The sequence below is a fragment of the Pinus tabuliformis genome, chromosome 5_1 (genome assembly GCF_031772625.1).
Source record: "Pinus tabuliformis cultivar Carrire ecotype Pingquan chromosome 5_1, CPIR1, whole genome shotgun sequence".
NCBI classification, from domain to species: domain Eukaryota; kingdom Viridiplantae; phylum Streptophyta; class Pinopsida; order Pinales; family Pinaceae; genus Pinus; species Pinus tabuliformis.
In genome coordinates, this window is record NC_142305.1 from 989,402,666 (window position 1) to 989,691,023 (window position 288,358).

Below are 288,358 nucleotides of genomic sequence, written 5' to 3' on the forward strand. Positions count from 1 at the left end.
ATGCATACAGAGAGGCATATTCAAAAGATGAGGACTTCAAGCAGGTGTATCAGTAGTTGCAGAGTTAGATTCATGTGCACGATGGCGACAACACCATTGACTACTATCTCCAGGATGGTTTACTCTACATGCTGGATAAGCTATTTGTTCCTAAAGGTGAGCATTTTTAGCTGATTAGAGAGTCTCACACCTCCAAGGTTGCACGGAACTTTGGTGTGGGGAAAACCGTGGCTAACTTGCAAAGGAATGTGTATTGGCCCAAGATGCAAGAAAAAGTAGCTAGATTCATAAGAGGATGCATGCTTTATTGTACCAGCAAGCCTAGAAACAAGAAACAAGATCTGTATCATCCCTTAAATGTACCTACTTGTCCTTGGGAAAGCATTTCCATGGACTTTGTGGGAGGTTTACCGACAACCAGGAAGGGACAAGACTACCTATTTGTGGTAGTTGACAGGTTCAACAATATGTGTGTTATGATGCCCTATAAAAAGACCATCAACAGACAAGAAGCAGCAAACATGTTCTTTGGACAAGTCTGGGTACACTTTGGGATATTGTTGATGGTGTTGGACCCATCAAAATTTAGGGGATCTCCCCGATATGAAGTCCCAACTATACCTCACATCGTTTGGTGTATGATTCCCATCCGGTATGATGGCCTGGTTTCCATTATCTTAAAGATATGCCTTAGCTCTTGCTTTTCAGCGCATGAGAGTGGTTTACTTAGTCTTCGAATAGCGAGATTCATGTGCCTCGCGAGTGCTTAATGTCACTTTTGTCAAGGTTCTTTCACTGCAGAGGGAGAAGGTGAGAGTGAGTCTCAAGTCGAAAGGGAATAATCCCAACTCTGTTAGAGACACACATCACATCAAGACATGCGTAGCTTCTGGTGGAGTGGTCCACGAGGATGCGACAATAACAAGCACAAGGTGAACAAATAACACATACAACACCCAACAGAATAGTCCACACGAGTGCGACGATCATTATAATAATTTTACGAGAATGAATCTGTCGAGTGTCTGGCGGAATAGTCCACACGAGCGAGACAACATTAAAAATTGATACAACACATTTCCAACAACATATGTACTAAAACAACCGAAATAGTTCAACTGTCTTAATATAGGTTAAAGCAACATGTATTACAAGCATCCAAAGAATAGTCTTACAAACGAATATAATACATGTGTGAAAACGTGTTGGCTTGTTAACAAGCTTCTGAATTAAGTGAAAGTTCCAAGACACATCCATACACCATTACATCACTAACCTCGATAGTAGGGCATTGGAGCCACTACTCACTCCTCAAAGAAAAGACTACAGACTCTCAAGGCTATGTGGGAGGAGCCAAGGTGAAAAGTCCTTTGCATGTACAAATGAGGGGTATATATAGCCAAGGGTTAAACTGGCCCTTCTGATTGTTCGACTTCCCCCATGACTATTTGACTTACACAAATATTTGACTTACAGGACTCTTTGACTTCATCTATGGGTCTCTTGGACATCCACATTACATTACATTGATTACACAATTATGACCCAAAGTAGTGATGTGGCCGAGGTGACTCATGACACAACTCGACATGGTGCTACAGGTATGCACATGCTAGTCATGTTGTTCATGCCGAGTTGTTGTGTTGTTGAATGATGAGTGTGCTTATGGTGTACCATAGCTTCACCTCCGCATGGCAGAGTGTGCGGAGTCTTCAATGGTCTTGGTGTTCGCTTGATAGTTCATGCATGCGCATGTGTCTCCTTCTATAATGATCCTAAATAAGAATGTAAGTGATATACAAAGCATGCGAACAATCCAGCAATCGGAAAAATGAAATATACATTAAGCACCCATGGAAACACTGGAAATATAGAACTGTTGAGCCATTTTATTACTTCTTCAGGAGAAAAATACAACAGTAAAATAGAGTGGTGCACCTGGGCTTGTCTAATTGGACAAGCTTGACAAAACCTAGGTGAGAAAATGTTGAACTGAAGGCTGCTACAACTGCTGCACCAAATTGAACTGCCCTGCCCTAGAAAAATACTATGTCTATTGACTTCGAAGGGCTGGAATCACTGCTTTCCACGCTCAGAAGTTATGAGATTTAAGCTCCTTGCTCCTTGGCCTAAACCTAGAAAAACCCACGAAGGAAATGGCCAAATGTTGACCTTAGAATTTTGGCCCAAATTCCCCTTACCTCCTATATTTGCTGGCTGAGTTGGGACCCCTGTTTGACCACTTAGAAATGTCTAGAAAATTCTATAAAAATAGGAGTGTGATCCTTGCCCAAAACCCAGAAAAAAACCTAGAAAGGGTTTCCCTTGGTTCAAACCTTCAAAAATTGACCTTTCATTCTTTGACACTGATCCAATTTCGAATTCTTTTGTTGTGATTGATCTTGTCAATCTTTGCTCTCCCGACTCCATAAATCCTCCTCAAATGGACCTCCAAGTGATCTTCTACTTCTCCTGGCCAACTCCAACTCTACAATTCCTTCCTCCAACTCCCACGTGAGCCTAGTGGTGGCTCTCTACGTAGGCCCTGTAAATCGAACTGTAGGGATCATGGCTCTGTTGGCTCCAAAAATCACAAGAATGGTTGGCCCTTTGTTTCTCTCCCAACCCTCTAACTCTCCCAGAAAATTCTTGATAACTGATAGCTCTAAACTCCCCCTGCGTATTCTCCATCTAGTTAGAAATACGCACTCCCTATTGTGGCTGAATGGTAGTGCTGTACACACTCCCAGAAGTCCTAAAATACTTATGGAACTACCTCTCTAGGATGGGCAAGGATGGCCACCCGAAGAAGAGGTTGAATCTCCTGCTTGATAGATTCGTGGCTAAACAACCGGTTGACTCAGCTAAACAGCAAAGCGAACAGTCAAGTTGTTATCACTCCAAAAATTTCTCCTAAGTTGTTAGAAAAATAAATGATAGAGGTAACCACAAACCAACTTTGGAGATTAGGATCTAGCCTTCCTAATCTTAGAGAGGGCTCTCTCTTTTTTATTTAACTTTGTTTAGTTATTTGATTTTAGGCTAGTTATGATTGTGCTTGGGTTTTTATTCAAATTTGGTGGTGGGATCACTTACTTAGATGAAAAAGGGTTGTGTTTTTACCATTGGGCTATGGGGTCAAATGTCAGACAAATAGGACTGGATCAAGTTCTAAAAACAATGTCTACATGTCAAGATAGAAAAGTTACTTCAGATCTCAAGATTGTATGTTGAAGTGGTTTCCAATTGGATCCAAAGAGCAATTAAAGGTTCCTTAGGCCGGATTATGAAGAAAGTGAAAGAGGTCAATCAGGATGGGAGAGCAAGTAAGGATTTTCAGATCTGGATATCAGAAGAAAACATGTAAATGATTAACTATGGAAAACAGAGTGTACTTAAACAATTTCTGAGATAAATTTCCAGTTAATTCATTCAACTTTAGATAACATTTAAGTTTGTGAAAAATGTAAGAGAATAACAAATTGACAAAGAAAATACTTCATTGTAATAGCTCTACACATGAATCTTGTAATGCAATCTCTTTATTACTTGCTCTAGTCTACTGACCTGAAAATTGGTACAATAACCCTCAGGTTTATGATCAAAATAACTTTACAAATGTATAGCAATCCACACTCAATACTTCAAATTATGAAGTATTTACACAAAAATATTTTACAAAATATCCCAAACTGTCTTGGGAACTAATCTATGAGAAAGAAAAATCTTCATGTAAGAAGATAGAGACAACTATTGAAGTGATGCTTGTCGTCCCTGCTTATTAGGTTGTGCTGGATTTAATCTTTGATCTTTTGCCCTTTAATCTGCTTTGTTGTTTGGTCTTCATGATGGATGCTCTATTCACTCTGATCCTTCAACTGGTACACTTTCACTTGATACACTTTGACTTGGCTGTCCTGTCAATATCCTTTTATTGTGCCCTTTTACTTTTTACTGTACATTTTATATTTTTACTGTGTATTTCTACAGTAAATAATTTAATTTTTCCCATGTCTCAACATCTAGTAATTGGATATTGAGCATCTTTCTGTAGATCTCATCTACCTCTGTATACTTGGCAAAAGTAGGGTTATTGAAAAAAAGGTGTTTTACCTTATGTTGGAGGTAAAACAAATTCTCAAAAGTTTGATATAATACTTGCCAGTAGGTATGCCCTTCATGAATGAAGTATTCACCCAATCTCTGGCTACTTCCTTGATATTTTTAATATAGTCCTCTTGTGTCATTAACTTGTCGTTTATAACCAAGGGATTTGGTAAGCCCTTTTGCCTCAAAATTTCGAGCTTAACCATGAATCTATCGATGGCCAGTTGCATGGTTTGGCACTTATCCTCTAGGTTCAACATACAATTCCTCTTGGTGAGGACTCTTTTAACTTCCAAAATTGTATCGGTTCTGTCAGGTATCTCCAATTCTTGCAACTCATACTTGTTCTTGGAGTTGAGGAAGTGAATGATCCTTATAGCTTCCTCTGGCATGTCTCCAAGTTCTGCTTTGACTCTTTGTATGGCTTTTGTAGCCTGCTTTATTAAATAAATCTATTCAAAAATAACCTGTATGGATGGTCAAATATCATTGACATAGTCAATGATATTGGCCCACAGTTGCTCCTTAGCCTGACCTAGAGGTTCATTCAATGTCAGTTCCTTCTCCAGGTTTTTGATTCGTTCATTCATCCTTGTAGACTTCTGTTGTTCTTCTTTGTGCATGATTTGGGCAAGTTTGTAATCTGTTTCCAGGCTGGTCACTTTTTCCTTAAGCCTGTTCATCTCAGTGGTCTAAATGGAAATTTCTTCCATTTCTTTGACCAACCTGTTTGCCTCATCACCTGTAGACCCTGTTGCTGATGTAGTTGGTGTATATGCTGGCAGTGTTGTGGCCATTAGAGCTATGGGAGCTAAGGATGCTGCCAAAGTAGAAGGTACAACAGTGGTAACTGTTGGGATGAAAGTTGCAGGGGCATCATCAAGACTAGCTTGTTTTAGCTTAATTAAGTTATCCAATTCTTTCTCCATCTCCTTTAACTAATCATTCAGTTGCAACACTAGGTCCATCATCTCTTCATGATTGGTTTGGCTCTCCAGGACCTCCTTTGTTTGTGGGTGTTGTAAATGAGGTAGCTTGAGTTGTTTCTTAAGAGCTACTATATCCTCATTCTTCTTTTTGATCAACTTCTCAGCAGCCTTAATGTCACTTGGATCATGGCCCAGTTCAATGACCAAGTCCTCCAATGACTTGATCCTGTTGTCTTTGGCCTGTGAGGAGGCCTTCTCCAATTTATACTAGGCTGTTACATTATCCAGTGAATCCTGCAGCCTGTGTGCAGCCATGGCCTTTCCTGTAAGGGTGGAGTAAATCATTTCTCCAGCCTATTTATGAAACTCTATTTGGTCAATGGGATGAAAATCCCTGGCCATCACCTCAAAATCAATTATTTAGTTGAGGTCTTTGGTTGCTAAACAGTGGGCTACAAAAATGAGACCTGCATCTTTCCTGCTTTGATGTCAAAGGTTGACATCAACTTGCTCTGGTTGGCTGGTGTATGTTTGAAGTATTGTGCGTATGTCTCAGCCTTCAACTTATCATTCCTCATCTTTATTTCCTTATACCTCTCTTTGATGTCTCTTTCTCTGTCAGCTAGTCTGGTAAAGGAGGAAACCTCAACACTCAATTGTCTCTCAATCATTTGAGTGTTGGAGGTTGATGACTATTGTGTTTCACCTGAAGCAGCTGTGTCTTTGCTCCTCTGCCCCATTGTTTCAGTGTTAGTTATTTCCATTGATTCAATGTTCTCCTCCTATTTAGACACATGATTCAACTTGGGCCTTTTTCTGAGATCAAAAATCTCATATGTAGTCTCCACGGTAGAATTGGAACCCTATTCCCTGTTCCTCTTTGGATTCTTCTCCTCATTGGACGGGGTTTGTAAAACAGGAGGATCACTCATTGATTCCCCTAGTTCTGGAACCTGCAGGAAAGAGATCTGGTCAATTTGCTTTTCCAGATCAATGAGTGTGTTTTCAACATCCACAACTGTGTTATCCATATCAATCAATGTGTTTTCCAACCACTCAGATTTGTTGGCAAACTATTCAATGTCAAGTCTTGGGCGGTGGATGAAAGGTCCCAATTTGACCTTGAGCCTTAACTTGTTTATGACCCCATGAGGGTCATACTGCCACATGAAGTTGTTCCTGAATTTCATCTGTTGTAGTATCTTGTCAGCCTCTGGTCCAACCTCTTTGTTATTGCAAATGAATGGGCCCAATTGGTTTTTTATTTTAAACTGGGTCTTCTTCCTAGCAGATAGGAAGTGGACCTCATCAAAGTTGATGATTTGTCTGAAATACTCAAGTGCAAATATCCTCATAGGGAGGTATTTGGGCAACTTATAAGGGGCTAATTGGCAGCCATAAACCCTGATTTCAGTGTGGTTTTGGTACAGGTACCAGTCTCCCACCTTGTTGTTCTTAGCCAACTGTAGCACCCTCTTGATTTCTTGGTTGATTCTAGGTTGAGTGTTACTAGTTAGCATGTTCATGACTAGGTATACAAATGAATCTATGAAGTATTTGTCAGTAAATGCTATGGAGTATTTCTGGATCAAGGGTGTCTAGTAGACCACTGGTCTCTCTTTTCGCTTGGTATCCAACTTTTGGATGCTTACAGGGAACTCATCTGCTTGGTAATACAAAAACATGTGAAATAACACTAAAAAATATTTAAAAACTCTTTCAGTGGGCAGTCTTGTGAATTGTTCATGAATCCTGTCTACAATAAACTGAGCATAATTGTACATGATAGCAGGAGGCTTGCCTGGGGTGATGATGGACAAGAAGTCTAGGATAACCTCATCCACATGCTCATCCGAGGTATATCCTAGGATGCAGGAGAGCATGGTGATTATATGTCTGCCTGTCTCTGAAAAAATGGTGGCAGCATAAGGTGGAGTATCTGTGGGAGTATGGCAGTCTTCAATGATGAAGGTCTAGAAGATTTGTCTTATCTTAACCAAGTCTAGTGTGATATATAAGTCCAATAGGTCTCCAATAGATAATGGGGTTTGATTAGGGCTAGGTTGGACTTGCAGCATTTGGTTGATAGATTCTGGTGTAATGGTGAATAAGAGTTGCTAGTTTGGGGCAACAATAGCCCTTTGGCTAGGGATATAGTAGGCATGACAAAAATGTATGATATCAGGGAATGGGTGAACTTCTGGGAATAGATATTTGGGTAAATTGGATTCCCATAGATAGATATCATCGGCATGGTTCGGGAATCTGTCCTTACTCCAGCAATGGAGCTTCAGAAGGTAGGCTGGGGTAGCAATATCTTTTATCTGGAAATCCATGTTTGCTAGTGCCAAATGGTCGATGTCCAGGTGGGGGGTTGACAGAGGTCTCACATCCAGAGAGGTCTGGGATGCCATGACTGAGTTTATGGATTGGGATTAGGCTTGTATTAGCTGTAAAAGTGAGCTTTGGGAAACTCGTATAGTGAGAGGGTTTTCACACTTTGCAAAAGAGGGGTTTTGGGTATACATGAAAATTACTCTTCAATTAGGCAAATGTATTAATTAATTTCAATTAATTAATCTTTAAACTTGACTGTACGTTTTCAAATTTAGAGGGTCATTTTGGTTTTCCCAAAAATACCTGGAATTTTGGTGGTATGGCTGCAAACTGGTTTCAATGTTGACTGTAGATGGTATAGTGGCTTCAGTTGTGCACTGGATGCTTGAATTGGGCATCCGAAGCTTGTTCGGGAGGTAAATGGTGGTCAATTTTGGTCATAGAGGCTCAGGGTGGCGTAGGAAGGTTTGGGCATCATTCACAGTGCAAACGAGTGAAAAGAGTCGAAATGGGCTTCTCTGACCTTTTAATTGGCAATGGTTACATTTTGGCGCGAAATTCATAAATGAACAGTGGATGGTTTTAGCTTTTGGCGGGGAGGCAGTTTCAAGGGCCATCACATTGCTTTTGGAGAGCAGGTGGTATTTCCTTGAGAGCACAGGATCTCGCTTGAGGCTACCACGTAGTAGAATAGGGCCCAGGAAAAACTGCGAATCTCACATCCTCTCGGGCTGGTAAAGGTTCGAGAGGGAATGAGTGTGTGTTGGATGTGCGTCGTCTGATATGAAGGTGGAAGATCGGACGGCTGTAGCGCGATCAAGCTGCATGGAGGGAATAGGGGTGAAGATTTGCGAGGCCCGGGGGCGTAATTACAACTAATTGTAATTAATTAATAAACAAAGCGGGGATTAAGTATAAGCAAGGGTTAATGGAGTGGGACCAGGGTTTATTGTGGTGGGGTTTTCTTAACTGCACGAAGGGTGGTGGGTTAAAAGGTTTTTCTTTTGGAGAATATGAATTCGGGGAATTAATTAAATAATGTGGGGGGATAAAACATAGGATAAGGGGGTTTCATGGGTTTTTGAAGAAAAATAGGGAAATTAATAAGGGAGAAGGTGATTTATGCAATAGGGAATGGGTTTCACACTAGAGAAAAGGGATTTTTGGGTAGGGTGATGACTTTTGGGTGGTAATTTACTAGGGAAATGTGTGAAACCAAGGGGTAAGGGTCAAAATGAAGGGAAAAAGGGTATTTTTATAAGAAATGATGGCATAATGGGGAAATTAGTAAGCAAGTATGTGGAGGATGAAATGAAATGAGAGGAAGTTAATCAAGTAAGCTAGTGAACATCCTTTCACTCTCATAAATGCTCCTGCACACTGAAACATAAGATTAACCATGAGAAATGTGCTCATGATTTAACAACCTTGTACATATGCAACCTTTCTTGTACTTACCCTTTATTTACCCTAACATTTTTTCTTCACTTTATTGGGTGCATTTGAGCTAGCAGACCCTTCATTTCCTTTTCTTTTGACAAGCAATCTATCTAATTCTAACCTTATAACTTCCAATGGTTCAGATTAAGCTGATGAGCACATTTTTATTTCTCTACCTAACTACTGATCTGCCAAGGTTAAACAGTTTGGCTAGATCTTTATTCTCTATCTATAAACATGAAATTTAAAGCATGAATTAGTCAAGATTAAGCTATTTGACTATCATGGGCTGTTTCATTTATGACAAGCTACACACAGCCATTATTTTGCACATAAAAGTAAAAGTAGTGGCACTTGAATTTGCACACTTTCATGAACTGTTTTTTTTTTGGGTTCATATTTTTCACTTTTTTATCTTTTCTTTTTCTTTTTGTCCTTTGATTATTCTTTTAGGACATACCCTCTTTACATTTTTTTAATTTTTAATATGGAAAACATTTTTCAGAAAGAAAAAGTATGTACAATATTACAAGACTAACTAGAGCCAATTCAAAATTATGAATCCTATTATTATAGGACCCTAACAATGGCTCCACATGGGGATGACATTTCCTCGTGAAATGTCAAGAACTTTGAGATCAGTAGCCTTTGAATTGTGACTGAAGTTACCTTGTAAACTCTCCTTCTGTGATTCTGCTTTATTGATACTTATGATGGTGAATCCTTCAAAGCTCAAGGCCTTCTCTTCGGCCTTCAACTTCAAAAGATCACCGTCCAATCCAATCTAAACTCTGCAATGTTATGTAGAATGATCAAAGTAAAGTGAACTATTGTTAATATGTGGAAAAGTAATGCTTCAGCATTCTACCATTGACAGGTCCTCCTAGTAGATCTGATCCATCTATCTCTCTCAAGAAAAAAGCATTATTACCTCTGTAACCATAAATGACATAAGGGCCTTGCCACAGAAAGTCAAATTTGCCATGTTTTCCCTTGTCTTCTCTTCTAGAATCCCATCTAAGTACTTTTTCACCTATGTAAAAATCATCAGCTTTGGTCTTTTTATCAAAAATATTCTTGATTTAATCATAGATTACTTGTGATTTTACATAGACTTCTTCCCTAGTTTGCTGCAAGTGTATTGTATGATTTATCCTTCTCTGGATATCATTTGGCTCTACCTGCAACTCCTGGATGATTTTCATCACTGACACTCCCAAAGAGGATGGAAGAACAACATCCATCCAATATACTAACTAATAAGGAGATGTACCAATGGACTTTTTGGTAGTTAATCTGTCTACCCATAAGGCATTGACCAACTTTTTGTTCCATGTCTTTTTGTTGTCTTCCAGTAATTTCTTAATGATATTGACAAGGATTTTGTTAGAGGATTCTGCAAGTCCATTACCTTGAGGGTAATAGGTAGTGGAGTGGCCAAGGGTGATGTGGTATTTGTTACAAAAGTCTACCATTTTCTTGGATTTAAAAGCAACTGCATTATCAGTAATGAGCTTTTGGGGGCATCCAAATCTTGACAGGATATTATTTTCAAGGAAGGAGATAATGATAGAGTCTGTAGCTTGTCTAGAAGGGATGGCTTCTATCCATTTGGTAAAATAATCAGTGGCTGTCAAAATCCATTTATGCTGGGCTGAGGAGGCTGGGTGAATTTCTCCAATGAAGTCTAAACCCCATTGTTGAAATGGCATTTATGTGGAGATGGGTTTGAGAGGTAAAGCCAAAAGCTTCCTTTTTCCCTCAAATATCTGGCACTTATGACAGGAGGTCACATGTTTCTTAACATTTGCAAAAAGAGTGGGCCAGTAAAAACTAGCCCTTAGAATTTTGTCAACAGTAGTCTTCCAATACAAGTGTCCTCCACAATCTCCTGCATGAAATTCTTGCATAATTTTATCAGCTTCATCTTTCAGTAAACAGTTTAAAAGAATACCACCATTGTCTTTACAAAACAAAGCATTATCTATAATACAATATTTCAATGACTTCATTTTCAAAAATCTAGCTTTAGTTCCAGATAAACCAGGAGGAGCTTGTAAGTTCAGTAATACAAATACGATATCTGCATACCAAGGTGAATCTGTAAAAGGTTCACTGATCTGTGGAGTCGCCATCTCTTCCTGATCATCAAGGGCACCAATGAAATTTATATCTAGGGCCTAACAGTTCGATTCAACCATGAGTTTGGCTAAACCTTGGCCTTTGATAACTTTAGTAGGCTTTATTTCTATGTCATATTCCAAAATTGTGGCAATCCATTTTCCTCTCTTCCCTTCAGACCCATTTTGTGTCAAAATCTCCTTTACTACTGAGTTTGGAACATAAGCAATGATGTGTGTATACAAGATGTATACCCTAAAGTCTTTAATAGCTTTCACTAAAGCTAATGCCTGTTTTTCCATTATGTTGTATTTTAGGGTTGCATCTCTTAAATATTTACTGAAAAATGCAATTGGTTGTTCATATCCTTGGTCATTCTTTTGCAACAAGACTGCTACAATAGTATGTTCTGAAGCAAAACAAAAAATTATAAAATCTTTCTGAAAATCAAGACTTATAAGGACTGGAGTTTTGGTAAGGGCTTGTTTGATAGCCTCAAAAGATTGTTTAGCTTCCAATGTCCATTTAAGTGTTGAATAATTTCTTAACTTGTTATTTAGTTCTCTAATTAATTCTGCTAAATTTGAAATGAATCTCCTAAGATAAATTATTTTGACTAGAAATGGTTGTAATTCTTTGATGTTTCTAGGATGGGTGATGGTCAATATTTCCTCTATTCTAGCAGGATCTATTCTAATTCCATATTTGGATATTATATGTCCCAACAGTTTACCTTCTTCTGGACCAAAGAGTGTCCTTTTGGGATTTAAGGAAATACCAAATTTCCTGCATTTAATGAAAACTCTTCTCGGGTGATTTAGGTGTTCATTATTAGATTTAAAAAAAATTGTGATGTCATCTTGGTAAACCACTAGAAATTCATGGATCTCCTTGGCAAAAGCTATATCCATAGCTCTTTGAAATGTTGCTCCTGCATTCATTAATCCAAAAGGCATCTTCAAATACATGAAGGTACCCCAAGGAGTAGTAAATGCAGTTTTGGCTTGGTCCTCTGGTTGAACTAAGATTTGGTTATATCCAGAAAATCCATCAAGCAATGAAATTATGGATGAGCCTACTACCCTCTAAAGGATATGGTCCATTTTTGGAAAAGGATAGTTGTCTTTCAATGAGACCTTGTTTAAATGTCTGAAATCAACACAAAGTCTGATTTCTCCAGTCTTCTTCCTAGTAGTGACTAAGTTTGAGACCCAATCTGAATATCTAATGGGAGCTATAATTTGGGCATTATACATTCTCTTTACTTCCTTCTCAATAGATGGCATAAGAACTGGATTAATTCTCCTTATGTTTAAAAGGTTTGTGATCTTCTTTGATAGGTATCTTGTGTTGAATTATGCTGGTGTCATAAGATTTCAAGTCTTCATAACTCCATGAAAATACATCTTGAAACTATTTAAACAGATTTATGTATTTAACCTTTTCATCTGGAGGTAAGGCTTTTGATAATTTAATGAGTTTAGGTTTTTCTTCAGTTCCTATGTTACATTCTTCTATATCTGCTCTCAAAGGCTCCATTTTCGGTTTCCTAGCTACATCGTTGGAATCAAACAAATATTCTAAGGGGACTAATCCCTTAGGCAAAAAATTATTTTTAAGATTAAGAATTTCAGGATCATCATTCATTATTTCTTCTATTTCTACATTTTCTAAGTTATCTACTTCTAATTTAGTGAAATTAGTGGGTTTACCTATATCTAAAATATTTACATCTATCCCACTATCTATGTCATTATCTACTGTACAATCTGTATCTATATTACAATTTTAAAACTCACCTTCAGCATTCATGAAGTCATAAATTTGAGAATTCCGTGAGAAGATCTGCCAATATTTCAAAGTGTCAGGTATTATAGGCCTATGTCTCACTTCTACAGTGTGTTGATGGTTGGGCTGAAAAGGCAGTTTGCAGGTACTAGAAAAAGTGGTCGGACTATGGGCTTTCATATTATGTTTCTAGGTATGGCAGCGAAGTTTGTTTCCAAAAGTTCTTTGATCAAATCTAGGATAGTCTCTCTATATTGGCTAAGTCTGGGATTGTTTACAGAGTATTCACCATTAATTTTTTTGCTAATCAATTCTGAGTCTCCCATTATAGAAACTCTTTTGGCTCCAAGTTTTCTAACCATTTGTAATCCTAAGATCAGAGCTTCATACTTTGCCATGTTATTTGTGCATTTAAAATTTAACCTAAAGGCATGACCTTCAGAATGATTATTCTCCATGTTGTGAATCCACACTCCTGCACCTGCTCCTAGTCTATTTACAAATCCATCAAAATATAGATGCCATAAGGACTCATGAAAAATGTTTTCACTATCAGTTGTTATGTATTTCTGTTCTACATCTGTGATTTCCTTTTTGTCATGGTCTGAATTGTACAAGATGAAAGAGTCCATATCAGAATGCATGGAGTACATATGGAAATTTTGTGGTTTTTCTGCACTTCTCACCATGTATTTCATCAAAGTTTGTCTATAAAGTTTTCTTTGTTGACCAAAAATAGAGATCGTGGCATATGACATATCTAATTGCAAGGATCATTGCAATTTTGCTCCCCATGAGCGAGATAACAACATTCCATATTTGGGTGGGATGTCTGCAACTACTATGTCCATCACAATACTCTTTGTTGGGCATTGGACTAGAGTTACACACAAATCCTTGATTAGGCCGAGGCATTTAACCTAACTAGAGTCGAAGGAAAATAGGTCCTTATATGGTCTAGTGATATCTAAGTTTAGTCTCTCCATGATTGCCTTTGGCATGAAGTTATGGGATGCCCCTGAGTCTAGCATAGAATTATGTAATATTTTGTCATGAATGTTCAAGCTAATGTAGAAAGGAGGGATTCCCTCTTGCTGATGAGTACCATTCACCTCAAGCACAAACAATAATTCAGGTTTATCATCATTCAAATTGACATCATATTCTCCCTCTCCTATATTTAAAGTTTCAGTTATATGTGATCTATAGGATTCATTTTTTATTAGTTCGATCAAAGGAACTGATATCTTTAATTTTGTTATTTCAGTCTTGAGGTTGAAAGGGAGTTGAGCTTTGTTTGTTTGGATGAGATCTTCCTTAACAAATGCAATTTGTGTGTTTTTATCTTGTTTCTCAGTACTAGGAAATTCAGTCTGTGTTTCAACTGTTTTGCTTTGAATTCTCTTATTTGGATTGATTTCAGTAACAGTTTTAGTTTGAGTTTCAATGGAGGTTATATCTACAATTTTTGGGGTAGAAGTCTTCGGTGTTCCCCTAGGGAGGATTTGTAGGATTTTGGTGACATGAGCTTCTGTTATCTTTTTAGTTTGGGTCTGGATTGATCTTTTAGTGGGAGTTTCATTGTTATTTTTAATTCTCAAGCTATATTGTTTGTGAACTTCATATATAGTTGACTCATAGCCCTGTTTAAAGTCAAAGGACTCACCAGATTCTAATTGCAATTGTTGCAACATATATAATTCCTGTTCTTCTTGAGTAAGAAAAACAACATCTTCGTTTTTTATTCCTAATAAGTTTATCTGGGTGTCATCCTCACCTTCATGGCTCTGTGAACCCTCAACAAGTTTTCCTGGAAGGGTGGACTAATTTTCTCATCTGGTATAGAATTATTTCCAGTGTTAGGATTCTTCCTAAAGTTGGGGTTTCTTATTGGGGGTGGTTGTTGATTCTCCCACTGAGTTTTTCTTTCCATGTTTTCTAATCTATCAATTATTCTCTCTACAGTCTATGCTAAACTATCTATTTTACCATCAGAAGTGGAGTTTTCCTCTTTAATGACAACTCTCTTTTCATTTCTCATTCTAGCTTTCTTGGCTAATAGGTTGGCCTCTACACTAATAGCACTACTTTGCATTTGTTCCAATGTTTCAGGGTTTCTTTCCCTTAATTGGTATGACATGTCTGTGTCAAAACCATCAGGGAATTTGATTAATGCTAGGTCAGGTGGAGGCTTAATATTAGCAGGGATTGCATTGTAGATGCTATTGAACCTAGTACAATAATCCTGAACTGACTGATTAGGAGCTCTTCTAATGTTATCATATTTAGAAAGTATTTGTAGGGGGTTTTTCTTTCTCTCCCATCTATTAATGAATAATCTATGAAAAGCAGCTAAGTCTGCAATATGATTGGTAGGTAAAGCTTTGAACCATTTATTAACATCCCCAATTAATGTTTGGGCAAACAACCTCATTTTGACATCAGATTCATCTATCTCATGCAATTCAAAATAGTCGGTCATTTTGTTCACATGCTGTTGGGCAGTATACTGACCAGCAGAATCAAACAAAAAGATTTTTCTTTGATAATCTTCGGGCATGGCATAGAGTTGAACTGGTAAAACCAAAGGTGCATATCGGTCTGCCATGGCTTGGATTCTGGCTTGAATAGGGGGTAAAGTGTTGGTACTTGAGGAAGGGCTTGAAATAGGTGGAGATGAACTGATGAATGACTAGTTTAGGGGAATGGACTGTGGTGGATACAATGGGTGGGGCGGTAGTAAATGAAGGTGTATTTACAGTATTTGAAGATTGTGCAGAAATTTCAGAGGCAGCAGCAGTAAGGGCAGCTAGTTCAACTGATTGTTAAAGGTAAGCATCATCCATATGACTTATCAATGTGGAGGTTAAAGATTCTAACTTTTCAAAAGTATCCAACACAAATTTATCTAAATCTAGATGTAAAGGCACCTTTTTCGATTCAATGAATTGAATAAAATTAGGGTCTAACATAGTTTCATGAATTGTATTCTCTGATTTAGTTCTAAATAATGAGAGATCAAATGACAAATCAAATGTAATTTCCTAAAAAAAAAAAAATTCCTCGGGGAGTGAATTTGCTTTAACTAACTCGCTACTACTGGCTTGAGTATCTACCTTTTTTGGTTTTCTTAAAATCCTTTCTGGGTCATCAACTATGGTAGCAGGGTTTGGATCTGGATTTTCCCCGGTATAGTGAGTCTTCTTGGGAGCTAGAATTTTATTTTTTTTAATTGTTTTTATGAAACTTTTTAAGAACAACTTATTTAAATGACTTTAAGGGGCTCAAGATGAAATTTTTAGGTTTCCTTAAAGTTTTATTTGACTGAGAATTCGATCCCTAGTATGGTCGCCAATGATGTTATCACTCCAAAATTTCTCCTAAGTTGTTAGAAAAAGAAATGATAGAGGTAACCACAAACCAACTTTGGAGATTAGGATCTAGCCTTCCTAATCTCAGAGAGGTCTCTCTCTTTTTTATTTAAATTTGTTTAGTTATTTGATTTAGGCTAGTTATGATTGTGCTTGGGTTTTGATTTAAATTTGGTGGTGGGATCACTTACTTAGATGAAAAGGGGTTGTCTTTTTACCATTAGGCTATGGGGTCAAATGTCAGACAAACATGACAGGATCAAGTTCTAAAAACAATGCCTCCAGGGAAAGATAGCAGAGTTACTTCAGATCTCAAGACTAGATGGTGAAGTGGTTTTCAATCGGATCCAAAGAGCAATTAAGGGTTCCTTAGGCCGGATTATGAAGAAAGTGAAAGAGGTCAACCAGGATGGGAGAGCAATTAAGGATTCTTAGATCCGGATATCAGAAGAAAACATGTAAATGATTAATTGTTGAAAACAAAGTGTACTTAAACAATTTCTAAGATAAATTTCCAATTAATTCATTCAACTTTAGATAACATTATGTTTGTGAAAAACATAAGAGAATAACAAATTGATAAATAAAATACTTCATTGTAATAACTCTACACATGAATCCTATAATGCAATATCTTTATTACTTGCTCTAGTCTGCTGACTTGAAAATTGGTACAATAGCCCTCAGGTTTATGATCAAAATAACTTTACAAATGTATAGCAATCCACACTCAATACTTCGAATTATGAAATATTTATACAAAAATATTTTACAAAATATCCCAAACTGTCTTGGGAACTAATCTAGGAGAAAGAATTCATGCAAGAAGATAGAGACAACTATTGAACTGATGCTTGATGTCCTTGCTTATTAGGTTGTGTTGGCTTTAATATTTCATCTTTTTCCCTTTAATATGCTTTGTTTTTTGGTCTTCACGTTGGATGCTCTATTCACTCCGATATTTAAATTAATACAGTTTCACCTAATACACTTTGACCTCGCTAACCTGTCAATATCCTTTTACTGTGCCCTTTTATTTTTTATTGTACATTTTATATTTTTACTGTGTATTTCTACAATAAATAAATTAATTTTCCCATGTCTCAACATCTGGTAATTGGATATTGAGCCTCTTTCTGTAGATCTCATCTGCCTCTATATACTTGGCAAAAGTAGGCTTATTGGCGAAAAGGTGTTTTACCTCATGCTAGAGGTAAAACAAATTCTCAAAAGTTTGATATAATACTTTGTCGGTAGGTATACCTTTCATGGATTAAGTATTCACCTGATCTCTGGCTACTTCCCTGATCTTTTTATTATAGTCCTTCTGTGTCAATAACTAGTCATTTATAACCAAGGGATTTGGTAAAACCTTTTGCCTCAAAATTTCGAACTTAACCATGAATTTTTCAATGGCCAGTTGCATGTTTTGGCACTTACCCTCTAGGTTCGACATCAAATTCCTCTTCGTGAGGACTCTTTTAACTTCCAAAATTGTACATGTTTTGTCATGTATCTCCAATTCCTACAACTCATACTTGTTCTTGGAGTTGAGGAAGTGAATGATCCTTGTAGCTTCCTCTAACATGTCTCTAAGTTCTGCTTTGACTCTTTGTATGGCTTTTGTAGCCTGCTTTATTAAATCAATCTGTTCAAAAATAACCTGTATGGATGGCCAAATATCATTGACAAAGTTAATGATATTGGCCCACAGTTGCTCCTTAGCCTGACCTAGAGGTTCATTCAATGTCAGTTCCTTCTCCAAGTTTTTGATTTGTTCATTCATCCTTGTAGACTTATGTTGTTCTTCTTTGTGCGTGATTTGGGCAAGTTTGTAATTTGTTTCCAGGCTGGTCACTTTTCCTTAAGCCTATTCATCTCAGTGGTCTGAATGGACATTTCTTCCATTTCTTTGACCAACCTATTTGCATCATCACCTGTAGACCCTGTTGCTATTGACCCTATTGCTGGTGTAGTCGGTGTAGATACTGGCAGTGTTATGGCCATTGGAGCTATGGGAGCTAAGGTTGCCACCAAAGTAGAAGGTACAACAATGGTAACTGTTGGGATGACAGTTGTAGTGGCATCATCAAGACTAGCTTGTTTTAGTTGAATTAAGCTATCAAATTCTTTCTCCATCTCCTTTAACTGATCATTCAGTTGCAGCACTAGGTCCATCATCTTTTCATGATTGGTTTGGCTCTTGAGGACCTCCTTTGTTTGTGGGTGTTGTAAATGAGGTAGCTTGAGTTGTTTCGTAAGAGATGGTATATCCTCATTCTTCTTTTTGATCAAATTCTCAGTAGCCTTAATGTCACTTGGATCATGGCCCAGTTCAATGACCAAGTCTTCCAATGACTTCATCCTGTTGTCTTTGGCCTGTGAGGGGGCCTTCTCCAATTTATACTGGCCTGTTACATTATCCAATGAATCCTGTAGCCTGTTTCCATCCATGGCCTTTCCTGTAAGGGTGGAGTAAATAATTTCTCCAGCCTATTTATGAAACACTATTTGGTCAATGGGATGAATATCCCTGGCCATCACCTCAAAATCAGTCTTCTTGTAATCAGCTGAGGTCTTTGGTTGCTGAACAGTGAGCTGCAAAAATGAGACCTGCATCTTTCCTACTTTGATGTCAAAGGTTAACATCAACCTGCTCTGGTTGGCTGGTGTATGTTTGAAGTATTGTGCGTATGTCTTAGCCTTCAACTTCTCATTCCTCATCTTTATTTCCTTATACCTGTCTTTGATGTCACTTTCTCTGTCAGCTGGTCTGGTAAAGGAGGAAACCTCAACACTTAGTTATCTCTCAATCATTTGAGTGTTGGAGGTTGATGGCTGATGTGTTTCACCTAAAGCAGTTGGGTCTTTGCTCCTCTGCCCCATTGTTCCAGTGTCAGTTATTTCCACTGATTCAATGTTCTCCTCCTATTCAGACACAGGATTCAACTTGGGCCTTTTTCTGAGCTCAAAAAATTCATATGTAGTCTCCATGGCAAAACTCGAACCCTATTCCCTGTTCCTCTTTGGGTTCTTCTCCTCATTGTCCGGGGTTTGTAAAATAAGAGGATTACTCATTGGTTCCCCTAGTTCTGGAACCTGCAGGAAAGAGCTCTGGTCAATTTTCTTTTCTAGATCAATGAGTGTGTTTTCAACATCCACAATTGTGCTATCCATATCAATCAATGTGTTTTCCAACCACTCAGATTGGTTGGAAAACTGTTCAATGTCAAGTCTTGGGTGGTGGATGAAAGGTCCCAATTTGACCTTGAGCCTTAACTTGTTTATGACACCATGAGGGTCATACTGCCACATGAAGCTATTCCTGAATTTCATATGTTGTTGTATCTTGTCAGCCTCTGGTCCAGCCTCTCTGTTAGTGCAAATGAATGGGCCCAATTGGTTTTTTATTTCAAATTGGGTCTTCTTCCTAACAGATAGCAAGTGGACCTCATCAGAGTTGATGATTTGTCCGAAATACTCAAGTGCAAATATCCTCATAGGGAGGTATTTGGGTAGATTATAAGGGGATAATTAGCAGCCATAAACCCTAATTTCAGTGTGGTTCTAGTGCAGGTACCAGTCTCCAACCTTGCTATTCTTAGCCAACTGTAGCACCCTCTTGATTTCTTGGTTGATTCTAGGTTGAGTGTTACTAGTCAGCGTTTTCATGACTGGGTATACAAATGAATCTATGAAGTATTTGTAGGTAAATGTTGTGGAGTATTTCTGGATCAAGGGTGTCCAGTAGACCACTGGTCTCTCTTTTCCCTTGGTATCCAACTTTTGGATGCTTACAGGGTACTTATCTGCTTGGTAATACAAAAACATGTGAAATAACATTGAAGTGTACTTAAAAATTCTTTCAGTGGGCAGTCTTGTGAATTGTTCATGCATCCTGTCTACAATGAACTGAGCATAATTGTACACGTAGCAGGGGGCTTACTTGGGGTGAAGATGGACAAGAATGCCATGAAAACCTCATCCACATGTTCATCTGAGGTATATCCTAGGATGCAAGAGAGCATGGTGATTATATGTCTACCTGTCTCTGAAAAAATGGTGGCAACATAAGGTGGAATATCTGTGGGAGTATGGCAGTCTTCAATGATGAAGGTCTGGAAGATTTGTCTTATCTTAACTAGGTCTAGTGTGAGATATAAGTCCAATAGGTCTCCAATAGATAATGGGGTTTGATTAGGGCTAGGTTGGACTTGCAACATTTGGTTGATAGACACTAGCGTAATGGTGAATAAGAGTTGTTGGTTTTGGGAAACAATAGCCTTTTGGCTAGGGATATAGCAGGCATGACAAAAATGTATGATATCATGGAAAGGGTGAACTTTTGGGAATAGATATTTGGGTAAATCGGATTCCCATAGGTGGATGTCATCGGCATGGTTCAGGAATCTGTCCTTACTCCAACAGTGGAGCTTCAGAAGGTAGGTTGGGGTAGCAATATCTTTTATCTGGAAATCCTTGTCTGCTAGTGCCAAATGGTCGATGTCCAGGTGGGAGGTTGACACATGTCTCACATCCAGAGAGGTCTGGGAAGCCATGACTAAGTTTATGGATTGGGATTAGGCCTGTATTGGCTGTAAAAGTGAGGTTTGGGAAACTCGTATAGTGGGAGTGTTTTCACACTTTGAAAAAGAGGGGTTTTGGCTATACAGACAAATTACTCTTCAATTAGGTAAATGTATTAATTAATTTCAATTAATTAATCTTTAAACTTGACTGTACCTTTTCAAATTTAGAGGGTTGTTATGGTTTTCCCAAAAATACCTGGAATTTTGGTGGTATGGTTGCAAATTGGTTTCAATGGTGACTGTAGATGGTACAATGGCTTTAGTTGTGCACTGGATACTTGAATTGGGCGTCCGGAACTTGTTCGAGAGGTAAATGGCGGTTAATTTCGGTTGTAGAGGCTCAAGGTGGCACAGGAAGGCTTGGGCACCATTCACAGTGCAAATGAGCGAAAAGAGTCGAAATGGGCTTCTCTGGCCTTTTAACCAGCAACAATTACAACTTGGCACAGAATTCATAAATGAACAGTGGATGGTTTTAGCTTTTTCCGAGGAGGTGATTTCAGGGGCCGTCGCACCACTTTTGGATAGCGGGTGGTATTTCCTTGAGAGCACACAATCTCACCTGAGGCTGCCACGTAGCAGAATAGGGCCTGGGCAAAACCGTGAATCTCGCGTGCTCTCGGGCTGGTAAAGGTCGGAGAGGGAATGAGCGCGATATGGATGCGCGCCGTCGGATCTGGGGGTGGAAGATCGAAAGGTTGTCGCGCGGTCAAGCTGCACGAAGAGAATAGGGGTGAATATTTGCAGGGCCAAAGGGGTTAATTACAACTAATTGTAATTAATTAATAAACAAAGCGAGGATTAAGAATAAGCGAGGGTCAATGGAGTGGGGCCAGGGTTTATTGTGACGGGGTTTTCTTAACCGCACTAAGGGTGGTGGGTTAAAAGGTTTTTTTTTTGGAGAATATGAATTCAGGGAATTAATTAAATAATGCTTGGGGGATAAAACTTAGGATAAGGGGGTTTCATGGGTTTTTGAGGAAAAATAGGGAAATTAATAAGGGGGAAGGTGATTTATGCAATAGGGAATGAGTTTCACACTAGGGAAAAGGGGTTTTTGGATAGGGGGATGACTTTTGGAGGGTAATTTACTAGGAAAATGTGGGAAACCAAGGGGTAAGGGTCAAAATGAAGGGAAAAAGGGTATTTTTATAAGAAATGATGGGATAATGGGGAAATTAGTAAGTAAGTATATGGAGGGTGAAATGAAATGAGGGGAAGTTAATCAAGTAAGATAGTGAACATCTTTTCACTCTCATAAACATAGAAAATTTTAGGGGCGAATATTCGCCCTTTGGTCAAATTAAGGGGTTTTAAATTTTTAGTGGGCGAATATTTTGTATAATAGTACATTTTTACAAATCACCTCAAATAGCCCACCTTATTTTAAGGGAGAGGGTAAAAAAGGTAAATTTAGCCCTTGAAATTAGGAGTTACAACTTTCCATTCGCCCATTTTCAAGAATAGGTTTTATTTAAGTGAATCCTATGGGCCAAAGGCCCAAATACCATATTTATAAAAGAGGTATGGTAAATTAATAAAAATATAAATAAATGAGAGGTATGGTAAATAAATAAAACATTTTTTATATTTACTCCATAAGTCACCTTATATACATGCAAGGGTGTAAACAAATAAAAATATAAATAAAGTGGATGTATGGTAAATAAATAAAACGTCTTTTTATACTTACTCAAAAGGTATGGTAAATAAATAAAAATATAAATAAACTAGACACATGGTAAATAAATAAAACCTCTTTTTATATTTAGTCCATAACCCTCGTTCTATTTATGAAGGCTCAAGAAAGAGGTTTTATTTAAGTGAATCCTATGGGCCAAATACCATATTTGTAAAAGAGGTATGGTAAATTAATAAAAATATAAATAAATGAGAGGTATGCTAAACAAATAAAACATTTTTTTATATTTACTCCATAAGTCACCTTATATTTACGAACACTCAAAAAATGCGTTATATTTAGGTGAAACCTATGGGCAAAATACTATGGGACAAATACCATGGACTAGATTGTTATTAATACCATGCAAAAAAACATTATTAACCCTAATATTAGTATTAATAAAAATAAAAATGGCACACGGTATTGACCCATGGTATTCACCAAAATGGCACATGGTATTGACCCATGGTATTCACCAAAATAGCACATGGTATTGACCCATGGTATTCACCTGGAATGTAGCCTATTTAAATGGGGGAATTAAACCAGCATAGATCCATCTTTACTCTGGATCTACTAACCCCCGAGAGGTATCAAATATCGTGATATGCAAACTAGCATAGAGTGAAAAAATATTTGATCAGATCAAGAGTAAAAATGGATGATGTTGTAATTTAATGTATGTTAAACATTTTAGCTTGGTTAAAATAAAAATCAACTATTAATTTTATTAATTTTTATAAATTACTAATAGTAATTTTTAAGCTCCAAGTTTATGATAACCCATGGTATTGACCCATGGTAATACCATGGTATTCATGTGAGTATAGACTATTTAAAGGGGGAATTCTATCATCTTAGATCCATCTTAATTATGGGTCTACCAAGTGCTCAGAGGGATAAATAGATTTCATCCCCCTAAGAGTGGTAGATGTGGAGTTAAGATGGATATAGGTTGGCTTTTATGATAATGAAGATATTAAATAGACTTAGGAAATTATATTGTAAAAACATCTTAAGGTGAATGGTTAAAGCATAGACATTGGACAAGTATATTTGTATACTTCTGTTTTAAACTGAAACAAATCCAGGGCTAAAAGGAATGGATTGATTGCACTAGTCATCCTTCTATAACTTTCCAACATATGCTGGAGTAAACAGATTGTAATTTGGGTAATTTTTCTAATTGCAAACAACAACATACTTGTGTATTGGCAGGGTGGTTACGAGGTCTCTAGAAGTGATGAATTTGAATTTTTCTTGGGTTTATATATAGTATTAGGGTTTTTCTCATGCTTTCTGTGAATGGCACGGGTGAATTTTATCCTACACCCACTAGGTTATCGATATGTAATTTCGGTAATTTTGATTTCAAAAGATATTTTAAAGAAATGCAATGATTTCATTTGTGTATTCAATAAACACAAGATTTTATAATTGAGTAAAATATTCGCCATGCCTGGTGAGAGATTCGCCAAAAAAATATATATACATATCATATTATTGATAAAATCGCCTTCCATTTTTCCTATATACCATGGAGATTCGCCCAGGGGGGGTTCTTAAAATTTTTCTGCCAGTCATAAATGCTCCTGCACACTGAAACATAAGTTTAAGCATGATAAATGTGCTCATGATTTAACAACCTTGTACATTTGCAACCTTTCTTGTACCTACCCTTTATTTACCCTTACATTTTTTCTTCACTTTATTGGGTGCATTTGAGCTAGCAGACCCTTCATTTCCTTTTCTTTTGACAAGCAAACTATCTAATTCTAGCCTTATAATTTCCAATGGCTCGGATTATGCTAATGAGCACATTTTTATTTCTCTGCCTAACTACTGATCTACCAAGGTTAAATAGTTTGGCTAGATCTTTATTCTCTATCTATAAACATGAAATGTAAAGCATGAATTAGTCAAGATTAAGTTATTGGACTATCATGGGCTGTGGCATTTATGACAATCTGCACACAACCATTATTTTGTACATAAATGTAAAAGTAGTGGCGCTTGAATTTGCACACTTTCATAATTTGTTTTTGTTTGGGGTTCATATTTCTCACTTTTTTTATCTTTTCTTTTTCTTTTTGTCGTTCACTTTTTTGATCTTTTCTTTTTCTTTTTGTCCTTTGATTATTGTTTTAGTACATACCCTCCTTACATTTTTTTAATTTTTAATATGGAAAACATTTTGCAGAAAGAAAAAGTATGTACAATATTACAAGACTAACCATAGCCAATTCAAAATTATGAATCCTATTATTATAGGACCCTAACACAAGTAATTTTGATTACAAGGTGTAAGAATGAATCCAAATGAGAGCTCTCTCCTCATTTTATCTTTGTTGACCTTCCTTGCCTCATGTGGGCCCCTCCATCCAACACTTCGAATTCCCTCCAAATCATTTGAATGGCCTAGTTCAAATTCCCACGTGGGTGTCCCCCACCTTCCATTAGCAACCAAATTAAGTTGAATTTCCTCCTAAGTCCCTAAGTCGAAAATGTTGGGTTCTTTCCCTTAGCCAAAATTGTGCAAAAACGTGTGGAAAACCCTGTTACAAATGTGTTTGAGAAGGGAAATGACACCTTTGCTTGCTACTTGGTATGCTTTGTGTGTTCGTCCAACCATGAGCAAGTCTTCTAGCATGCGCTCCTTATTCACCCCGTTCGTCATCGCGACATGTCTCCTCCATGTTCCTATTTTTGTAATCACTCATGACGAGATAACATCAAATCTAGAAATGACCTAATTTTTCATGATGCATTGTATTTCATTTATGGGTGTAGGTGATTGGGAGAGAGGACAAGGCTCTGAAAAAGCATAGAGCACATGTCAGGCCAGGATGTGAGGCTCCAGGGCACTATTAAGAAAAATTGCACAGAGGTCACCGGGAGGCTGGGATGAGCAGTCTGGAACAACAGTGACATTCTGCGGGATCTGCCTCAGCTAGGAGGAAAAACTGTACAATTTTTCCGGGGAAGGCAATGTGGCCAAAAGAGGACACTGGAAGTGAAAACTACGCAATTTTCCCCAGGAAGGTAGTGCGAGCACCAGAGGACACTGGTAGTGAAAACTGCACAATTTTCAGGAGCAACAACAGGTTGGCTAATAGGGGGGCTGACTGACTGAACTGCACAATTTTCAGAGATAGTGCATTGATAGGTAGCGGGTGTCTGTCCCACTTGTTTGCACAATTTCTTCAGTCAACAACGACAGGCATGCTGACAACTTCTACTCTATTTTTGGGAGTGAAGCCTGTGGTGACTGCCAACTAGTGTAGATTGAGATGGCTTCTTGGGAAACTTCTGCGCTATTTTTGGGAGTGAAGCCTAGGGTGACTTCCAACTAGCGTAGATTGAGATGGCTTCTTGGGAAACTTTTGCGCTATTCTGGGTGACAACCAACCAGGTCAATTCCAAGATTGCGTAGTGTAGACTACTTGGGAGGCAGCCTCAAGCTCTATGCAATTGTGGGCAGAAGTACTTGGTCACTAAGGGTTAAGACTGCACAATGCAGCTCAATGAAGGTTCGACTAACGGAGGGTGGTTTAGTCGATAGATCTTCGAAAAAATGGTGAAGTGTGTGAGCAAGTGAACTCGCATATACATGACCTTGCGAACACACACTCAATATGACTCAACGACAAGACACCTCAAACCAACAAGAAAACATGTCTCAGTGTGACTAACTGCTGGACTGTTTAGTGGTGAAGGCGACAAGTGTGACACTTCAAATAAACCTTCCAACAACCGTGACAACACTTGTGCGACAGTGATTACAACATTGTGTGTGAATGTGATGGGTGTTTACATAGTCAAAACAACTCATGCACATGAAGACAAACCTTCGATATCACGAGAACAAGGTCGTAAGCACAACATGTCAATCAACATGCCAAAGATGACAATTGGTCAAACAAGTGAAAGCAAGCAAGACATGTAGAGGAAACACATGAAATAACTTTTTGGTGTTTGCACACAAGCATGTTACTGAAGACATGATGATATGACAATGACAAACAGTCTTGAAAATTCAACTAAGAGATGTACTTAGAAAGTTTTTCCTTACTTACCATACTTACCCTCAAGATGATCATGCATCCAACGGAGTTTGCATGTGATCTTGACCTTTACTATCACTTAGTCTCTTGGTCCTTCTCCTCGACTCCTTGGGGTTGATCTTAGCATGTCACCTTTTCCTATAGTCATTGGGCAATGGATCAACATGGTTTCAACAGGAAGTGACTGCTATCGGGATGAGGCCATGGGAGGCCCATCTGCGCAGTTTCTGCATGCAAGAATGACAGAACAACTTGGAAAAAACTACACAATTTTGAGGCACATGACACTGTTGCGGGATGGGGTCCCTAGAAGGACACCTCTACGCAATTTCTGAATGCAATGCAAGCTAACTACTCTGCGCATTTCTGGAGAACAGTGTTGGCTGCCTGACTGCTTTTCACATTTCTGGAGAGCAGTGTTGGTCGGGGTCTCTGCAGGCTACGGGGTTTCAACAGGCAAGGGAGGAAGCTTGATGGTTGCAGAAGCAAAGTGAAAAGATTTTGGAAGTTGAATGAGGCTAGGTTTCTTGGGAAATGGCTAAGTGTGAGATCAGTGACACAAATGTAAACAGTGATAGGACTCGACTGTGATCACACACAGAAACTTAGTGACACAACATAGAACATAAAGAATGCATAATACATACTTTGCTTGATGCAACAATCTTCGTGAAAAGAGTGTGTGAAGTGAGTGTGAAACATTTCTATGTGATGACAACGACTCATATGCACACAATTCCCTTGAAGCAAAACAACATTCCCTTTGCATGACAAACAACAACCCCTATGCCTAAAAATTACACACGCTGCATAAAGATGAGAATACGGAAAATTCTTAAGATCAAGAAGGGGAGCTTGAAATCGTCAGCTTATCAATAAGTGACCAAGGATGATCGATTCCAAGATCCAAGGTAGGCTCCCAAATTTGCATGTGAGCCAAAATTTTGGAGGGTGGTTGTAGCCACTATAACATTGGCAACACACTGGTAGAACTCCAACTCTCTGTATGGACCTTGTTTCGTGAAAAGTGAGTCTAACCCTTCTGTAAGTATTGTTTGATTCCTTGATTGTGATGGATTCCTCACTAGCTTGTGTGAAATATGTAGTCCCTACCATTCTCTTGGTTAGTCAGCACACATTCCAAGCCAATTCAACCTATTTGTTTCAATTGGGGATGAGGGGTATATTGATGCACAAGTAATCTAACTATCATAGTTTAAGTTTCATCTTTGGTGTTGCTCCGCTGTGAGTAGGGTTGGGCAGTACCCTGACGGAGTCATGCGGGAACACAAGCATCGTTCCACTTCTAGCGAGCCTGGTCAGAACCCCGGCGGAGTTACTAACATCACCTCTCTGCGTAGGAAGCCTTTCTCTTCTTTTTCCTTATTCATTTTTCATTTTTTCAAAGAACTGTGCATAGGCACTTATTTATTTCAGAGGTGGAAGAGGGATCTTGGCTTATTGAGAGAAGAATAGGTTGTTCCTTCAGAGAAGTGTGTTATGTATACCTTTGACATACTTGTTAAGGTTTCCCCCCTCACCTTACTCTACTTGATCGAGATGACAAGGGTTAACCCAAAAGAACCGATTAGAGTAGGCAGTACTAGTTAACAGTGCAAGCGTTGTGTTTTCACCAAGACTCACTCTGAACAGAACATATTTTCCATCAAGGCATCATCGACTGAAGATAACAAGTTCTTCATAAAGAGAGAGGACAATAGATAACCAGATGTTGATAGTTGTACAAGTCCTCTTAGATTTTCCCAACTTGTCTCGAGAGCCAAACACAGTTTCATGAGAGGCTAACCTATGGGTACAAGAAAGCAAAGGAAGCAAAAAGAAAAAGTAGAAGTAAAGTGAAAGAAAAAAAAGTAAGCAAAGAAAGCAAGAAAGAAAACCAAACCAAGTAAGCAAGCAAAGTAAACATGTAAGCCAAGAAGCAAAGCAAAGCAAGAAAGAAAACACTACTACTCCTACGCTAAACAGTGCATGGGCCTACTCATGTGAAGTGATATTTCGAATGCAGCCACCGATGTATTGGTTGGCCCATGTTAGCGAAGGCATGAAAAATATGCATGTAAACCAGTGAACAAGAAAGATTTAACAATGACGACCAACACACTCCGAGTTGTGAAACATCCACAAAAAAAAAAAAGAGCGAATGCACAAGACAAACACTCTGTGGACTTAACACAATGTTGTGACACACTACATGCAAATGATAAGCATGCACACTCTCTTGACTGTGACAAGCAAGAAAACATGAGAAAGAGAGACAACTTACAACTTGCAAGTGCGCTTGCTATGTATGATTCCTCCAGTGCATAAGCGATGGGATCATGTGATTTGAGTGGAGGAAGCAAAATCTGTGTGTTGGGTTGATATTCAATGCAAAACAGAGATTGATGAGGAGCCTTGGGTGTTTCAAAAATTTTCTGATCAAAAGTAGAACTAATCTTAGGACAATGAGAGCCTGACATAGCCATTAGCCCAGGCTGAAGTGCCTCGACAGCCTATGGGGTTTCCACTTCGTCAATAGATAGATTGTTGGAGACTAGTGGCTTAGGAATATGAATAGCGAGTGAATCAACATCGTGATCAAATGAAGAAGTATAGAGATCACGACAACCACGATCATAAAATTCAAGATGTTCGTCGACATCCTCATGATTTGATGAATCATGTAGAGGGGTAAATGAGAAACAAGGATGTTCACCCTCTGTGTTTTTAGAAATGACAGATTCCAAATGGGACATATTTTCAGAGGAAGATGTGTCCTCTCTGCAATGTGATGACAGGATGACATCGGTGTGTCTTGTGAATGATCAGAAGTAGAAACATCTGGAGATAAGTTTTCAGAGGGGAAATCAAAAGTGGCAGAATCACAAGGGATGTCAGGATAGAGTGGATGAGGCACGGATGGAAGGAATTCATCCTTCACCGCGGGTTATTCTTCAAATTCCCGCACACACTCAACATGAATGATAGTGCAGCTTGGCTGCACAACACCAACTCCGTCAAAAACTCGATCCTCATTCACAACAAGTGTGTTCGGAATGGAAGAACACAAGACAGTAAAATCCAGAGGATCAACGGAACGCGGGGATGGAGGTTGAGGGACGAATCGATGTGACAACCAGCAGGATTTCAAGCAAAATCTATGTAGATGTCAAGAGAAGGTGGGGTAGGAGGATGTGACAGTTCAAAATATGTGCGCGCACCTTCTCCCAACTCGAACTGCAGAGCTAGAGTTGTTTGATGAGAAGAGGACGGACTGCCACTTGTGACAGTGACCTCATCCATCTTAGATTTGGCAGCTCTAACACTGAATTATGCTAGGAGGGGTTTGAATGATTCTAAGAATTGCGGGTTTTTGGATATGTAATGAAGATACTTAAATCTCCCATCAAGAAATTCCCAATCAATTTCATCTTCAGGAAATCGGTATGAAAGATTACAAAAGCGCGTGTGAAAATTCTCATTGGATTCATCACGTGATTTCCATAATTTTAGAATTTCTTTATTAATTGATTTACGGTCAAAATGATTGAAAGCACGGTCTATCTCTATGACCAGCTGAGGAAGAGAGTGAATACATTTTTCGGGCACCGTGGCACACCAATGCAATGGGTGCCCTCAAAGTGTGTATGCAAACAACGCGCAAGTCATGTAATATTCAAAGATTTCATGCCTTTTACAAGAGCATAAAATGCCAACCGTGTGTCTAACCATGGCTGCTTGGCCTCCACCATCGTATGTTTTATGTGGAAAGTTATTCTAGAGATCTTCTGAGATTTCAAAGTTATTTCCATAAGACATACACTCTGGAAGAGAAATTTTATGTTTATTCATGATAAGTATGTGGAGATTCAAAACAAAGTGTGAGGACTCAGCTTGTCATCGGGTCCTCCTCCTAGCACTAGAAATGTTGATGGTGTTGGACCCACCAACATTCAGGGGATCTCCCTGATATGAAGTCCCAACTAGACCTCACACCGTTTGGTGTAGGAGTCCCATCCAGTATGATGGTTCGGTTTCCATTATCTTAAAGATATGCCTTATCTCTTGCTTGTCAGCTCATGAGAGTGGTTTACTTAGTCTTCGAACAACGAGGTTTGTGTGCCTCGTGAGTGCTTAGTGTTGCTTGTGTCAAGGTTCTTTCACTACAGAGGGAGAAGGTGAGAGTGAGTCTCAGGTTGAAAGGGATTAATCCCAACTCTGTTAGAGACACACAGCACAACAGGACGTGTGTAGCTTCTAGTGGAGTGGTCCACACGGATGTGATAGTCACAAACACAAGGTGAATATATAACACATACAACACCCAATGGAATAGTCCACATGAGTGTGACGATCATTATAACGATTTTACGAGAATGAATCTGTCGATTATTCAACAGAATAGTCCACATGGGCGAGACAATGTTAACAACTGATACAACACATTTCCAACAACATATGTACTAAAAGAACCGAAATAGTTTAGCCTTAATACAGGTTAAAACAACATGCATTACAAGTGTCCAATGAACAGACTTACAAATGAATACAGTACATGCGTGAAAACGTGTTGGCCTGTTAACAGGATTCTGAATTAAGCAAAAGTTCCAAGACATATTTGTACACCATTACATCACTAACCCCAATAGCGAGGTGTTGGAGCCACTGCTCACTCAAAGAAAATGCTGCAGACTCTCAAGGCTATGTGGGAGGTGCCAATGTGAAAAGTCCTTTGCATGTACAAATGAGGGTATATATAGCCAAGGGTGAAACTAACCCTTGTAACTGTTCAACTTCCCCCATGACAGTTCGACTTACATGACTCTTTAACTTCATCCATGGGTCTCTTGGACTTCCACGTTACATTACATTAATTACAAAGCTATGACCCAAAGTAGTGATGTGGCTGAGGCGACTCGTGACACAACTCGATATGACGCTACAGGTATGCACATGCTGGTTGTATTGTTCGTGTCGAGCTGTTGTGCTGCTGAGTGATGAGTGTGCTCGTGGTGTACCATAGCTTCACCTTCGCATGGCAGAGTGTGCAAAGTCTTCAATGGTCTTGGTGTTTGCTTGATAGTTCATGCATGCACATGTGTCTCCTTCGCTTGCTACTTGGTATGCTTCATGTGTTCGTCCAACCGTGAGAAAGTCTTCTAGCATGCACTCCTTGTTCATCCCATTTGTCGTCACACCATGTCTCATCCATGTACCTATTTTTGTAATCACTCATGATGAGACACCATCAAATCCAGAAACCCCCTAGTATACCATGATGCATTGTATTTCATTTCTGGGTGCAGGTGACTGAGAGAGAGGACAAGTCTCTAAAACAGTGTGGAGCACATGTCAGGCCAGGATATGAGGCTCTGGGGCACTGTCAAGAAAAAATGTGTAGGGGTCACTAGGAGGTTGGGATGAGTAGTCCTAAACAACAATGACATTTTGTGGGCTCTAGCTCAGCTGGGAGGCAGAACTGCATAAGTTTTCCTGGGAAGGCAGTGCAGGCAGCAGACGACGCCAACAGTGAAAAATGTGCATATTTTCAGGGGAGGCTGGGAGTGGGCTGCAGGAGCTTGTTAGCCAAAACTGCACAGAACTGGGGGGAAGTTATGTTGAACATGTTTGCATAGTTTCTAGCCTAAGCGGACTGTCGGGAAGTTGGTGGATAGTCTAGGAAAACTGCGTAATTTTTAGGAGGAGTAGTAGGCCAGCTCGCAGGGGGACTGACTGACAGAACTGCACAATTTTCGGAGATAGTGCAGTGACAGGAAGTAGGTGTCTGTCCCTCTTGCCTGTGTAATTTCTTCAGTTAGTAGAGGAAGGCACGTTGACATATTCTGTGTAATTTTTGGGAGTGAAGCCTTGGGTCACTACCCGATCAAACTCTCCGGTTGACCAGCAGGAGGCTTGATGGATTCGCTTGCAGGCAACATAGATTGAGATGGATTCTTGGGCAACTTCTGCATTGTTCTGGGTGGCAGTCAACCAGATCAATTCCAGGATTGTGTAGTGTAGACGTCCTAGGAGGCAAACTCAAGCTCTTCGCAATTCTAGGCAGCAGTACTTGGCCACTGAGGGCTGAGATTGCGCAATGCAGCTCAGCGGAGGTTTGGCTAATGGAGGGTGGTCTGGTCGACAAATCTTTAGCAAAATGGTGAAGTGTGTGAGCATCTGAACTTCTGTATACATGACCTTGTGAACACACACTCAATATGACTTGATGACAAGACACCTCAAACCAACAAGACAACATGTCTCAGTGTGACTGAGTACGAGACTCTCTAGTGGTGAAGACGACAAGTGTGACAATTCAAATAAACCTTCAGACGACCGTGAAGGCACTTGTGCGAAAATGCTTACAACATTGTGTGTGAGTGTGATGGGTGTTTACATAGTCGAAACAACTTATGTAAACGAAGACAAACCTTTGATATCACCAAAACAAGGTCGCAAGCATGACATGGCAATCAACATGCTGAAGACGACAATTGGTCAAATAAGCGAAAGAAAACAAGACATGTAGAGGAAACACATGAAATGACTTTTTGGTGTTTGCACACAAGCATGCTACTTAAGACATGATGATATGACAATGACAAGAAGTCTTGCAAATTCAACTAAGGGATGTACTTAGAAAGGTTTTCTTTACTTATCATACTTACCCTCAAGATGATCATGCATCCCATAGAGTTTGCATGTGGTCCTGACCTTTACTCCTTGGGGTTGATATTAACATGTCACATTTTCCTATAGTCAGTGGACGATGGATCAACGCAGTTTCAGTGGGAAGTGATTGATGCCAGGATGAGGCCATGGGAGGCCCATTTGCATAGTTTCTGCATGCAAGTTCGGCATGAAATCTTGGACAACACTGTGCAATATTGAGGCATAGGACACTACTGCGGGATGGGGGCCCTTGGAGGACACCTCTGTGCAATTTATGAATGCAAGGCAGCCTGACTACTTTGCATATTTCTAGAGAGCAGTGCAGGAAGCCTGACTGCTTTGCGCATTTTTGGAGAGCAGTGTTGTCTACCTAATTGCTCTGCGCATTTATGGAGAGTAATGTTGGTTGGGGTCTCTATGGGATGAAGGGTTTCAGTAGGCAAGGGAGGAATCTTGATGGTTGTAGAAGCAAAGTGCAAAGTTCTGGGAAGCTAAATGAGGCTAGGTTGCTTGGGAAATGGTTAAGTGTGAGATCAATGACGCAAATGTAAACAGTGATAGAACTCGATTGTGATCGCACAGTGAGACTTAGTGACACAACGTAGACCATCCATAATGCATAAGACATACTTTGATTGATGCAACAACATTCGTCACAAGAGTGTGTGAAATGAGTGTGAAACATGTCTATGTGATGACAACCACTCATACACACACAATTCCCTTGAAGCAAAACAACATTCCCTTTGCATGACAAATAACAACCCCTATGCCCAAAGATGACACACGCTACATAAAGATGAGAACACGGAAAATTATTAAGATCAAGGAGGGGAGCTTGAAATCATCAGCTTACCAACAAGTGACCAAGGATGACCAATAGCAGGATCCAAGGTAGGCTCCGAAATTTTCATGCAAGCCAAAATTTTGGAGGGTGATTGTAGCCACTACAAAAAATACTAAGGAGCATCATTTCATACAGGGATACACGATTTCTTAGTGCATTTTGAACTATATTGTGGGAGAAGATGGACACAAAGTTGAAGAGATCTACAACATTCCATCCACAGATAAATGTGCTGACAAAAGTAGTCAATAGGACTTTGGTGCAGCTTCTGAGGGGTTACAACTAGAAGCATCTGAATACCTGGGATGAAAATCTCGTATATATACAACATTCTTATAATAGAGCAGTCCACATTTCTACAAGAAAGTCCCCATTTGAAACTTGTTTTGGATATTTTCCACCTTCACCTTTGGATATTGCATATGGGCAACAAGGAGGAGTGAAGGAAGACATTACAGGAGATGCTTTGAGGGTTGAAAAATTTATAGAGAAGATCAAGTAGATCCATATACAGGTACGTGAAACACTGTAGAATTCACTGGTGAAGTATAAGGTCAGGCATGATCAACACAGAACAAAGAAATCATTCAAGGTGCGAGACAAAGTATGGCTACAGTTGATCAAGGAGAGGTTGCAGGGGCCTGGTAAGAAAACCAAGGCTCTAAGGTATGGTCCCTTTGAGATACCGGAAAAGGTGGGTGATAATGCCTATCGACTCACTTTACCACCATATATTCACATTTACTTAGTTGTAAATGTAGAGAATTTGAAACTCTATGAGCCTTCCATGCTAGATCAGGAATATGAACATGTCCTACCTTCTATGGATGATTTAGCACCAGACGCCTAGGCAAAGTTGACAGAAGATACAATTTTGTAGAAGAGCTCTAGAACTACAAGAAAAGGGCAACAAGACCTTTGGCAGATTGGGTTGAAGGGACAACTTCCAAGAAAAGCTAAAGGTACACCAGAGAGAAGGTGGAGGAAAAATTTCCTCACCTCATTCAATAAAATCTTTTGGGGACCAAAATCCTCCCAAAATGGGGAGTTGTGATCCAAATTGGATCATTATATCTTTTTTCATCCATCTCGATGCATTGAGGGTGGAAAAAGTGGAGGAGTCAGCTCATGGGACCATTTTTACCAGTGAGACCCAGTTTGGCGAAACGGGGGGTCTAAAACCTTTTGGGAGCATTTTGAGGCATCAAACAACGTTTTTTGGTGGGTTAAAAATTTCTTCTCAATTGGATCAATTTTTCATGCTATTCTACACACATAAAGCTTTCCAACTGCACAAGAATCACGTCAATCAGAGTCTGTATGCAAAAGTTATGCCACTCAGAAGTTGACCTTCTTATTTTCACACCTATAGTTCAGGAGGATGCTGTGTCAGCCCCCATTATTCATGGAAAGGGGGATAGCCACGTGTTTTTGATGTAAAATACTCTAGAATATCCTATTTTGTAACTCTAGTTAAGCGTTGATGTAGTCAAAATTAACCACTAGTAGACTATCGCTTTGTGTTATAACCGGCCACTAGGAGGAAGAGGCATTCCATTCTTTCGAGAGCATTTTGTTCCATAGTTGAGAAAACAAAACCAGGAGAGATAGGAGGCAGAGAATATAGAGAGCATTTGTGCACTGTAGTAGCCCACAGGCCACAACCATTACTTTTTTGTACTTGCAGCCATATTTCTAGACAGAGAAGAGAGCGAAGCAACTTCACCTTCCAACTGGGTTTTGTTCTTAAAGGGTTTTCTAGAGAGCATATCTAGTGTATTACGAGTGTGTGAGCTTATTTTGTCATTCTCTACTTTTTTGCTTGATCTACTTTTACATGCATGCACTAATTACAGTTAATTTTACAGACCTAGAAACTAAATAAAACTGTAATAGTGTAGAATCTCAGATTTTTAATATAATATTATCAGATCTGTTGTGACGAACTATCCAATGGAATATCCACGTCAGTTTACGGATCAAAGTATGTGTTTCATGTGCTCACATTTGGAATCAATATTTTAACTTGAGTAGATTTTATTTACTTGCAAGTTTCACATTTATCACTTAAGCATCTTTTCCAAGTTGATGAGCACTTATTTCATTCTCAAGCACTTGTTTCACTTGTTACACTTGCTAATGTTATTACTTGCCTGCATTACGTTTGGAAATATCTATCTTGTGGCTCTTTGTTTACTTTCCAAATCATTTTGCAAAGTTGTATTTTCACTTGGAATATCCTTAGCAAGTAGTTATATTTGGCACAACCTAATCTCGCTATATTTGTGGATGCATGTGCTCAATGAGACTATAATTGTAATTGATGTTATATATTTGAAGTGTATATTGATCACATTGTATTAACTCCTAGAAACTAACTTGCTAGCTTTGAACTAGCAGAACCTTAGATACTTTTAGGGTCCACCGCCCTTGGCTTTGCTAAGAATAAGCCTAGATGAAGGATTTGATAATTAAGTGATGACCTCAACTCAAAACTTGCCCCCAAGGCCCCACCAATTGGAGTTAAGAATTTTCTCCACAATAATCCCAGGTGTGGGTGAAGGTGTAATATCCTTGAGTTTGTGAACATGGAAATATCATTAACACTTGCCTAATTGTCTCCTTTATGATAGAGAGAAGGAAAATTACCTAGGAGACCCAAAGACATTTACCCAATTTTGATCTTGTTTTATATTATTAAACAAATAGGGGTAACTTATGATTAATAAAAAGGGACAAACAAATATTTTTACTAGAAGGGGGTAAAAGGTCACTTAGAAGAAAAAGTGACTTCATCAATAAAATAATATTAAAAAGAGTTCTAAAAGCTTGGAGAAAACTCAATGAAAAGTTATAAAAAGAGGGTGGAGCTCATTTGCTAATCATTCTATCCCATGATTTCTAATTTCCATTGAAATGAATTGAATTGAAGAATTTTAATGACACCAAAGAGACCAAAAAAGTGTAAGAGACCTAGATATCCAACCAACAAAACATCATACAATCCCTAACAACCCTCTTGGTTTGAATCATGATAAAAAGTTTATCGTCTTGTGAAACTTTCCTTCCACAAATAGCTCACATAGATTGTCCACATTCAGGTCGCTTTCGAACCTGAGAAGCTCAAGTGAATTTTAGTTCAAGGGTTTCAAGCACCAAATCCTCACACTAATTTTGGTGGATATCATTGCCACCCTAGCTAGTATTTCTCCGATTTTGGTGGATGCTATTCCCACCCTAATTGGATTTTTTTTTAGAATTTTATTTTGAAGATCTAACTAGGTTTGTTGGCATGCATTTTTCGGTAATTTGGTTATTTGTAAGAGGACAAACCTTTTATTCCAAGAGGGCTGAGTTTTCTCTAAATCTGAAGCAACAAGGGAAGATGAACAAATATCTTCATTCTAGATTATACCATTAAGCAAGGAGGCCGAATTGAATTAAAATAAAACAAGAAGATTTGTGAGGCTACATGTCCCTACCTTGAGTGGGGCAGCTGCTCAAGAATACCCTGTTTAGCCTTGTATTTGCCTGAGCATCGACCAAGGTAGTTGTTGGAGTAGGATGGCTAGTGTGTGCATTGTTGGCTATGTCGAGCAACGAACCACACAAGTATAGTTGCCATTACAAGAAAGGCAAGCATGCTAATAATGTATGTTAGGTAGCATGACTTGTAACGCTGCATAGGGAGATACTGTAGGGTAAACATGAGGCTTAGAGATTACATGAATTGGTTGATACTTAAGGTGTGATAGCTATGACTTTTGTAATTAAGTGTATCAATGCTTATGCTATAATGAAAGACAAGTATCAACAGTACAAGTATCAGTTGTTCTAACCAATTTAACTTGTGATAATGACTTTAAACTTTAAAGTCTCTGAACTAGTCAAAACTAAATCAAGCACAAAGTGCACTCTCACACTCTCTTGGTTTTACAGTTATGAACAAGAAAAGATACTCAACTGCTCACTGAGAAACAATAGAATATTTTTTAAAACAAACGATTCTACTCATCTACTCTCACTGAGAAACAATAGAATATTTTTTAAAACAAACAATTCTACTCATCTGCTCTTACTTAGAAACAATAGAATATTTTTTAAAACAAACAATTCCAAAGTTAAAAGCTTTAAGGAAATGGAAAATTCAAACTCAAACCAATACATCTCAAAGCTAGTGCAAATCATAAGATCGTAGATACATTATAATAATTTTAACTAATGCTATAGTCCTCTACAGGTCAATTGCAAACACTAAATTGATTGGACAACCAATACAATTAATGTATTAAATTGACTAGATAACCAAAACAATTAATTGATGAATAAGCATCCATGAACAACAACATAAGGGAGAAATATTAAAAGCATATTAAAACTATTTTCAATTCAAATTCTGTAACACCTGAAAATTGGAATAAACAAAAGATTTACAAATTCTTAATATGAACAAGGCTGCATAGCAAGCGTTCTTGCCACTTAGTTTAATTATTGGATTTTGAAAGGCATGAATGAAGTATTGAATTTTGAAAGGCATGAATGAAGTTTCAGATTTTAACAAGGGCTTAACTTAAACATAGTTAAATTAAAGTGAAAAACAATAAAGATGTAATGAAAATTGACCATTTTGCTAGAAAATCTCATAGTGAAATGAACCATATATATAGATAAAGTAGTATTCATGGTGTGGATTTCCTTGAAACACTTCAATAATTAATGTGTTTTTTATTTATATTTTTTTGGATAAAAATTGTAAATTATATCCTAATATATGTATATATAATGTAACATTTTCGAAATTATTCAAGTTTATTTTATTTTTTTCCTTCTTTTTATAATTTTCTTAAAGACAGAACATAGTAATGTGATCTAACATTTTATTTTTTAAATAAAAATTATAATTTTCAATATTATATTTAATCAAAATTTGAATATTTTAAATATATAATAAAGTTTTTTAAATTATTAAAATTTATTGTAATTGTAATAAATATAAAATAATATAAATTAATTTAAATTTTAATAAATTTCCTTTAAACCTACTTTTCATATTATGTAGTTTTTTGAAAATAGTAAACCCTATTATCATTATCTACAATACTTATGCTATTTGAAATTTCTGGGTCATGTTGAGAATGGGTGCTATGATTCAAATATATTTAGTAAATGGGGTATTTTCTTGAACGCTTGTCCCATAAACAACAAAGAGATAAAAGCTTTTGTTATGGAAAAGTTCCACAAACGTACTTGGGTTAAGGAGCTAGGAAGAAAGAAAAATTACTGTATTGAAGTGTTTAATCCCACTCATAATCATCAACCAAAAGCATACCTAGAGGCCAATATCTCTTGGAGAGCCAAAATTCTTATTGCTCAGTAAAGGACTAATTCTCTTCAACTCCGTTGTGAAACAGGGCGCTAGAAAAGGCCAAAGAAAGTGTGGGAGGAAAGGGTATGCATTTTTTGTTCTTCCGGAAAAGTGGAAACAGAAAAACATTTCATTTTAGAATGCAAGGCCTTCAAAGACAACAGGGAAATTTATGCAGATATGCTGGCAGCGAGCTCTTGGGATAATCTATTTAGCGAGGGGTTTGTCGAGAAGTTAGGAGCATTTATTGTGAAGCTTCACAGAAAAATGGCCGAATATATCAAGCAGATGAAGAAGCAATCTGTTCCATAGGCTATCTTTAGGGTAGTGGACATTAAAATTATTTCTTCTTCTTTAAATTCATAAAATTTATTGTTGTCTTCCCTAGAACGCTATTATTGCGTGCATGCAACCTAGCAGATGTGGATGTGTCGTCTTGGGTGTCATCTTGCTGAGCTTATAATCAATGAACATGTCAGGTGTTATGTTAAATGGGCACTCAAGAAATTAATTGGATTTTCGCACAAATTAATATTTGTCGACGGTACTAAAGATGCCTTCACCTTGTTACCTTCACCTTGTCAAACATTTCTTTTAGCACAAACTATGGGATGCAATTTTCCAGCATGAGAAAGTAACACTTTATATTGCTACCATGCTCAATGTGATAATGGCCCAATAAACACTAGAGCATAAGGTATGACTCTAGCACTATCATCACAACCAATTTATTACACATTACGCCCTCCACATCCTCCATAATGGTCTTATTCATTGTTGTCACTGCTAGATGTGATTTGTGCCAGCAATGTTCACAACTTTAAGTATTGGTATGATACTTAGTGAAATCATTGGGAAATAAGACGAAGACGAATAAAATTCAAAAAACACAAAACACAATATTTTAAAAATAAACAATAATTTGAGGGATAAGAATAAAAATTAAACGCATACAAACCAATTTAATTTACATATAATTATAAATAATTATGGTTAAACCACAAATATATTATATATAATATAAAGCACACTGTTTTAAAATTGCACTTTATTCTCCAAATTATCATCTTACAGTTCTCTTCTCTTCTCCGCATAATAAAATTAAGTGCGTTGGAAAGTAAATCGAATCTAATTAATTAAGGGGACAAATAAGTAACTAAAATATACTGCAAATCAAATGCACGAATTCATGTGTCATTTTGTAAAAAGTTTGAAGTTGCAGATGTAAGTGCATTTTAATTCTATTTGAAGGAGAGATTTGTTTTAAATTTACAAGTTGATCCTCTTTAATTTTGATTGCAAGTGTCATGCAGCAGGCGATACCCAAACCAATTCTATTTGAAGAAGAAATTCGTTTTAAATTTATAGGTTGATTCTCTTAAATTCTGGTTGCAAGTAAGTGTCACGCAGGCGATACCCAAGCCCTGTATGTATATGTCTATCGTTTGTAAAAACCCCTTTAGCCCACAATCTGTCCAGTAAATTCGTGCTGTATGAATTGATTGCTGAGATATCTACATACATACTGTTTTAAAAGTTCAATTCCAAGTAAATCCTGAAAAAATATTGCCGTTGTTTTCCTATCGCGTCGCGTCAGTCAACTGAGTATTAATATTGTCCCATGGATGATCTTGAAACCACAGTTTCTTATGCTTTAAATCTATGAAATGTATCCTTTAGTGCAGAAATAGTCATGCAAGAGATAAAACACTGTGAGTGAATTGAAAGTTTAACTTATCACAACAAAATTATTACATACGACTCCGTGCACATCACCCATTATGGTAGTATTCATTGCAGCGGCCGCTGGATGTGATTTATGGCAACAATGTTCAGTAATGTCAGTAGACGAAGACACATGGAAATTAAGAAAATACAAAATAATGTATTTTAAAAAATAAATATTTTTGTTTGTGTAATGTTTACTTTAGATTTAGATTTTTAATTTTTAGTTAACGCTAAATAATTCGCTAGTAAAAGCCTTACCGAATGCGATATACCTAAGAGATCATCGATGTTGAACCAGTATGCAAATATAGAACATTGATGTTGAACCACTACGCAAATTAAGCATGTAAAAACAAATGAATAAAATAATGTGCTACGCAATATCGGGTTCAGGATGTTTAATCTTCTAAAGTCCCTAAATAAAATGTAAAGTTGGAATTATTGAACAAAACTTTATACTGTCCACGTTATTTAATTGTGCCGATCATGCTCGTAAGTCCCTAAATAAAATGTAAAGTTGGAATTATTGAACAAAACTTTATACTGTCCACGTTATTTAATTGTGCCGATCATGCTCGTCACCTAGTGCTGGCTCTAAGCCAACTCACATTTCTCTCAAGTTTGTCAAATCAGGCAGAAAATCTGGTATTTGTCCAGTTGTTTTGAGAGAACCATTGCACAAATATAATATTAAAAAAAATTGACAAATTTCATATAATAACTACAAACATGAATGTAAGTTATCCTGGAATCTTTACAATCGTGTTAATAATTTTCTTCACCCTTCTCATGCATCATCTTGCCACAGTTATCCTGGAATCTTACAACCGTGTTAAGAATTTTCTTCACCCTTTTCATGCATCATCTTGCCCCAAAATAATGTTGCAGAATTTTCTTCACCCTTTTCATGCATCATCTTGCCCCAAAATAATTGTTAAGATCAAAATTCATAGGATCCTGTACTTATAGGCCTATTTTTTTTCTAGAATGTGGGTAACTGAATTTACATTTTTTTGTGTTTCGCTTGTTCTGAGATCCATTCAATTCCAGTCGCAAATGATTTTTTTGTTGAATAAATAATGCAACCATTATTCATGTTTCATCAATAAAACATCAACATCAACTGGGGCTTTATTCTCTCCGAACACTTTGGCAATATAGTTACCCAAGCCAACGATGATTTTTTTGTTGAATAAAAAACGCGGCCATCATTCATGTTTCATCAATAAAGCAATACCGGGGGTTTTCTTCCCTCTCCGAACACCTTGGAAATATAGTCACCCATGCCAGCGATGGTAATCGTGCCACTGCATCATTAACGGACTTAGTTGTTGAATGGCCCACCAGTATTTTTGAAAGGAAGGAAACCTGGCAGTTATCACAAGCTTTTTTGTCATGAAAATTCTGAAATTTTAGGCCTTCCTTTGAGTGAGCTTTTCGTTGTCTTTTCTTCTTCTAAGCTTGATAGCTTGCGTGCACATTCAGCGAGCAAATCTTGCAATTTGTGTTTCTACTTAGCAATTTCGGTTTCTCCTTAGCTTTTTGCTGCCTAACCTTGACAGGTGGCGTGCACATTATCTGTCGTGCAATTTGTGTTTCTACTCAGCAATTTCGGTTTCTCCTCAGCTTTTTGCGGCACAGCCAGTTGTTACGCATTTTACGTGGGAGTTTCAGGGCACCACTTGGGTGCAGCACAATCCCAAGTCCAGGTGCATGCACCTGTCTGCACAAACTCCTCCCTCTACATTCGACAGGGTTTAGAGGTTAGTATAGCGCCGTGTATATATTCGCGCAGAAATCCAACTGCTCCTTTTTCTATAGCAACACGGCAAGAGCCGAGCGCAATTCGATTTGGGTCTGTTCTCAGCCTGCAATTCTTGAGGGGGTCAAAATTTCTCAGAGCTCACGCGCTTTGTTAATGGATTTTCAGTCCAATTCTCAATGCAAATTCAACGCATCTTCTTCATATTTGTACATCAAATCCTTTAGACAAAAGCAAAATCGACAATAGCAATCCAGCGACTCTGTTTTTCTGAAATCCTGCGCGTGGTTTCGGGAGCTCTGGAAGTACAGACGGGTGGCTTTGAGAGTTCTTTAGCCAGGTACGACATTGAAATTCTGTGCATAAGATCCTCATTAATGAATGATCTGTTTCTCTTTATCTTTAACCGAAGGAGTAAACAGTAGACCCCCCTTTTTTATCTTGCTTTGGACGGAAACCCTCCCTTGATCTCCTTATGCAGACCCAACAATACTTTTCTCAGCAGGTAAGTGCTCCATGAAGGGCACCAGTGGTGCTCCCAAGAGGTCCATCCGATCACCGCGGCAAAGGGCTTTCGTTCCAAGATGGGCTTCCTTTGATGCCCAACAGCGGGGTGGGGTTCCTAAGGCTGACGTGGACCCTTTCCCACCTATTCCTCCAACCTCGTCCTCTTCTAATCATCTCCAGAGAAAGCCAAGTCAGGGTTCTGTTATGGACAAGAATTATCTGAAAGATAGAATAATGTCTCGGCTGTGGTGCGGCACGAAAATATTTCCTTTATGTCTCCAAATTCTATAGGCAAACCCTGGAAAGGATTTTCTCAATTAATAGAAAAAATTTCTGTTAGGCCAGAGAAATTGATTGATCCTTATCCTAATACAACCCTGGCTAGCACTGCTATGCTGCAGGGCGTGACAGATGATGCAAATCGGAAAAAGGTTGCAGTAGAGAAACCGAAGGCCTTGTATGGTTGGGTTGATGAGAGCCTGATAGAGGATGTTTTAGTGGCCGTTAATTTTGAGCTTGAACAAGCATCTGCTTCCCTGGAGTCTATGGCTGTGATGACGTTGCCGGAGAATTCAGATCCCTCTGATGCATCTGAAGCTGTTGAGAATTCTCTACCTGATCAGAGTTCTGAAGGAAGTGGCCCTCTATTGCCTGAGTCCTTGGGTTTTGAAAATTTACATGTGACAGTTGCAAGAGGACACATGCCAACTGCTCCCCCTGAGCCAGAATGGGAGGAAGATGATGTATATTTGAAACATCGAAAGGAAGCATTGCGGATGCTCAGGTATATTTTGCCAGCCTATTTCCATGAAGTCCATTGAATTTTTTTAAGGTGATCATTACTGATAATTGGGAAGGCATGAACATATATTATCATCGCTTGTTTTCAAGCAGGGCTGCAAATCGACATTCAAGGGAAGCTGAAAGAGCTTATTTGCGAGGCGATCACAGCAGATGAAAAGGCCTTGTTAACTAAACAAAGGGTAAAAAAGAGGCAGAGACAGGCCAACAAGGATGTAAGTTCCACGAGATCAAAAGAGAAGCACTCAGGTCTTGGTCCAACTCGCTCCTCTCCCCGGTTTCATGTCGTTTCCAGTTGCGATAATCAACAACCGCTTGGAAGTTTGCAGAGTGTGGAGATTGAGAGGAATGAAGAGAATAACGGAACTTGTGTGGCAAATACGGTCACGAGAAGGATTTCCAGAAAGGTAATGCTATCCTCACTTTATCTTTTCAATTGGCCCCTTTAAATTTGCAAAGTCACAGTTCATGCCTCAACATATTATAAAACATTTTTAATCATTTTATTAACACTATTTTAAGTACCTTTTACTTTCCGTGGAGTAATCTTTGCTGCTTCTTAAATTCTGTTTCTACCTGAAAGGAAGAAATCCGGTCATTAATTGATGATTTCCATCTGAGTATGTATATAACATAGTCCGCAAACCATATAGTGCTCTAAGACATATTCCTGTGTCCTAGAATGGCTTCAGAGGCTCCCCTCGCATCCAGCGTCCATCAACTTTTCCTTTGACCACTCAAAGTTGTCTATGACTGGTGTAAATGCTGAAAATAAGCTAATAGCAGAACACTGAAGGGATTTGTGGTGATTTTGGGTTTTCTTATCATTATGAAGTATAATTGTAATGTTTATTTTTTAGGGTGTCTATTTTGCTATTCATACAAAAAAAAAATTAGTGTGAGGTTCCACTTACTCAGGTGACTTTATTATCGGTTTTGGGATGGCTAACTTTATTTAATTGTACTTTTGCTGTGTAACAGGGAAAAAAGCAACCTCAAACTACAGCAGAGGAACCCGAATGTACTGTTGTGTTAACAAATCCTCTGCAGGTGAAAAATTTGTTAAATGATACTACCAATGAGCATCATCTCAAAGAAGCCAAGGAAGGGCCAGAAGAGAATGGCTTTAACGGTACTAAAAATCATTCCAAGGTAGTATCAATAGGGCCAAACAAGAATAAGCATTTATTGAATGATGATTACGAAAATATTACTGAAAATATTAAGAATAAGCTCCACGTTGCGTTTTCAACCAACCACGCTACGTTTTTTACCCTTCGCTACATTTTTACTTCTAGAAGCAAAGAATACATCTCCAGGTTTTCTCTGGCCAATGAAGGTTCCATCAACCTATTGACAAGTAAGTTAAAGCTCTTTCCACCTCCTATCAGCATTTATTTCATCTTTTCAGTGGAGAAACCCTCCCACAGTCCCCACGCTATGTTTTTGGTGGGTGAGCTCCATAGTTTGGGTTGCAAGCAAATATACCTAGTTCACTACTTATTCTACCCTTCTCCACACCCAAATACACTTCCCACAACCTTTCTTACCCTTCCTCACTCATTTCCCTAACCCCTAGGCCTAACCCTAGTCTCCACGTTGCATTTTTGGCAGTTTTGGGGTGAGGAATGTGTTTAAATTCCCGATAGCAATCACTTCACTATTTTCATCATTTTACACCTCGCTAAGTTTCCTAACACACCTCCCTACCTCCTCATCTTTTATTACCCACATGTCTTCTCCCTAACCCCTTCATCCCCTCACCAAAATACACTAATCCCAATCCCCTGCTCCCTCTAAAAACTCTATTTTTCCCATATCTTACACTAGGGTTTTGCTTTGCAATTGTGAACAATGGAGGGAGGAAAGAAGCCATAAAAAAAAGGAGGTCAGGTGTCAAGGTTTGAGCCACTTGACACCAAAGAATTGAGGTCTTCAACATTTGCCAGACATTGTTTCCAGAAGGTGGGTTGTTCAACAAGTAGGATATCATGCCAAGTTAACAAGTCTTTTTGTCACAAACCTTAGGAGTGATAAGGTCAACATTGCAGGGTTCAACTTCATCATTTCAACTGAGGCCATAGCTACAGCTACATGGATACCAAATGAGTGAGCCATCTACACGTTTGAAGCAACAAGACGTTAACAATTCCATTGAACAAGATTTTGAGAAAAATAGGGAGTATTGGTTGGATAAAGTTAATTGCCACTTGGAGAAGCTCCTTAAAGGGATCAACAGGGCCACCAACTTGCAAAGGCACATGGCTAGACATTATTACACCAGAAATAGGGTTTCCCAAATCAGAATTCAAAACTTGAAGAGAAAACTAAGGGAAACCCTAATTCAACAAAACAAGGGGGACACGCTTGAGTTGTTGGCTGAGGCTTCACTTATAGCTTGAAGAATCATTACCTAGATCCAAGGAACAAATTTAAAACACTTCGAACAAATTTTGGAATTTTTTTGAAGATTTTGGGCATTTTGGAAATTTTATACAGTTTTTGGGCAAAATGGTAGCGTGTCCCACGCTACGTTTTGCTAGAGGCCTCCAAATCATGAAAATTTTGCATTTTTAGATTCCTTATGACTTGCACATTAAAGTTTTGTGACCGAAGATCCATGTCAGCAACTTTTTCTAGGTCAAAAAGTAAAAAAAAAATACCAAAAAAACACCTTTCTGCCATGTTTTTCAGAGGCACGCTACGTTTTTGGAGTAGCTGTGGGAGAAATGGGTTTTGGAGGTCTATAAGAAATATTTTTCAGTGCTTGAAGATTCTATGGTGTAGTAGATAGGCAAAGATTTCTCCATCATTTTTTAGATCTTGATTTGGAGCTCGGGAACCCCTCCAAAAGTCACTTACAAGCAGCACGCTACGTTTTCTCCAAGCACGCTACATTTTAGGCAATTCACTACGTTTTTGCCTGGAACTCATTTTTCTCAGTTTGCTCAGTCTAGTTCGACTTTTATTGATGTAATTTTGTAATTTTAGGGGTTTTTATGATGCATTGAGGTGTAATTATGTTTGTCAAAGTAAAAACTAAGTAGATTCATGGCTGTATAGGTTCTTACGGTTAAATGAATAAGTTTTGCACCAAATTGGGAGTTGGTTTCTAACCTCCCTAGTCTTAGGTATGGTTGGAGATGTTCTTGTAAGCATTTCCTTGAATGTTGGATTCAATCCCTGAGAGGGGGACACTGATATTTTGATCTATATGTAACCCAATCTAAGTTAGAGAAAGGGTTGGACATCAGAGAGTGGAACTCTTGTAGCTTGTACTTCATCACTTTTTACAGGAAACCAAAGGACAATTGTAACTATTATTCATGAATTCTTGTGTTGTGAGTTTGTGATAATGTTTTCTCTCCATTATAGTTTTATATGAATGATATACAAGTCTCTTTTCCATATCGTCCTTCTTCAGTGATTTCCCTAAGAGGTTTTAAGCATAATTTTTTTAATTAAGCTCTGTTTTGGTTAGGAATATCATTTTGTGTACTTAGTTTTTTGATAAATGAATTCATGCTTGCCATGCTCATCTTGAATCTTTGCTTTTCCACACTACAGTATATCAACAAAACCCCAAATTATCACAAAATCATACCTACCATGCTCCTCTATATCTCTTGCAACTAAAACCTTTGATCTTTTGACCTAGTTCCCTAATTTTTACTCCTGATCCAACAAAACCCTAAATTTCAAAACCCTAGAGCTGAAAATACCTAGCCTAATATCTTTTTCCCACTCTAGTCATATTTGGTTGTGAGCTTTATAGAGAGAGCCCTCTATGTTTTAGCAGGGCTAGCTGTTGAACCCTAAGTGGTTTGAGGTTACCTCTGTCGATCTCCTTTCTCAGCCTTGGGTTATTGTGGAGGATAACACATTCAATGCTCCAGTCTATAAAGTTAAATGAATATCTCGATGTTCCCAATAACTAAAGCACTGCTCTACACCCTCTGATGAACATAGAGCTGTCGGCATCTCCAATCCCAAAAATAGAAGAAGAAAGTGAAACTAAACTATAGTTTGCTAGCCAAATGGAGGAAGTAGAGGTTTACCCATCGAACAAAACCACATATGTAGACAAGATGTTAAGCATGGATGATATGATGGTCGAGAGGGTGGCTTCTCCTCATCCTGGCATCACAACACTTTCACTCTCATCCCAACCAAAAAACATGAATGGGACTAGGAATGCAGACATATCTTGAAGGGCATCTTTTCCCCTGCGGCGCTATTGACTCTGCATTTCAGAGGTTATATACGTAGGTAAGATCAAAACCCTGAATGAGAAGAGGGTCACCGGCCATCTTTGTTACGAAACCATGTATTCGAGCATGAGACTCACAGGTAGGTTTTAAACTAGTTAAGAAAGTTGGTCTCTGGTGTCTTGTTTGAGAAGGCCTTTCTGTTTGATTTAATTCCGAGGTTTTGATTGATAACATCATCTTAAAAGTGGCCCTCTGAGTACTTGAATTTGGTCTGCCATGCCTCAGTTAGGTCAGTGGTAACCCCACTAGGTAAGCCTGCTCTACCTGGTTGGGCTCTGCCCCTTCCTTCGCTTCCTATTCTCAGGCAAGCCCCTTCAATACAATGAACCAAGGGCGACCCAATGATAATTGGCATCGACAATCCCCTTCCCCTCTGTCATTGACCCAACTTTGAAGATACGGTAATAGGGAAACACTGCAACATTGCACTTTGATACGATAGACCAATCAACGTTTACATCTGCCGCTCAGTTCAGCTCCTGCCCCTTCCTCAGCCTCGACACTGGAAAACATGTGGGTACTTCGCCTCCTACGCCTTCCTCAGCCTCGACACCAGAATACGTGTGGGTACCTAGCAGGGTTATATGCTCTTGCTTTAGCGCAAAGGCTTTCCACTACTTCAGTTTTGATATGCTTTAGTTTGGATATGGACCAGTGCTCATTGCTAAAGAGGCGGGATTGTAAGCTTAGAAGGTAGGGGTCTGGATGAGATGAAGAAGAGTAGTTGCCATTAACAGTTGGACAAGACGCTAATTCATGCCCACCGAAATTTCAGCTCTCTGACAAAGGTTCTGTTGGTGTCCCACCAGAATTTCAGCTCTCTGACAGAGGTTCTGTTGGTGTCCAACCAGAATTTCAGCTCTCTGACAGAGGTTTTGTTGGTGTCTCGTTCAGTAGACACCACACCTGGACATGCACACATCCATCTACAACCATCATCTTGTGTGTCGTGTTATATATTACCATCTGCTTGCATGTCGTGTGATATATTACTAAAGTAAACATTATGAATTACCTACACACCAAACATTTAAATTTAATGTTTATTATTTAACGCTGACATTAGTTTCCATTTCAATAATATGAATGAAGTAAATGCATTGGATCCATATCTTATATGCATATTTTATCGTAAGTTTGCCCAGATCTTGCCTCTATATGAGGCCAAATAAGATCTTTAAATTTCTTCGTCATCAAAATAGTTGCAATTTCTCACTACTTGAAAAAAAAGTTAAAAAAATTATTTATTGAATATAAAATTAAAACTTTAGGTTATGAAGTCTGTTTCTAGCTTGGTTTGTGCACAGGACTAATGATAACTAACAAAATCGATTACAGTAGTCCCACTTCCCTGAAGGGCAGGGACGCAGGACTAATGATAACTAACAAAATCGATTACAGTAGTCCCACTGCCCTGAAGGGGCAGGGACTAATAAGAGGGGCAAAATTCCCATCCAAACCCAAGGTCAAAATTGTTCCATCTGAGGGGGTCTCATTGATTCCTACTAAGGCCCAGTCCTTCTCATCAGTCAGAGGCGGAGATCTGAAGTGAGTTTTATCTTTCCAATGGAATGAATTGTGCCAAAGATTATCCTCAAAAGTTCAGAGGTCGAATTGGGTTTTGGAAGCCATTTGGATGGTTTCATAGTCCGCAATTTTCTAGATTGCTAGCACAACAAGATTAGCATAATTTCAGTGGGTTTGTGGAGCACTACACTCAGGTAGTCTAGCACAAATTATTCCAAAGTTTTGCACCAAGAGATACAGTTTAAATCCTGGAAGAGTCATTGTTATTTCATGCTGAATTATTGCTATTTTAAAAGGTCGAATTTTGGGTTTTATGACATTCCTTTGCATCATAATTGAGTGTTGAATCCATTAAATCTTATTGGCCAAATTTCTCTGAAGAGAGATATTCATTGTAGGAGGGTGTGCTGTTGTCATTCCTTTTCTAGATCAGTGGGCCGAAAATCTCTATATACTGAAGCAGACTTTGATTGGATTCCTTTGCATTGATTTGGTTAGTTTTTGGGTTTCTTTGCTATTTCCTGGAGTGTGTTGGAGTGTTGGAGCAGACTTTTATATAATCCAGGAGTTTAAGCTACTACAGTAATGTAGAGGTAAATTCTCCAAGCATTGTATTGATAAGCCTATCAAGAAATTATATACTTCCTATTAGTTGAAGTAAGGATTGAGATTTGCATTAGAGTCTACTTGTAATCATTGAAAAATCTCCTCAATAAAAATCAGATTTTTGCCTTAGTTCTTTAACTGAAGTTATTTATCTGAAATTTTCCTTGAAGTGTTTGACGAAATTTCTGAGTTGTTTGTTGAAGGTGTTTCCAGACTTTGCATTCAAACTGTTTGTAGAAAGGTGCCAAAGAGAAATTTTAAATTTTTTGGAAAAGTTTGTATGTAACTTTTGTTGGGTATATTATAGTGGTATTAGAGCATAACTCTGGCCAGCTGTGGGTGATATCAAGGAGAAGAATTTGAGGGTTAGAATGGAAGTTTAAAGATAAAAAGCTTCCAAGTAAAAAATTTGAAGATTACAACCAAGATTTCACAAACATGTTAGAACAATTGGAAGCATGGTTGTCATTAAAGATGGCAAAGAAAGGGGAAAGCAATTAAAATCTGAAGACGAAGATATAAGCATAAATGAAGATTCAGTACATTTAGTTGAAGATACAGTTGAAGCCTTGTGAAATACATCTGAAGCGAGCCAAAGGGTAAGTGTTAATCCAAATGGTGGTAGGAAAAAGATATTAATTCATGTTGCAAATAAAGAGGTTTCCAAACCAGGCGTAGAAGAAATATATGGACCATTTTCATTTGAATTCTTAGTTGGAAAGACCCTGAAAAGTTTGTCCCATGAAAAGGTTCAGTTACCCACTAAGTCTGGCAGTGTCATGATTGAAGGTATTGTTCATGTCAAAGGCTCAGCAAAATATGGACACAAATCTTGTGAATACAATCTGAAGCATCTTGATGGCATCATTCTCATTTGCAGGGGATAAGATCCCACTCAAGATGTATTCAATATAAGTAAATTTCGACATCAAAATATGGATCAGTTTACTGGAGTCTTTGTAAGGCCACTGGAAGTTTGCAATGATTTTACAAGGAACATGCTCCAAGAAGAAATTGAATACCTAGTGGATGGTATAGCTGAAGACAACAAGGAACATTCTCTAATGAAACTAAGCTTCCACACTCCAAACTCCAATACCATGTTTGTTGAGGACATTGCTATCCTTACACCTCGGATTGTTGCTAAAAGGAGGAGAGGTAATTTTGTTATTTGTATCTTGCCTCAACCATTTAATGAATTTACTAGGGTTCTTGCAATGTGTGGTAATGTGGAGATTCAACTAAATAAAAATGTAACAGTAGCACATCAAGAAGGATTACAGACGAAAAATTCCCTTTGGAAAAAATGTAATAAAGAATATTATCAAATATCATCTGCAACTGGAATTTAGTCCCCCAATGCATCGTATTATGTTGCACATGAGATATACATTTCTCGATTCAGTTCAAGAATCTCGGGGAAGATGTCAGGAAGGAAAAGTGAGTGGATTGATGCTCCCGTGAACCATGCTAGAGACTAGCCAATTGCTCTTTGTTCCATGGAAAACAAGGTTCAGGAGCATGTGAGAGCACTGTTAGAACATCATATAAAAGAATCTTTCCTTCCATGCTACTCCACACAATGGATCAGTGCCAAAGAACCAGAGCAGGGGAAGCAATGGTTAAATGACAATCCTTATCTGATAAAGTTTGAAATGAAAAATTCCTTTAATTATGTAGGACCTGGAACATGCAAAGGAAGCAATTTTTAGGCATGGAGTACGTGGCCTAGTGAATGATCCATACAATGAGTTAGATCACCAACATCCTTCTAAACAAATGTAAATTAAGCATGTCACAGAGATGCTTACAAAGGTGAGGTTCCTTGCCTAATACCATGATTACCATGTCTGGTTTGTTGCTCACCAAAAACAGTTACAAGATTAGCATGGTGATGCTCCCAGTCTCCACGATATTAATGGCAATTCACATTTTATCAATACGCGTACCAAAGGAATTATAGTTCATGGAACTCGGGATCCTGTGGCTGGCTCGTTTGACGTAGTGCAGATGCTTGGAAGGGAAGTCCTAACAGGGTGGATGACTAATAATAAGCCAACATAATTACCTTTCATATCAAAGGGCTTGAATTCAAATAGCCACATTTACTCTGACCAACATCAATTGAAGGCTCGAATTCGAGGTATTTATTTGGAAATTGAAAGCACTTTCAATTTTCCAAAAGAAGTTATCAAGCATATTCAGTTATTGAAAAATATTGTGATCTTGAGGCTATGGTATTACGTGGGAAAGTGGAGATAACTGAGTCAGACTTTGAATTTTGCTTTCTACGTGTTTCTTGCATGCTTTGAGTAGAAAGGCCATATAGGGAGCTTCCAAACACTTCAACATGAAACCTTAGTTACTTGTAGTCCTCAAATTTTGATTATTGTTGTGTCTCTTCAATGGTAAGATCCTGTAAATATATTGCTTGCACATCATAGGAAAACTACCTCAGTTTCAATTGATGGCACAATCAAGCCTTGGAACCCGAAAACAAGCACAAGAAGTGTACTTTGCAACCCTGTTCTGACATATTCTGGGCATAGATATGAAAGGAGCCTTGTGGGGCTTTCTGTTACTATTGGTTCAGAGTCAAATGAGGTATTTGTCTATCATAAATCTATTCCAATACCAGTGGCATCGTACAAGTTTAACCATGTAGACCCAGTTAATGGTAAAGAGGTATATGTTGTCGATGGATAGTTGGCTTCCTCTGTATGCTGGAAAAGGTAGATCCAAACCTGGGTTGCATCATCAATGTTAACATTTGGAGGCTTCTAATACCCTTGATGTGCACAATGGATTGGATGTAAGGTGAAAGGAAGACTTCTTGCAACTCATGCGATTTCCAAGACATATGCATATTGTTGCATAAAGAATAGGCCCAACATTACAGAGTATCAGGACTTAGTACCATTTTTGTCAAATGACCCAACCTTCCTTGGACAATGATAGATTGGGGTTCTCCAAAATAATATGTTTCTACATATATGTGTGCTATCAAGGGAGGAGTACAAGCCATTTCTGGATGGCACTCAATTAACAACCATTGGATTAGTTGTGCAACTATATCTATGTGAAGTCGGGCCAACTATTCTTCAGGCTATTACTTTGGATGCAGCCCCAGTGAGGTTTAGGCATGGAGATCCCTACAACCACAATACCAAAGAAATGAATTCCATGGATACAAACATGTCTGGTTGCATCATAATTCAATTGGGAATACGAGATTTTAGTCTTTTTTGGGGTTTTACGATACTAAATTTGTGTGAGTGATGCCATGCAAAATCATTGCAATCCTCCAGCTCCTGTATCGACATCATAAATGGAAATCTAGCCCAAGAAATCCATACAAAAGTCGCATCTTCATTTATTGGGCTCCTTGACATTATACCTGTTTCAAGGGTGAATTTTTGGATGCATATTCCAGATCTATTTTTTGTTTCAAGAGACACAGCGTAAGTTAATGTCCATGCTTGTGTTATCCACCTGACTTTGTCCCAATGGCATCGAAGGCACTGTCTTTCCTTTCCTGATGTCAGTGTCTAACTTTGGGAATACATCTGGTTCTTGGTTTAGCGCACTTCTACTCTAGTGGCTTCATGTCCGAAAAGATGACTACAATAGACTTTGGATAACAGTTCTTATATGCAGCTTGATGAGATTGTCACCTTTCCTATTTCTCTTTCTTGTGCCATACTGTACAGTGGAAAGAATTAAGCCCCCAAACATTTCCTTATCATATGATTTAGAAATATAAGAGAACCTAGGAGGTAGGAGGTATGAATGTAGATCATTTACAATTTGATTTTCCTAATGGAAAATATCATGCAACAATACTATTTTTTCCCGTCCAGATTATCACAAAAATGCAACATTAGTGTGAACAACAATGCCCAACATCTTATACAATGGTATTACATAGAAGTTCTATGTTGAGGGAGTGAACCATGACTATACATTTAATTTGAAGTCAGAAATAGTGCCTTGGAGGATCCAGATGACCATTTTTCCCTTGCTTAGTTTGGAATCAGTTAATGTTCAAAATATTGTTTGTGGTAGTAAGCATGCTGGTAGAGACATGAGAAAATGAGAGATCTTCGGCTGGAAAAAGAAATCGAGTGGTTGACCTGGGCAAATAATGGCTCAATGACACATTTGGGACCTTGGTATTAATTTCAGATGGGTTAGTCTATGGAGCGGAAAGTCATGATGACATTGCTTGAGGATAAGCAATCTTAGGTGGGGAGGATTGTAATGTATGTCTCCCATTTTGTGAATATGGAACATTAATGCTTGCCTAATTGACTATACATTTAATTTGAAGTCAGAAATAGTGCCTTGGAGGATCCAGATGACCATTTTTCCCTTGCTTAGTCTGGAATCAGTTAATGTTCAAAATATTGTTTGTGGTAGTAAGCATGCTGGTAGAGACATGAAAAAATGAGAGATCTTCGGCTGGAAAAAGAAATCGAGCGGTTGACCTGGGAAAATAATGGCTCAATGACACATTTGGGACCTTGGTATTTATTTCAGATGGGCTAGCTTATGGAGCGGAAATTCATGATGACATTGCTTGAGGATAAGCAATCTTAGGTGGGGAGGATTGTAATGTATGTCTCCCATTTTGTGAATATGGAACATTAATGCTTGCCTAATTGTCTCTTTTAGGCTAGAGAGAGGGAAAATTATCTAGGAAACCCAAAGACATTTACCCAATTTTGATCATATTTTATATTATTAAACAAAAAAGGAAAATTATGATTAATAAAAAGGGGGCAAAAAAGTATTTTTATTAGAAGGGGGAAAAAGGCCAATTAGAAGAGAAAGAGACTTCATCAATAAAAATAATATTAAAAAGAATTCTAAAAGCTTGGAGGAAACTCTATGAAAAGTTATGAAAGGAAGGTGGAGCTCATTTTCTAATCATTCTATCCCATCATTTCTCATTGCCATCGAAGAGAAGCTGAAGTGAATATAATTGTGAGAGTTACAAGCGAAATCCTCACGCGAGTTTCGATGGATCTCAGTGCCATCCTAGCTAGTATTTCTCCAATTTCGGCGGATGCTATTGCCACCATAGTTGGATTAGTTTTCAGAAGTTTATTTTGAATATCTAACTAGATTTGTTGGCAGGAATTTTTCGGTACTTCCGTTATTTGCAGGACAAACCATTTTTCGGTACTTCCGTTATTTGCAGGACAAACCATTTTATTCCAAAGAGGGCGGAGTTTTCTCTAGATATGAAGCAACAATGAAAGAGGAACACATATCTTCATTCTAGATTATACCATCAAGCAACGAGGCCAAATTGAATTAAAAATCAAAGAGGGTCGAAATTCCCATCCAAACCCAAGGTCAAAATTGTTCCATCTGAAGGGGTCGCATTGATTTCTCCTAAGGCCGAGTCCTTCTCACTAGTTAGAGGCCGAGACCTGAAGTGAAATTTTATCTTGCTGAGGGAATGAATTGTGCCAAAGATTATCCTCAAAAGTTTAGAGGCTGAATTGGGTTTGGGAAGCCATTTGCATTGTTTCACAGTCCGCAATTTTCCAGATTGCTACAACAACCACATCAGCAGAATTTCAGTGGGTTTGTGGAGCATTTTGCTCAGCTAGTCGAGCACAAATTATTCCAAAGTTTTGCACCAAGAGATAGAGTTGAAATCCTGGAGTTGAAATTATTGCTATTTTAAGAGGCCGAATTATGGGTTTTATGACCTTCCTGTGCATCATAATTGGGTGTCAAATCCATTAAATCATATAGGCTAAATTTCTCTGAAGAGAGATCTTCATTGTTGGAGGGTGTGCTGATGTCATTCCTTTTCCAGATCAGTGGGCTGAAAATCTCTAATATGATTGGATTCCTTTGCATTGATTTGGTTGGTTGCTGGGTATCTCTGCTATTTCCTGGAGCATGTTGGAGTGTTGGAGCACACTTATATATCATCCAAGAGGTTGAGCTACTATAGTAATGCAAAAGTAAATTCTCCATGCATTGTATTGACAAGGTCAAGAGATTATATACTTCCTATCAGTTGAAGCAAGGATCAAGTTTTGCATTAAAGTTTGCTTGTAATCATTGGAGATTCTTCTCAATAAAATCAAAATTTTGCCTCATTAATTTAACTGAAGTTAATTATCAGAATTCGTTCTTGAAATGTTTGACGAAATTTCTGAGTTCTTTGTTGAAGGTGTTTCTAGGCTTTGCATACAAACTATTTGTAGAAAGGTGCCAAATAGAAATTTTAAAAATTTTGGAAATAAAATTTTTGTTGGTTATATTTCAAAAGGTGGTAACATTTTTGGTGTCATTGCTGGGGATAAGTCTTTTTAAACCCGGAATATGACATTCATGCATGATTTGGTCTTAGAAGCTGGTTTGTGTCCAAGTGGCGACTCCACTAGATCTAAATACTGCAAGTTATTCTACTAGGAGACATCCAAGTAGCTTTCTTAAATCCTTCCTTGAATTTGAAAGGGCTTATGGGAAGAGGTTAAATGAGTTCTCTTATAGTAGGGTTCTTGCTAATCTTGGACAGGAAGCACTTTCTGACATCCATCTCTTGTTTGAAGCTAAGATTGACCAAATAGTCATAGAAATGGATGATGTATATAATCCCATTGATTTTTCTAACATCCGGGGTTATCCTCACGCCTTTCCCAACAAGGCCATTGAGAAATTGCCTACATTCCAAGGCAACAATGCCATAAGCGCCAAGACACATAAGAAATTTCAACATTTGTTGACCAAGTGGTGTCACAGACAAAATTTCGACCATGAAGATGTAAAGATCAAGATACTTTTACTATCAGTGGAGGAGGATGCCATGGATTGGTTCTTGGAACACAATGCCAACACTTTCACAATCCCTGATGGAATAATAACTTTTTTCAACACCAAGTGGAGTTAAGGATTTTCTCGACAATAATCCTAGGTGAGGGGATGGAATAATAACTGTTTTCAACACCAAGTGGAGTTAAGGATTTTCTCGACAATAATCCTAGGTGTGGGTGAAGGTGACAACATTTTTGGCACTATTGCCACGGAGAGGAGTCACCAATTATTTGGATCTCCTCTTTGACATTTGCTCATAATCTAGGCTTGGCTTAGGCTTATTTGTTCTTGGTTTAACAATAAACTCATCCTTGCCATCATATGAGCAAAGTCTCAAAGGTTTATTAATCATTGTTTTGCAAGTGTTGTGGTTTAGTATTTGCGGGTGGCCTTACATGCTTGGAAATTGGTGTGGTTTTTGGCTAAAGCATCCATTTCCAAGAGAGCTAAGGAGCCTCAAGCCCAAGTTGACAAAGACCATCCAAGCTCTCCAAGAGGGCCTCCAGGCTCCAAGATTTGCTTCTCTCCATCATCAAATTTCAAATACATTTATTGGTTACTTGTTTTGGCTTATCATTGAATATCGAAGCGTTAGGCTCAAGAATAGACCATTGTTGGGGCCTCAAGGCTCCAAGATTTGCTTCTCTCCATCATCAAATTTCAAATACATTATTGGTTACTTGTTTTGGATTATCATTGAATATCAAAGCGTTAGGCTCAAGAATAGACCACCATCCCATCAATGGTCCTTCTAGCTTTAAGAAAAACAAGCTTACTTGTTTCCTTTGCAGCAAGCTTGGAATAATTTTTTGAATCACCTAAGTCTGCATTACTCTTTTTGCTAGATGCTCTTAAGTTATACTAGATTTTGTGGTTTCATTTGTGAGTTTCTTTGACTAACTGATAAATCAATTTTCACGGTCTTTTAGGTAGAAAACTGAGGTAGCCTGGGTTATCTTTGAAGGCTGATCATTAGTACCATTTACCAAGTTGGTAGATTGCCCCTTTTTGTAGAAATTTTGGGCCAGCGATAACCAGTTTTAAGGACTTCCTTTTAGGTATACCTTGACTTCCTTTCAAGGCAAAATTGAAGTCCATTTTCTGGGCAGATATCAGCCTCCTTTTAAGGAGAATTTTCCTTTGTACAAATGTTATGAAGAGGAAGTTTCTGAATAGACCCTTTGAGCAGAAGAAGACAACCTTTGGGACTTCGCTTTTGGGAAAAATTTACGTCACTTCAAATACTGATTTCCTTGTAGAATTGGGCAGATTTGAAGTGCCTCTTTAGGCACAAATATGAAGCCTTTTTTGAGGAACTTTCACTGCCTTTTAGGCAGACTTGCTTTGGCATCATTTCAAGAAGATGGTGCATCTCATAGAGCTGATTGCATGCACCTAAAAAAGCAGTTGAAAGGCGCTTCATACCTTCATCATTATAATATTGGTGTCTTTAGAAAGTTTACATATTCATTGGGAATCATCCAAGACAATCTTTCGCTTGGTAAAATTGTTGTAATATGCTCTTCTCTGAGAACAAAGGAGCCTTAATTTCCCTTGACATTTTCTTGTAAGAATTTCCTCAACCTCATTGTAATTTGGGCTAAGAATTTATACCACTTGATTTGGAAAGAATATCTTTCCCTTGAACGGAAATACTTGTAAAGTCTTCCAAGAAACCCTCTCTATCCCTCATCCAAAAAGAGGGATCTAATTTTAATAAAGGTTAATTTTTCTCTTGGGAGCTTGGGGATTTTCCCCTTGGCATCCCTTTTCCCCCATTGGGGAAGGTGTCCTTTGTGTGATTTCTTGAGTGGTTGTTTTATTTCTTTGAGTTTCATGCATCTCTAGTTTCTCTTTTCATTTCACTTTAGATGTTATGCAAGCTAATGTGTTGAATAATCTTGGTCAACTTCACTTGCTAATTCCATTGTCTCAATCTCTTTATTGCAATTGTTTATTTCTTGCACTCTATAGATTAACTCTCTCTTGCAATTTCACTTGGATCACCTTCTGTCAATCTCACTAGTTAGCGCTATTTTCAATTAGTTTTTATTTCATAGCATTTTGGCACTAACAAATCTACTTAACTTAGTTTGGTTTAAGTAGATAGTGGGGATCCTCCATCCCTATTGACACCTCATTATGAGATCAGGGCCCAGGCGAGGGTGAGGTCTGGTGAAACAGAGTTCTTTGAAACTTTCTTTAGAACTTAGGATTAACTTAAAATGAAACAAGATAATCTGGTCACATCGCAAAGCAAGTATACTACAAAGCATCATCATCATTTAAGTATGTGTTTCGTGTGCTCACATTTGGAATGGGTATTTTATCTTGAGTAGATTTTATTTTTATGTAAGTATCACATTTATCGCTTAAGCATTTTTTTCCAAGTTGAGGAGCACTTATTTCATGCTCAAGCACTTGTGTCATTTGTTACACTTGCTAATGTTATTACTTGCCAGCATTACTTTTGGAAATATCTATCTTGTGCACTTTGTTTACTTTCCAAGTTGTTTTGCAAAGTTGTATTTTCACTTGGAATATCCTTAGCAAGTAGTTATATTTAGGTATTGGTCTTATCTTGTTATATTCGTGGATGCATGTGCTCACTGAGCTTGTAATTGTAAATGATGTTATATATTTGAAGTGTATATTGATCTCCTTGTATTAACGTCTACAAAACTAACTTGCTAGCTTTGAGTTATTTGAACCTTAGTTTTTTTTAGGGTCCACAGCCCTTAGGCTTCACTATGAATAAGCTTATATGAAGGATTTGAGAATTGAGTTACGACTTTAACTTGAAACTTGCTCCCAAGGCCACATCAAGTGGACTTAAGGATTTTCTCCACGATAATCCCACGTGTGGGTGGAGGCAACATTTTTTGGTGTCATTACCAAAGAAAAGTCTTTTTAGACTCGGAATATTACATTCTTGCATGATTTGGCCTTGGAAGCTGGTTTGTGTCCATGTGGCAACTCCACTAGATCTAAATACAACAAATTATTCTGCTAGAGACATCCAACTAGCTTTCTTAACCCCATCCTTGAACCTCAATGGGCTTACAGGAAGAGGTTAAACAAGCACTCTTCTAGTAGGGTTCTTGCTAATCTTGGACAAGAAGCATTTTTTGACATCTATCTCTTGTTTGAAGCTAACATTGAACAAGTAGTCATAAAAATGGATGATGTATATAATCCAATTGATTTTTCTAATATCTAGGGTTATTCTCATACCTTTCCTGACGAGGCCATTGAGAAGTTTCCTACATTCCAAGGCAACAATGCCATAAGTGCGAAGACACATATAAGAAATTTCAACATTTATGTGGCCAAGTGGTGTGGCGGACAAAATTTTAACCATGAAGATGTAAAGATCAAGCTATTTGTAATATCATTGGAGTTGGACATTATGAATTGGTTCTTGGAACATAATTCCAACACTTTCACGATACTTGATGGAATAATAATTGAGTTCAACACAAGTGGAGTTAAGTATTTTCTCCACGATAATCCGAGGTGTGGGTGAAGGCGGAAACATTTTTGGTGCCATTGTCGAGGAGAGGAGTCCAATTATTTGGATCTCCTCTTTGAAATTTGCTCATATCCTAAGCTTGGCTTAGGCTTATGTAGGCTTATGTGTTCTTGGTTGAACAATAAGCCCATTCTTGTCATCATATGAGCAAAGTCTCAAAGGTTTAGTAATCATTGTTTTGCAAGTGTTGTGGTTTAGTATTTGCAGGTAGCCTTACATCCTTGGAAATTGGTGAGGTTTTTGGCTAAAACATCCATTTCAAAGAGAGCTAAGTAGCCTCAAGCCCAAGTTGACGAAGGCCATCCAAGCTCTCCAAAAGATCATCAAAAAGGGCCTCAAGGTTCCAAGATTTGTTTCTATCCATCATCAAATTTCAAATACATTTCTTGGTTACCTGTTTTGGTTTATCATTGAATATCAAAGCGTTAGGCTTAAGAATAGACCACTGTCCCAACAGTGGTCCTCCTTGCTCTAAGAGAAACAAGCTTACTTTCTTCCTTTAGAGCAAGCTTGGAATAATTTTTTGAATCACCTAAGTATGCATTACTCTTTTGGCTAGATGCTCTTAAGTTATACTAGCTTTTGTGGTTTCATTTGCGAGTTTATTTGACTAACTGATAAAATAATTCTTGCTGTCTTTTGGGCAGAAAATCGAGGTAGCTTGGGTTACCTTTGAAGGCTGATCATTAGTACCATTCACCAAGTTGGTAGACCACCCCTTTTTGCATACCTTTTGGGGTAGCAATAGACAGTTTTAAGGACTGCTTTTTAGGTAGATCTCACCTACCTTTCAAGGCGGATTTTCAATCCATTTTCTGGCCATATCTCAGCCTTTTCAGGAGAAATTTCCTTCACACAGATTTCAAGAAGAGGCAGTTTCCAAACATAGCCTTTGGGATTTCCCTTTTGGGTAGACTTTACCTCACTTTAAATAATGATTTCCTTGTAGCTTTTGGGCAGATTTCAAGTGCCTCTTAAAGCAGAAATTCAAAACGTTTTTTGATGAACTTTCATTTCCTTTCAGGCAGAGTTGCTTTGGCATCATTTCAAGAAGATGGGGCATCTTATAGACCTAATTTCATGCACCTATAGCAAGCAGATGAAAGGGGCTTCATACCTTCATCATTGTAATATTGGTTTCTGTAGAAGGTTTACATATTCATTGGGAATCATCCAAGGCAATCTTTCGCTTGGTAACATTGTTGTAATAGGATCTTCTTTGAGAACAAAAGAACCTTGATTTTCCTTCACATTGTCTTCTAAGCATTTCCTCAACCTCATTGTAATTTGGGCTAAGAATGCATACCACTTGATTTGGAAAGAGTATCTTTCCCTGTAAGGGAAATACTTGTAAACTCTTTCCAAGAAACCCTCTCTATCCTTCATCCAACAAGAAGGATAGGTGTCCTTTGTGCGATTGCTTGAATGGCTATTTTATTTCTTTGATTTTTATGCATCTCTAGTTCCTCTTTTCATTTCACTTTAAATGTTATGCAAGCTAATGTGTTGAATAATCTTGGTTAACTTCACTTGCTGATTCCATTGTCTCATGTATCTCTTTATTGCAATTGTTTATTTCTTGCACTCTATAGATTAAGTCTCTCTTGCAATTTCACTTGGTTCACTTTGTCAATCTCATTAGTTAGCTCTATTTTCAATTGTCATTTATTTTTAATTAGCTTTTCTTTCATAGCAATTTGGCACTAACAAATCTACCTCTAACTTAAGTTGGTTGAAGTAGACAGTAGGGACCCTCCATCCCCTCTTGACTCCTCTCTCTGAGATCAAGGCCCAAGTGAGGGTGAGGTCTGGGGAACTGGAGTTCTTTGAAACATGCTTTAGAACTTGGGATTAACTTAAAATTAACCAAGATAATCTCATCACATTGCAAAACAAGTACACTACAAAGCTGCATCATCATTTAAGTATGTGTTTAATGTGCTTACATTTGGAATGGTTCTTTTATCTTGAGTAGATTTAATTTACTTGCAAGTATCACATTTATCACTTAGCATTTTTTCCAAGTTGATGAACGCTAATTTCATTCTTAAGCACTTGTTTCATTTATTGCCCTTGCTAATGTTATTACATGCCAATAGTACTTTTGGAAATATCTATATTGTAGTACTTTTCTTACTTTCCAAGTTGTTTTGTAAAGTTGTATTTTACTTAGAATATCCTTAGCAAATAGTTATATTTGGGTACTGGTCTTATCTTGTTATATTTGTGGATACATGTGCTCATTGAGCCTGTAATTGTAATTGGTGTTATATATTTGAGTGTATATTGATCACCTTGTAATAACTCCTAGAAAACTAACTTGCTAGCATTGAGCTAGATGAACCTTAGATATTTTTAGGGTCCACCCCCTTTGGCTTCCTTAGGAATAAGCCTAGATGAAGGATTTGAGAATTGAATGACGACCTTAACTCAAAACATGCCCCCAAGGCCAACACTAAGTGGAGTTAAGGATTTTCTCCACGATAATTCCAGGTGTGGGTGAAGGCGGAAATATTTTTGGTGTCGTTGCCGAGGATAAGTATTTTTAGACCCAGAGTATTTCATTCTTGTATGATTTGGTCTTAGAAGCTGGTTTGTGTCCAACAAGCAACTCCACTAGGTCTAAACACTGTAAGTTATTCTACTAGGAGACATCCAAGTAGCTTTGTTAATCCCATCCTTGAACCTCAAAGGGCTTATATGAAGAGGTTAAACAAGCTCTCTTCTAGTAGTGTTCCTGCTAATCTCTGACATGAAGCATTTTTTGACATCCATCTCTTGTTTGAAGCTAACATTGACCAAGTAGTTATAGAAATGGATGATGTATATAAGCCCATTGATTTTTCTAATATTTGGGGTTATCCTCATGCCTTTCCCAACAATGCCATTGAGAAGATTCCTACATTCCAAGGCAAAAATGTCATAAGTGCAAGACACATATAAGAAATTTCAACATTTGTGTGGCCAAGTAGTGTAGTGGATAAAATTTCAACCATGACGATGTAAAGATCAAGCTATTTGTACTATCATTGGAGGAGGATGCATGGATTGGTTCTTTGAAAAAAATGCCAATACTTTCAGAATCATTAATGGAATAATAATTGCTTTCAACTTCGGGTGGAATTTAGTATTTTATCCACGATAATCCTGTTGAGAAATCTAGGGCATAACAATTAGGAGATTTCTCTTCTAATGATACCTGCTTGTGAATGCATTTTACTTCTTTGGATTATGATATTCTATTTACTTAGATTATTATTGTGTTCTTATTCATAAAACAACTACCAATTCATAAACAATAAAGAGACAAGAGACACAAAATGTAGGCGATCAGCGAGGGCCAAAACCTCTCGAACTTGAGAGGAAAACCCAAACCAATTCTTCTTCTTATAGAGATTTCAATTGACAAATACCAAGACCATGACTTAGACCCTTTAAACAACGACCTCTCCAAGACCAAGTCACAAGGTTTCCTTGAGTCAGCGATAGTGAAACTACTTGTTTCTTCCTCCTTCTCTTCTATCCCTCAGAATTTTGGTCCCTTGGAAAAAATTTGCAACTTTTGGCCTTAATTTAGAAACCCTAGCACATGAGATTGACCAATTTGGACCCTTTATTTTCCTCGCTCTAGAAGGAGACTTCTTCCTTGGCAATTCGGTTTGAGATCTTCCTTGTTTTTCTCCCAAAAAATTCCCTCTCAATATGACTGTAATACTTCAACCCATTTTCTGTAGTAGACAACACTGTAATCTCGCACGTGTGGAAGAGATTTGCCCTAAAACAGATCAAAAATGAACTCGGTTGACTTCATTTCTCCTTCATTTGATGATGAGGCTTCTTTCTTGATGTTTTCACACTTCTTCCTCTTCAAATTTGCTTGTCCGAATTTCTTGTGCTCAAATGGAGACCGAGCTGCGCTATATATAGTGTTTGCGTCCATCAATATAAGTTGACTTGTGATATAGGTAAGCCGACTTGTCATTATAGAAGCATCCTTAGGCCGACATGAAGAAGATCTTGTGACAAGGTCTTGGAGGGCTAATCATTTTTCTTTTACAATGGAATACATGCCCAAAATGGATTTTCAAACTTTGACATTGAATATTAATTTTATGACTTGATAACCAAACCTAATAGTTCACAATGGGAACTTTATCTAAAAACAAAATTCCTTGCTCATGAAACCTGTGAGACAAGCACTACAAAAATAATTTTATTTTCTTCTTTACATCAATTACATAAAATCATAATTACAAATGTCTTTATGAAGACCAAACCTAGTTATGTTTTTCAACAAATCCCAGGTGTGGGTGAAAGCGACAACATTTTTGTCACCTTTGTCGAGGAAAGGAGTCCAATTATTTGGATCTCCTCTTTGACATTTGCTCATATCCTAGGCTTGGCTTATGCTTATGTGTTTTGGTTGAACAATAGGTTCATCCTTGCCATCATATCAGAATAGTCTCAAAGGTTTACTAATCATTGTTTTGCAAGTGTTGTGGTTTAGTATTTGTAGGTAGCCTTACATGCTTGGAAATTGATGAGGCTTTTAGCTAAACCGTCCATTTCCAAGACAGCTAGGGAGCCTCAAGCCCAAGTTGACGAAGGCCATCCAAGCTCTCCAAAAGATCATCAAAGAGGGCCTCAAGGGTCTAAGATTTGCTTCTCTCCATCATCAAATTTCAAATACATTTATTGGTTACTTGTTTTGATTTATCATGGAATATCAAAGCTTTAGGTTGAGGAATAGACCATTGTCCCAAAAATGGTCCTTCTTGATCTCAGAGAAACAAGATTACTTGTTTCCTTTGGAGCAAGCTTGGAATAATTTTTTGAATCACCTAAGGTTGCATTATTCTTTGGATAGATGATCTTAAGTTATACTAGATTTTGTGGTTTCATTTGTGAGGTTATTTGACTAAACGATAAAACAATTTTCGTTGTCTTTTGCATAGAAAATCGAGGTAGCATGGGTTACCTTTGAAGGCTGATCATTAGTACCATTTTCCAAGTTGATAGACTGCTCAATTTTGCATACCTTTTGGGGCAATGATAGACATTTTTAAGGACTGCCTTTTAGGTAGACCTTGACTGCCTTCCAAGGAAAAATTTCAGTCCATTTTTTGGGCAGATCTCAACCTCCTTTTAAGGAGAAATTTCCTTTGCATAGGCTTCGAGAATAGTCAGTTTCCAAACATATCCTTTGAGTAGAAGAAGACAACCATTGGGATTGCCCTTTTGGGTAGACTTTACCTCACTTCAAATACTGATTTCCTTGTAGCTTTTGGGCAGATTTCAAGTGCCTCTTAAGGCATAACTTCAAAATCTTTTTTGATTAACTTTCACTACCTTTTAGGTAGAATTGTTTTGGAATCATTTCAAGGCGAAGGGGCATCTTATAGCCCTGATTGCATGCACCTATAACAAGCAACTGAAAGGCACTTCATACCTTCATTATAATTTTGGTGTCTGTAGAAAGTTTACATTTTCATTGAGAATCATCCAAGGCAATCTTTCATTTCATATCATTAAATGTAATAGGCTCTTATCTGAGAACAAAGGAACCTTGATTTTCCTTGACATTTTATCCTAAGAATTTCCTCAACCTCATTATAATTTGGGCTAAGAATTCATACTGCTTGATTTGGAAATATATCTTTCCCTTCAAGGGAAATACTTGTAAACTCTTTCCAAGAAATCCTCTCTATGCCTCATCCAACAAGAGGGATCTAATTTTAATAAAGGTTAATTTTTATCTCAGGAGCTTGGGGATGTTACCATTGGCATCCCTTTTCCCTCAATTGGGGAGGGTCTTCTTTGTATGATTGTTTGAGTGGCTATTTTATATCTTTGATTTTCATGCATCTCTAGTTTCTCTTTTCATTTCACTTTACATGTTTTGAAACCTAATGTGTTGAATAATCTTACTTAACTTCACTTCCTATTTCCATTGTCTCATTTATCTCTTTATTGCAATTGTTTATTTCTTGCACTTTATAGATTAAGTCTCTCTTGCAATTTCACTTGGCTCATTTTGTGTCAAGATCATTAGTTACCTCTATTTTCTATTGTCATTTATTTTCAATTATCTTTTCTTTCATAGCAATCTAACGCTAACAAATCTACCTCCAACTTAAGTTGGTTGAAGTAGACAGGGTGTTGATTTTCGGTAGCATTGGATGTGCTCTAAGTCTCAAGTTTTGTAGGGAGGCTTGGGCACATGTATTCCAAAGAACCCATAAAATGTTTTTGGAAATTCCACCGAGAAACAATTTTATTAAAATAATTAATTATTTTTAATGGGACCTAAGTCTAAACTTAGGAAAATAAAATAATTAAAGGGTATTAATATAAACTGTGGGTGTAATTTCTATAAGAAGACGCAGATCAAGAAGAAATGCTCATAGCCATTGATTAGCTTCTAATTTGGGGTGTTGAATGTCAACGAGGAGATTATTTAAGGAGGCTTGAAGGTCACTTGGAAAGACGCATAGAGTGAGTTCAGAAGTTCGATTTTATGAAGTAGAGCAGCTGTTGGGAGAATTTCAATAGTGAGATTGTGCAAAGAGGGACAAAGGAAGTTTGGTTGGAGGATCTTCTCCAGAGCCAGGAATACTCAACAGAGAGGCAGAGAGACACACAAAGGAGGCAACGCAAAGGGCAGAGAGGGTGACACAGAGCCATGAAGGGCTCACGCAGGCCCCACACAGAGCAACACAACAACTTCCAGTGGAGAGGTCTGAATTTGCTGAATGAGCTGACATTTCTGAGCTGAGAGGTCTGGAAAAGGCTTATGAAGGCAGATCGATTCTCAGTTGAGCCGACATAGTGACTTAGAAGCTGATGTAGGGCCCACATAGGGGCAATGCAGAAGTAGTCAGGGAACTCACAGTTCAGTTGTCGATTAGCTAGGACTTGTAGTGTAGAGTGAGGTAATCTCATTAGTTTTTCCTGCTAAGTGATTTTCTCTGTAATTGGATTGCCGCTGTAACGAATCCCCTTAGACCACCCAGGAAAACAACCTCTTCATTACAATTAAGATTTCACAGCCATCACGAGTCTAGTGAGCCAAGGATCATAACCACTGTGATATATCAAGGTATATACCCTGGGCGTAATATCACATGCTCTCCTGACATGCAACCTTACAACTACTTTAATGTCTTCATGCAATATTCCATGCAACATTAATAGAACATTTTGCTACATCGATTTCTGATAGCATGGGCATGCATCTTACTTCAAGCATATTCAAAGCTACTATTGCCTTATCTGTCATGTACATGCAAAATACCTACACCGTCCCTAACCGGCACCAGGATGAGGGTGTTTAGATTCAGTTGTCAGAGTTTATAATTCAAATCAACCACTTACGTTTTGAATGAACAACCATTAAACCCTTTGACAATCCCCTCACCAATACGTACTAGGATATTGTTGTGGGTCTATTGCATCTAATATACATATGAAGAATATTATTGGTATAGCTCATGCAGGGCATAAATAATATTACAACAACATTACTCCATAATTGTTCACATGCCCCCAAGTCTTAATGTATAAATAATATCACATAAGTTAGAGGCACTCTATTTCCCTTGAGCACCTTTAACAAGGTCCAAGATTAGATTCAACAACTATTTCATCGCTATCTGGAGTGAAATAAAAGTTATATGTATAATAATAATAGTACAATCATTTTTATAGACACCGACAACACAACATCTATACTCTCGAGCTGAATGATTTAACCATTCTAACAGTAGGAAATATTTATAGAGATAAGAAATCAACCATCAACATATCTGAGCTAAATAATTTAACTTCATAACAAGTAAGGATTAATATAAAACCCATACCATGCAAGTGAATCTTATCAGAATAGAGGGAAATGCCATTAAATCTATTAATACATAAGCATATGTAATTCACGCAACATTTTCATGGCGAAGAAACTTAAGAAATCTTCTCATAAACAAGTTGGAAATATAACAGAGAGAGAGTAAGAATCATCATACAAAACATTCCACGCATCTGACACCAAATAAAACCTCACTTGGAGGGAGGAGCACCACCACCCAACCATGAATCACCTCTGGTTCCCCCCCAAGCCGGAGATCTTGCCAAGGATCAACTGTCCTCAATTGATCGATGCACTGGGTATTTAATACCCTCTTTCATGATCTAGCTACCATTAGTGGCGTCCCGCTTTTATGGATTTTTCCATTTGCTTAGGTTTTTTTTTTCGGAAAAACTCGTCTTTATCTCCCATGAGGATTTTCCTCATAAAAGCTTGCCTTTATCTCCCACAAAGCTTTTATGTTCGATGGATCTTTATCTCCCATCCATCCAAGTTTATCTAGAATCACATCTAGAAGCTTTATCATGAAAGATTCATCTTTATCCCATTCCTCAATGGGATTTGGCAAGCATCTTCTTTCTCTTGGTGCTCCACCCTCCAAGTGGTTTATTTTATTAATTTATATAATAAAACATTTGATTTTCATATTACATATCACCTAGCTTTCCTCAGGGTAGGTTTAGAATAGTTTAACCCACAAGGGAGGATATCACACCTAGCTTTAACTCAGCTTAGGTTTACAAACATTCAACACACAAGGGAGGATATCACACCTAGCTTTAACTTAGCTTAAGTTTACAATAATTTAGTACACAAGGGAGGGGTGTTACATACTCCCCCCTTAAACTTTACACCATCCTCGGTGTATCACTGCATCATTTCCTTGTTCACAGGTAGTTGTTTTCTGAATCAATAGCGCTCATGGCTCTGCCATCTGATGCAATTTTTCCAATGTACATCAGTCACAAGGAGTGCTCCCAGCATATCTCCTTCCATAGCTACATTGGTCTCAAGGAGTGCTCTCCTTTCATAGCTACCTGTAACATTGTTTTTAAACCATTTGTTTTTTGAATGACAATTTGTACATGTTATATAGTCTTGTACTATAACATGTTCTCACCATCCTTTACCTTGGTATAATACTTTCATAGCAATTATACCATTTATAAGTTGTTTTTATAGCATGATGACCGTAGTTTAATCTCTGTCGAGAATCATAGTCTAGTTTTATGAGAATTGTGATTCTTGCATTCATGAAGGCAACATATGTAAGTGTGCCACTCAAGTAATGATATCTTCCTCCCATGTGCATTACTTGTTATTAATCTTAAACAAAATCGAACAATGTTATTTTTAAGGCATTTTCTCCCTATTGCATGCTATAACAACTTTAATTATACGATTTATTTATTTATTTATTTTTATTTTTTTATTTTTTCAGTAAGACTAATAATGATGCAGGAGCATCCAGCTAAGGGCACCATGACCAGGTGTTGGTCTCTGCCAAGGTGGAAAGTTTTATCAGTGATTGTTTTCTTTATGTTCAATTAGTCAAAGTAGAACGTAGGACTTTGTTTTTTTAATGTCAGTATCAGTTAAGGAACAGTCTAGTCAGTTAGGGTCACTATTTTGTTTGTCTTAATAAACAATAGTTTTATAATTGTTTCTTTCATTTTCGAAAATAAAAAGAAGACAAATATGTCGAATGTAAATCTTGCAGTGCAAGCAGAACCGAATGCATAAACAATGGTGTAACTAATAGAATAGAAATTGAAAAAGTAACTACGCACAATTCAGATGATTGTGGACAAAAAGTATAAATAGGAAATTGTAAATTATTCTGAAGGTTTAGCATACGCACACAGTAATAAAAGATGGAGAATAATTTTATTTCATTATCGAATCCATCCATCTGTAACAATCATTGATATGACTATCTATGCTTTCTAGTTGTTGAAATACCCATAGTAAAGGAACACAGTGCATGCATATTTCTTTCGTTTTCCTCTTTTAAATAATTGAAAGCAGACAAGGAAATCGCACAAGAACTCATAGCACGAAGGCTTGCAAACAAGAGACTGAGTCTATAACCGAGATAATCAAGCACGGTTCGAAGAAGTTCAAACCAGAACGAAAGAACAAACGCTGCGTGATCACATCAAGACAGAGGTAACTAAAGCAAACGAATTCCACTGTAATTCTTTCATTTATAAAAACGAAATGTCTGTACATACATAACAGAGTCCAAGTATAAGCCTACAAATTGTTAAAGAGCCAAACGAACCATTAAACCCTAGACGAGGGTTTAGGGTCGACCTCCCTTAAATACAGTTTTACAATTACAAAGGAACGAAATAAAAAGGAAGCACTGTATTGAATCAGCCCAGGGCGCATAACGACGACAACAGGACATAGATGGACAAGTGTTGAAAACTCAGACTCACAAACAATCTACAGACCCTAGTCCTACGCACAAATTGAAGACAGTGGCAGTACCGGGTAAGAGCCAAGGTGTTCATACCAAGCTCGCCCACTAGCAAACCCCCAACATGCAAGTTGAACCAGGGTAGGATTATTAGCCTAGCTGTCAATAGTGAAAGGGAAAAGCAACAAATAACTGCACACGCAGAGAGTTTCTTTTTCTTTACTTGGAGGGTTCGCAATGCAGACAGAGCGCAGGCCATTGAGCCACAAACCTCGGTGACCAACTGAGACCAAGGAACGAGTTTTGTTAGAGACAGAAAAATAGAGGGATTAAAGTAAATCATGGACGAATAGATTACCTGAAGAGACGTTGTGAACAGAAGGAAGCCACCATGTTTGCAACCTGAATGTATGCATAATGCCATTAAGTTTAACCAACAGAATGACCTCAAAACAAACAATAACCATGGAGTAAAGATACGTCAAACAACCGCATAAGAATCATAACCATATACTCACGCAAGCAAACAGAACCATCATTCTATGTCAAGGAGCCGAGTAAGCCAGTCACCAAGACAGACAACAGAGCCACCCAACAAGTAGCGGAGCCCATAGCCGACACAGACAGAGCTTGTGGCTCGTTTCCAAGCAATTGTAGCCAAAAAGAAGACAAAACTACTTATAGACCAAAACCCTCACTGTATTCACCATGCAGAGCGAAAAACCAAAATGACTGAATGCGAAATGCCTAGGGTTTTGCCAAGTTCAACAAGCAGGAAACAAGGATCGAGGTAAGTACAACTCGGCTACCTCATTAAAGTGTTACCATAAATGTTCCAGCCACTATTGGAAAATATCAGTTAATTACGTGTGTGATTAGTGATTAATCATAAACCAAATAATTCTGCAATCCTACCAAACACATATTGTTAATCAATCATCAGACAGACATTAATTTAGGGCTGTACACCAAAGTGCGGGCTGGTCCCATCATAGTGGTATCAAAGGAGGATTTAGAATTGGCTTGAGAAATGGAGGTAGGAAGATGAGGTTGTGGAAGAGGTGCTCGGAAGATAGCAGAGGAAGGATTGAGAGAGGAGATCAGGATCCTTACTGCCCATTTAGAGGCAGTTGAAGCAGGGAGAAGAAGGGATCCAGAGGTAGGAGATGATAGCAAAGAAGAAGTTGTAGTGACAACAAATGGATCAGATGAAGAAGGGCCGGAGATGAGACTGTTGAGGTTGGTCCTATTGGCGAGTAGCAAGCCCAAACCAGAACTCCCAAATTATGATGGCAGCTTGTCCACAGAGGTTCTGTTGGACTGGATCAGCGAGCTGGATAAGTATTTTGAGTGTGAAGAGGTCAGTGAAGACCGTAGAGTCAAGTTCGCTACGACAAAGTTGAAGGGACACGCAGCCCTATGGTGGGACACTATCCAAACAGAAAGGAGGTGGTTGAACAAGTTGCCAATCAAAAAATGGTCAAGGATGGTGGCCAAGTTGAAGGGCATATTTCTGCCTAAGGATTACCAGATTGCACTACACCGGCAAGTGCAAAATCTGAAGCAGAAAGGGATGACAGTAAGGGAGTACACTGAGGAATTTTACAGAGTAAATTTAAGGGCTGGCTATACAGAGGACACCCCGGAGAAAACAGCCAGGTATGTAAATGGTTTAAGGTTAGAAATATTAGATGAAATCAACATTCTTTCCCCGAAAAACATTGAAGAAGCATATCAGAGTGCTATGAAAGCAGAGGAGAAGATCGCTAGAAAACTAAATGCTAGGAGAGGACGGGGAACCGGCAGAGGAAGAGGACAGACTTATGGTAGAGGGTGAACTGCTAGCAGTAATGAAGAAGGCAGCAGTTCTAAAGCTTCCAGAACAACAGAAAAAGGTGACAGCATGAGAGGTGGTAGGCCATATCAGCGAGGCAGGGGAAATGGCCGAGGCAGAGGAGCTGGTTATCAATGTTACAGGTGTCATAAGTGGGGACACAAATCGTTTGAGTGCCCTGAGGCAGAACAATCTGGACAAAGGGGTGCGTACATTGCCCAACTAGAAGAAGCAGAGGCACCTCCCCAAGAAGCAGAAAATGTGCCGGAAATAGGGGAAGCCTTAGTTTTGAACAAGGTGTTGCTGAAACCAGCCAAAGAATCAGCTGAACAAACTCAGCAGAAAGCTTTGTTTCGGAAAATTTGTAAGTCACACGGTAAGTGCTGTAAGCTGATTATCGATAGTGGGAGTACAGATAACCTGGTAGCCACAGAGATGGTAGAAAAATTGGGGTTGAAGCAATTGAAACACCCCACTCCTTACAAGGTATCATGGTTTCAAAAAGGCCATGAGTTGCTGGTAGATGAGCAATGTGAAGTGGAGTTTCAGATCGGCAGATATAAGGATAAAGTCATTTGTGACATAATGCCGATGGATGTATGTCACACACTGCTAGGCAGGCCATGGCAGTGTGACAGGAAGGTGGTACATGACGGGAAGACAAACTGCTATAAGTTTGTCAAAGATGGGATCACGCATACACTTGTGCCCATCAAAGAGGAAGAGACAGCAGGAACAAGTGAGACAAGAGTGTTTTTAATGAGCGGAAAACAGTTTTTGAAACAAGTTGAAGATAGCGAGGTGAGCTATGTTGTTGTTAGAAGAGCAAAGATGGTGCTGCTACACACAGAGGTGTCATATTTGCCCACAAAAATCCAGCAGATGTTGCAGGAGTTTAGTGATATAGTGGTGGATGACTTACCAGATAAGCTGCCCCCTAAAAGAAGCATAAGTCATCATATTGACTTTATACTCGGAGTAAGTTTGCTGAATAATGCAGCATATCGGATGAGCCCCAAAGACAATGAGGGGATTAGAAAACAGGTGCAGGAATTGCTAGATAAAGGGTTGATAAGGGAAAGTTTGAGCCCTTGCGTAGTTCCAACAGTTCTCGCTCCCAAGAAAGGACGAGAATGGCGGATGTGCACAGACTCGGGGGCCATAAACAAGATCACCATCCGGTACAAATTTCCACTGCCACGTATGGATGACATGATGGATTGCCTAAGAGGGGCAACATATTTTTCTAAGATTGATTTAAAGAGCAGGTATCATCAGATTCAAATTCGAGAGGGGGATGAGTGAAAGACAACCTTCAAGACTAACGAGGGACTGTATGAGTGGTTGGTAATGCCATTTGGACTGAGCAATGCACCCAGTACCTTTATGCGGTTAATGAATGAAATGCTGAAAGAATACATCGAGAAGTTTGTGATAGTGTACCTGGACAACATATTAATCTTCAGCAAGACGAGGGAGGAACACTTTTGACATGTTCGAAAAGCGCTGGAAAAATTGCAGCAGAATAAGCTGTTGATAAATCTGAAAAAGTGTACTTTTATGCAAAAGAATTAGTTTATTTGGGCTTCGTAATAGCAGAAAACGAGCTGAAGATGGGTCCAGAGAAGATTGCAGCAATAGTCAATTGGCCATCCCCAAAAAGCTTGTTTGAGGTACATAGTTTTCATGGGCTGGCGAGTTTTTACCGAAAATTTATACGAAATTTCACTGAAATCTGCGCACCTATGTTGGACACTATAAAAAAGGCAAGTCGGCCTTTTCGTTGGACCGAGGCAACAGAGAGGAGTTTTCAGCTACTAAAGAAGAAGATCACAGAGAAACCAATCCCGAGATTGCCAGATTTGAAAAAGCTTTTTCAGGTTCGCTGTGATGCAAGCGGTACGACTATTGGAGCTATACTTAGCTAGGAGGATAAACCTATTGCATTTTTCAGCGAGAAGTTGAATGAAAGCAGGCAGAAGTATTCATCCTAAGACAAGGAATTATATGCTATCGTCCAAGCGCTGAAGCATTGGAGACACTATTTGCTGGGGAATGAATTTGTTTTGTTCTCGGATAATTTTGCACTGCAGTGTGTGATACAACAGCACAAGCTGAATCACAAACATGCTAAGTGGGTTGAATATTTGCAGAGTTTCACCTTTGTGTCGAAACGCATCAGCGGGCAAGCCAACAAGGTGGCGGATGCGTTGAGCAGAAGAGCCCTACTCTTGCAGGAGAGTACTATACCAGTGCTGGGTTTTGAGCACTTGAAAGATTTGTATCAGACTGACGCAGATTTTAAGGAGACTTACGAAGCATGTCAGAATCCTTTGGTGAGAGACAATAGTCCATGGTTGGACTATAATTTGTAGGAGAAGCTGTTGTTTAGGGGAGGACAACTATGCATTCCTGATTGCTCGATGAGGGAGAATATCATTCGGGAGAAACACAGTGGAGGTCTAGCCGGACATTTCGGCATAGACAAGACATTAGAGCAGCTCAGTCATTTTTATTATTGGCCAAGAATGCGAAGGGATGTGCAGAGATTTGTGAACAGATGTAAAGTGTGTCAGCTGGCAAAAGGACACAGTCAAAATACGGGACTTTATATGCCATTGCCCATTCCAAGTAGACCGTGGGACTCAGTCAGCTTGGACTTCGTCTTGGGTCTACCAAGGACATAGCGGGGTTATGACTCGGTGATGGTAGTAGTGGACCGGTTTTCGAAGATGGCACATTTCATCCCTTGCAGAAAAACCAACGATGCCACTCATGTGGCCCACTTGTTCTTTACAGAGATTGTTAGGCTACATGGTTTGCTTAAGTCTATTCTTTCTGATAGGGACGTGAAGTTTACAGGGAATTTTTGGCGCACCCTATGGAAGAAGATGGACACGCAGTTGAGTTACAGCTCTGCTTATCACCCGCAGACTGACAGGCAAACAGAGGTGGTAAACAGAAGTTTGGGGAACCTGCTACGAAGCTTGATTGGTGAAAATTCACGGATGTGGGATCGAGTACTTGCCCAGGTAGAGTTCGCTTATAACGACTCACCCAATCGTAGCACGGGTTGCAGTCCTTTTCAGATCTTGTATGGCATGCATCCTTGCGGAGTGCACGAGTTGCAAGATCTAGGACAACAGGAAAGATGGAGTGCTGACGGGGAAGACTTCGCTAATGCGATGAAAGATTTGCACGAGCAGGTGAAAATTAAATTGCAGGACAATAGTCAAAAATATAAGCAGCAAGTAGATTTGAAATGGAGAGAAGTGTAGTTTAATGTGGGGGATGAAGTCCTCGCGCATTTGCGCAAGGAACGCTTCCCTAGAGGTGCATACAACAAGCTGAAGTACAAGAAGATAGGTCCCTGCAAAGTCCTCCGGAAATTTTCAGCGAATGCCTACGAAATACAACTGCCACCAGGAATAGGTATTTCACCCATCTTTAATGTAGCAGATCTATTTCCATACACTGTTGGTTCAGAGGAAGACAGTACCACACGGCTTACACGGGACACCCAAGATGGAAGTGAAACTTGGATGAGACAAATGCCTTACGTTCAGCCTCCCGAGATCGAGAGAATATTCGACACTCAGGTGGCCAAACAAACTCGGCGGAAGGAGTATTTGCAATATCTGGTCAAGTGGAAGAACCGTCATATCGAGGACAGTTCGTGGCTTGACGCTAGGCAGATAGAGTAGGCAAGTTATTCAGTCGAGAAGCTCATGGAACGGAGTCATGATTTCTTTTTACCCTGGGAGCCTGATGTAGGAGCATCCAGCTAAGGGCACCATGACCGGGTGTTGGTCTCTGTCAAGGTGGAAAGTTTTATGAGTGATTGTTTTCTTTATGTTCAATTAGTCAAAGTAGAACGTAGGACTTTGTTTTTTTAATGTCAGTATCAGTTAAGGAACAGTCTAGTCAGTTAGGGTCACTGTTTTGTTTGTCTTAATAAACAATAGTTTTATAACTGTTTCTTTCATTTTCGAAAAAAAGAAAGACAAATATGTCGAATGTAAAATCTTGCAGTGCAAGCAGAACTGAATGCATAAACAGTTGTGTAACTAATAGAATAGAAATTAAAAAAGTAACTATGCACAATTCAGATAACTGTGGACAAAAAGTACAAATGAGAAATTGTAAATTATTCTGAAGGTTCAACATACACACACAGTAATAAAAGACAGAGAATAATTTTATTTCATTTTCGAATTCGTCCATCTGTAACAATCATTGATATGACTATCTACGCTTTCTAGTTGTTGAAATACCCATAGTAAAGGAACACAGTGCATGCATATTTCTTTCGTTTTCCTCTTTTAAATAATTGAAAGCAGACAAGGAAATTGCACAAGAACTCATAGCACGAAGGCTTGCAAACAAGAGACAGAGTCTATAACCGAGATAACTAGGCACGGTTCGAAGAAGTTCAAACCAGAACGAGAGAACAAACGCCGCGTGATCACATCAGGACAGAGGTAACTAAAGCAAACGAATTCCACTGTAATTCTTTCATTTATAAAAACGAAATGTTTGTACATACATAACAGAATCCAAGTATAAGCCTACAAACTATTAAAGAGCCAAATGAACTAATAAACCCTAGCCGAGGGTTTAGGGTCGACCTCCCTTAAATACAATTTTACAATTACAAAGGAACGAAATAAAAAGGAAGGACTGTATCGGATCAGCGCAGGTTGCATAATGACGGCAACAGGACATAGACGGACAAGTGTTGAAAACTCGGACTCACAAACAATCTACAGACCCTAGTCCTACACACGAATTGATGACAGTGGCAGAGCCTACGGGGTAAGAGCCGAGGCATTCATACCAAGCTCGCCCACTAGCAAACCCCCAACCTGCAAGTTCAATCAGGGCAGGATTGTTAGCTCAGCTGTCAATAGTGAAAGGGAAAAGCAACAAATAACTGCACACGCAAAGAGTTTCTTTTTCTTTACCTGGAGGGTTCGCAACGCAGACAGAGCGTAGGCCATTGAGCCACAAACCTTGATGACCAACTGAGACCAAGGAACGAGTTTTGTTAGAGACATAAAAATAGACAGATTAAAGTAAATCATGGACCAATAGATTACCTGAAGAGACGTTGTGAATAGAAGGAAGCCACTGCGTTTACAACTTGAATGCATGCACAATGCCATTAAGTTTAACCAACAGAACGAACTTAGAACAAACAATAACCGTGGAGTAAAGATAAGTCAAACAACCGCTTAAGAATCGTAACCATATACTCACGCAAGCGAACAGAACCATCATTCTGTGTCAAGGAGCCGAGTAAGCCAGTCACCAAGACAGACAACAGAGCCACCCAACATGTAGCAGAGCCCATAGTCGGCGCAGAAAGAGCCTGTGGCTCGTTTCCAAGCAACCACAGCCAGAAAGAAGACAAAACTACTTATAGACCAAAACCCTCACTGTATTCACCATGCAAAGCAAAAAACCAAAATCACTGAATGCGAAATGCCCAGGGTTTTGCCAAGTTCAACAAGCGGGAAATGAGGATCGAGGTAAGTACAGCTCGACTACCTCATTAAAGTGTTACCATAAATGTTCTAGCCATCATCGGAAAATATCAGTTAATTAAGTGTGTGATTAGTGATTAATCATAAACCAAATAATTCTGTAATCCTACCAAACACATCTTGTTAATCAATCACCAGACAGACATTAGTTAAGAGCTATACACCGAAGTACAGGCTAGTCCCGTCAAATAACCTTTCGTTTCCTTGTCCAACCTGATTCTTAAACATAGTCATGCATACTTTTCCTGTTTACTATTGGCACATAACAACCCAAGCATGTATGCTAACAAATATAATTTCAATATAGTTCAAGCAACTCAAATCCCCTACATGGAGGAAAAAAAGAAATTTCTACATGCTATGCATATTTGTAAGAATTGATAGCAGTCTAATATTGATTCTACAAGTCACAACTATGCCCAACATCTAAGCAACAAAACATATAGTCTATCACAACACAACAACAACTCCACACTACTTTACCAATATAATCATTAGGTCAATCACACACTTTTCTTCTACATAACATACTCCCCCTTCATATGCATTGGTGTAACCAACATCTTTATGATTGTTGAGAAATGACTTTTACTTTCTTTCAACATGTAAGAGACCATCAATACCAGAATTCATCAGGAAGTGCTTACATGGAAGATTCATATCACTCATTACTATGCATAGATATTAAGCATGATCCTTTTTAAAACATTTTTATCTGAATGACCAGTTAGCCAGACTATGGTAACACATACAATTCATGACAATGCATGGGTATATGTATCATTACACAACAATACAACAATGATACAACCATGGTTTTCTTTATTATCTAATCTTCTTTTCTAGGGTTAGGTGATTTTATTTAGCCATGCATCTATACCGCAATTGTACCAATCACCATTTAAATCTCTTACCTATTGGAACAATCAATTCCAATATAGTTTTCCACACGGTTCATCAACCGGTTCATGTCATGGTTTGGGATGTTGATCCAATGGTAGAAATTGTGTTAGAGGTTTTAAGCAAACTTTCTAATTTCTCTTCATCATTCATAATACCAATTTTGCCCAAGTTTCCTTTTATGTACATCTAGTTGCTATCATGCATATATATGTATTTTACCTTCACTTCCGATACCACAATCTCCACATGCTCAAGCATGACTATTTTGGATATTTACATGAAAGTCAACCCACTAAAATAAACTAGAATTGCAGGTAGAAAATTTGCCTTTACGGAAATCCTTATACATAAGGATTTAATTCTTCTATGCAATTCTAAATAAGCAATTATTTTTTCATGCATAAATATTTATATATTTATCCATTAGAAGCATACTATGTTCCATACTAAACATAGTGATGATTAATTTACAATCATTATATGACCAAATTTTCCTATTATTGAACCATGTAGAAGCAGCTAGTCTTCTATTCATCAATACATTTTTTGTTTCTGAGAAGCTTCACAATGAAAGATACCTGTAACATGATATCGATTTGTATTCATGATTCAAAAATGAATTGTTTATCTCCTAGTTCATATGCTAACTGTATTATGAAACCTACTTAAACATGGAGGACCACATTAAGTCTATGAGTGAAATGTCAATTTAGCCTATTTGACTGTTATCCTGAAAATTTCGACTTTTTCACTTAATAGTAAAAAAAAAACAAACTTAGTTTTGTTTCCAAAAATAGCAGCTTGCAATGTCTCACTTTTGAATTGATCGGAGAATCCACAGTATAAACAGAGAATAAATACTAACGAGGCCAAAACTATCTAAGAATGAATAAACAGTCGGCTAGAACCCTAATTTTATTTTATTTTATTATTATTATTCTTATTTTTATTTCATTTTAATTATTATTAATACTTATCATTTAAATAAATTAATATAATAATAACTTTTACATTAATTAATATAATATTAATTTTAATATGATAATAAATAATTATTATATAATAAATAATTATCTATTACTAAAAAATAAATAAATAATAATTAATTTAAAATTTTTATAATACCAATTATTAATTAATAACTAAATTAATAAGACCAAAACATATTCTAAATGATTAATATTCACAGTTAACCTAAATAATAATTTTTTAATTCATATTTATTGATTAATATATTAATTTAAATTATATTATATTAGAAAATATAAATAATTGATAATTAAAATAGATGAATATAATAATTCATATATTAATTAATAAAATAGCTGATAAATAAATTAGTATAGAATTCACTAAAATTCACTAAAATTCATCTTGTTGCTTATTCAGTTGTTTGCTTTTATCTTTAAACAAAAACAAACAAATTTTGGTTTGTTATAGGCTACAGTTCTTTGCACGCCTACACTCTTGTTCTCTGGATATTTGTGATGATATTTTTCATGCTTGACATAACTAGGTGGTTGCAGTAATTTTAAAGAATGGAACTTCCATAGCTACTAATATGGTTGTGGTGGAAATAGGTATTAGAGCAAACACTGAGTTGTTTGAAGATCAACTTGCCATGGAGAAAGGCGGAATTAAAGTCAATGGGAAAATGCAAACAAGCATTAGTAACCACTTGGATCGGAAATTGTAAACAATTATGTATATATTTTCAATTCAAAAAACTTCAAAATCATTATTATCATTAATCATTCAACGGAAATATACCTTTTTTTTTAAGGTTGACTTTTGCTTTGGATATATGATTTTTTTTATTATTTTAAAAGACACAAGCACTTATTTGCATCCAAATTTGCGCAATTACTCTCTGTTTGAGGATATGATGTACCTTTTTATCATTTAGTCAAGCTGCCCATGCAAGCTAATCCACGCAAGGGACTCGTATAATTTGCGATTCAGTAATTCATTGACCATCTTTATTCAATGTCCATGAATGTATACCAACACAAACGATGTCCTCCAGGAAAAACAACTTAGCAAAACACACACACATATATATATATACTGTCAACCATGAAATGCAAAGAGCATTTAAATGAGCAATTTCTAAATCGCATTCGATTAATCTGAAAGGATTTAGGTGCATCAGGATCTATCATAGTATAATAACATTTTAATTTAATGGTGCAAAAATCTTTAAACTATCACTCGGCAGTGACACCGAACCCATTTCACGTCATAGTCTACTTGTTCATCAACAAGACATATTTAAAAAGGTATTAAACTGAAGACCTGCTAATAGAAGGCTAAGATTATAAATGCCTTCTCTCTTTTAGAACATGAACATAATATACTCTCAGACGCCTCAGACCTCCCAATATAACAAAAGCATAAAAATTGACTCTCGTCACGTTAAGACCACTGAAGACAACAAAAAAAGGGCTTGCAAATTTAAAGTTCGTTATTCCATCTAATTAAATTAGGCCTAATCAGATCATGTGAACAGACTCACAGTTCTGCAAGAGGAATAATGCCAATAAGATGCCTTGCTCCGCGTTTGTACATTAATTTTCTGACCTTCACTGAAGTCACAGACCACTCATCCTCTTCACTTGCAAGGATCACAGAGGATGCCAACACATATTTTCATACAACGCAATATATTACTTCTTGCCATGTCGATTCTTGGAGTGGACATGCCGAGAAGACTTACGCAAAACTTATTCGATTTCCGAGAGCTTTTGGATTTATGTACCTAACAGAATAATGCTCATGCAAATTTTAATAATAGTGGACTGAGAATGGACCAAGTGATAATTACTTAATATCAACCGAAAAAAACGTAGATATATATATTTATCCAAACCCCAAGCTATGGCACACGTACAAACAAAGCATCAAACCCAAGCATCATGCCAAATCATATCCATCTCAGAAGTGAACGAATATCGCTACACACTCTAAGTATTTGTCACAACTATTCTTGGGACATTGATCAACTGACTTATTTAATGCGTAGCTGCTTCCTGTTGAAGGATAAGCACACCGTAACAATAAGGATAAACATTATCATGGAAAAGAAAAACAATATGTTGATCGCATGGATACATTCGAGCGCCAATAACTCTATCCCACCCCTGAGGATAATCATTATCCAATGTCTTCAATTGGCGGATAGGAATTCTCACAACCATGCTACGACTTCTTTTTTCCCTTTCCCTCTGAAATTGTGGTGAAACAGGCCAAAAAGCCATATAAAAAAAAACATAAGTCTTATCAAGGAAACCGCGCTTACTACTTTTCCGAGATCCTTCATGCAAGCGTTATCGTAAAACAAAAATCATTCCAACACATCCTTATCGACACGTTGATGATAACGTCTATCCACACTCACGATAATAATGCCCCGGATGATATTATCCATTCCTCAGTTTTTTTTTTCCTTCATGCATGCGGTAAAGAAAATTGAGAATAAGAAACAACATTTACTAAACGTGATTTTATCCACTAAATTTGAGAAGGTGTTGTTGGCCTACCCATCAGCGTGCATCCATTCTTTTGAGATTTAATTAAATAACGCTGTTACAAATGGGTAATATCGCCCATGAGGAGACTAAGTTCTAATTATCGCGATTGTAAAACAATCTAACAACCAACGTCTTACAGTTTGTGCAGAAGCCCATGACTTCCTTCGTTCAACCCTTACGATACCATTTTCATCACTGTATTTGTTTTCTTGTTTAATTAGAAAGCATAAGCAGTTTTCGCACCTAACTGAGTCAACTGATGTTTTAATGGCATCACTTTATCCGTGGTCGGACTTTCATGGTTTTATTTACAACCTTCCACTATCTTGTTGATTATCCATTTGCACACGCATGTCTAAAATTGGATGTTGGCTCACATAGAAGACTCGGAGCAGAACTTAACATCCCGTCCTTTTCGCAGAATTTGGGGTTTCAGAAAGAGTCGGTGGCTATAGAGACATGTTTATGAAAATAGTGTACAATAGCGTTTTGACTTCTATAATAAGCGGTTGAGCAGCGGGAGGAAGCTTGTTGTGGTAGTTGTTTCCCGAGACACGAAGAACGTTGATTTCTAATAGCTTGTGTATTTATTAAGGAGTTTAGACTTCTGTGATCCATAACATTGTTTAGAAAATTTTCGGCAAAATCACATAATCAATCTTTTGTCGACGCGTTTCGAACCAACCAGTGTGGTTCATCGTCAGGACAAGTTGAAGAACAGATCCAACTTCGCCTGTTTAAATAGCTAGAGCAGAGACCCCAACGGTTACCTGGCCAAAGGTTGACTTAAGGAGCAAGGTCAAATTTAGTTATATTAGGTAAGAAATAAATAAATAAATATCTAAATATATCAATGATAAATTATAATATACTAATAAATAAATCCAAATTTAATAAATATATATAAATCTATATAAATTTTAGTTATATTAGGTGTGAGATAACCAGATAAATATATAAATAAAACAATAATAAATTATTTATTTATTAACTAAATATATAACTATATAAATCATAATAAATTATATTTATTTATTTATTAAATCAAAATATAAAACAAAAATAAATCAATTATTTAATTTATATAAATGGTATTATTGGTGAGGTAAATGAATATAAATTCATATATAAATATATAAATTTAGTTATATTAGGGGTGAGATAACAAACTAAATATATAACTAAATTAATAATAAATTATTTATTTAATAAATATATAAATATATAAAAAATAATAAATTTTATTTATTTATTTATTAAATAAATAAATAAATATAAAAACATAAATTAATAAATATAATAGGAAAGATAAATTATTTATTTAATTTATATAAATGGTATTATTAGTAAGGTAAATAAATATAAATTCATATATATAAATTTAGTTATATTAGGGTGAGATAATAAAATAAATATATAAATAAAAAAATAAATTATTCATTTATTAACTAAATATATAAATATATAAAAATCATAAAAAAAATAAAAAATAAAAAATAAAAAAATTATTTAAATATTTATTAAATAAAAAAGTAAATTATTTATTTAATTTATATAAATGGTATTATTAGTGAGGTAAATAAATATAAATACATATATAAATATAAAAAATTAGTTATATTAGGTGTGAGATAACAAAATAAATATATAAATATATAAATAAAATAATAATAAATTATTTATTTATTTATTAAATAAATATATAAAAATAATGATAGATTATATTTATTTATTTATTAAATAAATAAATAAATATAAATTAAAAATATATACCAAAGGTAAATAATTTATTTAATTCATATATAAGGGGTTTTTTAGACGAAAGTTAAAGGGAGATTCAATTCTAAGGTTCTAATAGAAATAAATGAAATTTTTGGAAAAAATCTAATTATAACATGCTCAATAGTATCATAACCGGATAATACACTACATAGCCCGAAATTAATTCATAACATATTAAGGACTCAAACACTCCAAAGAACTGGGACAAACTTGCCCAAAGAGAATTAAAGGAGGGGGAAAGACAGAAACCCTAAGACCTAACAAAAAGGGGAAGAGGAGGCTAGGAAGACAAGGCTGGGACCCAGCACCTGCTAATCTTCCAGCCATCATCCCTATTAAGATTGTTCGGCCTCTTCTCAATCTCCAGGGCCTCTCTAAATTTGCGATGGTGAAACTGCGCAATTTTGGCAATGACTTGAGCCTCCTCTATACACACATGATGCATAGTCTTTTCCGCATGCTCAGCCAGGGCCGAGGACTTAGTCCTCCCATGCCTTAAGTCAGCCGAATGCTCGCTAATCCGCTGATTGATCAAGCGACCAGTCTCACCAATATAGGGGGTCCCACAGGAACAGGGAATGACATAGACGCCTTTCATGTCCTTAGGGTCAATCGGGTCTTTCACAGACCTGAGGGAACTACGGATCGTATTGAGAGGTCTAAAAGTAGTGGCACATCATACTTCCTCAGAATCCTCGCAATCCTGTCCGTGGTTCCTTGGATGTAAGGAAGGTTCACACCCATGCTACGATCATTAGGGACCCTTAGAGATGGCATCCGCATCTCCAAGAGGGAGGTGGGGAGATTTGGAGTTGTAGTTCGAAAGAACTACAAATGGGCAGGATCCTTGAGGAGCCCACCTCATAGATCAATACCTTGCTATGGGAGCCTAGTTTTACGTAGCAAAATGGACTAGTGTCAGATGGTGTCGAGGAGTGTCAGAGAGACAATTGCAGTGGCTAGGAGTGCCAAAGGCTGAACAAAACATAGCGGAGTTGGCAACAGTGTAGATGGCACAAAGAAGAGGTCAACAACAACGCAATAGATTCAGAGGGAGCATAGGGACTAGAAATAATCAGGATCCATCATTCACATGGTATCATACTGAACACAATTAGTTCGTTAATTTGGGATGTTTTTCCATTGCTGATGCAGTAGCAACAATAATTTGCAGTGCAAAGGCAGTTGACAGTGGTAATACCAACAACAACATGGATGCAAAAATTCAGAGGGAGTTGTAGTATGGATGCAGTGTTGACAGTGGAAGGGTCAGTAGTAGTACATATGCAACATTTTTGCAGTGGTTGGTGGACAACATGTCATACATCAACAGTGCAGAGGGAGATGTTATAGAATAGAGTAATGCTTCAGCAAGTTGCATTGCTAGAGCACATTCCTCGCTAAGAGGGAGTGTTTATTTCTGGTAGCATCGAATGTGCTCTAAGTCTCAAATTTTGCAAGGAGGCTTTGGCACATGTATTCCAAAGAACCCATAAAGCGTTTTTGGAAACTCCACCCAGAAACAATTTTATTAAAGTAATTAATTATTTTTAATGAGATCTTGAGTCTAAACTTAGGAAAATAAAATAATTAAAGGGTATTAATATAAACTTTGGGTGTAACTTCTAGAAGAAGACGATGATCAAGAAGAAATTATCTTAGCCATTGATTAGCTTCTAATTTGGGCCGTTGAATGTCAATGGGGAGATTATTTAAAGAGGCTTAAGGGTCACTTTGAAAAACACACAAAGAGTTCAGAAATTCGATTTTCTGAAGCAAAGCAGTTGCCAGTAGAATATCGACAGTGAGCTTGTGCAATGAGTGGCAGGGATAATTTGGTTGGAGAGTCTTCTCCTGAGTCAGGATACGTAAGAAACAACCAGAGAGACACCAAAAGGAGGTAGCACAGGACCCAGGAGGGGTTGATGCTGAGCCAAAAGGGCTCACGTAGAGGTTGACGCTGAGCTAGGAGGGCTTACACAGAAGCATCACAATCTCCAAGAAGAAGTCCGAATTTGCTGAGAGAGCTGACATTTCTGAGCCAGGAGGGCTGGAAACTGCTCCAGAAGGCAAATTGATCCCCAGTTGAGTTGACGCAGGGACCATGCAGGGTTAACGCAGAAATATCCGGGGAACTCGCAGTTTAGCTGTCGGATTAGCCAAAACTTGCCGGGTAGAGTGAGTAATCTCACAAATTTCTTCAGCTAGATTATTTTTCTGTAACTGGATTGCTGGGAGGGGATCCAAAGTTGTATTTAGAAAATTACTGCATAATAATAAAAAACCTCAGAGTTGCTGCATCGATTTTCCCGCATTGGGTTTCTCTGGGGATATTTGTCCAAAAAATATTGTGTCCTTTGTGTTGTATCTTTCTCTATTGTTCTGTTCTTGTTTTGGGTATATCATTTAATTGGTGTACGCTACAATGTATTAGCTTTGATATTTTCTGTAGGAAGCAATAAATAACTTGTTTCAGAAATTAACAAATAGGAGAAGTTTAATCAATTGATGCAGTAGGGATTCCGGTTTATGGAATTTTCACAGTGGGGACCCTCCATCCCCTATAAAATCTTCACTTTGAGTTCAGGGCCTAGGAGAGGGTGAGTTATGGGGAAACAAAGTTCTTTGAAACTTGCTTTAGAACTTTAGATTAACTTAAAATTAACCAAGATAATCTCATCACATTACAAAGCAAGTACACTACAAAGTTGCATCATCATTTAGTATGTGTTTCATGTGCTTACATTTGGAACATGTCTTTTATCTGGAGTATATTTTATTTACTTGTAAGTATCACATTTATCATTTAATCATTTTTCCAAGTTGATGAGCAATTATTTCATTCTCAAGCGCTTGCTAAAGTTATTACTTGTTAGCATTACTTTTAGAAACATCTACCTTGTGGCACTTTGTTTACTTTCCAAGTTGCTTTGCAAAGTTGTATTTTCACTTGGAATATCCTTAACAAGTAGTTATATTTGGGCACTATTCTTATCTTACTGTATTTGTGGATGCATGTGCTTACTGAGCCTATAATTTTAATTGATGTTATATATTTGAAGTGTATATTGATCACCTTGTATTAACTAATAGAAAATTGACTTGCTAGCTTTGAGCTAGCTAAATATTCGATATTTTTAAGGTCCAGCCCCATTGGCTTCACTAGGAATAAGCCTAGATGGAGGAGTTGAGAATTGAGTGATAACCTCAACTCAAATCTTGCTCCTAAAGCCACACCAAGTGGAGTTAAGGATCTTCTCCATGATAATCCTAGGTGTGGGTGAAGGCGGCAACAAAAAGCATGCCAAAATCCAGAAAGTGAGCTATAAATTTAACATTTTTTCTAATATTAGTCCAAATGTTTCCTGTTGCATGTTGCTTTCTATTATGAACACTGGAACTATTTTTTGTGCTTACATGTGCATCATTTTTGTGTATTTTTACTCAAATTTCATATCTTTAGACAACTATATCATCTTTTTATGCTTACATCATATGCTTTATTTTTATGTCCTTTTATTCCACCTTAAATGTCATGAATATCTTTCATCAACCATATCATATCATAGTGCTTGTTTTGTAAACACACTCTGGGCATTCCACCTTTTCTTTTTCCAAATACATTTTCATTACATCTCATTGGAGTTGCAAACAATTTAGAAAAATTCGTTAGCTATTTTGATAATGAATGAGCCTGAGAGAGTCGAAATATGGTATATTTAATAAAGATCATAATAATGTGTGGATAAAACCATTTTCAAAACTATTTTTGGGGTAGTGAGTGCATTGTAGAATGACTCCAGAAGAATAAAAAAACTTACATTTATTTGAGCAAGGATCTTGCTTTTTTTCTTTTTGTTTGCTTGTTTGTTTTTTTAAATTTAGGAAGCCACAATAGTTTTTGATATTGTAGGTTCCCAAGTTCGTGTTCCTTTCCTAGATCGTGTGGTCAATAAAGGTGTTTTTATGTCATCACATCTTATCCTTCTAATGATAGTCACAAGATAATGGAATCTTTAGAAACATGTCTCTTGATGATATTTTTGATGTACACCTAATCAATATGGTCATGAAATTTTGAAATATGGTGCCAATGTTCATTATTTATTTTGTTCTATCTTTTTTCCGAGGAAATATCAAGGCAGATCCACCCAAAGGGATCACATCCTGTCAGCTTATTAGCAAAGTCTAACCCTAAGGGCATTGAGGAGAATTGACCTTGTGATATCCCACTAGGGAGGTGCTTTAGCAACAAGAAATTGACCAATTGAGCTAAGCCTTAGGGATAATTTATTTTGTTTTTTCATTTTCATCAAGAACTCGATCTAGCTATACTAATGTCTCGATTATGAACATGAAAACCATGTTGGATTCTTTGCATACACTTGGTTAGGAGAAGTTATTGTGTGTGAGCGAGAGAGATTAAAGAGAATGGAAAAAGAGTATGAGAAGTCTATGTCCAACCTTCCTCAAATTTAAAGGATAATGATGAATGGATGCATTGTGTTCAATTTGGTTGATGCAAAGCATGTCAAATAACTATCTATGATTGAGAATGGTGTAATCCTTAAATTTGGATGTGGACAACTCATATTTTGTCACTATTTTGGTTAGGCATTAATGTATTAGGTTATGATTAAGATCAACTTAGTCAATTTTATATGAGATTATAATCTTTTTTGGGAGAATTCCCTACCTCTTGAGTAGTGTATAAAAACACATTGAAATCTTCTTGATCATTCTTTAGCCTATAAGTACCAATATTTTATACAATGTTTTATATTTATAGGCACCAGATCTTTAGTTTTCACTTGCACGTGGGCATTTCTTCTTGTGCGTAAAATTATTTCTCTTTAATGTTACCATGTAAATCATCTCTAGCACTCTCTTTGTTATTATATGGGCTACTATGGGTAGGTTTGTGTAGGGTAGTGCTAATGTTTTCTTCGTTTATTGCAAGTTTTAACATTTCCTAGTGATTCCATTAGATCTTTCTTTTTCTATTATGGATCTCAAAATGGTATTATAATAGGCATGAACCTCCTTGATTTTCATCGTTAGTTAAGGTTTATTCTTAATTGTATTTTGCAGTGATTGGCATTTACATTGGAAGATCATGCCTAACTAAGGGAATTGAGGCTATTACATGGTTGATTATGTTGGTTGAAGTTGGGCATTTTGTCTAGGGATGTTTAAGCCCATTATTTTGTGCTATTTTTATAGATCTTGTCCATGGATTGGAGGGCCCAATGTTATGGTTTAGACATTGATTTATTCCACTTGTCTTTCTTGAGCTAATCCATGGCTATGTGCTTGTCGCATCACTATTTTTTATGACCACAAAACCATGGTTTGAAACCATATATTTTATTCTTACTTTTTGCAACATATTGAAATTCTTTTGGCTAGTGGCATTGCCCTAAGTATTGTAGAACTAGGGTTTCTAGATTTGACTTTTTTAGTTGTTGATCTAGTGATTTTTGGTTGGTGGCATGCCATAGGGATTGTAGAAATAGGGTTTATAGATTTGAATTTTTAATAGTTGATCCACATATTTTTTGGTAATGGCATTGCCTTGAAGGGTTAGAGAACAAGTATTTCTAGATTTGATTTTTTGATTAGTTGATTCAAATATTTTTGGCTAGTGGCATTGCCCAATGGTTTATGGAACTAGGGTTTCTAGATCATCCCTTTTTTTTTCCTCATTTAAAAACCATATTTTAAACCCAAGGATATTCTTGTTTGTTTTCGTGGTATAATTTTTTTCTCTTGGATTTGCTCTTTAGCTAAGGCTTGTTCCATCCTAGTGTAGAGTTTTTGCATTGCAAAAATTATGAAGAATCTAGTACTATTTTTCTTCTTTGTACCTAAATATCATGACTTTTTGTATACTTATGTATGCCATATTTAAAAATAATGACCTAATGTGGACATGCACCCTAGTAAATGAGGCTAATTTTTTGGCCAATCATATAACAAATGAATCTATATGTAATTTCTATGAAAATGATGGATACGTCTCCAAGTCTTGTATGGTTTATCTTCAATAAATTGAAGAAGTTGTAAGAGTATAAGGTTTTTAAAGGGATATTTTTTATGATATTGGTCAAAAATTTACAGTGCACGTGAGGTTATGCACTTTGCATATGGGCCTGAGCTTGATAAAAATATGAATTTATCAAAATTTCGTTTCAAGTTTTTTTGGATAAAATAGAGGGTCCATATTTTGATATATTTTCTATATGATCCATTTGTTAGATATCTTCAAGGTTATTGTATTATTGTACATAATAGATAGGTAGATGAAATGAGGATCACGAGGAAGACTAAGAGTCCCTCATAAAAGTTGAAGTGAATAGCCATCTCCATTATATATATGCAACTTTGCGTTAGTTAAATTAATCACTAAGCATTGAGTTATTGCTTTAGCCTGACACCATCCACTACAAATGTTATCTTTGGTGGAGTTTATGTTCATGATCCACTAAGTAGTATCTACTAATTACTGAGGATTATTCCACAAATGTTTCTTTGCCTATTACAATGGAACTAATATAGTTTAATGTACTTTCTCTTGTTGATTTGCTTTCTATGGAGACTTCCTCTACATTGTTGTTGAACCTAAATAACTTTTGTTACAATGTACATTTGGCGGTGCAATTTCCCTCCTAGGAATTCCTTGTTTTACAATGTGATGTGTTGAAGAAAGTGTAACTAGGTTCGGTATTTATAATGAAACATGATGTAAATTCGTATCTAACAATTTTTTTTGTAAAATTTGAGTCACGGTTTTCATGCTCAAAATTGTTTTTCTAGCTCCCATTGTGAGCTCTAGGCTAAGTGATAGGATTGTGTCATTATTGTAATTGTTACACTTGTAAATAATATGTCGAAATGAGAAGTTGTGTCTCCAAGATCAAGGGAAATAACTATGTAAAATTCCTCCTCCAAAAGCAAGGCAAAAGAGCCATTAATTTGGCACAAAGAAGGCTTACACATGCATTGATAGAAGATGACTTCAAGGAAGATTTCAAGTCGGCTTAGGGACAGTCATCAAGTCGACCAATGAGGCATCACAAGAAGACTATAAAGGACACCTCTCACCTTTTTCAAGAACATCAATTCGGTCACTCTCTCATACTCAAGAACGCGGTCAAAATCAGAGATAAAGGTGCGAGGAAAAGGTCAAGACAAGGAGCCGCAGGTCAGCGAGAAAAAGGAGTCTGTTATGCCATCTGAAATAGAAAGAAGTTTGTCCACATGTGCGACAAAAAATTGAGACTAGGGAATCATCTTGTGTGCTTGTTTTGGCAAGGAAAGGGTTCATTTTTGGGACAGTTTTGAAGGGCATAAACAAGTGGAAGTATCCTACTAGAAGAGCGAAGTTTTAGGAGGGATAAAAGAGCCCTAAGCCTTTCCTACGTGTGAACTTGAATTACAGACCTATTCTTCTCTAATTCAGGGCTGCTAGGACAATCATCCACAAGGTCTCCAAAAGGTTCGTTCTAAGGTCAAGGGTAAGGATCTTGATACACAAGACTAATCCTTAAGGCAAGCGAAGATATAGGAGGGCTAGGAGAGCCACTCCTTGACATCTAGTGAAGTCATTCACAGTGAAATTACAAACTTACAAGGCTGACTGAAATTGCAAGAGGAATATCAAGTTGTTGGGTAAAAACTTGATTTGTAATCACCCTTGAAACACGTACAATTTTAGGAAAGGTACAAGGAAGATAGAAGCTGCTCCTAGCTCATCTAGAAGTTGATCCAGTTCATTGTACAACAGTTAGAGGATAGTAGAAGTAAGAGGACAATAACAGTGAAAGGTACTTACCTTGATCTTGGAGACACATTAGTCAAAGGGTCCTTGTCTAGGCCTTGGAAATTTTATCAAGTGAATATTCTATAAGAATATTTTCCATGGGTTTTCCTCTCAAGGTCTTGGAGAGGTTTTGCCTTGGCTACTGCCTATATCTTGTGTTATTGTTCTTTTGTTTATTATTCATGGTAGCTGGTAATGAAGTTAATGAACACACACATATGGAAGAAATTGTTTGTATAAATAAAAAGTTGAAAAAGGAATTCACATATAAAAGCCCTAGATTTCTCAACATGATGATATTGTTATCGACCTAACCACATTTGGAGACATTATCTAAGTTCTAGGAGTTGATATTTTTACAATGCATTCTTTGGTTTATTATGATGTGAGGCTTGATTCTTAACTATTGTTCATAGTGATGTTTGTGGGCCTATGACCCCTTATTCTTGAGGAGTTCTAAGTACTTCTTCACCTTCCCTGATTGGGTTTTGACCCATAAGGCTATAGGAGTTGTTCCATTATTTTTAATAGATGTGCTACAAATGACTCAACATATTTTAATAGATCTTTCTTCTATGCCTTTACTAAAAGTTATTTTCACCAAAACTTGTGGATTGATATTGTTGTGGGAGATATGGTGTTTAGGGGGGACTATCTATTTGGCTCATATTTAACATTAAAGAGGGATATATTTTTTGGTGCAATTCTTTCTCTATATACTTCCCTATTTCTGATTAAGGAAAGCAGGAGGGGGGAAAGGATGTGAGATGTTCAATGGAAGAGCGCAATCTTCATTTGGACATGGTCAAACTTGTATTGAGTTCTATATTTCATTAGGGGAATTTTGAGGTAAAAAATGGGCCTCAAAATGAAAAAGCTACTAACAAATCGACTTTAAAAGAACCAATAGGATTCATGATGATGATGTCATCCCCAGGGGTAAATATTTTTGGAGGTGTTGTAGTGGCTACAACCACCCTCCAAAATTTTTCTTTAGCTTTGTTTTGGAGTCTCCCTATCAACCATCCTCAACAACATTTCTTGCACTATCAAGTACACAAGCTTCAGTGGTTTTCTAGCAGATTTCCAGCTTGTGCATGATAGCTTGTTGCATCCCCCTCACAGGTTATTTCTCCGGACTTGGTCCAATTGCAGGCTGAGCAACCCCCTCAAGAAATTGTGCAATTCTGGAGGGGAACCAAGCTTCCCTCCAAAAATTGCACAATCCTAACTAACAGCTTGTTGGGCTCCAGAATTGCGCAAATCGCCTGTCAACCTTCACTGGAAAGACTGCAAATCTATTCCAACAGAATTCCTTAGCCCAGAAATTGTGCAATTCTAGGCAACAGTCAGCTGCTCAGCTTAGAAATTGCGCAATCCTTCTAGGCAGTCAACCCAGCTCCCTCCCAAAAATGCGCAAATTTCCCCTTCAATCAAGTGGGTTGTTACATGTGCCATTGGGTTCACTGGTTCCACCCGTGATCGAGAAAACTTCACTTCCATGCATGGGTTGTTTTTCACCAAAATAGCAAAAAGCAACATGCAAAAAACATCCCTAGATTTTAGGGAGCTACTTTTAGTAGCTGAAGGTTACATGCAAAGATCATTTTAGAATCTTTCCTCCAAGTGTCGCCTTTTCCTAGATTTGTGGCATGTGCTTCTGAGCCTCAAACTTCTTTATTCGACGCCTCAAAGCTCACTTATTCACATCGATCTTGGAGCTTTGACATCCCACAACATATCCAGGAGTCTTCGACACATCCAACTCAGCTATTCATGGGTAAGTCCTCTTAACTTCTCTTTTGCAGCATTTTTGGCTCTTTTTGTGTTTTGGCTTGTGCGAGTGTTGTTTGCTTGATTTCTGTGACTTCTTGCTATCGTTTGCATGCATATTAATTTGTACTAGCACCATTTCAGTTTTCGTTAGCATCTCACTGCTGTCGCATGCATGACACTGTTTTGCATGAACAGTCACTGATTCGATGACTCACTTCACACACATGCATGTTGTTCCATTTTTTAAATCTTACATTCACTATTTTCATGCATGATCATTCACTCATGCTTACACTCAATATCACCATGCATTCACTTTCACATTTGATTTTAGTTTCCTGTCAACAGGTTTGGGTAGCCTTGGCCTGGACTTTGCCTCACCAAGACAACATTATGCAATCCTAAGAGGGAAGGCTCTACCTTCCTCTCAGAAAATGCACATTTCTGCCCAGTGACTATCCTCCAGCCTTGCATTGCATGATTCTAAGGGGCAGTGACCGCTGGCCCAGAAAATTGCGCAATGCAGTGACTGGGCCTGCAACCCTTGCCAATAGAAATTGTGCATTATGCAATTCCAGCAGCTAGCAGGCTAGCCTGGATTGTGCATTGTGCAATTCCATAAGCAAGTCAGCTTCCAGACAAAACATATTTCCTTTTGCGCAGTTCTGGTAGCCAGTCTCCCAGCCTCCCAGGAAAAATTGTGCAATCCATTTGTTCCTCAAGTTTTTTTTGGTTTTAGCTGACAGATTTCTTGCCATGCATGTTTCTATGTCTCCAAATCTAGCATGTGTTCGTCTGCCTCTTAGCAGTTCAGGATCAATGGCCTCCAAGAGAGCATGATCAAAGGACATTGATGGAAGTGCAACTGGAGCAACAATTGAGTGAGTGTCTACAAGTTTGTTGATCTATGAAGACACCAAGCTGATTGTAGAAAAGGACATCGAGCTAAAATGGCAAGAGGTCAATGATGCATTTGCAAGCACTTTGGGGGAAGATCTCGAAGACCGCCAAGTCTATGTGAACATCCACAAGTCCAACTTGTACCATATTTCATGCACGTATCTCGTGCTCCCATGCACGGACATGATACACTGAATCATCTCGCACACTGATCTTGAGACGATGACTTTGAGCAGTGTCAGCAGGACAAAGATTGCTACATTTAGTGCAAAGATTATGAGAAGATGTATCATATGTCGAAGCTCGTGATCACCGTGGAGACACCCTTCATCATACCCAACAATGCCAACTCAAGAGATATCTTGAAAAACTGGGTGAAGGAGCTAGCCAAATTCAGGACGACAGCTAATCAGGTCTACAAGACGAAGATACTTCAGAAGGTGTATCAATACTTGGTCATATTTGCATGTCACTTGTATGGCCAAGAGAGCACGAAAACCTTCCCAAAGATTTGGATGATCACGTTGGACCAATTGGCCAGAGAAGGCAAAGCATGCAATTGGTTCGACATGTTGGCTCACCAGCTAAAGGAACAAGTAACAAGAGCTTGACAGCTGCCCAAAAGTATGCAAGCAGAAATCTACATGTCTGCTTACATCTCGGATGCAATCTGTGCCCATCAGGAGTTATCGGGTTTGAAGTGGGCATGGACATCGCAGAGACCTTTGTGAACACTTATTGTAAGATGTTGTCTGAATGCAGCTTTAGAGGAGTTATCACACAACTGTCCGATCATTTTTTCACCCCGGTGTATAAGATGATATTTGAATAGGATCCACCCTACATGTCAAAGGCAAAAATGGAGGCATTGATTGATATAGTAGATTGGTATGCCTCACCGTCTGACACCTTCATACGAATGCACAACGTGGAGAAAACTCCACATGTTCTACCGAAGTTTTCCTTGGACAAACTTCTAATGCAGGAAGTATCATATTACATCTCGACAAGATTGTCATCTAGGATGTATCGGAAGAAGAAGGCACCTTGGCCTGCTCTTCCATTGTGAATCGGGCTATACAAGATACATAATTTCAAGCATACAAATGTTGAAGCAGAAGAGATGAAGAAATATCCATTCGACACCCAAAGCTACAACTCGTATGACTCGAATTGTTTTGTGAAAGATCACTGCACGAGAGTACAGTTTAATTGGCTCCATGGGGCATGTCATTGGGTGGAGGAAGACCCATGGAGATATTGTCACAACTTCTCCAGACCCAATGAATTGGTAAATCTCACTGTGGAATGGTTAGCGAAGCAGCATCCCGGAGAGCACCAACAACAAAGGTAAACATACTAGTGCGTGACAAGGGAAAGAGGAAGATTGTCGAAAACATGGAGGAGGAACAAAACTGCAAGTTCTAAGAAGACCCACTTGTGCCAAAAGAAACTTTGGAAATAGAGGTAAAGAGGCAACAATGTGACAAGAGGAACATGCAAAGGCAAAGAGAAAACCGGATAATGGAGGAAATAGAGAAGGGTTGCATGAGTTGAAGGAGAAACTCCAGAAGGAACAAGAGATGCGTAGACAGGAGAAGGAATCTCAGCAGGGAACAGGTACAACATGGGGCACAACATGTATAGACAGATGAAATTGCACCCATACAGGTAGTTGACTCATTCGAACAACTGGCATCAGGAAGACAGGGTGAACAATTGTAGGAGCAGGACTTTGCTTGAGAGATCGAACAAGCACTTGAACAGATGGATACCGACATGGAGCAACATGAGTTAGCGCAAGATATCGACCTTGTACCTCATCAGCAAGAGGTGGACCCACCAGCTTCACCGCATCTAGAAGAGGAGAAAGTCCCAAGAGACCAAGGAGACACTGAAATCCTTGGAGATAATCCAAAGGGAGATATGCACAATGTCTCATTCGATAAGTCCCAACATAGAGTTGTGCATTCTCGCAGAGTGTCGACTACGGATGATCATACATCTCCTGCGCTGATTGAGGAACGAGTGATTGTGTCTGACGTGTGCAAACATCCAACAACATTGGCTGATGCTACTAGAGCATACAACGAAGTCACTAGCTCAAGTGTTTGCTTCCTTATAACTGAGAACGAGCGAATGACTAAAGAGCTACAAACGACCAAGCAGGGAGGAGAATTGGTTACAACATCAGCCGAAGCAGAGTTGAAGAAGGAAATAGTGGATGAAGTATTGTCCCTTGATATAGTCATGCGGGCGTTGTATTCCAAGTTTGGTACCGTGCATAACGCAGTCGTCCATCTCAATGGTTGGCAACAACAATGTGCTAGGAGAGTACATATCTTGTCAAATGTGCATGCTATTGTTGATTACATGCAAACATGGAAAATGAGATACAAGGGACCCCTGTTACACTTGCCTAAGATGATGAAACCCAAAGTGGTCGAGCTAAAGGCACACATCCAGAAATGTGAATATCTATCTCAACTCATCACTAGTCTATAGGCTTCCCATGCACATGTATTCATGAGTATGGATGTTGTTGTGCACGCACATGTGATCCCATCTATTGGGACACTCACCCAGGTGAAGACAAAGGCATAGATCTGACTGGAGCTTGACTCGTATTTTAACGAGTTGATGTGCATAGCCACCAAACTAGACTTGGTGATCAGTGCAGACACCATGCACAAGTATGTTGTTGGTCTGGCCACACTCAAGACAATGATGCACATGCTATTAGACAATTTAGATATAGGAGCCCGAGTAGTGTACCTGGATGCTATGGAGGCAAGAGTTTGTTTCTAGAAATATGTCACCTTAGAGTACATGGACACCATCGCGGACTACCGAGCTTGGCATCAGTTCGCTACTATCAACCACCATGAGGATGTCGAAGAGTTGGTCTTCCAACAGTTGTCTGAGTCATAGTGATGTCTTGCTCATGCCTATTTTGTTTCACATGGGTATGTGCAGATTGTATGTAATGTCTTGTCAAGTGTAAGTTCAAGTGTTGATAATTCATAGAGTAGATGAAGAGTCATGAGGGTAGATGAACTATCACAATGGGGAATGTCAAAGGCCACCCCACCCTTTGCTATATATAGTCCCTCATAACTCATTGTAGAGGATTTTGGTCAACCAAGCTTCCAATACGAGTATCTTAGAGAAATCTTGGAAAATATTGTAACGAGCTTTGGCTTATCCACTATACATAGCTTGTATATCTCTTTAGAGGAGCAGGCAATTGTGGCTGTAATGTTATGCTATCAGGGCTAATGGGTGGACATGGATGTATTATATGACTGGAACTTACACTTCTTAATATAACAAAGGCAACACATTTCATGCATATGTTGTATTGTATTCCAACTATCTTGTTTACTCTAAATGATATATGTATTTGTTTTCTTACGCATGCATGTATGGACTATTCTGTATATGTATGTATGAATCTTACTGAAATTTGTTGATTGGTTTAACGGTCACTTTGGATTGCTCGCTATCTTGCTTTCCAGCTGGTGATGCATCTTCGCTCGTGTGTTCCTTTCCAAGCCGCATATTACTACAGGTTTCCAAGGGGCACACTCACCCCACTTTCCGTGTGTTAGAACTGTTCATGCACCTTCCTTTACTCGTCGCAGCTGTCACACCCTTGCTACCAACAGGGACATATTACTTGCCTCTGTGCGAAACCGTGATCAAGTCGATACCATATGACCCACTGTTGGGACTCCTACACCAAACGGTTTGCGGTCTAATTGGGACTTCTTGTCGGGGAGATCCCCTGACATGTTGGCGGGTCCAGCACTGTCAATAGGAGGGAAAGAAGAAAGCTAGTTTTTAATCATACTTTTTACTTATCTCCTCAAAGGTTTACTCAATTTCAAGTGTGTACACTCGTTGGGTGTAGAATTAAATTTTGGATCCAACGAGTACTAATCTAAATTAGATCATTATATTGTTTGTCATCCATCTCAATGCATTTGGAGTGAAAAAATGGAGGAATCAACACACAAGACCATTTTTACCTATAGGACCCAGTTTGGTGAAACAGGGTTTGAAATCTTCTGTGAGCATTTTGAGGCATCAAACCATGTTTTTTGGGGCTAAAAATTTGGCGTAGTAGCGTAACACCTTTTCATGTTATTCTACACACATATACCTTTCCAATGGTGCAAGAAGCACGTCAATCATAGTTTGTATGCAAAGGTCATGCCACTCAGAAGTTGACCTTCTTGTTTTCACACCTATAGTTTGGGAGGGTGCCGCGTCAGCCACCATTATTCATGGAAAAGGATTAGCCACTTTTTTGTGATGTAAAATATTCTAGAAGATTCTATTTTGTAACTCTAGTTAAGAGTTGATGTACTCAAACTTAACCACTAGTAGGCTATTAGGCTGTGTTATAGCTGGGCCACTAGGAGGAAGAGACATTCCATTATTTCGAGAGAATTTTGTTCCATACCTAAGAAAAGATACTCAGGAGAGATAAGAGGTAGAGCACACAAAGAGGATCTTTGCATTGTAGTGGCCCATGAGCCACATACATTATTTCTTTGTACCTGCAACCATATTTCTAGACAGAGAAATACAACGAAGCGACCTCACCTTCCAGGTGGGTTTTCTCCTGAAAGGGTTTCCCAAACAGAATATCTTGTGTCTTATGTGTGTATGAGCTTATTTTTTGTTCTCTACTTTTCTGCATAATTTATATTCACATGCATGTACTAATTACAATTAAATCTACAGATCTTAAAGTTTAGTAAACTGTAATAGTGTAAAATTTCAGTATTTTAAAATATTATTATCAGATTTGTTGTGACGAACTATCCAGTGGAATATCCATGACAATTTACTGATCAAGTACCCACTCTAGATACTTTTGAGTAGACCCACATCGAGAAAAAATCAAAATACATGAAAAACATGTATTTCATGTATTTTCATGCATTTCATGTTTTTCACGTATTTTGATTTTTTCTCACTGTGGATCTACTTAGAAGAATGCAGAGTGGGTACTTGTTGGATGAATATCTAATTTCGCACCGAACCAGTGTACACACCTGAAATTTGAGTACAACTATAAGGAGATAAGTCAAAATTGCAATTAAAAAATGTAGTTTTCTTTATTTTCTTTTAAAAATTCATAATTCTTATTTTATTATTTTAAATATTATTTTATTATTTTTATTAGGATGCCTATTTTAGACCTCAAATTTCCCCTAATGATTATCCCACTTTCACTTGTATCAAGCTATACACTCATAAACCCACTCTCATTTATATTGAACTAAGAATTCATAAATCCATTTTCACTTACAAGTTGGGTATCCATAAATCCATTCTAATTTGTATTATGGTGCACCTTTATAGAATTGGATATTCACATAAATCGACTCCTATGTTGCCTATCAAAGGCCCTATATGGATTTAAGTATTCATAAATATCCATAACCCTTTGTTCAACTTATTGGGGAGCGTTGAGAATGATGTAATCCTTATATTTGGCTATGATAAACTCATATTATGTCATTAATGCATTTGGTTAGGTCGTAATGTAATCATTAATTATATTACTAAGTTATAGTTAAGGTTAGCCAGGTGAACTTATATGTGGGCCCATAACCCATCTTGGAGAGGGTGCTCTACCTTTAGTAGTGTATAAATACACAATTGACTCATATTTAAATAATCATCTTTTGGTCTTCTTGATTATTATGTATTTTACTTATCATCATTCTTTTATAAAGTGTGTTATTCTAAAGGGAACCTATATATTTGGAATTCACTTGTGCTTAGACATTTTTGTCTTATGCATGGGATTATTTCTCTCTAGTGCTCTGATGGATCGACTCTAGCACTACTCCATGGTTTCATTTTGGATGTTATTGGAACATTTCCAAAGGGAAACACTCTTATTTTCTCCATTAATTGTAGGTTTCAGAGTTTGTTGGTGATTCCATTCAATAATTCTCTCTCTCTCATATGGATCTCAACAATCACTTATCCACCCATTGACTCATTGACTAGAATAAAGTCAAAGTTGGCTAAAAATTTCAATGCACCTACCATAGATGCAAAAGTTGATTTTAACTTGTAAATAATTTTCTTACAACCTCTTTAGTCCTCAACTTGTAAATATGTATATACACAATATTTATCTTACCAACAAAAAACTCCTCTTAAAATTAATTTTTAAGCACAACACTCTTGATATCCAACTTTAAAGTCCTTCAACCACATTATATTCCATGGGTGACACTAATATAGATATGTCCAACATTGTTGTGGGAGCAAATGTTTCTAGCCTCCATGAGGTCTGGATGCACCTGTCTCGTACACAATCATGGAGGGTGGTGTTAGAGAGACATGCTTTGGTGATGAACCATGTTAACATTAGTTATTCAAGGTGGCATCAAAGGTGTGGACACATTAGTTATCAATGTTTTTCCTTGATGACTAAATGGGAAATGGTATATTCATTACTGGTTATATAGGAAAATGAAGATATTTGTACAACTTGTTTCACTAGGAAGCAACATAGTTTTCCTTTCAAAAAAAGGAAAGGATTGAAGAACTAAGGTGGCATTAGACTTTATCCATTGTGATATCTATGGATCACTTAGGTTAACATTGGTTTTCGAGGCAAGATACATCACCCCCTTTTGTTTCTCTAGGAAGATAGGGTCTCATTTTAAAAAAATCTAATGCTTTTGCTAAATTTAAGGTGTTTAAGGTAATTATATAAAATGGAGTGTGAATATAAAGTTCCTATGATTAGAGAATCGAGGGAAGATTTGATTAAATAAATTTGTTAATTTTATCAAGAAGGAAACATAGAAATATATTTTTTCCATCATATGCACTCCAACAAAATAATTCCATCATACACACCCCTAACAAAATAGGGTTGTTGAGAGGATAAATTTAATTGTAGTAGAAATAAACAAATTTAGGTTACTAGGTAGAACATTTCCAAAGAACATTGGGTGAAAATAATGCACATTTATGTGCACTTGCTTAAAATAAGTGTTACAACTTGGTTTGAAAAAAAATATGGATGAATCTTTTGAGAGTCTTTGGTTATGCAACTTATAATTTAATTCTAGACGAGGAGAACATAATTGGATCAAAATGAAAAATTCCAATGTTAGTTGGGTATAATGATTTGTATGGGGCCTAGAGGTTGTTGGATATTTCTATTAACAACATAACCATAAGAAAAAATGCCAAAAAAACATGAATATTTTTCTTTGAATGGGATTTAGAATTTGATGAAAGTTGATGGTTTGATGCAAAAAGATCAAGAAAAGAACAAGGGAATCAATTGCAAGATTTAGGGTGGTCATTAGGGGGTATTCATAATATTGTTCTTTTAGAATCCCACAAGTTTAATGGGTATAATGATAATGCATGAATGTACCGCATGATTTTATGGTTTCAATATGGGGCATTGATGGGTGGGGTGGTTACAGATCTAGTTGATGAAGAGCAATAACACTTTGAAAGTTTTTGGTTATGGATGAGAGATTTATACAAGTATTGAATGTGGTAGTTTAATTGTCAATGTGTAAAATATTGATAGAAAAGTAAGAACTTTAGATAAATTTTGGGCATTTTACTAAATGTTACTCTATGTTTGGGGAAATTGGGGTATGGATAAAGGTGGGTAAGAATATTTGTAATATTGGGATGTATCTTGGAGATGTGTGGAGACCCTTCAATTCATGGAATTTCATAGGGGATGTAGCCGTAACATATGTGTATCCATCCCAATTATTATTGTATAAAAGAATTAGACAACATGTTTTTATACAATGTATACAATTAAAGCAACAACATCCCACCACTCTATTGGCATCACATAATTTGGAAATCACTTTAAAACATGAGAATCAATGTATTTCTCATTTTCAAATTTCCAATGTCCAAATCAAAATAATATATTGATACATTGTTAAATTCACTATCATTTAAACAATAAAGGTAATACTATCATAAATGAAGATAAAAAAAAACAAGATTTGGTCCATTACAATCAATCTCTCATTGGTTCTCTACATCTAGCATTTCATGAAATTATCAACATCATAAACGAATATGTGAACACAACCATCCCCATGTTCAAATTTATTAGATACTCTTGACTTTCATGGTTGAATAAATTAAAAAATATTGATGGTTCTACAAGCTTACACTAAAATATTACTTGTTAACCTTAAAATGCACTTGGAATATGATAGAAATCTTAGGAGTCCACATTTTTTCATCATTGAATTCTTATTGTCCCAAAAAATCCAACTTCAACCTCCTTAATATATTCAATTAGTGTTGAAGGTGGGAAACTACAAAACATAGGATTAAGGAGGTTACACATGTGAAAAATCAATAAAAATATTGCTTATTGCAATCAACAGGTAATTATCCAATGTATTTAATTCTGAGAAAAATTATTCTACTGCAAATACTGAATAAAAACACGATTGGAATATTCAAACTATTGAAACTTTGATAAAAACCAATCGTAAAATGGACACAAATTTTTTTGGACAAAATGTCCCTGGAAAATCCCTGAAGGGAAAACCAGTTCTTAAGATTTGAGGGAACACAATTCACAATTGATAAATATTACAATACTACTTACCAAACCCCAACAAAGTTGTGACAAGGTATTTCTTCACCTCCATAAATCAATATAACCCTTGGAAGGCTCACAACCTCCCTCTGCAACCTGACATAGCCTCACATTAGAAAACACTGCTTATATGATCCCACACGTATAGCTCCTAGACCCTCTTATGCTCACAAACTGGACATAATCAACCTCTTGGCTCTATAACAAATCGAAAAACCCTCCTAGAAATATCATACAACCTCCTTTTAGAAAATACGTCTCCAAAAGAAATATCGGCCTCTCTAAGAAAAAACACGACCCTCCTGGAACCCTCAAAATCACAATAACTTGGCCTCCCTATCTACAAAAAAATCTGGGAGAATTCCTCCTTCGTATCTCAAAACTGGAAGAATACAATGAAAGAAAACCCCATAAAATATTCACTGCTTCAACTGCTTTTGAAACCCTCAATGGTGTCAAAACCTAATAACCATGATCATTGATCCCCAAAGTTTCCCATTGATTTCCTTTATAATCTCTCGTTGAGAAATAAACAAACAATATCTAGATCTGAAATGATCTAATCGATGGCTAAGAACACTTAGAAAATTTTCTAAAAGTCTCTAGAGGAAAATTGACCATGTCTCAATTATTACTAATTAATTAATCCATTTCCCTAAGTTAAAACTTAGCAAAATAATTAAAATTGATTAATTAATTTAATTAAGATATTTCCATTCAAAATAATAACTTGGGCTTGCATATGTTTATGTGTCTTGTATTCCTAGCCTCACTGACACTACCTGAGGCTAGAACACATGCTCAAGCTACATCAACCAACACTCCCTCTTAGCGAGGAAGGTGTTCTATGTTGTACACCATCGTGATTCGTGCTCACATTTGGAACACCTGTTTCCTTGAGTGAATTTTTTCCACAAGCAATACCAAGTAGGAAAATCATATCTTTCACCAACCACTTGCATGAAATCCCAATGATTCTTAGAGCCATTCAAAGTTGTTCTCACAATCTCTTCATCAACGACCTTCTCTCCAATGGTTGCTAGCTCATCTCTGACTTTCCTGATGCAAATGAGATAACTGAAAAAAATATCTCCTTTATTTTGTCTCATGCTTCTGAGCTTCTCTCTTAGGACCATATTCTGATTTATATTTTTATCTTGGAAAAGTTTGTTGATGGCATCCCACACATTCTTGGCCATATCTTCTTTCGCCAAATGTGGAACAATGTGATCCTTGACCCCATCTAGAATAATATGTCTGGCCTTGACATCACATTTTTGGTACTCATGCAACATGATAGGATTTTTAGTGTAACAACATGTGCCATAGAAAACTCCTTTTTCCCATGCTCTTCCAAAATATGAACGCACCATATTTTCCAGACACCAAACTTAGATTCGCCATCTAACCTATCTTGGTCCCTCAATCCTAATAAAGCCATTATTGAAGCCCTCGAGAGAAAAATAAAAAATGCCTCTTCCACCAACTAACAAAATACTTGGAAAACCTCACATTCTCCCTTTTGCAAGTGATCTCTGCTTCTCTGGGATTTTTTTCCTCTCTTGTAAAATAATATGTCCCACACGTGTGGCCTTTGGCTATTAAATTGGCCTCACGACCTTTCTTTGGGAAGACTCAGCCTCCTAAAAAAGACTCAACCTCACCCTTTCATTCCTCTTGGAGTATTTTAGCCCTCAACACAACCTCAACATCCCACACATGTGGCTAGATTTGGGAAACACGACCTAACTAAAAATCTCGGCCTCTCCTTCATAAAATAATACTTGTAAAATTCCTCCAAGTAAATATGGAAAAAGACTAAAGAAATCGATTTGGGTATTAAACCCTTAGCTTCCTCTTCCAAACCCCTATGCTAATCTACTCCGGTAAACCTCGACGCTCTAGATATGCTCTGATACCATGTGAAAAATTGATAAAAATATTGCTTATTACAGTCAACCAATAGTTATCTGATTTATTCAATTTTGATCAAAACTATTTTATTGCAAATACTAAATAAATCATGATTGCAATATTCACCAAAATAAAGTGCAAAAGCTCTGAGAAAAACCAATCAAAAAATGGACACGAATATTTTTGGACAAAACATCACTAGAAAATCCTAAAGGGAAATCCAAATTTTCAGATCTAAGGGTTTTATTAATCTTCAACAAATTCGAAAATTGCTAAATATTACAATATTACTTACCAATTCCTATAAAATCTCCAACAAAATATTTCTTCACCTCCATAAGTATATCTAACCCTTGGAAGGTTCATGACCTCCCTCTACAACCTGACATAGCCTCACACTAAAAAATATGACCTTTACGACCCCGCACATGTCGCTCTTGGAACCTTTGATGCTCTTGACCTACAGAATCAACCTCTTGGCTCTCTAGAAAATCATATAACCCTCCTAGCAATCTTGTATGATCTCCACAAGAAATATCAACCTCTCTCAAAGAAAACATGACCTTCCTAGAAATCTCACAACCACAATAACTAGGCCTCCCTCTCTCTAGAAGAACTTTGGGATAATTCCTCCTCCGAATCTCGGAAATTGGAAGAATATTTTTGAAAGAAAACCCTGAAAAATATTCACCGCTTCAACCACTGTTGAAACCCTCACTAGTGTCAAGCCCCAATAACCATGATCATTAATCTCCAAAGATTCCCATCAATTTCCTCTATAATCTCTTGTTGAGAAAGCAACGACCAAGATCTAGATCTAAAATTGTCTAAACGATGGCTAAGATCGCTTGGAAACTTTTCGAGAAGTCTCTAGAGGAAAATCAATCATGTCTCAATTATTGCTAATTAATTAATTAATTTATTTCCCTATGTTAAAACTTAGGAAAATAATTATAAACTAATTAATTAATTCAATTAGGACATTTCCATATAAAATAATAACTTGGGCTTGGATATGTTTTATGCTCTTATGTTCCTAGCCTCACTGATACCACCTGAGGCTAGGACACCTGTCCGAGCTACATCAACTAACAACACAAACAAGAAATTTTTATATGAGGATGGTAAAGCCTTTACTTTGCTTTAAAGCAACAAAATCATATTTGTTTTTATTTATTAATTTTACTCTATCTTGGTTTAAAGAAATAATATTTATTTATGTTTCTACGAGGATGAGCTCTAGTAAGGAGATTTTTACAGTATCTATAAGAATTGAGAGCATTCCATTTGTGTACAATACATCCTGATTGAAGTCCACAAGTATCAGGGATGAACAAGGGATGAAATGAGATGTTCCCAAGTTTAGGATGTGTGGGAAGTATATGGGACATGTCCCTATGGAAAATTGATTTTACCTCCACATTTTTCATTCTTCAATGAAGGCCCAATAAAGTGATTTAATCTTTCAACCACTTGCTAGAATTGAAAGATTGTATGCTAGTTTCTTTTCATAGGTAGAGTGTTGGTTGGGGAAGACTTCGTAGTTATCTCCTTAAAAATTCTCTCTGATGATTGAAACTTTTCTTAAAATGTTAAATAGTTTTTACAACTCATCTAGCATTATGTTTGAAATATTTTCAAACTAATTATTCTAGAGGCATAGGTGGAAGAAGAAACTCAAAATCAATGGAGGAACATCCAAAACTACTTTTGCATTTAAGTTCAAGGCCAAAGGTAAAATTATGAGGACGAAACCACAATGGTGGGTAAAATTACCTAAGTGAAATATAAGTAAACTTGGAGGCTTTAAGAATTTAAAATGTTATTATTGTGGTAGAGTAGGCTCTTTGAAGAGGGATTAGAAGAAAATATAGTGGGGTATTAAACAAAACAACAAGTAGTGTAGAAAAATATGGAAAATGTGGTATAGCTTGAGGATACTTGTGCCTTTATAATTTCTTAGAGGGAGATAAGCCTTTTGTTAATTAATATTTTCAATTCTAGAGCATAACACATAATAATTATAAGTATTTGGCTTATGGATTATGTTTAGGACATATCAATATCATAAATTATAATCATGGATGGTGGTGGACAATACTATGTTGAACAATGGTATAATTAAATTGTTAGGTGGTAATACATTCATTTTCAAGAATGTTCTTTGTTATAAAGGGCTGGGTAAGAATATTTTTCAGTTAGTGAGATCTCTAGGCAAAATTCCACACTTGGATGGAATATTGAGAGGTGGAATTTGTATTGTGAATGTTCAAAGAAACAATAAAATAAAAGTTACATGAATTATAGAAGGTATCAAGATGTACCGTGTTAACATTATGCATTGGTGACTAATAATGATAGTAATGATGATGTGTTAAGGGATTGAAGGTACATATACATCAATTTTCAATGTGTTTCATTGGTGACCCAATGTAAAATGGTGTATGGATTGTCAAGTATAAGAGAAATATGTTGTGTAGATTGCTTTGTTTACAAACAACACATTGAATTTCGAAGAAGGAAGTCTTGGAGAGCTAATGTTTTAATAGAGCTTGTCCATCATGATGTTTGTGTGCCAATGACAACAACATTGATTTTGGTCCAAGGAATTGCTTCTTGTTGAAAATTTTACATATTGGATATTGGTACTAGCAAGGTAACCATAAGCAGGGACATAATTGTAGGTTAATAAGAAGGTATGTTTCTACGTGAATTAGATTTGAAATATGAGGAATGTTGTTGGATGGAGGGTGAAAAAGCAAGGAAAACAATTATATGATGAAGGGTAATGATTGAGGATTAGTGTGCATGATGCACATGATAAAGTGGATATTGAAATATTCCACATTAAAATGTGAGGGAGGATAAGCATCCTCAACCTAGAGAAGAATGGCTAAGCAAGATTCCAAAAAGTCGACATAAACAAGATGTACTATGAATTCATTTTATTTTATTGTTTTCCATGGTAAAATATATTGAACATTGATTAGATCAAAATATAAAAGTAAAAGAGGAATATAAAGCACCCATGGAGGCTGAAGATAAACCTGCTTCGATGAAAAATTTAGACATATTCATATTAGTAAAAACCATGGAAATACAATTTGAATGGTGCATTTGTAGGTTGGATGTAAAATGTGGCATGTATAAAGGTTGAGATGTCTAGTTTTTAGGCAAGATTGACCTTATGGATATGCATTTTCATAGGATAAAGTTTTTTTTTAGGATTAATATAGTTGTGTTTTTTTTGGTAGTTTGGATAGTTTGGAGTCATGCCCATCCACAAGGTTTCAAACCGATTACCTTACAAAAGGAGTGCTTTAACAATACACCCTGTCACCATATATTCTACACTTTGTGCAAAATATTGTTTATGATTTAAGTGTAGAAAAAATCCTTTATTGGGGTTTAAATAATTTATGGTAGGTGGGTTAAATTTTAGATAACTATGAATATCTTTTACGTAATGATTCAAGGTGGTTGGTGGATTTTCATGCTTTTCATCAACCATGTCAGATAAAGTAAAAATAATAGACTTTATATCTCATTTTGTGCCAACATCAAACATTGATTCTTAGTGTATAATCGAGAGAGGAATTTTGTGAAATGAAAAGATATCAAGACATGAGGTCATGGACAACAAAATGGAGGATTTCTTTTAGTTTGACTTCCACTATCATTATTTTTAGTTGTGGATTGGAGGTGATAATATGGAAATCTAACTATGATGTAAAACAATGGCTATGGAAAAATGAAGACACGTTGATGGCTTCTTAGTAGATGATGTTTGTATTAGGAAATTTTGGAAAGGTTCACTACCTAAATGACATGCTTAAATGATCATAGAAGAAAACAATATATAGGAGGTATTTTATGAATGACATGAATATAATTTACTCAAAGCAATAAACAATTAACTAGAATTTTTGAAAAGAAAACTCACAACATCTTAGATAATTCATTAACAAGGAGAAATAATTACCGTGCACCTTAAACTGAATTTGATTTTATTCTTCCACAAATATTACAATGGACAAGCTCCAACATCGCCTTAGCTCTACAAGTTTTCCTTGCAATTTGTACAACTAGGGTAATTTTCCTATTTAATTCCTAACCCATATCATTTTGCACTTAATCAACAATAAATATATCGATAATTGATGTGTTTGTACCTATGATTCCTCAATTATTGTTGCTTCTTATATTGTTGGTTATAAAGCATGTAATGTTTCCACATTACACTTCATAAACTTGTATCAGTCATTTTCCATCACTCATGATGGAATTACTATGTTATTCATCTTAAATTTTACAAAACACTTCTTACCTTTGAAAATACCTAAGGGAATCTACTTATATCACTAAATGAAAGAATATTCTTACTTGAATCAATAATGGTCATGGAGGTCTTACCATCCGTCCCTAGCTCAAGTTTTTTAATAGTATTATTAACCATTTCTCATCATATGATCAAATGAAACCATCAAGGTATATAAGACACCATTCATTAATACATAGCATAGTGATCATATAAATATATTGATATGCATGTTAATCATCTAAATCAAGAATGAATATAGAAACTTCTCATTATCAAATAACATTTCATGTGTCTCATGTATTAATAAACAAACAATACCATATCCATAGGGATCATCAACCAATCACCGGTTAACTTTTGAATCCTATGCAAACCAAAGGTCGTGAAGAAGGGACATTACATACTCCTCCCCTTGAAACAAAACTCGAGTTGAACTTGGTTATGTGATTACAAGAAACTTTGTTCTTTGCCTACCTAATTGTAAATAAGGTCATAATGTTAAATATTTATATTCTTGGTTTTATGCCAAGTCTATTTTTTATATTTCACAAAAATGTAAACATATCCACAAAGTCATAAGCATACCAATTATTAAAAAGTGGCTAGTGTTGTCATGACATACTAGACAAGTCTTGACCAATACATGTCATAATAAAATCCAGAACATACCATCCCAACATATTTTTCCTTTAAGTGATATCACACTTATCTTAATCATAAGGAACTTCCATTCCACATTCTTATCATTATCTTGTTCAATTCTTCGTTAAGATCCTTGTCTAGTTGCTATATATTGTAAATACTTCTTTATCTTATTCATTTTGTCACGAGGACTTGACTCAGTGAACATGTGACATAACATGTGGGTTCGTGGCATACTAAACAATACCTTAATTTAACTATATATTGCAAAATACCTCTAAAAAAATCGCTTTGTCTAACCCCCTACCAATACAAACCCAATACACCTTCCAAATTAACAAGACCCCTTCCTTTGACTAGATATTATAGGTATCCATTTTTTCATTAACATTTTTATACCCCTATATATTTTTTCATTAACTTTGATCTCCATTTTTTGTACACAACATATAAAAACCCTTTACCCCCTAATACATGCTTAATATATTACTTCATTTTTTTCCTCAATATATACCCTCCAATATGAACGCTTGTGGCATGGTATTGCTCCCCTAGTAAAGCCCCTGTGCATTTTGTAAACACCAACTTTTACTACTTTAGAAGATCATGAATCAGTTCTATAAGCAACATTAGTGATCCAATTGAGCTCATGATCAATATTGCAAAAATAACCTACAAAAAACCACACTTAAACATTTACAATTTAAGTTAGTCAACATGCAAAATAAACACGTCAATAAGCGCATGTTGTCATAAACAATCAAACAATTACCAATTCAATGTTCTTAATGCACATGTCATTTGGAATTCAAAATCCAATATTCTTCTTTCTACTCAACATGCAACCTTGTTATTACAAATACAAAATAATGACACCTCTTTTGATCATATTCTTGACATCAAATCATAATTTTCTTATTTAAGATTAAGTTTCAAAAAATTAAGTCAACAAAATAGGGTTGCATACAAGCTCTCAACCAAAACCATTTCCATATTGTAGAATGTTTTGAAAGTCCTATTGACATCCACTATTCACTTTACCTATTTTAAAGATTAATACATTCAATAAATTTGTGTAAGGACTTATCCCATAAAGCAATATTCACTTGCAAAAAAATAATTCAATGATAGTGATTTATTTAATTTGACAAATATGATTTGACCAAATTGGAAGGCAATAGAATCATCAACGTTACCATTGAGCACTGTGTTTTTCATTATTATTTCTTCATAGCAATCACACATATCCAATTAATAATAATCCTTTTAATTACTTAAGCTAACCCTAAGCACATAATCAAGAGATAAAACATTTCTACTTAAATTTATAGCAATTAGCCTTAAAATAAGTCAACTATGCTTACTCATAATATTCAATCCCCTTGTGGAAGAATTATCTTTAGTCATAAACAACCATCCTTATAGATGAACATAACTAGAATTGATGTGAAAGCCCTTATTATTAAGAAACTCTTCATTTCAAGTTAATAAGGGAAAGAAAGTTGGGCTGTTGATGAATCTCTTAAAATGGACAAGATAAAAATATACAAAGCCCTAACTAAAAGGAAAAAGAGGCAGTGCATTCGTCAAAGACAGGAGAATCTATTACACCTCTCTAAGGTGGCTCCTAAGAAATTTTGGAGGCAGATCTTGACTAGGAAGACTAAATATAATAATAAAATTGCTCTTCACGATTGGAATTCCTATCTTAAAAAGCTTTATGAATCTCCAAATGTCATGGATAATTTGGAAACCATGCTCACAACAAAATAAGTTTTCTCTTTAGAAGACATTGAGTTTGGGGTTAATCGCCTGGCTAATGGGAAAGCTAAGGACATTGAAGGTTACCAAGCGTAAATCTTAAAAATTGGAGGTCCTGTCCTCATCCCCCACATCCATAAGCTTTTCAATCAAGTAGTCAAGCAAGGGTTCCCTAAACCTTGGACCGAGAGCCTTATTATCCCTATTTTTAAAAGTGGGGACAAAAATAACCCCTTTAATTATCGGACAATTATGATCAACCCTCTCTTAGCCAAGTTATATGGTAGTATTTTGGAAAAGAAGTTAAGCATATGGCTTGAAAGTGAAGGTAAGTGGGCTAAAGGCCAAGCAGGTTTCAGAAGGCATCACTCAACAATAGACCACCTCGTTACGCTAAGGATCATTGCAAAGGAATGTTGTAATGATAAATCCAATTTATTTTGTTGCTTTGTGGACTTTAGAAAGGCTTTCGATATGGTTCCTAGATACAACCTTTGGAATAGATTAGAAGAACTAAAGGTTCCTCTCGAGTTGAGAGCTATCGCTATAAGGTTATACGAGAATGTAATTGCCAAGCTAAAGAGCAATAAGGGGTGGTCGAAAGATATTAAGTGTAAAATTGGAGTTAAACAAGGTTGCTCCCTCTCCCCTACCCTGTTTGGCATTTACATCGATAAGCTCGAAGGCTATTTAGAGGAAGCAGGATGTGATGGCACGATCTTAGCTGGGATAGTCGTCATCCTTCTTCTCTATGATGACGATATTGTTATTTTCGCAAGGTGCCCATTTGATCTTGATAAGCATCTCAGGCTTCTTAAGGATTTCTGCTCTACCATGGGTATGACTGTTAGCACTGCCAAAACAAAAGTTATGATTATCAAATTCAAGAAGGACACTTACGCTAATTTTATGAATGACAATAATAACTTGGAGGAAGTATATTCTTACAAGTACCTAGGAATTGATATTCATCACAAGCTCAACAGGAACCATAGCATTGAGAAAAGGATTAATGGGGGGTGGAAAGCTTACTTTGGTCTTGAAAATAATTGTAAAACAACAAACCTCATAATGTGGGATAAAAAGAAGTTCCTCTTTGAAACTATAGTCACTCCTGTTATCTTATATGGTTGTGAGGTTTGGGGTTGCAACATCTCTAGAGAATCACGGAGAAAGAATGAGCAAATCCAAAAGCGTTTTATAACTTATAACCTGAAAATTAAAAGTAATACACCCTATCCTATTCTCCTTATAGAAGCAGGTCTTTCCCCTATTGAGAGCTTAGCTATGATTAGGTTTCTGTTGTACAAGCACAAACTCAATAACATAGACGATCATAGACTTCCTAAGCTAGCTTTAAATTCCAGCCAAAACCACCTAAGGCTTAATCGGGGGTGGCATAAAGACACAAGGGCCTGGTTAAACTATTGGGAGATCAACGAGAATGATGCATTGCAAAACATTAATAACATTAAAGATATTGTTACTTCTAAGTTCAAAGAAAAATGTGGTGTGAGAAAGATTTAGCGGCGAAAAGAAAATTAAGTTATTATAAGAAGGTCATCAACCCCACCCTAGAAGATAAAAAGTATCTCTCTATTTTAACTAGCTCAAAGAAGAAAATTAATATAGCAAAGATTAGAATGAATTCTCATGAGCTCCATAGTGAAACAGGTCGTTGGGCAGTTCCTAAAACACCATGGATGGAAAGGATTTGCCATATATGTGAGAATAGGAACATCGACGATGAAAACCACTTCCTCTTAGAGTGCCCCGCATACAACCACATTAGGTCTCAGTTTCACAATCTTTGTTACAATACTGACCTTCCTAGCCTTTTACAATGTCAAAATTATAGTGAGCTCGGGAGGCTTCTCTCCAAGCTTTTTGAGCATAGGAATAAAATCTTAAATCAAAATAAATAATTTGTTTCTTTAGGTTCGATAGACTAAGCTTGGTCTCAGCAGACGTTAACCATCATCATCATCATCATCATATATAACAAATCAAAATTTGGTTAAAATGAACAAAACCATACTATAGTCAATAATTAGACATAGGAGTACAATATTGTTAACCTATATAGTAATTACTAACTCAAAACTCAAACATTTAAAGTATTCACATTATATTTCAATAACTCATATGCATAAGCACATACAACTTCCAAGTCTATGACATTGAATATTATCATCATAACTATAACCATCACAAAATATAATTTTTTCCACGCCAAGATCTTAATTTTGACACATTGAAACTTTACATCAACGTCCCAAATACATAAGTCATCAATATCATTAATATGTTAGCTACTAAATTATTTTAAAGAATTTTCAGCAAATTCTAGAAATTTCTTAAACAAGCCAATAATACACCAAATAAACATACACAAGAAAGAGATATAATAGGATAAATAATTGCTATATAGTAACCACGATGAACAAGCAATCAAAATATTTTAATTATTTTATTTTGAACTCAAGAGTAATAGAGCATTTGATTCTTGACCAGGTTCATAGAATGAATTTTGCATTCCACTTGATCGTTGAGTGCACAAAAAACAATTGAATTAACTACACATGTGAAATTTCATTAACATTAATTCTTTATCATATACTAGAACAAACACATATTAATATGGATTCTATACTTGCATATTAATGTGACAAATACAACCTTCAATCTCTCATTAACATGGTTTCCATGATCATTCAATATATACAAGTCATATGAAAATCCTTTGTTTCAACTACAGAAAATAAAATTGTTGTGTAGCATCTTAGCTACTTCAAGTCAACAAATGAAAAACAAAAGCTTAGAAATCAAACAATGATTGAATACTAGAAAATTTGCAAGAGATTCATTCTTATTCATTAGGAATGCGTTCACATTCCAAAATTTATTTTTTAATTGAATGCCCAATTATACAATCCTCTTAAGTTATAATGTTTAAACACATTACACTAAGTAGTCGTTATTCACTCAAAGATTGAATACTATGTACAGTAATAAAGATAGTTATCATTTTCCTTATGAAAGAAACAATGTAAAACATTTCATTGATTTTTTAATAAAATTTAATGTAAGAGCCAACTTTACCATTTGATATCAACCTTACACTCACACTCATTCTCAAATGAGTAATAAATTTAAAATAAACTCTAAATATACAAGGTTGTATTTTTCGTCTGACACATTGAGCTATGGTACATACATGTTATCAAACACTTAACGAAACTGGACAAAAGTGACAAATTTTTGGGGTAGGCTTTTACCAGATTATTGGTATATAACTATCTACAACACTCACTTTGTTGAGATTCTCCAATATATCTCTAACATATTAAGTAAATGAAAAGTAAGAATGAATTCACACCTAAAACAAAAGGTAGTATATGATATTGTTAACTATTTTTCCCTACATATTACTAATAAAATTTTTTCCATACATCAATTCTCTATCATTTCAATTTCTAAGAATGAATGATAATAGTAAAAGAGATATAAGAATACCTATCACAACAATCTCGACAATCATAACAAATTTGGGTAGAAACCCCCACAATTCATTCTACACTTTTCAGAAATCACCCAAATCATACAATTAGGCTGTGTAAAACTTTCCTTTGGATTAAAAACAAGGTTTTGAGCACACAGGGAACACATTTCCTCAAATGTTCATTTTAGTCATCATGAAAATGCATGAGGGTGCATTTTATTAAGAATATTTCAAGAATACATATTTTGTATGCTTAAGGGCTTCAAGCCTAGATTCTTTGCGATCCCTTTCATATTTATGGAAGCTTAGACTTGACATATGAATTTAAAAAATAAGGCATGAAGGAAACCTCTCCTTAGGATTACTTAGAAACAACATACAACCTATTCGTTTCTAATGCACAAGATATTCACAAACATAAGGAGTATTAGAAGACATTAGGAATCACATAAAAATAATCCCATTCATTCATGCTAGGTAAAATTGACTCGAGGAAAGAGTCAATGTTGATCAGGTCAATAGTAGTGGTTTTGGGCCCATGGTTTTTTGGTTGGCCATGGTTTTGTGCTTTTGGATTGCATGTAATGGAGTATTTAAAATGCTAGGAAGAACTCTATTGTAAGGTGCCAGGGGATATGAGCGATGAAGGCTCACTTGGGTGGCTTTGGACAGGATTTTGGCGAAGGAGACTAATAAAATTCTATTAGTTAGGTTTTTAACCGAAGTTGGGGTTTCCCAATGTAAATTATGTGTTTATTATTTTATGTGTGTTTGTTGTTGTTAGTAATTTTAATTTTCCTCGGTAATTTTTTTCTCTCGGTAAATATTTTATATCTCTCCAGTTAATTTTAACATTCACACCTTTGTTAGGGGGTTTGTAGGGGGATGATGGCCTCATTGCACGGGGTTCAGGGCATCACCTTGAATACAAAAAAAATGGGCAGTGTTTTGTATCTATTTTTTATGGTTTTTATTGTTAACGGTTTTCAGGTACATGGTAGTTTTTTAGATCCAGTCAAATTAACGACAATTATATTCTAATATAAGGAAAATGGATTGGGGGTTTATGAATTCTACAACATGTATATAATGTTGTTGACAGTACTGGACCCGCCAACATTCAAGGGATCTCCCCAGTATGATGTCCCAAATAGACCTCACACCATTTGGTGAATGGAGTCCCATCCGGCATGACGGCCTTATTGCCATTATCTTAAAGATATGCATTAGCTCTTACCTGTTAGCACGTGAGAGTGGTTTTCTTTGTCTTCGAACAACGAGGTTCATGTGCCTGCTGAGTGCTTAGTGCCGTTTGTGTCAAAGTTATTTCACTGCATAGGGAGAGGGTGGAAGTGAGTCTTAGGGTGAGAGGGAATAGTCCCAACTCTGCTAGAGACACAAAACACAACAGGACATCCGCAGCTTCCGACGGAGTAGTCCACATGGAAGTGATAGTCACAAACACAAGGTGAACAGATAGCATGTACACAACCCAGTGGAATAGTCCACATGAGTGCAACGAGCGTTATAACAAGTTTACAAGAATGAACCTGTCGAGTGTCCGATGGGATAGCCCACACAGGCAAGAGAACGTTAACAACTGACAAAACACATTTCCAATAGCATATGTACTAAAACAATCGAAATAGTTCAACTGTCTTAATACAGGTTAAATCAACATGCATTACAAGCGTCCAAAGAATAGTCTTACAAATGAATACAATACATGTGTGAAAATGTGCTGGCCTGTTAATAGGGTTCTGAATTAAGTGAAATTTCCAAGAGACATCTGTACAGAATTACATCACTAACCCTGATAGCAGGGCATGGAGCCACTGCTCGCTCCTCAAAGAAAATATTACAGATTCTCAAGACTATGTGGGAGGAGTTAAGGTGAAAAGTCTTTTGCATGTACAATTGAGGGGTATTTATAGCCAAGGGTGAAACTGGCCCTTGTGACTGTTCGAATTCCCTCATGACTGTTTGACTTACATGACTCTTCAACTTTAGATGACTCTTCAGATTTACATGTGGGTCTCTTGGACTTCCACGTTACATTACATTGATTACAACAGTAAGGTCCACAGTGGTGATGTGGCTGAGATGACTCATGACATGACTCGACAAGACAGTGCTGGTATGTTCATGCTACTGGTGGTGTCCATCTCGAGCTACAGTGTTGCTGGGTGATGGATGTGATCTTGGTGTATCATAACTTCACCTCCGCATGGAAAGGTGTGTGGAGTCTTTGATGGTCTTGGTGTTCGCTTGATGTTTCATGTGCACGTCGCTCCTTCTCTTGTAATTTGGCATGCTTCATGTGTTCGTCCATTCAAGAACAAATTTCCTTACATGCGTTCCTTACTCATCCATTCACAAACCAATCTCCTCGCATGCGCCCCTTGTTCATCCCGTTCTTTGTTGTGTCATGTCTCATCCATGTACCTGTATCTGCAATCACTCATGATGAGATGACATCAAATGCAAAAATATCCTAGCCTACCATGATGCATTATCTTTCTATTTCGGATGCAAGTGACCGGGAGAGAGGACAAGGCTTTGAAACTGTGCAGAGCACATTTCGAGCCGGGATGCGGGCTCCAGGCACTATAGGTGAAAATTGTGCAAAGGTCACTGGGAGGCTGAGATGGGCAATCTGGATCAACAGTGACTGTCCGCGGGATCTGGCTCGGCTGGAGGGAAGATCTGCGCAATTTTTCCAGGGAGACAGTGTAGGAAGCACAGGGAGATTGACAGTGAAAACTGCACAATTTCTCCGAGGAGCTGGCAGCGGGCTACTGGAAAAAATTGTGCAATTTTTCTGGGGAGCTGGAAGCGGGAGGCTGCTGGAAAAAAATTCACAAAGCTGGGAGGCTGGCCTGCTGGACATCCCTGCGTAGTTTCTTAGCTGGGTGGGATGCTTGGTAGCTCGGAGTCTACTCATGAAAACTACGTAGTTTTCATAATGATCAATAGGTCGGCTGACAGGGTGATTGGCTGGAAAAATTGTGCAAATTTAGAGGGAAGAGCAGTGACGGATAGCAGGTGTATGTCCGACATGTCTCCTCAGTTTCTTCAGTCATTAGAAGTGGGCATGCTTGGCAGCTTCTGTGCAATTTTTTGGAGGAGTGAGGCCTGGGATCGCTGCCCGGTCAAACTCTCTAGTTGGCCAACTGGAGGATTGTTTTATTTGCTTGCGGGTAGTGTAGATTGAGATGGATTACTGGGAAGCTTCTGTGTTGTTCTAGGTGGAAGTTATTCAAGTCAATTCCAGGATTCCACAATGCAGAATACCCGGGAGGCAGCCTCAAGCTCAGCACAATGCTGGGCAGCAGTACATATTCATTAAGGGCTGAAACTACGTAGTGCAGCTTAGCGAAGGTCCGACTGTTGGGGTCGGTTTGGTCGACATAGCTTCAACGAAATGACTAAGTGTCTGAATGAGTGACTTCGTACATGCACCTTGTGAAAACACACTCAACATGACTTGACAAGAAGACACCTCGAACCATCAGGACAACATACACTTAGTGTGACTGATCGACGGTGCGAGTGACAAGCTTGAACGACCGCAACGACACTTGTGTGACAGTACATACAACTTCGTGTGTGAGTGCGACAAATGTTTACATAGTGAATACAACTTGTGCACATGAAGAATGACCTTATGTATAGCTAGAACATCACTGCAAGCACGACATTGTGACCAACATGCAAAAATATGTCCGATGAACAGTCAAGCAAGGAGGGTGCAAAGACTCAACACGGGCTCACGGGATGAACCTGAGTGCTTGCAAACATCAAGGAAAAATCTAAGGAAGGCTCTGAAATTGGATGCAGGCCAAAATTATGGAGGGTGTTGCAGCTGCTACAACAAATTTATTGTAACATTGTAAAAGAACATAATAAAAATCAATATGGTTTTCCTGGTTTTTAGTTCCAAAATAAAAATCTGTGTATATTTTTCTGGGATTGCCATTGTATATTTTTTGTTAGCTTCAAGAATTTGTTTGCAGGTATTATTTGTACATGATTAGAGCCTACAGTTCAATGACTTTGTCAAACACTTGGCATATATTCTCCAAACCTTTATTAAGAATTAAGAATATACTTGCTTCATTCCAAAAGAATAGAGTACTAATAAATCAAGTTAAATTACACCATAAGCAACAATGAATATGAACCACATCCAATCAAATAGTGAAAATAACTACACATGTAAAACCAACCATTTCCCTAGAATTAAATCCAAAACAACTATTAAATGAGCCATTTTCATCCTTGTGAAAGCATCCCCACTTTTTATTTTTATTTTTTAACCTTGCTTAGAAATTATATATTACACAACAATTTCTCCCAATGGAGTTAATATTTCAGCTATAAACAATTATTAGTTATTTACTTTGTAAACACACATTCCAAATTAATAATCATAGAATAATAATTTTACTAACTATAAAACCAAAATTAAAATATCCCCATTCCTTTTTCAACATTGCAAATGTTGGGACCACATTATAAATTTAGCAAGTCAACAATAACTAAATAAACAATGACAAGTTAAAACTAATTGCGAATTTAAATCCAACCATTGGAGAATTATTCTAGCCACCATCTCCTTTCCTATGCCAACTCATTATGTGCTAATCAATTTGGACCCTACCATACCCAGTGAAAATTTCTTTCCCTGGGACACTTGAGATATGTAAATTCATAACTAGGAGTCGGAACCATAAATTCATTAATAGAATATGTACTAATAGTGGGTATGCCACCTTTAGAGATGGTAGTTATTCTAGCTACTAAATTTTATCAAGTGAGTTCCATGCACCCATAACAAGAGGATTTATTGCAACCATGCTACAAAGATTCATTATAGACCCATTTTACTATTCAACTCAAGTGTATCCTGATTCTAACATAATTTGTTAGTATTTTTATATTTTTCATGTCACCCTACCCCCAAACAAATCCTAAGGAGGCCTCATGTATTTATAGGTCTTGTGAGGTATGACACCTCACCCATGATATTGATTTTTATTCCATAAACTACAATGAAGAGAAAATCAATACAATTCATACACTATAATGGAGTTCACCCTCTACATATTCTCATAAAATATGATCTTTGGTTCCTACATACAACACTCAGAAATATTTCTGCAATACTGTGTGAGAAACTACCACTATATCTTTTATCTCTCAACGCCTCCTCAATGACATACTCTCACGAACTCAAAAGAGTCAACAAAATAACCTCATAGCATTCTCATATTTGTAATTTTTTGAGATGATTAAATCAGTAAATGGTATAGGTGATGGAGCACTCAACAACTCTGTTCATATACTTGATTTGATCCAAATTCAACTCCTTAACTTAATCTTTCCACTAACTGATGCAGGAGCATCCGAACTTAGCCAGCAACGTGAAAGTTTGTTCACATGTTGTGGCTAAACAAGTTGAAATTCATTGACCTGATGGGTCAAAAGGTAGTTTTACTGAGAGGGTTTGATCTCTCAAAAAATGAGTTGTATTTCATTATTGTAATAAGTTAGAAGTTGTCTTATTTTAGGCTCAAAGATGAGTTGTTAGCATAGGTGTGAGATAGAGCTAGGAATTAGAAGATTTGCTGTTAGATTTATTAAAAATAGGGATTGATTTGTTAGACACAGTTAGAGTGATATCCGATTTATAAAAGGGAGGAAAATGTGATGAAAAAAGAGAGAGGATTGAGGAGTGGATTTAGTAGAGTGAGAGAAATATTGTGTGTGGATTGTATTTGAGACAGAGGATTATTTGTGTAATCAGGCCCAAGGCCAAGACTATGTAACTCCTTTACTATGAATAAATTGTTGTTGTGCGCATGATTATATTTACAACCTGTGGAAATCCTAGAATGCTATGTGTTCTTTGTATTCAGATGATATTGATGCTTGCTCTTTTTTTCATACTTTACAATAGAAATATTGAGTTAAAAGAATAATCAGGAGTTTATTATATCGTTTTGGTTCCGCAAGCAAAAACCCCAAAATACACTATTGATCGACACAAAACACATTCAGATTTAGAATCCAGACTTCAAATATTATGGACAATGGTTTTTAATGCTATTGGGTTCGTGGAACCCAAATCACATTGCTCCAGTGCAAAGGAATTAGCTTATTGAATCACCGAATTCCGACATTGCGATATAATCGGATCTGAAATGTTATAGAGAAGGGGTGATAATCTATCAGGTCCGCAAGGGTTATCGCATCGCAGCTTTGAAGTGGAATAAGTTTAGACAGTGGGCATTGCGATTTGCAATCGACTGATTAGATCGTGGCCGTTAGATCACAATATATCGTAGTCGTTGGATCGCTAAGCGGTCTCACTACAGTGGACTGTATTTCGGACACGCTAAAGGCTGTAAGTTATTTTGAATAGTCGGCACTCGATTCCATTGAAATTTCTCCACGTAGCAAAGGTGGAGGGGAATAAAACTGCTTTATTGGGCGGTTAACTCCCGATCTATTGTTCTATCTGAAATCTCCGACGACTGTCGGATCTCACCGATCTAGATCGACGGTTCCAAAGCAATAGTGCATTGACTTTCGGTGTACGATACACACGCCAATATAAAAAGGTAAATCCCTTTGTTTTGGCTTGTTTTTTAGTTCATTTTAGTTTAAAAGAAGAATAGTCGAGTTATAGATTAAAGGGGATCCACGGGGTGATTATTGGGTTTTCTTGAGCTCTGCTTCCACGCTACGTCATTTGTGGTATTAGAGCAGAAGAAAGGGTTGCTTGCAGTGAAAATGCTGCCAAGGAGAGGCATTGGTTGAGGAAGAACTGAAGAAAATGATATTCTACTGGAAGAGGTACGAAGTCTGCGTACGAGAATGGAGACAATTGAGACTGCCCAGAGAAGAGAACCTAATGAAGGAAAGGAAAGTTCTTTAGAAGAATCTCCTGCAGAGGAGGTAGTAGACGAAGACAATGAAACTGCCAAAGTCATTAAGATGTTGTCGAAAGTAGGAGGAAAACCTAAGGCAAAAATTCCTATGTATGAAGGGAGTCTGAACGTATAAGAGATAATGGATTGGATCAGATCCTTAGACCAGTACTTTGACTATAAAGAGGTTGATGAGAGGAAGATGGTGAAGTTTGCAGTTACTAGATTGAAGGGTCATGCAGCTATCTGGTGGGACGAGTTACAGACATCAAGAATGAGGAAAGGGAAGTCCAAGATCAAGCTATGGGACAAAATGGTAAGTAAAATGAAAGCCAAGTTTTTGCCTAAAGACTATCAATTGAATCATTTTAAACAACTACAAAATTTAAGGCAAAAAGGAATGTCTGTTAAAGAATATACAAAAGAATTTTATAGATTGAATATTAGAGCAGGGCATGTAGAGGATGATGTGGAAAAGGTAGCTAGATATATCAATGGCTTAAGGTATGACATATAAGATGAAATTAGCTTGTTGAGTCTGAAGACTATTGAGGATGCCTATCAAGCAAGTTTGAAGGCAGAAGAAAGGATATTGAGGAAACAAAGTCAAAGGAATAAAGGAAAAAGCTCAGTAAGAGGTAGGGGAACTACTAGACTAAGGAGACAATAGCATCAGCATGAAGCAAGAAGCTTAAGTAACAGATCACCACAGAGGGGAGAAGTTAACAGAGGAAGATTTGTGCCCAGAGGAAGAGGTCGAGGAAGAGATATTCAGTGTTATACATGTGGAGAATGGGGACATATGTCATAGGACTGTCCTCATAATAAACCATCAAGTCAGAGGAATGCGAATGTGGCTGAGGCAAATGCAGAACCACCTCGACTTATGGAAAATGAAGAACCCCCTGAAGAAGGTGAATCACTGTTATTGAGAAGGACTTTGCTTAGGGTAGAGCCGGAGATTGGAGAACCAGCACAGAGGAAGAATTTGTTTAGAACTACCTGTAAATCAAAAGGTAAGTGCTGCAAAGTAATAATTGACAGTGGAAGCACTGACAATCTTGTTTCTACAGAGATGGTGGACAAGCTCGGATTAGCAAAGACCATGCACCCTACTCCTTACAAGGTATCATGGTTACAGAAGGGACATCAGATTATTGTGACAGAACAATGCAAGGTGGAGATACAAATTGGTACGTATAAAGATGTGATATTATGTGATGTAATGCCCATGGATGTATGCCATGTATTACTGGGAAGACCGTGGCAATTTGATCGAAAAGCTATTCATGATGGAAGGAGAAACACTTATACTTTGGAGAAGGATGGAACTAAACACACATTGCTACCATTGAAGGATGATGCTAACAAAGGAACACCTAAAAGTAGTATTATGTTGATAAGTGGAAAAGAGTTGCTGCAGGAAGTAGTGAATAATGAGGAGTTGCATTTTGCTATTGTGGGAAGACCAAAGATAATTTTGACTTCAACAAAATTGATGATTTGCCTGAAGAAGTTAAAATGCTGTTAGATGATTTTGTTGATATTGTTGTGGATGAGTTGCCAAATGCATTGCCACCGATCAGGCGTATTAGTCATCATATTGACCTAATAACAAGAGAAAATTTGCAAAATAAAGCAACATACAAATTAACTCCTCAAGAGAATGCAGAAGTTGGAGGACAAGTGCAGGCGCTGATGGATAAGGGGCTAATCAAAGAAAGTCTTATTCCATGTGCTGTACCAATAGTAATTAGTCCAAAGAAAGGAGGAGAATGGCACATGTGCATAGATTCCAGAGCCATCAACAATATCACAATCATGTACAAATTTCCTTTGCCACTAATGGATGATTTAATGGACTATTTGAGTGGATCAAAATACTTTACTAAAATAGATTTTAAGAGTGGATGTCATCAAATAAGAATCTGAGAAGGGGATGAGTGGAGGACTGCATTTAAGACAACTAGTGGGTTGTATGAGTGGTTAGTGATGCCTTTTGGACTCACTAATTCACCTAGCACATTCATGAGATTAATGAATGAAGTCTTGAAATAATATGCAGGCAAGTTTGTCATTTTTTATCTTGATGATATTCTATTTTTTAGTAAAAGTAAAGAAGAACATTTAGAGCATCTTAAGTTGGTTCTAAGAACTCTGCAGAAAGAGAAACTACTGATAAATCTGAAGAAATGTAGTTTCATGAAGGAAGAATTGGTTTACTTGGGATTTCTAGTTTCTAAAGAAGGCTTGAAGATGGATCCAGAGAAAGTCCAAGCAATTTGGAACTGGCCTACTCCCAGAAATATATTTGAGGTAAGAAGCTTCCATGGTCTTGCAAGTTTTTACAGAAAGTTTATCAAAGGCTTTAGTCAGATTTGTGCACAAATTCTTGAAACAATCAAGGAGATCAATCATCCATTCAAGTGGACAGAAGCAACAGATAGAAATTTTAATTTGCTGAAGAAGAAGATCACAGAGGAACCAATTTTGGCTTTACCTGATTTTTAGAAAGTCTTTCAAGTAGAAATAGATGCTAGTGGAGTTGCATTTGGAGTAGTTTTGAGTCAGGAGCAAAGACCAATAGCATACTTCAGTGAGAAATTGAATGATGCAAAGAAGAAATATTCGTCTTATGATAAAGAGTTTTATGCTATTGTGCATTGTTTGCTGCCAAAGGAATTCATATTGTATTAAGACAATCATGCCTTACAGTTCATCAATAACCAGCCGAAGCAAAATCAGAAACATGCCAAGTGGGTAGAATTTCTGCAAAGCTTTACTTTTGTAATAAATCACAAGAGTGGTAAGTCAAATAAAGTAGTAGATGCATTGAGCAGGGTAAGTTTAATTGTGCAAGAATTCAAAATGGGTGTTGTAGGATTTGAGGAAATGATTGAAATGTACAAGGATGATGCAGATTTCAAAGATATCTATACAACAATTCAGAATCCAATAAGTCATAATAGAAGTCAGTGGTTGGACTATCTCATTCAATGAGGCCTATTGTTTAAAAGTAACAAGTTGTGTATTCCCAAATGTTCCATGCGGGAAAAAATAATAAAGGAGAAACATAGTGGAGGATTATCTGGTCACTTTGGAAAACATAAAACATTTGCTCAGGTGAATGCTTTTTATTATTGGCCAATAATGCAGACTGATGTTAATAAGTTTGTTGAGAAATGTAGGATATGTCAGCATTATTACTGGGAAAAGTGTCTATTTAGAACTGCTCTATCCCACTAAGGTGTGACAGCTCCCTTAGAAACAAACAGAGAAAACTACTTTTGTATTTCCTTTATGAAGAACCGACCTGTGTCTTGCACTAATCCTTTGATCCAATCCCTCTCTTCTTTGACAGCTTCCAGCTATCTGCTCCCTTACTTGCCCAGCTTCACCAAGTTCCTATAAGATCACAGAAGAAGGAAACTACATAAAGACATGGATCTATACTCATAAACAGCTTAGGATCAGATTTAAGCTAAACATACAAATGTAACAAGCATCAATGATACACAAGCATGTAGGAAAAACTCAAATAGTTTTATTGATATAACAAGAAGATCCAGGAGGAGTTACAACCGATGATTCCTGACCCAACATCAACCTCCCAGCAAAGAAGCCCCTTCTTCACCTCCAACAAAGCATAAATCACCCAATACTCTGATATCTATCTCAAAACCAACAACAATTCCTTGCAATGTACAAAATTCTAGCCTCTGGATCTCTGGGATGAGGGATCCATATATAGATGTATGCAAGGAGGATGAGTCAGCTTATGATTTGATTAGTGTCTTCTCTCTGTCAGTTCTTGCTTCCACTTGGAGACTGAAAGCCTCTTACTCATCCTTGGTCGAATTCAGTGAGGCAAGTGTCATTGGAGAAGATTCTGGAAGCTTCCATTGTCTTTCCACCTCGCGGAATGACACTGCCATTTGTCATTTCCCACTCAACGCACCCTAATAGTGCATTTAGGTGCGTTGCAACGCACCCAGCTAGTGTATTTAGGTGCTATGCAACGCAGCTAGCCAGTGGAGCAGTGGAAATGATCCTGTTTTGACTTATTCTGAGCAATTTTTGGTGGAGAACTTCTGGGAGAAGCTGTAATTTGTTGACCTTGTTCCTTTAGGGGTTGGAACAACACTTTTAGGGACTTATGAGCCCTTGGTTTATGGACATTTCATGCTTGGAGCTGCAAGGCACAAAAATGTCTATAACAGTTGCCCCCTAAAGTATGAGGCCGTTAATCGGGTGAAATGCTTTATTATGAGGATCCGAAGTTCTTTCAATGTTGGGAGGAGACCTGTAATAAGATACAATACAATACATTATCTTCATACTGTTTTTCATGATCTAGATGAGGCGGGCATTCCCATGCTCAACTTTATAAATTCATTTTCATGTACATAGGACAGACAATCGTCTGAGTGTAGACTGATGATTCTGATAGAGCCATCATCCTTTTGGTAGGATGATTATCTGTGCTGCAATGTTGTACATTTTAATGTATTTATTTTTGAATATATATCGCAGCCCGGATGGATGAAACTAGATCCGGGGTCTTCAATCTCGTTCGATCTTCACTCGAAGTACAAGTCGATCCATGTGAGAAATGTTCTGAAGTCGAACATGGAAAGACATCGCTTGATTACCAGTCAATGATGTAAACTGTTAACAAGCGCGAGAGGAATCACCGATAATGATAATGACCCTCAAGGTACTACAGTACAATTCACGTGGTGTGAATAAAGGACTTGGCGTCAAACACCACGCAAAATCTTTCGATCGAAGGCCATTGATGTAAACCTGTCGCCGGAAGTGAGAAACTTGCCATTGAGGCATGCAAGCTTCAAAGTACTGAATGGGGTGTCCCTAGACCAACTTCTTGGATAATGAGCTGATGTCGACAAGAAGTGATCTGTCAAAGGAGGGCCTTAATGAATCCCACATCAATGACATGGAACGGAGCAAATGATTTTGATGGAGGTGAAAACAATCTGATGATATACGGTTCAGGATGGCGGTCATGAAAGAATGAAGTATAATGTATGGTAGTGGGTGGGACACAGGTGACTTCTCTGGATGACTTCTCTTGAACATGTCGGAAACACTTATGTGATGGATTGGTAGCATTAACCCCAAATGTGGATGGTATGGCATGACCATGGTGATGTGACCGGTGAATGAAACAACCCAACCCAACTCGGACACGGAGTGGAAGTGTCATGTTCAAGAGCGACTTGCTACTAATAAAGATTCTTTGAGTTTTCTTCCCAATTTTTCCCCAGTCATTGCTGACCAGTACCTCTTTATTTTTGTCAAGCTTGAGGAGGATAACATATGCTTGTTCTATAATTTGCCCTTTGGGCAAACCCATCGCTATGTTTTAATGAGCCTAGCGATAGTGAAACTCGTTCTCGTCTAAAGACAAGTTTGTCGCTATTAATATTTTTAACGAGTTTAACGACAAAGATAACTCGGTCCTTTTCATTTTTAGAGAGTCTGAAAAGGTACGTAAAGGTAACTCCAAAATTCATTTTTCGTCATCTAATCCCTTAAGTCCGAAAAAGTATAAAACAATACAGAAGGGATGAATTTTCGATAATTTTAACGAGCCGAACAAAACAAGCGCTCGATCTTTTTGTGCAATAATTCCTCAGGTCCAAAAATATTAAAATCTAAAGGAGGGATAACACTTCCTATCCCTTTAACGAGCTGGAAGGCCAAGGACTCGGCAATCTTTTCATATTTTACAAGTCAGTTGAAAATAGCTTAATGAAGACTCGTCTTTTGAGGAACGAGTGATAAAATGGGCAGCAGCTGATTCCAGATAAGGTTTGGAATTTTCCGATCACGACAGTGTGACAAGCATGGCTAGTGAAATCACTCTGTGCAGTTCTTCCTCAAAATGGGTAAACAATCAAATGGAGGTGAATGATCGGCCAATGAAAAAGTGGAGGTGACGGTGCAAACACGACCAAGGCTTTAATGGCTGAAGTACTACATTCACGGTGGTTATTTACCAGGGAATAGTTCATTTTTTAACGAGTTTAAACGCGGGTGGAAACATTTGCTCGGTCCAGGTTTATTTTTTAACGAGCTTGAACCTCGCGGTAAACACTGCTCGATTAATCCAGTCATATGATAAGAATGTCTCATATAAAAAACAACAATTTTTAGAGTTTTTCCCCACATCCTTTCTTTATGCAAGTTAGGAAACGAATAATCCAAAAAACAGATAAATAATCGCTCTTTGCTTGCACTCCAAAAGGTTTGCATGCCCCCAGGTATAAAACAGAGTTTCAAGGTTACCTCTACTTCACTCCGATAAAACATTTGTTTTACCGAGAGAGGCCTACCTCTTACAGGTTACCCAAATATTGTTCTATTCGCGGCGCAAACAAAACACTTCTTCGGTGATGTCTACTGAGATAAACAAAGGTGAGTGGCGGTGCTCGCCAACTCTCATAACTTTGACAAGAGAATCCTGTACTAGAATAACCCCTCTTCCAATCACGGACAGGGTACAGACTAGTCATATTCTCCCGCGGAAACCTATCCTATACCCGAAGTTTTCCTGCCGAAGCAGACCAAGATGCATGCCCCCTGGGTTTCAGTCATATCCCTCCGAATTACTCGCGCTCATCGAGAGGATGGATTGGAGATTGAGACATTTCTTGCGTGAAAAGACCATTTAGGGATGGTATATGACTATTTGCTTTGTATGATTCGGGAAATGAAAGCTGGTCCACGAGCTTGACCACTCTTCCCTCGTGCGGAAAACACATTACTCTAAAGAGTGAGGAGACAATCGCTCCTATGCAATAAATATAGTCTCGTCCAAGGAGTAGATTGTAATCTAGGGGTCCTTGAACTACCATTACGTTCAGGTGAACGGTTTTCCCTCTCAATGTTATGGGCACATCGGGAAGGATCCCTAAAGATTGACTGGTTCCTTTATCAAAGCCTGTCAGATTCCTTATCTCAGGCAAAAAGCGATGGCGAACCAAGCGCTTTCCAAGAAATCGAGGAAAGGATACTCACAGAAGCCCCCTCATCTATGATGGTACCAGCCATAACCATTCTATATATTTGGACAATAATTCAGAATGGTATGCTAGCTGGTAAACGGGGTCTGCCTAGTCGATTCCAGTCGAAGGAGACAACTAGGTTGCTTGGAGGTGGGACCGAATAGACGACCGGGTATGACTCTGACGAACTTCCTTCCTGCGGTAAAGGAACAGGTATATTGCCCCCATGTTCGTTGGAGTCTGTGCTTATGAAGAGAATTTGGACGGTGTCATCCTTGTTCTCTTCAGTGATTGTATCATCTGAAGATGAAACCTCTTAAGGCAAGACCAAGTCAACTGCTGCCTCGACCTTTTGACTTTCATCTGGTATGGATCCATATGGTTTATCTTCAATGATAGGCGCTTCAGCTGACCACCTGAGCGGGCCAGCCGGATTTTCAACTAGTGACGGACTCGGAAAGAGTTTTTGTATCTAGGAGGAAGTCGTAACGGTGAAACCGGACGATCATCCAAAACTCTTTTAGCTTTGTCTAAGAAGGGACAACGGTGGACGGCATGATCGCCTTCACACAGTTTACAAGGAAATCTATATTTTCCTTTTTGTCCGGGGACTTCACTTTCACTAGTCGACGGTGTGCTTTCAACATGATCATCAGAGGTTGACGACACCGGGTTGTGCAATCTAGGAGACCAGTCCCTTAATATCTGAGGTATGCAAGGACAATCTCTATGGAAGTGGTCTCCTTTGCAAATGACACATGGCGATTTAGGCCTGGTCGGTGCAGTGTGTGGATTTTCGTTAGACGACACTCGTTTTCCCCCATTCGCCTTTGACTCCTTCTTCTTCTTCTCTTTCTTCTTCTTTTCCTTCTTCTCCTTAGGAACTGGACTTTTGGCTTTACCAGCCCCATCAAGCGAAGAGGAAGGAGGAGAAGAAGAATTAGAGGAAGTAGAAGGCTGGTGGGAAACTCTGGACTCGTATAATTGCTGATTCGATTGTTCAGGAATAGTGGTGTTCTGAACGACAGAGGTTGAGAAGAGCCATACAGGAAACCAATTGTCAGTCCTGGAAGCGATAATGTGGCCATATGGGGTGCACCAACATCTCCCCATGAGGAGAAGGGACTAGGATTTCCTCCAAGGGGAATTCCTTGGTTGGTAGACTCCATTTTCTCAACCCAAGATCAACGTAGGAAAGGGGTAATGAATATTCCGTTTAAAATAAATTTTTAGACGCTTTGAAACAACTTGTTTTTTCAGTTTTAAGGAGTCGAGAAAAAACAAAAGATGACTCTAGTCTCCTTCAATTTTTAATGAGCCTGAAGTGACAAGTGCTCAGATGGACCTTTTCCATTAAGGAGTCTGAAAAGGAACGAAAGGGACTGCTCTGGAGATCTAGGTAGAGGGAGTACAAAACCAATCGCAAAACTGCAGAATACTTTTTATGGTACGACAGTCAATCTTCCCGAATGCTGTGTTCAGTGCATTGCGATCGATAGGGTGGCAGACACGACTTCCTATGGATAAAGGATTTAAGCCTATAGGGGTCTCCCAAAATATACTCGACGGTATGTGGGAGCACAAGTCCGTACTGGCACTTATTGTCTCAAAGTGGAGGAATCACCCAACCATCAGTGAGGACAACAGTTACCAGGCTTTACGATGCTGGAATACGTCTCTAGCCTAGACCTCTAAATGTTGTGCGTTATGTTCCAAAGTGTTGTTAGATTCATTGAATTTATTTTAAGTTGATCTTTCTTTTGAAGTATTCCTTTTGGGTTCACCACGAGATGTAGATGTAATTCCTAAAATGCAATCTAAAGATGATAAGCAAACTTTTATCTCTTTTCAGCAATGAAAATCCTAGCTACTAGGGGAAAAGAAAGACACAATCTTTTCACAAAGAGCAAAGAGCACACTGTAAATGCACTTTCCTAAATCAAGCCAAATAGACTGTCAATATGCAAATGCACATGTGCATGTATTTGTTTTCGACTTTCTTAATATTGATGCTAAAAAGAAAGTTGATGTACAAATCTGAATTTGCTTTCAACCGACAAACACAAACAAGCTTCTTTTCGAAATCAAAAGATAAAGACGATTATGACACTTTATGATTTTGAAATAAATACTCGTTTTTGACACTAGAAAGTCACAAATTCAGACCAAAGGCAAAAGTAAAAGTATAGTCAACCATCAACAACAATCAAACTTTCTCCTATGATCGAAATCGACACTTGCGATAGATCTAAATCAAAGGACGACAGTACGACTATTCTACTTTTGCAATGGAAAACTGTAAACGACTCAACAAACACACCAAACATCTACAGTTCTTTTATACAAAGGAGGTGGAATTACAACAAGGAAAAGGGGTTTTTAAACAGACACATATACTGATCACAGGCTGCAAAAATCAGAGACAAAACTGGAAAGAATGAAGCACAAGAACCTCAGCTGCACAAGACAAGGCTGATCAGCGCACCTGTTACACAGAGAAACTGCATTGCAGCACAGTTTTCCCTCTCGGGAAGTGCGTTGAAATGCAAAACCTCTTCACAGTGCCTGCGCTGGGGCAGAAACGAGAATCTGTCCTGGTTCTGGGTCACGGTTTGCAGTTTAGTCTTTGGTTTTTGGCCGAGTAAAAGCAATCAGTAATGCACAATCAGGGGGTAGATCTAAGGAGGGTCTAAGAGCTATCACAAAGGGAAATCAGATCATTTGTGAATCAGTTGTTCAAATCATAAACAGATCCAGTGAATGGATTGAAGTAGCAGATGTCTACTTTGCATTTGTTATGGCAAATGCAGTTCGAATGCTACTTATAAGTTTATGAAACAAACAACAAAAAGATACACAAACAAACTAATTAGACAATCATCCCCAGCGGAGTCGCCATTTTGTTACCGGGAAAAGTGTCTATTTAGAACTTCTCTATCCCACTAAGGTGTGACAGCTGCCTTAGAAACAAATAGAGAAAACTACTTTTGTATTTCCTTTATGAATTAAAGATAGAGGGGGATAGAAAGAACCGACCTGTGTCTTGCGCTAATCCTTTGATCCAATCCCTCTCTTCTTTGACAGCTTCCAGCTACCTGCTCCCTTATTTCCCAGCTTCACCAAGTTCCTATAAGATCACAGAAGAAGGAAACTACACAAAGACATGGATCTATATTCATAAACAGCTTAGGATCATATTTAAGCTAAATATACAAATGTAACAAGCATCAATGATACACAAGCATGTAGGAAAAACTCAAATAGTTTTATTGATATAAGAAGAAGATCCAGGAGGAGTTACAACCGATGATTCCTGACCCAGCATCAACCTCCCAGCAAAGAAGCCCCTTCTTCACCTCCAACAAAGCATAAATCACCCAATACTCTGATATCTATCTCAAAACCAACAATAATTCCTTGCAATGTACGAAATTCCAGCCTCTGGATCTCTGGGATGAGGGATCCATATATAGATGTATGCAAGGAGGATGAGTCAGCTTATGATTTGATTAGTGTCTTCTCTCTGTCAGTTCTTTCTTCCACTTGGAGACTGAAAGCCTCTTACTCATCCTTGGTCGAATTCAGTGAGGCAAGTGTCATTGGAGAAGATTCTGGAAGCTTCCATTGTCTTTCCACCTCGCGGAATGGCACTGCCATTTGTCATTTCCCGCTCAATGCACCCTGATAGTACATTTAGGTGCGTTGCAATGCACCCAGCTAGTGTATTTAGGTGCTATGCAACGCAGCTAGCCAGTGGAGCAGCGGAAATGATCCTGTTTTGACTTATTCTGAGCAATTTCTGGTGGAGAAATTCTGGGAGAAGCTATAATTTGTTGACCTTGTTCCTTTAGGGGTTGGAACAACACTTTTAGGGACTTAGGAGCTCTTGCTTTATGGACATTTCATGCTTGGAGCTGCAAGGCACAAAAATGTCTATAACAAGCATGCAAAAGGAAGGAGTCAGAATACAGGATTGTATCAGCCATTGCCAATACCAGACCAACCGTGGGATGCAACTAGCATGGATTTTGTTCTGGGATTACCAAAGAACCAGAGATGGAATGATTCCATTTATGTTGTAGTAGATAGATTTTCCAAAATGGCACATTTCATTGCATGTAGGAAGACTAGTGATGCAACACACATAGCTAATTTATTCTTTTCAGAAATTGTAAGATTACATGGGTTACCTATAAGTATTGTGTCTGATAGAGATACAAAGTTTGTAGGGCATTTTTGGAGGACTCTTTGGAAGAAACTGGGAGCTAACCTCATTTTTAGTTCAACATACCATCCTCAAACAGATGGACAGACTGAACTAGTAAACAGGAGCTTGGGGAATATATTGAGGAGTTTAGTGTATCAAAATCCTAAGTAGTGGGATTTAGCACTAGCTCAAATTGAGTTTTCTTATAATGATACTCCAAACCGAAGTACTGGAATGAGTTCATTTCATATTGTTTTTGGAATGAATCCAAGAGGTGTGTATGAGCTCAGGGATTTAGGTAAACAAGAGACCAAAAGTGCAAAAGCTGAAGAGTTTGCAGAACAGATGCAGAGACTACAGGAAGAAGTCAAAGGAAAATTACAGGAAAGCAACAACAAATGCAAACAGAGGGTAGATATGAAAAGAAAAGAGAAATAATTCCAATTGGGAGATTTAGTGATGGTGTATTTGAGAAAAGAAATATTTTCTGTTAATTAAACTTACAATAAACTGAAAATGAAAAAGATAGGACCATGCAACATTGTAAGAAAGTTTTCAGCTAATGCATATGAAATTGAGTTGCCAGAAGGGATTGGAATATCACCCATTTTTAATGTTACAGATTTGTATCCATACAAAGAGACAGAGACAGAGCTACATGAGGAAACTATAGGCGATGAAGTTCAAACTTTGAACTGGGAAGAACGAATGCCAAAGATAGCTAAGAAGGAAGTGGAAGCTGTTTTGGAGAAAAGAGTATCCAAAAGAACTAGAGGAAAGACTTATTTCCAATATCTAGTCAAATGGAAAGGACAACCAGTAGAGGATGCTAGATGGTTGACAGCAACAGAATTGCAGAAGTATGGAGTAAGTCCTGAAAGTTTGAAGGACAATTCTTTTCTTCCCTGGGAGTCTGATGAAGGAGCATCTAGACTTAGCCAGCAATGTGAAACCTTGTTCACATGTTGTGGCTAAACAAGTTGAAATTCATTGCCCTGATGGGGCAAAAGGCAGTTTTACTGAGAGGGTTTGATCTCTCAACAAATGAGTTGTATTTCATTATTGTAATAAGTTAGAAGTTGTCTTATTTTAGGCTCAAAGATGAGTTGTTAGAATAGGTGTGAGATAGAGCTAGGAATTAGAAGATTTGCTGTTAGATTTATTAAAAATAGGGATTGATTTGTTAGACACAGTTAGAGTGATATTCAATTTATAAAAGGGAGGAAAATGTAATGAAAAAAGAGAGAGGATTGAGGAGTGGATTTAGTAGAGCAAGAGCAAGATCGTGTGTGGATTTTATTTGAGACAGAGGTCTTTATTTGTGTAATCAGGCCCAAGGCCGAGACTCTGTAACTCTTTTATTATGAATAAATTGTTGTTGTGCACATGATTATATTTACAGCCCGTGGAAATCCTCGAATGCTTTGTGTTCTTTGTATTCGGATGATATTGATGCTTGCTCTGTTTTTCATACTTTACAATAGAAATACTGAGTTAAAAGAATAATCGGGAGTTTATTATATCGTTTTGGTTCCGCAAGAGGAAAACCCAAAATACACTAAGGATCGACGCAAAACACATTTAGATTTAGAATCCAGACTTCAAATATTATGGACGGAGGTTTTTAATGCTATCGGGTTCATGGAACGCAAATCACATTGCTCCAGTGGAAAAGAACCGACTTATTGAATCGCCGAATTCCGACATTGCGATATAATCAGATCCAAAATGTTATAGAGAAGGGGTGATAATCTATCGGGTCCACAAGGTTTATCACATCGCATATTTGAAGTGGAAGAAGTTTAGAAAATGGGCATTGCGATTTGCGATCGGCCGATTAGATCGTGGCCGTTAGATCACGATATATCGCAACCATTGGATCAAAAAGCGGTCTCACTACAGTGGACGATATTTCTGGCACACTAAAGGTTGTAAGTTGTTTTCAATAGTCGGCATCCGATTCCATTGAAACATTGCCACATAGCAAAGGCAGAGGGGAATAAAACTGCTTTATCGAGCGGTTAACTCCCGATCTATTATTCTATCCGAAATCTCCGACGACCGTCGGATCTCACTGATCTAGATGGACGGTTCCAAAGCAACGACGTGTTGACTTTGGTTTACGATAAGCGCTCCAATATAAAAAGGTAAATCCCTTTGTTTCAGCTTGTTTTTTAGTGCATTTTAGTTCAAAAGAAGAACAATTGGGTTATAGCTTAAAGGGGATCCATGGGGTGATTATTGGGGTTTCTTGAGCTCCGCTTTCGCGTTGCATCACTAACTTCACCTATTGAGAGAGATTCTCCACTTTAACCATCTTCTAGAATTTAGTTAACCTTTTTCCAACCTTAAGATGAATATTCCTGAACAGAACAACCAAAAAAACCGTAAAATAACTTGAGATGCACAGGGAATGCAAAGAAATTCTAGTTTAGGCTTCAGCCACAACCATAACAAAGGAAAATATCGGCTATAGTCACACACATGGAACTGGAAATTTTCGGTTGAAGGCTTTCAACCACACACATAAGACTTCTTCCAAGTGGCTGGGGCAGATTCTAGGGAAAAACAAAAGACCTTCCTTTCAAAACCTCTGCCAACTGCTTGCTCACATTCTTTAGCATCTATAGTACTTGTCAAAGTCATGACAAGTCTCAGAAACAACTTTGCAACATCTTGTTGATCTCATAGAAGACATAGACTCCATAAGTGCATGAACCAACCCATGAGTGCAAGAACTATATCAAGTGGCATAAACCATGTAGCACAACTATAGAAGAGAACTTTGACACATCATGACAACCTTTACAACACCTCTGCAACATCAAGACTCTAATAAGTATGGAAAGACCTCAAAATATTTTCAATCTTTCTATTCAAGTATCAAGTCACCTCCATGTAGTAAGCCAGCTTCAGAAGTGAACATGAGACAACATGGAAGCAACATTTAGAGCCTCTAACACCATGACATACATCAGGAATGCATCGGTAAAATCATATTAAACATGATGTCCATCAAGTGACATCAATGACAACAAAAACATGCCAACAATCTCCCCCTTTAGCATTGATGTCAACCTAAAACTTCCCTCACGAATTGAAATTATGAAGCTAATTACACTCAAAAATCTGCCCCCTTTTACATCAATGGAAAGGGGAAAAATATATCAAGATCAAAACTATGCCTTCTCCAAAATAAACATGCTCCATCAACCAACTAAATCAACCAATCATGCAATGGGCTCCATCAACCAAATTAGAAACTCCACTCAACATCATATGCATATGATGAAAAATGGGATACATGGCTGAAAGATGAGAACAATAACAATACTCCTCCACTGATCTCATAACTGAAGAAGATGTGTAATAAAATCCCCCTGGAAACGAGCTAGGTCTGATCAACAACACACTAGTGCAATAATACACATGTCTTATCAACAACAACAACAAGTTTTGATAAACTTTATAGCAACAATAACATATATATCCAATAAATTTTGAAGCAACAACAACATATACATCCAATCAACTCTAAAACATCAACAAGATATACATCCTGTCTATCACATATCTTCACCTCAAACTGTACCATCCAGATGATAACAACTGAAAACTCATACAACAACAATAACGACCTCTTTTTTCATCTCTAGTAGAAACAACAAACCATGAATCCTTTGAAGTAGCATATCTGGCCTATCTATGTGCAAATAGAAACATACTCCCCTCAATGCAAACATTTTCATGGAGGATTTCATATTGATCTATATCACTTGCATTACCTCCTTGCCACATGCAAGAGGCTACTCCACAAGGACCAATGAATATGACCAAATGATATGCAACAAAGTACATGGCTTCATAGGCTTATTACATGGCTACAAGAATGATGATACATGATTGTACAATGACATCAATAAGTCGATATGTGGATGAACCATGACTCACATACCTATCTCTCAATGGATGCATGACTCTAGAATGATCCACCATGATAAGTATTAGAGTATACATGAATTACTTGGAAACACCAACCACCCATACATAGTTGCACCAACTCTCATGACTCGTTATACAACATATGTCAATCATGGGTCATAACTCTATGACCAAGACTAAATGAATTATAACGAGAATACATGATTTCATTAGCATGATACAAAGCTTCATCAATAAAATATACACACCAAGGCCTCATACATGGATGAAATGTATCTTCCACTACCGAGCATGCTAACAAATACTCTTATGCATGAATCAACCAATAGACCCAAGTGATAAAGCATTAGAATGCATGAATAAAACAAACACTCACTACAATGTGTTCCAAACACCATGGCTCACCAAGTAAATGACATGTATGATCAACAATAAGTGCCCCATATAACAACAAGATAATAACAATACATATCACACGAAAGACATGTGTCAACCTCTCCAATCACCAGCCAAAGATTAAGATTTCATCACCATTAATATGGAATACATAACAATGCTTAGTGGCCCAACAACATCATATATCAGTAGTATCATGAAATCTACTTTCAACATGAGATCCATCATAACAACATCAACAATCATCATGCACAATATATCAACTCTTTGAAGCTATACATGGTAGCAACAATAAATGTCATATGGAGCATGAGACTCTATAAGAAAATCTGAACTGGAAACAACAATAAACATATAATGATGCAGTGGTAGCAACAATACATATCACATTAGAATACACCCTCAGAAATATAAGCACTATACACCACATGCCTCAACATCATGAAGTCATACTCCTACAAAAGTGCAAGCTACAACACTAGATGGTAGATCAAGAACTAGTGAGGATATCTCTATCATCAAATGTGCCTATACATCACAATATTCTCCATGCAATACTCCAACAATAGCACCATCATAGAAACCCTAAGTAGATCTCAATCGTCAACAACATGGGTAAGAGGCCTAGCATATAACATGAAAAATGAGCAACAAATAACCACCATGTGCAACCACAGAAATAACATGAGACATATCCATCATGATCAACTCCTAGATCTTCTGCACATATGTTGAAAATATTTAACAAAGGAATAATGCAAGAAACTATAACCATATATCATCATCATACTACTCTCCATGGAACCAACACATACATGGCATCATCAATCCAGATACATTTTGCCTCAAGCTAATATAAGCCAACTACATGTTAACTCATGCAACACTATCAGGGAACATAAAATCCATGCACAACCAAAACACATACTCCTGCAATGGATCAATGTTAGATAATCGCATATCATGGAATACATAGCCAAATCCTCCAAGGAACCATGATGCCATCAATACCACTGAAATATTGGAAGCATATGAAATTATCCCCCTAAACATGTTCCATCACACTTTTTTAACCTTTTTCCTAGAGAGATTTGTGCTCATGCTCACATCACAAATCCTCTATCAAAACCTGATCACAATAACCTCCACAAATATAACATTAGTAGCACAAATCTAGGATCATAAAATCATCATAAAAAAGGACAAGCATCATCAAACCCTAGCTAAATACACCAAAAAAATTCCTCAACAAGAAGATCTATTCACATGCATTTATCTTGCTATGGCAACACCTTCAATGATTGTACATGAGAAAAAAGATGTGCCATATGCTCCCCCTAAGGCCATGCTAGCCTCAATTTCACCTTTCAATCTCTCGCTGCTCCTTCTTCCTCCAAACTTTGAGGGTTGGTATCTTGCATACAGATCCCTTCTTGTCCTCTTGCTTGGCCTTAAGTACCTTCACATCTTACAATCTTTAGCCATATGAAAAAGATTGTCACATATGTAGCACTTGATATGACGAAGGAATGGAGGAAAATATTTGAATCTCTTGATCTTCCTTTTGCTCCTCTTTGCATGCAACCTGCATTCAATAGCCTTGTGGCCAAAATCATTTCATGAGTAGCAATTACCGTAAAAATGACAATTATACCTGTTTTTGAATGAACTTTGTAAAGAGGGAAATCTTCTTTGGTTGTTTTCTTGATATGTTCTTCTATACAACTGCTTCTTTTGCTACACGCTTCTGCAATTTGTTGTGGTATGTCCATACTTCTAACAACTAAATCATCTCACATCTCCCAAGGGCGAGAATGATATTTTAGGTGATTTTCTTTGCATTAACTTTGGCTTTATTCAATAAGATCCTTCATTAATTGTTGGTTGTGTTGATGGATTTCTTTCTTTCTTATTTTGCTACTACTATCATTTTTTATGCATGTAGATGCAACTGAGTTGGTTTCTCCTTTGTGAAATCTATGATCTAATTTGATAAATGAGGAATTTTGGCTGCTCTTCAACTTTGTGGTTTTATTCTCTAAATCACTCCCTAATGAAACCACTTTAGCTTCTAATATTTCACATTGATCCTCCTCTTCATACTTCTTTCTCATTCCTTCTTCAATTTTCTTACCTCCTCTAGCTGAGTTTTTAATCCAATAATCTCTTCTCTTAGTCCATTCTCCTCCTCATGATAAACCTACAAAAATCTATTATGATCCTTACATGCAGTGGTTAGTCTATCTACTTCAACAAATATTTTTTTGATTACTATCATTGCTGCTTCATATTTAGTCTTAACGAGAGAAATATCTTTCTCATCTTCATTACATAACTCAATAGAACCATCGAAATAACAATTCAAAAATTATTTCAAAATATTACCTTCATATTTCTCTCTTGTGACACAACAATTTTGGCTGCAATTTCACAATTTTCAAATCCATTTGGAATGGACTGATTTTTTCCTTCTTCGGGTTCTTTGTCTTTTGAGACATCTTCTTCTTGTTATTTCCCATGGTTCATGATCTACCCTCAAGTGATTAATCTTTTAAGAGAGAATCGACTTTGATACCAATTATTAGAAACTACATTGCTACTTGGGGGTGGGTGAATCAACAATAAATCAACATGTTAACTAGTTCCATCAATAATAAATACTAAATATTTCTCATCATCAAAGAACATTCCACATATTACATGTTTAGATAAACAAGCTATACCATGAAGATATTAAGACTCATGATTTTATCCATCCACAACCATCTAATCCTATGCAAAATAAAGGTAAAAAATAAGGCATTACATCCTTTTTCTTTATAGTAAAACTTGTTAAAGTTAACCATCACTAGTATTATTGAAACTATAAAATCTTAATCATTGAGTTCAACACAGAAAGTGAACTTAATCATTGAATTCAAAAACAAAGTGACAAAGCCTTCTAATGTGTAAAGTTATCTCTCCCTTCACGTACATCATATTAGCATAATATTGTAACAGTTATGTATAAAAAAGAGTTGGTATCCACAAAACTTATTAGAAAAATGAATAATATATGGTAAATTGGAACAATAAAAAGTTGATTGTAGGATGTTTAATTTCTAACACGTAATGGAATTAAAATCCCATTTCCTCCCATTAAGATATTATTGTCATTTGCATGTATAATATTATGTTGTAATGATTATGATAAAGTAGTTGCATCTAATAAATAAATGAATCATTGCATGTAATATTTTTTGAAAGTTAACTATCTATTGGGAATAGATAGAACATGTTTTCTCTATTAATCATCTACACAAAATGATATGATATTATAGAAGCAGGAAGAATTAGTACACATGATCAATAAAATATAACTAAACTTGTTGAATCTAATCCACATCTCATATAATTTTCAGTTCCTTGTGTCTAATTTTTTTATGGTGAAATTCATGGTCAAATTATTGGAGATGGCTCTAAATGCATCATCAACTATGTTCCAAAAAAATAGTAATCCAAAGTATATATTTGAGGAAAAATTATAAAAACTATAAGAATAATATTCTAGTTAGTTTTTATGGTAAATAGAGGCCTCAATAGCAATAAAACACATGGTGAATGGGGTTTTTTATTGAATAATATTCTAAGTTGTCAACCCACCTTTCATTTTCCTTAGATTATAAAAGTAATTGCACCCTGATAATAAAAATACAAACATGTGAATCTTACCAAACACATACAATAGATAAAGTTTAATAAATCTAGTGTGGAAACAAAGGTTTCTATGTAAGACACATTCTTATAATTGAATCTATGAAATCAACAAGTCTTTATGTTGAAACACCTCATATTTTGTTGATGCCACAACACCCTCCCGCCCCCCTTACTCCTTTTTCTTTTAATGAATATTCATAAAATGTGGGGACCCCCATTATTCTTATGTTGGAATTGTCTAAATCCAATTTTTTTCCTTTGAAGCTTTCCCTATTGATTATGTAATTGTGATGAAATTAACATATGAATGATGTTCGACATAAGGTTAAAAGATGAAGTAGTAGATGAGGGTACTATGTGATCATTACAAGGTTAGTTTTTCTCAGGAGAATACTATCTGTATCACAAATAACAATGGGACATTGTGACCATTGCAGATAGTGATCATTGAGGCCAATGTATCATCAATTTAAATAAATGAGATACCCTATTTAGTATTTTCGACATCGTGATAAAATATCCCCAAGATGTGTATCATGTTCTCTAAGTGTCAAAGTCCAATCACAATTTGTTTTATCATGAAAATTGTTAGTGATTACAAGTTCTTCAACTTCTTGTAACATGCAACTACCAAAGGTTACAAGTTCTAGAAATTCATGTAACAAGAAGTCGTTAATAATATGAACAAGATATTTCAAAAGGATAGATAAAATATATCTTGTTAAATCAATTTTTGGTTATGTTGATCAATTTCAAAGAATTTACATTCATATTACTTTCTATTAATGCCCACCCTTCTAATATGTTCCATCTATTTTTTATTTCTAGCGATTGTTGGTAAATGAAATGCATAATGCTGAGATTATAATAGTTCTAGTTCTATTATGAGTTGCACATTAGGTTTTTTACATCTTAAAATCTTTTCATCTTGATAAAAATATTTTGTTGGTGAGCTTATGATACATGAACGAATGTTGGAGATGAGAAATATAGAGGAATAAACCATGATGCACTAAGAGGTGATTTCAAAGGTATGGTGGAGTAAACTCAAAGAAAGGTCCTTGGATTGAATTTTCTCTGGGCCAATATGAATTACGAGCTAACAAGAATAAGAACAAAATTACAAAGCAATCAAGGATTGGTTATGGATGCATGTTGGGTATTTGATGTTGTGTGTGTGGCATGTTTATAAATAAGGAATTTTGGTAGAAGTGTTTCAAACAATTCAAGAATAACACTTTGCAATAATATCCAAAGGATTGCAAGCCCATTTGTGGTATTCACCTATGGTTTATTCTTCCAACATAAAGATAGGAAGATAGAAATGTTATGTTTAATGTTATGATGTATCAGATTTAGCAACCATATATATTGATGGAACCTTGTGTTGGAGAATGTAACTAGATTCGATATTCATAATGACTTTTGTAATCATGATATTGCATATTTTATATATAAAAAGAGAAAAATAATGTTTATTTATTCAAGCATGGGTTTCATGCTCAAAGTCTAGGTCAAAGCATGTTCTTCTTGCTTCTAGGGCTTGTTGAGTCAAATAAGAATTTTTGTCATGTATTATAGTCCTATTTGGACTTGTTGCAACAAACGAAAATCATTATTTTTTAGTCTAGAAAGTCAATTTGTCTTCCAAGACCAAGTTGGCCCTGCCAAGGAGAAATCTGTCTAGAAGAGCCCTATTTGACCTCTTAAAGAGTGTATATATAGCATGAGACTTCGACTCATTTAGAGAACTTCACAAGTTCGATCTGCAATAAGATAAAAAGATATTGTAGAGCGAGAAGTCAAGGAAGAAAGGAGAAATCAAATAGAAGGAAGAAGAATTGAAAAAACTATCTTTTCTGTCCATACGTGCAAGCATATTAGGGTTTCTATGCAAGTTGCAGGACCGAGAATTGTAGGTCCAAATTGTAGACTTGAAGTTGCAGGACCAAAATTTTTACTGGAGCATCTTTTGAAGAGGTTGACGTTTTTTGAATTTGGTATAATTTGACTTATATGGAAGAGATCCTATTGGAGGGTTAATGTGGTGCTTGGGAGGAATCTTGACTTTGGTCTTTGGGTCTTGGAGGTCTCATTTTGATTTGATTCTATAAGAAGAGAAGTATTTTTTCTAGGTTTTCCCCTTGGATGGGTTTTGCCCTGACTTGGAGCCTATATCTTGTGTCCTTGTGATCTTCATGTTTTGTTAATTTCTTAATGAAGAATAAATAAATGTAATAAAAGGCCAACTAATATCACAAGTAATTATCGAGTAAGGAAATTCAACTATAATCTACAATTACCTTGATTTTCCAACATGGGACCAAAGCTAAGGTGAAGGAAGTAAGTTGGAAGATCACATATTTGTTGGCACCTTTGTTGAAGATTAATCTAGAAGCAATCATCTACTCTTTATTCTGGATGGAAATATTTATGAAGAAAGGTATAAAGACTCTTGGGAGTCTCCTTATAAATATCAAAGGATACATCTTGAAGTATGTCTCCAAGCTAGCAAAAGAAGTGGTGGATGGAAGTTTCTTCTCCGCTCTCACAGGTACTTTTAAGGATGATAATGTATGGGTTATTAATAGTGGAGCTTCCAGAAATATGACATGCGAATGCAATCAAATCAAAACCTTATCAAAATGAGCCTATTATCATTTAGTTGAACTTGGAGACAAGAAGAGTTACCCTGTAAAAGGAATTGGATCTACTTTGTTAGAGCCAGAGATTGGTGGAAGTATTCATATCAATAATATACTCTATGTGCGAGGTATGAAGAAAAAAATGCTTTCTATTTCTTGCCTAAAAGATAAAGGTGATATGATTTCTTTTGTTGATAGAAAATTTTTGGTTTTGGGAAAGGGCTATAGAATTGAACATACTACGATGATTGGGTTTGTGAGGGGACGTTGTATAGAATTATTACACCACTTCCTCAAGCTCTAGTACACTTAGATGTTACCCTTCTAAATTATGGCGTAAAAGGTGTGGAAACCTTCACTAAAAGATATTTCCATCCTGTAATCAAATACTCACTGAAATTCCTGAATTAAAGAAATATCATGAAGGAATATGTAAGGGATGCTCTCTAGGCAAGAATTTGAAGAAAACCTTTGCAAGAAGTGATACAAGATCCAAGGAAATATTAGATTTGATACACTTTGTTGTGTGTGGAACTATGGCATTAAAATATTTTGGAGGTCATCAATACTATGTGACATTCATTGATGTTTACCTTTGAAAAACATGGATATACCTCCTAAACAATAAAGATGAGGTATTTGGTAAATTTCAAGAATTCAAGAATGAAGTAGAAATATGACATAAAGGAATATAAAAACCCTAAGGTCTGAAAATGGTGGAGAATATACCTCAAGGGCGCTTATATAATTTTGCAAGGAAGCAAGGATAAAGAGGGAGTTAATTGTTCCTTATAACCTTGAACAAAGTAGTGTGGTTGAAAGGAAGAACAAATAAATTGAAGAATGTGTTATAGCCATGCTTAATGATCAAGATCCCCCTAAGTTCTTATGGGGAGAGGCATTTATAACAATTTTCTACTTGTAAGATCAAAGCCCTCATAAAATTCTCAATAATATGACTATGAAAGAAGCATTTATAGGAAAAAGGCCAAGTGTGGATCATCTATGAATATTTGGATGTCTAGTTTATATGCACATTCCAAAGGACAAGAGGAAGAAATAGGATCCTACAAGTACAAAAGGAATCTTTTTTGTTTATAGTGCTTCATCAAAAGCATACATAATCTACATTAAAGAGGATCATAATATTGAAGCAAAGATGTCATATTTGATGAAAATGTAGCTTACAAGAGATCCAAATATATCCTAGTTGATTCTGATGAAGAAGAGGTACCCATTTTTGAGGAAATCTCAAGGGATGACAATGTTCAAGATCCTACATCTAATCATGAATAGGTTGAAGTACATAGTGAACCTGTCAACATGTTGTTAATCCATAAACTCGCAAGAGACCTTCTTGGTTGAAAACAACTCTACAAGAGGCCGAGGGACATGCAACAACTAAGGGAACTTTAATAGAAAGTAAGAAACCTAAAAAGTACTATGGTTATGCAACTTATATCACTAAGCTCATTGAGGATGAACCATCCTCCTATGAAGATGCAGCCGAACATTAAGAATGGAGCAATGCAATGCAAGAAGAATACTAGTTGATTATAAAGAATAATGTTTGGGAAATTGTTCCTAGAACAAGTCACAAATCTATTGTCATTTCCAAATGGATATACAAGATCAAACATGCAATGGATGGTAACATTGATAAGTATAAATCTATATTGTGGCAAACGGATTTTCACAAAAGGAAGGCACCAAATGCGTGTCTCTTTGGCTGCCACTATGGGATGGAACACTCATCAAATGGATGTTAAAACAAATTTTCTAAATGAGACCATTGATGAAGAATTTTATATTGAGAAACCTCAAGGATTTGAAGTCCATAGGAGGGAGATACACATCTGCAGATTGAAGAAATCTTTATAGGGCTCGAAACAAGAACCTAGAGAATAGCATGTCAAGATGGATACATACCTATTAACACTTGGTTTTGTGAAGAGTTTTGCAGATCTTAACCTCTACATCAAAGTGGTCAAGGATGAACCTGTGATCATCATACTTTTATATGTGGATGACTTACTTTTCACAAGTGTGGAGAATCAGATACAAGAACAAAAGAGGTAGTTGGCAGTTGAATTTGATATGAAGGATCTTGGGCTTATGCACTACTATTTGGGATTAGAGGTCTGGAAGAAACCTGGTGAAATTTATCCTGGTCAAGGAAAATATGTGATCAAGATATTATAGATATTTTTCATGATGGATAGTAAGCCAATGCCAACTCTTATGATTACTATTCTAAATAAGTTGAGGAGTTTAGAATCTAGTCCAGTGGATCCTACATGATATAAACAATTAATTGGCTCCCTAATGTATCTTGTGAATACTATACATGGAATTTGTTTTGCAGTAATATCATCGGTCAATTTTAGATGGAGCCAAAGCATGACCATTGGATAAAAGCGAAACATATCCTGAGATATCTTCGTGGGACAATGCATAATTGCCTTAGATATGCTGGTAATGGGATCCAACTATTGGGATATACAAATTATGATTGGGGTGATAGTGAGATAGATGGTAGAAGAACTACTAGTGGATGCTTCAGTTTGGGATCTTCCACAATCTCTTTGATGAGCAAGAAGCAATAAATTGTTGCTTTGAGTAGTGTTGAAGTTGAGTACGTTGCAACAAGTTAAGTTTGTAGATATTTTTTTTGGCTTAGAAAATTGCTATCAAATTTATTTGAAGAACCATTGAGCCCTACTATTATACATTGTGACAACCAAAGTTACATAAGGTTGAATGAGGACCCAATATTTCATGCTAGGAAAAATCATATTAATAATAAGTAACACTATGTCAAAATCTCAGTATGAGATGGGGTCATGAAGCTACATTATATCTCTATAGATGAACAATTAGTTGATATTATGACAAAGGCACTTCCAAACAAGAAGCTTGAGTACTTAAGAAGAAAGATTGGTTTGGTGGATATCTCCTCCCTGATTAAGAGGGAGCGATGATGGAAATTATATTCTCTCATTCATGAGTCATGCACTGGGTCAGGACTAATAACCGTACGTCTAAGTGAAGGACATGGAGAATGATCGGGGTTCGGAGGATTGGATAAGCATATGAAAATAATACTTCTTGAGCATTAAGAATCCAAGATAGAAGTAGTCTCATAGACTGATACTCTTTAAGAATGAGGTAGGGCATCTAAGATAATAGTAGTCGACGAGGACTGATATTCTTTGAGAATTGGGAAATCCAATATAAGAATAGTTTTAAAAGGACATACCTAGTGAACATATGGATGGGGTATGTGCCTTAAGAGGTAGTGTCATGTCTCAAGTAAAGCCTCCCAAAATCATGATCTAATATAGTGGAGATATAGAGCTTATTAGTTAAGGCCTTACTATGTTGACAATGTTGGTTATGATGATGCTTAAATATGGCTTACCAATTTGACTCTTCTTACAAGAATACTTCAATTTGAGAATCCTTGTACGTCATGATGGGATTATGAATACCTCCCTAGTTAAGGGGGAGTGTTGGAGAATGTAACTAGATCCGATCTTCACAATGACTTTTGTAATCATGACATTGTATATTTTATATATAAAAAGAGAAAAATATTTTTTATTTATTCAAGCATAGGTTTCTTGCTCAAATTCCAGATCAAAGAATTTTCTTCATGCTTCTAGGGCTTTTTGATTCAAAGAATAATTTTTGTCATGTATTGTAGTCCTATTTGGACATGTTGTGACAAAATAAAATCCTTATTTTTAAGTCTAGAAAGTCAATTTTCCCTCCAAGACCAAGTGTTGAAAAATACAATAAGAATTTCCTAATTTTATTTTGCCTTGATTAAATTGGGAAAATTCGAAATTTCACATCACAAACAACTTGGATGAGTTAACTGATGTGACATGGCTGTTGTCACTCAATTAGCTTAGTTAATTCAAGTTAGGGGCATGAAGTTCATTTGTGTGCTAAATTTTAGGAGCCTAGGTTGAGTTAATTTTAGTTGCAATTAGTTAAACTAGTTCTAACTGCTAATATAATTAGTGGGTGGTAATTTAAGTAGTGGGACATCAGTCTAACTCAAATATCATCTAGTTAACTAATTAGTCAACTAATAATTATCTCATGCATGCAAAGAATACGGATTTCCCAATTGTGGTGGAGTTTCCAAGGCATTCAACAAGAAATTCTACACTAGTTGAGTGTACAAGTGTTGCATGAGGTCAGGTGGACCATCCTTGGGAATTGAGAAATCAATTATAGGAATTTTCTAATTAATAGGGGCCTAATTCCTCAAGGAAAAATGCAAGGAAATTTGATCTTGGAGGGCTTGAGAATTGGTTAAGTACTAGTCAATATCAATCATTCAATATCAGAGAATATAATCACTTTTGTAGGTTAAGCTCTGGCATTGAGCTGAAAATTGTAATAGCTTCTGTTACTTAATTGATTAATGAACACAAGGTTGAAGGGGTTTTGAGCAGTTGCGTTCCCCTAAATAAATTCTTTGTGTATGTGTGATGTTTCCTTTTGCATGTCTATGATTTGTGTTCTAGATCGTGAATTGAATTCCACATATGAGTAGAGTAGCCTTGAGTCTTATGAATTAGTAAATTTCATGAGAAGTTTCAAATATACACATAATTTCTACATGGTATCAAAGTAGGATTCACACTATAGCAAAAATTTCGAGTTTGGTTCTCAGTAGAATCAAATTTGTAGTTTAATGTTGCAGGATCTCTTCAGAGTTGATAAGATGAGCTTCAACGGGTTGAGGCGAGAGTATGCCTTGGAAGACAACTATAATTTCATCACATGGAAGGATAACATGGAGATGGTATTGGAGGACAATGGATTATTGGAATATGACAAGACATACATTCCACAGCCACCTTTAGCAGATATCTAGGACCGTGCTTAGTGGATGAAGGATGTGGCTAAGGTGAGGATGATTATCTTGTAGACGAGATCATATTGCCTCAAATATCCATGGAAAATATACTCCATTCGCAATGTGGAAACCACTAAGAGAGTTGTTTGAGAATAGTAGTGACCACAAGAAGCTAGAACTCAAGGATAAACTTTGAAATATCAAGATGCATAAGAATGATTCTGTTAGCGCTTGAAATTTCACCTCAGGCTGAGAAAGGTAAACCTCAAGGCTACATCAAACCATTCAGCCTCGTAGCTAGCCCTACGGGGCAGGAGAAGGCTCTCTCCGGTCAATCTCGGTAGATCTTCAATGGGATGAGATGACCAACAAGGAAACACAATATTAGGCTAGTAAACTGATTATAAAGGTTGATTTGGGGGTTTTTGGAGTTTTTGGTGGCAAATTGAGGAATTGCAATTTTGGGTGCGGGGATTTGACACAGTTTTTGCAGGGGGGTCTTTGGGGCGAGGTAGGAGACAGTGCTGATGTCTTTAACTGAAAGGGATGATTTAGAATAAAGATGATAGGGCTAAAGAGAGCAAACAATGGATTTGAATTCTCTTTAGACAACAGAAAACATAGAAATTAAACAAATTTAAAAGCAGAGCATGGCTAGCATGAATTCTAACTTTATCACTTCATTTGTTTAATATGCAGCAGTATAGAAAGGAAATGAATCACATAACAAAGCTTACAATAACATGTAGAAACACACCATCAACACATGAGTCCACAAGAATCCTAATGATGACTGCAAAACCCTGGTCTTCCTTAGCCAAAAATTGCAGAGATACAAGTGAAATATACAATGATAGTTTCTCCCTCAAGAGTCCAACCATGAAAATGAGCATGAAAGTACATAATATAGATGATCTAACCTCTTCCCTACCTCTAGGGGTCGAGCTCACTATCCTAGGAGCTGTTTGAACAACTCCTAAACTAAGCACTACAAAATAGGCAGTCAAAACAACTTGCCTCTAAAAACTTGGAAACCAGTTCATACAGTCAATTTTACCCTTTTACATGAGAGAAACTTCTAGAAGAGTAAAATAAGAGTAAAAGTACCCAAAAAGTGCCACAAGTACAGTCAAAAGGATCATCATCGACCTCAGCAAGTCAAACTGGTGCTAATCTGCAAATTCTGGGCTGAACTGGTCAAATCTGGCCAAATCTGCTCAACGGGTCGCGCACATACTGCTCAACAGGTCGTGCACTTTGAAGCCCTGTTTGGAGGCCTTCCCGGTGTCAGAATGAGGTACAGGATAGCTCGTTGGAAAGGTCTCTGAGTCTACTTTCCAACCCAATCAGAATTTTTGTATTTGGAGGTCATTTTCCCAGTCAAAAGTCAATTCTCCCAAGACTACTTCTGCAGCTCAAAAAAGGGGCAGAAAGTCAAAATTTGACTGTATTTTGACCTTTTGGAGGCCCAAAACTCCATGAAAACTCAAGGTAATGGATGGGCATATGTAAATTTGCATGAAAAATCCACCAATGTTGAGTTTCCGCAAAACGGAGCTACGATGACAAAGGGTCTCACCGGGGGTGAGACCCGTTGAGAAGCCAAAACCTGTAAATTGTCCAAAAATGCCGAAAATGAGCCAAAACTTCCAAAAAATTTTGTGTTTGATGCTGTGAAGAGGCTAGTGAGTGTCATGATGAGTGAGAGAAGCCTCGGCCAAGATGCGGAGTGGGTTGGCCTTCTTCTTCCTCCCAAGAGCCTCGGTCAATCTTCTTTGAAACACTTTCATCTTTGCTTTACAAACGTGCATCCTAGCCCAATAATGGTTTTTCATGTTCCTTAGCAGCCTTTTGTCTTGGTTGGCCTTAGCCAACAGCCTCTCCAAGTGGGAATTCTCCTGAATAAGCAAAGACTCCCGGTCAACAGGCAATGGATCACCGGGCCTCCTACGGTTTAGGACTCGATCACTTCGAATCCTCCAAATCTCATCAAGGGCATTCTCCTCCTCCAGCTGAGTGTTCCGCTGCTCTAAATATGTGATGGTCCACTGAGCACCCTCAAGTCTCCGCTACAAAGTCTCATTCTCGGCCCTGAGCTGCTGAATGATCTCCTTTGCCTCCTGGCTAGGAGAACTAACCTCAAGATCGATCACTGGATCCTCATGAACCATGGGCTCTTTGCCCCTCTGCAATACATCTGCTAGTGTAGAAAGCGAGGCCCCTTCCACATGCTGTGGAGATAACACTCACTGCTCTGACGATGAAGGCGAGACCCCTTCCACCTGCTGTGGAGATAGTACTCGCCTAGCTGCTGCAAATAAGGCCCTTGGGCCTTTCTGATAGGTGACCATAGGAGTAGAGCTGACATGTCGGGTGATGGGAGCATCGGGCTGCTGAGATGGTCCTCCCTCCTCATGAATAGCCTCCTGATGTGGCTGAGGTGGCACTGTGAAAAACTCACGGGAGATGAACTCCTCCCATGAGATGCCCTGCTGAGTCAACTGATGCAAAACAATGAGCTTAATAAAACCATAGTGACAAAGACTCCTGTACTGCTGGGCCGGGGTCTTCCTCTGCAACATAGGTACCATCCTCTGAATGTTCTGAAACAGAAATACTGGGAGGTTCATCATCCTCACCCAGGTGAAATGCATTAACAGGCGAATGTGATATGAATACACCTGTGAAAATCTGCCCTCACATGTGAAGTAATGCATGATGAGTCTCATGAGGGGGGCATACTCACTCCGAAGGAATCTGAATGGGAAAACACCTGCCAACAGTTTCACAAATGATGGCCGGACATAGGGCTCAAAGTGAACAAAATCAAGTAGTCTGCGCTTAGACCACACCTCTCCCACATTCGGTATACCTGTAGCCTCTGAGATCACCTCGGGTGTCAATATGAAATTCACCCCTGCAAGAGTGACATGTCCATCATGGAGGTGTAAGACAAATAAGCGGGCCAACTCTCTATGATGCTGAATCTGAGAGAGCCTCTCACAAAACTGGTAGCATGACATATACTGGAAACAACTCAGTGCCAAAGGACAAGCCTGTAACTCTACCAATGAAGTGGGCTCCTCCCTCTTATGGTGACCTCCTTTACCCCCTCTACGAGGCCTCCTCTGTTCCTCAATCTCTGTAGATGATGAATGGTCATCACCTTGCTCATAAGTCTCAGTATCTGACATGGTTTTGGAGCAAGGTGGGCAAACTGAAGGACAAATTGAACTGCTGCCTCTGCCTGCAAAAGTACTGAACTCTATGCTGTTTCAAGGGGAAAAACATGAGGGGAATGTTAGGGGAGGGAACTTCTTAACAAGGAATGGGAATATATGATAATAACAGGGAATTTTTCAAGGGAAATTTTACAAATTGTCATGCATATAGGAACAATTTTAACATTGGGAAATCATTTGCAAAGAACATCTCATATGGGACAAAACATGTATGATAATGAATATGAAGAGGCATACATGAATCAATAGGGACATAGGGACACCATACACAAATTTGCTTGCAGGAGTTCATGTGTGGCATAAGGCAAATTTTGCTCTTTTTCTATTCTTAAGGAGTGCATGCACATTAAGGGGTACATACTCATCATTTTCACATCAAGGGAAAGTGTTTCATGTACAAGGGGATGTCAAGGATATATAGGAGTTATGTACATGCCTTTTGATATACAACAACATTTTAATTTCACATGACTCTTTTCTTTATTTTGTTTTAGTTTTGCATGTGTATGGTAGAGGGAATTAGGGTTTGAGTGCTTGTGAGAGGGGTAGGGTTTATAACTTAGGGACGGGGGAAAAGGCAACATTTTATGTGCAAATTAAATGGGACAGAGATGCAAGCATGACTATGAATGAAAGAGGGAAAAAAGGAAGGGATCAATGGGACAAAAAACACTTGAAACAGTCACAAAACCCTAGCATTTTACAAACATTAGCAACAGCCACATTAATCCATTCATTTGCAAATTTAAAAGATAAAACCATAGCATACATCATTATTTTCATCATCCATACCATCAACCATGGATTAGGAGCCTACCTCGACCGATCAAGCAAGTTTGAAGAGGAATGAGGGAATTTGTTTGCAGTTTTGGAAGCTGGCAACTGAACGGGTCACGCACACCCCTGGACGGGTCGCGCCCGTTGTGTTTTTGCACTGCCGGAGGCTGCTGGACGGGTCGCGCACCGCCCAACAAGTCGCGCACGAGCTTGGACGGGTCGCGCACCTGTAAACTGCCTGAAACCCTTATATTTTCGCCTTCTTCTCCTTGCACTCTCTCAAAATCACTCTTAGAAGCTCGAAATGCACAATGAGAGTTAAAGGAGGGAGAATTACCTTTTATAATCTCACTTTTAAAAAAAATTTCATCCAAAACCCACTTTATAAAGTCTATTTGGTCACTTTTTAAAAACACTGATTTTCTTGGTTTCCTTTATCCTGAAGTTGATTTTTTGAGTGCTTTGACCTGATTCTTTTTGCAGGGAAATCATCTGAAGGACTGTGGCAAGGGGACCAGGGTTGTTGCTTCCTTTCTGAAGACAATTTGGAAATTTATTCTCTTTACAAAAATTATCATGACCTTGGCCTTAAAAACAGGGTTTTTAAATCCAAGGTTAAAAATGAACTATACATGATGAAAATTTCAAAAGAGCATGTTTACCATCCTTCCTCTGGCTTGCTGGTCACTCAAGGACTCTCAGAAACATGACCTTGCTAAGACAACTGACCAAAACCCTAGACCTGGAATTTTGACATTAAGACCAAATAAGAGCAGCTTGACAAACTCAATGACCTGATATGACCTGATCCAGCAAAGCCAAGAGGTGTATGAATAGACCAGCTCCTCCATCAGGGTTATGGCATGCCTAACGGGATGCAAATTTTGACACTGATGAGACACCTACCAATGCAAATGCAAAGAGATTTGATCACTGATGGAGGGCTTTCAAGACCGACACTAACAGATTCCATACCTCAGTATTTGCGTAGGTTCACCTAATGTTGTGATAAACTTGGCGGGGTTGGTGTTATTGTAGCAGAGGGTGATTTGGTAAACATGTCCCTTCTAGGCCTTCCAAGGAGATGGCATAACTAGCAATATCTAGTGAACGGGAGAGAGAAACTACCAATTGTAAACACTTATGGTACGATTTGGTATAAGAGGAAATCAGGTGGAATACTAGAGATGGCACCTCATCTAAAGAAGAAGAATACTTTTCTCTATTTAGAAAAGGAAATATCACTAAGGGAAAGAAGGCATAAGGTGAGGCTTAATCCATCCAAGAGGGCAATAAGAGAAACTTATCCAAAATTAAGTGCTTCAATTGTCATGAATTATGGCACTATGCCACAAAGTGTTGACATAAAAAGTCTAGCAAGGAGTTTGGAGTAGCAACAACAGGTGAATATTTGGCTACATAGTTCAAGCTTGACTTCACCTTCATTACATGCATGGCCAACACAGTAATGGGGAGTGTGTGGTACTTGGGCAGTGATGCCTCATTCCACATGAAGGGGAATAGATAATTTTTCAGTGACTTGGAGGAGAAAGATCTCAAGATGAACATTGAGTTTTGGAGACAACGAAAGGTACAATGCTACCATGATTGGTACAATAAGATTTAAGAGGGATTCAAGATCCCCTCTTCGACTCAAATATGTTATGTTTGTTCCAAGTTTGAAGAAGAATCTCATCTTAGTAGTAGTGTTGGAAGATTGTGGCTATGATGTGACCTTCAGTAAAGGTAGAGCCTTTATGAGGCACGTAACTACGGGACATGTGAAGCAGATTAGGGTTCAAGTGAAGAAATTATATGCACTTGAGGTATAAGTTGCACACAAAATTTTTAGGATCAAGGCAGAGGCTAGAGATATGGTGGTTGAGAGGTAGCATGTTAGACCTCTCAACTTGCAAATTCATAAGGAACCTTAGGAAGTTGTGGAGTAGCCAAAAATGGAGAGGAAGAGAGGAGACATCCAAAAAAGCATAAACCTCCAGTAGGGGGGGAATTCGAGCCAAGTGGGTAGAGGGAGAACATGTAGTTATACCTCCAGGAGTGAGGTGGGGTGACGTGAAGCCCTAGTTCCAAGAGTTGTAGAAATTTGGGCAAGGTCCATTGGGTTATAATCCTCATGGATAATTACCTTGGTACGGGGGCCCATAATATTCAATAGCAGGAGGATTAGTGTCAATTAGATATTGAGGAGTGCATAGGAGTGTTGACAACAGAGTAGGAGGCTCAATAGTAGAGTCACCAGCAACACAATTTTCCCAGTAGACAGTTGCATATGCAGTTGATTTAGTTTTTGTTTATGCTTCTTAGTTGTAGATGTTGTAGTAGCAACAAAAAAAGAGAGAAGTGTTGCATGCAGTACATTCCAAAGGTTCTAGATTGGGGTAGTTGTGAATCCCTTTCTTACTAAGAGGGAGTGTTGAAAAATGCAGCAAGAAATTCCTAATTTGATTTTGCCTTAATTAAATTAGGAAAATTTGAAATTCCACATCAACAGAAAACTTGGATGAGTTAAATGAGGTGACATGGTTTTTTTTCACTCAATTAACTTAGTTAATTTGAGTTATGGGCATGGATTTCAGTTGCGTGTAGTGATTCCTAAATTTTAGGAGCCTGGGTTGAGTTAATTTCAATTGTAATTAGTTAAACTAGTTCTAACTGTTAATAGAACTAGTTGGTAGTTAGTTAAGTAGTGGGACATCAATCTAACTCAAATATCATCTAGTTAAGTTATCAATCAACTAATAATTAGCCCATGCTAGCAAATTATATGAGTTTCCCAATTGTGGTGGAGTTTCCAAGGAAGTTAACAAGCAGTTGTAAACTAGTTGAGTGTACCAGTGTTGCATAAGGTCAGGTGGACCATCCTTGGGAATTGCGTAATCAATTAGAGGAATCTCATAATTAATAGGGGCCTAATTACTTAAGGAACGATACAAGGAAATAAGAGCTTGGATGGCTTGAGAATTGGTTGAGTACTAACTGAGATCATTCATGTTGAGCTTTGTTGAGTAGGTAAATCTTCTCTGCGGACATAGATGATCCATCTATCCCAATGAGTGGGTCTAGCAACAAATGAGACAATCTACAAGACACTTTCCTAGATTACAATCGAAATAAGAGAAGAGGAAGGAGACCTACCTCACTCTGATGCTATAATGCACTCCTTTGTCAAAGATCTTGATCACTTTCTCCGCAAGCTCAGTCCTTACGGCTCATAGCATTTGACTACCCGCACAAGAGGCTAAGTACATCACAAATCATAAAAGTGCAACAAGCATAATCAAATTTAACCCACTTAAAAAATCAAGGAGAATTAAGATAAATAAAGCATTGACACAAGCATTTATGGAAAGTGAACCAACAATTGTATATTTTAATAAACAAAAGAGGAAGAATAAAACCCAAGCCTTCATATTAGTAGCCCTCCTTGAGTGAATGTCCAATTCCAAGCTCAAGCTCTCCAAGCCAAAGTGATACCATGTAGGCACTATCTAAGCATAAGGGTGAAAATAATCAGATACCAACCATTTTGAAATGGAGGGGGATGAATTTATAGGTAGGGAGAGGGATTTAGGATCTCACCAAAGATAGGGGAAGGTCCTCATCTCAAGGAGGAAGCTCATAGGGATAAGATCAAAGGGTAATATTGGGAGAATTCGACCACATCCACAATGAACATAATCTAGTTCGTTGTTCTGGAAGCCTCTAGATCATGAAGCTTCTCCTCCACTTTGAGAAAAAATTCCTTTTAGGGTTCAACACGAGTATTCAGGTGAAAGTCGTGCTGGCAGCACAACACCCATATGGTGCAACCTACCATCAGCACGAGAGGGCAGTGTCACAGCTGTGTTGAACCAAAAATTAGGGTTTTGAGCTCATTTTTCTCAGGAAATACTCAAGGCAACTTTTTATTAGTTCTTCAGGGAGGATATGGATTGCATATTAGGATGGGTACACTGCATAGTTTTCAAGGTTTTGGCACTTCGGGGTATGACACATGGAAGTGCAGAAGGTGTGAAATAATACTGTGTAACAAGCTCTGACATTGTGCTGACAATTGTAATAGATTATCTTACTCACTTGATTAATGAAAACAAGGTTGAAGGGGTTTTGAACAATTTCTTTCCCTAGATAAATCTCTATGTATGTGTGATGTTTCATTTTTCATGTCTATGATTTGTGTTCTAGATCATGAATTGAATTTCCTAGATAAGTAGAGTAGCCTTGAGTCTTATGATTTAGTAAATTTCATGATCAGTTTCAAATATACACATAATTTCTACACCAAGTCGTCCCTACCAAGGAGTAGTTGGCCTAGAAGAGGCCTATTCGAACTCTTGAAGAGTGTATATCTAGCATGATACTTTGAATTATTTGGAGCACTTCTCAAGTTTCATCTACAATTAGATAAGAAGATAATCTAGAGAGATAAGTCAACGAAGAAAGTAGAAGTTAAATCGAAGGAAGAATATTTGAAAAATATGTCTTGTCTGTCCACATGTGGGGGGAAATTAGGGTTTATGTGCGAGTTGCAAGGCTGAGAATTGTAGGTCTAAATTGTAGACCTGAAGTTGCAGGATTAAAACTTTTGCTGGAGTATATTTTGAAGAGCTTGACCTTCGTTAAATTTGGTAGACTTTGAATTATTTGGAAGAGAACCTATTGGAGGGATGACTTGGTGCTTGGAAGGAATCTTTAATTTGGTCTTTGGGTTTTAGAGGTCTTATTTTGATTTGATTCTATAAGGAGAGAAGTATTATTTCTGGGTTTTCATCTTGGAGGGATTTTTCCATGTCTTAGAGCCTATATCTTGTGTCTTTGTGATCTTCATGTTTTGACAATTGCTTGATGAAGAAGAAATAAATGTAATAAAAGGGAAACTAATACCACAAGTGATTATCAAGTAAGGAAAGTAAACTATAATCTAAAATTAATCCATGACTATTTTTCCATTTGAACCTAGACATTCATGCAAATAGAACCAAGATAAATTTAGGTTGTTTTAAACGAAACCTCTTCAATATTGCTTGCTTTGGGTTGGAATAATGAATTAGTTGTAAAAGATGTTAATATTTATAAATTTACACAATAGGGATTATAATATTATCTCTCTCAGTAGTTTCATGTTTGAATAACCAGTGTCACATCAAAGCCAACATTTTTTCCTCATTTCAAACTAATGGTGGAGCTTTGTGTTCTAATTACTGGAGAGCATAGGTATATTTGGTTTTATCTACCATTGAAATGAACGCTTCAATTAATCCATCTAACTTGTGGTTTTGGGGCAAGAAAATGTCTTTTGTTTCAAAGCGCAATATTTTTTTTACTACAACACATTTTCAGTTCGCATAGAAAAATCTTTTGGAATCATTACCTTCTATGTATTATCACCTTGTACCTTATCTTATATCAAGGACTTGCACTATTTCGTATATGGAGGTAAGAATCTAGAAATGAACTTGCCAAATTTTGTACCCATGCATTTTTGGCCCTTGAATTACACATTCTTCCACGCAATATTCCATATGTTGGTACACCAATGATGCCCATGACTATGGAAATAGGTAGGTGATCCAAGGAAATTTGGCTTCACATATGCAAAAATCTAACATGTTTTTTCCAAATCCAGATGGTGGCCCATTTTCTCTTGGAGCTTCTAGTAATATACCATTTGGGTTTTTAATAAGGACTTTTCGGCATGGATGGAAAATTAGAGAAGATGATCTTTGTTAACATGACAAAATATTTTTGGGCTTGCTTGAAAATGGTGAAGACTCAAATGCAAATGAAAATCAGCTTTATGATAAGACTATAATTCTCATTAAGAGTATTGTAGAGACACTAATTGAAAATGTGGGATTACAATGACCTTCTCTTGATGAAATAACAAACATGGCTTCTCTAAAATCTCTAGTTAATGATGAAATACTTTTAGAATAAAGGAAAATAATGTTGAAAGTGCCACGATGACCGATCATCAATGCACCCACAAGACATTTGGATCATGGGATTCAAACCAAAATTTATTCTCTTCCTCTTTTTTACAAAAAAATATAGTGAGAACTCCTACAAATCCAAGAATTTTGGTTCGAATATTGATCCAAAAACGAGAGTAAGAGTGCCAACTTGAAGCAGGGAAGAGTGCTCCCTCTATTCTAAAATTAAATATCAAGTAGAAGTAAATGAAGTATAAACCTAGTTTGTTCCTTAAAACAAGGAGAAGCAAGAGAATCATAACCAATGCCCTAATGAAATGGCTAAGACAGACTCAATTGGGTGAACAATTTCCTTATCATGCTTTCCTAAATAACTTTTACATCTTCACTAGAATCAAATAAGTGGAGGAAAATAAGAGACAACAATGTCACAACTAAACATTTACAAAACAAGGTATGTGTCTAGCTTTTTTTTGAACAAATGCAATTAAAAAAAATTCAAGTACATTTTTTTTGAAATCACATACATCACTACAGAGAGGACTTAGAAAGATAAAATGTACAAAAATCTACGTTGAAAACCATTATTGTATGAAAAAGTTATAGTAGTTTTGAAAACACCTTCAAAATATAGACATTGAATTCTACTAGTTAATCTAAGGTGACACATAGTTATATTTAATTTGTCCACTTTGCATTCATTGTGTAAAATTTAATGTGGTAGCGTTAACTCACTTGTTGAAGTGGTAGAGTGTTGAGTGGCACTACTTGGTAATGACACGTGTCCTTGCAAGCTATGAAGTAGTTGACGTGAACAATAATTCATTAACTCAATATCCAATATAAGAAGGACAAAGAGTTGGAAATCCACATATGAAAATTAATTATGTAATTGACAATTAATGAATAGGATATGATAGGTTGATTAATATAATACCATGTGATGATATACACAACACATATATATATATATATATAATCTAGTCATGATGGTGAGTAATCATGTGTCTTAGCTCATGTCCCGTACTTTAGGCAACACATACTTTAGGTTATGTCTTGTATTATTATTATTATTACTACTACTAAACATTTATGTATATATTTTTATGGAAAATGCTATGTGTTCACTCTAACCTACAATGCATTTCTATAATTTTTCACTCTAGAGGATGAAATTGAGTTGAAGTGATCTTCAAAACTAAGTAGAATTGTTGGTTTGTGAAAGATTTGAACTTTACTTTGATATTATGTGGAAATATATGTTTATAGGTTCCAAAGATGAATTTTTTCTAATATGATTATCAGGATGACTTCTATTTTGAAATTGAAATATACTAGAATTAATATTCTTGAGAAAGTAATTCATGTATTGTCTGTCATGAGCAACTTTGATTTACAAATTTGTTAAAATATCAACTCTTGTGATTAGAATGTTTATAATATGTTATTTTAATGTGATCTTTCCTTATCATACTTGTAGTGTTTTCTTGATTAAACATTGGTATTATCTCTACTTCATACACTTGCATTGCTCTATTGATCATTGAATTTTTACTAGTAGAGACAATTGGATTTACATTTTTGGACTTCAATGTCTAAAGGTATTCCTACATCAACTAGATTCACATCTTTTTTATTTGTAATTTCAATTGAATTTATATTGGCTCCTTTCTCCACAACTTGAATTTATATGTGTAATAATTTCTCCAATTCAATGGCCTGGACATTGTTTATTTATCAATAAAAGATTCATCCATGATAAACTGTTCTAAGTTTCCTTCTTGCGACTTCTTTTCACTTTTTAGCATCTTGATTTGAGTAACCAAACTTTGATTATAATTCTTGAAGCACGCTATTTCCTCTTTATCAACAACCTCTTTAAACAAGATTTTTAGCAATCTTTTTCCTATTGTAAGTTTTGATTGAATCATTTACATTTTTTAATTCCTTACATTTTGTGGGAAACCCATGATTATGATTTTTAAGGTTAGAATTTTATTTGTGTTTATCCAAAAAGTGCTTGAGTTTTATTCTAAGTTCTTATACTCTGATTGTAATTTTTGGTTAAATTAGAAAGTGACACCTTATAGAAATAGCATTTGATGTTTGGCTTTTCAAGTTGAAATTTGTTTCTTTTGATTAATTGACTACATGTTCCTTCTCTTGATTTACTATTTTTTGTGTTAAGTGATTGTCTTTACTTTTAGTTAATTTTGATTTACTTGGGAATCTAGGTTTGTTTAAGTCGCTCATAGCTAGTTCCACTTAATCATCATAGCTGCCATAAGGATCATCTCAATAACAATTTTAATATTAAGTGGATGCATAAGGTGCAAACCCATGTGAAAACATTTGACTTTTTGAATTTTTTCCAGATAAATTTTCTAATAAGTTTTTCCTAAAATATTCCTATTAAAAATTTAGAAGGAGTGTTGGAATTCCATATATCAATTTCTAGCATTGCACAATCTAGGTGGATTAGGGGGTTTTAAAGGCATTGGATCCATCTATGCATTAAAAAATACAATCTGGGTAAAATGGAAAATTATATTTTCACCCACAATTGCATTTTTGGAGAATAGTGATAATCCCCCCACAAAAAAATCCATAATATCTAATGTTTAGATTTGTCATTGCATAAATTAATATATTAACTTCTTCTATCCAATCTTGTTCAAAGAAATCTTATTCATGTATTTTTCTTAAATAATTTTGGGAGCCCTTTTATTTTGCAACACACAATTTAGAGCTAAACAAAGCACCTACTAGACCATGGACAAATGAAGAGTCATGATGATTAGTCATTGTGGCAATTCTGGAAGAAAAAATTTAACATAGATATTCCTTATGGTTTTCCAACAACAATGGCGTTACAAGCATGAATGCAACATATTTCTTCTATCAGTGGTATCTTCTTCATTTATATAATTAATTGCCATGATTTCTTTTGTTTCCACTAGTCATGCCACTTCTCCTAACGGATTATAATCTCCCAAATGGTCTCTTCTACCTAATTACATAAACCTGGATAGGTGGAACCCTTGCAAAAGTGCAACGACTTGGAATGCTTTTGCATTCACATCCATAATGACACCCTAGTTTACATCATAACTTTGTACACCCATGATATTGACTATAGTTTGGGGTTGGGCACAATTGGGTATTCTCCCATCTAACACCGTTATCCTAATTATTTTTCCAATCCACCTAGTGACTTTACTGATATTATATAATATGGTGGTAGCAAAATGATACAAATGTTGGTTGCTTCTATTTTTTTTGCTTGCTTATCTTTTCTTCAACATTGGATTTGATTTTAATAGTAGTCAAAGGAACACATTTTTTTTCTTCTTCAACTGCATGTGAATTTAAAAAAATTCTTATTAACTATAAGTGAATTTTATTAGACATTTTGTTTTTGTTTGTGCTTCTTGAGAAACAAAATGTACTATTGAAATAGCCAAAGGGAAAGTTATCGTCAAGGACAAAGAAAAGAGAAACTTAGTCAAAATCGTAATCGAATAAATTCAAGTAGAAAGAAAGAAGTGTGGTTAGTGATTGATATCAAACTTGGCTCGTATAATAATGTAATGAATATACAACATAAAAATTACAACGAGTTGGAATTCATACTGCAAAGATGATAGGTTGATTGACACAATACCGTGTAACAATATAGTTGTTGAAACATGTTGACTAGTCATGATGGTAAATGACCGAAGGTTTCATATTTCATTTATTCTTATTGTTCTTATTGTTTTTATTTAATATTTATTTATCTATTTTATGCTCATTACAAAAATTATGGAAAAGTTGCATCGATTGCATGTGGGTCCTACTGAGGCAACACTAATTGGTTTTCTATTATGTTGTAGATTTCATGAGATGGAGGGTGTTGATAGTCCAATATGGAAGGAGGTTGCATGCAAGTAGGCGAGGAAACCAATGAGAAGGTCCACCCACTAGCACTGAATGGTTTGGAGTTGGATTTCAAGAAATATCATGAATCATAGGGATGGGAACATAATGCTACTAGGAAACGTTAATACCAAAATATGGGAATGAAATATTGGATGGATATTACCTAGATAATAATGGCACTTGTGAGAATCAGTATTGGGAAACATATGTTGGGAGTTATCCATCTTACCAGAATCAAAGCTGATAAAGAAAAGGTGAGTCGCAATGTTTGGTGGAAAGGTACCTACGTGAAAGTGCAAAGAACATGATGGTAATTATTGTAAGCGAGTTGACACCTCATCAATGTGTAAGATATCATTAATGAGGAGCATTGTTTGCCATGTAAATGATATGAAATAGCATGTGCAGAGTTGAAATTGACAAAAAAAGGGTAACATAGATGTACAATGTGAATGTAAATAAAGGACATGACAAAAAAAGGAAATACCTTGCAACACAAAGCCACAAAACCAAGTCACCACAACGAACAAGGTTTCTGGTCCAAATTTTTATTTTAAACTTAAAATAAGGATTCAGTCTTACGTATTTTGACAATGATAGAGGGCATGGAATAATAAATTTTGTAATAGGGTGCATTTATTTTTTGGTTTGAACAAAGGGATGCAAACCATCAAATGTAGAACTAAGGATAAGAAATGGTTAAATTTTAGATTGAGAGTAAGAAATTTGACAAGTGCGGATATGCAACAATTCACTAAATGGAGTCTAGAATCTCTTATTATAAGCCTTATCATCATAGGGTTAGGCTTGAACTTGCCCTAATACCATCTTTGAAATTAAACATGGTCACAAAATCATGACCAAGAAAAAAACTCACAAAAAACAAGGTATTGTATGGTCAAACCTTCAAAGGGGAAACATTAATTGAGAAAAGGAAAAGCTCAATTATTCTCTCATCTCAATCAACTTAGCACAATTTATAAGGCTAGTCCATGTTGTTGGGAAAAGTATCCAATTCAGAATGCCCCTATCCCACTCTAAGAGGTGATAGTGCATTAGCAACAAACAGGTAAACTTATTCGAGTATTCTTCTTTATGAAATGTAAGTGAGGAAGAAGGATCTAACTAACCTGTATCTTCCGCTAGTTTGTCGATCCAGATTACTCCTCTCTTCAGTAGCTCCCAGCTTCTTGCTCCTTCACAGGCCCAACTTCACCGAATTCCTGCAAGATCACAAGAGAGAGAAACTACACAAAGATACAGATATACATTCATAAAAATCTCAAGATCAGATTAAGCTAAACATGTAAGCATAACAAAACATCATTGGTATACAACATGTAGGAGAAACTCAAATAGTTTATTGATATGATAATAAAGTCCAAGAGGAGATACAACCAAGTGAGTTCCGATCCAGCATCTACCTCGCAGCAAAGGAATCCCTTCCTCTCCTCCAACAAAGCATAAATCACCCAATGTGCTAATCTCAATCTCAAACCAACAGCAATTCTCTGCAAAGTACAAAATTCCAGCCTCCTGAACCTCTGGGTGAGAGATCCATATATAGATGTAAGCAAGAGAGGATGATTCAGCTTATGTTTTGACTTGTGGCTTCTCTCTGTCAGTTCTTGCTTCCACTTGGAGGTTGAGAACCTCTTACTCATCACTAGTCAAATTCATTGAGGCAAGTGTCATTGGAGAAGATTCTGGAAGCTTCCAGGGTCTTTCCACCTCGTTGAATGAGCTTGCCATTTGTCATTTCCCGCTCAGCGCACCCTGGTAGTGCTTCCGCCTGCGTTGCAGTGCACCTAGCCAGTGCAGAATTTGCATTTCAACGCAAGCAGCTAGTGGAGCCTCTGAATTGATCCTGAATTGACTATTTCTGAGTGGTTTTTGGTGGAGAACTTCTAGGAGAAGCTGTCATTGGTTGACCTTGTTCCTTTAGGAGCTGTAACAACATCTTTAGGGACTTTGGATCCCTTGAATTATGGACATTTCATGCTTATAGCTGTAAGGCACAAAAATGTCTATAACAGTTGCCCCCTAAAGTATGAGGCTGTTTATCGGGTGAAATGCTTTATTAGGAGGATTCGAAGTTCATTCAATGCTGGGAGGAGACCTGTAATAAGATACAATACAATACATTATTTTTCATACTGTTTTCATGATCTAGCTGAGGCGGGCATTCCCATGCTCAGCTTTATAAATTCATTTTTGTGTACATAGGACAGACAATTGTCTGATGATAGACTGATGATCCTGCTGAAATCATCATCCTTTGGATGATTGTCAGTGCTGCAATGCTGTACATGCCAATGTTTTTATTTTTCCTGAATATATATCGCAGCCCGGATGGATGAAACTAGATCCGGGGTCTTCAAACTCGTTCGATCTTTACTCTAAGTACAAGTCGATCCATGTGAGAGATGTTCTGAAGTCGAACATGGAAAGACATCGCTTGATTACCGGTCAATGAGGTAAACCGTTAACAAGCGCGAGAGGAATCACCAATAATGATAATGACCCTCAAGGTACTGCAGTACAATTCACGTGGTGTGAATAAAGGACTTGGCGTCGAACACCACGCAAAATCTTTCGGTCGAAGGTCATTGATGTATACCTGTCGCCGGAAGTGAGAAACTTGCCATTGAGGCATGCAAGCTTCAAAGTACTGAAGGGGTTGTTCCTAGATCAACTTCTTGGATAATGAGCTGATGTCGACAAGAAGCGATCTGTTAAAGGAGGGCCTTAATGTATCCCACATCAGTGACACGGAACGGAGCAAATGATTTTGATGGAGGTGAAAACGATCTGATGATATATGGTTCAGGGTGGCGGTCATGAAAGAATGAAGGATAATGTATGGTAGTGGATTGGACACGGTTGACTTCTCTGGATGACTTCTCTTGAACATATCGGCGACACTTGTGTGATGGATTGGTAGCATTTACCCCAAAGGTGGATGGTATGGCGATACCATGGCGATGTGACCGATGAATGAAACAACCCAACCCGACTCAGGCACGAAGTGGAAGTGTCATGTTCAAGAGCGACCTGCTACCAATAAAGTTCTTTGAGTTTCTTCCCAATTTTTCCCCAGTCATTGTTGACCAGTACCTCTTTATTTTTGTCAAGCTTGAGGAGGATAACATGTGCTTGTTCTATAATTTGCCCTTTGGGCAAACCCATCGCTATGTTTTAACGAGCCTAGCGATAGTGAAACTCGTTCTCGTCTAAAGACAAGTTTGTCGCTATTTAATGCTTTTAACGAGTCTAACGACAAAGATAACTCGGTCCTTTTCATTTTTAGAGAGTCTAAAAAGGTATGTAAAGTCAACTCCGAAAGTCATTTTTCGTCATCTAATCCCTTAAGTCCGAAAAAGTATAAAACAATACAGAAGGGATGAGTTTTCGATAGTTTTAACGAGCCGAACAAAACAAGCGCTCGATCTTTTTGTGAAATAATCCCTCAGGTCCAAAAAGATTAAAATCTAGAGGAGGGATAGCACTTCCGGTCGCTTTAATGAGTTGGAAGGCCAAAACTCGGCAATCTTTTCATATTTTACGAGTCAGATGAAAAGAGCTTAAAGAAGACTCGTCTTTTGAGGAACAAGTGATAAAACGGGTTAGCAGCTGATTCCAGGTAAGGGTTGGAATTTTCCAATCACGGCAGTGTCACAAGGATGGCTAGTGAAATCACTCTTCGCAGCTGTTCCTCAAAATGGGTAAACAATCATATGGAGGTGAACGATCGGCCAATGGAAAAGTGGAGGTGACGGTGCAAACACGACCGAGGCTTTAATGGATGATAATTTTACATTCACGGTGGTTATTTACCGGAAGATAGTTCATTTTTTAACGAGCTTAAACGTGGAAAAACACTGCTCAGTCTTATGTTTATTTTTTAACGAGCATGAACTATGTGCTAAAACTGCTCAATCTTATGTTTATTTTTTAACGAGCATGAACTATGTGCTAAAACTGCTCGATAATCCAGTCATATGATAAGAATGTCTCATGTAAGATGCCATTTTTTATGGATCTTGCGCCTTACCAAAGCTATGCCCCGCATCCTTTCGTTATGCAAGTTCGGAAACGACTAATCCTACGAGTTTAAAGGGTTAGACCTACAGGTTTAAAGGGAGGACCTAAAAATTTAAAAAAATAAATAGTCGCCCCTTGCTTGTACTCCAAAAGGTTTGCATGCCCCCAGGTATAAAGTACGATTTCAAGGTTACCCCTCAATTTGCAGATAAAACATTTGTTTTATTAGGAAAGGCCTACCTCTTTCAGGTTACCCAAAGATTGTTTCATCAATGCAGCGAACAAAACACTTCTTCGGCGATGTCTACCGAGATAGACAAAGGTGAGTGACAACGAGCGCCAAACACATAACTTTGACAAAAGAATCTTATTCTAGAATAACCCCTCTTCCAAGACGGACGAGGTATAGACTAGTCATATTCTCCCGCGGAAACCTACCCTATACCCAAAGTTTTCCTGCCGAAGCAGACCAGGACGCATACCCCCTGGGTTCCAGTCATATCCCTCCGAATTACTCGCGCTCATCGGGAGGACGGACCATGGGTTGAGACATTTCTTACGTGAAGAGACCATTTAGGGATGGCATATGACTATTTGCGATGCGTGATCCGGGAAATGAAAGCTAGTCCACGAGCTTGACCACTCTTCCTTCGTGCGGAAAACACATTACTCTAAAGAGTGAGGAGACGATGGCTCCCATGCAATATATATAGTCTCGTCCAAGGAGTAGGTTATAATCCAAGGGTCCTTGAACGACCATCACGTTCATTTGAACGGTCTTCCCTTTCAATGTGATAGGCACATTGGGGAGGATCCCTAAAGGTCGACTGGTTCCTTTATCAAAGCCTGTCAGATTTCTCATTTCAGGCAAAAGCGCTGGTGAACCAAGCGCTTTCCAAGCAATAGAGGAAAGGATACTCACAGATGCCCCCTCATCAATGATGGTGCCAGCCATAACCATTCTGTATATTTGGACGATAATTCTGAATGGTATGCTTGCTGGCAAACGGGGTCTGCCTAGTTGGTTCCAGTCGAAGGAGACAACTAGGTTGCTTGGTGATGGGACCGAGTAAATGGCCGGGTATCGCTCTGACGAACTTCCTTCCTGCGATAAAGGAATGAGGGGAGTGCCCCCGTGCTCGTCGGAGTCTGTGTTGATGAAGAGAATTTGGATGGTGTCATCTTTATCCTCTTCAGTGACTGTATCATTCGAAGATAAATCCTCTGAAGGCAAGACCGGGTCAACTGCCGCCTCGACCTTTTGACTTTCGTCAGGTATGGATTCAACTGGTTCATCTTCAATGACCGGCGCTTTAGCTGACCAATTGAGCGGGCCAGCTGGATTTTCAACTAAGGAAGGACTCGGAAAGAGTTTTTTATATCCAGGAGGAAGTCGTAACGGTGAAACCGGACGATCATCCAAAACTCTTTTTGCTTCGCCTAAGAAGGGACAACGGTGGATGGCGTGGTTGCCTTTGCACAATCTACAGGGAGATCTAGCTCTCCCTTTTTGTCCAAGGACTTCACTCTCGCTAGTTGACGGTATGCATTCAACATGGCTATCAGAGGTTGATGCTACCGGATTGTGCAAACGGGGAGACCAGTCCCTTAGTATCCAAGGGATGCAGGGACAATCTCTGTGGAAGTGGTCTCCCTTGCATATGACACATGGCGATTTAGGCCTAGTCAGTGCTATGTGTGGATTTTTGTCAGACGACACTTGTTTGCCCCCAATCGCTTTTGGCTCCTTCTTCTTCTTCTCTTTCTTCTTCTTTTCCTTCTTCTCCTTAGGAACTTGGTTTTTTGTTTTACCAGTTCCGTCAAGCGAAGAGGAAGGAGGAGAGGGAGAATTAGAAGAAGTAGAAGGCTGGCGGGAAACTCTGGACTGGTCTAACTGTTGATTCGACTGTTCAGGAATAGTGGTGTTCTGAACAACATTGGTTGAGAAGAGCCAGACCGGCAAGCCAATTGTCAGTCCTGGAAGCGACAATGTGGCCATATGGGGCGCACCAACATCTCCCCAAGAGGAGAAGGGACTAGGATTTCCACCAAGGGGAATTCCTTGGTTGATGGGTTCCATTTTCTCAACTTAAAGATCAACGCAGGAAAAAGGGGTGATTGTTCTGTTTAAAATAAATTTTAACGACGCTTTAGACACAACTTGCTTTTTCAATTTTAAAGAGTCGAGAAAAAGCTAAAGATGACTCTAGTCTCCTTCGATGTTTTAACGAGCCCGAAGTGACAAATGCTTGGATGGACTTTTTCCATTATAGAGTCTGAAAAAGGCCAAAAGGAACTGCTCTGGAGTTCTAGGTAGAGGGTGTGCCAAACTTTTCACAAAACTGCAGAATACTTTTTAAGGTACGGGTGGTCAATCTTCCCGAATGCTGTGTTCAGTGCATTGCGATCAGTAGGGCGGTCGACACGGCTTCCTAAGGATAAAGGTTTTATGCCTATAGGGGTCTCCCAATATATACTCGACGGTACGTGGAAGCACAATCCGTACTGGCGCTATCGTCCCTCAGGAGGAATCACCCAACCATCAGCGAGATCAACAGTCACCAGGTTTTACGACGCCGGAACACGTCTCTAGCCTAGACCTCTATGTTGTGCGTTAAGTTACAAAGCGTTGTTAAGTTCATTCAATTTATTTTAGGTTGATCTTTCTTAGAAGTTTTCCTTTTTGGATCACCACGAGATGTATGATACAATTCCTAAATGCAGTCTAAAGATGATAAGCAAGCTTTTATATCTTTTCAACAATGAAAATCCTAGCTACAAGGGGAAAAGGAAGATACAAACTTTTATCAAAGAGCATAGAGCACACTGTAATGCACTTTTCCCTAAATCAAAGCATGCAAACTATCAAAATGCAAATGCACAAATGCATGTATTTTTTTTTGCTTCCTTAATATTGATTCCTAAAAAGAAAGCTGTTGTACAAATTTGAATTCGATTTCAAGTGAAAACATAAACAAGTTCCTTTTTCAAAATCAAAAAGACGATTACGACACTTTATGATTTACTTGTTTCGACACTAGAAATGCATAAATTCAAACCAAACGACAAAAGTAAAAGCTCAATCAACTGTGAACAGCAAACAAACTTACTCCTAAGATCAAAACGACACTTACGACAGGTCTAGATCTAAGGGCGACAGTATGACTAGTTTACTTTTGTAATGGGAAACTGAAAATGATGTAACAAATACAAAAAAAAAAATACAGTTTCTTTATACAACTGAGGTGGAATTGAGGCAAAGAAAAGGGGTTTCAGATAGGTACACTGACTGATAACAGGCTGCAAAAACAGAGATGAAACTGAGCAAAAGGAAGCAGGGAACCACAACTGCACAAGGCAAAGACTGATCAGCGCACCCTCAGCACAGAGAAACTGAACTTCAGCGCAGGTAGCCTTCACGGGACCTGCGTTGAAATGCAGAACCTCTTCACAGAGTCTACGCTGAAGCAGAAACGAGAGTTGTTTCTGGGTTCTGGGTTACGGTTTGCAGTTAAATCTCCAGTTTTTGGCCGGATCAAAGCTATCAATTAGGTACAATTAGGAGGATGATTTAAAAGAGGACTAAGATCTATCACAAAGGGTCGTTAGAGCACTTGTGGATCAGTTTGTTCAGATCATAAAAACAGGCCCAGTGAGTGGACTAGAGTGGCAGATCTCTACTTTGCATTTGAAAATGGCAAATGCATTTCGATTCGGCACTCCTGAGTTTATGAGAAGAACAACAATAGAAACACAAATAAGCTAACAAGATACTCTCCCCAGTGGAGTCGCCAATTTGTTGTTGGGAAAAGTATCCAATTCGGAATGCCCCTATCCCACTCTAAGAGGTGATAGTGCCTTAGCAACAAACAGGTAAACATATTCGAGTATTCTTCTTTATGAAATGTAAGTGAGGAAGAAGGATCTAACTAACCTGTATCTTCCGCTAGTTTGTCGATCCAGATTACTCCTCTCTTCAGTAGCTCCCAGCTTCTTGCTCCTTCACCAGCCCAGCTTCACCGAATTCCTGCAAGATCACAAGAGAGAGAAACTACACAAAGATACAGATATACATTCATAAAAAGCTCAAGATCAGATTAAGCTAAACATGTAAGCATAACAAAACATCATTGGTATACAACATGTAGGAGAAACTCAAATAGTTTATTCATATGATAATAAAGTCCAAGACGAGATACAACCAAGTGAGTTCCAATCCAGCATCTACCTCCCAGCAAAGGAATCCCTTCCTCTCCTCCAACAAAGCATAAATCACCCAATGTGCTAATCTCAATCTCAAACCAACAACAATTCTCTACAAAGTACAAAATTCCAGCCTCCTGAACCTCTGGGTGAGAGATCCATATATAGATGTAAGCAGAGAGGATGAGTCAGCTTATGTTTTGACTTGTGGCTTCTCTCTGTCAGTTCTTGCTTCCACTTGGAGGTTAAGAACCTCTTACTCATCACTAGTCGAATTCATTGAGGCAAGTGTCATTGGAGAAGATTCTGGAAGCTTCCAGGGTCTTTCCACCTCGTTGAATGAGCTTTCCATTTGTCATTTCCCGCTCAGCGCACCCTGGTAGTGCTTCCACCTGCGTTGTAGTGCACATAGCCAGTGCAGACTTTGGATTTCAACGCAGGCAGCTAGTGGAGCCTCTGAATTGATCCTGAATTGACTATTTCTGAGTGGTTTTTGGTGGAGAACTTCTGGGAGAAGCTGTCATTAGTTGACCTTGTTCCTTTAGGAGCTGTAACAACATCTTTAGGGACTTTGGATCCCTTGAATTATGTACATTTCATGCTTATAGTTGTAAGGCACAAAAATGTATATAACAGTCCAATTTATAGAGAATCCACTATATGTTAACTACTCACTCATTTTTTGTTCATTAAATCCCCTAGACAAATTCTCAATTAAGCTTACTAACACTTTCGGATAACGACAATGCATGATGAGATCTAAAGAGGTTAACTAAGATATGTCAAATTTATCTTGATAATTACAAGAATGATTTTGATGATCCTAATGTCGAATTGTCATTATCACAAGGTGCGTAAGTAATTATTTATGTACACAAATATTGATACAACTAATTATTGATGTACACAAATAGTTATACACCCATAGAGAATAGGTGTTGGAAAAAACTCTAGTAAAAAGTATTTTCATATGGGAGAAAGCAGATCACTTGGAATCCAAATCCAAAAAATGCATGGATCTTTAATTTGAGAATAGTACAATCTTCCACACATAATATAAGATTCTATTTCATGTATCCCAAGTAATGGCATTGATGTCGAGGCAAAAGAATATATGATTTTGGCGAATCCTCCATTACAATGTTGATTTTCCTACGAACCTAGCACCTGATAATTCATTGACCTAGAAGATTATAAATTTATTGAATGAAAGCATAGCTAGATTCTTAACTTAATTAGAAGAAGAAAAAAATAACCAATCTTAATCACAATGACAAAAATAAATTCTAACCAATCAACAAACTTCATTACATTCATAACTTACTTGGGCTCCCATCCTAAGATAATGGACCAACTAAGAAATATTACAAATACAAAAATGTCTTAGAATTGACCCAACAAATCAGGCTCCAAATTGGTCCTCGATCCCCTTGGCTAATCTAGATCTCCAAATTTCCCTTCTGCACTTCCTCAAACCCCTCACATTATAGAAGCACACTCCTCATAGAAATGCCTCTCTCAATGTCTTGTGATGTTCTATGGTGTATATTTTCTTGGAAGAAATTTGTCATTGATTTGAAAGGGTGTATGTGCTATTAATGAATTGGAAGTAACCCTTGACAGGTTTCATGCCTCATAGGTATTCTTGGTTGGAGAAATGATCAAGTTTATTTAATGTAATAGAAGTATTTCAATGAATACTACATCGATGCTTGTTGATCAGCTAATTCGAAGGATTGAGTATGTACATGATAGATTTTGGTTGATGCTATGAGAAAATCATAATTGTGAATATGTTGGTATGGATTGTAGATAATTATATAATATTAAGAAATATAGTATTATGTAATGGTAACTCAACCAGGTTTGAGGACTATGAACAATTGAGTTTTCCTGTGAAGAAATTGTCCATAAATTGATCTTGCCAAAAGGTGTCTGGAGCATACAACTCATGCTCAACTCATATCGTAGATTCAAGTTGAATTATTTTAAAATACAAGTTTTAAAATCAATTTTATTGAAGGTAAAGTTGGCTTTAGTCATGTTGGCTCTTTCTAAATCAGGTCCCCCCCCGATGCCCCCAAATCCACTATTTATTTCGATGATGCTCACCCATTTGTGACATAATCTCAGCTAAAAAAGACAAGCTTGAGACAACCATAGGGATTGAAGAAAAGGACAACGACTGAGAAAAGAATTTTTGAGCTATCTTTTGGTTTATTGTTTTGGACAAAACTTTGGAATATATTGTGTTATCTGTTGAAGGATGTAACAAAATGGGAATTTAGACTGACTAATAGAAGGTAAATTTCATGGTTCTAATGTTGTGTTTCTTGTTGGAGAAAATACTTGAGTTATGAGACTAAACTGATCTCTCTATTGTTCACATTTTGATAAGAAGATGTCCTAGTGACATGCCAAATTTATCGGTCTATTGCAGTCCGAAATCATTGTTATTATAGATCATAGAGGACGAGTTAGTTATGTTAATATCCAAGAGTGCTTGAATAAATTTTAGTGCCTGTCATGTAGGGTCTCAACCATAAAAGAAGGCCTAATGCCTCAGATTTTTTAATAGGAGGGTTGAAGTACTTTGGGCATGTGGAAAAACCAACTATTTTGAGATAACAAGGGTGTTTTTATGAGATAAGGTAGTTTGTTAAATTATATAGGGTTGTAAGAAGTAAAAGGAGCTTGAAAGGCTTGATTAGGACACACTCTAAAGGAAAAATTGAAGAGATATTAAGGGTTGATCTAAGAATCAATCTGAGGTAGAGTCTAAGGCAAACATATGGCAGAAAAGGCATATACAATAGAAGCAAATACCATGATAACCAAATCACTTCCAAGATAATATGAAGAATTGAGGTATGATATTTTGTTCAGTTACATTGCTATAGGTGAATGTTTACCAATTTATAGTATGAAAAAGTGAAAGTGTCTAACATTGTAAAAGGAAAGACCTTATGTAGTTCTAAACTGAGTTATAGGAATTTAGAAGTTGTTCATAGGGAAAACCAAAGGCACATTGAATTGTGTTTGAGAAAGAAACTCGAGGACGTGAATTTGCATGAGTGAAAATTCAGTGATGTTGATGCAGTGAGACAATAATTGATGAGAAACAATGGTTGGGTAAGAGGAAAATGAAAATATGGTGTGATTGTTGATATTTTTGAGTGTTGTTGTAATTGGGTCATTATTCCAGGTATGAGAGCCCAAAAATGCGTGTTCTTATCTTAAAATTATAAGGGTGGTGCTAGGGAAGGAAGTTGTAGATTCCTTTAGGAGGTTTTCGCCTCCTTCCAGTAGTAGATGGTAAATAATTATGGGTTGTATCTTCTTCCAGTAGTGGCTAGTAAAATTGAAATTTGTAGCTTCCTTCAAGGTAAAAATAAAATTGTTAATATAAATTAGTATTTGTTTGATGTGATATGATTGGTTAATGCTCTGTGATACTAAATTGTAAGAAATAGTAGAATATTGATTCACCCCTCCTCTTTGTATTTCCAACAATTGGTATCTAATAAGGTTTCTTCATACAATCTAACAACTAGAAGACAAATCTCAGGAACAAAGATGAGAAAGGAAAAAGGCTAGCATCCAAATTCTCTAAGGAAAGGAAAACAAAGTCTCCTTCATTGCAATGATGCCAAAATATACTAAAGTCATTAATGGAGATGAAGTTGACCATATTTCATGTTTCCACCACCTCTTGTGTTTGATGGATATGAATTATGGAGTGTGTCTATGGAGACTTATTTGAAAGCCCTAGATTGTATATGGTTCATAGTTATTACGGGAGATATAACCGCAAAGGATTCAAAGGAAGATGATACAAGAGAAATGGATACGAAACAAAGAAGCTACTAGATCCTATAAAAGAGAATGTGGGACACTGATCCTTAGCTAAATATCTCTGGGAAACACTAGAAGAACTTTATGCAAAACAATATGAAAAGGAAATTGCTCACTTAAGGATCGAGGTACAAGAGGTAAAAAGGAGAGAATAAATTCTAACAAGTCATCTTAAAGATAAATCCAAGGACTTGATCGAGCTAAAAATTGAATTTGATCAACAAGAGAGAAGGCTTAAAGAAGAAATTATCTCCTTGAAGACTCAACTTGAAGAAGAAAGAAGAATTTAAGAAGTGACCAAATTCTAGCTAAAGAAGAAGGAAGAAGAATATGAGAAGCGTGAATAAGAAGTTGTATATTTAAGAGTTGAAGTCAACAAGCCTAATAAAAAATTGAAAATATTGTAAAGGGATAGATAACATTGTTAGCTGCAACAAATTAAGTCCAGGTGAAACTTCATGCAAAGAATATGCAAGCACCAAGTCCCTAAAGAAGAAATTTGAAGAAAAAATTGAAAGCATAATATTTTTCCTCAAAAGGCCAAGTGAAAACCTAAATAAGTGTGAAGTTGCTAATCCAAGAAGTTATGATAATGTTCTCAAGAAGACAACTTACCAAGAAGAGAAATAAAAGACTGAACCTCCTCCAAGGTAGAACAATTTTAGAAGACTATCATGGCAATCCAACTCACCAAGGTACCCAAGTATATTTCTTGGTTATTGTTATTCATGTACAAATTTTGGGCATAAGTCTAGGGATTGAAAAGATTATAGAAACGTTAACTACAAAGGATATCATCAAAACCCTGGATCATGTTTATAAGCATATAAGTCAAAAACCATAATGGATTCTCTAGAAAAAGGTACACAACATTTGCTCCATCATTGAGGTACAACACAAAATGATTTAAATGCCATAACTTTGGACATATTCCATGAGCATGCATATGTGACATGAAGTGGACTCCTAAGTAGATTAGGAAAGAAAGAAAACCCACTAAGGTTTGGAGAATAAAACATGACAAGTAAGAAGAAGAAGTATCGTAAGGGGGAGCAACCCCACAAAGGAAAGACACCTCTTGTCAATGATGTCAAAGGGGGAGAGAAAAAGAGGATGGAAGTGAAGCATGCAGATGAGGTGAGAATGAGTGTTGACATCGATGACAAAGGGAGAGATTGTTGGAAGAAAGTTGTCATTGATGTCAAAGGGTGCATGCACCATTAATGAATTGGAAGTAACCCTTGATAGGTTGCATGCCCCATAGATCTTCTTGGTTGGAGAAATGTTCAAGTTTATTTAATGTAATAGAAATATTTCATTGAAGACTGCATTGATGCTTGTTGATCAACTAATTCGAAATATTTGTTGGAAATACTGAGAGGGGGGTGAATCAATATTTCTTATCAATTAGTAACTTATTAATATTTTCAGAGCATTAGTTAATCTTCAACAATATTCAAAAAACATAAATAAATAGTAGACAGTGAACACAAAGATTGTTAGGTGGAAAACCCCCTTTGGGTCAAAAACAACTTAACACTTTTCTAATAAGTTCTTTAAATCTCCAGTTCCAATTGAAAAGAAAGATACAACTCCCTATAACTCTAGAAAATTATTCTTCTCTAGTGCCCACTGGAAGAACGTCCCAATGCCCTGGGTTTTATCAACATATAGCTGAAAGGATGCTCCAACGCCCTAACAAGCTTCAACATTCCCTAGGACCACCATACCACCCTAAACTGTTTTCAATCTATAACGTGAAGTTGACTTCAACCACCTCACTAACACCACCCTACCACGCTAGAAAGACAAAAATTAAATACAATAGCATGGACTCCCATACCAGGGATAATGGTCCATTTACAACGATTTACAATGAATTTTCTTCAACTGAAAAAACCTTAAGAATTAAAACCCTTTTCCCCACAAAAACCCTAAGACCTCAACCCTTGTAAAAATAACAAGGACAAGGTGAATTTTACAATTATTGTACAATGGTACAATCCCTTTACAAAATATACACAAGACTCAAAATTATATACCCCAATTTGTAAATGATTGGAACTGTTGCACAAAATGCCTTTGAGATTCATTATTGTTGATGAACCTTAGAGAGTTTTCTTTTATGTTCTGTCCTTCATGATATGGCTTATGCCTTAGTTCTGACTTCACTGCTATGGAAATGTGATTTAATTGTATTGCGACTACAACCATTTGATTCTAGAATAAATTGCTTACCCCAAATTGATGACTTTGACTAGAGATATTTATGAACTAACTGCAACTTGATACAAATAATGACACTATGCTTCTACCTTCTATCTTTGATCAATATTCAATTTTTTCTTTACCAAACTGAATGTTTTGTTAAAACACTCTCAATTCTTCAATAACACACATATAGCTTGAATCTGATTCAGAACTGCCTATAAAAGGTTCCTTGGAGAATCTTCCTTACTTTTCTATATTGATGACCATGATACAATAGTCAGGCTTCAATCTTGCACCAAAGGTCAGATTTATTTTTGTGCAAACATGTATGTACACTTTGTTGTAGATGTGAACTTAGGTCATCAATTTATCTTCTGAATTAATTGTGACAACTTTTAGTCCAGATTCAATAATGATTGCGATCTACTGGATATACATTGGGTTCGTGGTGGTTCTAGTCATTAGAAATGTCTTGATAAGCTTCTTTGAAAAATATACTTTGGCCACAGAGGTAGATCCACAAATATATTTTGCTGAGACTTTTATGTTGTAAAGTGATGAATTCACAGAGACTAATTACGGAGATTAGAAGTATTTTTGCTTACTAGATTATGTGACAAGTCTTTGAATCATTCTCAAGAGACCAAAATTCAAGGATGATCATATACCATTCATTGTTTTGAGCTATACAATCTTTGTTTAAAACAAGGTTGAGAGACTTTGGTCTAGTTTTTGTACATAGAATATTGATATTTTTTACGAGAGAGTCAAAGTAACACCTTTCAAGATATACCAGATATTCACTCTCCTATTCTTACAACAATATTCTCCCAACAAAATCCCAAGACCAAAATGAAAAATAAACACCCTTATTCAGATATCCATCACATATTTTGATTTGAGTTGCACAAAGAATTTGCGATTTTTTTTTTATTGTGAATTTATGCACAAAACTAGACCTAATGGAGGGCCGCAATGATAGATGATGATGAACTCTGTTTTGATTCCATAACGGCAGGGATTTAGGGTTTTTAGATCCTTCATTTTTTCAACAAGAATCTTGAATTTGTTATGCCACAAAAGAGGACATATTTCAGAAAACGTTTCCCACTTTAACCTACAAGAAGAACACCCAAACGAATCACCAAAACTAAAATACAAAGAAAAAAGAAAAAAAAGCTTTCCCTCTCTCTTGATCTCTGCATTTATCCTCAGGGGGTTGAAAATTTCAGAGTGATCTCTATTTATTTTTCATTGCAAGTGCATCCATGAGTAGGATACTAGGTCTCCCTTTTATAGACAAAGGCTTGGGCTTAGGAGGGGCTTCAAGAAGACCACAATTCCTAAGTTAGAGGAGAGATTTTCTAATAAACACCATTAATTGATTACCTTAATCCCTAAGCAATAAGTTTGCTTTCCTTTTGGTGAAATGATTAGGATTTTTAATTAATGAGGGACACCTCTTGTGGGTGCAAAATAGTTTGATGCCCTCCACATGAATATTGTTCAAAACAACATGATAAATATACTTTATTCTCGGTGTTTAATGACCACAACCAATGAAAGTGTTCCATGTCACCACCCCCTTGGGGTTTTATCCCACTAACTAGGGTATTACTTCAAACTTGAATATCTCTCAAACCGTGAAGAATTACGTGGTTTGCCACATACCATTAGAAACATATCAACGAGGAGAATCTATCTAGAGTGGTATGGATGTGAGAAAAAATGAGTTTTCATGTCATATTTGTCAATGAAATTGAGGCATATCCTGGTGCTTCTTGGATTGACATCAATGACAACCACATAGCAACAATACCCCCCTTTTCCATTGATGACAACATACACACTTCCCCTCCAATCACAGTTCCCCGTGACATCATGCTTCCGACCTTCCATACCTTCTTTCTCTCACCCTTTGACATCAATGGAAAAGGGTGACTCCCCCTGACAATTTTCCTCTTCTTGTGGACCTGTATCCTGCCTCTGCTCCTCCTTTCTAGTTGGCTATATAAAAGAATTTCAATGTGAACTTTCGGGAATCCCAAGTTTTTGATGAAGATACTCACATGTCTCACGTAATAAAGGTTTGGTAAATATGTCAATAATTTGTTCTTTTGTCCCAATATATTCAAATTTGACATTCTTCTTTGTAACTTGTTCTCTAACAAATGGTACTTTATCAGAACGTGTTTCATTTTTTAGTGTATCACAATATTCTTGGAGATACTTATGGCGTTAATGTTATCACAAAACATCAAAATGGGCTCATCATACTCCACTTGAAGATCCTGCAAGGTTTGTTTCATCTAGAGGACTTGCGTACAACAAGTTGTTGCTGCTATGTAATCTTCTTCTGATGTGGATAAGGAGACTGAATATTGATTATTTCTCAACCATGAAATAAGACAACCACCTATATATAAAGTTGCTCCACTAGTGTTTTTACGATTATCAACACTTCCTACCCAATCTGCGTTTGTATAAGCTACGATGGCTAACTCATTCCCTTTTGGGTAGCATAGGCCAAATTATGTTGTTCCCTTGAGATATCGAAAGGTTCTCTTTACAACAACATGGGATTCCTCAGGCACTGATTAGAATCGTGCTACTTGTCCAACTGCCTACATCACATCTAGCCTGGAAGCAGTTAGATACAAGATATTGCCAATAATAGATCTATACATCCTATGATATGCATCCTTGGATAAGTCATATATGCTCAACATGCAACCTGTCACCATTGGGGTGCTGACTAGCCTTTAATCTTCAATATGAAACCTTTTCAACATTTCCTTGATGTATTTGGTTTTACAAATAAATATCCCATTATCTTCCTGAGATATCTAAAGACCCAAGAAGAATTTCAACTCACTTAGTAACGACATCTCAAACTCACTCTTCATATCTACAGAAAACATCTTGCTTAACATGTCAGCATCACTTCCAAAGATTATATTATCCACATATACTTCAATAATCGTCAAGCTATCATGTTTAACCCTTACATAAAGGTTGTTATCATCACTTCCTCTCTTGAATCCTTTCTTCTGCAAGTACTTGTCAAGACGGGCACACCAAGCTCTATGAGCTTGTTTGAGACCATACAATGCCTTCTTTAACCTACAAACATAATATTTCTTATCAATGAGCAAAAATCCCTCTGGTTTTTCTATGTATACCTCCTCTCCTAATTCTTTGTTCAAAAAGGATGATTTTACGTCCATCTGATATACTTTTATCTTCCTGGAACATGCATAATCTAAAAACATTCGATTGGATTCCATTCTGGCAATGGGAAAAAATGCCTCTTCTAAATCTATTCCTTCAACTTGTGCATACCCTTTGCATACCAAACTTTCTTTGTTTGTGGTAACTTGTCCATCCTCATTTAGTTTGTTCCTGAAAATCCATTTTGTGCCAATGAATTTTTTTTCCTTTGGTTGTGGAACTAATTCCCATGTGTCATTCTTCTCAATTTGATCCAATCCTTCATTCATAGATGCTACCCAATGTTCATCGTGACTAGCTTATTCAAAGTTTTTCCGCTCAAATGTGGCCAAGGGAGCAATATGGGCTTGTTGTGGCATGGGTAACTGTTAGTTTCTTCTAGTACCTATGCCTTCATTGATGTCCCAATGATATGATCTAAAGGATGGCTCTTTTGATACCATTTCTTAGGAGTCTTTGAAGGTGTTTTTTGTTCATCTCTTGTCTCTTCCTGGTTTGTATTTGTTTCCTCATTTGATTATGCAAGATCTAGGTATTCCTCTTTTACCCTTTCTAGTTATGTCTCTTGTGTCTTTTGTTTGCTTGAACAAGAGTTTCCATGTTCAATGTTTAGTCCACAGTCTTCATCAAATGTTACATTGATGCTTTCAAATATTCGGTTAAGTCTCTGATTATAACATATGTATGATTTCCTTTTGTGTGAATAGCCAACAAATATTCCTTCATCTACCCAAGAGTCAAATTTTCCTGTCTTCTGGTATTCCCTTTTGATGTAGCATTTTCTTTGAAAAACTTTTTTTTTTATACATTTTCTAGTCTTCCTCTCCCTAGTTCATATGGGGTGTTATCACAATTTATCCTATGTAATATGTTGTTCAAAATGTACACAATTGTATCAATCGCCTGAACCCAAAACATGTTATTTAATTTTGAATCATTCAACATTGTTTTGGCATTTCTTCTACAATTCTATTCTTCCTTTCGACAACTCCAATTTGTTGTGGTGTCCAAGTTGTTGAAAAATTCCTTTTTATTCCATGTTCTTCACACAAATGTTGAAATCCTTTGGATGTGAATTTTCTATTATTATCCAATCACAAACATATTACATTCAAATTAGTTTTATTTTCAACCATTTCCCTGAAGATTCTGAAACATTCAAATGCTTTGAAATTTTTCTTCAAAAAGCTAATTGTTGTCATCTTGATATAATCATCAATCATTAACATGAAATACAACTCACCATCTAGTTCTTTAGTTTGCATTGGTCCACACAAATTAGTGTGTATCAATTCCAATGGTTTTGATGTGGAATGTTCTTTCATCTTGTATGTTTTCCATGCTTGCAATGCTTACATATAGAGTTGGTTTTGAAATCAACAACATTTCTCTCACACTGACTTCATTTTTTCTGATTCTGACAAGGTTATTGAAGTTTATATGTCCCATCTGCCTATGCCAGATCCAACTCTCATCTTATTTTTCCAAGAAACAACCTTTAACAACCTCATCCAATGTGTATATGTTGTTTGTTGTCCTATTTGCAGTAGCCACCAATTGGTTATATTTCTCTCTTCTTATTTCACATTTATTTGAGTAAAAAAGTATCGTATGTCCTTGATCACACATTTGAATTACACTCAACAAATTATGATTCATATTTTCAATAAGAAGCACATCATTTGCTATAACATCATTGCTTCCAAGCTTGACAATACTTGTTCCTATAACATTTGTAGATCTATCATTTCAAAAAGACATTGTTCTATATTTTTCTTCCTTCAAAGATATAAATTTATTCCTGTATCTGGTCATATGCATTGAGAAACCACTATCAATGTACCATATACTCTCTTTTCTTTGAGCCTTTAGGGAAAGATCACATCGTTTAATTTTCTTCTTCTAGACCTGATCAGTTTTATTCTACTATGATTCCTTTGGGGGAGAAGTTAACCTGCAATCTTTAGCCAAATGTCTAAAGTTTTTACATTTATTGAATTATACTTCATTTCTTAAGTAACTGAACCTATTGTAATTTTTCCTGTAATTCTCCTACAAATTTCTGGTATAATCATTCCTAAAGGACATTCCAAAGTTACTTCAGTTCCAACCATAAGCTTAACAATTTACAACTTTATGTCTAAACTTTCCACATGAATAACACAAACCATGAAACATGGGTTGATACCTAAGGTGAGGAGGCCTTGTTCGTGGAACTGTTCTCCAAGAAATTTCTTATTGATTTCATATCCCTTGAATCTTTTGTTTTTCTAGGAAGCTTCCCTCCTTTTTGATAGACCCTTTAAAAAATTATGCATAGGTTTTATATCCATCTCCTTTTTATGTCATTGAGGAGCTTGAACCTTTTACAAATGTTTCCTTGTAGCCCAATCTGAATTTGTCACTGTTTGAATTTTGATTGTTCATGAGCTCATCTAATGTTCTCAAGTTGTTGAAATTTTTTCTAAACATTTATTATTTTCTTTGCTTGCTTTCGTAGATAGACTATTTATGGTTCTAACTCTTCCCTTGCCTTGTTTCTTTCTTCAAGTTCTCTTCTAGGAGATTATTCAATCTCTCTAGCTTATTCTAATTGTACCTTAAATATGATAATTACTTACTTTGATTCTTCATTATTCTCATAGAGGCTCTTGGCATGTTATTTTTCTATCTTCAATTTGTCTTCCAGAATTTTGACGTTTTCTCTTGCGGCCTTAAGATATTTTACAACTCTAATCATCTCATCCTAAAATGTGATTTTGTCCATCTTAACTTCTTCACCTTCTTCTTATTCTTCAAGAGCTTCTTTCCTATTATACTTAGCCATGAATAACACTCTTCCTGTGTCATTTTATTCATCGCTGTCACTTCTTTAGATGAGGAGTTGTCTTCTTTAGAGAAAAAGATTTTCTTAAAGCCTTTCTTCTTACCTTGCTTGTTGAATCTTCTTTGACCCTTCTTCCCTTTGTGAGGCCATTTAGCTGCAGAGTGACCAATCTTACCACAATGAAACACATAAATGGAAGTCTATGTTTGAACTTACATGTTCCTCTTTTAATCTTTCTCAAAAAGTTAGCTATTCATTCATCTGAGTATTCTTCTTCCTCTTCATAGAAAATGGAGGTTGGTCTTGATTCATGTTTGTTTTTCATGGTCTTCTTGGATGTTGAAAATGCTACTTCTCGTTTAGAAGGAATTTCTTGTTCTTTCCTCATTTCATATGTCGTAAGTATTCCATGAAACTAGTCCATGCTAAGATTTTCCAAATCATTTCTTTCTTCTAACACAAAGACTTTAGCATCAAATCTCTCTGGAAGAGATCTTAGAACTTTTCATAAATCTGTCTTTTTTCCTTTGGTTATCCCAATGCTTCTATAACATTTAATACTTCTTCAACATAGAGGAAGTAGGCTACAATGCTTTCCTTCATCATTTTCAACAGCTCAAAATGACCTCGGTGGGTTTGGAGCTTGGCCTCCTTTGTTGGAAATAATACTGAGAGGGGGGGGGGGGGTGAATCAGTATTATCAAGTCAAATATTTCCTTTTTCAATTCCAGATGATATATGCTACTTCTGTTAATAAAAACTGCGTATATACGCAACTAAATATAAAGAAACCCGCGTATACAAAGCAGACTTATAATTTGATTTATCTTTCAGATGTCAGTTATGAATATGTGAATCAGAAGCAAATAAACAGTACCAGAAACAGAGCAGAAGACAGTCATACACAAGAACACAAGATATAAGGAGGAAACCCAATGTGGGTGAAAACCCCCTGCTGCAATTCGTCTCTATCTTCTTTTTAATTAGAAACTTCTCTTTACAATGTTTTGTATTGGTGCAGTCTTTACCAGTACGCAGGCTGCAACCTGCAGAGAGCTACAACTCTCTCTCATTCTCTAGCTTTCCTGGAAGGGAGCTCCAACCCCCTAAGTTCTTGTACTAGATTGAGATACTAGTATGAAGGCTCCTACCTACAGAAGGCTGCAACCTTCTCTTTGCTTTCAGGGACCTCGTTTCATTAATTTTCAGACTGGGTCCACAAGTAACATCAATCAAACATCAAGAATTTCTACATAACCCAAACTCCTTTTCACCAATCAAAAGCTGAACCAAATAAACACTTCTCTGATCGTTGTACCCAGAACACAATAACTGTAATAAAACACCAATTCTGAACCCAGAACACTACAATAATAAAACAGAAGCAGCTAGAACATAAATCAAGATATATACGCTACTTCACTGTTCAACAACCTGCGAGTATACACCTCTGTACCACAACCAACCTGCGTATACGCTTCTTTCACTCACAGAAAAAGCGTGTATACGCACCTGCAGTTCACTGAACCTGCGTACAGATCTATAAAGGATAATTTATTCTTTTAAGCATTCAGACATCAGTTAACCCAAATTTATAGATCAAGAGTGCGCCACATATAACAAATCAAAATCATACAGAGATACCAATGTTCAAGCCTTGAGATTTTGATCCATCAATAGTCCTTATCCTTCTTGCGCTCAGGTTCCTCCTTCATTCAGATCTAGATCTGCACCATAACCCAATCACCAGTATTCCAGATCTCATACATTATCAAATATTCAATAATAATTCAGATGATCCCTTGTCACATGATCTCCTTCTTCTTTTATAGTTTTAGGCCTTCCACAATACCACGGTCCAAAACCATAATAAACCAATACCAAGGGCCAAAAACCTGGGGTCAACACTTCTAACGAGATACCATGGTCCAAAACCATAGGTTCAAATTCCAAGGACTAACAACCATGGACCAAAAATAAGTTTCCCACCATGTACGTGCTTTTCTGTGCATAAAAGTGCGTGTATACGAATACGTGACTTCTGAACGTATAACCCGCGTGTATACGCGTGTTTGGCAAGGTGAACTTGCGTATACAAGATTTCCTTCATTCTGAGCGCCTGAACTGAGATCTGTCACCAAAGAGAGTTGCCATCAAGGACAACACCTGTACCATAGCACCACTCCTGTGCCAAAATGCCAACAATCTCCCCCTTTGGACTTGATGGTAACCCCAAGATCCTCAAAGTCATTCTCCCCCTTTTTCATCAAGGGCAAAGGGCTATGCTCCCCCTGAGTACATGTAGATATCTCTGCTCTGTTGTACTAAACATGCTCCCCCTGACTGTAGGCAAGATCTACAAAGGATGTTCTTCAAGAAGAACCAAGACATATACATTATGAAAGACCTTACTATCACCAAAAGACTCAATACATACATCCATCACCCAACCAAGTGGGGATCATCCACCCAACCAAGTGGGGATACATCAGAAATTTACATATGACAACCAATCACATTGCATCAATCATCTCAGGCATAGTGGGGAAACCAAAATAGGCCGTTACATGACCTTGATAAAAAAGATATACATGACATAGAAACGAAATATCAAGACTATGAAAATCACCAATAACTACTATCAACAACATCTGACAATCACTGTATATATCAGCAACCATGTTGTTCTTCTGTTCTCCTTTCTACAGCTGATCCACCTGAAACAAAAACAGCTTGAGTACTAGAACCAAGAGCTTCCAAGGTAATGCCAACAATGCATTGTTAGAAGATTATCTGCTCCCCCTGAACCTGTGCCTGATGGTCTCTGACAGACCCATATTAGACTCTCTTCAACCAGAGTCTGTTCTTGCTGATTTTCTTCAGAATTTCATATACGCGACTGCACCTGCATAAATCTGTGTATGTATGCGGATTCCCCTCATCCAACTCGCGTACACCAAATTTTCTTTGAAATAAACAAGCTTCAACAGCAGGATGAAGCATCAACTACTCCCATCTTCTGTCTGAGATATTCAAAAGTTTCCCTGGGCAATGGTTTGGTAAGGATATCAGCAATTTGTTCCTTGGAAGGAACATACTCCAACTTGACTTTTTGCTCAAGCACTTGTTCTCGAAGAAAGTGATATTTGATAGGTATGTGCTTGGTCTTTGAATGCATGACAGGATTCTTTGAAATGCTTATTGCACTTGTATTATCACATAAGATAGAGACAGGTGGAGTACAAGTGATTTGAAAATCCTGCAATGTTTGCATCATCCAAAGAAGTTGAGTGCAACAAGATGCAGCAACCACATATTCCGCTTCAGCTGTAGATAAAGCAATCGAACTCTATTTCTTGCTGAACCAAGATACTAATCTAGAACCCATAAAGAATGCACCACCACTTGTGCTCTTCCTGTCATACACGCTTCCGGCCCAATCTGCATCTGTGTAAGCATGAAGTGTGAGATCTGTATCTCTAGGGTACCATAAGCCATAGTTTTGAGTTCCTTGAAGGTACTTGAAGATTCTCTTGACTGCCTGAAGATGAGTTTCCTTTGGATTTGCCTGAAATCTTCCAACTACTCCCACTGCATGCATGATGTCTGGTCAGGTACCTATCAAATAAAGTAGACTTCCAATCATGGATCTATAGGTTGGTTGATGCACTGCTGCCGATTCATCATTTGCACTGAGGCTGCATCCTGTAACCATGGGGGTACATACTGGTTTTGAATCTTCCATGCCATACTTCTTCAGAATCTGCTTGAGGTACTTGGTTTGAGACAAGAAGATATCGCCTTCATTTTGTTCGATTTGCAATCCAAGAAAGTATGTCAGTTCTCCGAGCAAAGACATTTCGAATTCTTTCTACATCACCAAGGCAAAGCTTTGACTCATACCTTCTTTGTTGCTGCCAAAGATAATATCATCTACATACACAACAAGTATTAGCAATTTGTCATTTTCAATTTTTATATAAAGATTGCTATCTGCTGATCCTTTTGAAAAACCTTGTTGATGAAGGTATTTGTCCAAGCGGTAGTACCAAGCCCTTGGAGCTTGTTTAAGGCCATAGAGAGCCTTTTTAAGTCTGCATACAAGATTTGGATCATTCCCAAGGATAAAGCCATCTGGTTGCTCTATGTACACTTCTTCTTCTAAGTCTTCATTCAGAAAGGCTAATTTTACGTCCATTTGAAATACTTTGAACTTCTGGAAGCTAGAGAGAGCAAGGAACATTCTGATGGCCTCAAGTCTAGCAATGGGAGAAAAAGTTTCTTCAAAATCTATTCCTTCCTATTGAGCATACCCTTTACAAACAAGTCTGGCCTTATTTCTAATCACTTCCCCATTTTCATTCAACTTATTTTTGAAGATCCATTTTGTTCTTATGAAATTTTTGTCTTTTGGTCTAGGAACCAACTCCCAAGTGTTATTCTTTTCGATATGCTCAAGCTCTTCATCCATTGCCTTAACCCAACACTCATCTTTACATGCTTCTTTTACATTTTGCGGTTCAGTGGAAGAGAGCAATGCAAAATAGCTTGAAGCTTCTGCTATTATTCTTCTTGTTTGTATACCTGCTTCTTTCTGCCCCAAAATTTGAGATTCTGGATGATTCTTCTGAACGTACCTAGATGGAGTCTTCTCTTCTATCCTTATCTGTTCCTCTGGTGCCTCTTGGGGTTCTTCTTCATCATCTGTCTGATTTGGAGAGTAGTCTTCATCCTCATTGATATTTTCATGATTCACTTCCCTAGGGATGTATCCTTTTTCATCAACCACTACATCAATGCTGTCAACAATTCTTCCAAGTCTTTTATTGTAACACTTATATGCTTTGCTGTAGGGAGAATAACCAAGGAGAATGCCTTCATCTTCTCTAGGTTCAAGTTTTCCAAGCTGCTCATCAGTATTCTTAATATAGCATTTGCTCCCAAAAATTTTGAAATGCTTTACCAAAGGAGTCTCACCATACCAGAGCTCATGAGGAGTTTGAGTGCTGTTCACTCGGAAATTTGTTTTGTTGAGAATAACAACTGCAACATATGCAGCTTCACCCCAGAAGGTTGCGGGAGTTCCAGACTCATCAAGCATAGCACGAGCCATTTGTTGGACTGTTCTGTTCATCCTTTCCGCCACTCCATTTTGCTGAGGAGTCCTAGCTGTAGAGAATTCCCTTCTTATTCCATGTTCTTCAAAAAAATAAAAAAACTCATTTGAGGTAAATTCCCCACCTCTGTTGGACCTGAGGCACTTAATTTTGTAATCTGATTCATTTTCAGCCAAGGTTTTGAAGGATTTGAATTTTTCGAATGCTTCGTCTTTGTGCTTCATAAGTCCTAACCAAACAAACCTGGAGAAGTCATCAATGAATAATATAAGGTATTCTTCTCCTCGAGGTGACCTTGTCCTAAATGGACCACATACATCTGTATGGACTAGCTCAAGAGGCTTGCTAGCTGATCCTTCCTTCTCAGGAAAGTTAGTTCTGGTTTGCTTACCAAACTGACATGATTTGCATATGGTGTTGTCTGGAATTTTGATATCTGGAAGACCACGAACTGCCTGGTATTTTCATGCTTTCCTTATTTGTGAAAAGCTTAGATGCCCCAACCTCCGGTGCAATAACCAGTGTTCATCATCCTTGCTTAAATAGCATTGTTGTTGTCCTTCTTAAAATATGTATAGATTATTTGGAGTTCTTCTGCCTTTGAACACTGTTTCTCCTGTATCAAGATCACGAACACTACATCCATTTGATCGAAATATTAATTCGGTTCCTTGATCGCAAATCTGACTAACACTCAGTAGATTATGCTTCAAGCCATCAACATACAAAAAATTTCCAGCTTTGACCTGTTCTTTCAACTGAGCAGTGCCTTTTCCTTTTATGGCTGCAGTGGTATCATTTCCAAAAGACACCTTCTTTCCCTTTTCTATGCAGTATATGATTCAAGTTTTTCTTTATCCCCTGTCATATGCTTCGAACATCCGCTGTCGATGTACCATATATTTTCCTGTCCTTCTGCATAGAAGGCTATCCCACATCTTTCTGGTTGTGGTTCCTTCATTCTCCATGTTCTGGCACTTGAGGTATGTTCCTTCTGAGTTGTCTTCCAAAACCTGCTCCTGCATTCAGAATCTTCATGACCAAAGTTATTACAAATAGAACATTCAACTTCATTTTCAAGGGCCGAAAAGTTGTTATAAGTCCTTTTCGTGATTCCAGTCATATTCCTTAGTTTTTGAGATTCTCTAGTCATGATTGTCTTATAGGCAACACATTGAGCTGCTTTGTGACCAAAATTATGCCAAGAGAAACATTGGCCATTGAAGAAACTCCCGTGATTATCAAATCTATCATCCAACCGATTATAGTTTCTACTGGCATCCATTCTTGAGGCAAATTGGGAAGATTTTACCTATGGCTGATTGTAGCTTTTGTTTGTCCTTAAGGTAGCTTGTCCCCAATTTTCTTGATAGTCTTTATTCGTTCTTGAGGTAAACTGTCCCTGATTTACCTGATGATTTCTATTAGGCCTTTGCTCGCTCTTCTTTGTTGCATCAAGATAACTTTTGGAGGTAGAAGCTTGAGATGTTTCTCCATTATATCCCAGACCTGTTTTGATTAGTGGAGAATGCTGCACATTGATAATCTCATCCAGAGTTTCAGATCCTTTAACAAATTTAAGATTAATAGCTTTTGTTTTCTCAATCTCCTTTCTAAGACAAACAATTTCACATTCCAAATTTTCAAGATTTTTTTCCCTTTCAGCCAATTGACATTGTAGAGAATCAATAATTGCACTTTTCTCTTCTAAGCAGATTTTGAGATTAGTCATCTCTTCACAAAAGCCTTCTACATCTATAGCATCCATGTAGTCATAATCTTCAAAAGCCATTAAAAGTTTATACTTATTACCTCGTTCATCTTCATCACTATTTGAAAGTCCATCACTATCTTCATGAGTGTAATAGCTTTTCTTATTTGCATTCTGTTTCTTGTTCCATCTAACAGGTTCCTTCCCTTTGTCAATCTTATCCTTGTGAGGACATTTGGCAGCATAGTGATCGACTCTTCCACAAGCAAAGCATTTGAAAGGTAACTTACCTCGGAACCATCCAGTACCTCGTTGAAGATTTCTGACAAAATTTGATTCTTCTTCTTCTTCTAACACGTGTCCTGACTCATAGTACTCGCCTTTGCCTGAAGCCTTGAAGGCAGCTTCTCTCATGTCTGATGGTCCTCCTTTCCTCATTTCATAAGCAGTTAGAATTCCGTGCAGCTGTGACATTTTAAGGCTTTGTAGATTCTCTTTTTCTTCTATTGCAGAAACTTTAGATTCAAACCTAGGGGACAAAGATCTTAGAACTTTTTCAACCACAACAGCCTCTTTTATTTCTTCACCCAAATTTTTCATACAATTAACAATCTCATCTACACAAAGAAAATAGTTAGCCACACTTTCATCATTATACATCTTGAGATTTTCATACTGAATCCTTAGGGTTTGAAGTTTTGCTCGTTTTACCTGATCATCTCCTTCATAGCTTAGGATAATCTTGTCCCATATTTCTTTTGCCGATTTTAACTGCATAACTTTCACGAATTCTGATTGAGATAGACATCCCAATAGAGTATTGACCACCTTTGCATTTGTTTCATATTTCTTCTTCTCAGCCGGATCTATAGGAGTTGCTGTTGGAAAAGTATATCCTGTATCTATGATATCCCGGACTTCTGTACCCAAAGATTGAAGATAGGCAGTAACTCTTACCTTCCAATATACGAAGTTTGTCCCATAAAAAACCGGTGAATCAGTATTATCAAGTCAAATATTTCCTTTTTCAATTCCAGATGATATACGCTACTTCTGTTAATAAAAACCGCGTATATACGCAACTACAGATAAAGAAACTCGCGTATACAAAGCAAACTTATAATTTGATTTATCTTTCAGATTTCAGTTATTAATCTGTGAATTAGAAGCAAATAAACAGTACCAGAAACAGAGCAGAAGACAGTCACACACAAGAACACAAGATATAAGGAGGAAACCCAATGTGGGTGAAAACCCCCTGCTGCAATTCGTCTCTATCTTCTTTTTAATTAGAAACTTCTCTTTACAATGTTTTGTACCGGTGCAGTCTTTACCAGTACGCAGGCTGCAACCTGCAGAGAGCTACAACTCTCTCTTGTTCTCCAGCTTTCCTAGAAGGGAGCTCCAACCCCCTAAGTTCTTGTACTAGATTGAGATACTAGTACACAGGCTCCTACCTGCAGAAGGCTGCAACCTTCTCTTTGCTTTCAGGGACCTCGTTTCATTAATTTTCATACTGGATCCACAAGTAACATCAATCAAACATTAGGAATTTCTGCATAACCCAAACTCCTTTTCACCAATCAAAAGTTGAACCAAATAAACACTTCTCTGATCGTTGTACCCAGAACACAATAACTGTAATCAAACACCAATTCTGAACCCAGAACACTGCAGTAATAAAACAGAATCAGCTAGAACATAAATCAAGATATATACGCTACTTCACTGTTCAGAAACCTGCGAGTATACGCCTTTGTACCACAACCAACCTCCATATACGCTTCTTTCACTCACAGGAAAAGCGTGTATACGCACCTGCAGTTCACTGAACCTACGTACAGATCTATAAAGGATAATTTATTCTTTTAAGCATTCAGACATCAGTTAACCCAGATTTATAGATCAAGAGTGCACCACATATAACAGATCAAAATCATACAGAGATACCAATGTTCAAGCCTTGAGATTTTGATCCATCAATAGTCCTTATCCTTCTTGCGCTCAGGTTCCTCCTTCATTCAGATCTAGATCTGCACCATAACCCAATCACCAGTATTCCAGATCTCATACATTATCAGATATTCAATAATAATTCAGATGATCCCTTGTCACATGATCTCCTTCCTCTTTTATAGTTTTAGGCCTTCCAAAATGCCACAGTCCAAAACCATAATAAACCAATACCAAGGGCCCAAAACCTGGGGTCAACACTTCTAACGAGATACCATGGTCCAAAACCATAGGTTCAAATTCCAAGGACTAACAACCATGGACCAAAAATAAGTTTCCCACCATGTACGCACTTTTTTGTGCATAAAAGTGTGTGTATATGCATACGCGACTTCTAAACGTATAACCCGCGTGTATACGCGTGTTTGGCAAGGTGAACCTGCGTATACAAGATTTCCTTCATTTTGAGCGCCCGAACTGAGATCTGTCACCAAAAAGAGTTACCATCAAGGACAACACCTGTACCATAGCACCACTCCGGTGCCAAATGCCAACATCCTTTACATTTTTGTCTCCTTCATATGTATTTTGAATCTTGCCCTAAATTTCTTTCACTGATTTACAGTACATTATTTTCACAATCATGGGATTTGTCACACTAGTTAGGAGAGCATTTTTAGATTTAACATTGATTTCATAAAGCCTTTGTCCATCATTATCTAAGGGACTATTTGACGACTCCTTGTATTCATTCAACAAAACATTCTAGACATCAAACCCTTTTCCTTGAATATATGAATTCATTTTTCCAACCCAAATTAAAATGCATAGGTGTTTCCATTTAGTACATGAATTCCCAGCTTATTTCACTCCATGATCTTGTTTTAGTTGTTAGATTGCTATTGAAGGAACCAACTCTAATACCAATTGTTGGAAATATTGAGAGGGGGATGAATCAATATTTCTTAGCAATTAGTAACTTATTAATATTTTCAAAGCATTAGTTAATATTTAACAGTATTCAAAAACCATAAATAAACAATAGACAATGAACAAAAAATATTTTTAGGTGGGAAAAACCCTATGGGTAAAAAACCACCAAACACTTTTCTAATAAGTTCTTTAAATATTCAGCTCCAATTGAAAAGAAAGCTACAACTCCCTAGAACTCTAGAAAAACATTATTATGCAACACCCATTGGAAGGATACCCCAACACCTTGGATTTTATTAGCAGTCAGCCAAAATGATGCTTCAACACCATAGCAAGATTCAACTTGCCCTAGAACCACCATACCACCCTAAAAAGACAAAAAATAAATAAAATAGTGTGGACTCCCATACCAGGGATAATGATCCACTTACAATGATTTACAATGACTTTAATTCAACTGACGAAACCCTAAGACTTAAAACCTTGTCCTCACAACAAACCCTAGGACCTAAAACCTTGTATGAATAAAAAGGACAAGATGAATTCTACAGTTCTTTATAATAGTACAATCCCTTTACAAAATATCCATAAGACTCAAAATTACATTTAATTTGTACAATGATTTGAACTGCTATACAAAATGCCTTTGAGAGTTGTCACTTGTTGATGAACCTTGGATTGTTTTATTTTATGTTTTTTCCTTAATGATATGGCTTATCCCTTAACTCTGCCTTCGCTGCTATGAAAATGTGCTTGACTTGTACTACTACTATAATAAACTGCTTACCCCAAATTGATGACTTTGACTGGAGAGATTTATGAACTAACTACAAATTGATACATAAAGTTACACTGTGTTTTTTCCTTCTATCTATGATCACTATTTAATTCTTCCTTTACCAACTAATCCTTTGTTAAAGCACTCTCAATTCTTCAATAAGACACATATATCTTGAGTCTGCTTCAGAACTGAATACATAAGGTTCCTTGGAGAGTATTCCTTACCTTGCGTTACATAGTATTTTGTCACGCCTCCTACACTTCCCTGTGACATACCTTGAAGTGCCTGAAACATGACCAATATACAGTATACTTATCCATGTATACAAATAAGATCCCTCCTAAGACTTTGATTGGAAAATGCCTTGAGCTTTCCCTGAAGAAATTGCTCTTAGAACCCTACAATGAGAGTCATCGCTCTTATGAGGCTTAAAACAACGATGGTCGCATGTCGCACTATGTTTGACCAGCGATGGAATCACTTTGTTCCCTTGCATACCTGTGATGATCCCACAAAGGAAATTTTCCCAAAGAGGATGAGAAGCTTCGTGATCTAGAAGCTTCTAGAGTGACGAGCTGGAGGTTGTTTCAGATAAATGAGGTTGAATCCTCTCAACTTGGCCTCTTTGTCTTATCCCTATGAGATACCTCCTTGAGATGAGGACCTAACACTATCTTTGGAGAGGTTCTAACTCCATTTCCCAACCTATAAATTCATCCTCTCCCATTCCCAAATGGTTGGTCTATGTCTATTTTCATCCTTATGCTAAGCTTGTGCCTAGAGGCTATTCGTTGGACTTGGAGGAGGAGTGCTTGGAGATTTCTTGGCTTGGACTTGGATTACCACTCAAGGAGAGCCTTTTAACATCAAGGCTTTGGTTGTAAGCTTCCCTTTATTTCCTAATAACATACAACTGTTGGTTCATCTTCCCAAAATATATATGTTCATGTATTATTTAGCTTGACATTCCTTGATCAATTAAGTAGGTTGTTATTGGATTTTCTATTGGTTTTGGTATGCTTTGTTGTGTCTTGATCACTTATGCAGGTAAATAAACACTGAGAGAAATAGGAACAAGTCCTCGACACAAGCGGTTCAAGGTCCTCAAGAAGGGAAATTGCAATAACATCAGAAAGAGGTAGGCCATCTCTTTCGTTCTTCTTTTTAATTATAACCTAGTAAGATTTCTAGTTGATTATCACTTCAGTTGCTAGACCCACTCATTTGTCTAGAGGGACCGTCTATGTCCACAAAGAGGATTAACGTTGTCAACAAAATGGTGACTCCGTTGGGGAGCCTATGATCCTTTCCTTCCAATTCTTCACCCTGATATTTTGTCTAGTTTGACCAACTATCAATTTTTCAACTTGTCTGCATCAGTCTAGGTTTGTACCATCACTGATTACTGCCTTAGAGTGCTAAGTCTAGATTGTTTGTTGGAATATCTTTAGTTTTTTCCCATATTCCTCACCCATTGCGGGTTTAGCCTTAACAGTCGCGATGGCATCGTAGATTTTACCTTTACAGTCGCAATGACATTTTTTTTCTTCATTATTTGGTCGCGCTGAAATCATCACTACTTTTGTTATACAAAGTAGTGATTCCATCACAGATTTTTCTATGCAAAGTAGCAATAATCAAGGGTTTGGGTATATAAAGTAGCAATGATCCTTGAATGTGAGATTTTTTTAGGTTTCTTCTTAAGAATGCAGCGTGTCTTGGCCCCTAAGGTCTTTTCCCATCCTATATGCTTGGATTTGTCAATGTTTTGATTGATTGCCTTGATTAATTTGTAAAATTTGTCTTGTTGGCTTCGAACTGAAATCTGACCGAATTCTAGGGTTTCTAGTCATTGGTCATTGCTTGCTACTTGTTGGTGTCATTGAGATGTTGGTTTTTCTAATTGATTGAGTGTTGTTTTTCTGTGGAGATCATTGAAAACATCATTGTGTATTTGTTTTAGCTTGTTTTTCGAAATTTAATTTTCATGGACATGCATTAGATTAGTTGCATTGAAAAGTTATTTTTTGAGATTCATCATTGAATATAGATCGCATATTTTTGATGATTGAAAACTAAAAACTGTATTAGGTGCGTCAAGTCATTCAAAACGAAAAGAACAACATAATTCATATAAATGAATCTTAGTAAAGTCAAAATCATTTTTCTTTCGAAAAGTTGCATTTAGGATGGTGAAAAGTGGAAATCATTTTTACTTTTGGCATTGCATTTAGGATGGTGAAAAGTGGAAATCATTTTTATTTTTGGCATTTTATTTAGTGAAATGAAAGAGTAGATTTCGTTTTCACATTTTACATTTGGAAGATGAAAGTGAAAGTTAGTGGAAGTCATTTTGAATGATGCATTTTGTTTGATGCATTATTGATTGAAATTTCTTCCCTTTGATTAGTCTAGCTTTCATTGAAAAGAAAGTTTTCTTTTTCTCATATAGTTGCATCATAGGTGTTCACGTGACATTGTTTTGAGCTAAAAACTAAAACATAATTGAATATAAGCATTAAAATCTATCAATTAATCTAAGGAGCATTTGAAACATTAACCTTCATACTTAGTGGTCTAGGCTAGAGACATGTTCTAACGTCTATAAAACTTAGCATTTATCGTTCTCTTTTGCATTAGGCAGTGCTAGTACAAATTTGTGCTCCCCGTACTGTCAAGTATATAAAGGGAGGTCCTCATAGGTTGAAAATCTTTATCCATAGGAAGACAAGTCGACCACCCCATAAACATGATACACCGAACATAACATTCAGGGAGATTGCCTACACGTACGTCAAGTCTTTAGTAAATTTATTTTCTAAGGTATATATTGCAGCTCACGGTTACATGGTAATCTTTTTTGCCTAGAGTATCCTGAGTAGTCATTTCGATCTTTTCTGACTCCTTAAACTTGAAAACATCATCGAGCAGTTGTCCTTTCAAGCTCGTTAAACCAACGAAAGCGAATAGAGTCACCTTTTTTTCCTTTTATCAACTCTTAAAACATGAAAAGGCAGAGTTTTTGTTTCAAATTCTAAAATTAAATGATCGTGGATCAACATCCTTCCTGTGGAAATACTCCTTAGTAGATCTTAGGTTGATACCAATGGCAACATTTCTTGAGTCTACCAGTCAAGGAAACCCCTCTAGCAGGAATCCTATTCATTTTCCTTCTTTCAAAAATACTGGTGCTCCCTATATGGAAACATTGTCCCTTCCTAGATTGACCATTGGTCTGTCGGTTTGGTTGTTTTCAACCTCGGTGATTCCAAGTGTCGAAATTGATTTTCAACCGAGTTCTCCTCATGTTGATCCTAAAGTTAACCCCTCGCCTTCTTCGCCTATTTCTTCACCTCGTTCTTCCTCTTCACCTGGTGAAAATCTGGATTCTAATAACCAGGAAGTTAAGAAGAAGAAGAAGAAGAGGCCAAATAAGAAGAAGCAAAATAAGCAAGGGGAAACCAAGCAGTCATTTCTACGGATGCAACTATTGAAGAAAAATCTTCCAAAAAACCCTAGAAAGTAAAATTCCCTTGCATGTTATGTAAGGGTGACCACCTTCTTCGGAATTGTCCTGGTATTCCCTAGGTCTTAGAAGTGTGGTCCACAGGTTCACATCAACCTTGGTCATCAGCCTCAGGTGATCATGCTGGTGATAAATCTTCAAGTAGTAACAATAAAGCTCATCGGAAAAAGGGAATGGTCAAATTTCCTTGTAATTTGTGTGAAGGTAATAATCCCATTCACCTTTGTCCTTTTATGGATGAATCTTCCAAAGTCTTGGAAAACCTTAAAGCTTCTCAACCTCGTCTTCTGACTAGGTATTGAAAGCTTTCCCCCGATCCTTGACTATTTGATCCAGTGATTGATCAAAAGTCATCTTTTGTCAACCCCACTCTCTTTGAAAGTGAGTCTTGTGAGTCTGTTCTCGACCAACCATTGGTTGAGAAACTGATATTCTTGACTCCACCTTCAGATAACCGTACCTTTCCGGTAGAGAGTGAACCTCATACTGGTCAGGTTCTTCTGGTCTCTTTAGTTTTGAATGAAATCGAGGTAAATCCTCCAGTTCCTGAGGTGCATGAGAGAATTTCTCCTGTTCCCCTCAAACAATAAGTCAAATATCATGTTCCTACGACACCCCCTCTAAGTAGTTTAGTCACTTCTTTTGATTGGAGTTGACTGGCAGGATATTGCCTTTTGTCTTATGTGCCTTTCCAAATTATAGTACAGGCTTACCATATGGTCATACATAGCATAGTCATAGACGAGGGTGCATTTGTTGGTATTTTGTCCTCAACTGCTTGGCAAGATTTAAGTTGTCCTCAGCTTGTCCCTATCACCCAGAATCTATTAGCTTTTAATGGAGGAACCAACCAATTGTTAGGATCCTTCGTAAGTTACCTATTACTTTGGGAGGAAATACTTTCTATATAGACGTGATGGTTGTCCAAGGCCCTTTATATTTTAGTCTACTCCTTAGCCATGACTATGTTTATGTCATGGGAGCACTTGCCTCTTCCCTCTTTCAAGCGATGTTTTTCCCGCATGAAGGAAGCATTGTGATCATTGATCGACTTCCATTCATTGGTCCTGAATGAGCACCCACTAGACCATCATCCCTAAATGGTTCTTATGTGAAAGCGATATCATCCCCACCACAAGTTAATTACGTGACCACCTGTTCCATGCCCCCATCTATTAATGATCTAGTAGGTGATGTAGTACACCATGTATTGTGGGCATTGGAGCCCGATTTTTCATTTGGATCCCTGGACATGTATCCCTTCCAAAGTGTTGTTCTCCCATCTGATGAGAAACTCTTGCAAGCCATGGTCTCTTTTGGTCAATTATCAAAAGGATTATGGAACAAAGTTCTTTAACTTGTGTCAAGCTCGTTAAAAAATGAAACAAGGAACATGGAACAGAGTTCTTTTACTTGTGTCAAGCTCGTTAAAAAATGAAACAAGGACAAGGGAGAAAAGTTCTTTTACTTGTGTCAAGATCATTAAAAAATGAAACAAGGACCATGGAGCAAATTTCCTTATCTTGTGTTAAGCTCCTTAAAAAAAGAAACAAGGGATATGGAGCAGAGTTCCTTATCTTGTGTCAAGCTCCTTAAAAAATGAAACAAGGGATACAGAGAAAAGTTCCTTGTCTTGTGTCAAGCTCCTTAAAAATTGAAACAAGGGATATCAGGATAGTTCTTTTACTGTGTCAACCTCATTAAAAAATGAGATAGGTATCCATGAGCATGGTTATTTTCTTGTGTCAAGCTCATTAAAAAATTAAACAAATCCCCTTCCAATTCAAGTCTTTGATTAGATATTGTAAAATCCCAGTCGAGTCTTTCACTTGATCTCGTAAGTCAACCTTCATTCCATCCACTTAGCTGAATGAAATGAAGCTTGGGGGGAATGTTCCTCAAATTGAGTCAATATGTTGGGGGCATGAAAACTTATCTCAAGCATAGTTTATCTTTGTTTCAAGCTTGTGTAAAAATGAAACCAAATCCAAGCATAGTTTTTCTCATGTTTTAAGCTTGTGAAAAATAAAACCATCCTCAAGTATACTCAAGCATAATTTCCCATGTTTCAATATTATGTAAAAATGAAACCATTTTTTTCATTCCATTGTCACCATCTCTTTGACTGATCATATGCTTTCACTTGGTTTTTTTTCATGTGCCTGAGGAACATCTGCAATGAGTGGTCTTATTAGTCAGCCTATTAAACTTTACATGTTTTGAGTAGTTCCCTCATGACTAGAACCAGTTGTATCCTTTCATACCACTTGTTCCTCTAGGTGGAGTCCTCTTTCAACTCTTTTCAAACTCCAAAAATATGAAAAGATTGTCGAGTACTTGTCATTTAAAACTCGCTAAAATAAATGAATTTACTTCGACTCAGTACAAGTTTAACCCTTTTTTGGATTGAGATAGACTATTGTAAGAAAAAGGAACAACTTAGTTGAACATGGCTAGGAGGTTCTCTCAGATATTGTTTTCTTCCTTTTCGGATTCGAGAGACAAATGACGAAAAGGGACTTAATAGATTTTTATTTTTCATCTCTTTTTCAAACTATCTAAATATGTGAAAGATACTGAGTTATTCTTACGTCGGAGTCGTTAAAATTTTACAACGAAAGACTCATCACCATAATAAGACCGAGTTTCTCCTTCCTAGGACTCGTAAAATTTACTAGGATGGATTCATCCGAAGGATGAACTTATAAGACAAGCATATGGTATCCTCTTTAAGCTTGTGTAAAAATAAATAGGTACTCACTAGAAATAGTGGGGAAAAATGAAGATGAAACATCCTTTGTATAGGCAACATGTCGCTCTCGGACATGACACACATATGTTTCTCGTGTCGGGTTTGGGACATCCTCACTTAGTCACTTGTCCTTTCGGGTTTGGGTAATACATTTTTCCTCACATCTAACTATTTTATTTCTTCAATATGACCCTTGGTCCTATGTTGAGTCTAATGCTGCCACACTTCGAAGTCGTATCACCAATATGTTCAAGAGAAGTCCTATCTACAGTCTATTACCTATACATTGTTTGACTCATTGTTACAGTCTTGAAAATTATTCCACTTTAGTCCTTGTTCCATGTCGATGATGGGGGATTCATCATTGCCCTCCTTCAACAAGTCACTTCTTATCGAATTCAACTCATTATCTAGGAAGATGACTTATAAATTCCTTTTCAGTATCGTAGATCTTGCATGCCTCAATGGAAAGTTCTTCACATCCGACGACATATTTCCATCATTGGCCTTCGAGTGGATGATTCCACGAGTGTTCGAATTCAAATTCATTATCACGTTCATGGATTATACTGTTGTACCCTGAGAGTCATTGTCATTATTGGTGGTTTCTCTCGTACATGTTAACGGTCCACATCATTGGCCGGTAGTCAGGTGGTTTTCTAGCATGTTCAACTTCAACACATGTATTTGCATGTTAGGATTCGTACATTGATTGGTTCGGGATGAAGAAAAAGACCCCAAGTCTTGTCTGTTATGACTCAGGATGCATGGATTTATATGTCATTCATGATTGTACACATGTTTCTACTATACGGATGGTTGTGACCATCTCGTGGGACTTTATATTTATGATGATCCTAGTTATCTAGATGGTTACCATACCATGGATCTTTTCATATAGTCTTCATCATTCGAATGGCTGCATCCATGCCATAGTTTCATGTCTTGATATCAAATATGTATATGCATATGAATCCTTGATTTGCAGGTCTCCTAACAGTCCGTGTCCTTGTCCTTGCAAGAGCTCGTAAAGCATCTCAGCCATCACTCCCCGTTCTACCTTCATGCTTTAGGGGGCATCTGTTACACAATATTTTATCATGCCTCCTACACTTCCTTGTGAAATACCTCGAAGTGCTTGAAACATGACCAATATATATTATACTCATCCATGTATATAGCTCAGATTCCTCCTAAGACTTTGATTGGAAAATGCCTTGAGCTTTCCTTGAATAAATTTCTCTTAGAACCCTAAAATGAGATTCATCGCTCTTATGAGGCTTAAAACAAAAACGGTCACATGTTGCATTGTGTTTGACCAACTATGGCATCTCTTTGTTCCCTTGCATACCCGCGATGATCCCAAAAAGGTAATTTTCCTAAAGAGGATGAGAAGCTTTGCAATCTAGAAGCTTTCAGAGCAACGAGTTGGAGGTTATTTCAGATAGATGAAGTCAAATCCTCTCAACTTGGCCTCTTTGTCTTATCCCTATGAGCTACCTCTTTGAGATGAGGGCCTAATCCTATCTTTGGAGAGGTCCTAACTCCCTTTCCCAGCCTATAAATTCATCCTGTCCCATTCCCAAATGGTTAGTCTATGTCTATTTGCACCCCTATGCTAAGCTTGTGCCTAGAGGTTATTCATTAGACTTGGAGAAGGAGTGCTTGGAGAGTTCTTGGCTTGGACTTGGATTACCACTCAAGGAGAGACTTTCAACATCAAGGCTTTGGTTGTGAGCTTCCCTTTATTTCCTAATAATATACAACTGCTAGTACATCTTCCCAAAATATATATGTTCATGTCTTATTTAGCTTGGCATTCCTTGATTAGTTAAGTAGGTTGTTATTGGATTTGCTATTGGTTTTGGTATGCTTGGTTGTCTCTTGATCACTTATGCAGGTAAATAAACACTGAGAGAAACAGGAACAAGTCCTCGACACAAGTGGTTCAAGTTCCTCAACAAGGGAAATCGGAATAGCATTAGAACGAGGTAGGCCATCTCTTTCGTTATGCTTTTCAATTATAACCTACGAAGGTGTCTAGTTGATTGTCACTTCAGTTGCTAGACCCACTCATTGGGCTAGAGGGATCATCTCTGTCCACATAGAGGATTAACCTTGTCAACACATTGCTATATTGATGACCATGATACAATGGTCAGGCTTCAAGCTTGCACCAAAGGTCAACTTTATTTATGTGTAAACATGTATGTATACTTCATTGTAGATGTGAACTTAGGTCATCAATCTATCTTTTGAAGTAATTGTGATAAATTTTAGTCCATATTCAAGAATGATTGCAATATATTGGATATACATTGAGTTCATGGTGGTTCCAGTGATTAGAAATGTCTTGATATGTTTTTTTGAAATATACTTTGGCCACATAGATAAATCCAGAAAGATATTTTGCTCAAACTTTGATGTTTTAAAGGGACAAATTCACAAAGACTAATTGTAGAGGTTAGAAGTATTGTTTCTTATTATATTCTAGGACAGGTCTTCGAATCCTTCTTAAGAGACCAAAATTCAAGGATGATCATATAACATTCATTTTTTTGAGCTATACATTCTTTCTTTAAAACAGGGCCGAGAGACTTTGACCTAGTTTTTGTACATAAAATATTTATCTTTTTTACGAGAGAGTCAAAGTAATACATTTTAAGGTATACCATATCTTCACTCTCCTATTCTTGCAAAAATATTTTCCCAACAGAATCCCAAAACCGAAATAAAAAATAAACACCCTTGTTCAGAGATCTATCATAGACTTCGATCTAAGTTGCATAGAGACTTTAGGAACTTTTTTTATTGTGAATTTATGCACAGAAATAGACCTAATGGAGGGACGTAGTGATATATGATGATGAAATACGTTTTTATGCCCTAACCATCAGGGATTTAGGGCTTTCAGATCCTTCATTTGTTCAATAGTAATCCTGAATTTGTTATGCCACAAACGAAGGATATACTTTAGAAAAACTTGCCCACTTTAAATTGCAAGAAGAAAACCCCAAGGAACCACCAAAATCAAAATCAAACCCTTTCCCTCTCTCTTGATATCTACATTTCCCCTCAAGGGGTTAAAAATTTCAAAGTGATATTTATTAATTCTTCATTGCAAGTGCATGATTGAGTAGGATACTAGGTCTCCCTTTTATAGACAAAGGTTGGGCTTAGGAGGGGCTTCAAGAAGACCACATGTTGGAGGAGGAATTTTCTAATAAAAACCATTAAATTGATTACCTTAAGCCCTAAGCAAGAAGTTCGCTTTCCTATTGGTGAAAGGATTAGGCTTTTTAATTAATGACAAACACCTCTTATGGGTAAAAAATAGTTTGATGCCCTCTACATGATGATTGTTCCACAAGACATGATAAAGAGCCTTTATGGTTGATGTTTAATGACCACAACCAATGAAAGCGTTCCATATCACCACCCCTTTGGGGTTTTATACCACTAACTGGGGTATTCAACTTCAAACTTGAATATATCTCAAACTATGAAGAATTACATGGCATGCCACATACTACCGAAAACATCTCGATGAGGAGAATCCTTCTAGAGTGGTATGGATGTGAGAAAAAATGAGTTTCCATGCCATATTGGTCAACAAAAGTGGGGAATCTCTTAGTATTTCTTGGTTTGACATCAACGACAACCACCTATCAACAAGATTGAGTATGCACAAGATACATTTTGGTTGATGCTATGAGAAAATCATGACTGTGAATTTGGTGGTATTGATTGTAGATAATTAGAGAACATTAAGAAATATAGTTTAGTTTAATGGTAACTCAACCAGGTTTGAGGGTTATGAACAATTATGTTTTCTTTTATGAAATTTTCCACAAATTGAGCTGGCCAAAAGTGTTGGGTGCCTACATTTCATGGTTGGCTCATATTGCAGATTCAAGTTGGATCCTTTTAAAAGACAAGTTTTAAAATCAATTTTATTGAAGGACAAGTCGACTCCTTCCAAATCAGGTCACCCAAAACATCCACTATCAATTGCTATGGCGCTCACCCATTAGTGACATCATCTTAACTAAGAAAGATGAGATCTGAGACAACTGCATGGATTGAATAAAAGTGTATATGACGAAAGAAAAGGAAAATGATTAAAAAAAGAATTTTTGAGCTATATTTTGGCTTATTGTTTTGGACAAAACTCTGAAATATCTTGTGGTATCAACTATTGAAGGATGTAACAAAATATGAACTCAAACCGAGACTAATAAAATCTAATTTCATGGTTCTGATGTTATGTTTCTTGATGGAGAAAGACCTCAATTATGAGACTAAGTCGATCTCTCTATTGTCTGCATTTTGATGAGAAGACATCCTAGTTATTGGTCAAATTTATCCCTCTATTGCAGGCCAAAATAACTGCTATTACAAACCAAAGTGGTCGAGTTAGTTATGTTCCTATCTAGGAGTGACCGTAGCACTTTTAGAGCATGTTTTGAATGGTTGCAACCATAGAAAAAGGCCTAAATATTCATATTTGTGAACAAGAGGGCTAACATACTTCAATTATGTGGAAAGACCAATTATTCTGAGATAAGGAGGTTTTGTTTTTTAAGATAAGGTAGTCTATTGAATTGTGTAGGGTTGTAAGAAGTAAAAAGAGACTGAAGGGTTTGATTAGGCCACACTCTAATGGTAGAATTGAAGATAGATTCAGGGTTGATCTAAGAACCAATCTGAGGCAGCATCTAAGAAGTAAAAAGAGGCTGAAGGGTCTGATTAAGCCACACTCTAATGGTAGAATTGAAGATAGATTAAGGGTTGATCTAAGAACCAATCTGAGGTAGCATCTAAGGCAAACCAGTGGCAGAAAAAGCATACACAGTGTAGCAATGATAATGATAACCATATCACTTCCAAGTTGATATGAACAATTGATGTATGAGATTTTTGTTTCGTTGCATTGTTATAGGTGAATGTTTAGCAAGTTCCAATACAAAAAGGTGAAAGCGACAGTCATTGTAAAAGGAAATATATTATATAGTTCTAGACTGAGTTTGAGATAGTTAGAATCTAGTCATTGGGAAGACCAAAGGCACAGTGAATTGTGTTTGAGAAAGCAACTTGAGAATGTGAATTTGAATGAATGAAAATTTAGTGATGATGATGCAGTGAAATATCAGCTGATGAGTAGCAATGGTTGAATAAGAGGACAATGACAAGATTATATGATTTTTGAGTGTTGTTGTAATTGGGTCATTATCCCTGATACAGGAGCCCAAAAATTCTTGTTCTTATCTTAAAATTGTAAGGGTGTATTGACGGTGCTGGACCCGCCAACATGTCAAGGGGATCTCCCCGATAAGAAGTCCCAATTAGACCTCAGACCATTTGGTGTAGGAGTCTCAACAGTGGGTCATAAAGCAATGCCTTGACCAGGATGTTGCAGAGAGGCAAGTACGATAACTCTATCAGTAGCAAGGGTGTGACCACTGCAGTGAATCAAGGAAGGTGCATGAGAGGTCCTAACATAGGAGGGTTGAGGTGAGTGTGCCCGTTGGTAACCTGTAAGTGTACTTAGATGGGAAGGGAACACACGAGAAAAGGTGCATCACAAGATGGAAAGCAAGTCAGTCTGGCAATCCAAAGTTATGGTTAAACCAACAACACGTCTGCAACAAGATTCGTATAATTGCATACAAAAGTGTTCATACACAACTACATAAGTTTTACAACATACATTGCTACAACAACTAGAACAATCCAACTACAATAACAACATATGCATGAAAACGTGTTGCTTCTTATTATATAAAGAAGTTCAAGTTCCAATCATACAATACATCCATGTAAATCTGCTAGCCCCAATAGTGGAATGTTACAGCCACATCCGCTTGCTCCTCCAAAGAGATGAACTAGCTCCATGTAGTGGAGAAGCCAAGGCGCGTTACAATATTGTCCAAGCTCTCTCCAAGATAGTCTTATGGAAGCTTGGCTAACCAAAACCCTACACGATGAGTTATGAGGGACTATTTATAGCAAAGGGTGGGGTGACCCTTGACATTCCCCTTTGTAACCATTCAACTGCCCTCATGACTCTTCACCCACTCTATGACTGTTACATCCACTATTGACACTTGAATTACACTTGAAATAACTCAACATTACAATGCACATGTACCCATGTGAACAAAATGGCTTGAGCAAGCCAAACTAGACATCACTCTGACTTAGACAACTATAGAAGTCCAACTGTTCAACATCCTCATGCTAATCAACAGTAACATATTGATGCCAAGATTTGTAGTCCTTGATAGTGTTCATGTGTTCCGCGGTGACATCCATATAAAACCTAACCCTTGCTTCCATAGCATCTGGGTACACTGCTGGGGCTCCTCTCTCCAACTCGTCTGAAAGCATTTGCATCATTGTCTTCAATGTGGCTGGACCAGCAACATACTTGTGCATGATGTCTACACTGATAGGCAAGTCTAGGATGGTGGCTGTTGAAAAGTGTGCAACAAGAAATGCTTGTTGAGAATGCAACAAGATGATGGAGCTTAGTGGAAAGGAGTTGCCTTCACTAAGTGGTCCCACAGGCAAGTTTTGGCGCAAAGTCTATTTTTAGAGTATGTCTATTTTTAGACATTTGGATCATGGTCTATGAGTTGCAGTTTGCTGTTTATGGATTATTGGTCATGTTGGGAAAAATAGATGGACTTCTATTTTTGGATCATAGCAGGAGTGATTAGAGTCTATATTTAGAATGCTAGTCAAAAATAGAAAAGTCAAATATTATTGTCTCATAATAATATTTAGACTTTAAACTTTATCTTATCCTCTTGGAGCACTTCAGTTTGAGCTACAGATGTGACACATGTAGCTGTCAGAAGGAAATACGCTTTGTTTGTGGGTCAGTTGAGCTATTGCATGCAGGACATCAGTTAGAACTCATGTGGTTGAGTTCTGTGGAGTTGGATGAGCAGTTAATGGAGTTGTGTTCAGTTTGACTTAGTTGAAATAGTTGTATTTAGTCTAACTGGCCAATAGACTAAGTGATGAGTTGTGTGAATTAGTTATTAATTAATTCACTAATTATTAACTCATAATGCAACTGAAGAATACATCAGTTAACTCAGTGCATGTACAGTTCAGTGGAGACAGGTGTTAGAGGTTGAGATTACTATCAGTTGTGACTATTGTTGTGCATGAGATCTTGCACAATCAAAGGATTGAGTATGCCCATGAGAATTGCATATGCCCAGTGATATAGCCTGTTCTCACGTGATTTCCAGTGTGAGTGATTTTCCAAGGTAAATAGAACTTGGAACGAGTTTGGATTCATTCATTCTCTTGCAAGACTGTGCAGTGGAGGCAGGTAAAGCAGCGGAGGAGATTTGAACCTGTGACTTGTTTGGATCTAAGCTAGTTTTGTGTGTAACAGGTGGAGATAGTACTGAGTACTTGTGAGGAGTATTGTACTAGGTAATGTTACATGTTCTTAATAATTAATATACAGATAGTGTGGGGTTTTCAGCTGTAAGCTTTCCCCGGGTTACATACTGTGTTAATGTGTGCATGCGATTGATGTTTCATTGTTTTTGATGCTGCTAAATTGATGATCAACGTAGAGGAGGTTATGTATTATGCATGTATTCTGCAATAGTGTATAATCAGGATAATCTCTGTTGAATATGTGTTTATTATTCAAAATTTATGCATGGTATTGGAGCTCTTTGATTTGTAGAAAAATTTCTACATGGTATCAAAGCGAGCTGATTTGTAGAAGAAGTTCTACATGATATCAGTGTTGTATTGATCATCAGATCTATTATTCAGAAAGTCTTTACATTTTATTTCTTCAGGCAGAGTCTGTGATCGGGCCAGGTAGCCTCTGGATTCATCCTTCTTTTGGAAGGTGAGATATCCGGTGAATGCCCATACAGTCGATCTTTGTATGAGAAATACTTTGTTCTCACGAATTTTAGATCAGAAGCGGTTGAGCTTTTTTTTTGAGCTAGTGGAATTCGAATTTGCAGCAGTGTTTTCTTGGTGTCAAAGTTGAAATGTCTTTCAACGGATTACGATTGGAGTATGCCCTTGAGGGCAGCTCGAATTATATTGCATGGAGGGACAGGATGGAGGTGGTGTTAGATGATAATGGGTTGAAGGAGTTCATAGATGCAGATGTCCCAAAACCTACTGATTCTACTCAAGTCGGGGATTGGCAAAAGAAGACATCAAAGTGTCGAAGGATTCTATTGGAGGGCGTGAGGGATCACATTGTGTCCAGCCTCCATGGAAAGGCTTCTCCATATTTGATGTGGAAAACGTTGATAGAATTATTCCAAAGCAAGAGCGACTAGAGGAAGTTGGCGCTCAAGGATAAACTCAGAAACATCAGGTGTGAGAATGGAGACAGTATGCCCCAGTATCTCACGAAGTTCACCCAATGCCGGGATGAGCTGGGAAGTGTGGGGGTAACTGTTGAGGATGAGGATATGGTGAGTCTAGCACTCCTTGGCCTTCCTAAGAGTTGGCATAACTACCAGGACTCGGTGAATGGAAGGGAGAAATTGCCAGGATGGGAGAGACTTTGGTTGGATCTTGTGCAAGAGGAGATTAGACGGCGCACCAGAGGCAATTCTTCATCTATGCATGATGAGGAGAACTGTGCCTTAGCGAGTAAGGCAAAGAAGGGAAGGGGAAGGTTTCTCTTTCCGAATCCAGTTCTTCCAATGATGGGAAGAAGGTTGACAAGTCGAAGGTGAGATGCTTTCGTTGTCATGAGTTGGGCCATTATGCTACTAATTTCCCAAAGAAGAATTCCAAGAAGGGATCTGGGGAAGGATCTGAAGGTGAGGCACTTGCTTCACAATTTGAGTTGGATTTCACACTCTTCGCATGCATGGTTTCATCCATGGTGGGAAGTGGTTGGTTTCTTGACAGTGGAGCTTCTTTCCAAATGACGGGTGACAAAAGTTTGTTCAGTACTTTGGAGGAGAAAGATCTCCAGATACTCATAGGATGGGTAATGATGAGAAGTATAGTGTCTCAGGTGTAGGCACGGTTATTTTTCAGAGGGAGCATGGAGCTCGTCTTACCTTGACCGATGTCAAGTATGTACCAGGACTGAAGAGAAACTTGGTGTCGATCGCGATGCTGGAAGGCAGAGGATATGATGTTGTCTTCAGTAAGGGAAAGGTTTTCCTTAGACACATCATCACTAGACAAGTGAAGTAGATTGGTTCACGGGTCAAGAACCTGTATGCTCTTGAGGTTCAAGATGCATGCAAAGCCTTGAGCAACAAGGCAATAGATGGAGATTTGGTGGTTGAGAGGGAGCGTATATTACCTCTTAACATGCAGAGCCAGAAGAAGTCTCAGACAATTGTGGAGGAGCCACGATTGGTGCAGCAGCTTCAGGAGGTTGTGGAGGAGCCACAAAAAGTGAAGCTGAGTGGAGATCTAGTAGAGACATCTACTCATGCAGAGACCTCTAGTAGGGGGAAACTTCGAGCCAGGTGGGCTGAGGGATCACATGTAGCCATACCTCCAGGTAGGAGGTGGGGCGATATAGAGTGATCGTTCCAAGGAGGAGGGGCAGGATCCTTGAGGTACCCAACCTCTTGGATGAAACCTTGCTATGGGAGCCCCAATGTGTAGTAGCAGAAACTGACTGATTGGGTAGAGACGATGCAGATGGAGCGACAGAGAGAGCGACAGTGTAGGGAATCCCAGGACAACGCATAGCATGCAGGTTGTAGCAATGCGAGAGGCACAAGTGTTTTGCATAGTGCTAGGTGGCATAGGGAGGTGTGCAATGGTGTGAGATGCATGGAGATGTTGTAGTAGCGCAGATGTCAGAGAGGGAGCACTTGTCAGCAGCAGGTAGAGCTTCAGCATCAGAGTATGTTCCTAGCCCAACAGAGTGGTCAGTTGGGAGTGTTTTTGTTCCAAGTGTTGTTGGAGCAAAGTGGACCGGGCAGATGTGTTGCATGCAGAACATTCCAGAGTTACAGGATCGGGTTTGAGAGGAAGCCTTTCTTGTTTAGAGGGAGTGTTCAAAAGTGTGCAACAAGAAATGCTTGTTGAGAATGCAACAAGATGATGGAGCTTAGTGGAAAGGAGTCGCCTTCACTAAGTGGTCCTGCAGGCAAGTTTTGGCGCAAAGTCTATTTTTAGACATATGGATCATGGTCTATGAGTTGCAGTTTGCTGTTTATGAATGATTGGTCATGTTGGGAAAAATAGATGGACTTCTATTTTTGGATCACAGCAAGAGTGATCAGAGTCTATTTTTAGACTGCTAGTCAACAATAGAAAAGTCAAATATTATTGTCGCATAATAATATTTAGACTATAAACTTTATCTTATCCTCTTGGAGCACTTCAGTTTGAGCTACAGATGTGGCACATGCAGCTGTCAGAAGGAAATATGCTTTCTTTATGTGTCAGTTGAGCTATTGCATGCAGGACATCAGTTAGAACTCATGTGGTTGAGTTCTGTGGAGTTGGATGAGCAGTTAATGGAGTTGTGTTCAGTTTGACTTAGTTGAAATAGTTGTATTTAGTCTAACTGGCCAATAGACTAAGTGATGAGTTGTGTGAATTATTTATTAATTAGTTCACTAATTATTAACTCATAATGCAACTGAAGAATACATCAGTTAACTCAGTGCATGTACATTTCAGTGGAGACAGGTGTTAGAGGTTGAGATTGCTATTAGTTGTGACTATAGTTGTGCATGAGATCTTGCACAATCAAAGGATTGAGTATGCCTAGTGATATAGCCTGTGCTCACGTGATTTCCAGTGTGAGTGATTTTCCAAGGTAAATAGAACTTGGAACGAGTTTGGATTCATTCATTCTCTTGCAGGATTGTGCAGTGGAGGCAGGCAAAGCAGCGGAGGAGATTTGAACCTGTGACTTGTTCGGATCTAAACTAGTTTTGTGTGTAACAGGTGGAGATAGTACTGAGTACTTGTGAGGAGTATTATACTATGTAATGTTACATGTTCTCAATCATTAATATACAGATAGTGTGGCGTTTTCAACTGTAAGCTTTCCCCGGGTTACATACTGTGTTAATGTGTGCATGCGATTGATGTTTCATTGTTTTTGATGCTGCTAAATTGATGATCAACATAGAGGAGGTTATGTATGATGCATGTATTCCGCAATAGTGTATAATCAGGATAATCTCTATTGAATATGTGTTTATTATTCAAAATTTCTACAGTGGCGATGCGCATCAACTCGTTGAAGTACGAGTCAAGCTCTAGTCAGACCTGCTTCTTTGTCTTTGCCTAGGTGAGAGTCCTCAGTGATGGGATCGCATGTGTGTGCACCACAACATCCATGATCATGAATAATCATGCATGGGAAGCTTGTATGCTAGTGAAGAGTTGCGGTAGGTCCTCATAGTTCTAGATCTGACTCTGGATACATGCTTTCATCTCGACCGCATTGGCCCTCATCATCTTTGGCAAGTGAAGCGGGGCTCCCTTGTACTTCATCATCCATATTCTCATGTAATCAACAACATCATGCACGTTTGTCAAGATGCATGCTCTTCTAGCACATCGTTGCTACCATCGATTGAGATGGACTACCGCCTTGTGCACGGTACCAAAATTGGAGTACAACGCTCGCATAACTGTGTCAAGGGACAATACTTCATCTAGTATTTCCTTCTTCAGTTCAGCTCAGGCGGACATTGTCACCAAGTCTCCTCCTTGCTTGGCCACCTATAGTTCCTTCGCCATTTTCTCATTCTCAGCTATTAGAAAGCGAACATTTGAGCTAGTGGCTTCGGCATACACTCTTGTTTCATCGGCCAAGGAAGCTGGATGTTTGTGCATATCAGTCACGATCACTCATTCCTCAACTTGTGCAGGAGACGTATGATCCTCCGAAGTTGGTACTCTGTGAGACTGCACAACACTATGATGATATTCGTCAAATGAGATGTGCATCTCTCTTTCCAGATGATCACCAAGGATCTCAGTACCTCCTTGATCATTCGAGACTTGCTCATCATATGGATGCATTGAAGCGGGTGAGTCGACCTCTTTATGGTGAGTCATGAGGTCGGTGTCCTGTTCCAACTCTTGTTGCTCCATGTCTGCATCCAACTGTTGAAGTGCTTGTTCTATCTCATCAGCGAAGTCTCGCTCCTATGATGGTTCACCCTGTTCGCCTGATGCCAGTTGCTCAGATGAATCAAATACTTATACAGGCATTGCTTTGTCTGTTTGCACATGTGCCCCCTACTGTATCTGTTGTTGCTGAACTTCCCTCTCCTATTTGCACAGCTCTTATTCCTTTCGGAGTTGCTCCCTCAGCTCATGCAACTCCTTCTCTACTTCTTCCATTCTCTTCTTATCCCTCTGCCTTCGCACGATTCGCTTATCGCACTAGTGCCTCTTTGCCTCTATAGCCATAACTGCTTCTTCTACAAGTGGATTTGCTCAAAACTTGCAACTTTTTTCCTCCTCCATGAGATCAACAATCTTCCTCTTCCCTTTGTCGCGCACTGGTATGCTTGGATCTACGGCCTTTGCTTCTACTGCTGGTGTTCTTCGTGATGCTGCTTCATGTTGCTTCACTAACCACTCCAAAACGAAGCCGACCTGTTCATTGAGTCTGGAAGAACTTAGCAATACCTCTATGAGTCCTCCTCGGCTCAATGAAATGTCCGATGGACCAGTTGAACTGAACTCTCGTGTAGTGATCCTTCACAATGCAATGTGGGTCATACGGATTGTAGCTTCGGAGGTCGACTGTGTACTTCTTCATTTGCTCTACTTCGACATCCGCTTTCTTGATACTCTAGATCTCATATAACCCAACCTACAATGAAAGACTGGGCCAAGGTGCCTTCTTTTTCCGATGCAGTCTAGCTGTCAATCCTGTCGAGATGAGATATGCTACTTCTTACATGACAAGTACGTCTAAGGAAAACTTTGGTAGAACATGTGGAGGCTTCTCCACTAAACATTTGGATGAAAGTGCCAGACGGTGAGGCATACGAATCTGCCATGCCTATCAATGCCTACATTGCGCCCTTTGACATGCAAGGTGGATCTTGTTCGAATATCATTTTGTACACTAGGGAGACAAAGTGATCAGACAACTGTCTGATTACTCCTTTGAAGCTGCATTCAGACAACAACTTGAAATATGTGTTCACAGCAGTCTCTACTGGTGACCATCCCCACTCCAAGCCCGAGAACTCCTGTTGGGCACATACTGCATCTAAGATGTAGGTGGACATGTAAATCTCTACATGCATACCTCCAGGTGACTGTCGAGCCTTAGATACTTTCTCCTTTAGCTGTTGAGCCAATATGTTGGACTAGTTACATGGTTTTCCTGAATTGAGCTAGCTCCTTTACCCAGTCCTTTAGAATGTCTCTGGAGTTAGCAGTGTTGTTGGGTAAGCTAAATGGAGTCTTCATGATAGTCATGGGCTCTGAAATCTTATACATCTCATTATAATCTCTTGCCCAGAAGGTTGCAAGCTTCGTCCATTGACACTGCTCAAGGTCATCTTCTCGTGATCAGTGTGAGAGACGATCTAGTGTATCATGTCCGTGCATGGGAACGCGAAGTATCTACATGCAATCTTGTACAAGTTGAACTTGTGAATGTTCACATACACCTGATGGTCTTCAAGGTCTTCCGCAAAAGTGCCTGCAAATGTTTCATTGACCTCTTGCCACTTTAGTTTGATGTCCTTGTCTAGATACAACTTTGTATCTTCATAGATCGACAAACTAGAGGACACTCGTTCAACTACTGCTCCAGCTACATTTCCATCAATGTCCTGTGATCCTGTTCTCTTGGAAGCCATTGTGACAGATGAACACCTGAAATATCTGGAGACAAGAAACATGCATGGCAGGAAATTTGTCAGCGAAAACAAATAAAATTCAAGAAATGACACAACACATACCTGGGAGACTGACGAGTAGGATTATGCAATTTCTTCTGGGTGGCTGGGTGACTGGCTATCAAAACTACATAAAACCTAGTCTAGGTTGTCTGGGAGGCAGGAATGACTGCTGGATCTGCACAATGCGCAATGCAGATTGGCTGCTGGCTGCTGGTATTGTGCAATGCGTAATTCTAGCTGGGAAGGACTGCAGGCTTCGGGATTTCATTGCGTAATTTTCTGGGCCAACAATCATTGTCCCTCATAAATGAAACAAATAGTATTGAAAGACAGTTCTGGGAAGAAATGCACATTTCTAGAGAAGAAGGCATAGCCTTCCTTCCCTAGATTGCAAAATGCAGTCTCAGTGAAGACAGAGTCCAAGCCAAGGTTGGCCCAACTCGCTGATGGGAAACAAAAAGAAAATAAGACAGTGAATGCATGGTGATACTAAGTGATAACAGAAGTGATTCACAGTGCATGCAAAACATTAATGAAAGATCCAACAAACAGATCAACATGCATGTGGGTGAAGCGATTCGTGGAGTCAGCGAACGTTCGTGCAAAACAGTTTCGTGCATGCGACAACAGTAAGATAGTAACGAAAACTGAAACATATCTAGGGAAAGCTTTATACGTGTAAATTATAGCAGATGTTCAAAGAAATCAAGCAAACAACACTGACACAAGCGAATACACAAAAATTTTCATAAATGTTGAAAAAGACAACTTGAGGCCACTTACTTGTGAATAGTTGAGCGGGATGTGTCGAAGATTCGTGGATGTGTTGTGGGATTTCAGAGCTCCAATGTTTATGTGAAATAATGAGCTCTAATGCATCAAATAAATAATCTTGGGCTCATGACGCGCATGCCACAAATCTAGGAAAAAGTGACACTTGGAGGGAAGCTTCTAAAACAACTTTGCATGTAACCCCCAACTTCTAAAAATTAGCTCCCTGAATCATGGGATGCCTTTTTCATGTTGCCTTTTGCTATTCGGGAAGAGCATGTCATGCATGCATGTAATTCAATTTTCCTTGGTCCCAAGTGGAACTGGTCAACTGGACTGTTCATGCATGTAGCTGCTCAAATGCTTGAGAAATATGTGCATTTCGGGATGGTAGTTGGGTTGACTACCCAGGAGGTTTGCACAATTTCTGGGTAGAGCAGCTGGTTTCTCCCCAGATTTTCGCAAATTCTGGGCTGAGCAGCCCTGCTGGGGAAAATTGTACAATTCCTGCTGGGAGTGTTGATTGGAAGAATTGTGCAATTCTAGAGCCTAGTAGGCTGCCAAAAAAGATTGCACAATTTCTGAAGGTTGGTTTCCCTCCATAAATGTGCAATTTTCTTAGGGATGATGCTCAACCTCTAGCTGGACCAAGTCTGGGTGAACAACTTGTGAGAAGAGTGCATCAAACTATGATCAACAGGTTGCCTTTGTGCATGAAAAACGATGAAGTTTGTCTACTTGACGAAGCAAGACAAGGCGTTGTGAAAGGTTGGTAGGGAGGTTCCAAAATGGGCTAAGGAAAAATTTTGGAGGTTGGTTGTAGCTACTACAACACTTGGCGACACACTGGTAGAACTCCAACTCTCTGAATGGACCTTGTTCGTGAAAAGCAAGCCTAACATCTCCAGAAGTATTGTTCAGTTCTCAGGTCATCTTGGCTTCACACTAGCTTGATTGTAAGATGTAGCATTTGCCAAGCTCTTGGTCGATTGACACACATTCCAAGCCAAGGAATCACAGATGTTTCGATTGGGGTTGATGGGTATATTAGTGCACAAGCAATATAATCATCAGAGTCTTAGTTTCATCTCTGGTGTTGCTCCACTGCCAGCAGGCTTGGACAGTACCTCGGTGGAGTCACATAGAAACACAAGCATGGATCCATTGCCAGCAGCCCTGGTCAATACTACAGTGGAGTTACTTGCATCACCTCCCTGCCCATGAAGCCTTTCTGTTCTTTCACCTTATTAATTTTTCATTTTTTTTTTTGACTTTTCATTTTTTCATTTTCGTAACTGTGCATAACTCTTATTCATTTCAGAGGTGGAAAAGGGATTCCAACTTATTAAGAGAAGAAGAGGTTGTTCCAGCAAAGAAGTAGTTAATTATATCCTTGACGCACCTATTAAGGTTTTCAGCCTCACCTTACTCTACCTGACTGAGTTAACAAGGGTTAACCCAAAAACAACTAAATAGAGAAGGTGACACTAGTTAGCGCACAAGCGTTGTGTTTTCACCAAGGTTTGCTTTGAACAATACGTATTTTGCTTCGACATATCATGGAATAAAAATAACAAGTTCTTCATATAGAGGCAAGATCACAGATAACCAAGTAGTGATAGTTGTACAAGCCCTCTTGTACTTCACCTAGCTCGTTTCAAGAGTCATACATGGTTTCATGCAAAACTAACCTACGAACAAAATGATCAAACTGTACGAATGAAACAAGCGAACTAGAAAACAACAAAGCAAAGCAAGAGCAGAAGAAAAAGTGAAAGCAAAGCAAGTAAGCAAACAAGCAAGCAGACAAACAAGCAAACAAAGCGAATAAGCAAACAAGCATGCAAGCAAACTGACTGAAAGAAAACACTACTCCTACTCCTACACTAACGATGCATGGGTCTGATCATGTGAAGTGATATTTCCAATGCAGCCACTAGTGCATTGGTTGACCCATGTTGGTGAAGACTTGGTCTACGAGCAACCCTGTTCTTCGAACTAGCAAGCAAGAAAGATAGGACAATAAAGACAACCACACTTCGTGTTTCAAAGTGCCCACAGGACATAAGTGAGTGCAAGTGCATGACAGTTAGTCTGTGGACTTATGATGGTGTTGTGTGACACTGCGTGCAACTTTGAAGCATAAGCACACTCTTGACTATGACATGCAAGCAAACGAAAGAAACAAAGGAAACTTTCATCGCGAACGATTGCTTGCAATGTAAGATTCCTCCAATGCATGAGCGATGGGATTGTGAAGTTTGAGTGGAGGAAGTATGATCTGTGTGTGAGATGGATCTTCAATGCATACAAATGAGTGATGAGGAGCCTTGGGTGATTGAACAGTTTCATGATCGGATCTGAGCAAGAACCTGACATAACCATAAGCTTGGGTTGAAGTGCTTCGACAGTCTTGGGTGTTTCAACTTCATCATCAGATAGATCATCATAAACCAGTGGCTTCGAAAGATCAACTGTGATAGAGTCATGATCGTGATCAAATATGGAAACAAATGGATCACGACCGCCACGATCAGAAAAATCAATGATTTCATCGGCATCCTCATGATCAGATGAATCAAACAAAGGGGTAGATGAAAAGCGAAGAAACTCATCCTCTGTGTTTCTGGAAAAGACAGATGAAAGATCAAGTGGATTTTCAATGAATAACTTATCCTCTCCATTGTCGAATGATGGACCAACATCCGACGAGTCCTGTTTATGATCAACAATGGGTGCATCCATGGATGAAGACACACATGCAAAATCATGGATGGTAGGTTCACCAAAGATTTTAGGAAAGAATAGAGGGGGCTCAGACGAAAGGGAGTCATCCTTCGCTGAGTGTTGATGTTCAAGCTCCCACTCATACTCTTCATGAATGAAAATGTATGTTGGTTATGCAACACCAACTCCGTCAATGGGTTTTTCCTCATTCACAACAAGTGAAGAGTCCGCAATGGAAGAACATAAGACAACATCATCCAGAGGAACACCCGAGTGCGAAGAAGGAGATCATAGAATAGAATGCATATGAGAAATTGAAGGAATCACAACCAAATCTATGGGAAAATTGAGTGAAGTGATGTTGGGAGGATGTGAAAATAGAACAAGTGTGTGAGCATGATCCTCAACATCACTAAGCAGTGGTGGAGCTGTTGAATGAGAGGAAGGTGGACAGTCATTCGAGACAATGACCGCATCCAGATGAGATTGTGCAGCTCCATAGTGAAGAATGTTGAGCGAGGCTTGATCTCAAGCTTCTCCTTGGGATGGGCTGATTTCTTAAGACAATACTCAAACCGGTCCCGAAGATAGGAAAATTTCATCTGGCTGCTCGAAGCTTGAAACTGCAAGTCACGGAAGCACTGCCAAAAATCAATAACTGATTCATAAGGAGCCTTTCGTTGTTGTAACATTTTTTGGTCAAGATAGTCTGGATCAAAATTATAGAAAGTGTCTTCAATAAGATCACATAGGTGCTCAAGTGAGTGCACGATATCATCCGGTAGGCTGAGCATCCATCGACGTGGAGATTCGCGAAGTCTGTGTGCAAGTAGCATGCTAGCCTATTCATCAGAACACCCATCTTCCTCATGAAGCATGGAAAGAAATTCATGTAAGTACTCAGGCCAGGCCACTTGGCCTTCACCATCATACGTGTAAGTGGACAAGAGATCGAAAAACTCCTTGGTGATGGAGACATCTTCACAATTCGAAAAACATCGCGGAGGGAGAAGAGTGCAAGAATCCATGAAGGGCATGCAGAGGTTCAAAACTGGATGAGAGGACACAGCTTGTCATCAGGCCCTCCTTCAAGCACCAAAAATGTTGACGGTTCTGGACCCGCCAACATGTCAAGGGGACCTCCTCGGTAAGAAGTCCCAATTAGACCTCAAATTGTTTGGTGTAGGAGTCCCAGCAGTGGTTCGTAAAGCAATGCCTTGACCGCGATGTCGCACGGAGGCAGGTAAGATAACTCTGTCAGTAGCAAGGGTGTGACTGTTGCAGTGAGTCAAGGAAGGTGCATGAGAGGTTCTAACACAGGTGGGTTGAGGTGAGTGCACCCCTTGGCAACCTGTAAGTGTACTCAACTAGGAAGGGAACACATGAGCGAAGATGCATCACAATATGGAAATCAAGTCAGTCTAGAAATCAAAGGTGATGGTTCAACCAACAACACATCTGCAACAAGATTCATATAATTGCATACAAAAGTGTTCATACACAACTACGTAATTTAAACAAAATACATTGCTACAACAACCAGAACAGTCTAACTACAATAGCAACATATGCATGAAAACGTGTTGGCTCTTATTATATAAATAAGTTAAGTTCCAATCATACAATACATCCATGTAAATTTGCTAGCCCCAACAATTGAATGTTATATCCACATTTGCCTGCTCCTCCAAAGAGATAAACTAGCTCTATGCAGTGGAGAAGCCAAGGCACGTTACAATACTGTCCAAGTTCTCTCCAAGATAGTCTTATCGGAACCTTGGCTGACCAAAAGCCTATACAATGAGTTATGAGGGACTATTTATAGCAAAGGGTGGGGTGACCCTTGACATTCCCCTTTGTGACCATTCAAATACCCTCATGACCCTTCACCTACTCTTTGACTGTTACATCCACTATTGACACTTGACTTACACTTGACATGACTCAACATTACAATGCACATGTACCCATGTGAAAAAAATGGCTTGAGCAAGACAAACTAGACATCACTATGACTTAGAAAACTATAGAATTCCAACTGATCAACATCCTCATCCTGATCAATAGTAACATATTGATGCCAAGATCTGTAGTCCTTGATAGTGTCTGTGTGTTCCGCAGTGACATCCATCGGAATCCTGACCCTTGCCTCCATAGCATTCGGGTACATTGCTCGGGCTCCTCTGTCCAACTTGTCTAAAAGCATGCACATCATTGTCTTCAATGTGGCTAGACTAGCAACATTTTTGTGCATGATGTTTGCACTGATAGGCAAGTCTCGGTTTGTGGCGATGCACATCAACTCGTCGAAGCACGATTAAAGCTCTAGTCTGACATGATTCTTTGTCTTCGCCTGGGGGAGAGTCCCAAGTGATGGGATCACATGTGTGGGCACCACAACATCCATGCTCTTGAATACTCATGCATGGGAAGCTTGCATGCTAGTGATGACTTGCGGGAGGTCCTTATAGTTCCAGATATGACTCCTGATATGTGCTTTCAACTCGACTGCATTGGCCCTCATCATCTTTGGCAAGTGAAGTGGGGCTCCCTTGTACTTCATCGTCCATGTTTGAATGTCATCAACAACAGCATGCATGTTTGTCAAGATGCATGCTCTTCTAGCACATCACTGTTGCCATTTGTTGAGATGGACGACTTCCTTGTGCACGGTACCAAACTTGGAGTACAATGCTTCGATAAATGTGTCAAGGGGCAATACGTCATCTAGTATTTCTTTCTTCAGTTCAGCTTGGGCAGACATTGTCACCAAGTCTCCTACTTGCTTGGCCACCTAAAGTTCCTTCGCCATTCGCTCATTCTCAACTATTAGAAAGAGAACACTTGAGCTAGTGGCTTTGGCATACAATCTGGTTGCATTGGCCAAGGCAGCTGGATGTTTGTGCACATCAGTCATGATCACTCGTTCCTCAACTTGCGCAGGAGATGTATGATCCTCTAGTGTCGGCACTCTATGGGACTTCATAACTCTATGATGAAATTCGTCAAATGAGATGTTGTACATCTCTCTTTCTGGTTGATCACCAAGGATCTCAATGCCTCATTGGTCATTCGAGACTTTCTCATCATCTGGATGTATTGAAGCAGGTGAGTCGACCTCTTTGTGGTGAGGGATGAGGTTGGTGTCCTGTTCCAACTCCTACTGCTCCATGTCTACATCCAACTGTTGAAGTGCTTGTTCTATCTCATGAGTGAAGTCTCTCTCCTGTGATGGTTCACCATGTTCACTTGATTCCAGTTGCTCAGATGAATCAACTACTTGTATGGGCATTGCTTTGTCTGTTTTTGGTGAGCCCCAGTATTGCAGCAATAATGCTGCGACTCCTGGAACTCCCTTCTTTAATTTTATCAACCCGGTAGTTCGTAACAAACTTGGAAGCAACGGTGTTGTATGCACAAGTACTAGCTCTTGCCGCAGCTGTCACTTGGTCAGCTGGCACAAGTCCGCTAGGAGCTTAAGCCAACTTCTATGAGCTCTTAGAAGAAGCTTTTTAATTGATGGATGAAAGCTAACTCGAAGGAAGTTAATCTAATTGCAAAAAGAAAATGAAGGCCAAAAAGGAACGCAAACCCTAGCAAACCCTAATTCGACCAGCTAGTCCTACTGACGTAAAGGAGAGCATGCAAACTACTGAAAGAGATGCCAGTACTTCTAGGAAGGTAAAATGCATGTGTCTAAGTTATCACTATCTGAAGAAAACATCTTTTTGTATTTTTGATTAAGTTATTAGAATTATCATGCATGTGCTTTTAACTGGCTTTTCACTGTGCAGAGGTGGATCAAGGAGGAGAAATGCATGGAAGAGGTCAGGAAGGTACAGAGAGGGTCTAAGGGATCCCTAACATTCTTTCCGAGAGTTTCACAAAGTCTAGATGCCATGCAACCGTGTTTATGAGCTTCTACAGGAAGTCTGCAGGGGTTATACAGGATGTTCAGAGATTTCTACAGGATGTTCTGAAAAGAGGATTTTGGAGAATGGATGGAGGGAAAAAGGTGGAGGAACGAGTATGGAGGTGAAATAGGGGTGTAGGGGAGTTCAAGACTTGGAGGTTGGAGTTGAGGAGAAGGTGTAGATGGTGAGATTTGTTCAAGGAGGGATGAAACGATGTTGTACAAGAAGATGAGAATCATGGCAAAGTAAGCGAATGAGGTAAATGTAAGGTAAGGGTTCTGAGTGAAGGATGAAACAGGTAGGTTGGATGGAGTATGTGCAGGTAAGGAAGGGTAATAGGTACTCTGCAAGTGGTTTTTCAAACTGAACAAACAAAGACATGCAAGAAAACAAAGATCTAGTTATAAAACATATGACCTAGTTACTTCACTCTAATCTGACCTAACAGCAAAAGGAAATGAACAGAAGTTTATTTGCAGTGAAACCATGTGAAACAACTATGAAACTAAGTGATCATAAACCTAAGCATGCATCCAAACTGATATCAAGTTCTACGAACGAGATTCAAACACTAATGATTGCATGGTGAAGCAAAGAAAGTGTTTTTGTTTGGGACAACATGGTTACTTCAACTCCAGCCCCTGATCCAATAAGGAAGAGGTGAAACCAAAAGCCTTTGCTGACCCTTTTTTGGTGCTTTTTCCTGTTATTATCCTACCAATATATTCTAAACATAAACAGCTACTTTAACCATCAAAAGAAATCTAAATAACGAAGCAAGATCTAAATCTAAATAACAGATTTTATTTTAAGAACGCAGCAAACACATAAAGATAAACGAAGGAGGTACTAGGCGCTTGAGATGGGCCCAACCCCAAGAGCTACAGCTTCCCAAGAGAGATTTAGAGCTGGTGCAAAGCTGGATTCATCTTTATTGATCAAGAAATGAAGAGTTACATCAAAACTGTCCACAAGAAGGACTTGAAAATGAGCTGAAAGCAAAGCTAATCTATTGCATAAAAATCGAACGACAAACTAGCTAACTAATGGCTGCAAAATGACTAACCACTAGCTACTATCTACTGGCTAACTAGCTAACATCCACTGGCTAACCAAAATGAGGCCCTAAGCCTTCTTATTTATACAATTTGAGGACCCAACAGTCCTCCTAAAATTTAGGGACTCGGCTGCCCAAGACTTGTAGTTAACAGCAGTCCTACTTGACTTGCTTGGCTGCCCTTGTGTTGATTGATTCGGTGGCCCTTGAACTCCGAGATGATGGTGGAGAATTCGAGGTAAGGGCCCATACATGAAGGGGACACCTTCCTATAAATACTCTCCCTTGTCTTCCCACGAATTTGGCTGCCAAGTGCTCATTAAGACCTTCAATTTTGTCTCCAAATTGACCAAAAAGGCTACACAAAGCACCCATTAGACTTGTTGGCATAATGACTAACCAAATTCACTCTATTAACATAAATGTAATAAAAAACATGCAATAAACTAATGAGAATGGTGGATTAAGTCAAATTAGGAGGTTGAATGAGCCCAAATAATTGTCCATTTTTGGGGCTCATAATAACCCCCCTACTGAAATTGTTGCTCATCCTCTGAGCAACCAATCTCTCTCCTCATCTTTGATGGCCCTAGCGGCCTCCTTGGCTAAAATCTCGGCCAATTTCTCCTTCTGCTGCCCTTTCTCCAAACTTCCTGTAGAAACAGTTCTCTGTCTTCCTGTAGAAACAGTCTGCTAACTTCTTGCTTAACCAATTTTCTCTGATTTTGCTTGCTTGGTTGGGGGTGCCTTCTCCTTGAACTGTGCTGCTTGCGACTCTGAGCTAGTGTGATTTGATTAAGTAATATTTGAATGAGTGAGGATTTAATGAGGAGGATCTATCTCCTATAATCTCTCCTCCTTGTCTCATTCAAGTTCCTGCTCTTAATTAGCCAAAATTGCCATGATTTTCTCCCAAAAACCCAATGACGAGGCTCATCAATATGCTGATAGGCCTAATGGATATGCTGAGAAACAAATTGGTGGTGGTGCAGAGGCTGGTACTTGTGGCCTTGGACTATGATATGAGTTCAGGCTTGGATAGTCTATTCCATAAGTTGTCTACATTTGTGGAGATACTACAGGTTATGATGATAAATTGTCCTTCTGACCATCAACTGCAAGTTTCACAGTAACAATCCTTCCATCAATGGTTTTGTTTGGTTCTTTACGGGCTCACTTAGTAGCCTCCACAGTCTTGAAAGTCACAAATGCAAATCCCTTGTTGGTGAAAAATACATACAACATTAACCAAGACAAATACAGCCAAACAATCTAGGCCTCGGATAAACATGCATAACTCTAAGAATAGAGGCATTTTAAACTGCCCATCATAAAGAAATCTGATGTATCTTAGATATGTAACCTAGATTTGTTGGTATTTTTATCATATGCAACTGAACCTTCTTCCATATCTCCATATTTGAAAAAAAACTTCTAGAATATTATCATTGGCCATGTCATATGAAATACGACCAATGTAAAGTTTCCTTTGAGCTTGATTTGCACTTTGACCAGGACCTGTTCTCACCACTGACTAATTTCTTACAGGAATCTCGCTCTTTCTTCAAGCTTCGAACTGGATGAAGAAAAACTTGGGCTTCTCTGCTCTGGAAGACTCTTCTGTACTTTCCGGTAAAACGTCTTCATGTAGAATGCTAGCCGGATTCCATAGGATGTCTCTGCGCCTCTGCACGATCTTGGTATGTGGGATAATTTTGAACAGGCCAAAAAAATCAGCGAATGATGATAGGTTAAGCCGATTTTGGAAGCAGAGGATGTATACTCAGTTGAACATGTTGCAAGTGCAAGTTGAATAACAGTGTATGAATTTCAGCTGAGCGCTCATTGATTTCTGCGTGATTTTTGGTGGAGTGAGGTGGCAAAGACGTGTGTTGGCCCATGCAAACTGTTGTGCTATCATGAACTGCAGTGGTTAACTATTTGTTCTCTGCTTGTAATCACTCACCATTAGTTGCACTGGAGTTTAGAATATCCACACTGTCTGTGTTTTTTTTAAATCTCACGTGCATGACTGATCCATGCATGCTGCGTGATTTTCTCGTGAGTGCTAGAGAACTGGATGTCAAGTTAACCTTCCTATATTCGTGGCTTAATTTCACCATTCCATTCGTTCATGCATTTCTTGAATTAGATTCATGCAATAGAGGAATAGGTTTTAGTCACGTACCTGAAGTCAAATGGCTGCTGTGAAGCTTTTTGCTGCTGCATGCGCATATTCTGCTGCTGCATGCTTGGATCCTTTGGTTGCATGAGGGCATGGCTGATGATTTTTGGTTGTTTTTTCTTGTGCAGGTGTCCTCTGGCCAGATCTAAGCCCCAGGCAATTGTTTCCACGTTCAAATCTGCAAGTTCAAGCTGCTGCTGCTGCATTGTCACAGAACCAGAACTTGTTTTCGCCATTGCTCCCAAACGGTAAACCATATTGATCTGAAACTTGCTGAGCACGTTCCTATCATCATGATGCACCTCCCATAGCAAAATCGTGATCGATGGATTCACGGATTTCGAGAAAAATGGAAAATGGCTGAAGATTTCAGAGATCGATTTCTCGGAAACCGTGCATCGGAATCGGTTGAAACTACTGGGGTAGGCTACTATCACCCATGTGCATCACCCCATGAAACAGGTTTTAAAATGGATTCACGGATATGGAGAAAACGCAAAAATTTCTGATGGCGATGGAGGCTGATTTCTTGGAAACCGTGCACCGGAACGGCATGAAACTGCTCAGGCATGTTGTCATCACCCTTGTACAATTCCCCATAAAACGGTTTGTCAAATGGATGCATGGTTTTCAAGTTATGGCAAAAACAAATTTTGTTCCATGTGTTTTTTCTTCAAGGCATTTTGCAAGTGTTTGCATGGAAGGGAAAATTGAGCTTGGGCTGTGATGCAGGTATGGAGATGATGGAGGAGGAGTTGGAAGATTGCATGATGGCTTCTGAACCCTTGAGGAAGCTACCATGTTTGCCAAACCAATTTTTGAAATCCATATCTAGTTTCCCACAATTTCTACAGAAAGTTCCTGTAGAAGCACAATGAGAAGCACAATGAGGTGGAAAAAATGATGGAGAAAGGCAAGGGATGGACACACAAGTGCTTGTAGGCCTAATCAATAGATTCCCACCTTCAGATTCCATTTTAGACTTGAATTTGGTTCGTCCAAAGGTTCTACAGGATGTTTCCTGTAGAAATAGAGAGCTTCCTGTAGAAGGCACAAGAAAAATTCCTTTAACCTTGATTTGAGTGCTCTTCCTATCATGAAACGTCCTTCTTGCAACCTGCAATTAGCCAATGGAATTAGTTTTATTTTTCTTTTTCTTTTTCTCTTTTGTTTTTTTTTTTGAAAAACAACTAGGGCGCCTCATGGAGGTTTTCACCCTAATTGCCTGCCTTGGGCGCCTCCAAGGGAGGTTTTCACCCAAAGATCTTATTCCCTTTTATTTTCTCTTTTTTCCAACCCATTGACCGCCTCATGGAGGTTTTCAATCAATGAGCCAATCTAAGGCGCCTCCGAGGAGGTTTTCACCTTAGATTTCTATTTTCCTCTTATTTCCATTTTTTTTCATTTCTTTTTTCTTTTCTTTTTTTCTCTACCCTACCCTACTTGAAAAACAAAATCATTTTCAAGTATAAGAATACTTCCAATGGAGCCATGTGCACATCGAGATTAGAGAAAAAATGATGTGAAGGCTCGAAATGCATTCTTGGACAACTATCCGGACTTTAGAGACCAAATGATCTGACTTTGAAGGGATCAAACATAGCTGAGGAAGAGAGTACCGCTGCAACTTAGTGATCTTCAGAAACCATCTCTCAATATAGCTTTGATATCCATGGTCCTTTTGCTGATCTGGATCATTCTTCATGTCACCTTCTATCATGACCTTCTCATCTTCCTCTTTTTGCTGATCTTCCCCTTGAGTACATGGAGGATTTGATGGTAACCATGAGGGAACTCTCTCGATCTCTGATTCTGATCTCTTCTCTTCATCAAGTGCAGCCCATGGTTCTTTGATCTCCTCTTTGGAATCTTCTTTTTCCTTTGGTCTTCAATGTTGTCAATATAATCTCTGTTTTGCAACACTCTTCCTGAGCTTTGGTGAACATCATTGAGCTCAAGAGGAGTCATTTGCACATGTTGTGCCTCAGCTTTGCAATTGGGTTGAGCTACTCCATTGTATGGCTTTGGAAATGGTACGGGTAGTTGCGTGGAGGTGTGAAATTGAGATGGAGATGGATGGCATTCTGGTTGGGTACGCATTTGGGGTTGCCTTGGTGGAGGAGGAGGCGATGGTTGTGGATGAGTAGGTGGTGGAGGAAAATGAGCGGGATGAGAGTTGTACTGGGGCCTCCACTCCTGATAAGGTGCATTCCACTGAGGCTGTGGCTGAGCATAAGAGTGAAATGAATGAGCAACTGGTTGGGCATAATATGGATCTGTGAAGGAACAAGGAGGAGGTGTGAACCAGGAAGGATGAGCAGGGGGACCCCAAGAAGGCATGAAAGTGGCTTGGTAGGGGTCATAATAGGTCTCAGGTGTCCCTTGCAGTTCCTGCTGGTAAGATTTAGGTCCAGGCGGCTTCCTTTGGTTTGTATGATAGAGTGGTTCAGTGGCTCCTTTAACTCTTTGATATGCAACTTTAATTCCATGCAAGGAAGGGCACTGATTCGTAGGATGGTATTCTTCACAGACAAAACACACTTCTAGGGAGTGCATTGGACATTCGTTCCTAGGATGCTTTCTAGTGCACCTAGGACAAAAGATGACCAAAGCACTTTTGGCTTCCTCTTGCTTCTTTTGGATCCACAGGGTATCCAATTGCATGGCAAGAAATTGCCTCATATCACTCTTGAAATCTTCTATCTGATCTTCAAATTCGTCTTTGGACAAGGGACTGCTCCCAACATTTCTGCTTCTAGCCATTTGCTCCAAAGGAATGGTTTCTTCTTCTTCTCCCCCTGAGGTTCTTCAAATATGCCTTGTTGTCCACCTAAGGGTTTTTTTAATCACAACCATCGAAGAAGAGAGAATGTTGGCTGTGTGAAGCAGTGGGGGTGTTGTGCAATCATTTTTCTAACTTATCTCTACTCCTACAAGGCATGAAATGAAATCTTTTTGGTTGATTTTTGCTTTTTTCTACTTCTACTTGCAAAACTGAAATAGATTGAACTGCGACTAACTATCTTGCTAAAATGAAAATGCGGAATCGAAATGAAAGCAGGAAAGGACTAATCTATTTTGCTCAAATGAAATTGCAGGAATGAAATGCTAGTCTACGCTTGCGGAATTGAAATGCCAATCTACGCTTGCAGAATTGAAATGCTAATCTACGCTTGCAGAAATGAAATTGCAGAATTGAAATGCTAATCTACTTTTGCATAAACGAAATTGCATAATGGAAATGAAATAAACTACTTAGCAGAAGATTGTAGTGGAAAATAGAAGAAAAGCGACAATCACCAATACTCTGACGCTTCCCCGGCAACAGCGCCAAAAAGATGGTGAACCCCAGTATTGCAGCAATAATGTTGCGACTCCTGGAACTCCCTTCTTTAATTTTATCAACCCAGTAGTTCGTAACAAACTTGGAAGCGACGGTGCTGTATGCACAAGTACTAGCTCTTGCCGCAGCTGTCACTTGGTCAGCTGGCACAAGTCCGCTAGGAGCTTAAGCCAACTTCTATAAGCTCTTAGAAGAAGCTTTTTAATTGATGGATGAAAGCTAACTCGAAGGAAGTTAATCTAATTGCAAAAAGAAAATGAAGGCCAAAAAGGAACACAAACCCTAGCAAACCCTAATTCTACCAGCTAGTCCTACTGACGCAAAGGAGAGCATGCAAACTACTGAAAGAGATGCCAGTACTTCTAGGAAGGTAAAATGCATGTGTCTAAGTTATCACTATCTGAAGAAAACATCTTTTTGTATTTTTGATTAAGTTATTAGAATTATCATGCATGTGCTTTTAACTGGCTTTTCACTGTGCAGAGGTGGATCAAGGAGGAGAAATGCATGGAAGAGGTCAGGAAGGTACAGAGAGGGTCTAAGGGATCCCTAACATTCTTTCCGAGAGTTTCACAAAGTCTGGATGCCATGCAACCGTGTTTATGAGCTTCTACAGGAAGTCTGCAGGGGTTCTACAGGATGTTCAGAGATTTCTACAAGATGTTCTGAAAAGAGGATTTTGGAGAATGGATGGAGGGAAAAAGGTGGAGGAACGAGTATGGAGGTGAAATAGGGGTGTAGGGGAGTTCAAGACTTGGAGGTTGGAGTTGAGGAGAAGGTGTAGATGGTGAGATTTGTTCAAAGAGGGATGAAACGATGTTGTACAAGAAGATGAGAATCATGGCAAAGTAAGCGAATGAGGTAAATGTAAGGTAAGGGTTCTGAGTGAAGGATGAAACAGGTAGGTTGGATGGAGTATGTGCAGGTAAGGAAGGGTAATAGGTACTCTGCAAGTGGTTTTTCAAACTGAACAAACAAAGACATGCAAGAAAACAAAGATCTAGTTATAAAACCTATGACCTAGTTACTTCACTCTAATCTGACCTAACAGCAAAAGGAAATGAACAGAAGTTTATTTGCAGTGAAACCATGTGAAACAACTATGAAACTAAGTGATCATAAACCTAAGCATGCATCCAAACTGATATCAAGTTCTACGAACGAGATTCAAACACTAATGATTGCATGGTGAAGCAAAGAAAGTGTTTTTGTTTGGGACAGCATGGTTACTTCAACTCCAGCCCCTGATCCAATAAGGAAGAGGTGAAACCAAAAGCCTTTGCTGACCCTTTTTTGGAGCTTTTTCCTGTTATTATCCTACCAATATATTCTAAACATAAACAACTACTTTAACCATCAAAAGAAATCTAAATAACGAAGCAAGATCTAAATCTAAATAGGAGATTTTATTTTAAGAACGCAGCAAACACATAAAGATAAACGAAGGAGGTACTGGGCACTTGAGATGGGCCCAACCCCAAGAGCTACAGCCTCCCAAGAGCGATTTAGAGCTGGTGCAAAGCTGGATTCATCTTTATTGATCAAGAAATGAAGAGTTACATCAAAACTGTCCACAAGAAGGACTTGAAAATGAGCTGAAAGCAAAGCTAATCTATTGCATAAAAATCGAACGACAAACTAGCTAACTAATGGCTGCAAAATGACTAACCACTAGCTACTATCTACTGGCTAACTAGCTAACATCCACTGGCTAACCAAAATGAGGCCCTAAGCCTTCTTATTTATACAATTTGAGGACCCAACAGTCCTCCTAAAATTTAGGGACTCGGCTGCCCAAGACTTGTAGTTAACAGCAGTCCTACTTGACTTGCTTGGCTGCCCTTGTGTTGATTGATTCGGTGGCCCTTGAACTCCGAGCTGATGTTGGAGAATTCGAGGTAAGGGCCCTTACATGAAGGGGACACCTTCCTATAAATCCTCTCCCTTGTCTTCCCACGAATTTGGCTGCCAAGTGCTCATTAAGACCTTCAATTTTGTCTCCAAATTGACCAAAAAGGCTACACAAAGCACCCATTAGACTTGTTGGCATAATGACTAACCAAATTCACTTTATTAACATAAATGTAATCAAAAACATGCAATAAACTAATGAGAATGGTGGATTAAGTCAAATTAGGAGGTTGAATGAGCCCAAATAATTGTGCATTTTTGGGGCTCATCAGTTTGCACATGTTGGGCCCCCTCCTGTATCTGTAGCTATTGTGATTCCATCTCCTATTTGCGCAACTCTTGTTCCTTTCAGAGTTGCTCCCTCAGGTCATGCAACTCCTTCTCTACTTCTTCCATTCTCTTCTTATTCCTCTGCCTTCGAGTGATTCACTTTTCGCGCTGGTGCCTCTTTGCCTCTATAGCCATAGCTGCTTGTTCTACAAGTGTATCTGCTCGAAACTTGCAGCTTTGCTCCTCCTCCATGCGATCAAAAATCTTCCTCTTCCCTTTGTTGCGCACTAGTATGCTTGGCTATACGACCTCTACTGCTACTACTGCTACTGTTGGTATTCTCCATGATGCTGCTTCATGTTGCTTCCCTAACCACTCCACAACAAAACCGACCTGTTCATTGGGTCTGGAGGAATTGTAGCAATTCCTCCATGAGTCCTCCTCGACCCAATGAAATGCCCGGTGGATCCAGTTGAACTGAACTCTTGTGCAGTGATCCTTCACAATGCAATGTGGGTCATACATATTGTAGCTTCGAAGGTTGAACGGGTACTTCTTCATCTGTTATGCTTCGGCATCCACTTTCTTGATACTCCAGATCTCATATAACCCAATCCACAATGGAATAGCGAGCATAGGTGCCTTCTCCTTCCGATGTAGTCTAGTTGTCAATCCTACCGAGATGTGATATGCTACTTCTTGCATGACAAGTACGTCTAAGGAAAACTTTGGCAGAACATGCAGAGGCTTCTCCGCACTGAACATTCTAATGAAAGTGCTAGATGGTGAGGCATACCAATCTTCCATGCCTATCAATACCTCCATTACTTCCTTTGACATGCAGGGTGGAACATGTTCAAATATAATTTTGTACACTTGGGTGACAAAGTGATCGGACAACCATGTGATTACTCCTCTGAAGCTGCATTTGAACAACAACTTGAAATATGTGTTCACAACAGTCTCCGCTGGTGACCATGCCCACTCCAAGCCTGGGAAATCCTGTCGGGCACAGACTGCATCTAAGATGTAGGTGGACATGTAAATATCTGCATGCATACCTCTGGGTGACTTTAGAGCCTTAGATACTTGCTCCTTTAGCTGATGAGCCAGTATGCTGGACTAGTTACATGGTTTTCCTTCTCTAGCCATTTGGTCCAGTGCAATCACCCAACTCTGTGGAAAGGTTTCAATGCTTGCTTGGCCATACAGTTGGCATGCGGATATGACCAAGTATTGGTACACCTTCCTTAGTATCTTCGTCTTGTATATCTGGTTGGGTGTCATTTTGAATCGAGCTAGCTCCTTTACCCAACCCTCAGAATGTCTCCTTCCCCAGATTGTGCAATGCAGTCTCAGTGAAGACAGAGTCTGGGCCAAGGTTGGCCCGACTCGCCGATAGGAAACTAAAATAAAATAAGACAGTGAATGCATGGAGACACTAAGTGATAGCGTAAGTGATTCACATTGCATGCAAAACATTAATGAAATATTCAACAAGCAGATCAACATGCATGTGGGTGAAGCGATTCGCCGAATCGGTGAATGTTCGTGAAAAATAGCTTCATGCATGCAACATCAGTGAGATAGCAACGAAAATTGAAACATAGCTAGGGAAATCTAGTATACATGTAAATGATAACAAGCATTCAAAGAAATCAAGCAAACAACACTCACACAAGCAAATACACAAAAAGCGACAGAAATGATGAAAAAGACAAGTTGAGGCCACTTACCCATGAATAGTTGAGTCAGATGTGTCAAAGAGTCCTGGATGTGTTGTGGGATGTCATAGCACCAAGATTGATGTGAAAGAATGAGCTCTTATGCATTGAATAAATAAGTTTGGGCTTATGACGCGTATGCCACAAATCTAGGAAAAAGTGACACTTGGAGGGAAGCTTCTAAAACAACTTTGCATGTAACCCCTGGATGTTAAAAATAGCTCCCTAAATCATGGGATGCATTTTGCATGTTTATTTTTTCTATTCCGGGAAGAGCAATTCATGCATGCATGCAAATCAAGTTTCCTTGGTCCCGAGTGGAACTGATCAACCAAAATTTTCATGCATGTAGCTGCTCAACTGCTTGAGAAAAATGCACATTTTTGGCTGGGAGTTGGGCTAACTACCCAAGAGGTTTGTGCAATTTCTAGGCAGAGTAGCTAACTGCTGGCCACTTTTGTGAAAATTCTAGGCTGAGCAGCCCTGCTGGGGAAAATTGCGCAATTCCTGCTGGGAGTGTTGATTGGCAGAATTGCGCAATTCTAAAGCCTCGCAGGCTGCCAAACAGGATTGCACATTTTTTGGAGGGAAGGATGGTTTCCCTCCAGAAATGTGCAATTTTCTTGGGGAAGCTACTTAGCCTGCAACTAGACAAAGTCAAGGTGAACAGCCTGCAAGGGGAGTGCATCAAACTCTGATCAACAGACTACCTTTGTGCAAGAAAAACACTAAAGCTTGTGTACTTTATGAAGTAAGACAAGGTGTTGTAAAAGGTTGGTAGGGAGGCTCCAAAACGGGCTAAGGAAAAATTTTGGAGGGTGGTTGTAGCCGCTACAACAAGGTGGTTGGTTGGTAGGGAAGGAAGTTGTAACTTTTTTCAGGTTGTTTCCACCTCCTTCTAGTAGTACTTGGTAAATAATTAGGGGTTGTATCTCCTTCTAGTAGTGGCTAATAAAAATAGAATTTGTAGCTTCCTCCACGATAAAAATAATTTTTTTTTTATATAATTTTTGTTTTCCTTTGATGTGATATGTGTTAGCACTTGAAATTTCACCTAGGCTGAGATAGACAAATCTCAAGGCTACATCAAACCATTACACCTCGTAGCTAGCCCTACGAGGAAGGAGAAGGCTCTCTCCGGTCAGACTCAAGGTATTTTCTCAATGGGGTGAGCTGACCAATTAGGATCAAAAATATTAGGCTAGTAAACTGATGAGGAGGGTTGATTTAAAGTTTTTGGTTTTTGGTTGGCAATTGGAGGGAGTGCAATTCAGGGTGTGGGAGATTGAGCTCAGTTTTTGCAGGTGGGTCTTTGGGGCAAGGAAGGAGTTTGTGCTGATGCCTTAAGCTGAGATGGATGATCAAGGAAGAAAGAGAGGGAGCTAAAGAGGGCAAACAAAGACTTTGAATCCTCTTTAGACAGTGGAAAACATAAATATTAAACAAAATTGAAAGCTGAGCATGGCATGCATGAATTCAAACTTTATCACTTCTTTTGTTTAATTAGCAGCAATAGAATAAGAGATGGAACACATAAACACACTTAAAATGACAAGTAGGAAACACACCATCAACACAATAATCCACAAGAATCCACAATGATGTCTGCAAAACCCTGGCCTTCCTTTTCCTCAAATTGCAGAGATACAAGTAAAATATACAATAGAGCTTCTCCCTCAAGAGTCCAACCATCAAAATGAGGATGAGAAGGCATCATATAGCTGATCTAACTCCTTTCCCCACCTCTAGGGGTCGAGCTCAGCTTCCTAGGAGCAGTTTGAACTAATTCTAAACTAAGAACTAGATAATAGGCAGTCAAAACAACTTGCCTCTAAAACTTAGGAAACTAATCCATGCATTGAATTTTCACTATTTACATCAAAGAAAGTTCTAGAAGTGTCAAAGGAGAGTAAATGCATCCATGTGCCATGAAAATTACACCAAAGTTTCTTATTTACATGCCCAAAAGTCATCCAAGAGTAAAAACAGTGTTTTGCTGGCCGAAATGGTCAAATCTGGCAATTTTCCCTGAGTGGTCGCGCCCGTGTTCCTGAGTGGTCGCGCCCCTTTGTAGCTCTGGTTGAAGGCCTTCCTGTTGTCCAAATCAGGTGCAAGATAGCTCGTTGGAAAGGTATGGGAGTCTATTTTCCAACGCAAGTGGAATTTCTGAATTTGGAGTTTATTTGGCCCCTAAAAAATCATTTCTCCCAAGGCAGCTTTCTGCAACTCAAAAAAGGGGCAGAAAGTCAAAATTTGCATGTATTTTGAGCTTTTGGAGGCCCAAATTTCCATAAAATTTGAAACCCATCCACATCCAAGTGTATTTTGTCATGAAAAATCCAAATATATAGAGTTTTCCTCAATCTGAGCTGTCCCCATGAGTGGTCGCGCGAGGGGTGAGACCACTCAAATGACCAAAACCTGTAAAATGCTAAAAAATGCCAAAAATGCCTCAAAATCCTCAAAATTTCTTGTGTTTTCTGCTGGGAGGATACTAATGAGTATCATGGTGAGTGAGTGATGCCTCAGCCAAGATACGGAGTGGGTTGGCCTTCTTCTTCCTCGAAAGAGCCTCGTTCAACCGCCGTTGAAGGATCTTCATCCTTGCTTTGCAAACATGCATTCTTGCCCAATAATGATCCTTCATGTGTCTGAGCAACCTTTTGTCTCGGTTGGCTTTCTCCAACAGCTGCTGCAAGTGTACATTTGAACTGATGAGCCTTGATTCCCGGTCCCTAGGCCACAAGTCACCCGGCCTCCTACGGTTCAAGTCTCGGTTGCTACGAATTCTCCATAGTTCATCCAACTCTTTTTCCTCTTCTAGTTGCTTGTTACGCTGCTCCAAGTAATTTATTGTCCACTTGGCCATATCAAGCTTCTCCTCCAGCAAGCAATTTTCCGCCTCTCTCTGTCGGATGATCTCGTGCAAATCTGATGTAGGGGAGCGAGCTTTAAGATCAATGATGTCAACCGGCATGTCAATGGCTCTCTCCTCCTCTGTCACGGGCTGTTTGCCCTCTCGTACCGCTGATGAAGAATGCCAGGCCCCTTCCACCTGATGTGGAGATAACACTCGCTGACCTGTAGCTGATGATGATGGCGAGACCCCTTCCACCTGCTGTGGAGAAAGTACTCGCCGAGCTGCTGCAAACAAGGCCCTCGGGCCTTTCTGATAAGTGAGGCGAGGTGAGGAAGCCATGTGTCTCGGAACAGTGATCTCAGGCTGATGTGAAGGACCTCCCTCCTCAAAAATGACCTCTGGCTGTGGCTCGGGTTGTGGCTCTGGCTGTGGCTCTGGCTGTGGCTCTGTGAAGAAATCCCGAGAAATGAAGTCTGCCCATGCAATGCCCTGCTGAGTCAACTGATGGGCAACAATAAGCTGGATAAGACCGTGATGGCACAAACTCCGATACTGCTGAGCTGGAGACCGCCTCTGGAACACTGACACCATCCTCTGAATATCATGGAAAAAGAAAACCGGGATGTTCATCATCCTCACCCGGGTGAAGTGCATCAGCAAGCGAATGTGATAAGAGAAGACCCGAGAAAATCTCCCCTCGCATGTGAAGTAGTGCATGATAAGCCGCATAATAGAAGCATACTCCGCCCGGAGGAACCTGAAAGGAAAGATCCCCGACAAATGACTCATGAATGCTGGCCTGACATATGGCTCAAAATAAACATAATCCAGTATTTTGCGCTTGGGCCACACCTCACCCACATTTGGTATCACGGTAGCCTCTGAAATCACCTCCGGAGATAGTACAAAATTCACCCCTGCAAGAGTGACCTGCCCATCATGAAGGTGCAAAACAAATAATCGGGCCAACTCCCTGTGGTGCTGAATCTGGGCCAGCCTCTCACAAAACTCAAGACATGACATGTACCGGAAAAAAGTCACTGCCAAAGGGCAAGCCTGTAACTCTGCTAGAGAAGTGGGCTCTTCTCTCTTATGATGACCACCTTGCCACCCTTCCGAGGCCTCTGTACCTCAGACTCCGAAGAAGAAGACCGGTCATCACCTTGCTCATTAGTTTCAGTGGTTGACATGATGTTATTGAGCAAGGTGGAGAAAAAGAACACAACTGATTGCTGCCCTGCCTGCAAAATGCTGAGAAGTATGCTGTTTTCAAGGGGAAAGAATCATGAAGGAAATGTTAGGGGGGGGACTTTTAATAAGGAAAGGGAAATATATAAAAACAGGGAATTTAAAGGACTGATTCACAAAATATCAAACATGTTCCTCATCTCTTATCATTTGGAAATCATTTGCAAATAAATACTTTATTAGGGAAAATATGTGTAATGATCACCAAGGGAAAGGACAATAATTTTTTTTTTAACATGGGGTAAAGGACAACATGATCATAGGGGTATGGGGTAGCATCAATCATTAGCATCAACAAGCTGCTCCTTTAATTTGTCTTTGACTGTACTTTATAAGCATACTCTGTTTTTTCAAGTTTATGTGCTTTTGATGCTAAGTGGTAACAAAGCATTAGTTTGCATTTGTCATGAGGGAAAAAGGGGCTTTAGTTACATGTTGACAAAAGGGAAGAGGGATTTCAATTGCACTGGGATTTTTAGGGAAGGAATAGAGCAATTGAACTGGGATTTTAATGAAGGGAAAAGTAGGGAAAACAGAGTTTAAAATTGGGGAGATGCAACAATTGTTCCTGTGCAAACCCTATCACAGCAAACTGTCCATTTTGAGCATCATGTACAGTTGTATATTGTTGATTTTGGCATGAATGTTTACACAGCATCCTTGCCTCTGATTTTTACACAACAATATGTCTTTTTGCTCTTGTAGTGGCTAGGCTATGGCATGGTAATACTTGACTCTGTTTTTGTGGTGAACATGCACATGCATTTGCCATATATATATACTCTTTTCTTTTTCATAACATTTCTTTTTATCTTTGCTGTGTTTTTATATATCTTTTGTTTTATTAACTGCTGTGTGATAATGCTTTAGGGTTTGAGTAGGGTATATAGGCATTAGGGTTTGGGAAGGATAGATAGGCATTAGGATTTTGAGGAGGGGTTAGGGTTTTAGGAACTTAGGGATGGGATTTTTAGTATAGTTTGCAAATGAGATAAAAGAGAGAGACACACTGACATTTGTGAACCAAAATGGGAAACCAAGGAGGGAAAAAGGAATTATAAACCTTGAAAAACAAACATAACCCTAGCATAATGCCTACAACACAAACAATCATTCCTATCCTTTCTCCATGCATTTTTTCTGTGATAACATACATATCAAGCCCATGAATTCATATCTCTAGCTTTCAAATGTATAAAGAGACCCTACCTCGACCGATTGAGTGAATGAGAGAGAGTTTGGGTCGATTTTGGAGGTTCCTGGGCAAATCGACCTGAGTGGTCGCGCCCCCGTGCTGAGTGGTCGCGCCCCTGCTGAGTGGTCGCGCCCTTGTAAATTTACACAGCAAAAATTGCGCTGAGAGGTCGCGCCCCACCCAAGTGGTCGCGCACCCTGCCTGAGTGGTCGCGCACCAGGCAAATACCCAATTTTGCTGCAAATCGCCTTCTTCGACCTCTCAAGTGTGTTTTCTTGCTCTCAAATGCATAATGAGGCTCCTTAGAGGGAAATTTGGCCTTTATATGCCCAAATTTGAAAAAATTAACTTACCAAACCCACTTTGTAATGTTTTTGCTTTGGCATTCATTTTAACACTGTTTTTGAGTTCATTTTGTCCTGATTTTGGCCTTTTGAATGTTTTAACTCCGTTCTTTTTGCAGGTTAGCCATCTGAGGGATGCTAGTGAGGAGACCAGGGTTATTGCCGGCATTTTGGAGAATTTTGAAAATTTTCTTTATTTTTGCAAATTTCACATGACCTTGGGTTTAAAAACAGAGTTTTTAAAACCAAGGTATAAATGATCTGTAGCTGATGAGAAATATCAATGGAACATATGTACATACCTCCTTCTGGCTTGCTGGGCACTCATGGACCTTTGACTCATGACCTTGCAGTGATTTTTGACTTAAAACCCTAGACCTAAGACTTGGGATCTCAAGACCAAAATAAACAAGTATAACACAAGCTCATTAAATGACATGACCTGCTCCAGCAAAACCAAGAAGGGAACAAAAGACCAGCTCCTCCATCAGTGTTATGGCATGCCTAATGGGATGCAAGACTGACACTGATGAGACACCCACATATGCAAAATGCAAAGAGCTTTTGATCACCGATGGAGGGCTCAAGACCGACACTAACATTGGCTCCGATTGGGGATGGTAGCTCCTTGGAGGTGCCAAGAACCTTAGACCTCTGGGAGAGCAGACCAGTGCTTTATTTATTGGGCAATGGAGTCAACTTGTAAACCTATGACCAACCATGGAAATGACTTTATTTGACTTGGACTAAACTGAAAATGTGAAAGGACTAAGACACACACACTGACCTACTTTTGCAGAAAATAAACAATCTGAAAACTTCACACCAACTAATCACCATCCTTAGAATTATAGCCTTCACCGCGGGCCCCAAACTAAGAATGAGAGATCAGTTCACACTTGCTGTAATGAAAGGAAAACGGTAATTACAATGAGAGTGATTAGAGCAGCATTTGCTCAAGCATGATATCTCTTAAGAAGTCGGCCATTCACCGACCCACCGGGACAGTCATCGCCATTCATCTCCTTGAGAAGGAAAGCATTTGGACCACGGTATGCAGCAATCTTATAAGGACCTTTCCACAAATTATCAAATTTACCGTGCTTACCTTTCTCCTCATTTCGGGCATCCCATCTCAAGACAACATCTTCCAGCTGAAAGTTATCCGACTTTGCTTTCTTGTCATAAATTTTCTTGATGCGCTCTTGTAACTTCAAAGCATTTTGGAGCACTTCTTCCCTTGTCTGCTGTAAGTGAACCATTTGATTGATGCGCCTTTGCATTGGATCCGGATCTTCACCTGCCTCTTGAAGCAATCTTGCAACCGGTACACTAAGTGATGTTGCAAAAACTGCATCAGTTCCATAAACAATCTCAAATGGAGACATGCCAATGGACTTCTTTTGACTCACCCGATCAGCCCATAATGCATTTACCAATTTCTTGTGCCAACTTTTCTTGTTAATTTCCAGCATTTTCTTGATAATGTTCACTAGTGACTTATTTGACGATTTGGCCAGCCCATTACCTTGCGGATGATAAGCGGTTGAGTGCCCCAAGTTGATGTTATACTTATAACAGAAATCAACCATCATCTTGGACTTAAACGCTGCTGCATTGTCTGTGATCAATTTGAATGGATAGCCAAAACGGGACAAGATATTATTTTCAAGAAAAGAGATGATTACCGAATCTGTAGCCTGGCGAGTGGGAATTGCCTCTATCCACTTTGTGAAGTAATCGGTAGCGGTTAAGATCCAACGGTGCTGCTCGGATGATGCTCGGATGATGCTGTGGATTTCACCAATAAAGTCTAAGCCCCACTGCTGAAATGGCGCACTAATCTCCACCGGTTTGAGAGGCAATGGCTGCAACTTTTGCTTTCCTTGAAATATTTGGCATTCATGACAGCTCTTCACCGCTTTGTACACATCAGAAAATAGGGAAGGCCAATAAAAACCAGCTCGCAAGATCTTGTTGGCCGTTGTTTTCCAAAACAAATGACCTCCACAATCACCTTTATGGAAGTCTTCCACTGTTGCCTTCGCTTCCTCTTCGACCAAACAATTCAGCAAGATGCCTCCGGGATCTTTCCAATAAAGTGCAGATTTCAAAATGCAAAACTTAGCAGCCTTTAGCTTTAATGTTCTTGCCTTATTTCTTGACATTTCGGGAGGTGCAGATAAGTTTTGAAGTACATAAACTATATCAGCATACCAAGGTGAAGAAACAAAGATGTCTGATACCTGAACTGCTGAATTTTCTTCGTCACCATCGGATAAGGCAGCGATCAAGTTGATGTCAAGAGCATGAAGGTTTGTTTCAGCCATTAATTTCGCGAGACCTTGTCCTTTAATCAGCTTGGTGGGCTTGATTTCAACATCATACTCTAAGAGAGCAGCAATCCACTTACCTCTCCTACCTTCCGGCTCTGTTTGTACCAAGACATCCTTTACGGCCACATTAGGAACATATGCCAACACATGAGAGTTGAGAATATATACCCGGAAATCTTTCAAGGCTTTGATCAGCGCCAAAGCTTGCTTCTCAATGATGTTATAGTTTAGTGCTCCATCTCTAATAATCCGGCTGAAAAAAGCTATTGGCCTCTCAACTCCTTCTCTTTTTTGCATCAATACTGCTGCCAATGTATGCTCGGAAGCGAAAGAGAACAAGATGAAATCTTGAGTATAATCGGGGCTGATCAAGGTAGGGGCTGAAGACAAGATTACCTTGATTAGATTGAAAGATTTGACTGCCTCCTCGGTCCACTTAATCTCGCTGTCCTTCCGAAGCATATTGGTTATTTCTCTAAGGTGCTCTGCAAGGTTGGGAATGAAGCGGCGCAGAAAATTTAATTTGCCATTAAAAGACTGTATTTCCTTCTTGTTTCGGGGCTGCTCTAGCTGCTGAATTTCTTCCACCCTGCGGGATCAATTCGGATGCCATCTTTGGAAATGATATGTCCCAGCAATTTTCCTTCACTCATGGCAAAAAGACTCTTTTTCGGGTTCAAGGAAATGCCATATTTTCTGCACTTTTGGAACACTTTAGTTAAGTGAAATAGATGCTCTTCATCTGATTTGGAAAACACGGTTAGATCATCAAGATACACAACTAAAAATACATCCTTTTCATTAGCGAAAGCCATATCCATAGCTCGCTGAAATGTGGCACCCGCATTTTTCAACCCAAATGGCATTTTGGCGTAGTGAAATGTTCCCCATGGTGTAGTGAAGGCTGTCTTATCACGGTCATCCTCGTGCACTAAAATCTGATTGTACCCAGAGTATCCATCAAGCAATGACATTCTTGAAGCGCCCACTACCCGCTGCAATATGTGGTCCATTTTAGGCAGCGGATAGTTGTCCTTTAGCGACACTTTGTTTAAATTTCTGAAGTCTATGCACAAGCGAATCTCATTGATCTTCTTTCTCACAGGCACTAGGTTGGAGATCCAATCTGAAAAGCGAATGGGAACTATGATTCCGGACTTGTAGAGCCTATTGACCTCTTTCTCAATCAAAGGCAGCAACTTGGGATTGATCCTCTGCAACTTTTGCCGAAAAGGCTTTTGATTTGGCTTTATAGGAAGAGTGTACTGGATGATGCTTGTATCATATGTCTTTAAGTCTGAATAATCCCAAGCAAAGACATTAGAATAAGATGACAATAATCTGATATATTGACTTTTTACCTTGGGTGGTAATGCTTTAGATAACTTGACCATCCTTGGATTGTCGGCTGTCCCGAGATTCACATCTTCAACACCTTCATCCGTTGGCTTCAAGGTTGGCTTGCGGGCCACATCATCTTGATCAAATAATTCTTCTAAAGGAATCAAACCTTTTGGAATATAATTATCTTTGAGCTGCAAAACATCCATTTGATTTACTCCTTCAGGCTCCATGTCTATTGAGATTTCTTCAAATTTACCTTCTCCATGCAAGAAATCTTTGATCTCCTCGTCATCTTGAAACACTTGCCAACATCTTTGATTATCTGGGACTGTAGGACGGTGCTTTACATAGATTTCGAACTTGTTGCTTGAATTCATTGGTATCTTCAAATTACTTGCTGCCTTTGCCAATGCATCCGCCACACCGTTTTGAATTCGGGGCACACAAGTCAAAGTATGTTCTGAAAACCGCTTCAAAATATCTAGGACAGCATTGCGATAAGCCCGCATACGAGGGTGTTTGGCTTGAAATTCCCCCTTCACTTGTTTGATAACTAATTCGGAGTCGCCATAAATCGCTATCTTCTTTGCTTTCAATTTGCGAAGGATTTTCAAACCAGCAATAAGAGCCTCATATTCCACTTCATTATTTGAACAATCAAAAGCTAATTTATAAGAACACACCCGTACCTTGCTTGGAACTTGGTTTTGGACTGAAAATGGACTTCGAATCCACACACCTATGCCAGCTCCATTGCTGCCCACTGCACCATCAAAATCCATGGTCCAAAGACCATCCTCATCATCATCTATTTGCTGCACTTGTGATGCTGTTTCAGTCATAATTTGCTGCCCATTTGTCTCAGCGATTGATCTTATGACAACAGTCCTTTCTTCGCTTTCCGTTCTCAAAACTTCTCTGAAATTTTCTGCAATACCTGGGATATCTTCTACTTGAACCAACTGACTATCTACCTCATTAAAATTATCAGCAAATAAAACAAAGGATTCTAAATCTGTTTGTACATAATTTACAGGATGATTTACTGGATTTTCCTTGCTAGTAATCATATACTTCATCTTTTGCTCTCGGTACACCTTTCTCATTTGGCCAAACACCAGAATAGTAGCATATGAAAAATCAAGCTGAAGTGTACCCTTTAGCTTAGCTCCCCATGACCTTGAGAGCAGCATGCCAAACCGTGGAGGAATGTCCGCCACCACAACATCCATCAAAAGATTCTTTGCTGGGATTTGATCTAGACTCACAACCAAATCTTTAATCAAACCGATGCATCTCACCCGGCTGGAATCAAATGAGTATAGATCATGGTACTTTCTGGTAATGTCAAGTCCCAACTTCTCCATAATCGCCTTAGGCATTAGATTGTGTGATGCTCCGAATCAAACATAGCATTATGAAGCACATAATCATGAATTCTCAAGCTGATATAGAATGGAGGAACCTCACTCTCGGGGGACTCACCATTTAGAGCTGGCCCAAAGATCAATTCCGACTGATCATCCTCTACGTTCACCGCATCTAGCATTGGATCAATGTTGAACATCTTGGAAATTTGTGCTCTGTATGTGTTTTTCTTCATGACCTCCGTCAATGGAATGGTCAATTTCAATTTTGCAACTTCATTCTCAATGCTGAATGCTTGACTCTTTTCACCTTCCTTTGCCGGATTGTCTCGTTTTTCTGCTCTATCTTTGGGTACATTTGATGTGATGATCCATCTTGTTTGTTGGAACTGTTGAGTTGATGAAGGATCCATGATTTCTTTACCCTTTGTCTGTGGGGCAGCAGCACCATTCTTTGCTAAGTTTTCTGCTCTCTTTTGAATAGGATTGATGGGAATTGTCCGGTTACTCAATTGCCTTTGCTTACCTTGCTGAGCTGATAAGGCATGTAAGTACCCTCTTTGATACTCTTCAGATTCCTCTTGAAATACAACATCATTAGATAGAATATAATGCTCGTCTTGAGGTGTGTATGCATTACCTACCAGCTCTTCTTCCTCCGTGATGTATGTGGGCAGATCATCGGGAGTGAAAAAGTGATTTTCTTCACCCACACCTTCACCTTCATCTTCTGATTCTTGAGTGACATAATTTTGCTGAAATGGAGGTTGGATTGGCTGCTGCACGGCCGCTTCTTGTGCTCGTGTTTCCCGCTGCTTGATTCTATATTGGGGCTGCTGTTGTTGACCTCTGAAGTTTGGGTTTCGAACTTGTGGTTCCGGTTTGCCAAGACTAAGATTTTGGAATGCCTTTTTCATCTCTTCCACTGTACGAAGAACCTGAGAAGTGGATGCTGCCTCTTCTTTGATTGTGACCTTCTTCTCCGCTTTCATTCTTGCCCTTTTGTCATTCAAATTAGCCTCCACACTGACTGCAATTTTCTGCATTTCCTCCAAGGTAGGAGGGTCTCGGTCTCGCAGTGAGTAGGCCATCTCCGGATCGAAACCATCCGGGAACTTAAGCAATGCGGACTTTCTTGATGGTTTCAAATCATCGGGTATAGCGTTATACACTGAATTAAATCTGATGATATAGTCTTGAACCGACTCACCCGGATTTCGCTTGAGGTTGTTGTACTCGGCATTGATTTGCAGCGGGTCTTTTCTTATTTCCCATCGGTCCAAGAATTGATTCTCGAGTGCTTCTAAGGTGGTGATGCTGTTAGCTGCCAACCCTCTGAACCATTTTCTAACTTCTCCGGCAAATGTTTGCACGAACAACCGCATGGTAACATCTTCTTCATCTAACTCATATAGATCAAAGAAAGTGGACATTTTATCGATATGTTGCTGTGCTGTAGTACTTTGCGGAGTGCCATCAAACATGGGAATTTTGCTTTGGTAATCAGCAGGCATATCATGAAGATTAGCAGGCAATACAAGTGGGGCAAACGGGCTGCCATTGTTCTTGGTAAGGTAGGTCTTGGAGTAGCAGCGGGGTAGGTGTGGCAGTATGAGGAGTAAGAGGAGGAGAAGTAGTATGTGAAACCGAAGGCGAAACAACTGTAGATGGGGGATGAGTAACTATGGGAGTGATGGCAATATAAGGGGGATTTGACTGTTCATGCGCCGTGATAGAGGATCCAATATGACCAGAGATATTTTCAAGGAAATCAGCAAGAGTTGTAGCTTGTACACATGTCTGGAGATTCCTCAAAATGAAATTTTCAACTAATTTATTATGCCTCTCAAATTCAATGGCAGCTGCAAAATCAGGATTAGGAACTAGAGTAGCAAGTGCACTTTCAGATTTAGCTTTAAACAACGACAACTCAAAACTTTCATCGAAATCAAGATCTTCAAGATACTAAAAAATAGCTGGGCATGAATTAGATCTAACAATTGGTCTTGGATCAGTAGCCAGCTTGTTTTCGCGAATAGACTAGGAAAGGAAAAACCGCTCAGCCGTATGGAAACTCTTAGCCTATCATCCGAAGCTTAGAGTCCATAATGATACTGGGATAAAGATGTCACTGAAGTGAGGGTTTCAGAAGCTCACTGAGATTGACTGAAGCAGCGTTTATCTACTAACGCTGATGTAAAACAAGAGCGTGTTCAAAGGCTACCTGGCGTGACTTTAGGCTCCGTCTAAGGTCTTGACTTGCGAAACACACACATCAACACACAAACAAGTTTGTTCTCCCCAGTATGGTCGCCACTATGTTAGCGCTTGAAATTTCACCTAGGCTGAGATAGACAAATCTCAAGGCTACATCAAACCATTACACCTCGTAGCTAGCCCTACGAGGAAGGAGAAGGCTCTCTCCGGTCAGACTCAAGGTATTTTCTCAATGGGTGAGCTGACCAATTAGGATCAAAAATATTAGGCTAGTAAACTGATGAGGAGGGTTGATTTAAAGTTTTTTGGGTTTTTGGTGGCAATTGGAGGGAGTGCAATTCAGGGTGTGGGGATTGAGCTCAGTTTTTGCAGGTGGGTCTTGGGGCAAGGAAGGAGTTTGTGCTGATGCCTTAAGCTGAGATGGATGATCAAGGAAGAAAGAGAGGGAGCTAAAGAGGGCAAACAAAGACTTTCAATCCTCTTTAGACAGTGGAAAACATAAATATTAAACAAAATTGAAAGCTGAGCATGGCATGCATGAATTCAAACTTTATCACTTCTTTTGTTTAATTAGCAGCAATAGAATAAGAGATGGAACACATAAACACACTTACAATGAAAAGTAGGAAACACACCATCAACACAATAATCCACAAGAATCCACAATGATGTCTGCAAAACCCTGGCCTTCCTTTTCCTCAAATTGCAGAGATACAAGTAAAATATACAATAGAGCTTCTCCCTCAAGAGTCCAACCATCAAAATGAGGATGAGAAGGCATCATATAGCTGATCTAACTCCTTTCCCCACTCAGGGGTCGAGCTCAGCTTCCTAGGAGCAGTTTGAACTAATTCTAAACTAAGAACTAGATAATAGGCAGTCAAAACAACTTGCCTCTAAAACTTAGGAGACTAATCCATGCGTTAAATTTTCACTATTTACATCAAAGAAAGTTCTAGAAGTGTCAAAGGAGAGTAAATGCATCCATGTGCCATGAAAATTACACCAAAGTTTCTTATTTACATGCCCAAAAGTCATCCAAGAGTAAAAAAGGTGTTTTGCTGGCCGAAATGGTCAAATCTGGCAATTTTCCCTGAGTGGTCGCGCCCCTGATCCTGAGTGGTCGCGCCCCTTTGCAGCTCTGGTTGAAGGCCTTCCGGGTGTCCAAATCAGGTGCAAGATAGCTCGTTGGAAAGGTCTAGGAGTATATTTTCCAACCCAAGTGGAATTTCTGAATTTGTAGTTGATTTGACCCCTCAAAAATCATTTCTCCCAAGGCAGCTTTCTGCAACTCAAAAAAGGGGCAGAAAGTCAAAATTTGCATGTATTTTGAGCTTTTGGAGGCCCAAATTTCCATAAAATTTGAAACCCATCCATATCCAAGTGTATTTTGTCATGAAAAATCCAAATATGTAGAGTTTTCCTCAATCTGAGCTGTCCCCATGAGTGGTCGCGCGGGGGGTGAGACCACTCAAATGACCAAAACCTGTAAAATGCTAAAAAATGCCAAAAATGCCTCAAAATCCTCAAAATTTCTTGTGTTTGCTGCTGGGAGGATACTAATGAGTATCATGGTGAGTGAGTGATGCCTCAGCCAAGATACGGAGTGGGTTGGCCTTCTTCTTCCTCGAAAGAGCCTCGTTCAACCGCCGTTGAAGGATCTTCATCCTTGCTTTGCAAACATGCATTCTTGCCCAATAATGATCCTTCATGTGTCTGAGCAAACTTTTGTCTCGGTTGGCTTTCTCCAACAGCTGCTGCAAGTGTAAATTTGAACTGATGAGCCTTGATTCCCGGTCCCTAGGCCACAAGTCACCCGGCCTCCTACGGTTCAAGTCTCGGTTGCTACGAATTCTCCATAGTTCATCCAACTCTTTTTCCTCTTCTAGTTGCTTGTTGCGCTGCTCCAAGTAATTTATTGTCCACTTGGACATATCAAGCTTCTCCTGCAGCAAGCGGTTTTCCGCCTCTCTCTGTCGGATGATCCCGTGCAAATCTGATGTAGGGGAGCGAGCATTAAGATCAATGATGTCAACCGACATGTCAATGGCTCTCTCCTCCTCTGTCACGGGCTGTTTTCCCTCTCGTACCGCTGATGAAGAATGTGAGGCCCCTTCCACCTGATGTGGAGATAACACTCGCTGACCTGTAGCTGATGATGATGGCGAGACCCCTTCCACCTGCTGTGGAGAAAGTACTCGCCGAGCTGCTGCAAACAAGGCCCTCGGACCTTTCTGATAAGTGAGGTGAGGTGAGGAAGCCATGTGTCTCGGAACAGTGATCTCAAGCTGATGTGAAGGACCTCCCTCCTCAAAAATGACCTCTGGCTGTGGCTCGGGCTGTGGCTCTGGCTGTGGCTCTGTGAAGAAATCCCGAGAAATGAAGTCTGCCCATGCAATGCCCTGCTGAGTCAACTGATGGGCAACAATAAGCTGGATAAGACCGTGATGGCACAAACTCCGATACTGCTGAGCTGGAGACCGCCTCTGGAACACTGACACCATCCTCTGAATATCATGGAAAAAGAAAACCGGGATGTTCATCATCCTCACCCGGGTGAAGTGCATCAGCAAGCGAATGTGATAAGAGAAGACCCGAGAAAATCTCCCCTCGCATGTGAAGTAGTGCATGATAAGCCGCATAATAGAAGCATACTCCGCGCAGAGGAACCTGAAAGGAAAGATCCCCGACAAATGACTCATGAATGCTGGCCTAACATATGGCTCAAAATAAACATAATCCAGCATTTTGCGCTTGGGCCACACCTCACCCACATTTGGTATCGCGGTAGCCTCTGAAATCACCTCCGGAGATAGTACAAAATTCACCCCTGCAAGAGTGACCTGCCCATCATGAAGGTGCAAAACAAATAATCGTGCCAACTCCCTGTGGTGCTGAATCTGGGCCAGCCTCTCACAAAACTCAAGACATGACATGTACCGGAAAAAAGTCACTGCCAAAGGGCAAGCCTGTAACTCTGCTAGAGAAGTGGGCTCTTCTCTCTTATGATGACCACCTTTGCCACCCTTCCGAGGCCTCTGTACCTCAGACTCCGAAGAAGAAGACCGGTCATCACCTTGCTCATTAGTTTCAGTGGTTGACATGATGTTATTGAGCAAGGTGGAAGAAAAGAACACAACTGATTGCTGCCCTGCCTGCAAAATGCTGAGAAGTATGCTGTTTTCAAGGGGAAAGAATCATGAAGGAAATGTTAGGGGGGGACTTTTAATAAGGAAAGGGAAATATATAAAAACAGGGAATTAAAGGACTAATTAACACAAATATCAAACATGTTCCTCATCTCTTATCATTTGGAAATCATTTGCAAATAAATACTTTATTAGGGAAAATATGTGTAATGATCACCAAGGGAAAGGACAATATTTTTTTTTTTAACATGGGGTAAAGGACAACATGATCATAGGGGTATGGGGTAGCATCAATCATTAGCATCAACAGGCTGCTCCTTTAATTTGTCTTGACTGTACTTTATAAGCATACTCTGTTTTTTCAAGTTTATGTGCTTTTGATGCTAAGGGGAAACAAAGCATTAGTTTGCACTTGTCATGAGGGAAAAAGGGGCTTTAGTTACATGTTGACAAAAGGGAAGAGGATTTCAATTGCACTGGGATTTTTAGGGAAGAATAGAGCAATTGAACTGGGATTTTAATGAAGGAAAAGTAGGGAAAACAGAGTTTAAAATTGGGGAGATGCAACAATTGTTCCTGTGCAAACCCTATCACAACAAACTGTCCATTTTGAGCATCATGTACAACTGTATATTGTTGATTTTGGCATGAATGTTTACACAGCATCCTTGCCTCTGATTTTTACACAACAATATGTCTTTTTGGCTTTTGCTCTTGTAGTGGCTAGGCTATGGCATGGTAATAATTGACTCTGTTTTTGTGTGAACATGCACATGCATTTGCCATATAATATATACTCTTTTCTTTTTCATAACATTTCTTTTTATCTTTACTGTGTTTTTATATATCTTTTGTTTTATTAACTGCTGTGTGATAATGCTTTAGGGTTTGAGTAGGGTATATAGGCATTAGGGTTTGGGAAGGATAGATAGGCATTAGGGTTTTGAGGAGGGGTTAGGGTTTTAGGAACTTAGGGATGGGATTTTTAGTATAGTTTGCAAATGAGATAAAAGAGAGAGACACACTGACATTTGTGAACCAAAATGGGAAACCAAGGAGGGAAAAAGGAATTATAAACCTTGAAAAACAAACATAACCCTAGCATAATGCCTACAACACAAACAATCATTCCTATCCTTTCTCCATGCATTTTTTCTGTGATAACATACATATCAAGCCCATGAATTCATATCTCTAGCTTTCAAATGTATAAAGAGACCCTACCTCGACCGATTGAGTGAATGAGAGAGAGTTTGGGTCGATTTTGGTGAGATGGTTTGGGTGGGCAAATCGGGCCTGAGTGGTCGCGCCCCCGTGCTGAGTGGTCGCGCCCCTGCTGAGTGGTCGCGCCCTTGTAAATTTACACAGCAAAAATTGCGCTGAGTGTTCGCGCCCCATCCAAGTACCCTGCCTGAGTGGTCGCGCACCAGGCAAATACCCAATTTTGCTGCAAATCGCCTTCTTCGACACTCAAGTGTGTTTGCTTGCTCTCAAATGCATAATGAGGCTCCTTAGAGGGAAATTTGGCCTTTATATGCCCAAATTTGAAAAAATTAACTTACCAAACCCACTTTGTAATGTTTTTGCTTTGGCATTCATTTTAACACTGTTTTTGAGTTCATTTTGTCTGATTTTGGCCTTTTGAATGTTTTAACTCCGTTCTTTTTGCAGGTTAGCCATCTAAGGGATGCTAGTGAGAGACCAGGGTTATTGCCAGCATTTTGGAGAATTTGAAAATTTTCTTTATTTTTGCAAATTTCACATGACCTTGGGTTTAAAAACAGAGTTTTTAAAACCAAGGTATAAATGATCTGTAGCTGATGAGAAATATCAATGAACATATGTACATACCTCCTTCTGGCTTGCTGGGCACTCATGGACCTTTGACTCATGACCTTGCAGTGATTTTTGACTTAAAACCCTAGACCTAAGACTTGGGATCTCAAGACCAAAATAAACAAGTATAACACAAGCTCATTAAATGACATGACCTGCTCTAGCAAAACCAAGAAGGGAACAAAAGACCAGCTCCCCATCAGTGTTATGGCATGCCTAATGGGATGCAAGACTGACACTGATGAGACACCCACATATGCAAAATGCAAAGAGCTTTTGATCACCGATGGAGGGCTCAAGACCGACACTAACAAAATGGATCGGTTAATACTCTATGATACTAAATTATAAGAAAAAGTGAAATATTGATTCACCCCCCTTTTAGTATTCCAACATATTCACTTCTCAACCTTGACATTATAACTTTACATTGAGCTAAATCCCTAACCCTAATCTCCAAAGTGATTGATGGTTGGGATTAATCGTGTCCACTTGAGACCAAGGCTAATATTAAAACATAATCATTAAAGTAATTATTTCATCTTTTCCTAAGTTTACTTTAGCTCAATTATCCAACATAATAATTAATTACTTTACTAAGTCAAAACATAGGCTAAGTTACAAAAGCAAATTACTCACACTTGAGCAAGATTCCTAAAGATATTGTGGCGAACTTCTACACACCTACCACCTAGGCCAATGCAAAGTACCTTCCTGAGATAAAAACATCAACACACCTAATCGAGGAGGTACTTTTTCCTGGAACTAACTTCCATCATGGAATTACATCCACTACCTTGTTTCTTCCTATAAACTATAAGCCTTCCCTGCCACCAAGTCTAGAAAATTCTCAAAGTTTTTTCTCCCCTTGTGTCCAGATTCAATAAGCCTCTTGCTCCTGAACATCTTGTAAGTTCATCTCACATGGCAAGACCTTAACAGAATTACAGGAATCTGTGAACTACACACCACTGAACCTTAAGGTTGAATCCATTTTATTATTCTCAAGCTTCAAAGCTTCCTGCTCCTTTTTCTCTATCACTGCTTTTCTTCTTTCCATCACTCAATGAATTGGCTCTTTAACATATAAAATTTTCTTTCTCTAACTCTTATGACATGTCTGACATCTTAGCTAGATATTTTGTGTCTATTAGTCCCTGCATGTCATAGAAATCTGCACAAAACCCCTTCTGCTCAGTCAAAAAGACTGAGAGCAATCTCCACCCCAGCTCTAGAACACATAGCACGTCCTTCACTTCGAAAAAAACAAGGTATTGTATGGCAAAACCTTCGAAGTGGAAACATTGATTGAGCAAAGGAAAATATAAATTATTCTCTCATCTCAATCAACTTAGCACAATTAAAACTAGTCCAATTTAAAGAGCAATCCACTATATGTTAACTACTCACTCATTTTTTTTCACTAAACCCCCTAGCCAAATTCTCAGTTAAGCTTACAAACACATTTGGATCACAAAACTTCATGATGAGATTCTAAAGAGGTTAACTAAGGTGTGTTAGCTTTATATTATATAATTACAAGCATGATTTTGATGATCCTAATGTTGATTTGACATTACACAAGGTGCATAAATAACCATTTAAGTACACAAACTATTATACACAACTAATTATTGATGTACAAAAATAGTTATACACCCATAGATAATAGGTGATGGAAAAACCCCTAGTAAAATGAGTTTTCATATGGGAGAAAGGAGATCACATAGAATCCATAACCAAATAATGCATGGCTCTTTAATTTGAGAATATGTATAATCTTTCAGCATAATAATTATGTACTTTACTAAGTCAAAACTTATGTTAAGTTACAAAAGCAACTTGCTCAGCTTGAGCAAGTGTCCAAAGGATATATGTGTGTTACTTAAGCATGGACACCCACTTAGTGAATGCAAATTACTTGTTTGAGATACAAAAATCAACACTCTCTTAGAGAGGGAGGTAATTCCCCCGCAAAAATAACTTCCACCATGGAACTGCATTCGCTACCTTGGTTATTTCCTCTAAACTGGAAGCCTTCGTTGCCACACTGATCTAGAAACATTCTAGAATTCTTGCTCCCTAGGTCTAGTTCCTAGAAGCCTCCTACACCTAAACATTCTATAAGGTCATCTCATATGACAAGACCTTCATAACGGACTTGGAGGAATCTGTGAACTACACTCCACCTAAACTTGAAGTCTAACTCCCTGTAAGTTGCTTAAACTTCAAGCTTCTAGCTCCTTGTTCTCTATCACCACTTTGCTTCTTTCCATCACTCAATAAATTGGCCCTTTAGTATATACATGTTTCTTTCTCTAACTCCTATGACACATCTCACATTTGACCTATGACACGTCCACACGTCTAACTTGCCTCCTGACTCAAGCTGGAACATCTATGGACCTAAACACTTGAGTACCACACTCCACACTGATATGCCTCTCTCAATGTCTTGTTTTTTCATATGGTATGCATTTTTCTCTCCTTAGTCTTGCTTTTATAACTTGACATTGAGTTGAATCCATAAACCTAATATCTAAAGTGATTGTCTGACCAATATATATCACGCCTTGCTTGAGATCAAGGATAAGATTAAAAACAAAATCATTAAAGTAATTAATTTCACTTTTTCTAAGTTTACTTTAGTTCAATTTTTCAACATAATAATTATATTATTTCCTAAGCAAAACTTAACCTAAGTTACAAAAATAACTTGCTCACATTTGAGAAAGTGCCTAAGGAGATCTTGTTGAAATTTCACCTACAAGCTAGATTTCTCTTGTAGGACTTTTGCAAACACTTAGTCAAACTTTTATTTCAGTCTCCAATAAAAACTTCACGATTAATGTGTTAAACTTAAGCAAACCCAATCTGATTTTTATGAGTGTAGAAATATATGACTAGATCACACTTTTAACAACAGAAAAATATAGTAAAACACCACACATTTGACACAGGATTTTTGTTTAAGCCTGTGAAATAACCTCGAAGGGAACACCCAGTGAAAAGAGGAAAGGATTTTTCTTTAGAGAGTAAGTTTTACAGTAATAAATTTCTAGCGAAACACACACCATGTCTCTGGAAGATATAACCCAAAAACTCCTTCGAATTCATACCAAAATTCCCTTTGAGATTCATGTTGTCCTCTTCTCAAAATCTGAGTTGTACATGCCTCAAAATCTATACCAACTCAACTTTAAAAATCGTCCCAAATTGTATGAATTCCTTGATTTTCGTGTTGTACCTCCTTGAAATCCATGTTGTTGTACAAATTTTCTCAACGAAAAAATCCCCTTGAAAAATTTCCCTCCTCGAAATTTTAATCTAATCTCTGCCTCAAATTCATGCTAGATAATACTCAGACCGTTAGAGAAACTCCTGTGATTTCTATGTTCCACCCATACCTCAGAAATCAGGGCCCTTTCCTTGTTGTACACTACACTTAGGTTGCAAGAAACTACTGTACATTTCACTTGGTTGTTGGAAACTCCTTGATTTATTAGTCCTCTTTTACCTTGAAAATCATACCCGTCTATTGTACACTACACTTCGTCGTTGGAAGATCTTTAATTTTCGAACCCTCCTTTCCCTTGAAAATCATGCTTCTCTTTGTTGTAAAAATTATCTCCTTGTTTCCCTCTTCTCCTCATCCAAAACTCATGAATGACAATGGTGTGCCTCTTTACTCTCCCTATCTCCTTTTATTTCTCATCAATCACTAAAACACTTAACCCTAGATCTTAATGGTTGAGATTCAATCTAACCATCTCAAGATCAATGACCATGACTTAATCTCACATTAGGCCCACTTGAATCATTTAAGTTACCCAAATTTGTAAAGTCACACTCACTTTATAAAAAAATCACTTTTTAGTCATTAATTAAAAGGGTACACTTCACAACTTTATAAAATTACTTTATAAAATAAAGTTTCTAGGGAGTGAAATATGTTTAGTCACTTCTACATGCTAAGAACCGCCAATGCATAAGTACCTCTGAGCTACCAAAAACTAGCACGCCCTCTTAGCAAGGGAGGTACATCCAACACCTTCACCACTTGGATTTGTCTCCAAGCCCATCTCATCATCCGGAGCTACTCCCTTTGAACTTCTAGCTACTCTTCCTAGCCACCTATCCCCTCTTTGTCACTAAAATTAATCTTGAATCTAAGATCCCCTTAGATCCACCCTTAATTTGTTCCAACAACTTGTATGATTGCCCCTTTCTGATTCCAAGCACTAATGCTACATCTAAGGTTGCTCCCTCATAACATAGAAGCACTTATCCATCCTAGAACACAATTGTATATCCATAATCCTCAAAGGTTGATATTGAGAGCAAGTGTACCATAAACCGATGAAAAAATAACATCCCTACCACCTCAAGAGACCCTCCTGACTCTAGCTATAATCTAACACATCAAACCCCCTTCATTGTATGCATGGTGCTAGCACAAAAACTCACATGGAAGTCCGAGCTTGTCTTTGAAATAATGCAGAACATTGACCTCATCTCTATCATGTGACTGGATGCTCTATTATCCACTAGCCATTGTCCTCATACAAAGTAGTACTAATGCCCAAAATACATGTGATAAGATAAAAATATTTCTCAAATTTCTCATTAAAGTCATCAATCTCATATGAAGTTGTTGCTACTACATGTTCCTCTTTCTTCTTCTTCTTGAATGGACATTGGATCACCTAATGACCAATCTTGTGACATGCAAATAATTTCACTTTGCTCATGTCCTTCATAAAATCCAACTCCCCACTTCCCTTTACCTTATATTTCCCTTTTTCACAAGAGAAACATTCTCTTCATCATCCCCACCATGCTGGCCTCCACTCTCGCCATTTTGTCGTATCTTCTCCCGATTGAAATCATCCCACAATATCCTCCAATATGAAAGATTTTTACAGGCTACAATCCCATCAAACAAAGGCGTCCCACTTCTTGGGAATCCACTCAAGGCTATCCTAATCGACTGCTCATCCAAAATGGCCTCTCCCATTATTTTCAACTTATCTCTCACTTGAATGATTATACTGAGATATGATGAAATTGTTTTAGTCTTGGTATTATTGGTACTCCTTAGTTTTTCCCACAATACCATTTTCATGTTCTCATTGGTAATTTGGTAAACCTTTGGTAAATACGCTTGTTATCGTTATGTATTTTTGAGGTTGTGGGAGTAAATACATTGGAAAACATCAAACCAATTTTGAATGCTGGGATCTAGCCCTACCAGCTTCAGAGAGGGCTCTCTCTTTTTTATTTAACTTGGTTTTTAGGTTTATTTTGAGCTAGTTATGATTGTGCTTGGTTGTTTGTTTGAATTTGGTTGGTTGGTTGGTCGATATGAAACAAATTACTTTCTTTCCATTGGGATATGGAGTCAATAAAATTGGATGCTGCACCAAAAGTTTGAAGGAGTAGCCACATGGAAAGCTAGCTAGATTTATTAGGTCTTTAAATTAAATTATGGAATGGAGAAAAGTGAGGTGTGATTCAGCGGGGATTGAGAAGCATTTAATAATTTCTCAATCAGAATTTCAGAAGAAAATATAAATATTGTAAACCCAATCCAAATAGGGTGCTCAAAAACATATCCTATTTTTCACATCTCCTATTTTACAATTAGATTTTAGATGCATAACATAAAGAAAATGACAATGAAAACATAGTGACAGTAGGAAAAACATCACCAGTATTTCATAACATAAGTATCTTGTGAAGATTATTTTCATTAATGGTGCTCCAGCAACATGGAAAAGTACAATGCTTGATAGAAAAGATTTACAGTGTCCAGGAACCAACCCTGAATACTTCGAATGAATGAATTATTTAAACATATAATTACAAAAAGGATTACAATTAATGCCTCAGTGACATGGCATTCTAGTATTGACTTAAACTAAAATAAATGAAATAATGCAACTAAAATAGGTGAATCTGGCATAGTGATCTGGACATATGGCACTGTTTTGATGGAGGACAGTTGCTAAGTGGCCACTATTCGAGTGCTGCGCTAGTGAAGTTGACTTGTCTTTTTAATACTGGAATTCACACAACTTATCCCACCACTCTTCATCTAGAATATAAATCTTTGTTACCTTGCGGTAGATCTCATCTACCTTAGTATACCGAGTGAAAGTGGGTTTCACTACAAAAATGTGTTTTATCTCATGTTGGATAAAACTCGTGTTGTTGATAGCTTCATAAAAAGATCTCCCTGTCATAGTTCCTTTGATGTGTGAAGACTTAGTTGTATCCTTTGCAAAGTCCTGAAGCTTCTTCATGTAATCTTCCCTGGTCATCAATTTGTCATTGATAACAAGTACAGAAGGAAGACCTTTCTTGTTTAATGCTTCTATTCTAGTGAAAAACCTGTTGATTGCTACCTCCAAAGTGTGACATTTTTCTGTCAACTGTACAACCAAGTTCTTCTTTGTTAGGAATTTCTTTACTTCCAGGATGGTTTCTGTTCTATCATCCACACCTAAATCATCCAGCTCATATATGTTTTTGGAATTGAGAAACTTTATGATGATGTTGGCTATGGCAAGCATTTCTCCTAATTCAGCATTGATAGTGGAAATGGTATGCTTGGCTTTCTCCATGAGTTCCTTCTGCTCAAATATAATCTAGATAGATGGCCAGATTTCATTTATTTCTTCAATGATATTATTCCATATAATTTCTTTAACCTGGACCAGTGTGTGGCCAATAGAGGACTCAGTTGTTGACTTCCTCCATACCTCTATCTGGTTTTGAGCTCTCTGTAGCTCTGTTGCATGAAAGGTCTCAGTCTTTGTCTGATGATCTTGTAGAAGTTTGACTTGAACCTGCAACCTTTTGATCTCTTCAGTCTGGAGAGATATATTTTGTATTGCATTTGCCAACTAATCTGTAGCATCCCCTGTACTTGTTGTAGAAGATGTAGCTGTAGGAATGGCTGTGATGGGGAGTGCTTCCAAAGGGACAACAATCATTTTGGAAATTTTCTCCTTTTCTTTAATCATATTTTCCATCTCTGTCTCATTTTGTTTCAACTTTGCACTATGTTCCATGATGAGCTTCATCATGTCTACCTTTTGTGTTTATGTTTCTTCAATATCCTTGGTCAGAGGATCTTCTATAGCTGGTAATTTCAACTGCTTCCTTAATGCTGCTATGTATGTATTCCTTTTCCTTACTAGTTATTCTGCAACATTGATGTTTTCAGGGTCATAAACCACCTTGATCACCAAATCCTCCAGAGTTTTGATCCTGGTGTCTTTGGAAAGTGTAGAGACCTTATCCATCTTCAGTTTTGATTGAATGTTGGCTAAGGTAAATTACAACTTAGACAAACTCATAGCAACGTTAGTGACAGTGGAAAAAAATAATTGTCCCTGTCTGCTTGTGCATCTCCATTTGGTCAATGGGATGTACGTCATTAACATTAAACTCAAATGTTGTCTTCTTGTAGCCTGATGATGCCTTGGGCTGGGGAACCTGTGCTTGGAGGAATGCCATTTGCATTTTTTGTTTCTTTGAATCAAACGCTTACAACAGCTTGCTTTGAGAACTGGAAGTATGCTTCCAGAATTGATTGTAGGTGTTGATCTTTAAGGCCCCATTCCTTATTTTAATATCCTTAAAAATGTCATATGCAATTTTCTATGCTTCCTCTTTAGTAGATGTCTTGGTCTGCATAATTTGTTTTTGATCTTATGAAGTTGTAGAATTAGTGGGAGAGAGTGTAGTTTGATCACCCATCAATGAGGAAAGGAGTGGCTCTTTGGAGGTGATGATGTTCTCCTACTCTAGATCCTTTCTAAGGCTCAGTTCTGAACTAAGCTTGGCCTTCTTCTTGTACATAATTTTGAATCCTTCACTGAAAATTTCAGTCCCTGAAGGGGATCTTCTTCTCTGCATCTCTTTATTGTTTTCTCCTGCATGGTATGAGTCTGTACTGTAGAGGATGATACAAGATTTTCTTCTACATCTTGTAGGGTGTTCTCAACCCATTCTAGTTGGTTTTTATACTTCTCTATCTCTGGTCTGGCTATGTGAAAATAAGTAGTAGATTTTCTTTCTACTCTTAATTTATAAATGACCCCTAATGGATCATATGACCAGGTGAAACTGAGGCTGAACTGCATTTCTTTTAGTAGCTTATATGCTTCTTCCCCTGTTGCCCTGCTGTTGCAAATGAAAGGCCCTATATGTCTTTTAATTTTGAATTGGGACTTCTTCTTAGCAGCTACAAAGTGGATCTCATCCATATTAAGTATCTGACTTATGTACTCTAGAGAAAAAGTTCTCATTGGGAGGAATTTTGGCAGCTTGTAAGGTGTAATCTCACACCCAAATATTCTCAATTCTGTATAGTTTTGATAGAGGTACCAATTCACTATCTGGACTTGGTTTGATAGCTGTAAAGTCTTCTTAATTTCTTCACTAATCCTCGATTTTGTTCTGTTGCCTAAGAGACTTATTGCTGGATGTACAAACATCTCTATGAACTTCTTGTATGTGTATTCCTTTTGTTCCTTCATCAACAGAGTAGTCTATAAGATGAATGACTATTGATTTCCTTCTTCATCCAGATTTTGTAAAGCAAGCTTGATGTTGTCTCCCTGAAAATATAAGAACATATAAACTAACACAAAAGCATACTTGAATACCTCCTCAGTCCGAAATTTGGTAAACTGCTCTTGAATAAAATATGCAAGAAATTGGCTAAAGTAAAACATGATGGAGGGCTTGGAATTAGAAGATAAAATGGAAAGAAATCCTAAGATGGCCTCATCTACCCACTGATCTGATTAATATCCAAGGAGGTAAGAGATAAAAGTGATAGTTTGCTTGGCTCTCTTAGGGAAAATAGAGGAGGGATTGGGAGGATTTTTCTATGGCAATGGGACAACTTCTATCAAGAAAAGCTCAAGGGTTTTGGCCCTCTTGGCAAAGTCTAATTTCTGGTACAATTCAAAAAGTGCTTCATAGGAAAAGGGGGTGGCATTCTCTACTGTAGGGGCTTGTATCATCTGGTCTATGGCTTGAGGAGTAATAGTGAACAAAATTTCTCTTGTGGGGGCAACGATGGCTCTTTGGCTGGAAAAATAACATGCATGACACTTTCTTACAAATTATAGGGTGCGTGGGTACAGGGAAAAATATAGTGGGGTAAATTGGATTCCCACAATTGAATGCCATCATATTTATCTATATATTTTTCCTCAAGCCAACAATACATCTCAAAAAGGTCAAATTCATAGAGAGTTTCATGGATTTTATAGTCTTTGTCTACCAACGGGATGTGGTGAAAGGGAGGATAGATCAGAGGATTGACAGGTTCTTCCGGTCCCTTGTCTTTTGGAGGCATCTTTGGATAAGGCTCAGGATAGTAGTGAAAACTGGATTACAAGCTTCAATACATAGAGAGGGCTCAGGACTTGTTGACAAGAACAAAGGTAATAGCTTGAAATTGACTGAGCAGGCAATGTTCCCTGCCTAGTGAAGTGTTTGTAGTTCGCAGTGGTGCACCTGTAACATAGCGATATCAGTGGCAATGTAAAAACTCAGTAACCAGTTAATGAGCAAAAGGGGGGATTATATAACACTCTAATTTTCCTGTTGATGGTGGCGTGGGTCCTTTGAATTAACGGTTAAGTGAATTGATTGCTTAAGGACTTAATTTTGGAGGGAGCGGATGTGATTGCCGAAATCAACAGGAAAATGACATGATAGGAGGTGAGTGGCAGGAGCACAACAGATAGAAGAGTGGTATCAGGAGGTGGAGAAACTACTTTTCAGAGGGGGGGAGACAGTTAATGGTTTCACCTAAGAGGGGTCGAAATGTTGTAGTGCTAACACATAGCGGCAGGCATGGTTTTGAATACCACCCATTTCGACCCTCCCCCCGATGGTAAAATTCGGATGGTGGGGGGGTGCAGAAATACATTGTGGGTCATCAGATCTTGGGAGGTGGGCACAGATGATGGCAGAGGTGGCAGAGTGTTAATGTGAGGTGACGGGTTGCTTGGTGGGTCGGAAAAAAATGAATTGAATGCATAGTGGGGGAATAGCTAGAGTGTATGGCGGGGTAATAAGACATAGGAATAGGCGGGTGGACCAAAATATGAGCGGAGGGGTGACTTTGGGGTTTAAAACTTAGGAATAGGGGATTAATACACCAAAATTAATTGATATATTAAACCTTAGAGTAAAACTTTAATCCTTTGCCCTTTTCTTCTGCACATGAAGATAACATTTGACATTTGACTTTAGGATAAAATATTCATGTTTCTCTTTTAACCACCATAGTGCTTCTACCTACCCTTTATCATTTCAATTCTTTTCCTAAGCTAACATTCTTCTCTTGTTGCTTTGTAGGGTGCACTTAAGCTAGCAGACCCAAATCATTTTTCTTTTATGTACATCTACCTTATCCTATCACTTATTTCGCCATTGACTCAGATTAAACTGTAGAGTCAATTTTATTTCTACCTAGCTATTGATTTACCAAGATTAAACTATTTGGTAAACCTTCATTCACTAATCTATTTAACAGAAAGTTAAATGTGTTTAGTCATGATTAAACTATATGACATGAACAAAATTTTAATCATTGTGGCATTCAAGAACAATTTGCACACAATCCTTATTTGAAAATGGAATAAACGATCGAACTTATCAGTAGTGCCACTTGGACTTGCAACACTTTCAATTTATTTTCTATTTTCTATTTTGTTGGGTTCATATTTCCTTTTTCTTTATTTATTTTTTTTAACATACCCTCTTTTCATTTTCTATTTTTCTATTTTTTTGGAAATCATTTGAATATTGAAATTTATGTACAATATGAAATCACAAATTAAAGAATACTCAATCACCATGAGATTCTATAATTTGTAGGACTCTAACAGTGGCTCCAACTGGGGATGGCACTTCTCTAAGTGAAGTGTCAAGAACATATGACCAATGGCCTTGAGTACTCCATGTTTGTAATGTCTTCATCTGATTTCTTTGTTGTTTAAGATACTATTGGTAGCTCATTTATCCAGGCTTAGGGCCTTCACTACGGGCTTCAACCTTTGTTAACAAGTTACCCAATCAAAAACATAAAGACTATGATACTTTTGAAAGGAAAATATGTAGACTAAGAAATATAATGCTTCAACATCTTGCCATTTACAAGACCTCCGGGTATCTCTACCCCATCTAGGTCTTTAAGGTAGAATGCATTATTTCCCCTGAAGGCATGAACAATATATGGCCCATGCCAAAGATTATCAAACTTTCCATGTTTTCCTTTGTCTTCTCTCCTTGAATCCCATCTTAAAACTTGGTCTCCAATGTTAAAATCATCGGGTTTTGTTCTTCTGGCAAAAATATTTTTAACATTCTCTTGAATAACTTGGGTTTTGTTGTATACTTCTTCCCTCGATTACTGCAACTGTATAGTTTGATTGATCCTTCTATGTATATCATTGGGTTAAGCTTGCACTTCTTGAATGATCTTCATGAATGGAACTCCTAGGGAGGATGGAAAAACTGCATTCATTCCATAGATCAATTGGTATGGTGACATGCCAAATGATTTTTTAGTAGTAAGTCTATCAGCCCAAAGTGCATTGACCAACTCTTTGTTGTCTTCCAACAACTTTTTTATGGTTTTTACCAAACTTTTATTTGAGGATTCAACCAGCCCATTACCCTGAGGGTAATAAGTTGTTGAACGTACCAAAGTAATGTGGTATTTGTAGCATAATTCAATCATATTTTTAGATTTGAAGGCTGAAGCATTATCAATTATGAGTTTTCTAGGATAGCCAAATCTAGAGAGGATATTAGTCTCAAGGAATTTAATAATGACAAAATTAGTGGTAGCTCTGGAAGTGGTGGCCTCTATCCACTTGGTAAAGTAGTCAATGGTAGCAAGAATCCACTTATGTTGGGCAGATGAAGAGGGGCGAATTTCACCAATGAAATCCAATCCCCATTGCTGGAAGGGGCTTTCAACAGAGATAGGCTTTAATGGTAGGGGCAACAGTTTCCTTTTTCCCTCAAAAATCTGGAATTTATGGCAAGAGGTGACTTTTTGGTGAATGTCAGGGAAAATAGTAGACCAATAAAAACCAGCTCTAAGGACTTTATTGGCAGTGGTTTTCCAATCAAGATTTCCACCACAATCTCCTTCATGAAATTCCTACATGACTTTTTTTGCATCCTCTTTCAACAAACATTTAAGTAAAGTTCCTCCAACATTTTTCCAATATAACACATTATCTATAATGCAAAATTTAATTTCTTTTAACTTAAGAAATCTTGCCTTTGTTTTGGTCAAACCAAGGGGAACATTTAAATTAAATAAAACATACATCAAGTGTACATACCAAGGTGAGTTCAGAAATGCCTCATCAATTTGTGGAGTCACCTATTCCTCTCGATTATCTAATGATTCAACCAAGTTAATGGCCAATGCATGGAAATTTGACTCAGCCATCAATTTGGCTAGTCCCTGACCTTTAATTAACTTGGTGGGCTTTATTTCTAAGTCATTTTCGAGAATGACAACAATCCATTTTCCTCACTTTCCCTCAGGTCCATTTTGTGTCAAAATGTCCTTAACCACTGAATTAGGTACATAAGCAATAATATGGGAATGCAAAATATATACTCTAAAATCTTTTAATTCTTTGACCAATGCAAAAGCTTGTTTTTCCATAATATTGTATTTCAATGATGCATCTCTTAAAGCTTTACTAAAGAATGTAATAGGTTGTTCAAAACCTTCATTATTTTTCTGCAGTAATACTGCTACAATAGTATGCTGAGAAGCAAAAGAGAAGATTATGAAATCTTTTTTAAAATCTGGGCTAATTAACACTGGTGCTTTGGTGAATGCCTGTTTAACTAAGTCAAAGGATTGTTTAGCCTCAATACTCCACTTGATTTCAGAGTCCCTTTTAAGCATGTTTGTTATGTTTCTAAGAAGTTCTGCCAGGTTAGGTATGAATCTCCTTAGAAATTTATTTTACCAATAAAAGACTGAAGCTCTCTGATGTTTCTTGGATGACTTCCTTTAAAAATTGTTTCAACTCTACTGGGATCAATCCTAATTCCATCCTTGGAAATAATGTGACCAAGAATTTTTCCTTCCTTAAGACCAAACAATGTCTTTTTAGGATTGAGTGAGATACCAAACATTCTACATTTTTCTAACACTCTCCTCAGATTGCTAAATGTTCCTGATCAGTTTTAGAGTGGACAGTAATGTCATCTAGATAAATCACAATAAAATGGCCAATTTCATCAGCAAAGGCAATATCCATTTCTCTTTGGAAAGTGGCTCCAACATTCATTAACTCAAAGGGAATTTTTACATACATGAAAGTGCCCCATGGTGTAGTGAATGCAATTTTATCTTGATCATCAGGATGCACTAAAACCTAGTTATAACATGAGAAACCATCTAATAAGGAAATTCTACTAGACCCTACTACCTTTTGCAATATATGATCCACTTTGGGTAAGGGGTAGTTGTCTTTAAGAGATACCTTGTTAAGATTTCTGAAATCAATACACAATATGATTTCTCCAGTTTTCTTTCTAGTAGGCACAATGTTAGACACCCATTTAGAATATCTAATAGGAAGTATAATTTTTGCATCTTACATCCTTTTTACTTCTTTCTCAAATAAAGGCATTAGGACATGATTTATCCTATGAATCTTCTATTTGAATGGTTTTTGATCTTCCTTGAGTGGTATTTTATGTTGTATGATATTGGTGTCATATGCTTTCAAATCCTCATAGCTCCAGGCAAAAACATCTATGAATTCTTTGAAAAGAGCTATATATCTTTGTTTTGTGATAATAGGCAGTGATTTTAAGAGTTTTATCATTTTGGATTCTGTTCACTACCTATATTTCATTCTTCTATGTTTTCCTTATGGGTTCCATTTTTGGATTTTTTTCTACATCATTAAAATCAAAAATTTCTTCTAATGGAGCTAGACCCCTTGGCAGAACATTATCTTTGAGCTGAAGTACTTCAAATTCTTGTTTTTCTCGGTCAATTTCATGTAATTCTAATTTATGTACATCTTTATTGACTGAAATATTTACATCAGAATCATTTACACTAACATATTCAACAATCTGATTTCCTACTTCACAGTATGAATACTCAACAATCTGATCTTCTACTTCACAGTCTGAATACTCAACAATCTGATCTTGTACTTCACAGTCTAAATACTCAACAATCTGATCTTCTACTTCACAGTATGAATCTATGCTATTGTCTTTATACTCCTCTTTAGATTGCAGAAATTTTTCAATCTGCTTATCACTTCCAAATACTTGCCAATGTCTCATTTTCTCCAGCTCCAGATCCGACTTCAGCTCCGGATCAACTCTTCTGCGATCTGCGGGATCGGATCTTCTGCAATATGCGGATCTTCTGCGACTAGATTTTTGGATCTTCTGCGGCTCTTCTCGATTGGGCATTTTCTCCATTTGAATTACAGCTAGATTTGTGGCTTTCCGCGCCACTGCAAATCAAATGCATGGCCGAGGTTGTTAACCTCCACTGAGTAATTAACCCACCCTACACCTCTGTGAGCAGGTCTACCGGGAAAAAAGCCGATCACGATCAGAGAAAGGCCAACAGATTGCATCCTGCGACTCTCTGCAATGTTAAGCTCATTCTGAACCGTTTTCCGTTCAAACTGATTGCATAAATAAAGAAAGAAAACTGTGATTATTTGAACTCTGGAAGCTCAGGTGGCAGAGGATTCAATCTCTTCCAGTGGTACTGTCCAGATCCGATACAGTTACGATGACGGTCAATTTCAACTGTATTACGTTCCGCGGTCTGCCCTGAAACAGCGAAAGATCACTAGGACTTATCTGTCGCGGCACTTCAGATCTGCTGTTATACACAAATCAAATCCAGTAATATACACCTGATAATCTGCGGCTCTTCTGCCCGCTAGATTTTAATTCTGATCTGCGAGTCCGCTAGATCTTGGCCTTCTGCGGTTAGATCAGAATTTGAATGGGTTTATTATTTACTTCATCTGCGGTAAAGGCTTGGGAATAAAGGTTTTGCAGCACTTTTGATATGCGACTCTTCTACCTGCTCTTCTCATCTGCGGCTCTTCTGCGGCCAGGTCTTTGGCCAGACCTTGGGCCTTCTGTGATCTGCGGCTAGATTTGGGACTAGATCTTGGACCTTTCGCGGTTAGATCTACGACTCTTCATAGATTGGGTCTTTTCTCTAGATGGCTCCCAGCTTCGCGAAAATAGCTGCGGGCTCAGCTCCATCGCCTCTGGGGGGCAAGCTCCTGCCCATATCGTCAGTGAAGCCCCAACACCCACTATCCAGGTGGTTCAGGCCTCACTTGATGAGGCTTTGAAGTTTTCTGAAAGTGCCCTAATCTGCCAATTCAATGGTTTATGGCCGCGACTGACAGCTCTCCATAGTTGGATCTCAGAGGTATGGAAGCCTCTAATTCCTGATGCAATTAATATATACCCCTGCGCTAGGGGTTTCTTTACAGTAGATTTTGAAAACCCTGAAAGCAGACAATGTATTCTAGATTCTGGCCCTTGGTTTTGGGAAAAATCAGGGTTATTCATGAGGCCATGGAACCCATCATTCGATCCCTCAACAACAGTGATAACCTCAGCACCAGTTTGGGTGAGATTTCCAAACCTACCCTTGCATCTCTGGAATTTCTCTTCGCTAAAAGCCATTGGAAATGCAATTGGGAAATTTTACTGCAGGTGCCCAGAAACAGAGGAATATGCCAAAACCACCTATGCACGCATCTATGTCTATTATGGAAATGGTCAGCTCCGATTCCTAGCCGAAATACACCTAACAAGTAAAGACTATGTGTGGAATCAGAAACTCGATTATGAAAGTGTCCTCTTCAGATGTCGATCCTGCTTTGAGACAGGCCACCTAGCCAAAAATTGCCCAAAAGCCTCCTAGAAAAATTCTGCTAGAAAAATTCACCACAGATCTACATGGTGGGAAGGAGCACAAAAAGAACACTACACTGTCATCAAAGAAGAACACTCTCGAGAAAACTCTGAATCAGAAGAAATCGAGCAAGAAAGAAACAACTCTCAAGAAAAGCAGGGGGAAAGCCCTTCCCAACCACAAAAGAGTGAACTCGACAACCCCTCAAGCATCAACAGTGATGAAGATTCGAACACCGCACAAAATAAATATTCATTTAACAACAAAGCATATCTCCTAGACCAAACTTCTTCTCCGACTATCTTCAAAAGGGTGAACATAATAGATCGCGAAGCTAAGACACCAATGTCCCAAGAACCAGAAGAGATGAAGGAGATGCAAGATAAAGAAAGTTGGAAAACTGTAGAGAAAAAGAAGAAAGCTACAGCACCAATCTCGCCAAGAAAGATGAGGAGCCAGACAATTAGAAACTAAATTATAGGTCCGATAGACCAATTTGGTCTCAGTGGACATTAACCATCATCATCATCATCATCATTATCAGGTACAATAGGACAATGTTTAAACTCCACTGTATATTGTTTTTTTGGATGAGGCATTTGGCATGTGCCAGCTGAAAAAGCTAAACAATTAGTCAATACATTCTGATTTCTTGGAATGACAGAAATATCATATTCTTCAAAAGTTCTTAAAAAGTCAAGGACAACATTCCTGTAGTTTCTCAACCTAGGATGTTTTGCAACATATTTTGCCTTGATCTGTTTAATAGTTAATTCAGAATCTCCTTGATCAAAAATTCTTTTAGCATCTAACTTCTTCAATAGTTGCAATCCTAAGAGAAGTGCCTCATATTCTGCTATATTATTGGTGTAATGAAAATTGAGTTTGTAGAAATGACCTTCTACATGATTGTCCCCTTAATTGGACACCCAAACACCTGCCCCTGAACCTTCTTTGCCACAAGATCCATCAAAGCTCATGTTCCAAAAGGGTTTAGTTTCAGTGTTTGGTTGTACAATTAGTGTTTGACTTTCATGTCTTTCATCAATGTCATTTTCCGCTTGATTAACATGTATATCAATTCCTCCATCATTGTAAAGAATGAAAGAGTCCATGTCAGAACGAATAGAATAGAGAGGATAGTTATGTCGTTTGTCTTGACTACTCACCATATACATCATTAAAATTTCCCTTTACAGTCTTCTCTGTTGACCAAACACTGGTATAGTGGCATAATTCATGTTCATTTGTAGGGTTCCTTGTAGTTTTGCTCCCCATGAGCATGACAATAGCATGCCATACTTGGGGGGAATGTCAGCAACTACAATATCCTTCACCAGACTATTAGCATGGATTTGGGCTAAAGTAACACACAGGTCTTTGATAAGGCCTAGGGATTTAGCTTTACTAGAATCAAAGGAATACAAATATTTGTATTGTCTAGTAATGTCAAGCCCTAGTCTTTCCATGATAGCCTTCGGCATTAAGTTATGGGATGCACTTGAATCTAGCATAGCATTGTGGAGGATTTTATCATGGATATTCAAACTAACATAAAATGGAAGGACCCCTTCTTGTGGTTTACCTTCTACTTCTGGTCCAAACAGGAGCTTAGCCTGATCATCACTCAAATTTACATCATTAGTTTTGTCCCCAATGTTTAATGCCTTCAGGACCTGAGTCCTATATACATTATTTTTTATTAATTCAGTTAAGGGGGTCGAAATTTTCATCTTGGCAAGTTCATTTTTCTATAATGAATGGTGTTGGATTTTTAAGCATATTTGAAAAATCAGATATATCAACAACTATTTTTGTGGCTGGTTCAGTTTGTTGGCCAGTAGAAGATAGGTCAATTTGAGTAATTTGGAAGAAAGAAGTATCAATATTATTTTTCGGAATAGCTTCTGCTAGCTTTTTCCCAAGATTTCAATGATTTTCTTAGAGGGAATTGTTGTTTTCTTGGGATCAGAATCAGAGACCTTTTTGACAGGAGTTTCAACATCCTTTTTATTAGCAGTATCTTGATTTTTCTTACTTCTAATATTGTACTGCCTATGTACTTCCATTAGAGCATTTTCAAACCCCTGTTTGTATTCTTCTAACTCTTTAGAATCCATTTCAGTTTGAGCTATCAAAAAAAGTTCATGTTCTTCTTGAGTGAGGAACATTGTTTCATCTTCATTTCCTAAAAAATTTATTTGATTGTCTTCCAAATCTTCCATAATGTTCCCCTCATCATATGTGTAATTTTCTTGAAAAGGAGGCTGAATCTGTTGATATGGCCCTTTTTTTTCTCTTTAATTAATTTGGGGAACATTTCTCCTAAAGTTTTGGTTTCTAGTTTGAGGGAGATTTTTGTTTTCTCTTGCTTGATTTTGTTCATTAAGGTTGACTCTTTGCATCATTTGACTCACTACTCTGGCTAAGTTATCAATATTATGATCAGTAGCAGAAGTAGAAGGTTCTTCTTCTATGGTTACTCTACGTTCAGACTTCAATTTGGCTTTTTGGGCCAGAATGTTTGCTTCAACTTTAATTGCATTTGCTTGCATTTCCTCCAAAGTTGTTGGACCCCTTTCCTTGAGTTGATATTCCATGTCCACATCGAAACCATCTGGAAAATCAATCAGGGCTAGGCCAGGGGAGGGTTTGATTGTGGAATGGAATTGTAAACAGTATTGAATCTTTCATGATACTCTTCTACACTTTCACTTGGTTTCCTTTTTAATCTTTTATACTCATTTAGGAGTTGTAGTGGGTTATTCTTGATATCCCATCTAGCTAAAAAAGCTTGGTGGAAATCCTCAAGATTGTCTAAACTTCCAGCAACTAAAACCCTAAACCATTTCTTAACATCTCCTCCTAATCTTTGGGAAAACAATCTCATTTTAACATCCGCTTCATCAACCTCTTGGAGATCAAACACATCGTTCATCCTATCTATATGCTGCTGAGTGGTATATGCACCAGTATTATCAAAGATTACAATTTTGGAAGGATAATCTACAGGCATAGCATTTAGCTGGCCTGGTAACACCAAGGGTGCATACCTTCCTGCCATAACTATCCTGGTAGATTGACTTGATGATGAACCTAATGGAGGTGCAAATTTGATGACTACAGGGACAGTAGGTGTAGTAGTCTAAGAGATCACAGTTTGGGAAGTTGAAACTATAGAGTGAGTAGTACTGGGAGGCTATAAATGTATAGATTTGGAAAACTGACTAGACAAAGAATCTGTTGCAACAGTTAGAGCAGAGAATTCAATAGGCCGTTGAATAAAGGCTTATTCTATAGCTTGGTTCAAGACTGAAACTAGACCTTGTAATTTGTCAAACTGTTGTAAAGATTCAAGATCAGGATCTGTCTCAAGGACTTGGATTTTGGAAATTGTTATAGATCCATTTGGGCACATCATTCCCATCATTCATATTAGTACCATTAGGGCTCATCAAACCCTATTTCAGTTGCTACATGCCCTAGACAAGTCACCTCTTTGAATGCCTCCTTCCCTGAGAGTTATTTGGCCTGAAACCCTCCAGAATTTCCTCCTTGAGGGACCAACGCAACCTTGGATAGGGGTAAGTGCGCTTCAGTGCAAGTAGGCCCATGTTAGGGTGCTCTGTAGAGCACCTAGGCCCACTTTGACCTGCGCTGGGTGAGATTGAGCGAAATTCACATAGGGTTCTGGGAATATTCTTATATTTTGGAGTCATCTAGAAGATTCCCACACTTATCATCTCCTATGAGCACGAAAATGGATGAGGAATGAGTTAAGTTACCTCCGATCCTCTCATCCCTTCCTCCATGGAAACTAAATCTAAGTATGGAAGGCCATTCAATACCCTCATTTATGAACTTCCTCCTTTGCTTATAAATTGAGCACTCATCTAAGTGATTAGGGGCTTGACTTTGAGAATTTATAAGGAGATATTGTTGGAGTGAGAATTGAGTTTGTAAGTAGTGAGTAGTGTTATGCTACCGGAGTGTTGTGCTATTGATGTGATGCTGGTTGGAACCCAAGCTGGAAGAGTGGCAATGGATCGGAATTCATGGTTGTAATTCTTCCTTATATAATAAAGTAGTTTACACCCTTTTTCCATATGCTTATCTTGATATATGATGTTTATATGTGTGAATATATTTGATTCCATTTACTTGTATTCAATAGATCTCTTGCTTTGATTCATTTTCTATCTTCTGTTTATGCTTGGAGGTACTTTTGGAGCGAGTTAAGTTCGAAAAGGAGCCACAGGAGTCAAACAAATCAGACAAAAGGAAAGTGAAAGAACAAATAGTTCTTGTGATCCCTTTGTCTTATTTATCATTTATAGAAAAAGGATAACCACTTTAAATATGTTGTTCTAGGTATAGCTACCTACCTAGGGAATTAGTATTTATCCGTAGATACCAAATTCTGCATAACAAATTGGTGACTCCACTGGGGAACGATCATCATTTCGGGTAGTTTACCTTCATCCTAATACACCCTAGTAGACTTTACTTGCCTTCATTGATCTTATTTCAGCATTTTTGAAGTTTTTTGGTCAAAATTTGCACTAGAATGCCTACTTTAGGAATGTGTTGGAATCAGTGCAACCTTGGGAAGGGTACAATGCGCTGATTAGTGCACCATTGGTCAGGGTATAGTGCACTGATCAATGCACCCTTGGCTTAGAGACAGTGCATTTCAACGCATTGTCTCCCATTCAGACCTGCACTGATCCACCTTAGGTCAAATTTAGACCTTTGGATTGGGTTTTTTCCAAAATTTCCTTTTGTTTCTGCTTGCTGAATGATCAATGAATGTTATGTCTATGAAATCAACATTGTATTTCCTTTGCTAGCCCTACTTTGGCTTTGATTGATTAATTTTTCTTAAATGATTTCTTTGTCGTTATTGATTCATTGTCAAAGTTAGATTATAGTCGATTAATCTTTGTTCAAAAGAAAATGTCATAAACGTCTTCATTTCTTTTGAAAAGGAACTATCATAAAGTCTTCATTCTTGCAAAAAGATTGATTCATTGTATGTGCATTAGTTTCATTTTTTTCATTTCAACATTAAGGGAATCGAAAAGAAAAACTTGCATTGTGCATATTGTAGTTTTTGAATGTTACAGATCCATTTGGGCACATCACTCCCATCATTTAGATTAATACCATTAGGGCTTATCAAACCCTAATTCAGTTGCTACATGCCCTAGACAAGTCACCTCTTTGAGTGCCTCCTTCCTTGAGAGTTATTTGGCCTGAAACCCTCTAGAATTTCCTCCTTGAGGGACCAGTGCAGCCTTGGACAGGGGTAAGTGCGCTTCAGTGTAGGTTGGCCCATGTTAAGGTGCTCTGTAGAGCACCTAGGCCCACTTTGACCCACGCTAGGCGAGATTGAGAGAAATTCACATAGGGTTCTCGGAATATTCTCATCTTTTGGAGCCATCTAGAAGATTCCCACACTTATCATCTCCTATGAGCTCGAAAATGGATGAGGAATAAGTTAAGTTACCTCCTACCCTCTCATCCCTTCCTCCATGGAAACTAACTCCAAGTATGGAAGGCCATTCAATACCCTCATTTATGAAAAAACTTCCTCCTTCGGCCTATAAATTGAGCACTCATCTAAGTGATCAGGGGCTGGACTTTGAGAATTTGTAAGGAGATACCATTGGAGTGAGAATTGAGTTTGTAAGTGAGTAGTGTTATGCTACCGGAGTGTTGTACTATTGATGTGATGTTGGTTGGAACCCAAGCTGAGGAGTGGCAATGGATCAAACTTCATGGTTGTAATTCTTCCTTCTATCTAATAAAGCAGTTTACACCCTTTTTCCATATGCTTATCTTGATATATGATGTTTATATGTGTGAATGTGTCTGATTCCATTTACTTGTATTCGATAGATCTCTTGCTTTGATTGGTTCTCTGTCTTCTGTTTATGCTTGCAGGTACTTTTGGAGCGAGTTAAGTTCGAAAAGGAGTGGCGGGAGTCAAACAAAGGAGACAAAAGGAAAGTGAAATAACAAGTAGGTCGTATGATCCCTTTGTCTTATTTATCGTTATTGAAAAAGCATAAGTGCTTTAAATCTATTATTCTAGGTATAGCTACCTACCTAGGGAATTAATATTTATTCGTAGATACCAAATTCTACATAACAAATTGGTGACTCCACTGGGGAATGATCATCGTTACAGGTAGTTTACCTTCATCCTAGTACCCTCTAGTAGAGTCTACTTTCTTCAATTGAGTTTCCTTCAGCCTTTTGAAGTGTTTTTTGGTGAAATTTGTGCTTGTAAGCCCCTAGGATGGCCTCTCTGGCACCAATGCAGGCTTGGTCTAGAGACAGAGCACTGCAAAGCACCCTTAGCTTGAGGAAAGTGCTCTGAAGTGCACTATCTCCCATTCAAGGCTGCGTTGATCCCTCTTAGGACAAAAATCCCTCCTCTGAGTTGATTTTTTGCCAAATTTCCTTCTATTTCTGCTTGCTGAAAGATCAATGATGCTTGTCTCTCTGAAATCAATTTGTGTTTCCTTTTCCAGCCCTACTTTGTCTTTGATTGTTTAGTGTTTCTTAAATGATTTCTTTATCACTATCAATTCATTGTCAAAGTTAGATTATAGTCGATTGATCTTTGTTCAAAAGAAAGTGTCGTAAAAGTCTTCTTTTCTTTCGAAACGAAACTATCGTAAAGTCTTCGTTCTTGCAAAAAGATTGATTGATTGTATGTGCATTAGTTTATTTTTTTGTTCATCATAACATTAAGGGAATCGAAAAGAAAAACTTTCATTGTGCATTGAAAGAGTTTGTGTGTGCTCATAGGAATAGTTTAGGGAAATTGCATTAGATTGTGCTCTTTGCTCTTTGTCAAAGATCTGATTGCTCTATCCCTTTCTAGCTAAGGTTTTCATTGTTCAAATTGAATGAAAAGAATGTTTATCATAATAGTTGCATTCTAGGAATTGCAAACATACATCACGTGGTGAACCTTGAAAGGAAAATTCTAAAGAAGATCAACTTAAAATTCAACTGAATTAACCTAATGGAGCATTGTCACCTAACGCAAAACATTTAGAAGTTATGGCTAGAGACATGTTTCGGCATCGTAAAACATAGCAGCTGTGTTATCTTGTCTGTGATACATCTCGAGTGTGATACCTCATTCCATGTACGTGAGTATATTGTAGCTTGTCCATGTACCTTCGGGTATATAGGGTGTGTTATAGTACGTAAAGTATATGGGAATGCTCTCACTATGCGGTTTCGCATTAGACAACGCTAATACGGATTGGGCCTCCACGTACTTTCGGGTATATATGGGAGGACAACACTTGGTTTCTATCCATCCTTAGGTAACCGAGTCGGCTGCCTTGTACACTGTGATACACCGAACACAACATTCGGGGAGATTACCTGCCCATACTTCTTGATTCGCCGGGAGGTATTCTGTAGTTCACAGTTGCTTGGTAATCCTTTTTCCTAGATCATCCCTCTTTTATTTTGTTATGTTATTTGATTAAAATAAAATTAATTTACCGCGGATAACATCCTCCACGCTCGCTCCTTAGTTTATCTTAGGTTGAGACATATGACGACAAATCTGGAGTCCACCAATCAAGGAATTCCTTTTGATGGGAATCCTAGTCCTACTGATTCTGCTCAAGTCGGGGATTGGCAAAAGAAGACATCAAAGTGTCGAAGGATTCTATTGGAGGGCGTGAGGGATCACATTGTGTCCAGCCTCCATGGAAAGGCTTCTCCATATTTGATGTGGAAAACGTTGACAGAATTATTCCAAAGCAAGAGCGACCAGAGGAAGTTGGCGCTCAAGGATAAACTCAGAAACATTAGGTGTGATAATGGAGACAGTATGCCCCAGTATCTTACGAAGTTCACCCAATGCCGGGATGAGCTGGGAAGTGTGGGGGTAACTGTTGAGGATGAGGATATGGAAGTTCACCCAAGGCCTTCCTAAGAGTTGGCATAACTACCAGGACTCGGTGAATGGAAGGGAGAAATTGCCAGGATGGGAGAGACTTTGGTTGGATCTTGTGCAAGAGGAGATTAGACGACGCACCAGAGGCAGTTCTTCATCTATGCATGATGAGGAGAACTGTGCCTTAGCGAGTAAGGCAAAGAAGGGGAAGGGGAAGGTTTCTCTTTCTGAATCCAGTTCTTCCAATGATGGGAAGAAGGTTGACAAGTCGAAGGTGAGATGCTTTCGTTGTCATGAGTTGGGCCATTATGCTACTAATTTCCCAAAGAAGAAGTCCAAGAAGGGATCTGGGGAAGGATCTGAAGGTGAGGCACTTGCTTCACAATTTGAGTTGGATTTCACACTCTTCGCATGCATGGTTTCATCCATGGTGGGAAGTGGTTGGTTTCTTGACAGTGGAGCTTCTTTCCAAATGACCGGTGACAAAAGTTTGTTCAGTACTTTGGAGGAGAAAGATCTCCAGATACTCATAGGATGGGTAATGATGAGAAGTATAGTGTCTCAGGTGTAGGCACGGTTATTTTTCAGAGGGAGAATGGAGCTCGTCTTACCTTGACCGATGTCAAGTATGTACCAGGACTGAAGAGAAACTTGGTGTCGATCGCGATGCTGGAAGGTAGAGGATATGATGTTGTCTTCAGTAAGGGAAAGGTTTTCCTTAGACACATCATCACTAGACAAGTGAAGTAGATTGGTTCACGGGTCAAGAACCTGTATGCTCTTGAGGTTCAAGATGCATGCAAAGCCTTGAGCAGCAAGGCAATTGATGGAAAATTGGTGGTTGAGAGGGAGTGTATATTACCTCTTAACATGCAGAGCCAGAAGAAGTCTCAGATGATTGTGGAGGAGCCACGATTGGTGCAGCAGCTTCAGGAGGTTGTGGAGGAGCCACAAAAAGTGAAGATGAGTGGAGATCTAGTAGAGACATCTACTCATGCAGAGACCTCTAGTAGGGGGAAACTTCGAGCCAGGTGGGCTGAGGGATCACATGTAGCCATACCTCCAGGTAGGAGGTGGGGCGATATAGAGTGATCGTTCCAAGGAGGAGGGGCAGGATCCTTGAGGTACCCAACCTCTTGGATGAAACCTTGCTATGGGAGCCCCAATGTGTAGTAGCAGAAACTGACTGATTGGGTAGAGACGATGCGGATGGAGCGACAGAGAGAGCGACAGTGTAGGGAATCCCAGGACAACGCATAGCATGCAGGCTGTAGCAATGCGAGAGGCACAAGTGTTTTGCATAGTGCTAGGTGGCATAGAGAGGTGTGCAATGGTGTGAGATGCATGGAGATGTTGTAGTAGCGCAGATGTCAGAGAGGGAGCACTTGTCAGCAGCAGGTAGAGCTTCAGCATCAGAGTATGTTCCTAGCCCAACAGAGTGGTCAGTTGGGAGTGTTTTTGTTCCAAGTGTTGTTGGAGCAAAGTGGACCGGGCAGATGTGTTGCATGCAGAACATTCCAGAGTTACAGGATCGGGTTTGAGAGGAAGCCTTTCTTGTTGAGAGGGAGTGTTGAAAAGTGTGCAACAAGAAATGCTTGTTGAGAATGCAACAAGATGATGGAGCTTAGTGGAAAGGAGTCGCCTTCACTAAGTGGTCCCGCAGGCAAGTTTTGGCGCAAAGTCTATTTTTAGACATATGGATCATGGTCTATGAGTTGCAGTTTGCTGTTTATGGATGATTGGTCATGTTGGGAAAAATAGATGGACTTCTATTTTTGGATCACAGCAGGAGTGATCAGAGTCTATTTTTAGACTGCTAGTCAAAAATAGAAAAGTCAAATATTATTGTCTCATAATAATATTTAGACTATAAACTTTATCTTATCCTCTTGGAGCACTTCAGTTTGAGCTACAGATGTGGCACATGCAGCTGTCAGAAGGAAATATGCTTTCTTTATGCGTCAGTTCAGCTATTGCATGCAGGACATCAGTTAGAACTCATGTGGTTGAGTTCTGTGGAGTTGGATGAGCAGTTAATGGAGTTGTGTTCAGTTTGACTTAGTTGAAATAGTTTTATTTAGTCTAACTGGCCAATAGACTAAGTGATGAGTTGTGTGAATTATTTATTAATTAGTTCACTAATTATTAACTCATAATGCAACTGAAGAATACATCAGTTAACTCAGTGCATGTACATTTCAGTGGAGACAGGTGTTAGAGGTTGAGATTGCTATTAGTTGTGACTATAGTTGTGCATGAGATCTTGCACAATCAAAGGATTGAGTATGCCCAGTGATATAGCCTGTGCTCACGTGATTTCCAGTGTGAGTGATTTTCCAAGGTAAATAGAACTTGGAACGAGTTTGGATTCATTCATTCTCTTGCAGGATTGTGCAGTGGAGGCAGGCAAAGCAGCGGAGGAGATTTGAACCTGTGACTTGTTCGGATCTAAACTAGTTTTGTGTGTAACAGGTGGAGATAGTACTGAGTACTTGTGAGGAGTATTATACTATGTAATGTTACATGTTCTCAATCATTAATATACAGATAGTGTGGCGTTTTCAGCTGTAATCTTTCCCCGGGTTACATACTGTGTTAATGTGTGCATGCGATTGATGTTTCATTGTTTTTGATGCTGCTAAATTGATGATCAACATAGAGGAGGTTATGTATGATGCATGTATTCCGCAATAGTGTATAATCAGGATAATCTCTATTGAATATGTGTTTATTATTCAAAATTTCTACAGTGGTGATGCGCATCAACTCGTTGAAGTATGAGTCAAGCTCTAGTCAGACCTGCTTCTTTGTCTTTGCCTAGGTGAGAGTCCTAAGTGATGGGATCGAATGTGTATGCACCACAACATCCATGATCATGAATAATCATGCATGGGAAGCTTGTATGCTAGTGAAGAGTTGTGGTAGGTCCTCATAGTTCTAGATCTAACTCTGGATACATGCTTTCATCTCGACCGCATTGGCCCTCATCATCTTTGGCAAGTGAAGCGGGGCTCCCTTGTACTTCATCATCCATATTCTCATGTAATCAACAACATCATGCACGTTTGTCAAGATGCATGCTCTTCTAGCACATCGTTGCAACCATCGATTGAGATGGACTACCGCCTTGTGCACGGTACCAAAATTGGAGTACAACGCTCGCATAACTGTGTCAAGGGACAATACTTCATCTAGTATTTCCTTCTTCAGTTCAGCTCAGGCGGACATTGTCACCAAGTCTCCTCCTTGCTTGGCCACCTATAGTTCCTTCGCCATTTGCTCATTCTCAGCTATTAGAAAGCGAACATTTGAGCTAGTGGCTTCGGCATACACTCTGGTTGCATCGGCAAGGAAGCTGGATGTTTGTGCATATCAGTCACGATCACTCATTCCTCAACTTGTGCAGGAGACGTATGATCCTCCGAAGTTGGTACTCTGTGAGACTGCACAACACTATGATGATATTCGTCAAATGAGATGTGCATCTCTCTTTCCAGATGATCACCAAGGATCTCAGTACCTCCTTGGTCCTTCGAGACTTGCTCATCATATGGATGCATTGAAGCGGGTGAGTCGACCTCTTATGGTGAGTCATGAGGTCGGTGTCCTGTTCCAACTCTTGTTGCTCCATGTCTGCATCCAACTGTTGAAGTGCTTGTTCTATCTCATCAGCAAAGTCTCGCTCCTATGATGGTTCACCCTGTTCGCCTGATGCCAGTTGCTCAGATGAATCAAATACTTATACGGGCATTGCTTCGTCTGTTTGCACATGTGCCCCCTACTGTATCTGTTGTTGCTGAACTTCCCTCTCCTATTTGCACAGCTCTTATTCCTTTCGGAGTTGCTCCCTCAGCTCATGCAACTCCTTCTCTACTTCTTCCATTCTCTTCTTATCCCTCTGCCTTCGCACGATTCGCTTATCGCACTAGTGCCTCTTTGCATCTATAGCCATAACTGCTTCTTCTACAAGTGGATTTGCTCAAAACTTGCAACTTTTTTCCTCCTCCATGAGATCAACAATCTTCCTGTTCCCTTTGTCGTGCACTGGTATGCTTGGATCTGCGGCCTTTGCTTCTACTGCTGGTGTTCTTCGTGATGCTGCTTCATGTTGCTTCACTAACCACTCCAAAACGAAGCCAACCTGTTCATTGAGTCTGGAAGAACTTAGCAATACCTCTATGAGTCCTCCTCGGCTCAATGAAATGTCCGATGGACCAGTTGAACTGAACTCTCGTGTAGTGATCCTTCACAATGCAATGTGGGTCATATGGATTGTAGCTTCAGAGGTCGACTTTGTACTTCTTCATTTTCTCTACTTCGACAGCCGCTTTCTTGATACTCTAGATCTCATATAACCCAACCTACAATGAAAGAGTGGGCCAAGGTGCCTTCTTTTTCCGATGCAGTCTAGCTGTCAATCCTGTCGAGATGAGATATGATACTTCTTACATGACAAGTACGTCTAAGGAAAACTTTGGTAGAACATGTGGAGGCTTCTCCACTAAACATTTGGATGAAAGTGCCAGATGGTGAGGCATACGAATCTGCCATGCCTATCAATGCCTACATTGCTCCCTTTGACATGCAGGGTGGATCTTGTTCGAATATCATTTTGTACACTAGGGAGACAAAGTGATCAAACAACTGTCTGATTACTCCTTTGAAGCTGCATTCAGACAACAACTTGAAATATGTGTTCACAGCAGTCTCTACTGGTGACCATCCCCACTCCAGGCCCGAGAACTCTGTTGGGCACATACTGCATCTAAGATGTAGGTGGACATGTAAATCTCTACATGCATACCTCCAGGTGACTGTCGAGCCTTAGATACTTTCTCCTTTAGCTGTTGAGCCAATATGTTGGACTAGTTACATGGTTTTCCTGAATTGAGCTAGCTCCTTTACCCAGTCCTTTAGAATGTCTCTGGAGTTAGCAATGTTGTTGGGTAAGCTAAATGGAGTCTTCATGATAGTCACGGGCTCTGAAATCTTATACATCTCATTATAATCTCTTGCCCAGAAGGTTGCAAGCTTCGTCCATTGACACTGCGCAAGGTCATCTTCTCGTGATCAGTGTGAGAGACGATCTAGTGTATCATGTCCGTGCATGGGAACGCGAAGTATCTACATGCAATCTGGTACAAGCTGAACTTGTGAATGTTCACGTACCCCTGACGGTCTTCAAGGTCTTCCCCAAAAGTGCCTGCAAATGTTTCATTGACCTCTTGCCACTTTAGTTTGATGTCCTTGTCTAGATACAACTTTGTATCTTCATAGATCGACAAACTAGAGGACACTCGTTCAACTACTGCTCCAGCTACATTTCCATCAATGTCCTGTGATCCTGTTCTCTTGGAAGCCATTGTGACAGATGAACACCTGAAATATCTGGAGACAAGAAACATGCATGGCAGGAAATTTGTCAGCGAAAACAAATAAAATTCAAGGAATGACACAACACATACCTGGGAGACTGACGAGTAGGATTACGCAATTTCTTCTGGGTGGCTGGGTGACTAGCTATCAAAACTACACAAAAGGTAGTCTAGGCTGTATGGGAGGCAGGAATGACTGTTGGATCTACACAATGCACAATGCAGATTGGCTGCTGGCTGCTGGTATTGTGCAATGCGTAATTCTAGCTGGGAAGGACTGCAGGCTTCGGGATTTCATTGCGTAATTTTCTGGGCCAACAATCATTGTCCCTCATAAATGAAAAAAATAGTATTGAAAGACAGTTCTGGGAAGAAATGCACATTTCTAGAGAGGAAGGCATAGCCTTCCTTCCCTAGATTGCACAATGCAGTCTCAGTGAAGACAGAGTCCAAGCCAAGGTTGGCCCAACTCGTTGATGGGAAACAAAAAGAAAATAAGACAGTGAATGCATGGTGATACTAAGTGATAGCAGAAGTGCTTCACAGTGCATGCAAAACATTAATGAAAGATCCAACAAACAGATCAACATGCATGTGGGTGAAGCGATTCGTGGAGTCAGCGAACGTTCGTGAAAAATAGTTTCGTGCATGCGACAACAGTAAGATAGTAACGAAAACTGAAACATAGCTAGGGAAAGCTTTATACGTGTAAATTATAGCAGATGTTCAAACAAATCAAGCAAACAACACTGACACAAGCGAATACACAAAAAGTTTCATAAATTTTGAAAAAGACAACTTGAGGCCACTTGCTTGTGAATAGTTGAGCCGGATGTGTCGAAGTGTCCTCGATGTGTTGTGGGATGTCAGAGCTCCAATGTTGATGTGAAATAATGAGCTCTAATGCATCAAATAAATAATATTGGGCTCATGACGCGCATGCCACAAATCTAGGAAAAAGTGACACTTGGAGGGAAGCTTCTAAAACAACTTTGCATGTAACCCCTAACTTCTAAAAATTAGCTCCCTGAATCATGGGATGCCTTTTTCATGTTGCATTTTGCTATTTGGGAAGAGCATGTCATGCATGCATGTAATTCAATTTTCCTTGGTCCCAAGTGGAACTGGTCAACTGGACTATTCATGCATGTAGCTGCTCAAATGCTTGAGAAATATGTGCATTTCTGGATGGGAGTTGGGTTGACTACCCAGGAGGTTTGCACAATTTCTGGGTAGAGCAGCTGGTTGCTCCCCAGATTTGTGAAAATTCTGGGCTGAGCAGCCCTGCTGGGGAAAATTGCACAATTCCTGCTGGGAGTGTTGATTGGAAGAATTGTGCAATTCTAGAGCCTAGTAGGCTACCAAAAAAGATTGCACAATTTCTGAAGGTTGGTTTCCCTCCATAAATGTGCAATTTTCTTAGGGATGCTGCTCAACCTATAGCTGGACCAAGTCTGGGTGAACAACTTGTGAGGAGAGTGCATCAAACTATGATCAACAGGTTGCCTTTGTGCATGAAAAACGATGAAGTTTGTGTACTTGACGAAGCAAGACAAGGCGTTGTGAAAGGTTGGTATGGAGGTTCCAAAATGGGATAAGGAAAAATTTTGGAGGGTGGTTGTAGCTACTACAACACTTGGCGACACACTGGTAGAACTCCAACTCTCTGAATGGACCTTGTTCGTGAAAAGCAAGCCTAACATCTCCAGAAGTATTGTTCAGTTCTCAGGTCATCTTGGCTTCACACTAGCTTGATTGTAAGATGTAGCATTTTCCAATCTCTTGGTCGATTGACACACATTCCAAGCCAAGGAATCACAGATGTTTCGATTGGGGTTGATGGGTATATTAGTGCACAAGCAATATAATCATCAGAGTCTTAGTTTCATCTCTGGTGTTGCTCCACTGCCAGCAGGCTTGGACAGTACCTCGGTGGAGTCACATAGAAACACAAGCATGGATCCACTGCCAGCAGGCCTGGTCAATACTACGGTGGAGTTACTTGCATCACCTTCCTGCCCATGAAGCCTTTCTGTTCTTTCACCTTATTAATTTTTCATTTTTTTTTTGACTTTTCATTTTTTCATTTTCGTAACTGTGCATAACACTTATTCATTTCAGAGGTGGAAAAGGGATTCCAACTTATTGAGAGAAGAAGAGGTTGTTCCAGCAAAGAAGTAGTTAATTATATCCTTGACGCACCTATTAAGGTTTTCCTCCTCACCTTACTCTACCTGATTGAGTTAACAAGGGTTAACCCAAAAACAACTAAATAGAGAAGGTGATACTAGTTAGCGCACAAGCGTTGTGTTTTCACCAAGGTTTGCTTCGAACAATACGTATTTTGCTTCGACGTATCATGGAATAAAAATAACAAGTTCTTCATATAGAGGCAAGATCACAGATAACCAAGTAGTGATAGTTGTACAAGCCCTCTTGTACTTCACTTAGCTCGTTTCAAGAGTCATACATGGTTTCATGCAAAACTAACCTACGAACAAAATGATCAAACTGTACGAATGAAACAAGCGAACTAGAAAACAACAAAGCAAAGCAAGAGCAGAAGAAAAAGTGAAAGCAAAGCAAGTAAGCAAACAAGCAAGCAGACAAACAAGCAAACAAAGCGAATAAGCAAACAAGCATGCAAGCAAACTAACTGAAAGCAAACACTACTCCTACTCCTACACTAACGGTGCATGGGTCTGATCATGTGAAGTGATATTTCCAATGCAGCCACTAGTGCATTGGTTGACCCATGTTGGTGAAGACTTGGTCTACGAGCAACCCTGTTCTTCGAACTAGCAAGCAAGAAAGATAGGACAATAAAGACAACCACACTTCGTGTTTCAAAGTGCCCACAGGACATAAGTGAGTGCAAGTGCATGACAGTTAGTCTGTGGACTTATGATGGTGTTGTGTGACACTGCGTGCAACTTTGAAGCATAAGAACACTCTTGACTATGACATGCAAGCAAACGAAAGAAACAAAGGCAACTTTCATCGCGAATGATTGCTTGCAATGTAAGATTCCTCCAATGCATGAGCGATGGGATTGTGAAGTTTGAGTGGAGGAAGTATGATCTGTGTGTGAGATGGATCTTCAATGCATACAAATGAGTGATGAGGAGCCTTGGGTGATTGAACAGTTTCATGATCGGATCTGAGAAAGAACCTGACATAACCATAAGCTTGGGTTGAAGTGCTTCGACAGTCTTGGGTGTTTCAACTTCATCATCAGATAGATCATCATAAACCAGTCACATCGAAAGATCAACTGTGATAGAGTCATGATAGTGATCAAATATGGAAACAAATGGATCACGACCGCCACGATCAGAAAAATTAATGATTTCATCAGCATCGTCATGATCAGATGAATCAAACAAATGGGTAGATGAAAAACAAACAAACTCATCCTCCGTGTTTCTGGAAAAGACACATGAAAGATCAAGTGGATTTTCAATGAATAACTTATCCTCTCCATTGTCGAATGATGGACCAACATCCGACGAGTCCTGTGTATGATCAACAATGGGTGCATCCATGGATGAAGACACACATGCAAAATCATGGATGGTAGGTTCACCAAAGATTTTAGGGAAGAACAGAGGGGGCTCAGACGAAAGGGAGTCATCCTTCGCTGAGTGTTGATGTTCAAGCTCCCACTCATACTCTTCATGAATGACAATGTATGTTGGTTATGCAACACCAACTCCGTCAATGGGTTTTTCCTCATTCACAACAAGTGAAGAGTCCGCAATGGAAGAACATAAGACAACATCATCCAGAGGAACACCCGAGTGCGAAGAAGGAGATCATAGAATAGAATGCATATGAGAAATTGAAGGAATCACAACCAAATCTATGGGAAAATTGAGTGAAGTGATGTTGGGAGGATGTGAAAATAGAACAAGTGTGTGAGCATGATCCTCAACATCACTAAGCAGTGGTGGAGCTGTTGAATGAGAGGAAGGTGGACAGTCATTCGAGACAATGACCGCATCCAGATGAGATTGTGCAGCTCCATAGTGAAGAATGTTGAGCGAGGCTTGATCTCAAGCTTCTCCTTGGGATGGGCTGATTTCTTAAGACAATACTCAAACCAGTCCCGAAGATAGGAAAATTTCATCTGGCTGCTCGAAGCTTGAAACTGCAAGTCACGGAAGCACTGCCAAAAATCAATAACTGATTCATAAGGAGCCTTTCGTTGTTGTAACATTTTTTGGTCAAGATAGTCTGGATCAAAATTATAGAAAGTGTCTTCAATAAGATCACATAAGTGCTCAAGTGAGTGCACGATATCATCCGGTAGGCTGAGCAGCCATCGACGTGGAGATTCGCGAAGTGTGTGTGCAAGCAGCAAGCTAGCCTATTCATCAGAACACCCATCTTCCTCATGAAGCATGGAAAGAAATTCATGTAAGTACTCAGGCCAGGCCACTTCGCCTTCACCATCATACGTGTAAGTGGACAAGAGATCGAAAAACTCCCTCGTGATGGAGACATCTTCACGATTCGAAAAACATCGCGGAGGGAGAAGAGTGCAAGAATCCATGAAAGGTATGCAAAGGTTCAAAACTGGATGAGAGGACACAGCTTGTCATCAGGCCCTCCTTCTAGCGCCAAAAATGTTGACGGTGCTGGACCCACCAACATGTCAAGGGGATCTCCTCGGTAAGAAGTCCCAATTAGACCTCAAATTGTTTGGTGTAGGAGTCCCAGCAGTGGTTCGTAAAGCAATGCCTTGACCGCGATGTCGCACGGAGGAAAGTAAGATAACTCTGTCAGTAGCAAGGGTGTGACTATTGCAGTGAGTCAAGGAAGGTGCATGAGAGGTTCTAACACAGGTGGGTTGAGGTGAGTGCTCCCCTTGGCAACCTGTAAGTGTACTCAACTGGGAAGGGAACACATGAGCGAAGATGCATCACAATATGGAAATCAAGTCAGTCTAGAAATCAAAGGTGATGGTTCAACCAACAACACATCCGCAACAAGATTCATATAATTGCATACAAAAGTGTTCATACACAACTACGTAATTTAAACAAAATACATTGCTACAGCAACCAGAACAGTCTAACTACAATAGCAACATATGAATGAAAACGTGTTGGCTCTTATTATATAAATAAGTTAAGTTCCAATCATACAATACATCCATGTAAATTTGCTAGCCCCAACAATTGAATGTTATATCCACATTTGCCTGCTCCTCCAAAGAGATAAACTAGCTCTATGCAGTGGAGAAGCCAAGGCGCGTTACAATACTGTCCAAGTTCTCTCCAAGATAGTCTTATCGGAACCTTGGCTGACCAAAAGCCTATACAATGAGTTATGAGGGACTATTTATAGCAAAGGGTGGGGTGACCCTTGACATTCCCCTTTGTGACCATTCAAATACCCTCATGACTCTTCACCTACTCTTTGACTGTTACATCCACTATTGACACTTGACTTACACTTGACATGACTCAACATTACAATGCACATGTACCCATGTGAAAAAAATGGCTTGAGCAAGACAAACTAGACATCACTATGACTTAGAAAACTATAGAATTCCAACTGATCAACATCCTCATCCTGATCAATAGTAACATATTGATGCCAAGATCTGTAGTCCTTGATAGTGTCTGTGTGTTCCGCAATGACATCCATCGGAATCCTGACCCTTGCCTCCATAGCATTCGGGTACACTGCTCGGGCTCCTCTGTCCAACTCGTCTGAAAGCATGCACATCATTGTCTTCAATGTGGCTAGACTAGCAACATGTTTGTGCATGATGTTTGTACTGATAGGCAAGTCTCGGTTTGTGGCGATGCACATCAACTCGTTGAAGCACGATTCAAGCTCTAGTCTGACATGATTCTTTGTCTTCGCCTGGGGGAGAGTCCCAAGTGATGGGATCACATGTGTGGGCACCACAACATCCATGCTCTTGAATACTCATGCATGGGAAGCTTGCATGCTAGTGATGACTTGCAGGAGGTCCTTATAGTTCCAGATATGACTCCTGATATGTGCTTTCAACTCGACTGCATTGGCCCTCATCATCTTTGGCAAGTGAAGTGGGGCTCCCTTGTACTTCATCGTCCATGTTTGCATGTCATCAACAACAACATGCATGTTTGTCAAGATGCATGCTCTTCTAGCACATCACTGTTGCCATTTGTTGAGATGGACGACTTCCTTGTGCACGGTACCAAACTTGGAGTACAATGCTTCGATAACTGTGTCAAGGGAAAATACTTCATCTAGTATTTCTTTCTTCAGTTCAGCTTGGGCAGACATTGTCACCAAGTCTCCTCCTTGCTTGGCCACCTAAAGTTCCTTCGCCATTCGCTCATTCTCAGCTATTAGAAAGAGAACACTTGAGCTAGTGGCTTTGGCATACAATCTGGTTGCATCGGCCAAGGTAGCTGGATGTTTGTGCACATCAGTCATGATCACTCGTTCCTCAACTTGCGCAGGAGATGTATGATCCTATAGTGTTGGCACTCTATGGGACTTCATAACTCTATGATGAAATTCGTCAAATGAGATGTTGTACATCTCTCTTTCTGGTTGATCACCAAGGATCTCAATGCCTCATTGGTCATTCGAGACTTTCTCATCATCTGGATGCATTGAAGCAGGTGAGTCGACCTCTTTGTGGTGAGGGATGAGGTTGGTGTCCTGTTCCAACTCCTACTGCTCCATGTCTACATCCAACTGTTGAAGTGCTTGTTCTATCTCATGAGTGAAGTCTCTCTCCTGTGATGGTTCACCATGTTCACTTGATTCCAGTTGCTCAAATGAATCAACTACTTGTATGGGCATTGCTTTGTCTGTTTGTGGTGAGCTCCAGTATTGCAGAAATAATGTTGTGACTCCTGGAACTCCCTTCTTTAATTTTATCAACCCGGTAGTTCGTAACAAACTTGGAAGCGACGGTGTTGTATGCACAAGTACTAGCTCTTGCCGCAGCTGTCACTTGGTCAGCTGGCACAAGTCCGCTAGGAGCTTAAGCCAACTTCTATGAGCTCTTAGAAGAAGCTTTTTAATTGATGGATGAAAGATAACTCGAAGGAAGTTAATCTAATTGCAAAAAGAAAATGAAGGCCAAAAAGGAACGCAAACCCTAATTCTACCAGCTAGTCCTACTGACGTAAAGGAGAGCATGCAAACTACTGAAAGAGATGCCAGTACTTCTAGGAAGGTAAAATGCATGTGTCTAAGTTATCACTATCTGAAGAAAACATCTTTTTGTATTTTTGATTAAGTTATTAGAATTATCATGCATGTGCTTTTAACTGGCTTTTCACTGTGCAGAGGTGGATCAAGGAGGAGAAATGCATGGAAGAGGTCAGGAAGGTACAAAGAGGGTCTAAGGGATCCCTAACATTCTTTCCGAGAGTTTCACAAAGTCTAGATGCCATGCAACCGTGTTTATGAGCTTCTACAGGAAGTCTGCAGGGGTTCTACAGGATGTTCAGAGATTTCTACAGGATGTTCTGAAAAGAGGATTTTGGAGAATGGATGGAGGGAAAAAGGTGGAGGAACGAGTATGGAGGTGAAATAGGGGTGTAGGGGAGTTCAAGACTTGGAGGTTGGAGTTGAGGAGAAGGTGTAGATGGTGAGATTTGTTCAAGGAGGGATGAAACGATGTTGTACAAGAAGATGAGAATCATGGCAAAGTAAGCGAATGAGGTAAATGTAAGGTAAGGGTTCTGAGTGAAGGATGAAACAGGTAGGTTGGATGGAGTATGTACAAGTAAGGAAGGGTAATAGGTACTCTGCAAGTGGTTTTTCAAACTGAACAAACAAAGACATGCAAGAAAACAAAGATCTAGTATATAAAACCTATGACCTAGTTACTTCACTCTAATCTGACCTAACAGCAAAAGGAAATGAACAGAAGTTTATTTGCAGTGAAACCATGTGAAACAACTATGAAACTAAGTGATCATAAACCTAAGCATGCATCCAAACTGATATCAAGTTCTATGAATGAGATTCAAACTCTAATGATTGCATGGTGAAGCAAAGAAAGTGTTTTTGTTTGGGACAGCATGGTTACTTCAACTCCAGCCCCTGATCCAATAAGGAAGAGGTGAAACCAAAAGCCTTTGCTGACCCTTTTTTGGAGCTTTTTCATGTTATTATCCTACCAATATATTCTAAACATAAACAGCTACTTTAACCATCAAAAGAAATCTAAATAACGAAGCAAGATCTAAATCTAAATAGCAGATTTTATTTTAAGAAAGAAGCGCAGCAACACATAAAGATAAACGAAGGAGGTACTGGGCACTTGAGATGGGCCCAACCCCAAGAGCTACAACCTCCCAAGAGAGATTTAGAGCTGGTTCAAATCTGGATTCATCTTTATTGATCAAGAAATGAAGAGTTACATCAAAACTGTCCACAAGAAGGACTTGAAAATGAGTTGAAAGCAAAGCTAATCTATTGCATAAAAATCAAACGACAAACTAGCTAACTAATGGCTGCAAAATGACTAACCAATAGCTACTATCTACTGGCTAACTAGCTAACATCCACTGGCTAACCAAAATGAGGCCCTAAGCCTTCTTATT

General features: G+C 38.3%; 1 protein-coding gene across 1 annotated transcript; it reads left to right on the forward strand.

Moving 5' to 3' along the window:
• The first annotated feature begins 42,882 nt into the window (after nt 1–42,882).
• Nucleotides 42,883–45,266, forward strand: LOC149168041 (uncharacterized). The gene is made up of 3 exons (XM_089431635.1): nt 42,883–44,095; nt 44,206–44,519; nt 45,094–45,266. The coding sequence occupies exons 1-2, from the start codon at nt 43,584–43,586 to the stop codon at nt 44,267–44,269; spliced, it is 576 nt and encodes a 191-aa protein (XP_089287761.1). The 5' UTR covers nt 42,883–43,583; the 3' UTR covers nt 44,270–44,519; nt 45,094–45,266.
• The last annotated feature ends 243,092 nt before the right edge of the window (nt 45,267–288,358 follow it).

Coding starts and splice junctions, on each gene's coding strand:
- LOC149168041 (XM_089431635.1), top strand. CDS start 43,584: ATGTCTCCAAATTCTATAGGCAAACCCTGGAAAGGATTTTCTCAATTA. Junction 44,096..44,205: donor GAAGCATTGCGGATGCTCAG/GTATATTTTGCC, acceptor GTTTTCAAGCAG/GGCTGCAAATCGACATTCAA.